Source organism: Acomys minous (genome assembly GCF_964271855.1).
Source record: "Acomys minous genome assembly, chromosome: 5".
Lineage (NCBI taxonomy): Eukaryota > Metazoa > Chordata > Mammalia > Rodentia > Muridae > Acomys > Acomys minous.
Window position 1 is genome coordinate 102,060,579 of NC_140494.1, and position 288,358 is coordinate 102,348,936.

Below are 288,358 nucleotides of genomic sequence, written 5' to 3' on the forward strand. Positions count from 1 at the left end.
TTCGGCTATTCCAGTCTTCTAGAAAGCCCCCTGGGATCCTTCTGTCTCTGTACCGCCCAACCCCCAACCCCCCACCTTTTACATAGGTTCTGGGGTATAAACTTACATTCTCACGTTTGCCTGGCAAGCACTTTGCCAGATGCCTCACCTTCTCAGTGGTGCTGGCTAGTTTTATGTCAACTTGACACAAGCTGGAGTCATCTCAGAGGAGGCAGCCTCAATTGAGAAACTGCCTCCATAAGATCAGGCTGTAGACAGGCCTGTAGAGACATTTTTCTTAATTAGCAATTGATGTGGGAGAGCCCCGCCAATGTAGGTAGTACCACTCCCGAGCTGATGGTCCTGGCTTCTAGAAGAAAGCAGGCTGAGCATGCCAATGTGCCTCAGACCCTGCCTCCAGGTTCCTGCCCTGTTTGACTTCTTGCCCTGACTGCCTTCAATGATGATCAGTGATAGGGATGAACAGGCAAAACAAACTCTGTCCCCCAAGTATCACTGCAATCATAACTCTAAGACATCAGGCCCTCATAGATAACTATTTGACTGTTTGAAAACCCTCTCTCCACTGAAGCAGCAGGCACATGGCCTACATGGGTCTGCACCCAGGTCCACTGCATGCATATTAGAGCTTTCAGTTTGGTATTTTTGGGGGAGACTCCTGAGTGTATGAACGAATGAGTCTCTGACTCTTGTGCTTTCTCTCAGGGCTCTTTTCCTATGTTGCTTTGGCTTGTCCAACTCCCATGTGATGGTCTTAGAAGCCTGTTCTTTTCTGATGAGAGACAGAAAGGGAGGGAATCCATATGGGGGAGCAAGTGGGGAGGAACTGGGAGGAGTAGAGGGAGGGGAAACTGTCATCAGGATATATTGGTGAGAAAAGAATCTGTTTGTAATAAAAGGGAAACAGAAAGTAAAATAAAAATTGAAGAAAAGAAAACCCTCCCTCCCAGTGATTGGAGACCTGCAGCTATAATATGCAATCGTAGGGAAGCTCTGGTCTGAAATCAGGCAGACAAAGGTGAATAGCAATTCTTCCCTTCCCCGGGTGGGGGGCTCCCTATCAACTCTCACCTTCTCCCTTCATTCCCCATGTACGTGTAAGTTCTTACCAGGAGGTCTGAGATGTGTCCTTCCTGACATGGGAGAGCTGTGGACAGGAACCAAGTGTTCATCTTTCCCTCTGGTCCACAGCGAGGGAGTGAGGAGCCTCACCTGCAGCTGAGACAGTTTCCTGCAGAACTGAGTTCACTGGTAGCAGGATGAGGATGGTGACCTCTTGTGAGCTCTCCCTGCCTTGTTACTTAAGAGAGTCACAACTCCACCGGGGAGAGAAGGTTCTCTGGCTCTCAGAAGACTTCAACATAAGGGGATAAGCCAGTCAGGGAGGTCCTTGGGCTGGAAGGCTGTGCAGGGGGCCCTGTGAACCTGGTGGTAAGCTTAGGCTCAATCAGAATTGGGTTGCACACTACTTTCTGCTGCTGTTTGGGTGTGCTTTGGGGTTGATGCCTAAGGGCCCCCATGTTGCTAGAGTCTTGGGTGTCAACATGGCATTGTGAGGGGTGGTAGAACCTTTAAGAAGTAGAGAGCCTCAGGGTAGATGCTTGGGTCCCTGAGAGAACGGCCTTGAGAAGGGAGCAATGTAGCTCCCACAGAACTCCTGAGTTCTCACAAGAAAAGGGCATTTTAAGAATGAACCTGATCCCCTATTTATCCTCTGGCTTCTTGTCTGGTGACATTATCTCTTTTGCCATGATGCTGTCTGGCATTAGACTCTTACCAGAAGCCGCCCCTGAGGGTTGCTAATCTTGTACCAACCACCTCAACATCCTGTAAGCTAAGTAAACCTCTCTCCTGTGTAAAGTTCACCCGTGTCCGATATTTTGTTATAGTATCAAATTAGTAATACAATTTATTTTGTTATTGTATCAAATCAGCAATACAAATTAATACATTTTTATATGGCAACGGTGTAGAATGTGGACATGCAGTAAAGAGAAGGATGGAGATACGGGGCCAGTCAAGAAATGAGTGCGGTAAATTATACAAGAACTGCGAGGCTGAACTCGTGCAAGGAAAAACGCTTAGACAGTAGAGCTTGATCCAGAGATGTGGCTAGGGCAGTACGGAAATGAGACTCCATGGCCAGCTCTGATGGGCTTAACTAGAAATAATAATCTCTCATGAGTGCTGGAGAGATGGGCCAGTGGGTAAAGTACATGCTGCTTACACATTAAGACTTGAGTTTGGATCCCTAGCACCCCACGCCCATAAAAGCTGGGTGTGGTCGTGGGCAGTTAGAGGCTCCTGCTGTGAAAGTACGATGAACTGAGTTCAGATTCCCAAACTCTCGTGTGAAAGCCAGGCGCAGCAGTGTACATACAACCTCAGCGCTGGGAGGCCGAGGAGTCCTGGGAGATTCCCAGCCAGCAAGCCTAGATAAAACAGGAAACTTGCGGTTCCCTGTCAACAAGACATTCTGTATCAGACAATAAGGTGGCAGGAGGGCCTTAGAGGAAGACTCCAACTGACGTAATACTCTGGTTTGCACACATAAGTACAGCTACCTATATACACATGTGCACACCACACACACACACACACACACACACACACACACACACAACAACAACAACAACAACAACAACAACAGTCCAGGGTGAATACTAGTGCTCTGACAGGCAGTAACTGAACCCATTAAGAGAACGAACGAAGGGAAGGTATCCAAAAATCAGGGCACACGAAACAATTATACTGTGAGTTTCAGCCATGCGGACTTCCATCTGCAGCTCCCAGGGGAGGTGCTGAGCATACTACAGGTGAGCAGAAGCCTGGAGTTTCCAGAAATGCCAGTCTCCGAGGAGGTGAGCACTGCTACTGTGTCAGATGCCATAGGAAGCTGGAGTCCGCTGGTGGCCAGCCAGAGGTAAACCCTAGGTGGAATGTGAACTTTTGCTTAAGAAGATGGCAAAGGAGGGAAGGGACACAAAGCAGTGGCCAGAGAGTCGAGAGAGATGCCAAGGACTGAAATGAGAAACACAGCGACTGTCAAGCTCAGCTGAGCGGGGGTGGGGGTGGGGGGCACTCACTGCCTCACTGGCTCTCACTCTTGGAGGCGCTGCTTTTGAAAGCAGCTTGAGTTGAGCTGTGGGGTCAGAGGGCAGGTAGGAGTCTCCAAGTAGGTTTACGAGTGAGAGGGTCATGATCCCATGTATGGGTGCTCTAGTCAAGATTCTTGGCTGAGAGGTAAAGGAGAGGTCAAGAGAGATTTGCACTGGTACAGCTGAGTCTTGATGTATTTATAGACTCGAGGTGGGGAGCCAATTGGAAGCTGGGGAGCAATCTATTGAAGAGGAGGGGATCAAGGATGGAGCAAGATTCCAAAGATGAAAGTATATGATAATGATTGAGAAAATGAGCGGGGGGGGGGGGGGGGGGGGAGGCTGTGTGTGTGCCACAGGAGGGTGAGAAGGCGCATTAAACAGGGGAGATCTCAAAGAAGAGAGGGCATTAATAAATGAGACAGAAGTTTCTGGATTATCGTTGTGGATTATAATGGTGGTTGGAGGAAGCAGAAGTTCACACCAGTGGCCTCAATTTTTTGACAAAATAGGAGGCCAGGACACATGCTTAGAGAAAGTTAAAGCTAACAATGGCAGGTTGTAACCATCAGGCAGAACTGAGGATGCCAGTCAAGAAGTGGGAGTCTGGAGCTGGGGAGATAGATGCCTTAGCAGTTAAGAGCACTTGTTCTTCCTGAAGATACAGGTTCAGTTCCCAGCACCCACTTGATGGCTTACAACCCTCTTCTGACTACCGTGGACACTAGCCATGCACGTGGTATGCATAAGGCGGGGGCGAAACACTCAGATAAAAGAAAATAAAGAAATCTGTTTTTAAAGCTTTCAAAAAGAAGAGTCAGTCTGCACTTGACTTTAAGAGAAAGAAGCCAGGAGGGTGCTACAGCCTGTGCAGAAAAGTGGTCAGAGTGGGGAACAGGTGCGCTATGAAGTCCTTCCAGTGGCAAGCAGGGACGGAGATGGCTACCAGTCAAATTCTCAAACGTCTTTTGGTTTGACACTTTAAACAGCGAGCCATCCTTGGACATCTTAGGGGATGTTTTCTCGGATATATTTCATTTTGTTTTTAAAGCAATGTTGTGAGCCTGTGCTTTTCTTTCTCTCCTCTGTGGATAGACATAGCGTGACTTCAGGTCAGACAAGCAGCAGAGGCAGGATGGATCACAGGCTACTGGGTCTCTGGGCATCACACAGAGAGCACTTGATACTTAAAGACAGCTAGGATGGGAGTTGGAAATTAAGTATGCTCTGGGGGTTAGTTTTTCTAGGGCCATGGCATGAACCACCACCCCCTCAACCTCCCCCCCCCCCATTTCTACCAGCACCCATAAGCACAGTGCAGCCTCTGAGACGAACTCATTCATAGTCATGCCTTGGCTTTCCTCGTCCAATCCACCCACGCAGGCCCCGCAGGCCCACACAGGCCCCAAGCTCCGTCACACCTCAATGCTTCTGCACCTGCTGTCCTTCTGCCGGGAAAAGCCTCTCCTTGACTGTCCCCTGGCCAGCTCCCACATTTTCCAATCTCGCTAGCCGCCTTCCTGCAGGCTGAGCTGAATGTCCCACTTTACCCCGCCCTGGGGCCCGCCATCAATTCTATCACAGTGGGACTGATGGCCTCTCTCACCAGACCAATTGCTGCTGTGGACAGGCAGGAGGCCTTGTGTCTTTCGGTGGGTGAGTCACCTGAATGCAGGAGGGGATCCCGCTCCTGTCTCTCAGTGAAAAGCCACCAAAAGCGTCCACCTGCTCCCTTCAAGCCGTGCCTGCGCGCCTCAGCTATCACTGCTCTTTAAGTGAGGTGACAAGATGTGACAGAAGCATTGAGAGACAGATAATTAGCAAAATCTTTCCTCCTTTCCAGAGACTTGCTTTCCTGTTCACCTTGTAACATGTAGTATTTTAATATCTACACAACTTGACTAGTTTCTCTCACTCCAATAGTACTCTAGGCCTGGGTGATTGTGGGAATCTTGGTCCCCTTGTTTTCTTCTCTAAGGATATAGTGTAGTCCCTCACCTGGTTCTACACCGGACTCACTGCTGCTCTCTGCCTCTCTCGCTCTCACTCAGTAGCTCCTTCTTGGTAGACAGCCCTGATTATCCTCTCAAAAATTAGCGCTTCCTACCACAGCCCCTGATGCATTCTACCCTCCTTGGTATCTTGCCTATCTCCTGACTTCTGCTTGCTGCAGAAGGGTGGCGATTCAATCCTTTGGACTTCTTTTTGTGCCCCTGCTACCTAAAACGGTTTATGTGGCACAAAGTAGACATCCAACGGACTTCCGTTGGTGAGCCTGGAGTCCAAGCCGAGCCTCTTATTTCCTGATTACAGCACACACATCTCAATTTCCTTCATATGTATTTGGTTTGTTTAATTAGACCATCTCGTGCATACAGTATATATTCTGACACACACAAAAATGTGGCATGCTTATGTTGGCTAATTCAAAACAATGGTCCTCGTAGCTCAGCAGGAGCTGGACCCTGACTTGGCCCACCTCCCTGACTGATCTGCACCCTTTCCCCTCCCTCTCCTCCCCTTATTACCTTGTCTTAGGACAACATTATCACTCCTGGAGAAATCCTTCCTGCCCACTGCTTCTGCTAATTTAATCCTGGCTTTTTAATCAGCCATGAGGGGCGGGAGTGGAGGAGGGGAGTGCAGTCAGTCCACCATACATCATCTTATGGAAGAAAAGCCTTGACATTTTCATTGGCAAATCAATCCTGAAGCTCTGGGACTGAGAAGACCCCAAAGGTCAGCCCATCCATCTTCACACCTCTAAGCAGTTCTGTACTGAAAACCACCCCCCAACCTGACTGTCTGCCTTTTTCCTGGCTGCTCTCTAAGGGAGCTACCCTCTTAACCTCCCTTGATGGGCCATTTTAGTGTTTTAGTGGGAAATGCGAATTTATTATTAAAGTGGCAACAGTACCGTAGGATGGAGAATTCAAGCATAGATGAACAGCCTGGAGGCCGAGGCAGAAGCCTCAGCTAGGACATGGGGCCAACCTGGGTTTGAATTTGAACTGATCACTAGCTAGCTAACTCAGTGACCTTGTGCAAATACATTAGCCTTTAAAAAAAATCCCCGAGGTAAGAAAAAATGAATACAATGTAAATCTTTTTTTTTTTTTTTTTTTTTTTTAAAGACAGGGTTTCTCTGTGTAGCCTTGGCTGTCCTGGACTTGCCCGGCACAAAGTAAATCTTAAATGCTTAATTTAAAAATGTATTCCACTTAAAATTTTAGGTGCATGTGTGTGTGTGTGTGTGTGTGTGTGTGTGTGTGTGTGTGTGTGTATGTGTGTGTGCGCTCGCGCGCGCGCGCACACTCACGTGCATGCGTGCATGCGTGCGTGTGTGTTTTAGTATAACCTGTAGGAGTTAGTTCTCATCTTCCACGGTGTAGGTACTGGAGAATCAGACTCAGACTGTGTGGCTTAGAGGCATTACCTTTACTTACTGAGCCATCTCTTGGTTCCCTAAGGCCTTTATCAGCACATTGATACACACATATGTACATATATGAAATAAAAGTGCACATACTCAATAAGCATACAAGCACATACTCAACGACTGTTTCCTCTTATGCTCCTTTTTATTGCTCCCTCTCTCCAACTCTTCTGTGTGGCTGCTGGGAATCAGAAGTATTTCCTGCTCAACAAGACTCTAAATCAGTGGTTTTTTTCAATCTTCCTAATGTTGTGGCCCTTTAATACAGTTCTTCATGTTGTTGTGACCTCCCAACCATAAAATTATTTTTGTTGCTACTTCATAACTGTAATTTTGCCACTATTATGAATCATAATGTAAATATCTGTGTTTTTCAATGGTCTTAGGAGACCCCTGTGAAACGGTCACTGAACCCCCAAAGGGGTCATGACCCACAGGTCGAGAACCATTGCTCTAAACCTCCATGATAGAACTTCCAAGTTCAAGAAAAGTCTGTCAGCTTCATGATATCCCATACTCTGCAGGGGCAGAGATTAAATCTGACATGCATTATGAAGACTGTATTTCAATGAACAGCTACAAATGTATCAGATGTGTGAACGTGAGCCCTTGAGTTTTTAATATCTTGATATGTTCATCTGTGAAATGGGTTGATAATATCTCTTACTCTGTGAGGCATCTTGCATTGATACAATGAGATTCTGTGTGGAAAGGATTTGGCATTTAGCCTGGGAGTACTGGGTGCTTAATGCATGATGCTAACACTAACAGTTGATGTGTATTGCCTGTTCTATCTATGTCAGGCATTACAAAGTGCCTTCTATTAATTCGTTCCCGGTAAATGATTATCACGTTCATTCAAGGTTATTGCTTCCATTATCACTACTGCATCTTAAAGACCCAGAGAGAAAGGTGACAATAAGCTCTTTCCACTCAAGTATCTATTATTTTGTTGTTAAAGTCAGTAAGATGCACACAAGTCAATGCAAATGACTGGTGCCAACTCAAGGAGCAAAAGGGAAGCAGAACTCAGCGAGGAGCAAAGGGAGGGAGGAGTCAGCCTGCTGCCCCCAGGGGTGATGGTTGTTCCTAGCTGCGTGATAGCTGGATGCCTGAGCTCCTTTCTCAAACAAGAGGAAGCAGAGAAAGCTACCATCACCAGGGTATGGGTGATGCCTGGACCAGAGGACAGGATGAGGGCACAATGCTTCAAGGCAGTGCTGCTTGGTGTCTGTGGTTGTTGAATCTACATCTCTCCAGAAGTGTGAGTGAGAGAAAGGGAAAAGTGAGTTTTTATTGTGAAAAAAAAAAAAACCCTAACAACAACAACAACAAAAACTAACTAAACAAAAAACATATCAAATAAAACTAGCCAGTTAAGATGTTTTTTAGCTGGGTGTGGTAGCACACGCCTTTGATCCCAGCACTCCAGAGGCAGAGGTGAGTCACTGTGAGTTTGAGGCCAGCCTGGTCTACAATGTGAGTCCAGGACAGACAATGCTACACAAAAGAACTCTGTCTTGGGGGGGAAAGGATGCTTAATTTAGCAGAACAATGAAGACAGTTGGCAGAGCAATCTGCTCACCTCATGTTGGCCAAGAAGCAAAGATAGAGGAAGAGACTGGACTCCCATGGGGCACTAAAAAAACCTCCAGTGACTTAACATCCTCCTTTCTCCAGCAAGTTCCACTAATTCACAATATAACAGAGGCTGGGACCAAGCTCTTATTAACACATGGCTGGGGTTGATGGACAGGACATATACAACATTTATCCAAACAACAACAGCGATGTTGCAAAGATGCTCCAGAATTATTTTCCACTATGATTTTAAACCAGAAACAAGCTATAATTGTTAACTTCAAGAGAAAGTGGAGCAAGAGAAATTTTTGGAAACTATACACTTCACCATGAAAAAGAAAAGCTGCTACATATTATTGGTATCTCCAGTCACTGAGCATCCAGATGGTTCTTAATGCAAAGTGATCTGAGGTGTGGCATTTTCTGTACTAAAAATGTGACAGACCATTTAGAAAGAACAGTGTGAATCAAATGACCAGTTCAGTGTACCAAACTTGAAATGTCCTTCCTAAATGGATACACTCCCAATTTAATTTGATAACATATTAGTTTGTAATCTGTTAAGTAGGCAGGTTGGAGTTTTCTCTGAGTATATCTGAATGGCTTTCTGAAATATAATGGAAGGCTTGCAGGAGGAACATTGTCATGTTTCTTAGGAAGAGTCTCCTACTTTGCCCAATCCCCCTCTAATTGTTCTCTTTGATTCCTTCCACTCTCTGAGTGGCCCCATGTGAGTGAGTGTGTATGTATGCAAACACTTGTGTAGGACAGCAGTCAACTGGGTATCATTTGGGGTGTGTGTGTGTGTGTGTGTGTGTGTGTGTGTGTGTGTGTGTAAACTTGTGTGCACTTGTGGAGGACAGAAGTCAACTGAGTATCATTTGGTGTGTGTGTGTGTGTGTGTGTGTGTGTGTGTGTGTGTGTGTGTGTATACACTTGTGTGCACTTGTGGAGGACAGCACTCAACTGGGTATCATTATGTGCAGCTGTGGAAGACAGCGGTCAACATTGGGTGCCATCTTGTTTTTTGAGACAGGCTCTCTCATCTTTGCTTGGCACATTATTGATTCTGATGTGACTGGGCTGGCAGGGCAACAATCCCAGGCATGTCCCTATCTCTTCCTTGGAAGCACTGGGATAACCAACATGTACCACCATGTCCAACTGTTGAGAATGAAACTCAGGTCCTCAAGCTCACACTGTACCCACTGTACCCACTGAGCCACTTTCCCAACCCCAGAGCCTCTGTCTTTGCACAGGGATTTCTTCCCTCTAATTGCCTCTGCTGTTAACTTCTTAGCCTCTGGCTCTGAATTGCCTCTCAAAGGAGGATTTTTCTGAGCACACCGCGTAGTAGGCTCTCCCACAGCTACTCTAGCTGCTCTGAGCTAGTCTAAGCTACTCCTAGGGAAGTCTTGCAGAACTCACACACGCCTCATTTCTCACAACAGTTTCAGTATCTTTCAAAGTATTTGCCTTACTCAGGGTTTCTATTGCTGGGACGAAACACTAAGCAAGTTGGGGAGGAAAAGGTGTTTGTTTGTTTGTTTGATTTTTAGTTGGCTTACACTTTAACATTGTAGTCTATCACTACAAGAAGCCAGGACAGGAACCTGGAGGCAGGAGCTGATGCAGAGGCCATGGAGGGATGCTGCTTACTGGCTAGCTTCCCATGGTTTGCTCAGCCTGCTTTCTTATAGAACCTAAGACCACCAGCCCATAGATGGCACCACCCACAATGGGCTGGACCCTCCCCCCCATCAATCACTAATTAGGAAAATGCCTTACTGTTGGATCTCATGGAGGCATTTTCTCAATTGAGGTTCCTTCCTTTCAAACAATTCTAGGTTGTGTCAAGTTGACATAAGAGCAGCCAGTACAGGCGTCTTCTTATACAGTGAGCTGTAACCTAACTTGAAGTGTTACCAAGATGGTAACCTAGCCTTGTAATGAATAACTGAGCCAATAACAAGCAGCCAGTTGTTCAAAGCACCTTCAAACAAGATAGACAGGAGCTGCAACCAATTGGCCTAGCTCTAGAAACTTTGCTTAACCTCTGCCTATAACTATAATTTGCCCTACTTTTGGTCTACACTATTGTCTGGTTCTAGAGCTACAAATAACACTCAATAAAACTAGACTTTTTTAAATACAATTTTGTCTGTAGTGGCTCAAGGAAAAGAAAGTTATTTTCTATTTTAAGAAATGTAAAATTTCAGTATTTTCTTTAATTTATGACATACTTACGAAATGTACAAATTTGTAGAATGCTATCTTCTCTAGGCCATGTTTAGTTCTAGGTGGGAGATTGTGTGACTGATTTAACTGAATACAGATGACATATGACCTTGGCCTATTCAAGACTCAGAAAAAGACTGTCATAAATATTAACTGACGTAAACATCATTTGATTGAGCTCCTCTCTGGCTGGATAGCTGGAGACAAAGTTCGCCTTGCCATTAAAATAAAAACATGAAACACCTGTCACCTCTGACCATGAGGATCTACAAAGGAAATACACAGAGTGGGGGCAAAACCCACCATAGTGTAGGAATGCAATAGGCAAACAGCAGTCTCAGACTCTTAGTAACAGCTACACTGAGGACTCTGCCATGCATTGAGCCTGTACAATGATGGGCGGCCTGCCCATTACCTGGGTAGGTTATATTCATAGCCAGAGACAGAACCGGAGGTGCAGGAGGTACAAGCCCTGTGTCCCTTGTAAGAAGGTACTCTAAACAGCTGGTGCATTAGCTAAGACTCAGCCACTTGTTCCAAAGGTAGGTTACCATCTTGTTTATACAAGTTAAGTTACAATCCACTGTGGCCTTAGTGGTCTCATCTTACTAATGACGAGAGGAGACCTCTGGGAATGTGACAACTTTCACAAATAAGTGGCAAGAAATGTGAGATCCAAAGCCAGGACTGTCAGGTTCGAAGCTGACATCCTCCTCCTTACAAATGGTCAACCTGTTTGAGGATAGCACTCTCTGAATGTCCCAGGAAGAGGCCCAGAAATCTCTCCTTGGAGGACATCCTCAGACAAATGCAAAGGTAACATCCCCAGCATTCGCCAAGCACAGATGAGCCTGGCATTTCTGAGTTATTAACTAAGTGGACGTGGGGGAGTAAAATAGGAGCAGTAGGTGGGACTTACAAAGGAGCTCTCAGGAAGAACAGTCAGCTGGGTTTTCATAAGAGAATAAGAAAGTAGGAAGGTCACAGGTCATGATGAATGAGGCCATCTTGGCGGTCACTGTTGAGCCCTCCAACAGTATCTGACATCATCTCTCCAGCCTCTGGGTGTTGGCTTGGACTATGGCTGGGGAGGGTGGAGGTTTGGTCAGAGTGCTCAGGCCTTAGGATAGTCAGTGTGTGGTGCGAGGTACTCATGATTGCTGAAAGAACTGGGGAAGGGGACATCTTTGGGTTTACAATGGGTGACACCACTAATTGCTGGAATTGATAGACACATCTGTCTCGATTGTGATAGTACATGCAAAGTCATCCAACTGTACACATTAAATATGTGCAGAGGTCTATACATCGGTGATGGCATAACTAAGCCGCTTAAAATGAGAAACCATAAATAAGTACATAAATGTAATACTGTTTTTAAAAGAAAAGAGAAGAGAAAGAGTCCATAGGAGCATGTTTGTACTTCCAGCTACTGAAGAGGCTGAGGTAGAGCCCCATGGGAGCCCCACAGGCTGGAGGTCATGCTGGGCTACTCAGCAACACAATTACACTCTTGTTTTCCTTCGTCTGTGTGTGTGTGTGTGTGTGTGTGTGTGTGTGTGTGTGTGTGTGTGTGTGTGTGTATGTGTGTGTGTGTCCCTGAGTGCCCATGATGAATATGGAAATCAGAGGTTGACATCACTAGGGGTTCCAGGTATATTTGCCAAAACCAGGTTTTTCATTTTCTTCATTCTTTCTCCTTCCTTCCTTCACTTCCTTTATTTGTGTTTGTTTGTTTGTTTGTTTGTTTGTTTCAACATGGTTGCTGGGGATTCAAATTCAAGTCCTCATGTTTGTGCAGCAAGCACTTATCGATTAAGCCATCCTCTAGCCCCAATACTCCTGTCTTTAAGAGAAAGATGTTTTGTAGCTCGGTGGAGGAGTGTGATCCAAGCTCCCCTCCCTCCCCGCCCCCACACAACAATAAAGCCAAGAGGAAGAGAAGGACAGAAGAGGGGAGGGAGGGAGGGAAGCTGAAGAACAGAGGGGAGGAAGGGGTGGGGAAGCTTCCTCATGCTTAAGCGTTCCTAAGTTTCAAGTTCACCTCAACAGAGGACAATTACTGGGATGGAAATTCTGCAGAGACAATGCTGGCGTAGTGGAGTAGGGAACTGGATGGGGATTTTCTGTAGACTCCAAGCAGCTCAGTCTCCTTTTCTTGTCTATGAACCTGGCTGGGGGGGGGGGGGGGGGAAGCCGAATTATAGTGTGAGCTACTGCAAGCAGAATTCTAGCTCCTGCCTTGGAGGAGGCTTCCTGGTGCTTCGTGGGTTCTTTTCCAGGGGATAAGCGCTCCTCCTCTCCAAAGCAGTGCCACAGAAAAGGATGCTGCCTCCATGGGATTCACTCTGTAGGTTTCACTGGATCCTGCACTGAGCTGGAGACTAGGGAAAGGGCGTGCTTTCCTGTGTCTTCCCTTCCCCCAAAGAGGCTCCACATGAATTCAGCGTGATTTATTTATCCTGCTCAATTTCCCCAAACGTCATTAGCTCTATTTGTGCCTGCCCTTATTGGACCATGCTGTGATATTTAGTATACACTTAAAGTGGATTCCGAGGAAAGCAGTCGCTTATTGCCGGCACTTAATACAAGTATCTAATTAAGTCCAGGTTATTGTGTTAATTATCATCCAGATCTATAAAGTTTATTAGGCCATCTGATTTTCATATCATCCCACTGCAATTAGTGGTTATATATTCATTCAAGTGTTCAGATTTTTAAAAAAAAAATAACTCTGGCTATATCTGGTGAGTTGTTTCAATTCACCTTACCATTAGGTTTGATCATAAAATGTTTATTAGAGTAAGACATGCATTTTAGCTTGAACTTTTATCTTTCACACACCTACCCACCATCAACTGTCAAGGGTAGATCTCCCATAGAGTAGAACGCTGCTATATCCTGCCTCAGCTATGAATTCTGTTTGCCAAGATCGGTTTTAAAGGTATAACATTTTGGGAGAGTGGGTGGGTTGGAGGGGGAAAAAGGCGAGGGGGGGGGGCAAATGATGCAATTATATTTTAATTTCAAAAAATATATAGCATTTTCCAGAATTTTCTAGTCCCCTCACTAGTTCATGTATCTAGTTAAAATACTCACTTCAATAAGGACTTCAAGCTCTCCCTTGACTATGTAGACAAGGGTCCCCCCAGAACCTGCGGTGCTCACAGAGAAAACAAACGTTACCACAGGACTGCTCTCAGGCCCTTGCCTATGAAGACACGGATGCCCACTCTCCTCTCCCAGCCTCCCCTGGCATTGGAAAACCACTTCTTTCCTCCACAGCCAATGCCTTCCTCAGAGACTGTTTTCAGTGTCTGCAGCCACCATGCTGTCTCAGGCTCTGGGTCTCTGAGCCATTCTCCAAGCCCTCTCCTCAAGCTGCCTTCAGTGCCCGAGCATCCTCAGCTTCTCAAGCCATGTCCCATCTGAGCCCGTTGCCACCACCCCTCCGGCCTCTGCAGTTCCCATAAGCACTGGGCACTGCTCACGGCCTCCTCACATCTCTGGCTACTTCTTGGCACCATTCATTATTGGGTCCTCTTCTCCCACTTGGCCCTAAGGGACTGTGGAAGATTCTGGTCCTGGCCCTGTTCTCCCGCCCTGCTCACTATCCAAGCTGTGGCCACGCACTGCTCCTCTCAAATCTGTATCCCAGCCACCTTCTCATGAGTAGGTTTCATCTATTCCTCTAGTCTGATCACCTCCCCAGATGTCCTTTTCAGTCTCTTCCCCTGTTCCTTTCCTACCATAAGACCACCTCTTTCCAGAGCCAGCAAAGTCCTTCAGAATCCATCCTCACCTTCTTCTTCTTCTTGGGCTTCACTCCTTTCCAGCCTTCCAGAACTTTCCATTCAGTCATGCTGAATCACTCTCAGTCTCTTCAGTGGTCTATATTCTCTTTAAACTCTGACCCTACTCCACCCCGCTCCTTCTGCCACGAGCCTTCTTTGCTGATGCCCTCGCTTGCCTAGAGTTACCTGTAAGAGCCTTGAGGGAGAACATTCTACTGGCTGTGTTGGATCTTACTGACTTATGACCTAACAGCATCCTACGAAAATATTCAATATGCTTTTAATATATTCTCTACTGCTTGATCCCACCTCCTAGCTCAGAGCTTGATACATACCAGATAGGCAAAATGGTATGGGGGGGGGGTATCTATCTGATAGTACCTTATCCAGGGTTAAGTGCTTGAGACCTATGTGAGGGTGAGCCATTTGCTAGCTAATCCTTGTTTCCAAACAACCTGCTCCTTCATAGCCGTTAGGTAAGTTTATAAGCTCCTGGAGGAAGAAGCTGACGCTCACAAAGACAGCTGTGCTGCGACACTACAGCAAGACATCAGATGAGCATTTAACAATGACAACAACAAAAACGAAAACCATCTACCATCTGATTTAGACAACTCCTACATATTTGTTTTCCTTCAGATTTTCTTGGGCAGCCACACACACACTCTGACGCCTATATAAAGGCTGATAGATAACCATGAAAACAGTTTCCCTTCAATGTCCAAAACCATGTTTGCTGCATTTCTAACCCTGGCACCATTAATTCTTAGATTTAGCACTTGCCTAACGTGTGGGTGTGGTCCTGGGTTCCATCCCTGGAGCCACAAGGAAACAAACAGAAAGAAAAGCTAATTTGTATTTTTTTAAAAAATCAAAATTAGATATGGAGGCATTTAACCCCCTAGAATTGAAACCAGTTTTTCTGCAAACCTCCTCCCGGGTTGTCCCGTAGTTCTTGGAGGTGTCAGTTTCTAAATCTTGCGCTACTGGTTCTTAATCCTGCTGCTTAGAATGTTGTGCCTGATGCTGTCCCTGTTCCCTGCCTGCACCTCGAGCCCAATGGGAAGACTCCATTTCAGATAAACAGAATATTCCCTGCTAAGCAAGGGCATTCTTTACTCAACCACGGCAATGGAGAAAGCCGCTCTGGTGTCCCACGGCCCCACCGGTGCAGTTTTATCCCCAAGAAAGAAATGTGAGCACACACGCATGTTGGATTTTATTGGGGATTTGTTGTTCTGCGGGTTTGCCTGTTGTCTTTGAGCCAAGCCTGGAACAGGGGAGCTTTAACAGCGGTTGAAGGGAGCACAGCAGAGAGCTGATTTAGGAGTCTGCTTTTCTAAAGACAAGAGAGGGAGCAGATGACCTTTCCGGATCCCTCCAGTCTGAAGGTTTTATGATTCCATTCACGTCCTCTGTCTAGACTTGAAATGTGGACGCACTTGCTTTTATGGCTAATCACCTGAGAAAAGTCTAACTGCGCCACCTACAGTCTGATCCTAGGAACTGCTCTGCTTCAGCCTTGGACAATACTAAACCCAGACAAATATCAAGGGAGAAAAACCCACCGAAAAGAAGACATTTCAGAGACTATGCCCCAAGAATTCAGGTGTGTTTTTAGCCTAACCTTAGAAAGAGGCTGTATAATAACTCCACATACTTGCTTATTCATATACTCAATGTCTCATGAGATATGGAAACAGAAAAGTTGGTTCTTCTTTTGCCAGAGACAAAGATCCAGAGAAACATGTTAGCCATTCACAGTTACACAGGGACCACACTCAGACCTAGCGCTCTGACTATAACACTGGTGTGGTGCTTCTCCCATCGTCAAGCTTTGCTGGCATTATTTCTTCCCTCACATCCAGATCTTGCATGCACTGTTCTATGTCCCAGGCAGCCTGAACCCATCTTGTACCTTCTGACTTTATCTTTGTCTTTATAAATGCCTCCCACATCTGTAACTTTCCAGCTCTGGGAGGGCTCAGGAAAGGCCAGCCCAGCTCCTCCTCCTCCTCCTCCTCCTCCTCCTCTTTCTTCTTCAAGCATGCCAAAGACGTGCCTTGAATACACTCTAATTCTCTGCTCCCCACAAAGCTTATACTCTCTTTTACCCCCGGGAGTCAGGTTCAACATTACATCCTTAGAGAAGGCATCCTTAGCTATGGTAGTGGGAGCAGCAAGCGAGTCTGTCAGGTGAGTGTATTTTACAGACCCTTATTTATCTGGGAAAGGAATGAGTGAGTATATCTACTGTACGAAGTCCAAAGCTCTGGTTAGTGTGTTGGGGCTCTGGTTCCCACACCAGGCTCTCTGTCCTGATCCCACTTGATGACTGAGTGCCAGGGAAAGAAGGCAGGAGGAAGAGGTGGCACACTTCTATACCACTTCTATACCACATGGAGTCTTCATTTTCTTAGCTCTCACCTCAAAGAGAATGAGAGAATTTATTTTGGAACTAAATAAATGACTGTGGTCCAAGAACACAGATTCATATTAGCACAAATACTGTGCCCCAGTGTGATAGCAGTTTTATAAAGTTTCTATGGAAACAGAACAAAGAAAGCTATAACTCAAGAACTTTTAGGATACATTGGTGGGGAACACCAGGCAGGTGAGTCATAGCCAGACAGGGAAAGCTACCATAGGTGACTTGTGCTGTCTTACAGCATTCCTGTCCTGAGCTAGTGGTCTGTTTCCACATTACCCGAATACACAATGGGCGGGCATTAAGGAGGCTAGCCCAGGAATTATTTGGTCTCTGTTATGAAATATAATATGGTAAGGGGTTACCTTTGGTAGGCTCATGCCACAGTGTGCCCCTGAGTAATTACACTGTGCAGCATACCTAAGCAGAAGAGGAGAGGAGTGAAGGCCTGGGAAGGAGACAGAGGTAGGCAGGTAGACATATACACAGACAGATGGGAGCAGAGCCATGAGGGCATGGAGGGGAGAGAGAAGGAAGGGAGCCTGCAGAAAGAGGGGGATCCTGGGAAAAAAAGGAGGATCTTGAGTGGTGGGTGGGTCCTTTTATATGCAACACACACTTGTCACACTTTGTGGCAGCAGCTCATGTCAGAAGCAATTGCTAGGTCCCCGAGGGCAGGCCAGCAGAATTGCCTGTAACATTCTCCCCCTTTTTGTTCAATTAAAATTGAGAAACCAGGAAGGGGTGATGGTGCAGCAGGAGTGAGAGTGTTTTGTTCTTTAGACTACTTCCTGCTGGCCAGGGGTGATGTCAACTTTGGGGAACCTAACAAAATTGAGATGTTGGCCAAGTCCTAAGAAAGCTAACTGTTTCACTGCTGTCTAGGATCCGGGGAACCATCTGTGGCTAGGAGAGTGCAGGTCCATGTGAGGCAGTCTGTGGGTCTAGACCAGAGCATCTATGGGTGGCCACCCTGTAAGGGTGTGTGTGTGTGTGTGTGTGTGTGTGTGTGTGTGTGTGTGTGTGTGTGTGTGTGTTAGTTAAAGTTAAGGAGTTTAAGGAGAAACTTTTTTTCTCAGGTGTACAGTTGAAACCTTTAGGCCCATGGTCTTGGCAGTTGGGGGTGGGTCCTGAGACCAGGAGAGAATACCACCCTCTGGAACAGCAATGATCAGCCTGTTGATTGGCAGTACTTACCTGGAGTCAATTTGGCCCATGAGAGGTGAATTCAAGTTGATTCTCGGAAGTCTGTAAGATTCTTTTAAGTTTGCAAAAGTAGGTAAGTTTCAGACTTGTTAGCATCACCATTGTTTGTAATCTGAAATCCACACAGTAGAGAAGGCAGCAGATTCATATCTTTGTGTTGTAGTAGAGACTTGGGAAACGGTTTAGGGTAAAAGCATGAGCACTGTGTAAGGGGAGCTCAGGGAAGACAGGAACCTTCCATGGAGCTGGAGGGGCAGCAGCTCACTTCAGTTCACTTCAGCTCACATGGTCTTGGTTTCCAGTGTGACTACAGACCGTGAAAGAGGGGCTTCTTCCCTCTCTCCAGAAGGCTGGGTGTATACAGATTTAGCACAGTGAGAAACACTTTTAAGTCTGCACTTAAAAGACAACAGAAGGAGATTTAAAATCTTGAGCTTGAGACTTTGATAGTGGATAGTGTAGTGGAAGGCTTTACCAGAGTTAGACCAATAGCTTATCCCAACTCCATTGATTAACGTTAGAAGTTCTGAACTCTGAAGTCTTAATACAACAGTAGCATAGCAAGGAGAAGAAATCTGAAGCATTTTTTATTCCTTTTATATACCTTAAATAATTTTCTTATTGCCATTTAAGCCTTCATTTCCATTTACCAACCTAAAAACACCTTCTTAAACCCTAAAACACCTTCTTAGAGCCTCACAACTTAAGCTTCTGCATCATCAGACCTTACATAAACTTTACATCTCTTTCTATCCAATTATTCACCATGAGACATAGTGGTTCATTCCTGAGAGCGGTCTTTGTAAAGCAAGTTCCTTTAGACAAAGGAAGAGTAAAAAGTTACATCTGAAACCTGCTAATCTTTTAACATGAAGCCTGTGAGCAAGACAAACATATTTGCCTTTTTAATAAGAGACCTAGGACTTAGTAGTTTTAACTAGCTAATGGATTGACTAATCAACTACCATGGTGATGGATCACCTTGGGGTATGGAGCTAGCTGCCTGTTGCTCTTTAGCTGTCAAGCTACAGTGAGCTTAGCTGGCAATGTGATCTGAGACCTGAGAAGAATAAAGTATAATGTAAGTCCTATGTATCAATTAAAATGACAGAGACTAGTCTATAGTTCATTACCTAGACAGTTGTCCCAGGTTCCATGGCACCACAGGCAGAGGTAGTCTTTGGCCTTCAGGCCCAGAAAATGAGAGGCTTTTTCTATGGAAGGGGAACAGGGGAGAGACTGATCTCATCTTGTCTTAAGAAAAGTGGGGCTATCAAATCTCCAGTGTCCTGCTCGTCCACAGCTCAGACCAGCTCTTAGCAGTGGGGGAGGCGTTGGGGCAGTCTTGTCCAGTGGTTAGCACACCATAATCCGGGTCCTTTGTCACTGTTCCCATTATCTTCTTGAAGACACTGAGGAGGGGTGGTCACTGTTAGGATCTGGGAGTTTTGTCTGTCATAGTAAGTTAAACATCTTAAACACCATATTCAGCAGATATCTGACAGGTTTAAGGGCTAGTACCTACCAAGTAAATCTGAGTAAAACAATCTTTGTTTTTAGTTATCTGCTCTAAACTTTACCTTGCAAACAAAAAACAAGAGGCTAAGTAAACCTTAATTTTGTAATTTCATCAGTACTTGGCATGACTTCAATTATATTTCTGAACACATTGAAGGATTTGATCATTTATAAGGTGACCAACCTGAATTTCTCAATTATCCTTAACAGTTAACGATGATTTAGTAGTTTTCATAAGACTAGGACTTTATGTCCTATCTCTGTTAGGTTTAGATTTAAAATAACAATTTTAAGTTGGAGCCTTCTCAGCAACAAAACAAAACCTTCTAATCCATAAACTTAGTCCATTAAGAGATTGGTAGCTTTTCTTACCTTTATATCATATATCATTATAGGACATAACAGTTTCTCATATGATTTAGTTTATATAAAATCTATAGCTTAATAACATTAGCAAAAACAAGATTAAACATATTTTAAACATTTAAAAAATTTAATGCTGTAAATCCACCCAAATTAAAAGAAATTTAAAATCTCTCAATTGTGTAATTTTGTAATATTAAAATAAAGTACCTTTTTAAGAGTGAAGACACAGAGTATAACCATAATTTTTAGAAGGCAAAACCAAGTTCTAATCGTGTAAACAATTTACTATCTCTAAAATTAATAGCAAGTAGGTTGCTATTATGTTACAAGGTTTGGCTGTCAGCAAGGTACATTCTTGTATATGAATGCATGGAGGTACAGTTTTATTATGTTTTGTTTTGTTTTTGAGACAGGGTTTCTCTGTGTAGCCTTGGCTGTCCTAGACCCACTTTGTAGACCAGGCTGGCCTCGAACTCACCAGCGATCTGCCTGCCTCTGCCTCTGGGATTAAAGGTGTGTACCATCACACCTAGCAGGAGGTACAGTTTTAATACCTCATTAACCAGGCATAGTCTTATACCTATCTTTTATAAACCTGGTTTTTAAGACAGGACAAGAATCATACAAATTTTTTTTCCAATTTAAACGCATCTTTAGAGACTACTTCCTTGGACAGCTCATGTCATGTGATGCTACCTTTAGTCAAGACGGTGGTGAAGCATGGCTTCCGCCTTCTCCCACCCTAGCAAAGATGGCAACCAGCCATGTGTTGTTTATATCCCAAAGCAGAATCATGCCATGAGGTTTAAGATTTTCTAAGCACAGACTTTCAATTACTAACCCCAAGTTATGAGTTTTAAGTTAACCTTCTGTTATAGATATTACAGATTTTTAAATCATATTCAATAATTTGTAAGTCCATAATTCTGTTTTCTTACCCCAGACTTTAAAAACATGTCTGGGTCTGAAAAGGGGCGAGAAATAACCCATTTTTGGAGAAAGCAATAAAGTAGGACAGTATAAAACAATTGTAATATTATCCATATTTAAATAATATTTGTTATACTAAATCCAGTGGCCTGTAAGCCCAGCTGGCAGCAGGAAAAAGAAATAGCATTTATTCATACGCTTGAGACCAGTAGCCACCTACATCTTAAATTAACTTTTGTTAATCTGAATAGACCTTTATAACTCTGAAATTTCATCATCATATATAGACTATTTTAAACCAAGGTTGAATCACACATACAGTATGTTGTAACAAATATAACTTTGAATTTCTATCATCATCGCACAGAAATTCATACCAATCTAGAATATTTGAGACTTGTTGCTTCCTTAGTATAAAAGGGGATACAGTAATAAACTAAGGCCTCAATATGACTGAGAAGTTTTATAATTGTTGCTTTATACCATGTGGTCATCTTAAGATGGTTGCAAGCCATGTAGCTAACATGGTCGCTATTTAAAAACACTTGTGTTTGAGAGAGAGAGAGAGAGAGAGAGAGAGAGAGAGAGAGAGAGAGAGAGAGAGTTACATCCAAGTTACATGCACATATACACATATGGAGTTGCATTTGAGTCACATACACACATTCACACACATATATGCCCTTAATGAGAGCTGATGTATATATTTTTAACTATATGCCTTTTGTTATCTAAGTTTAAAGCCAAATATTGTTGTAGATTATATAGATTTTAAACCATACCCAATGAGCAGCTTATAAATCCTTAGATAAAGAATTTATAGCATAATATTAAGATTTTTTTTTTTTTTTAGAGCACAGTGCAAAGAAATCAAAGATAAAAGATTGAGTGGTGAAGTGAACTTTTAGGGTAGAGCAGAGCAAGTTTAGATGTGAGATGTTTGGGAATCATTTGTCTGTGGCGGTGAGGATTTGCAAATCAGTTGTGCTCATTTGTAATAAAATCTGAGTCCATAAAGGGAGAGGGAGAGGGAAAGGGAAAGAGAGTGAAGCTGAGGGCAGGCTAGCTGCAGAAGGTCATGAGGGGTGAGAGGCATGTGGCCCACATGGGCAGGCTGAGAGCCAAAGCCATGTGGGGGAATCTGACTCTAGAATCTGGGATCAAATTCACAGATAGATGCACGTGTGAGCGCTGTGGACCCCGGTCCTATCTCCTGTTTGGATCCAACTTGTTGTAAACTCAGAGGCAAGATGTTTACTCGGTGTGAGGAGGGAGACCAGACAGAAAAAACAGGGCTTGGAGTGACAAAAAAAGGAATAAAGGAAGAAGAATTTTTCCCCCATGTTTCCCTGATCACTTGGGTGGTATATTAAGGCTAGATTCAATAAGTTTAGTGAGGTCTGAGGTCACCAGGGTGCAGTTCCCGTCAATGAGGAGAGTCTCAGGCCTGGGTCTGAGGCATCCCAGGGACCCAGGAGAGACTCAATTGAGAAGGCACAAGCTGTCCTGGTGAAACATCATTCACTCAAACAGGGGCCAGTATTAAAAACACGGAAAAACAAGGCCTCATCCAGGGAGATGGTCAGACTTGGAGAAGCATTTAAGCCAAGCTAGAGAGAAAAAAACCTCACCAATTTTCGGTGTCGCATGGAGTGGCCCCAAAAGCAAATCTGTTGCGGGTGGGTGCAGTGGCAGATGGGATCCCAGTGTGGCCAGACACCAGTGAGAGCCAATCCAAGTCACAGAGCCAAATGTTCTAATGCTGCAAGGGGGTGCCTTTGGTGGTCCCATGCCAAGGTGTGGCCCTAAGAAATTACACCATGCAACAGACCCGGTGGAAAAGAGTTTTAGTCGGGGAGAGGAAAGGAGGGCTGGGGTAGGGCTAGAGGCAGGCAAGTGGACATATAGACAGAAAGATAGATGGGAACAGAGCCATGAGGGTGGGGTCCTCAGAGAACAGAGAGAGGAGATGCTGGGAACAGAGTGGGGGGGGGCGGTGAGTGGTGGGTGGGTCTTTTTTATTTGCAACACACATCTGTCGCACCTTCTGGCATAAGCCATGTTGTAAGCAATTGCTAGGCCCCTGAGGGCAGGCCAGCAGAATTGCCTGTTACACTAACAGTTTGGTCTGGTAACATCCCAGTCCTCCACCTCACGGAAGTTCTAAGCAGTCAGTGAGCTGTTAGGATTGGCTCTCGAGCATTGCTGTGGTTCCCCCTTCCCCCAGGGAACATCAGTTCACATTCTCCAAGCTCTACACCTGGGTCCAACATAGGCCCTTTCTACCCCTACATGTCTACCCCCGAATTACTATTCAAGTGTTTGGATGTTAGACTTGCTTTGAAGGAAAAAAAAAAAAAAAGGCAACTTCTCAGCCAGCAACTAAACCCAGAAGCCTGGGAGCCTCCTTAGCTTCCCATAGACTAAAATTTGAATCGTGAGAGGATTATCCATGGCCACTCAGTGCGCTTGCTCAGGAGGCATTGCTTCTTCTACAGCCATAGCACTGCATCCAAGATCACAGAGGGAGCTAGCATTTCACTAACATAGTCATTGGATTTGGTGACTTGTCCCATGGCTGTGACCAGGTAGCAACTTAAGGGAAGAAAAGTTTATTCCGGCTTCAGATTCGGGGACTCATTCCATCATGGTAGGGGAGAGATGGCGGTAGTCAGAGAAGATACGGATGCAGGAACAAAAGCTGCCTGACCATACTATATCCACAGTCAGGCAGCAGAGACCCATGGATGCTCTGCTTGGCTCATCTTCTATCAGTTTACTCCAGAGCCTAGCCCGTGGAACAGTGCAGGCAGCTAAGCTGGGTCTTTCTACCTCCATTAACCTAATCTAGGCTCTCCCTCACAGGCATGCTTAGAAGCTTGCCCCCAGGTGATTTTTGAGCCCGACAGGGTGACGATAGTTATTAACCATCATAGTTTTTCTGTGAGGACTTGAGCCTCTTGGTAGTTACCATTCAGGCTTATGAACTCTCCATGTGATACTGAGCCATGGACCTGGCCTCCTCACATTGTTTGCTCCTCGGCAAACAGAAGATCGGGCTTGCAACACCAGTGTCCTATGTGAGTCTGTCATAGTGCGCATCCATAAAAGGTCTTTAAAGGGTTAAGATGTTAGTAAGTCGCCCCCATGACTGAGTCACAGGGATTTTCACAAAAGGAGAGAGGCTCAGAGTTGAACAGAGTTTGAAGACCATCATTCCCTAAGTGGAGTTTAACTTTTAGCAGGCAAGAGTGTGTTGTTTAGCAGATTAAATATGGAAAACAAGGGCAGCCACTAACTGCGGCTGACATCAGATGATATAGGTGATTCCTCTTTTCATTATGTCATTGTGTTCCAATATAAGATCACACAAAAAGGGCTGTTGACAGGAGAGTTACATGCAGTGTAGGAGATGCTCAGTCCCTAACCATGAGCACTGAAACAGTCCCTGGAGTCATCAGCTTTATGCTGTGTCTCCACTGACTAAAGAGTACTACCTCAAAACAGTTCCTCCAGTGCAGTCTTCCCACTGCTGCAAAGGAGAGATCAGTGTCCCAGTTCCTATAAATTTGTTTGACTGCCCGTATCCACTTTAAAACTTTACCCCTTCCTAACTGTATTAGTCAGAGTTTCTGTGGCTCTAATAAAACACTGTGACCAAGGCAACTTATAAAAGGAAGGGTTTCCTGCGGGGCGCACAGTTCCACAGGGATGAGTCAGCCCCTATCATGCTGGGGAGCATGTCCGCAGGCGGGCACGGTGATGGAGCAGCAGCTGGGAGCTCACATCTTGATCTTGACCTTGATCCACAAATAGGAAGCAGACACAGCTAGCTCAAGATGGCTTCAGTATTTCGCAACTTCAAAGAAAGCCCCCAGTGACATGCCTCCTCTAACAGGCCACACCTCCTAAGCCCACCCAAACAGGGGCCATGTATTCGAATTCTTGCAAGTAAACTGGGAGACACTGCATTCGAACTACTGCTCCAACCAATGTCCCACCTCTACTACACAAAGTGCAGTGAGACCGTGAGCCCAATCTGTTCTCAGTACAGACTAACTTTGAGACAGTTTTCTAAAAGTTTGAGCTTATAAACTGTAGGAGGTATGGATTTATATTAGAATAGTAAAAAAGCCGGGCGTGGTGGTGCACGCCTGAAATCCCAGCACTCAAGAGGCAAAGGCAGGTGGATCTCTGTGAGTTCAAGGCCACCCTGGTCTACAAAGTGAGTCCAGAACAGCCAAGGCTACACAGAGAGACTGTCTCAAAACACACACACACACACACACACACACACACACACACACACACACACAACCAAACCCCCCCAAAAAAAAAGAAAGAAAGAAAAAAAGAAAAGTCACTGAAGATTTGGGGTGTTAAAATACTAGGCCTTGAAGCTCAGCACACTTAGGAGCAATCAACCAACTCTACCCCTTTGTTTCCACTAAAGTGTCACATGCAGTATGTACTTGTTTCTCTAAAAGCCTTCCCATAAACATTTTGTAGTCATCTATAGGTGATCTTAGAATAAAACTCAGTATGCACAAGTGTGTGTGTGTGTGTGTGTGTGTTGGTCAGGGGCAAAGCCATGGGCGAGGATTCTCTCCTTCCACCATTTGGATGCTAAGAGGTAAAGAACTTTAGGCATGAGAGCCATCGCCCAGCCCCTCCCTCCATAGGTGATCTGCAAGTAACTGTTTTGCTATTGCCTAAAGGGTAAGTTCAATCATGTCGGAGAACACATACTACAGGGAGGACCAGTTTCAATGGCTGGCCTCTGGAGCCTGTTTCAACAGAACCCTCATCATCAGTATGTACCAGAGCAGTGAGGCTTGGCCCGAGACAAGTGAGACAAGTGGAGAAGCTTTGAACAATCACACATCTTAGGCTGGGATCCAGAGACACAGAGCAGAGATGAGCGTGGGTCGTCAGGAGGGTTGGGAACGTGTGGGGAGCAGATCTCTGGAATTTTTCTGGTGTTTATAGCATGGACCGCACTTTAGGGTGTGAACTAAGCCTTGACTTGTTAGGTTTCTTAACTTGTAGCTCCTTTCCACCAGAGAAATTCTTATGTGGCCTAATACACATCTATAAAAAGGGTATACAAGCCAAGTATCTAATGATAATAAACCATAAAGAAATTCACTTAAAACACTTGTTAGTTTAGGACAATTGGTTTAGATAGAATTTTACCATTTATTGAAGACACAAATGTTTATACTAACGACATGGATGTACATTTTTTATTTTTACATGAATAATTAAATCCTACCTGAGAATTTGATCCTGGTAGGATCCAAAGGTGACTGATAACTTAGTTTTATTTATAGATTTTATTTTATTTTATTTATGTATATGGGTGTGCGAGTGCATGCCACATATGCTCAGGTGCTTGTGGAGGCCAGAAGAGAGTGTCAAAGTCCCTGAAGCTGGAGCCACCCAAGATGGATGGGTAGAGCCAAACTTGGGTCCTCTAGAAGAGCAGTAAGTGTTCAATCACTGAGCCTTCTCTCCAGCCCTTACAGTTTGATTTATAGTCATCAACGCTGAGAGCACTGTTTTGCATAAATACACAGTACAAGTATATTTAGAACTATTTCCAAAATACTTAGCAATTATGTTCCAATTCTAAACCCAAACTCATTTCACAAGTTCTATGACACTCAAGTCAGCATATCAAACAGCACCTTTTGAAATGAAACATTTTGACACACTCCAACCAGAGGAAGATGTACCAGATTGATAGTCACATGCTGAGGATTGACAGAAGAAAAAACACTGGAAGTCTTTGCTTTCCATAGACCATTATGTGCAGTGCTGAAGACTCCGTATGCACTGTAAACACTGTGGTCCTATGACACAGTGGGCTAGAAGCTGAGCCGAGGTCCTCAGGGGTACACGCTGTGCAAAATGCATGTGTGGAGGGTTCAAGGCTGCAGTCAACTTGCACAATGCAACATGGGTAAGCCCTGCCAGAAACACCCATCTCAGACTGAGAGAGAAAAAGAAAAAAAAAAAAAAAAACACAAGAGGCCAGGGGTCATTTGAAAGGTGGAAGAATTTTCTTTTCTGCGGGTTTCATCTAATCTGAAGATGGAGCTCACTGGAAGAAGTGGAGCAGCACGGAAGAGGGAAGGGAAGCGGAATGCCAGAAGTCTAGTCAACCAAGCACACAACCAAGACACCAGCAACAAGAAAAACAAAAACAAAAACAAAAAGAGTCAGTGAAAGATAAAGGTTGTAAACCAAAGGGCAAAGCGCAAGATACTGAGACTGCAGGTCACACTCGTAGGAAGGTACCAATTCCTCCTTTTCCCTAACACCTCCCCCGAGTGAACCTGATTCACCGGACATGTTTTGCGGGCATGTTGCCATGAGGTGAAGCTGAGCAGCAAAGGCCAGAAATTTGAGGCTTATAAATGACTTCTTGCAGGGGCTTCCCCATAGCAAATGCCCGAAATGCAGGATGTTCCTGACTTGTCAAAAGAGGCCAGGATGAAGACATTTGTGAAAAAATGAAGGTGGAGGAGGCGGCAGAGCTGTGTTCTCAGGAGGCAGTTCCCTTTGAAGTGGCCCCTGTACCAGAGGAACAGGTACCTGCCCTGACAGATCCTGCTGTTTTCCAGGAGGAAGTCAGCACCCCTGTTGTGACTATGACTGCCTCTGGGGTGGGGTTGGCGTCTTGGGCCAAAATCGCAGCCAATGCTAAGCGGGTCGAGGCAGTGCAGTTCAGTGCAACACCAGAGACCTATAGGGAAATGTGGTGTGTGGTTCATGGGAGAAGTTTTCCTTCAGACTCATGTGGTTGGGCTCGGCTGCAGTTCCATGCCGGACAAGCCTGGGTACCCGATAAGAAAGGAAAAGTGTTGCACTCTTCCTGCTTCCGGCCTGCACTTTTCCACCCCCACACCTGGAGGACAACATGCTGTGCCCCAAGTGTGTTCAGAGGAACAAGGTCTTAAATAAGAACCTTCAAGGACAAAGTGGGGGGGGGGATCTCTTAGGTTTGGGCTAGCTACTGGCATCACCCCACTCTGGAGTGGTCAACAGAACTGCAGCTGACACTGAGACTGGAAATCCTTTGAAGGTGCCCATCTCACCCAGAAACTGGGATGTTGTTGGCTAAGTACAAGCAGCTTAGAAAAAGAGCCAGTGAGGCCACCAGAATCCAAGAAGACCACCTTTGCTCTTGGGATGACGGAATACTGGGAATGACCTCCTGCTCCTGTGTGAAGATAACAAAGTGTCCCACGTGTTTTGCTGCAAGCAGGTCCTGGGGCAGGATAATGACATCTCCACATTAACAGCTGCTTGTCCTGTCCCCAGCACAGCAGGGTCATAGCCAGTTCCATGGTCAGCTGTAAAGACTTAGACTTAGCTTTGCCTGTAGCCTTCCATGTCCTCTTCCCTGGCTGGTATTATGTTAGTGTTTGGTATGGGGCTTGTTTTATGTTGTAAAATAATACACCAAGTTTGGTTTGAGGGAAAAAAAGAAAAAACATAAATCAGTATTATAATGGTTTAAGCCACTATAACTATGGATCATATAGGTGGTGTTGATATGCTAATAGGGGAATGTTCAAATGAATTCATGGCAAAAAAGGTCATAAATTAAACAAAAGGAACACATTTCTTGAAAAATAGTGCATTACAACTGAAGAAAATAATTGACAAGTTAAAACCTTCCTATCTCTTAGAAGACTGGATTTGCTCTGAGCTTCTCGAGCACTGTGAGGTGAGCAGCTTTACCCTGAACACACTCCCTGGCTCAATCTTCTGGCTGACCACACCCAAACAGAGCCATGTGAGCATAGCCTGAAACTTCTGAGATCATCAGAGCATTAGGAGTCACACCCAAACATGAAGGAGGAATGCACCTCACCTCAGTTATACGCGACAAACCTCATGAACTTTGAACCACCACATGGGAAGGGAAAAAAAAGAGAGGAAAGCTATACTGTGAGATCCTGAAGAAAAAAAAAAGAAAGAAAGAAAGAAAGAAAGAAGAAAGAAAAGAAAAAGACAAAGGAACAACACTCCTTTCCCCCAAACCAACAACAAAACCTTACCACAACTTCTAGGCACACTTTGGGGGAGGTTAAGAGGTCTTAGAAAGACATGGAATGCAGTTGCAAGAAAGACAGAAGTTGTTAAATTGCTATTAACCTAAATTCAACATTTTCCTTATAAGACATTAGTATGGAAATGGAAAGACAAGCTAGATTAGAGTAGATATTTAAATAAGTACATAGAAAAATTCTCAGAAATCAACAAAGCCAAGCTGGGTGTGGGTGGTATGTTGGCTAGTTTTCTGTCAACTTGACAGAAGGTAGAATAATTTTGGAAGAAGGGACATCAGTTGAGGACATGCCCCATCAGATTGGTCTGTGGCACCTTTTCTTGACTGGTGATTATGGTGGCAGTGCACAGCTCACTGTGGGTGGTGCCACCCCTAGGCTGGTAGTCCTGCATACTGTAAGGGAGTTTTTTCCTAAGCCAGTAAGCAGTGTTCCTCTACAACCTCTGCATTAGTTCCTGCCTCTAGGTTCCTGCTCTGACTTCCCTAGGTGATGAAAGTGTAAGATGACAAGTTACTTTAGGTCAGAGTCTCTTATGGCAGGAACAGAAAGCCTAGCTAAAACAGTAGTCCCAGCTCTCAACAGGCATGACTGATGCAAGTTCATGGTCAGCCTGTTCCACACTGAGAATACAGTCCATTTGGGGAGATTTAGCTAGATTCCAGCAAATATTACTACTACTACTACTACTACTACCAACAACAACAACAACAACAACAACCACCATCTCTGGCAAATACTACTACTACTACTACTGATGATGATGATGATGATGATGATGACAATAGTTTGGTTTTTTAAATGGCAAAAAAAAAAAACACCCTTGAGCAGATATAATACAAAAGAAGTCTTTCGTTTTTCTTTTTAAAGATGTTTACCTGCATTATTGAATGGGAAATGGAAATTGATCCACAATCATGCCTTGAGAATAACGACTGTCAATATTGTTAGTGAGGCTGTAGGGAAGGCAGAATTCTCACATTGTTAGTGTCTACAGAGTGAGTTCCAGGACACAGAACCAGAGAAACCTTGTCTCAAAAAACAAAATAAAACAAAATGACCTAAAATTCACAACACAGAACTGACTGGACTGCTCGTTGCCATTGGCGTGGTTACTTTTTGCTAAGCAAACTTCTGCTCCAACTGCCTGTATTGTTCATTCTTTTTTGTTTGTTTATTTGTTTTGTTTTTCGAGACAGGGTCTCTCTGTGTAGCCTTGGCTGTCCTGTACTCGCTTTGTAGACCAGGCTGGCCTCGGACTAACATAGATCAGTCTGCCTCTGTCTCCCAAGTGCTGGGATTAAAGTCGTGCACCACCACACCCAACCCCTAGGGCATCATGACCCCATGACTCCAATATATATTCACCAATAAGAAATGAAAACATGTTGGGCAGTGGTAGCACACACCTTTAATCTCAGCACTCATGAGGCAAAGGAAAGCGGATCTCTGAGTTCAAGGCCAGCCTGGCCTACAGAGTAAGTTCCAGGATAGCCAGAGTTACACAGAGAATCCCATCTTGAAAAACCAAAAAACCAAACCACAACCACCACCAACAACAACAATGAAAATGAAAAACACAGGTCCAGACAATGATTTGTTTACAAATGTCTGATGTACATTTATTCAAAATATTCCCACACTGGAAATAACCCAAATACCCATCAACAGATACACAGATTGGCCAATAGTAGTATATTATTTAGTATAATAAGTACATCATAATAGGAATACCACTTACCAATATAAAGAGACAAAGTTGATAAATACAACAGCACACATGTCAAAACATGTTAAGCTAAAACCAAAACAAAACACTCTCCAAGAACCTAACCTCAACACAAGAGTGTATCTCATCTGATTTGACTTAAATGAAATTCTAGAGCAGACAAAATGAATCCCCAGGGGCAGACTGTATCAGTGGTTACCTGGAATGCACCCAACCGGAGAGGGGAGAGGGGCAGGGGGAGGGGCGGCATTGACTGCAGAGGGAGACAATGCATGCTCTGATGAAGGAAATGTTCTGTCTTGACTGAGAGTGATGGTGGCATTGGTATGCCAAGGCTGAACTGTACAGTTAGGACAGGCACATTTAACTGTCTGAAAGCAAGATACTGCCAGAGCAGGAGACGTGAACCATCAGCCCAGTACCTGTCTTAATAGATTGATGTGTATAAAGTTTCTATTTGTTTCTTTAGCAGCATGTTAGGGGTTCATATTTTCATCTAATGAATGGCTGCGTAAAATTACAATATTCAGATATATATATATCAGATATATATATACAGAGAGAGAGAGAAATGATGGAGGATAACAAAAGCTATGAGATAAGCTAGCTCCATGAGAGGGCACAGATGACTTCAAGTCAAATGACTAACTTCTGATACCACCCCACTGGTAAGTGGTTACTGGTTACCTCGGAATGATAGGATGCTGTCCAGGTACCTGAGCTCAAGTCTGACCTGGGGACTGGATCAAACTTATAAGTCTCTTACCAAATTTAGGAAAATCTCATTATAAAAAAGCAAATGGCTACAAGTTCAGGAGACTTGGATAGGCTCAACTAAGGAGTTAACTGTTAAAGGAGCCAGATTAGAACTTATTTTTAATTTCTATTACACTTAGAATTAATAAAAAACCTTCAACTTGACTTTTAGAGATTTAGGAAGAAAACATTTTTGTCAGGCTCGGACAAAGCAAATATTTACTAAGACAATTTTTTATGAATATTCTTCTTCCTATCCAAACCCTGGCTTGGTGGTAAAGCCTGGGTCATACACTTCCTGTTCTTGCTAAGAAGTTTACTCTATTTGGGGGGAAGACAGGCGTCTAGTTTGTCTCCCGATTTTACTGGTTTATGACATGCTTTTAAAAAGAATGCTACAGCAACAAAAATACTAGTTACTTTACTTCATTAAAGAAAATTCACAGTGAGCAACATCTAGTTTTCGACTTTACTGTAACTCACTCATCTCAGTGTTTTTCACCTGCTAGTGTGAAGGGGAAAGTAGCCTCCTCCACTGCACTGCTACTGAGGGGCTAGCCGAAGACTAAGAACGACCACCACTGGACCCACAAAACAGGAGCCACCATTCTCTGTGCTTGATCTTATTGGGAGAGAGTGGCTCATCCCCTATGAGGTGGGAAAGCAAGGCTGCAAAGGACCGCTGCTGTGACTCCCACTTCCTAACTCCAAGGCTCTTAGCAGCTCCTGAGGTAAAGCTAGAGAGTAACTGCCCAGGAGTCTCTGAAAATGTATTTAGCTATTCTTTATTTCACACACACACACACACAACGCATCTTGATCATATCCACTCTGCCCTTCCCATGTTCTCCCAGACACCCCCATAATGCCTCTCCCAATTTCATACCTCTTTTTTCTTTATGAGCCAGAGTCCAGTTAAAGGTACCCCTAGCCGTTGGGGTGCAGGGCCACCCATCAGCACAAAAGCAACTTAAGAGACTGCACCACTGCAAACTGACTCTCCCTTCCCTTGCAGCTATAAACTGTCAGTAGCTCTCTAGCTAGAAGGACTGTGAGGCCCTATCCACACCCCAGCCATGCTGGAATGCTGACTGGTTGGATTGTGTATAAGTGGCCACAGCTACAGTGCACTCACAAGCACAAAGGCCCCTCATGTCCCCTCATACTGCGGCGTGCTTCCCTGGCCTCTGCTCTCACAATCTTTCTGCCTCCTCCTCCTCCTTTATTTGTCCTGAGCCTTGGGGGCTAGGAGTAATGGAGATGTCCCATTGGGCAGGGTTGCCTTTTCTTGATGTGGTGTCAAACAGTGTGTCTTGAGGACCATTTTGTATCCACGGCACACTTCTAAGCTGGGCTGTCAGATTCATCCAACATTTTAATCAGTCCTTGTCTTAGAGATGCTTATGCATTCAAAATCCAGGGTCCTGAGTGGCTGTATTTCCAAAAAGGAGGAAGCCTAGATCCTAAACACAGAGCCTCTTTACTTCTTGTTTCCACTTCCTCAGAACACTTGATAACATCAACTTAGTAATGAGAAAGGATTCGTCGAGTAAAAGAGATCATTGCAGTGACACTTGTGTCCAGCACAGTCTGACTTTGAGCACCTAGGATGCTCTCAGCTTTTACAACCCACATCACCTCTATGCCTTTAAAGTGACACTAATTTATACAAAGGACGCTCTGCTCTATAACACTTTAGTGGCTAATAGCAGTCATGGTCAGCTTTTATTGGGTTTTGCATAAACAGCCAACAGACTATCTTTATAAAAACATATTTCCTTCTATTGCAAATATAACACTCACCTTTCTTCATGGAAGTGTTTGTGAGGTTTTTGTTTGTTTGTGGGCTTTTTTTATTTCCAGAAGCAATAGGAAGAAAGGGAGGAAATGAAGGATGAGGTTTCAAAGCATATCTCAGGTAGACTTAAGTACTTGGCAATAATTCCCTTAACAACAACAAAAAGTCATCTTGTAACTTAGAAATACATCAAAAGCACAGTGCATCCACTTTATTCAAAAGAGATGTGTCACTTGGGTGCCACAAGCTTATATCTAACATTTTCCAGATTTATGACAGTAGGCTTATTAAACAGTGCTTTTAAATGACACACACCAAGCTGGGAAGTGGTGGTGCACACTTTTAATCCCAGCAGAGGCAGGCAGATCTCTGAGTTCGAGGCCAGCCTGCTCTATAAAAGCGAGTTCCAGGATAGCCAGGGCTACAGAGAAACCCTGTCTTAAAACACTGAAAATAAAAAGATGACACTAATCAAGATCTTCAGTTAAATAATCTCCTATCTGGATTGAATCGTGGAAGAGCTGACATTAAAAAAAAAAATTACCATTTCTTTATTCATTATTAAAATCTGATAATGCCCCAGAGAATAAAGTGCCTATGTATAGGAAGAAAATATAATCTTATTACATCAGCCATTAAGGAAATCATATACATAGTCACTCATTGTATCAGATTGTTCAGGCTGATGTCCCTATTTAATCAAAGCCCTGCAAATTCTCTACCCTTACCGCAGAGCCAGCCACTCCAGGAATGGGCGCCATCTTCACATTAGTATTCCCTGGCTAGTCTCAGTATGGTTAAGCACAATGGATACTTTTTCCTTAACGAGTATGAGTGGATTAAGGCAAAAGGACGCAGAAGAGCTTCTTCAGTAGCTTATTTTCTATCTTACTTAAAGTTGTTGTTGGGCTGTACAGGCTGCAGAGCTGCTGGCTGGAAAGACACAAGTTGTCCCTGGGCCAATTTCTGACATATTAACCATGAAATTACAATCTTGGTGCTCCCAGCATCTTCCCTCAGTTTACCACCAGGACCATTCCTCAGCAAGACACGCAATGCTGACATTCAAATGACACCACTTAATTTGCTATGTATCTTGACTGTGTGTACATTATTTTTTTTACGTAAAATAGTTAATAATTGGGGAATAGTCTACTTATTCTTTGTAAACTCTCCATTGCATACTTTTTTGCTTTTACAGCCATTTTCTGCAAAGCCGTTGGCTGCTTCTTCTGTCATGCTCCTTACAAAACTATGTGGTCCTTTCCCTTCAAAGGAGGAAGGATGTTTAAAAGAGCCTCCAATTCTATCCCACAGTGTGAAATACTGTCCATAGTTATAGTCAAAGAATATGTGGTGGTCTGTGTGGTGAGCTGACCCGTTGATAAATGGCCTTAGGATGTGGGGTACACGGAAATCACCGTCATGGATAGAAATTGTCCAGACATTAACCAGGACATACAACCCCAAGTATACCACCTTGTGTAGTGGGAAGACAAAGGGGTATATATGGTAAGGCAGACTCTGAAGGAAGCCGTCCACAGGGTGAAAAGCGTGGCTTGCAAATGGAGTGGGGATCTTCCACATATGATGAGGTTTATGTATGCGCTGAGGAAGAAAGGAATACAGTTAGAGCCTTGGGCGCCACCTCAGGCGACAGCAAACTGAGTTTCTTCTCTCCTGGTGCAGACATGACCTGATTGGAATTGGCAAAGTCACTCCTTCTCTGTCCCCAAGGTTGAAACTGTAAGACAGTCCCTCCAGACCCACAAAGAAAAATAGAAATAAAATGTACGCAGGGCCTACAATCAGCCCTGGGGTATTTAATACAAGCAAGAGGAACACTCAGAATCTCGAGTACAATATTGTAATACCGAAATGTGTGACATCTCCACCTTCCCTCCTCTTTAAACAACTCTACCTTGTAGGCCAGTCTATGGTGCAGGCCCCTGTGGATCCAGTAGATCAGCATGTCCGTGAAAAAGAGGAAGGACATCACGCTAATGGCGAGATGGATCCAGCCTAAAAGACATCATGCAGAACAGGAGTCTGAGTTTGGCTGCAGAGTTAGTGTTCCCTCCACGTGTCCATACAAATGCAGAAGGGGATGCTAACCTCACACACCATCAGCACACTGTAGGCTCAGCTCCCTTCACTGCCCAGAACGGCCCACTTTCCTGCCCCTTACCTAATAACTTGAAACCTTCTACCTGTCACTAATTTTGTAATTGTTAATTAAAATTTAGCTGCTATGCAAAACCATAAAAATTGCCCATACAGTATATTTCCTTTTTATGATTAAAATTATTGCTTGTCTTGTTTTCCAAGGCAGGGTTTCTCTGTGTAGCCCTGGTTGTCCTAGAACTAACTCTGTAGAGACCAGGGTGGACTCAAACTCAGAGCGCTGCCTGCCTCTGCCTCCCGGGGGCTGAGCTTAAAGGAGTGAGCCACCAAACCTAGCTAGTAACTTGACTATTTTTAATTATGTGTGTGCACGTGAAGGCCAGAGGCTCTGGTGCCTCTGTGGCTGGAATCACTAACAGTTGTAAGGCACTTGATGCGGGTGCTGGGAACTGAACTTGGGTCCTCTTAACTGCTGAGTCATTGTTCTTAATTAAACTACAAAAGGTGCCCACGGGACAGGGCAATCCCACTGTTTTCCTTTATATTAGCACTCCTAAATGGATCCTGTGCATTACCTCCTTGCCTGGGGCTTAATTTCCCACTCAATACCTTCACTCCATAAATGCACCCCATAATCAGCCCCTTTCCAGCCTCATCCTCCTGGGACTGCTCAACCAAGCTGATGTACTCCACCTCCCCCAGGGCCTGCAGCCTCTTACCTCTGACCTGGCTCACACCGCCCCATGTATCTACAGTGCCCTCCCCTGATGTTTCTCATTCTCTCATTCCCATACTGAGGTTCTGTCTCAGGACAAACAAAACAAACAAATGAGAGGTAAAGAGTAGTTCTGAAGATGGAATTTGAGGTAGCCCTCTGGCCTACTGTGTACAAGAACACATATGAACAAACACACACACACACACACACACACACACACACACACACACACACACAAATAAAGTACAAACAACAGAAAGGGGGAGGGACAGGAAGAGAGAAGCCACACTAACATGTATTTAGACCCTCCCAGCATCTACTCACCATTTGGAAAGTCTCCTATGTCATCGTAGAGTTTGCTGTAACCCCTCAACTCCAACAAGAACAGTGAAACAGTGGGGATACTAATCCACGGCAAAGCCTTGACAGTGTACGTGATCTCTCGAGAGACTTGATTCTAAAGATAAAAGTTCCAGTTATTTAAAATTCACAAAATCCGTTCACCTAAACCGTCACAGAGTTGACTGGGATGGATTTTTAGATATTCTGTTTATACTTAGGCTCTGGCTCATGTCAGACAAGAATTCCACCACTAACCTATGTCCTTACCCCTCTTTTCCTTGGATTTTATTTTACATTTTACTTTTAATTATCTGTACGTGTGTGTGTGTGTGTGTGTGTGTGTGTGTGTGTGTGTGTGTAGATATGTGCAAGTGAGTGCAACGTCTGTGGAGGTAGGCCAGCAGACCCTAGGGAGCTGGTGTTTCAGGCAGTTGAGCTGTCAACATGGGTGCTATGTACCAAACTCGGGTCCTCTGCAGAAGCAATATGCACTCTTAACTGCTGATTCCACTGAATTCTCTTTTATACTAAATGGCTTACTTCCAAATTTTTCCTGTGAAGATTTTAACGCACGGGAAAGTGTAAGAAAAACATTCCTTGATGCCAACCAAAGGGAGCAAGTACCGTCCTCTCTGAATTCTCTTCTACACCAAATCTATATGACTTGCCATTTGTGGCATAATATTTAAATGAATTTCCTTCCCTGGCTCCTCTCAGTTCAGGGACTATATGACAAATACCAGTAATGGTCACAGAAAATTATGAACAAGTCTTAACTGCTGAAAAAGGAATCCCCAGCTCAGCCACAGAAAAATGCACACGGTAAAAACACCTTTCCGCTTGCAAAAGCCAGAGAGTAAAATATTCACTTAAGCACAATAATTACCCTACATACATTTATTCATCAATATCAGCAAAGTCATTCTCATCCAAGGACCTGGTGAAGTAAGATTCCAGGCTAACAGAAAGCAATGAGACCTACTTATTATTTAGAATACAAGAAAGAAAGAGGTGGTTAACGCTTATAAAAATATCCAGCCCATTCAGGGAGTTGTTTTCAAACATTATTTACATAAAACCAGCTTAACTGACTGGACTAACTCACAAATATATCATTACTTTTATGGTAACAGGAGCTAGAAAAAAAATCTCTTACCTTTAAAAACTGTGGATGTTTCATTAAGGAATGATCATAGATAAAATAGTAGCTGAGGGTCGCACAGAAGAAGTAGAGGATATAAGCGCCCAGGTTCGTGACAATCAAGAGACTAACAGTTTGTCGGACAATGTTGTCCTCGGGCCATGTGGCTGGATACACGTACGGGGTAAAGACGTAGTAATCGGCCACGCTGAGAACCAGGTCCATCGCAGCACCTGCAGGACAAGTGTGTGACAATTCACACCTCTCGTCTCTACAACTTTTCAAAAAAAAAGCTGTACGTACAGTTCCCAGACTAAAAACAATCTCATGTAGCTATCAGCCTCATCTTTGGCAGCAAAGGGAGTATTGATACACACCATTCCTAATCTGGCCTCTTCATATTATAAACAGTGTTGAAATTAGGCATTAATCACACGGCAGGGTCCGGATGCCAAGTGATGAAGCAACACAGTGCAAGATGCCTTTGAAAGGATTTCTTCTCCCCCGTTCACCATCCTAGGTTTTAGCTTAAGCACTAGTTATCATCACAAACACCTTCTGTGATTTTCACGAGGGGGTTCACAACATAGCCACCCACGCTGTCACACTATCCACACACACACATTCTAATAACCTTCCAGCAGTTTCCCAATCGCGCCACCAGAAGCAACATGATCAGTGTTTAGCATTTCTTCAAGAGTAGCCTCCTAAGTTACTCACGGCTTGACGAGGGTAAGTTTCACTGTCTTTTCAGTGCTAGGAAATCCTTAAGTTGGGCTGGGGAGATAGTTTGGTCAACTGTGTGCTCCCCTTGCAAATGCGAGGACCTGAGTTTGGATTCCCCAGAGGCCAAGTGATGAGCAGGCCATGGCGGCTTGCATCTAAATAAGTCCATCAATGGCAAGACGGGAAGGAGAGACAAGAGGGCCCTGGGGCATCTTGGTCAGCTGGCTCAGCTATGCTGTGAACCCTTGTGCAGAGTTTTAGGCCAATGAAAGGCTCTATGTCATACAAAAAATGGAAAGTGGCCAAGGACAGTAACCGAAGTTGTCCGCCAACCTTCCCATGCACACAGACACATGCACACACACATACACACAAATACACGTAGGAAGAAAAATCTTCCAATTACCTGCTGGCTTACCACCACTGTCTATTCACATAATAAAGCTTTCTTTAAAAAAGATTTTTAAAATTTTATTTTATACGTACGTCAGTAAGTCTGAATACATGACACATGAACGCAGGTGCCTGCGGGGGCTAGATATTGATTCCCCTCAAGCTGGAGTTACAGAGGCTGTTGTAAGTTGCCTGGTACGAACAATGGGAACTGAACTTGAGTCCTCTGCAAGTGTTCTTAACTATTGAGGCATCTCCCCAGCCCTAGCAAACATTTATTAATGCTGACCTGCCAATACCATTTTATGCAATAAGTCATTCTGAGAATAGATCTTTATGGCAGATAGAAACACTTGCTTTTCTTTCTTTCTTTCTTTCTTTCTTTCTTTCTTTCTTTCTTTCTAAACACTTGCTATTCTAAGCATGGCACTCCTTGGTGAGAAGGTTGTCTTATAGTTACAGTGGGGGGAAATGAAAATGCTGTAAACATTCTTTGGAGCATGAAGTTAAGAACATACAAAAGACTTGTCTAGGCGTAGGGAAATTTCCAAGTATCTTCTGCTAGACGTTCAGATATTTTCCACTGTCCCACTGTCTTCCTTCCTAACCCCTTCCCTCTCCATGCTGCTACTAGCGTACTTCTGTCTATTAATAAGCATGAACGCGCATGCATGTATGCCATCTGGTTTCAGGATCAATGCAGCCACTGGTGATACCTGTTTTCTTTTTTATTGTCACGCCCATCTTATCAAACATGGCTAGTATTCTATTTTTCTCTCCTAGGCAATATTTTGGTCCTCACTGCCAGTTAAACTTCAACAATATGTCTTGCTAGTCCATAAGTCATGTACGGTCTTAGACCCTATATCGTCTCTTTCATTAGGATGTGGCAGAAACATGTCACATACCAACACCACCCTCAATACTGTCCTGTGCAGTTCTGACTTCAGTTCCGTCCTTACTGCCACCTGTGGGCTGTCTTCAGCTACTCTGACCTTTTCACATGGAAGTAAGTCAAAAGTTAACAAAAGACCAAAAGAGTGAAACACTTCCAGAAGGCACAGGCAGGAGTACCTGGTATGTGACCCAAGAAACAAAGGGTGTGTCTTCCAGTCACTCGGAGCCAGGCACTGTCATCAGATGAGTCCGAGCACTGAGCCTGTGGGAAAAACAAAACAACAGTTTGGTTCTCAGGCTTCCAGGCTTTGAGACAACTGCTCTTGTGTTAAGTGAACGTTTACAGGCATGACAGTTTCAGGGAGAAACGGCATGGTGACCTGGTGCAGGTTGTTCAACTGCTCTCTATAGGTGCTGAACTGCTTTGTGTGCCTCAGGCGATGGAGGGCAGTGACCGTTTCTCCACAACCCCTGGGGTATCTTCAACTCAACAGGAAAGAAAAGGCATCTTGGTGCATAGTTAATTCACATTTACCTTGAGTGATATTGAACACAACGTCATATATTTGTACTAAATTACCCTTTTCCTGTGAATGGTCTGTATCTTTATCCTTTGCTCACTTATGCCAGGGATTTTTTTGAGTTTCTTCGTTTAAAAAAAAAATCTTTCCTACCTCTCACCGTCTCCCTCCAGACCCATTACTCAAGCCACCCCACCCCACCCCCACCCCACCCCCACCCCGCCCCCACCCCACCCCCACCCCGCCCCCACCCCACCCCCACAGCTTTCCTAGTAGCCTTGCAGCACCAACCCCAGCTTGGAGCTTATTGCTAAGGTGCTTAGCCCTTTGCTTGGGGGATGAATCATAAAGATTTTCTCTTATTTCACCATAAAAAAAATTTACATTAAGTGTTAGGTGTTTATTTCTCCATCTTAAATGCTACTGATAATTCAGTAAACAATTTAACCGGTATCAAGTGCTATGATAAACACCCACATGTTCATATAATTTTGTACCTAATTCTAAGGATTAAACCCCTTAAAGTCAGAGAGGCCCTGTGGATTCCAAGTTATCTAGGCATTATTGTTTGAAACGGAAGTTTACATTAAATCTTATACTGCCATTGCAGGAAAAAAAATTTTTTTAAACCATAGTTATCAATTAAATAGGCCTGGAGTGTGGTTCAGTGATATTCCTCTGGCCTAGCATGTCCAAAGCCTTGGTTCCCTTCTCCAGCATCAAATAGATAAGTAAATAAATACAGTATTATATTTAAATGACTTAAAACTACTATATTTTCTTAACTGAAGAAAAAGCATGGAAACATAAAAAAAGCTAGCATTTATATATTAAAGAAAATCTACATATTACTTTAAGCCCCTCAGTCCACCCCTTTCCTTAGGCTATTGGCTATATGGTTTGGAACTTGAGCTGTTATGTTCCCTGCACATCTCAACTGGCCTTTACACATTTGTAGAAGTAATGGAGTTGGTTCTCTCATCTAATTCTCACAAGTCTATAATAACGTGTGTACTTGTATAACCTTAATATATTGGGCAGTGAAGGCAGGAATAGTTTAAATAACTTTGTTCTGTAAGGAATAGTCAAAGTGATATAAAGCCCAGTGCTTGTTTCTTCTACAGAATTACTTCTCTAGAGACACATACAGATACGGAATTCTGAGTTCTTCACACTAATTATATAGTACAGTAAGAGAGCAAGGGTCAGAAGGCGAGCACATTTTAACAAAACTGATGATAAATACTCAGCTAACACACAAAGTGTTCAAGTAACTTCTCCTTCGAGTTTACTCGGCAATAAAGCAGGGGTGCCAGTATCTGAGACTTTTTAGAAACGATGCTTAAAGTAAGTCGCCGCTTGCAGTCTTCAAAAGGGCAGGGAGCGCCGGCACACCACCCTAGGTCGCAGTAAACTGTCAGGACACTGGTTCTCAACTTGGCGCCTTCTCCAGGAGAAGACCATCGCAAAGCAAAGTATCAGCGTTGTCCATCTCCCCTTGGATGTGGGATCCACAGCAGGTAACCTCCAGCACTGGCGGGGACCCAGCTCTCCCGGGCCGGTGTCCTTCCCTGTCCTGCCAATGCCCTACCTTCATCGCAGGCCCCTGGGCCCGAGGTGTCCACCAGGCCACTACCCCATGCCACCTGAGCTCTTATTGGGACGGTCACACCTCTGCCGAGGATAACATACATCTGAGGGATGTCAGGCACCTGCGGATCCCACGCGATCGCCTGCAGGTCTTACCACTCGCGGCTGCCCAGCTACCGGCGCATACAACCTACCTGGCAAGCGCGGAGTAGCTCCCAGCGAGGCCGCTATTCCGTCTCCGGGAACCCGGAGCTGGATGCACGTCAGGGCCCCGCCCACATGCAGACAGCCCGCCAATCAGCGGCCTGCGCCATAAGCTGATATGTCGGCAGATCGCGCGACTTGGTTAGGCACGACCTCCGCGGTCACGTGGTCACCTGCGTGAGCCCCGCCCCCTGCACACTTTGAGGAGATGCTGCCTAGCTGGAGTGCAAAATGACACTCGGTCTGCAGGAAAAATCAAGCCGTTTCTTTTGACGTTAATGGCAGTCATTCGTCCCATTCATGTGGCTCAAACATTCAACAATCTGCAGGATTGTTTTGTTGTTGTTGTTGTTTGCTTGTTTTGTTTTTCATCTTCCTGGAGGAAGCCCTTTTATGCAGCATTAAAATCCGTAAATTGAAAAATATGTGTATCATAGTAAAAAAAAAAAATGAAAAAAAGCAAATATTGAGAGCGATTTAAAAAAGAAAAGAGAAAAAAAAACGTTATGATCTGGTCAAATCCATTTATGTAGTTGTTTAAATATTGACAAGACTAATATATAGATGAGAAAAAGCAAATGTATTTAAAGTTCAAATTGGCTAATTATGACTCAGGAACCTAGACAGCAGCGCATTCTATAAAATGCAAGAGCTCCCCAAAGGTGAGTGGTAGCGATTTGGCTATATGAGCCAAAAGAAACAAACCTAAGAAGAAAGGGCCCAAAAGATGAGCGCTTCAAAATTGCATTCAGAGAGGACTTAGCTGTCCTGTTTCTGCAACAGGGCCCTCTGAGCGGTTGCTGGCTTTGTGCTATTGTTGCTGTTTATTTGTTTAGTTTTGGGGGTTTTTTTTTTTCCTTTGGTTTGGTTTGTTTTGGTTTTTGTTTGTTTGTTTTTGTTTGTTTGTTTTGGTTTTTCGAGGCTAGGTTTCTCTGTGTAGCCTTGGCTGTTCTAGACTCACGTTGTAGACCAGACTGGCCTTGAACTCACAGTGATCCGCCTGCTTCTGCCTCCCAAGTGCTGGGATTAAAGGCATATACCACCACGCTGGGCTCCTTGTTGTTTTTTTGTTTGTTTGTTTTTTGTTTTTGTTTTTTGGAAGGAGTGGGGGTATTTCAGAAGCCAGTTGGTTAAGTGGTATTGAGTATGAGAGACTCCATTCTGGCTGGGTCTGCTCTCCTAGAGTTCTTAGCCAAGAGCCTATTTCAAAATAATGAACAAGTGTATTTGCCAGGGTTCTCCAGAGGAACAGAACGGATAGATGAATACAAACGTAAGAGTTTATGAAACCATCTTATATTAAAATAATAACAGTTGTCTCCCACCTGAGGGGCTAAGACTTAGTTGTTTCATCCCCAGGCTGGTTACCTTGTCAGCCAAGAGTACTCCTACCCTAGCTCTCATTTCGGGAAACTGAGCAGTCCACTAGGCTGGGTGCCTCAGCAGTCTACCATTACAAAAACAAAAACAAAAACAAAACAAAACAAAACAAAAAAAAAAAAACCTGGAAGGGTCCTGGAGAGTCCCAGGTCCTCAGTCAACAATCAACAATGGAAGCCTGGAAATACTGGTTTTGGTATCAACAAAAGAATCTGCTGCGGCAGCAAGGTCAGAGTCGAGGAGAAGATGGCAGGCAAGCTAAACGTAAACAGTTTTCCTTCTGCCCTGCTCCCCCCACCACCACTTTTGTTTTTGTTTTTTGAGACAGGGTTTCTCTGAGTAGCCCTGGCTGTCCTGGACTCTCTCTGTAGAGCAGGCTGGCCTTGAACTAACTCATAGAGATCCACCTGCCTCTGCCTCCTGAGTGCTGGGATTAAAGGTGTGCACTACCACACCCCGCTCCTGCCCTCCTTCTAAATCGGGGCAGAAATGCTGCCCACATTTAAGGTAGCTTCTTTGATATCGATTAAGACACTCAGGACAATGAGGCTCCCACCTCAGATGATACTAACTGGTGGCAAGTTGTCATCAGAACAAGTCAGCACGTGAAGATAAAGCAAAGCTGTGCAGGATTCGACAGGGGTGTGTGAGTTCCAGAGGTGTGCTTTGGTACGAGAGATTAGGTTTTGCTTTGTTGCACTGGGTCTGGTACATCAACTTTCCCCCGGGGCTTCAACTATAGTGGGTCCTAAACTCTCATCTCCCATTCCCAACATCAACACTATGTGGGCAATTACTAGAAATGTAAATGTGTGCGATTATGCTTCAACTTTAAAGGAAAAGCAACCTGGTGACTTCCATTCTGATCCTCCTATAAATGAGCTGTCACCCCTACACCCAGAGGACCCTTCCCTCTGTTTATAGAATAAAGTGATGTCCGTGCTAGAATGCGAATGAAAAGGCCAATTCAATTTCTAAGCGCATCTTGTCATTTTTCTCATCTGACATTCCTGGGACGGTTAACCTTGGTTGTCAATGTTTGGAATAACAAACACATAAGAGGGGACTGGTTAAGAGCACTGACTGCTCTTCTAGAGGACCCAGGTTCATGTATCAGCATCCACATGCCAGCTCACAAACATACGTAACTCTGGTTTCTGGCCTCTGCAGGCACCAGACAAACCCACAGTGCATAGACGTAAGTATATAAAGGTTACACACACACACAACACACACACACACACACACTACAATTTTTTTAAAATCCTAAGAGATTAGTAAGGCATACAGCATTGTGTAGTTGTGAGGGCATTTCTATCAAATCATTGAGGATCTGACTTAATAATGGCATCATCCATTGATGATTTAAGATTTCAGCCGGGTGTGGTGGCGCACACCTTTAATCCCAGCACTCGGGAGGCAGAGGCAGGCGGATCGCTGTGAGTTCGAGGCCAGCCTGGTCTACAGAGCGAGTCCAGGACAGCCAAGGCTACACAGAGAAACCCTGTCTCAAAAGACTCCCCCCCCCTCCAAAAAAAAAAAAGATTTCAGGACTATTGGGAGATAGTATGGCAGGGGAGTGTAGGGACTGGTTGGAGGAAGGTCACGGGTGATGGAAGCCTTGCCCTGACTTCCTTCCTGCATCCCTTTCTCTGCTTTCTGACCACTTCCTCCTCACCGTGATAGACAGACACCTCTGAAAACTGTGAGCCAAAGTAAAGATTTCACATGCTCAGCTAATTGTGTAAACTATCGTGTCCCAACAACTCAAAATCTGACTAATATAATCACCTTTGGTTGACTGCGTTGCACATTTAAAAAAAAAAAATAAACTTTTCATGAACAACTGGGAAATGTGACCTGGCCCCCTCTGGTTTAGAAGAGGCACAACTCTTCCTAACTTCCCAGCCTTGCTAAGTTGTTGTGCTGTTTCCCTCATAACAGTAGTCATTGGATCATGTACCTTCTGACCTAGCATCTTGGTCATCTTGCTGATTTGATGCTGCAAACTCAAGGCTAGCTGGCCTGTGAGTTTTTTAATCCCCAACATGCACATAAAACGTTAGGCATGTTGGTACACAATTGTAATCCCATCTCCAGGGAAATGGAGACAGGAAGATCTCTGGGGGTTTTCTGTCTAGTCAGCCTAGACTAATTACTGAGTCTCAGGTTAGTGAGAGACCCTGTCTCACAAAGTAAGGTGGGTGATTATAAGAAAAATGACATCTGAACTTGACCATTGGCCCCCTTTTGCACACAAGAAAGAAATCGTACAGGGGTTTAAACACCAGAAAGGAGACTCATTGGACAGTTATTTTAAAAGCTATCTTGCACAATTTGTCTAGAGAGAATAGGAAAATGAAGTTATGGTTTGAATATGGTTTGCACCCCCAAAGGCCCATGTGTTAAGATCTTGGTCCCTAATGTGCTTCTAGGAGGTGTTGTGAACTTGAGGAAGTGGTGGTCCTTAAGTCCTTGGAGACCTATATATATTTGAGGAGGGAATATATATATTTAAAGGGGATTTATTAGAGAGGCTTACAGGCTGTGGTCTGGATCCAATGGCTGTCTCAGCAGTCCCCATCTGGTGCTGGGATCCTAGAGGACTCCTAGAGAGCTGCTGGTCTTCAGTCTACACTGAAGGAATGCCGCACAGCTAAATGAACTTGCTATGGAGAGTAAGGGAAGGCAGGAGGACAGTAAAGCTTCTTCCACGTCCTTGTATGTGGGCTGCCACCAGATGGGGTAGCTGAGACTTAAGAGTATTTCTTCTCTCCCCGAAGACTCCACTTGAGAAGTCTCTCACAGGTGTGACCAGCTATATGGGTTTCAGCTAATTCCAGATGCTGTCAAGTTGCCAACCGCGATGAGCCTACACATCATCCTGGAAGGGAGCTATGAAACCCTGGCCCACTCTCCCCACATCCTCTCTGCCTTCTATACCCTGGTATAAGCTGTTTATGCCACACGTGCTCACCACCATCGTCCACTGGCACCATCACCACAGGACCAGAGCTTCAGGACATCTATTTAGGGCTGGATCTCTGCACTCCCTCAGAACCACGTGCTACACAACTATATTCTCTTTATCACGTATTCACATACACATAAACACACATATACACATACAACATACATACACATACACACAAGCACATACACATATAAACACACATACACACACATGCACACAAACATACTTGCAGAAAGATACACAAACATACACACGATTAAAAAATAAAATAAATATTAACAAATAAAGAACATCACTATTAAGAAGACCTTAACAGTGGGACAGCTGGGACAGCTTCAAAGAGCAGAACGCTGATGGCTTTGTGAATAGTGAAAGCCATGCTGGCAGCATTTCAGGCGGAAACGAGGATTGTTTGTGGAACCAGCGAGAAGGCTCTCCTAGCAACACCGTGACAAAGAGCTTACGCACACCGGGGCTGTTTATGAATGGCTAAGCTTAAAGGTGATGAACTGGTTTACCTGACAGATATAGAGTTTTGTCTCTGTTTTTTTTTTTCATTTTTTCTTAGTTCTTTGATAACTTTGTACAATATATTTTGATCATATTCACTTGTCCCCAACTCTTCCCACATCTGTTTCCCCTTCCCAACCTACTCAACTCTGTCCTCTTCACCTCCACCTCAAACCCACCAAGTTCATTTTGTGCTGCCCATATACTCTTGGAGGTGTGGCTGTGGGTGTGGGGCAGGCGAACCATCCATCTGGTGAACTGGCCTGGAGGAAAAGTGAGTGCTGAGATGTGTCCAAACCCTGAAAATCTCATCTTGAGACCAACAGAAGTAAGGATCCCTCCCTCCCTGTTCTGGGCCTGGGCCTGTAATGACCCAGTGCACCTTGTCTTGTGACCCCCACCACCACCTCCACCCCCCTTGAGGTAGTCAAGTAGCCTGGTGGCAAGGTTTGTTTCCTCATAAGGACATGCCCAGCTAGCACCTGGAATTTCTCTCCAGGCAAATGAAGCATTCCCAGCACCTCTGTGCCAGCCAATGATGTTCAATCACCCAAAAACCTCTACCTTACTTCCCCAAGGTTTATATGGCCCTCCTCACCACCCAATCAAGAGAGCTGTATCACTGGAAGAGCTGCATTTAACTCACCTGCCTGGCTAAGCTCTATTGCTTTGGGTCCAGCATCTGCACGCGTTGGGATCTACACACCCCGAAGGGAAGAAGCAGGACCTGGGATCCAGAGCAACATGTGTGTAAAGGGTGTTCTACCTTCCAGGGGATGCACCCTCAAAAATATCTGATTCTCCTTCTCCCGGCAACTACTAATTGCTCGGAACTCCTTAGATGTGGTGGGACTTCATGCCCACCTCCCCTCCCCAGGCTGGGATTTTGTCTGGCTTGAGCTCATGCAGGCTTTCTGCATGCTGTCTAACTGCTGTGAATTCATATGTGCCACTCCTGTGCTATGTCCAAAAAGCATTACTTTCTAATACCCTAACCCACCACATCTGGTCCTTATCATCTTCTTGCCTTCTCTTCAGCAGTGATCCTTGAGCCTTGGGAGGAGGAGATGTGATTGATATACATGGCTCATTTAGGACTCAACCCTATTCCATCTCTTCTTCCCCGCCTCTTGACCTGTTGTGGGCTTGGATGTTAGTCATTACCTATTGCAAAGGGAAGCTTTTCTAACGAAGGTTGGCAGATTCTAGAACCTAGGTCCATGCCACATATCTTGCAGAGAATTTAGGACACGAAAACAAAGAAATTACTAGCCGCTTGCGGATACATCTACAGTGATGTTAGAAAGATTAGAAAGACCAGTAAATAGTTTAGCAAAAAAAAAAAAAAATGTAAAGATGTGAGCAAGGAGTTGAATTGCTAAATCCTTAGCAATTGTGCTGGCTAGTCTTAGGTTAACTTGACGCATCAAGAGAATAGGAAAGATGCCTCAAGAGCGCCCTACAAATCAACAAAGCAGCAGCAGACACCCCAAAAAGTGCTTAGTATAGTAACACAGACATGTTTCAAAGATTCATTTGGAAAAAGAGCCCCAGGGAACCCCTGTGGGCCCTCAGGCTTCCGTTTCTTATGTTTAGCAATAGCCATGGACCACACATGGGGCCAGGAATGGCTTGTCCCAGCAGCAGACTTCGGTGAGTCTACACAATATTAGCTTTATGTCTGTGGCAGACTTCAAAAGTTTACACAGTCGTGGTCATTTCCAGGAAGATTTCAAAAACTCTACAAGGTCAGGCAATGAGTGGCAGAGCTGAAGTTCCTGCAGATAGTCCCTGGGTGAGTGTTGTACAGTAGATTGGTGGGGGAGCTGAGTGATGGCTGCAGTATCACAGAGACAGGGGGCAGATTTTACCAGGACAGTGCTAGAGATGGGTTGCAGAAAGAGAACTCAGGTGAAGAGGGAATGAGCCAGAAAATGAGAAGAAGCCAGAAGATTAGAGAAGATTACTGAGTTAGTTTGAGGCCGAGCAGAGCAATCCCAGGTCCAAGAGATAAACCAGATTAAATAAATCTGGTTTGAGCCAGTACAGCTGAACCAGCCAGCTCAGAGCTCAGAAAGCACAAGTAAGGATGAGCTTATTAAGGAATAAGTCTCAGAGGCTAAAACATACTAGGCCTGGATTAGATTTACGGAAGCTAGAAGCTTCTAGGACTAGGCCTTGGTTAGCGGGAGGCACTTAGGCTCCCACATAACAATTGAGCCAGGAGAGGAAATTTATTTTTACACCCTCGTGAAAGAGTCATTTGATCCCCAAAAGGGTCACAACCCAGAGGTTGAAAACTGCTGCTTAAGAGAGTTTTTTTAGTTTGTTGTTTGTTTTGGTGACAGCTGAACAACAGTGTATTTTAGAGATTAGCTCCTTATCAGATAGATGATTTGAAGGTGGGAGGGAACAGATGGACAGAATTGGATTGGATTGGAGGGTAGACTGGATCCAAACACATTGTACACATATACAAAGTTACCCTGTCTGTTTGGGTGGTATATCAGTTGGAACCAGGTTAACACTTGCGGTCAGCCATGTTGGTTACCAAACTTGAAATGATGCCTAATGAATTTGTGTGAGTGGCATTATCAGTCTGGAAGATAGCAACCTGGGTGGTTTCCACAAAGCTCTTTCTAGTTTCTGAGAACATATTTTTTTTTTTTGCCTCCTCCGGCACAATTTGGTGAATAGCAAAGTGGACCCTGAGTCACAAATCAGAAAGAATTTCTGGTCATATAAAAGAGTCATATGGAAACATGCTACTATAGAACCTTCCTGAAATATATACACGGTCATATATAAAAAGCATTTGCATGGGATCAACCTGATCTTTATAAAATATGTGTAGTTCTGTGGCAGGTGGTGGTGGCAGGCAGGCTCCCAGCTTGGTCCCTGCAGAGCAGCCCATTTCTTGCCTCCAGACAGGAACTGGGCCCAACTGGGTCTCTGCAGATTGGTCCGGTCGCTTCTTGCCTCCAGGTGGGAACAAATGGACCTCGATATTAAAAGTTCCTTCCCTTTCTTTGGAGGCAGTTAGAGCACTTTCAGGATAGGTGGTTGGCTTAAGCACAAAACCAGGTTCCCAGCCTCTCTTGGGGGGCAGGGTGTAGAAGGGAGGGAGATGGGGAGTGAGTGATATAGCAGGCTTGGTGAGTGCTTCCCTGGAGGGGTCAGAACTGAGCTACTGGCAGTGCTCAGGCCCAGGGACTGCAAAGGCAGTTCTGCCATTGCTGCCTGATCACTGAGCATCCAGTGCCTCCTCAACCCCCACCCCCCACCCCACCCACCCCACCCCCACCAACTTTACTTGTGAATTAGGGATTTATAAAACCCTGGGAAATGAGGGTGAATGTTTCTGATTTGATAGGGCTAAGGGAGCCATAATACCTCACCTACACAGTGATACAGTGTCTCCATAACCCTGGCCCCTTATCACACGAAGGAAGACAGTACTTAACCATCCTTTGTATGAGGGATTGGCACCAGAGGTATAATTAAAGACCATTTGTTAAAGACTAAGATCTCAGCACAGGGTGGGGCATTTCCTGGAATTTCCTGTGCTTCTTATCAGGAAAGGTTGGGCCTGTATTTTCTTTTAGGATTCTGTGAGGCCCCTTACAAAAATCTGAAGTCATCACATCAGGTAGAGGGTGAGGGCCCCCACTGAGAAAGGGCATCCACTCTTCGTAGTCCGAGCACAGAACCAGCTATCCGGAAAAGGCCAGACTTCTCCCTTAACCAGCAGAGTCCTACAGTGTTGTTAGAAATAGCTTTGCCACCAGGGTTTGTAACATACATCTCACCAGAAGAGACGGCAGATGATAAATGCATCCATCTCCCTGTGTTAGCTCCTTTACGTGTCATGGTGACAGCACCCTTGACAGAAACCATTTAAAGGAGGAGAGAGCTGATTTGGCCCACGGTTTAAAGAGATATAGTCCACCAATTGGTGGGGAGAGTAGTAGCGGTCCCATCTACGGCAGTGGGAACTTGCAGCACACAGCCTGTTCTATCTCAGCAGATGAGGAGGCACAGAGTGCTCTGGCTGCTGGAACAATGGGACAGGCTATGACCTTTAAGCCCCGCCCCTCAAGGCTCATTTCCTCCACAGCCTGTCTATTATCATATGACAGACTTTTCCCAGGGAAATGCAGCATGCACGCACTCCAGCACAAACTCCTCACACATTTACCCACACCAGATGGGGAACTATTGACAAATCAAAGTATAGACACCACGCGATCTGACTTGATGAACTACTGAGTGTTAATAGGGTTAATGACAGAAATATGGTTGAGGAATTAGTTAGTTACAGAAGCAGAAATGACTGAGAGGCAGCCGTATCAACAAATCCCAAACAGGCCGCTCACAAAGCTGGGAACCAGGAGCACACTGCACAGCCTGCAGGCAGCTCAGCAGGTTGGAGACATCCTTTCCAAGTGCCTCGGTTGGCTTGAGCTTCCTCCAGATAGCTCAGCCAGTCTTTGTGTCCTCTCTAGGCAGTTTGGCTAGTCCCTACTTCCAGGTGCCTGGGCTTGTTTGAGTTTGACTCTCATCAGTCTTTACTGTTTATACTCTTTAGGATGGAGGGACCTGGTCAGTCTGGTGGGTTGCAGGGACTTCCTGAAGCTATTTTGGCTTGTTTAGGTCCTCTCTTAAGACTCCCTGCAAGACGGAATGCCACCCTCCAAACATCCTGCGGTTTCACCTCACTGTAAGCATCCTGTCCTCACCGTCATATTGTTTCACTTCCCCTTGCAGCCTTCGTCCTAAGACGGTTCCCTCCAAGGTAGAGGGCTTGATTGGAGGAAAACGCTCTGCAACACCCAGATCATCAGGTATCAGCTGGGAACCCTGTGCTAGAACACTGAAGCCTATGGAAGATATCACCTATTCACTCCACCACATCCCGCATGGGTGAAAGCAATCAGAGACTCTTGGCCAACACAGCCATGGGAGGAACTGCAAGAGAAGAGGAGACATCCTTGTGGGTGAACCAGAAGTAACACTACTGGGCAAAGAGCAGAATGAAGCAATCCTTTGCCTGAAAGACCATGGGAACGAACCAAGACCAAGGTCTCAGCATCCCAAGACCAAGGTCTCAGCATCCCAAGACCAAGGTCCCAGCACAAAGGAGATTTATCTGCCACTGAGGGATAAAGGGCAGGGAAGAAACATCAAAGACAAGAGATAGAGGATGAGGGAGAAGGGGGAAAGAAACAAGGGAGAACAGGATGGGATTTTTATGTGTTGGGGGGAGGAAGGGTGGCAAAGGACCGCCTCCAGATAGAGAGGAGACAGGCGTGGTGTTGGGATTCAAAAAAATGAGATGACTAGCAACAGATATAAACGTGGAGAGATTTGTTTGAAGAAAGGAAGGGGAGAGGAGTTAGGATTTGAGTGGGCCATGAGGGTGGGGGTGGGGTGGAGGGGGTGGGGGTGGGGTAGGGTAGGGGTGGGGGGTGGGGTGGCACAGCACCCTTAGAGAAAGTGCAAGAGAGAAGTACAAGAGTAAGAGACCAAGTAAGAGAGTGACACATGGCAGGTTTTTCCTTTTATCCTGGGACTCAATACACACCTAATGGCAGGCAGGTGATGAGGTCAGAGTTTGCTAAGTAACCTAGAGGCAGTTCAGATGGGTTAGCAGATCTGCTTGTGAGCTAATAGGTGGCCATAGGCAAATGACAGCCAGTGTTAGGATGAGGTGTTTAATTTTAATTGGGCATGTTAATTAGGTGACCCAAAGGGGTCTTTTGATTGCTGAGCTTTAGTTCTTTGATAGCTGGACCTTGGTACTCAGCCTCAGGAGTGGGGAGTGGCCAAATGAGACTAGACCCTGGTGGTTAGCTTTAGGAATGCGATCTAATGGTCTTTAGAAAGGCAGAGGGAATAGGGGAGAAAGGCAAGGCCTGTCAGAATCATATTTGTCATGCTTGAGCTGGCTAGAGTCCTTCATTCCCACCTTTTAATTTTATTATTGGGTCGCTCAGCATTGGATAAATAGGCACTGTTCTCTCTGACAGCTTCTTGTTGATATTAGCATGTCGTCGTTAGGTGGCTCAAGGAAGCTGAGCTGCTGGTCATGGGTGGGAAGAGGAGGCTGTGTCAGCTGGATGTCGGGTATGTGAAGGCCAAAAGGTCTTGTGAATGAGCATCCAGGAGTATTGAGGAGAAAGTGTCTCTAAGATACAGGACTGGAAAATGAATGGTGCTGTCAGATGATGAAGAGGATGCTGTAAGGGTTAGAGACTTAAGGGTATAGAGGGACAACAGCAGCATTAATGGAACAAAGCCCCCCCCCCCCACCAGGTGGAAAATTCCATTAGGTTTTCTTACTGTCGGTATGGGAGTGTAGTAAAGGTGAAAAGGTGAGTGGAGAAACCGTTTGGATAAAAGAGGCTGAATTAGAGGCTGGTTAAGAGCAGGGGCTACTGGCGTTGGGAAATGTAGGCAAAGGGTCTTTGCATTGAATCTAAAGGTGGTTGTGATGTACAACAAGGGGAGGTGGTGGCCTGTAGACTCAGTTTTCTTAACCGAAGTATTTTATTAACAATTTAGTGACCGAGCCTACGTCAATTATAACCTGATTAACCAAAACAGTAGGAAATGAGGGTTAATTGACACAACAACAAAACCTTAAGGATATCAGTCCCGTCCCAAGGAATGATTCTCCGATCGGGAGCCACAGGATTTCTTCCATTGGAACCAGGGGTAACCAGACCCCAGAGCCTCAGCAGGAGCCGGAGCTCTGAAGCCTTCCCTCAAGCGGTTTTCTCTAGGAGCGTCTTGAAGGGCAGTGATGAACAGCCAAATCTATCCCAAGTCTCCAATCCGCGCCACCGCCAGTTCTGGGCTCATTTATATAGCTCCTCCCAGAGTCTGTTTACGGGATCTTTTTCATCTGGTAGCAATTAAGCTCCTGCATGAGGTGGTTGCTCTTCTAGTGAATTAACATCACCTGTTCTCTTACTAGATGGTTCGATCCCACACTTGGGATCCTAAAGAACAGGTTTCTCTCCTTCAGTGCCCCATACTGTGGGACTAACTAAAGGAGAGGGCAGAGGATAAGAGGGTCTTGGGAATTTTGGAGAGTGAGAGGGTATGCAAATGGAGGCCAAGGGAAGGAAGAGGAGGGTGGCAGAGAGTGCCCTGGGAGCTGTCGCCATGATAGAGTTTGCCCCTAACAAGGGACTAGGACATGAGGGTGTAAGGAGGAAAGGATGACAAAAAGAAAAGCCTTTGAAGGAACAAGTTAAAAGGTGGGGCGGGGGGGGGGGGGTGTCTGAAGGACTGCCCATGCACTCCAACTATGGATGAGACAGAAGGGCAGGTAGGACCCCAGAGTTCTCTCAGGACTGGGAAAGTGGTCCCAATATCTAGGAGGAATATGATGAGGAGGCCAGACACAGACACTGAGGCCCTGGGTGTCTGGAGTATATATTTAGTCAGATCAATAGCAGCTCCTGGACCCCATCAGTCCTCCACTGCTAGGCCCAGCAGGTGTAAGGGAGGTGTTAGAAGGCTCAATGCCTTGCTCCCAGGCTGTGGCACTGTTGTTCATACTCAGGACAAGGCTGAGTAGGTCTTGAGGGTTTGTACAGATGCAAGCCTAGAGCCTAGAGGCCTAGTAACCTTTCTTGCCACATTTAAAGGAAGGTGGTTCCTTCTGATTTGGTCCTTCCTCGTTGGGGCCGTCCCATCTGATATGTAAAGTTGCAACTCTTGGCGGCTGTGAGTCACCTAGATTGGGTGCTGGGAACTGAAAGAGCAGCGTGCACTTTTGCACTTTTGACTGCTGAGAAGAAATGTCTTCTGCCCAGAAAAAAAAAATTGTAAGTAATAATGTCAAATAAAAAAGCAAGTCTAGCTGGGCACGGTGGCGCATGCCTGTGATCTCAGGACTTGGGGAGACAGAGGTCCACAGATCTCTGTGAGTTCGAGGCAAGTCTGCTCTACAAAGCAAATTCAGGACAGCCAAGGAGAGAAATACAGAGAAACCCTGTCTCAAAAAACTAAAAGAGAGAGAGGGAGGAAGGGAGGAAGGGAGGAAGGGAAGAAGGGAGAGAGAGAGAGAGAGAGAGAGGTGAATTTTAGCCTGTTTATAGAACACAGTGCCTCAGAGCAGTTAAGGTGCACTGTAGACTCTCATACCAACACACATGAACTTCAAAATGTCAGGGGAAAATACATACAAGTTGATTTTAAGGTCCAATCTCTCTCTCTCTCTCTCTCTCTCTCTCTCTCTCTCTCTCTCTCTCACACACACACACACACACACACACACTCTCTCTTAGTAATATATCACACATTGTAAGTGAATTTACAGAGTACCTGTGAATTCATAATTCATTACGGCTGTTGATCCATGTGCAAAGGAGAATGCAGTGAGAGGGAACCCTGTTGGTTTCAGGGATTTGTTTGGTTATGTTTTGTTCCTTAAGCTTAGAGATGGTTGTAGAAGCATTTAGCTGGCCAGGAAGCTCAGTAGTAGAGCATTGGTCTGGCATTTGGGAAGCCTTGGCTTTAACCTTCAGAACAGCAACAAACAAACAAAACACACACACACACACACACACACACACACACACACACACACACCACAAAAACAGCCCACCAAAAACCGCCTTGCCTCAGAGCTGGGCACGCAGCGCAGTTGTAGAAACCTCTCTGAGTTCAGTCTCCAGCACAGGGTAAACAGGGCATGTTGGCTTACACTTGACAGTTTCAACATTCAGAAAGCAAAGGTGGGACGATCAGAAGTTCAAGGTCATCCTTGACTACGTAAAGAGCTTGAGGCCATCCCCGCGTATAGGAAACCCAATCTAAAAAGAAATAACTCCAAACAAACAGGAAACCAAACACCTTGTCTGCGAAGGTGTTTGTTTTCACTGGCACTATTTAAATACATAAGTGCCTTTAATTGATTATTTTATGTAAGTGACTGTTTTGTTTATGTTTTTTAAAACCCATTGTTACGTATTGTTTTTTTAAAAAAAGCTAATCCAAATTCCTGTCAGCCTTCATTAGGAAATTGGCGCATTTTCTTGGAAAACTGCCTATCAAGTGGGTCCCTCTAGTGGTGAGTTAGAGAATCTCCGGTGTGCCTGAACGGAAGGCTTTTTCAACGCTGCAGAGTCAAAACAGAAACAGCAGAATCAACCCTTCTTCACCCATCAAGTGAATAATGGTTTTTACAGAAACGTAGTAAAACTCTTCACTTCGTCCACAACTTGTTGAAAGATCTAAAATCAACTTCCCCCGACTCTGCGAGAGCCCGAAAAGCCTTTGATTTCCACTATCACCACCTCTTTCAGGAAGGATTTTCCCCTCACTTCAGCTGTGACAGCACTTGTGTCCTGGGTGGCATCCTTTCCGGTGGAGTGACAGATAACTTCTCCCTTCGCCTGTACTTAGATGCTGTCCTCACCTCCACTCCCCGTGTTGAGGTGGATCCACTCAGTAACGCAGGTTCCGGTCACTCCGTACAAGGTGCAGAGCCCTGTGGCGTATGTGTTCTTTCCTGTGTGGGCAGAGCAGAGGCCAGCTTTTCATCATTTCTTTGGTGACTTGTTTAAAGAATGAAGGCTCCTGCTCAGTAACAATTAGGAGCACAGGCTTGTAATAGGATATGGAATATAAGGAGTTTAAGGGAGTTTTTGGCTTCCTAGAAAATTTGAGTACAGCTATATCTACCCAAGTATCAAAAAACAACCAATTAACCAGCAAATAAAAATAATCTTTGGTACCAACTCTTGTGCTTAGTCCCGTCTTGACACTTATTAACAGAGGAACCGTGTGTCAATTACCTCTGCTCTTTATCTTTCAGGCTTCTCATCGGTAAAATAAGGGTTATAATTATATTAATCTCATATGGTTGTTGTGACGATGAAGTGACTATTGGACATTACATAAATAGAAAAATGCCAGTAATATAATAAGCAGGCAATAAAGGTTAGTTATTATTGTTGTGTTTGCAAATTTGAAAACATTAAAGGTTTTATATTGTTTTATTCTGGGGGGCTGGGAACCCAGATCCTTAACATGTTGAAAGATTTAAAATCAACTTCCTGCAATTTCATGAGGCCAGGAAGTCCTTCATTTCTACCATTCTCACCATTCTTGGAAATACAGGCAAATATCGTCACATTGGACCCTTTTGTTTTATAATGAAGTGGGGGTACAGGGTGTGGGTGTTGCCTTTATCTTGTTAGTTCATTCAGCCTTCTACAGTATGACTGTCATATATCAGCTAGCATCTCTGCTGTGTGTGCAAGTTATCTGGCTTACGACATGACCTGATATGCGAGCCCACCGCTCACCCTATCCCACCGGGCTTGGCATAGCCTAGGAATGCGTCTCAACCATTTGCTTTTTGCTTCTTCTGTCCCACCCAGCTCTTCGCTCCCTGTTTTCCTGCTGCTCTGAAACAACGCTTTAAATGCGCTAATTCTTCAGCTTTAGCTAGGAAGAGGGCAACGTGGGAAATGTGCCTCTGCGTGTGTGTTTTTAAATAATATATGTAATTTAAAAAACTTATTTCTTGCAAATATTTGATATTTCCCAAACTGAATAGACTACCTCTGGATTTTGTAAAAAACCTGACTGAGCTGAGCCTTCCTTGTTTTAGCCTTGTCCTCTCCTATGGAACTTGACATGCATAAATGGTGCAGTTGCTTTGCAGTTTAGCACCCCAAAATGATTCACCCCCACCCTAAGAAAGAGATTTCTGCCTGAGACAAGAGCTCTGCTTAGTTTGCGACCTCAGGCCACCTTTGCTGACATAAAACAAAACAAACAAACAAACAAACCAGCATTGTTGACAGTCCAGTGTCATCTGGACTCACACACCAACCCTGTGGCTTCCAGCTCCCACTGAATGTGAGATCAGCTGCTGCCACCTGTGAGGTCTTCATCTCCATACCTGATGTGCTGTTTGCCCAAAAGGCAGATACTGTCAGCAGTATGATGGATTGGTCAATCCACAACTATGCAAAATTACATACAAAACTCTACAAGGAGTGTCTTAAGCATATATGCACATCTATGTTCATGTCTGTGATATATTTTGTTACACGTTGTGACCTCAGTTAACTACAGGGACAGTCTAGTCACACAAAAGGAAAATCAGTTCATAGACATTTGAAAACCTAACACTGTCGGTCACAATGACATCAATGCAAAATAAGATTCTATTTCCAAAAAAAGGGAGAACAGATAAACTCTTAAAGTGTTTGTGAATTATTTATTAATTTCTTCTGGATCTCTATTTAATGATCTATACCAGCATATATGGACAAAATTATGTTCTTTGTCCTAGCAAAGTTTATTATGTTGATTTATCTTTAAACAATTTAAAAGATGTAACTGTGCTCATACTAATATTGAATGAAGCATTTATTATTAAAAAAACTTAACAGACTTCACAATGGAGGCTATGGTTAAGGGAAAGTTTGCTTTATTTAATATTTTTTATATTTAGTTAATTTGTGCTTATGAGTGCCTGCACGTTATGTGCACCATTGGCATGCAGTGCCTGAGGAGGTCAGAAGAGGGCAACAAATTCCCTGGAACTGGAGTTAAGGGGGCTCCTGAGCCTTAATGTGGGTGCTAGAAATTAAATCCAGGTCCTCTGCAAAAGCAGCAAGTGCTGCCAGCTTCTGATTCATCTTCCAATCCTGAAAATTTCATTTTAAACTAAGCTATGCATCCTGCACTACTAAAAAAAAAAAAATGAGTGTTGAGTTTGAGATGTGTGTCACCATTTAGTGAGCTCTTTCTATGAAGCAGATCACACGCACGCACACACACACACACACACACACACACACACACACACACACACACACACGAGAGCATCTCAGACTCTTACAATCACTCTGCAAGGTAAGGATTTTCTGTTCTCAATGTCTAGATTTGAGGTCCATGCTCTAATGAAATGGCATTGCTCACAGAGGCTGCACAGATACTAAGGGATGAAGCTGTCTTTGTCGCCTGCCTCACCCACAGCTGACCAAAGGATATGGACCTTGCTCAGTTCCCAACAAAATGACGTTCTTTGCCAGGTTCACTGTGACCTATGATTTCTAAACCTTCTCCCTAACCGAACTTCCTCACGACGCAGTCTGACTCCGGTTCAGGAGCGGCCAATCCAATCTCAGCCCCATGACTCCTGGTATGGGCTGACATGCAAGGCTCTGCCAGAGAGAGCTGCCAGGAACTGCCCATATTCTAACTGGGCTTTAGAACATCCCTAAGGAATGGTTCTTTCAATCCAGAAACTTGCCAGTCTGCTGCCCACTGATTCATCTACACTGTCCGAAGGGTACACATGGTGAACCTGAAATTAGAAATAGACCTACAGTGCACAAACTTTTGTAATATAAGCAACTTAGGAATAACTTCTTTCTTTATGCCTCTTCTACAAGTAAGACGCTTATTTCTGTCGTGATTTTAAAATGTTTGTACTGAAGTTTAACGCAGGCTAATTGCTTAAAGGTTGAAACCATTAAAAGTAAAAGGAATAAAATTAATCCATGTGCAGCCTTAACACTCAAGAACAACTGTCAGTCACTCGGTATTGTCTTTTCTTAGTCTTTTAAAAGTACCAATGCTAATATAACATATAAAGCTTATGTGGTCCCATACCAGTCTTACTTTTTGAATGATACATTGCACTTTCTGAGGTGATGGATATTCTTCACAAGCTCCATTTTAATGACTGCAACTATTAGATGTTATTTTCCACCCATATCAAATTATACTTCTTGGACTGCCATCAAAGAAGACAGTTGCCACAAGCTACCAGATTATGCTTAACCTTTCTCCCACTTCATCTCTTCCACTGTTCCTTCTTCTCATTCCAGGATCCAGAAGTACCTGTGGAGTTCTGTGCATCAAGCTGTCTCTGACATCCTGCGTTCTACCTGTTGGTCTTCTAAGACATCTTACTGTCTATGTTTCTCCATTCCTTCCGTCTCTGTACTTTGGTTCCCACTTTGGCTTTTCCCCTAAGTAATTCTTGCTGATCTCTGATGATCAGAATCAAAGGGGGCAGGAGTGGTACATGGGTAGAAAAAAAGGGGAGGGTGTTTAGAATTCGGTCCTAAATTTTTAGAAGGATGTGCACAAAAGAAGATGAGAAGATGCACCAAAGGAAAGCCCAGGATAATATGACAGCAAGGGAATTTATCAGGAAAAATTGTCAAACTTTATGATCAATGGAAGCAAGGCACAGTGGCAAACTCTTGCAATGTCAGCGCTCATGGGACTAAGGCATGAAGATCCTGAGTTGGAGGCGAGCCTGGTTTCCTTGTTACTTTTCTATTGCTGTGGTAAAATACCATAACCAATGCAACGCATAGAAGAGAGTTCACTTTGGTTCCTGGTTCCAGAAGGATAAATTTCCACTATGGTAGGGAGGCTTGGCAGCAGAACAGGAAGCTGAGAGGTCACATCTCAATCATAAGCACAAGATGAGAGAGAGAGAGAGAGAGAGAGAGAGAGAGAGAGAGAGAGAGAGAACTGCAAGTGGGGCAAGGCTATATATGCTTAAACTCACCCCTAGTGACACACTTCCTCTAGTGAAATCACACCTCTTAAAACTTCCCAAACAGTATCACCAGCTGGGGACCAAATGTTCAAACGCTTAATCCTGTGGAGGACACTTTTCATCCAAACCACCACACCTGGGTGAGCTAGCGTGAACCCGTCTTAATTAGGGTTTCTAGCGCTGTGATGAGACATCATGACACCTATGGGCCTACGGGGACCATTTTGATTCAGACCACCACATTCCACTCCCTGGCCCTTACAGCCAGCCTTGTAGCCGTATCATAATACAAAATGCATTTAGTCCAGCTTCAAAACTCCCCACGGTTTATATCCTTCTCCAACGTGTTTAAAAGTCTGAAGTCCAAAGTCTCTTCTTCCACGACTCATAGCTGTCTCTTAACTAAGCCCCAGTAAAACCAAGATGAAAAGATCAGATCACGCATTTCCAACATACAATGGCGCAGGATGTGCATCACCGTTCCAAAAAGGAGGAAAGGGAACATTAAAACTCCCAACTCTGCATCTCCATGCCTGGTGCCAAAGCGCTTCTCAGCTCTCCAGCTCCTTCCAGCATTATTGTCTGCACCACACTGCTTTGTCTTGGGCTGGTTCCACTCCCCTGTTGGCAGCTTTCCTCAGCAGGGATCCCACGGCTCTGGCATCTCCAACACCTTGGGGTCTCAAACACAGTCCAGGCTTTGCCTTCACAGCTTCAGTCAATGGCCGCTCTAGGCCTCCATACAGGGACACCCCTGACATATGTCTGGCCTCCGTGGCTTTCCGTAGTTGTAAAGGGAGATTCCGTAACCCCTTCTGTCTTTGACTCTAAAGCCAGAACTTCATGGCTGAAGCTGCCAAGTTGCTGATTGCTGAGGCTGGAACACGAGCCCTTTGTTCAAATACATTTTCACCATGTTTCCTTCATTGCCTAAGTTTGCCTGTCCCAGAACTCGATCTGTAGACCAGGCTGGCCTCGAACTTATGAGATCTGCCTGTGTGTCTCAGGAGTGCTAGGATTATAGGTGTACACCGTAGCCCTACCTGACTGGGCTCTAAGCTTTTCTCTGAGCTTTTCTTTAATTCCTTTCAAAAGGTGGAAAATTAGCTGGGTGGGATCTTGCTCTGAAACTCCCACTCCTTTGATCCCCTTTAACCGCAGAATGTATTCATTAATTTATTTTACATCCTGATTGTAGCCCCCTCCCTCCTCTCTTCCCAGTACCACCTGCCCTCTCTCTTCCCCGCTTTCCTCTTCCCTACTCCTCAGAAAAGGGGATCCCCTCCCTCCACACTCCCCAGCACATAAGTTGCATCAGGGCTGAGAGCATCCTCTTGCCCTGTGGCCTGTCGAGGCAGCCCTGCCAGGGAGAAATGATCAAAAAGCAGGCAACAGAGTTCATATCAGAAACAGCCCCTGCTCCTCTTACTAGGAGACCCACATGAAGCCTGAGCAGCCCATTGGCTACATCTGTGTAAGGGGCCTAGACCTAGTCTATGCAGAGTCCTTGGTTGGTGCATCAGCCCTTCCGGGCCCTGGTTAATTGGCTCTCTTGGTCTTCTTGTGGAGCTCCTGTCCCCTCCTGTTCTTTCTATATTCCCCTCCCCCCACTTTTCTGGAAGACTCTTTTTGCTTAGCCCAATGCTTGGCTGTGAGTCTCAGCATCTGTTTCAATCCACTGCTAGGTGGAGCCTCTTAGAGGACAGCTATGCTAGGCTCCTGTCTGCCAGCATAGTAGAGTATCATTAAGAGTGTCAGGGGTTGGCTCTCTCCCAATGAGTGGGTCTGAGGTTGGGCCAGGCATTGGTTGGACATTCCTTCAATCTCTGCTCTGTCTTTATCCCTGCACATCGTGTAGGTAGGATAAATTTTGGATCAAAGTTTTTGTGAGTGGGTTGGTGTTTCCCTCCCTCCACTAGGAGTCCTGTCCAGTTAGAGGGTGTCATCTTCAGCCTCTATGACCCTTACTACTCGGGAGTCTCAGCTAGAGTCACCCCCATATCCTCCCAGAAGCATACCCTGTCTTAGATCTCCGGCTTGCCACAGAGATGCCCCGCCTTCTGCTTCTCTTCTCTCTGCAGGTTCCTTTTCATTATAGATTTTCATAGGCTTGGCCACTAATAACTGAATGACACAGTCCACATTAGGCTGTTTTGAAATCTCAGCAAATGCTTTAATTTAGCTTCAGGCAGATTTTTTTTTTTTTTTTTTTTTTTGGATAAGGTAGAAAACGTCCACATTCTTCACCAAAGTATCACAAGAACAGTCTCTAGGCCACATACTATAATTCTTCTTCTCTGAAACCTCTTGAATCAGGCCCCCAACAGTTCAAATCACCATCAGCACCGCTCTCTTCTCTGTTCCAACTGGCATGGCCCAGGAAGCCCCACCTAAAGCTGCCCACTGCTTTCCTAACCCAAAGCCCTGAAGTCCCCATTTCTCTAAACCAAAACATAGGCCTATCACAATCCCTCAGTCTCTGGTACCAACCTCTGTCTTAATGAGCGGGTTATTCCTGTGAAGAGACACCATGGCAATGAAAACACCTATAAAGGAAAACATTTAATAGAGCTGGCTTACAACGCAGCGGCTTAGTCCATCTTCATCATGGCAGGAAGCATGACAGCACACAGGCAGACAAGGTACTGGAGAGGCAGCTGAGAGTTCTACATCTGGATCGGCAGAGAGAAGGAAGAGAGCGCCACACTGAGCCTAGCTTAAGCATCTGAGACCTCAAAGCCCACCACGCAGCGATACACTTATCCCAGTAACCCCATACCTACTCCAACAAGGCCACACCTACTCCAACAAGGCCACACCTACTCCAACAAGGCCACACCTCCTAATAGTGCCAATCCTTGCCTGCCTATGGCGGCCATTTTTATTCAAACCACTACAGATTCATACCCCTCTTTTTTTTTCCTTTAAAATAGGAATTAACTACCGATATATTTAAACATATAAATTTCAAAAACATACTAAATAACAAAATAAGAAAAGGAAAAATGTGCAGTATACAATTCCAGCAATATGGATGCTAAAAATCTGAGATAGACTTGTAGAAAGCACATCAGTGAGTGTGGAGCTTGGTTGCATGGGGCAGTAGGGTAACTTTTGAAGTGTTGGAAATTGTCTGTATGCTGACTGCAGTTGTGGTTGCTTTAAAGATATACACACGTCAACATCCATCAAATAGAAATTCTGATTCAGCACACTTAAAACTTAGAGACTTATATCCAAAGCTATTAGAAATTTACATAGGTCATGGACAGAGAAGGGAACTTCAGGAATGGCATTGTTAGACGCCATGACGCTTGTGTGTAGGCAGGGGTTTCTTCTGTGAGACAAAATATCTAATTAAAAAATTTTAATGAGGAAAGATGTGGTTTCACTGTGTGGCAGGCTGACTTTGGGCTGTGGTGAGCTAGTACCTCCTGGCAGAAGGGTGTATCTGCTCACCTCACAGCTGCTCAGAGTGACAGGAAGGGGCCTGAGACAAGATATAACCTTCAAAGGCTCCCTCCAATCAGCCCTCCCCTCCTACTATGTCCCTCGGCATGAAGGCATCAGTGGATTAACAGGTTGATGACATCAGTAGCCCTCTCACCCCATCATCTCTCAGTATCAGCACGAGCTGGGAACCAAGTCTTAAATATTTTATTAAGTCTCGAGGATCATTTCATATCCAAATAAAAACTTCACTAAGAATAGTTTTGATGATAGGCCACCTCTGCCAGAAAACCAGGTAGGTTACCTACACATCTTCTCTTCTCCTTCTGGTCCCCAAGATCGACTCTCCCAGCCTCACCCCAGCTTTGCAGCAGAATACCTGTGACAGCCTTTCCTGCACCCATGTTCCCATTTCCTGTGGATCCCACAGACCTCCCCTTCTTAACCTCCTTCCCCCAACCTTGTTGCTTTTTCCCAGCCCCTAACTCCAGCAGACACTCCTGGTTAACCCACAGGCTACCTGGCAGACCCTCTCTTTCCCTAGTTCCCCAGTCTTACCCCCAGCTTTGCAGCAGGACACCTGTGGCAGCCTTCCCTGGCCACCCCGGTTCCCATCTCCTGTGGGTCCCCTAGAGCTTCCCCTTCTAACCTCCTCACTTGTTGCTTTATCCCAGCACCCAACTTCAGCATGCACTCCCTGCTAGGCCACAGACCACTCCCGTAAGGGAAGCAAGGGAGCTGTCTGTAGACCCTCCCTCTCCTTCTGTCCCTCTATATCCAACCCCCAGCCTCATGCCCAGGGCTATAGCAGACCCTCAGTGGTGACCTCTCTTCACTGTCTCCCTCAGTTCTAAGGAGACAAAAGAAGCAGATCCTGATTGAATTCGTTGCTATTCTCCTTCCTGTGAACATCTTTAGACCCCTAGCCTATCTCCATTCCTGAGTTTCAGCTCCCAATACCCAGAAAAACATTTTATCTGGAACCTCAGTGGCTAAAACTATCAGGTCCAAAGGAAATTCCCTACTAGGCAACACACAGCCATTACACTCTGAAAATCTAGGGGAAACAGAAACCAAGGAGCAAAGCACCCACCCAACAAAGACAAATCTAGAAATCTGCACCTAGACCTATAGTCATCCCAACCCCAGATGCCTAGATGCCAGTATTTAGTCTTTTTCGAGTTATCATGATACCCGCATCACATAAAAAACGCAACAAAGGAGAATTACAGACCAATTCTTTTTATGAACAGAGATACAAAAATACTCACTAAAATAACTGAAAATCGAACCCAAGAACACATAAAAAAGATTATCCACCATAATCAAGTAGGTTTCATCCCAGAGATGCAGGCATGGTTCAAAATACAAAATCAATAAATGTAATCCATCATATAAGCAAACCAGAAGAAAACAACATAATCATCTCATTATATGCATAAAAGACCATTGACAAAATCCAACACCCCTTACAATAAAAGTCTTGGAGAGATTAGGGACACAAGGGGCATACCTAAACATAACAAAGGCAGTTTACAGCAAACCCATAGCCAACACCAATTTAAATGGAGACATAAACTCAAAGCAATTCTATTAAGATCAAGAGCAAGACAAGGTTGTCCACTCCTTCCATACCTATTCGACGTACTACTTGAAATCTTAACTAGAACAATAAGACAATCAAAGAAGATCAAGGGGATACAGTTTGGAAAGGAAGAAATCAAAGTATCGGTACGTACAGATGATATGATAGTATACATGAATGGCCCTAAAATTTTTACTGGGGAACTCCTATAGCTGATAAACATTTTTTTTTTTGGCAAAGTAGCTGGATACAAAATTAACTCACAAAACCCAGCAGCCCTCCTATTTACAAATGACAAACAGACTGAGAAAGAAATCCAGGGAACAAAAATTTTTACAATAGTCTCAAATAATGCAAAATATCTTGGGGGTAATTCTAACTAAGCAAGTGAATGATTTATATTATAAAAATAGCAAGTCTTTGGAAAAAAAAAAGAAATTAGAGATGGTATATGCAGATGGAAAGATCTCTCATGTTCATGGATCAATAGAATAAATATAGTAAAAATGGCCATCCTATTCAAAAACAATCTACAGATTCAATGCAACCCACATTGAGATTCCAAAAAATTCTTTACAGACCTTAAAAGGACAATTTTCAACTTCTTATGGAAATATGAAAAGCCCATGATACCTGAAACAATCCCAGACAATAAAAGAGCTGACTGCTGGAGGTCTCATCAGGCCTGATTTCAAGTTGCGCTACAGAGCTATAGAGAGAAACACTACATGGTTATTGGTATAAAAACAGATGCATTGATCAACATAATCCATTTGAAAAGCCAGACATAAATTTACACCTCTTAACTGATTTTTTTTATAAAGAAGCCACTAATACACATTGGGAAAAAGACAGCATCTTCAACAAATAGTGCTGGTCAAACTGGATGCCTGCATATAGAAAAATGCAAATAGATCCGAAGCTATTACCCTGTACAAGTCCAAATGGACCAAAGACCTCAGCAGAAGACCAGATGCACTGAACCTGATAGAAGATAAAGTGGAGAATAGCTTTGAACTCATTGGCACAGAAAAAGACTTTCTAAATGAACAGAATATAGGCACATTAGTGCAGAGGCTAAGCTCAACAATTAATAAATGGAACCCCACAAAACTAAAAAGCTCTGTAAGGCAAAGGACACTGCCATTCAGAAAAAGCGATAGCCTGTAGAAAGGGAAAAGAATTTTTGTTTTTTTACTAACTCTACATCCAATAGAAGACTATTATTCAAAATATATAAAGAACTCAAGAAACTAAATATTTTAAAATGATCCAATTTAAAACAGGGTACAGATCTGAACAGAGAATTCTCAACAGAGGAAACTCAACTGTCCAAAAAAGACTAAGAAATGTTCACCATTCTTAGCCAGGAGGGAAATACAAATCAAAAGTACTTAGAGATTCTATCTTATGTTAGAATGATTAAGATAATAACACAAGAAACAGCTGCTGCTAGCAAGGCTATGGAGCAAGGGGGGACACCCCCCCATTCCTGGGGAGAGTGCAAACTTGTACAGCCACTATGGAAATCAATATGGAAGCTCCTCAGAAAGTTGGCAATCTATCTACTTCATGATCTACTTACACTGCTCTTGAGAATATACCTAAAAAATGCTTCATCCTATCACAAGGACACTTGCTCATCCCTGTTCATTGCTGTCCTATTCATAACAGACAGAACTGGAAAAAAACTTAGATGCCCCTCAACAGAAGAATGGAAAAAGAAAATGTGGTACACTTACGCAATGGTTTGTAAAACTCAGCTCTTAAAAAAGTAGCGTCACCGGGAGGTGGTGGCACACACCTTCACTCCCAGCACTTGGGAGGCAGAGGCAGGCAGATCTCTGAGTCCAAGGCCAGCCTGGTTTACAAAGTGAATTCCAGGGCAGTCAGGACTATATATAGAAATTCTGTCTCAAAAAAAGAAAAGAAAAGAAAGAAAGAAAGAAAAGAAAAAGAGAAAAAGAAGAAGAAAAAGAAAAAGAAAAAGAAAAAAGAAAAAGAAAGAACATCATTAAAGTTGCAGGCAAATAGATGGAACAACAACAACAACAAAAATCATCCTGAATGAGGTAAGCTAGACCCAGAAGATGAACATGACATGTACTCACTTATTTGTAGATATTAGCCATGAAATAGATGAACATCAGGAAGCTAAGCCACTGGCTAGGGTTTGGGCCTTAAGCAGAAATCACCCATTGGAGGCAATAGTGAAGGAAGAAAAGCCAGCGAAGAGCAGTGAGAAAGACACAGGAGAAACACGTTGGTGCTGAGGATCCAAACACAAGAAGGGCATTTTCAAATATTAACCCAGACGTCCTGTTCCCATCTCTACCTCTGTGCTCTCATCTCTCCAGGCGCCAGACACTGCTTTTCCACTGTGCTACTGTCTTTATCTAGATGCCCAATGCCAGGAAACCAGCAGCAATGAGGGCTTTTTTGTTGTATTCCAACATGGTGGCTGTAAGGCGTGGTAAGTCAGACAGCAACTGTGCTAGCTCAATTCTCTCTTCTGAGAAAGCCGCCAGTCTCATCTTGCCTCCCGCCCCATACATCATATGACATTTTAAAATCCCAATTCCTTCCTGAAAAGCCCTACCTCAACACCATCAATGTAGGTGTCACGGAGTGAGCTTTGGAAGGCTTTAGGGGCCGTTCAAACCATGGCCAATGCCTTGGGGGAAGAGACGATAAGGCAGAAGAGAAGAGTCAAATATTTAGATTCCAAGTCTCAAGGTACTTGGTCCCAAAACAAGCAAACGATGCAAATTAAACTGGGCTAAAGGCCAAGGAGACGTCGCACAAGATAGAAGTTCTTGCCACCAAGCTTGGCAGATTGAGTTTAATCCCTGGGACCCACATCACAGAAAGAGAGAACTGACTCCCAACAGTGCTGCTTTGTCGTCCATTTACACACCGTGGCATGGCGTGCCCTGCCCCCTCCCCCCCCACTTAATAAATAAATCTAGTACCTTTAAATGGGTTAAATATCAAAACACATTTCATCAAAGAAAGATGCACAAGTGGTGGTAATCACTCTGAAAGATAGGCAACACTGTGTTATTAGAGAGTTGAAAATTAAAACTATTCTGGGCCATTACTATATGCATATTACAATGGCTAAAATCCAAAACAAAGCTGACAATAGCAAATGTTGGCAAGGAGGCACAGGGACAGGAAGTCTGACTCATTGCTGGTGGGAACACAAAATGGTGCATCGACTTCAGAAGAGAGTTTGGCAGTTTCTTCTCCAGTTAAGTACTGTCTTCCCATTGGGTGGAGTGTGGCTGTTAAATTGGAAACAAACACACTAGTTGGAATGGGTTTGAGGAAACTTGTACCATATGCAGATTTTCCTGAAGTGGCTAAACAAAGTGTAAAAAACGAGTAAAAAGAAAAGGCAGTGCTCCCGGTGCAGGCTCAGCAGCAGAAACATGTCCAAACACCTGAGAGACACACCATTTACAGCCTTATGCACATATGAATGACAGCCCATAGGCCATGTGGTTATAATTTCTCACTGTGACAACACATTGACACTTCCCACAGAAAATTATTCTTGAAAAAGGCATAACAGATGTGCAGCGTCTGACCAACTCTAAGTTTGGATCTGTCCAGAAGGCACCTGCAGTAGACTACGTGACCAATTTTGAAGGCCAATGGCAATATAATATAGACAGAAAACAATAGCAGAATGAAGTCCGATGGATACACATGTATATTCTTTTGGTAGAGGAAAACTTTCATTGGTCAATTACAGATGGAGAGAAAGCAATGCAACATTTTGGCTGTGTCTCAGGTACACGTTCTTAGAAGCGTCTTCTTCATTCTGCCGCCGTCATTTGCACACACTCTTCAGATCCTTTAGGTCAACTGGTGTTGCTGACCCAATAAGAAAACATTCCAATACAGAAACATGCAGAGAAAAGGCTTGTGAGTAACTAAAAGCATAAGCACCCACATCTAATCCAGAGGCAAGCAAGGCGTCCTTCGGGAGGCGAACGTGGACTGACGAGGTGGTACGTCCATGCACTGGAATAGCACTCAGTGAGAAAAGGAGATGACTTTGGAGTCACCACAAGGCATGGGTGTATGAGTCATAATGAACATATGCTAAGTAAGAGAGGCTACAACCTGTGTTGTATATCATCCTTTCCCCTCCTCCAATCTGCCACTTTCTATAGTCAACATCTTAAATGTCTTCCATTCGTTAAAGGTGTAGTGTCCAGCTTGGGATGACTGGGATACAACAACTGAAGTGTCTGTCTTTTTAAAAACTGGTACTTATTTATCACGTGTAATAGGTTCCATTATGACACTCTCATACATACACATAATATATTTTTGTCACGTCTACCCCCATTACCTGCTCTTGGCTCTTCTCCCACTCATTCTGATCCCGTCTCCCTTCCCAGCTAGTGCCTTCTACTGTTATATCATTTGTAAAATGCTCCTCCATGTTTCCTCAGGGTTGTTGACAGGCCCACGGCCATCTTACCCAGCGGCTTCACCTCTGAAGAGAATGTTTATTCCTCCCCCAGCACCACTTCCTGCCTGTAGATCTTCAGAGACAGGTGGCCTCTGCTGAGGTAGGGCCTAGTGGCACGCCTTGTGGTGGTTGAAGATGTGTGTATTGGGGCTCAGGCTTCCTCTGTCTTCCTCCTTTGCTTGCCATCTCTGTCTGAGCAGCTTGGTCCACCATGTGTGACCTACCAGGGTGCGGTGCTTCCCTGCGGTCAAAGGGTAACAGGGCCATCCGACCCCTGACTGCAACCTCATATGCTCTGAGACAAAGTAAAGTTTTCCTTTCTATAAGTTGCACAGCATGGCTTTGCTTTCAGCCACAAAATGTGGCTGGCACATCCACTGTAGCCTCAAAAAGGCAAACAGTATAGAAAGAACACAAAACAAGCAATGGCTTTCAGGAGCTTAGAGAGAGACAGAAGGGAAAATGGAGCACTGGGGATTCTAGGGCAGTGAGATCATTCTGTATGACATAATAACGGTGGATACAGATGTGTCAGACCCTATAGAATTGTACAGCATAGAGTGAGCCTTAATGCATGGGAAGTTTATAAAGATTTTTAGAAAGGTGATTTTCTAGGTGAAACTGAGAACACACTAGAGCAATTTAACTTTACCGTGAACATAGGAAACAGGAGCTGCCAATACCAGCATTATTTTAAGTGTGTCCTACCTAGAGATAAAGCGAGTAAATGGATGGCAAGTACTGTGTGACCCAGGATGTCGCTATCAGAGTGGGAGGCAGCAGATGAAATGATTCACATTAAAGTCTGTCTCATTTTTTAGAGGGACCCCTGTGATTCCACTGAACCCACCCAAATAATTCTGGAAGATCTCCTCACATCCACGTCCTTGACTGAATCATGTGTGCAAAGTCCCATTGTCACAAAAGGTACCATGTGATAAAAGAAATCCTGACCCTAGGAAATGTCAAACTTAGAAGAACATTGGTTAGTCAAAGGCAATTTTCACCACCCAGAGGAAGAAGGTTTCCTACATAGGAGGAAAAAAAAGAGAAGTTACCAGAGCATCAAAACCTTGCATTTCCCAGAGAAAAGAGCCTATGACTGCTCACCATCCTCCAGGGTAAATCCAGAGAAGCTTCAGGATCCAGGCATAGGATCTATACACTTTCTCTGTACTCCTAAGTACACCATGGAGCAAAGTGATGGAAATGACGAGGCACATCAGCCTGAGGCAGCTTCACAGTCTCTACATGTCTCAGAGTACCCCAGGAGCCAACATACTGTTTGCATGTGTGGTCAAGGGTCCAGCATCCCAGCAGATCTGGTGTGTCTTGCACCCATAGCCATCTGTGTTTCCCAATGACTGGAGACCAGGTAGCAGTAGGAATGCCCGCCTTAGCCCTACGATAGATAGACACAGAAGACTCCTGTACCTCGCTAATCTATAAGCCTCCTGCTCTGGATAAGGCCTTAGGAAAGCACAACAGAAGTCTCTACCGTGGTTGATACTGAATTACGTAGGGTTTGGAATCTACCACCTAGAGAATCTAATGTTGAGATGTAGAAAAATAGCTATATTTTGTATACCCTGAAGTGTATAAGCTGGTGATTCATACCCACTGGACAAAGGATGGCCATTTTAAGAAAGGTAACACTGATGGGCTTTCTGGGCTCGTAGAAAATACAGGTTAAAGGATCCTGTATTGGTTACCTGGGACCATCCCAAAGATGCACACTCTGGCTTCCCGGAAGCTTGAAGGGCAGAGCCGGGGTGCCAACTGGATCCTTGGAAGGCTCCAGAGGGCAGTGCTTTCTTTTCTCTAATTCTGTCCTTAGAGTAGGGCTGTATGACCCCAGGCTCAGCCGAGGTTAGCTTTCTCATTGTGTAACCCGTCTCTTTGTTTTCCAGTCTCCCCCGCCCCTCTCCTATATAAATCTCAGAAATCATGTGGAGAGTCCAGCCTAACCCACCACAGTCTCATTGTAACTGAAGATGTAGTTCCAAAGCTCCTCCTTCCAAATCACGTGACATTCCCATTAAAGGAATCATGCAGCTCGTCTCCTTTGGTGACCGGTGGTGTCTGTTATAGCAACTATAGCCATTCTAGTGGGGAAGTGAGGGTTGAGGTGAGGGTCAGATCTTTCAGCGTCCCTTTTGGCCACTATCGTATCTTCTTTGGGAAAACATTACTCCGGTGATTTACTCTAGGCACCTTAAATTGGATGACTCGCAGTGATACTGAGTCGGAGAAGCTGGTTGTATATTCTGTATATGGTCTCTTCCCAGGTGCACAATGTAAAAGAATTTTCTCCTCATTTTTTTTGAGTCGTCCTTTGTTTCCTGCTGCCTCTTACAGCACTACAGTTTTACATTTTAATTAAAAATCCAACTTATGCGTTTTCTTCTGTTTGTGGTTTTTGATATCGTACCTAAGAAAACATTGGCTAATCCACGAGAGTGAGTATATGTCTCAGGGTTTGCCTGAAAACATATGAGCTGTGGACCACACACTTTGACTCGCTCTGAGTTATGTTTATGTCAAACACAAAGGAGCAATACGGCATCATTTTAGGCACGCAACGTTTTAATTGTTCCGGTATCATTTGTTGAAGGATTAAAAACCCCTTATTCTTTCCCACTGATTTCTTGGCTCTTGCATTTTAAAAGAATGTTGTGTACGTTTATTTCTAGGTTTGTCTAGTCTTATCACAGTCTTATCTGATGTAGCCTTGTGTTAAGTTGTGAAATCAGAATGTGAATCTTTTCCAAGGTTGTTCTTTCCCCCTTAATATATCTTCAGACACCTAGGATCCTCGCGTGTGCATATGTGTACTTACCGAGTTGAGTCTGTAGCTCAATTTAGGAACTACTGCTAAAGTACTGGCTGAGTGGTGGCCTCCAAAAGTTACATCGTGTCTTAAATGAGAGAACCTTAAATGAGAGATTGTGGGACTTCGTAGAAGAGGTTTTCCCAGACATGATTAAGTTACAGAGCCCTCAAGTGAGATTACCTTGAGCCGGCAATGGCAGTCTAACCTCAAGAGGCTAAGGCAGGAGCTTACAAGTTCAAGACCTGTCTGAGCTACAGAAGAAGTCCAAGATGCATAATTCAATATCTGATACCATTTTTTTTTTAAAGAAGGAGGTGGAGAATGAAGAGGAAAAGGGGCAGGAGGATGAGATGCTGGTTCTGGCTATAAGATTAAATGACAGGCCATTCATCCAATGAGAGTTGTATTTATAAAAGAAAGATAGAAGGAGGTTTGAAACTCAGACATGCAGTATGTAAACACAGAGAAAGGGACTGGAGTCACACAGCCATGAGTCAAGCATTGCATGCTCTCACCAGCAACTAGAAGACGCAGGAAAAGAGGTCTCTCTAGAGCTTTTGGTAGGGGCCATGCCTGCTGACACGCTCCATTCCAGACTTCTGCCCTCGCCCGGATGGGTTTTGAAGAATTTTAAGCTTATTTGGGGGTCTTGCCTCTGACCTTCCCTAGGGAGTTCTTGTTGATTGCTTTTGTTTCCCCGTGTGTGGGGGGGTGATAGTCCCATTTCGTTGCACATAACATAGTTTTTGTTGCTGAAAACTGGACCCCTCGAATAGAGTGCATAGATTCTGCACGCTCCCTACTCCCGGGGGATTTGCTGTCTTCTGCCTGATGAGTGACTTTCTGAGTTAGTTGCTTAGCGTCTGTCCTCCCTTTCCAGTGTGGCCACTGCAAGTTCAGCTTAGTTAGGTTAGTGGTGATGTAAATGATTGGAACAGAGCTTTCTTTTGAAGCTAAGAACTGTTAATACCCTTAGTCGTCTTGCCTAGGGTTTCTGAAGTTCTCCATTCAAATTCCAGGACAGTCCCCTTCCTCTTAAAAAAATATTCAAGGTATGCTTGGGGACATGCCCTCAACTCGTAGCCAGCTCTCTTTGGCAATTCTGCCTTAGCCTTCATTTTCTACTTGAGAAGGGCCTAGAGTTAAGGCCATAAGACCTTCTCTCTCTTGGGAATGTACATAAGCCTGGGCTCACACACAGCGCTGCTATATATCTGCATGGCTTTCTAGAGCCCCAGTAGCACTCTGTTATAGGTTTGAGGCTCGCTATCCCCAAATATCCATGTATCAAAAACTCCGTTCCCAGGGCAAGAGTGTTGGGGGTTGGGGGTGGAAGCTCCCAGAGATAAGGACTGTGGAAAGCTGCATTAATTAGCAACGCTAGGGGAATGGAATTGATACCATGAACATACACTAAAGGGGTTGTTAGTAGACTGGTGTACACAACAGGACCAGAGTAGTCCAACAATGGCTGCCTCACACCAGCAAGCCCGAGAACCCCGTAGTTCAGTGCACAAGGCTGGGTACCTCAACAGTCCCAATTTGCTGCTGAAGACATGGAGCATTCCTTGAGAGCCATTGGCGTGCAGTCCATACTAGAAGCCGGAAGGATCTGGGGTTCTGCCATCAGTGAAGGAGTGCAGCAGTGGCAGCTAATACAAACACATAAACATGTACGTAGATGAACATGCCAGCGAGGGTGAAAGCAAGCAGGCAAAAGCATGTCTCTTTCTCCCAGCTTCATTCATGTGAGCTGTCACAGAACCATTTCCGGTAGACTGTCCCACTTCAAATATCCTGCCAAGATAATCCCTCATAGGCGTACCCAGCAGCTTACCTTTTAATTGGTTCCAGATGCAACCAAGTTGAAGTCTGAGGTTGAGCTACGAAGGGTTCTTTAAACATCTGGAGGCCATACGTCATCATGATGTGCCAACAGGCCCTAAGCAACCATGCTAGTCTGAGTGCAGACTGGAAAGAACAACTTGGTTCTCTTTGTAAGTTCAATATCTCAAGTATTTCTTTGGGTGGACCAAAAGCAACAGAGCACTTTAAAACCCCTGTAGACATTCCGTATGTCACCTTCCTCTTTCCCCACCTCCAGCCTTTTAGTTATCTGGTCCTTTGCTAGCACTGGCTCATTTGTGCCATCTCTATGGTGTTTATGCTGCTGGTTTTCAAGACTGCCAGTGAGACAGAGGGGAATGGGAACAGAGTGCACTGGAATGTCACGTGACTCCCCAACCTCTCTCCTTCTCTACAAAAGTGTGTTGCTCTGATCTCTCACCGAACTCTTTATTCCCTTGAAGCAGAGTCTCTCACTGAAACGAGAGCGAGGGTCAGCAAGCCCCAGAGACCCTCCTGCCTTAATGACCCAAAGAGTGCTAAGGTTGTAAGCATAGGTGCTCTTGTTTTGGTTTTTATGTGGAGGCTAAGGATTTGAACTTGTGTCCTTGCATTTGCATAGCGAGCACTCTTACCCACTGAACTATCTCCCCAGTCCTCAGAGGTTTCTGTTTTCCCCCCGATACTTGGGATGGAAGACAGACCCTCAAGCATCCAGGATCTGTAGCACTGAGCTAAAGATAGAGGCCTTGCCCTTGATTGCTCTTGCCCTGACCTAGATCAAACTGCTTCACTTGAGAGAGGGAGAAAGTAACAGCTTCCCGATTGCTCCAAACCTCTGGGAAAGTTGCTTCTGCCTGGTTTTGCTGGTGTTCTTGCTGCTGGTCTGGAATAGACAGAGTTTGGAAACCCTCAGGGACCATTCCCTTGGTGTCCCATGATCCTTGGGTTTTGTTGTCAGCTTCTTCCACCCCCCCCCCCGCCGCCCCTTTAAGTTGAACATATATTGTCATATGCATTCTAAATATTGAGGGCAGTTTTGAGTGACTGTTTACGCTGTAGATTAAAGACCATCGATGGCGATCTTGCCAAAGCAGACTACCTTTTTTTTAATTTTTAAACAATTTTTTTATTAATTTATTCATATTACATCTCAGTTGTTAGCCCATCCCTTGTATCCTCCCATTCCTCCCTTCCTCCCACTTCCCCCCCTGCTCCCCTCCCTGTGAACAGACTGCCTTTTGCAAACGGACAAGAGGAACTGGGGGAGGACCGCCCTGATTTACATCTGGATGATGAAAGTTAGCTTCGTGCCTTGGCATTGCATGTAAATGACAGTGTGGAGAGGATTGTTTATACATGTAGCGAAGTAGAAATAAACACCCAGCCTCCACAAATGCCATTGATAAAACATTGGTGGTGGGGGCGGGGAGTGCTATCTTGAGCTAAGCAGGTCTGCATGGCTTTGTTCAAGAAGACTGAGAAATGTTTTCCTCTGAAAACTCAGTTCCTTAGGGGAGCACTGGAAATCCATTCCGTACCTAAAAACATTTGTCTTTCTTTCGGATAAAATGCCACAGGCAACACAATAAGACCTCTCCTACACCATTGCTTCTTTTGAGGTTTTGAAGATGTCCAGCCTTCCAGAATGTCACAACCTGAAGGACTGCATGGGTCACTCTGTCCCTTGGCTGGCGGCTGACTAAAACCAACTCAGCTACAGTAGGTGCCTTCCCACACCCTGGGTAGCCTTCAGCCTTGCTTTGCTTCTAGGACATACTTGATGAGCAAGTCTTGTGGGGAACACATCAAGGGCACCTCTGTACTTTGACAAATGTCCCCCAGGTTTGGAAGCCATGCCCTGGGGCAGTGTGTAAATCACTAGGAGTGTTAACTACCCATTCATGAAGGTGACTTCGATGACTGCAGAAGTGAACTCCTATGAGGAGATTCTGGCTGTAAAGCCCTTTATCATGTCCCAGCGTGGTCACGTAAGGATGAGACACGGAATCACAAATCACACCACCACCTGTATGCATACACACACACACATATGCATGTTCATACATTTTGCTAATATCTCACCGTATCTGTCTCACCTCTGCAATAGTTGGCATGGGTGGCTTGTGGGCTGAGATTATGCATTTCTAACTAGTTTGGGAGGAAAGCTTCGGCCACAGTAGATAGGCCAAATCTGAACATTTATTTAGTCGCAGTCCCTTAATTCAATTGGATGGGTGTTTGGACTCCTACTATGGGCCAAGCAAGCACTTTTGCTAAGTTTAGAGAGTGAAGTGCAAGGACTCATCTACCTGGTAGACAAGCAAACAGGCAATTGCCATAGGATGCAGTGGTACCCTGACCATTCGTCCCGTAGGAACTCAAGGGCCACTTCCTTAAGGAGATGAGTTTGCTCTTTTAAGATAAATACTTCTTATTAGGAAATTTGTATGTGTTCTCTGTGTTCAAAGTAGTATTTGGGAATACGTATACACTTTGGAAGCTGATTAACATATACATTGCTTCATATACATATTCCTTTTGTGATGAGAACACTTAAATATGCCCTTGGATTTGTTTGTTTGTTTTGGGGTGTTGTTGTTGTTGTTGTTGTTTCTTTTAGCACAGTACATTGTGACTGACTACAGTTGCCACGTGACACAACAGGTCTCTCGGGCTTGTTTCTCCCGTCTGAACACAATTTTAACCATTTCACCAGCACCTTCCCACACCCACATTGCACCACAGCTCTCCAGGAAGATCATTGGAGAAGCATTTGGTAGGTTTTTGTGTGGAGTTCATTTTAATATTCCAAAGATGGTATCACTGAGCGTAAAGTTCAGTTCTGTCTTTTCATATTCCCCCGTTCCAAGAACCACGACACGTGTCTTGCAGGTCACTTGTGCACGGCCCTTTGTACCAGCAAGTGTGGCAAGTGTGAAAGGGGGAGTTCTTCTTCGGCATGCTTGGGCACCTGGAGTAATAGGAGATGTCTCAGAAGTGCTTTGCATTGCTGTTCCTTTTAGGCGTAATTAAAATAACTGGTCTAGCGCGTAGGTTACAATATTTGCTGGTAAGCAACTTTTTGATATGGTTCCTTTGAAACACTGGATAGCGGTGATTAAAATGCACGAGGGGGTGTTTTCCGGAATGAACCAGTCAAGCATCGTTTTAGATGGTGAACACTGGATGAGAATAATGAAAGCACACATCCCTTGCATCGCTTTATTTGAGAATCTCTGTCTGGTATTTTTCACAGGAGAGGGCTTTCACATTTCTCATAAACATTTGCCAACCTGCTAATACCCCATTACTTAAGTTATTCTGCACAGCGTCTGTGCTGATAAATGAGATGTCAAAAATCTAAAGGCCATTTCTTTTCTTCTCATTTTGTTTTGTTTTGTTTTGTTTTTCTTCCAAGACAGGGTTTCTCTGCATAGCCTTGGCTGTCTGGCTGTTCTGTAGACACGACTGGCCTCAAGCTCAGAGATCCACCTACCTCTGGCTCCCAAGTGCTGGGATTAAAGGTGTGTGCCACCACTGCATGTGGGAAGGACTGTAAGCTTTGTCACAGGTGAAAGCAATCTTGGAGGGCTTTGCCTTTGGACACACCATGGATACCTTGAGATAGACTGGGTGGAGCCATCCTGGGCCTGGAATTCAGGAAGTGGACCTGGGGACTCCACCTGGACTATTGTTTTTCTAATCAACCGTCAATGGGAGAAGGAGACTGCCCCTTAGCACGTGAGACAGGCAAGCGGAGAGGGGAGAGAGTGCGGCAACAGGTTCAGACCGGGCTTGAGTGCACGTGGCTCAACGAACAGGCCGGAGACACCTAGGGACCCATCCCGTGGAACGGATACCGGAATGTTCACTCTTTTTTCCCTCTTGTGTAAGCTAGTTGGGTTGTATAATTAAGTTTAATTGTTAAGAAACAGAGCCAACAGCTGCAGGGCAAAAATAATTTCTTTTTTGTTTGTTTGTTTGTTTGTTTTTCGAGACAGGGTTTCTCTGTGTAGCCTTGGCCATCCTGGACTCACTTTGTAGACCAGGCTGGCCTTGAACTCACAGTGATCCGCCAGCCTCTGCCTCTAGTACCCTAAGGGCCCTGCTTGTCATCGTGTCCCCGGCTTCTTTATACCCTTGCTTATTTTTGACTGAGATGACAAAGAATAGAAGGCGGAGGAGTTGGGACCTGAAGCAGAAAGGGGAATAGTAACGGCTGCCCTACCTTATCGTCTCATAGACTTTTTGGAAGCCGTGTGAGGAGTGGCTCTCTCTGCCTGCTCGGCCGCAGGCACCTATCACACAGTACCACATCAAAGCACCTTCTGCAGAGATAGTGATGCGCATGCTGTGCAGTGGGCAGGGTCTTGCTGTTTAGCCCAGTCGGACCTCAAACTAAAAATCCCTCTACCTGTGAGTGCTGACTCAGGGGAAGTCCACGTTTCTTGAGAGAAGTCGGCCTCCTTCACAAATTACACCAGCAAGGATGGCGTGAGTCAGAAAGCCATCTGTTCCCACTGGGAGACACTGTCCTCTACCATCCTCATTGACCCGTGGACTCGAAACCTACTAGAGGAGTAGTGAGGAAACATTAACTTTATCTGTGTGACTCTTCAGTTACTATGGAAACAAATTATAGTGAGTAAATTAGTTAATCCTGACGCCCTCACTCAATTTGTGTAGGTAGCATAGGCTACCACCTATGCAGCTAGTCCCCAGTAATCCCAGGAAAGATGGAAATATTACAGTAGCAGGCCTAACTGGGCCATTTTCAGTCATTATCGCTCATCATACTGTGATTTAGGCAAGTCAGTTACATTAATTTAAGTAAAATTTATTGTTTCCAAGAGAACATGGCTAAGGAAGAGTCTGTCAAAGCAATCACAGACAAAGCACAAAAATAACATCATAAGAAATACAATGTAGTGGGAACATTAAAGTAAGCGCCCATTTGTGAAGACCAGGTGATCACTACAATAATACATTGTATATATAGTTTATAGAATTTTGTCAAATTCTACTACAAATGTTAATTGTTTGTAGTAGAAATTAGGAAACTTTTTGAACAAGTCATCATAGAAAATGGCACACAGAAAATTTTTAGGATTGAGCCAAAAAAAATTTTTTTAGAGAGACATTTGTAATGTTAAATACATATGTTAGGGGGGAAAGATTAGTTTAATTAGTTCAGCTTCTATTTTAAGAATCCATAGGAAAAAAAGCAAAAGTAACTCAAAGAAAATAGGTAACAAAAATAGGCATAAATTAATGTAGCAGAAATATGATTAGAAAAGAGTAATGATATTAAAAGTTAGTATTTTGAAAAATAAAGTTGGGGCTGGAGAAATGGTACTGCAGCTGAATGCTTGCTTTTCTTGCTGATGTTTGGTTTCACAACCCATGTAGGGGCTCACAACAGTAATTCTATCTCCAGGTGATGCAATGCCCTCTTCTGGTCTTCATGGGCACTGCACTTACACACACACACACATACACACACACATACACACACACACACACACACACGTGAGTGCACACACACAAGAGTTATTAAAAATAAATCTTGAAAATATAGATAGGTATAATAACTTATGATATAGAATTTAATTTTTAATTAATATTAAGTTTGATTAACTTTTAATTAAAATTAAATGTTTTCAATTAAAAATTACAATTTTAATTAAAATGTAAAACTTTAATTAATTAAAAAAGTTAAAGATCAAAATAAGCTAAAAAATTCTCTAAAAAAATATAGAGAATTAGAACATCTTACAACTGTGGAAGAAATTGAATAGATTAAAATTTATTACCCAAAGAAAATTCTAAGTCTACATAGGTTTTTGAGGGTGAAGCTTCAAAACAAAATAGGAAGAAATTTTAGTCTCCAAAAAACAACTATGGACAAAACCAGGAAATATTCTAGAACTCACAAAAGCAGCATAATTCCATGGAGGAATACATGCGAAGATAAAAAACACAGGGAAATATAAACTAGTATTAGCAACATCACAATGCCAAAGGATTAACAGTTTTATCGCATCCTCTACTGACATAGAAAGTTTGGGTCTGGAAGTCACAACGACATGCTCCCATAAAAGTACATTTTTGTTATGCCAAAAATGCAACTAAGCATATTATAAAAACCAAGCAGGTGACCACATTAATCAATCAAAAGAAATAAACCGGATGGTTAGCTCAATACACCGTGACAAAGGGCATACACCATAGAAAGATGGGCCCTTCGGTGTATGAGATGTGTTATAAAACCATAGCAATCGGGATTGTGGTTGTAAGATATACCAGGCCAACAGATGAAACAAAGAGGGCAAAAACTCCCTGTGTGAGGGGCACTGAAAACCAACGGGGAAAGACAGCCTGTCATGTAAGTGGGCTCAGGGTTCTCATTAGCAAGTGGTAAGGAAAATTGGATTTCATTTCAGTTTCTCAGAAAGCACAATCTTAGTGGATTCATTATGTAAATATGGAATTTTTAGTTAAAAACATATAGGAGAATAGCCTTGTTCTTCTAAATTTAGGGTAAGAAACGTTTTTTAAAAACAAATTCAGTGAAACGTTACTAATTACTGATGGATGAAGTTAGCCATATTAAAATTAATAATTTGCATTCTGTTAAAAATAGAAAGAGAACGAAAATAGATCTCAAGATGGGAAATCGCATTTCATACACATAAGTATAAGTACTGGAGTGCAGACTATAAAATAAAATATGAGACTCAATAAGAAAGTGACAACCAACTAATTAGACAGATGAACAGCAGACACAAGCAGATGACAGTAAAAATGGTACAGGAATTCAGTTACTGATAATTCACCTCGGCAGGGATGGAAATGTTAAGATTCCGTTCTTTAAAATTGTGTCCATATGAGTGCAGGAGGCCAGAAGAGGGCGCCAGATCCCCTGGAGCTGGAATTAGAGCAGGTCTGAGTCACCTGGTGTGCTTGTTGGGCACTGAAACCAGGGCCTCCGTTGAGAAAGCTTTAGGTCTGTGTACCAGAAAACAGGAAGAGAGGGGCACATGGTAGCACTGTGTGTGTGGCAAAGCGCTCGTACGTAGCAAAGCGGTAAGCTGCAGTTTGCTTCTTCAATGAATTCTAAGCCGTGACAAAAATGAATAAACTAGGACTATACACACCATCCCGAGTACGTCTTAGCATGACAAGGATGCGCGAAACGTTCAAGCCTGTATGTACATACATATGGTATGATTCCTCTTTCTTAGGGCGTTAACACGCACAGCTATTCAAGTCACAAAGAAAAGTAAGGGGATGGCCAATGAAGTGAAACTTCAACAAGGAGGCGTTAGTACAGAGTCCCGATTGGGGTGGCCTTTCCAGGCACGTGAGCTGTCTTGTTCCATAGCTACCTAGTTGGCACGAGTAAGTCCTCACTACGACAATACCCAAGAGAGACAATTTGAGAGGGGAAAAGATTTTTTTTTTCCTTCTTTTTTGCTCATGGTTTCACAACTTTCAGGTGGTGGTGAGAAAGGCAGGATAGAGTAAGGCGGTAGTGTTGCTTACGCGAGGGTGAGCAAGAAGCACACCCAGAGAAGGGTAGGGGTGAGGGACAAGGCTTATCCTTCAAGAGCATGGCTCCATTAAACCCCTTCCGCCTCCTGCTCCACCACCTTCTAGTAGTGATGTCATCAACTGGCTTGTCTATTGGTTAAGCCAGAGCCCTCATGACTCAGTCGCCCCTCTGTGATGGAATGTACCAGCCTTCAACCTATCAGCTGGGACTAAGCTCTCAGCACAGGAACCTTCTGAAGAGGTATGCGACAGCCAAACTCTGACAGGACCTATTATGAACATCCTGTCTATTACTTATTCAAATTGTGTGTGTTCTTTTATAAATGTGAAGTATTTCACAGAAATAAATATAAATTAAAAACTTATAATTCTGTAAATATTTGGACATTTTCTTTGATTACTTGAAAATATGTTTCACCAAAAAAAAGCTTAATAAATTAGAAAGCACATTCTTAGGCTAAAATAGCATTAACATTAGAAAACTTTATTGAGTTTTGCTAGTCATCATGGACTGCTTATAGAATTCCTAGGCATTTCAAAGTTTTCAAGAACAGACTGTATAGACCACGTTCCCTTCTATCCTGTTATTATAAAATAATTATTTGAAATTTAATCCTTTAATGCTTTTTGTATGCTTCATAACATATATTTGTAAGCTCGTTCTGACATTTACTTTGGTGGGATAGCATAGATTGAGGCAAATGTCTCTCTCTTTGTGAGCATGGGAGATCTGGCCCTGCCCCTCGCCTGGGCAGCACTCCAGAACTGACCCTGGTGGCGTGGGCGTGTGAGAGCCAGCCTGAAGGCACAAGCCTGAGAGAGCTAGCCATCCCATAGCCTCATGGCATGCTGCAGCACTCTGGAGACTGGCCCTGTACCTCGCTTAGGCAATAGAGTTAGCCGGTTGGCGCAGGAAAGGTGACCCTGAGGGCATGAGAGCAGGAGAACAGGCTGTGGCACTCGGGTGAGCTGGCCCCTGTCCTTGCTGAGGCAGTGCTAGGAGAGCTGGCCCTGGTGGCATGAGCTGAGCTGACTAACTCAGCCACCACACAGGTCCAGATCCAGGGCCGTGCATTGGCCCACCCCAACATCTACCTCATCTATGAACTTCTGCATGAAGGAGCCTGTCCTGCAGGGTCTCCATGACACAAGGAAACAGCAGGATGTCTGACAGGAATCCAGATAAAGATCCGGTATTCATAGTGTAGCAGAAGCCAGAGGCCTTCTGGAACCAGACCAATGACTCATTGCAATGAACATTTGCAAGGAAAGCTGTTTGGGCAAAAAGGTGTACTGTGTGACACACGGTGACTCACCGCAGCTTCCATGGAGAGATCGTTTTAATTATATATATATATATATATATATATATATATATATATATATATATTTGTTTTCTTTTGGGAAGAAAGTTGCAGGCAGAAGGTGGATATAGAAGGGCAGGGAGAAGTGTGAGATTGGGGTACATGACATTAAATTCACAAAGAACCCATAAAAAATTTAAAAATAAAAACCACGCCTCTCTCTTTAGCATCGGCTGGCCTTGAACTCATGGCAATCCTCCTGCCTCAGCCTTCCAGGTACTTTGACAACAAGTAAGTGCCACCAATAGCCAGTAAGATTTTATTTTATTTTATTTTAATAAAAAAGAGGACCTTTTTCTCTTAAGACAGGATTTCACTATATATATATCCCCCTTGAAATCATAATCCTCCTGCCTCAGCCTCCTGAGAGTTGGGATTGTAGGTGACCATCACTCTACTTCACTACTCACAAATGTTCCTACCAGGTGCAGCCCATTAGTCAGGACAGGGTTAAACATCAGCACTCAGACAGAAGGTGCTTAAGACCCACAAGTGGGCACAGTCAGCATGCTGCCCTTCAACCTGGCATCTAGGATTCTGATCAGTTTGCAAAGGACCCTAAAAGGTCCATCTTTTGGATCACACTCCACACAGTTCTGCCACAAGTAACTCACCTGAAACAATTTTGTACTATACTTAGATCCCAATTAAGAGACATCTTCCCAGAGGTATGTCTACGGTCTATACTAAACAGATCTCCTTTTCCTGAAATGAACTTGGACACGCTGCCATTGGCCTATACAGAAGAGATTCCGTGAGAAAGAAATGGCCCTTTGAATTCATGCCAGCAACTGGAATGAAGGTGTAATTGAAGATATAATGCCGGGGGAAGGCAGATCCTGGAGTTTTCAGTTAGTGATGGGGCAGCAGTGGCTTCTTGCTTCCTTCTTCAGAGAGCATTATGAGATAGAGTTTTCTGTTCTCTGTGTAGGGGACAATTATGATTTTTTTTTCGTGATACAGAAACCTGACAGTCCGGCTATGTCCTGGACATCTGATCCTTGGTTTATATGGCTGCCATCACTGACAGAAGGAGCCTCCTCTGGATAACAAGTGACTCATTGGTGCACTTTAACAACTGGTTCCATCTATTTACCACCACCACCACCACCACCACCACCACCACCACCACCACCCCACCCCCCCCCACCCCCCCCCCACCCCCCCCCCCCGCCAACAAGCTAGCCTGAGACTTTGTTTTCAATCCTATAGTCAACTGAGTGACTTTGGCATTGTTTGCTGGAAAGCCTAGTGGTCCCTCCTTAGCACTCGATGGACTACTTCATCCTGTGCCCCTACCACGTCTAAGTTTCTTCTTGTAATATCCATCCCCTTTCCTCATCTACTCGGAAATTTTTAATGTAAATTCTCTGTATTCCTGTTACTGCTTTAAAGAATTGTTGGGCTACTTTGAAAAGAAGGGGAGAGAGTGGGAAAGACTTGAAAAGGCGAGTTGGTCAGGTTGGGCTTTCTGAGTTTAAGCACGGTCTCAAGAGTATGTGCATCAATTCACAGTACACAGTACACGGTACACGGTACACGGTGCACGGTACACGGTACATGGTACACGGTACACGGTACATTCCATTATGAATGCTCTTCTCCATCTTTCATGTCATTTATACAGTGACCTGATATTACTGTAGTAAATTCTAGCAAATTAAAGAGGTCTTTGTGGTTTTGCAGTCGCTTTGGTGTTCGTGTGGTTTTGAGACAAGGTCTTGCTATGTAGCCCAGGTTGGCTTTGCACTCCAGCTCTCTCTATCCCTACTTCCCAGATGCTAGAGTACAGGTGAGTGCCACACACCCAGACTTTTATGGAGAGCTAAGCACAACTGGGTGGCTTTTGCTTATAAAGTAGTCTTTATTGTCCCAACAAATGCTTGAGGTGAATCTTTTTTATTGTTGCTAATTGGAAAATAAAAAACTCTTCATGTTTAATTTGGATTACAACAGAGGGCCACTTTTTCTTCAGTTTTTCTGGGATTCCTTAGGTAAACATGGAAAGTGAATTTTAATCGTCAAGCATTCACGGGTTGATTTTTCTTTAGTGCTTGTGTCTGTCCGTGCATGTATGCACACGTGTGTGCACATGTGGCCAAAGGCCTATCTGAGGAGTCATTGCTCAGTCACTATCCACCTTGTTTTGAGGCAGGGAGCTCCTGGCATGAAGCTCTCTGATGAGACAGTGCTGCCTGGCCGGTGAGCTCCAGGCATCCACCTCCGCAACTCTTTTGCTTGATTTATTTTTTTCATCTGAGTTCTAGAAAACAAACTCAGGTCCTAATGTTTGCCAGACTCTGGCTCAATTGTTATAATCTCCAGATATTGTTTTTGGTCAAAGCAGCTTTGCCTGGATCCGACCCTTTAAAAGAAACCCCGGGTTGGGTTGGGTTGGGTTTGGTTACACTAGTGAGAACATTTTCATCTTACACTTCCACCTGCTCGTACCGTTTAGCAAAGAGATCTAAGTGCATTAATAACGGGTCGGAAATGAGCGTGTTTACATAATTTTTAATAAATGCAATCTGCTCATTTTCTTTTCATTAATGCGTTACTGTTTTAGGAGCTTTTAATTTCTCTTGCCTTTTCGGAACGCCTACACGCTGGATGAGTTTCCTTCTTAAATGGCACTTCAGCATTCAGAAACACCAGTAAGCTCTGGGAGGCTATTCCCACAAGAGACTTCTGAGAAAAAGCTTTTCCAGTAAGTGAATCAGTGTTTTTAAGATGCTAATAACTGTGCTGATTTGGTCCCTCCTTGGGTTGCAGTTAAAATTAATTGAAAACAACAACAAAACACTCCTACATTTCACACAGAAACCAAACAGTGTCAGGAAATGGTGAAGAAGCAAAGCAGATCTCATAGTGATTAATGGCACCCTTTCAGTGACATTGAAAACTAGTGGCCTAGCATAAGAAGATATTTTTCCTCATATTTTAAAACAATTTATAATATCAAGAGGAAAAGAACGGCTAATTTGATTGCCATTTTTAATGATTTATTTTATTTTGAGCTGCATGTTTGCCCGTGCCTGTGTGTTGATAGAAGCATGCCTGCACAGTGCCTGCAGAGGCCAGAAGAGGGCACCAGGTTCCCTGGAACTGTTACAAATGGGTGTGAGCACAGCTGCAGGGAAGTGAAGTAAGCCCTCTGTAAGCCCTGGAAGCACGCTCTCCATGCCATGGGGGTGGGCCCATCTCTCCACTGCCATTGCTATTATAGGAGTAATTGTCTGCTGGCTAACCTTCTGCACAGCTACACTACAGCAATACCTGATGCCGCAGAGATAACACAAGGCCCTTTAAACTACTGTGCCATCAGTGCACACAGAGAGCCATGCTCTATGACTCAGCGCTGTCCTTTTACTTTATACTTTGGGAAGCTTATCTCCTCAAAAGGGTTAAATATCTTGTCTGAGACCCTCTGTGCTCAATGTGATTAACCACTTCACCCTGCTTCAAGTACCCACCAACCTTGGGATTGGTCACATCATCCTGGGCTCTTTTTGGTCATTCTTCAGCCTTCTAAGTTAATTTCTCCCTCTGTTGCTAATCCCTAATTTTTACAAATCTGTCTGTCTGTCTCTCTCTGTCTCTTTGTCTCTGACTCTGTCTCTCTGTGTCTCTGTCTCTGTCTCTGTCTCTCTCTCTCTCTCTCTGTGTGTCTCTGTCTCTGTCTCTGTCTCTGTCTCTCTCTCTCTCTCTCTCTGGGCATGTGTGTGTGTATATACATATGCAAGTGCACCCGTGTACGATGTATATGGACACACATCATGTGTGCATGCACATCAGATTGCACGTCTGGAGGTCAGAAGAAAACCTATGATGTCAGTTCTTCCATTTTTATGTGAGCTCCTGGGAGCCAACTCAGGTCACCAAGATTGTATGCCAAGCCCTTTTGTCCCACATACCCAGGGTCTCTATTCTATGTATCTCTCATTCTGTCTAGTGTTTAAAATACCATCTAAATACACATGGCCACTACATATGGCTGGTCTGACGAGTTCCTGTCATACATCTTGCTGCCTACTTGGCACCTCTTCTTGGATCTTTTACAGACATCTCACACTCAACATGCACACATCCAGCTCTTGATTTTCTTTCTCAAACGTCTTCAGATTTCCCTTGTCCCAGTAGACAATGTCAGCACACATCCATCTGTACGGGTCAGAAACATTTTTGTTATCTCTTTGTCTTTCCTTCAAACCCCAAGTATGACTCAGTCCCACGGCACTAAAGCATAGCTTCTTTTTTGGGGGAGCAGGGAGCGGGAGGACTAGACTGGCATGTGTGATCTTCTAAGTTCCTTTGAAAGAGAAGTTGGCTTCTGCTCTCTGATTCTGCCTAAACAACACACAGCAAGGGGTGAGCTCATGCGATGGGTGTTTCTTTCCTCCCCTTTTCCCTCACTTCTCTTGCTCTGCCTAACAGGGGTTAATTATCAGCGCCATGTGTCCCAAGGTTCTACCTCATGTGCTTTAACTCAAGCCTTGGATCTCATTTCAGGGCCTCTTTTCTGTCCCTCGGGCCACAGGAGTTCTCTGAGAAGCTGAAAGACCAGTGATTGGAGACCAGTTGGATTCCATAGTCAGTTCCTGGCACTGTGAACTTTTGGGAAGGGGGTAGAACTTATCTTACATATTTATATTGTTTGGAAAGGAAAAACTTAAAGCCAAATAAATCCTAAAAATCCTAAGAATGAATGTTTTTCCTTCCAAATCACCTTGAAGCCTCAAACGTCTCTCTCTCTCTCTCTCTCTCTCTCTCTCTCTCTCTCTCTCTCACACACACACACACACACACACAGAGAGAGAGAGAGAGAGAGAGAGAGAGAGACAGAGACAGAGACAGAGACAGAGACAGAGACAGAGAGACACAGAGACACAGAGAGACAGAGAGAGAGAGAAAGAGAGAGGGGGGGGAGGGAGGGAGAGACCTCTAAAGGAAATGTCCTTTAGGCATTTTAGGCAAAGAAAAGAAATAGTTTTACAACATCTTAGGGGAAAAATTATGGCTTGTCCTCAAGGAACAACCAATCCAATTCCTATAGATTGGCTTTAATATTTACTTATTGGCTGTTCAGGGTAATCCATTAATTTTTTTGTTATTAAATCTTGTGTTTATCAAAAGATATAGTATCAAGATACTCCCCCAGCCTCCATCCATCAGTTTAGCATATCCACAAGGAATATTTTATTAAATTCAGTGCTCTTCCTCAGGGAACTCTTGGCTGTGTATATTTCCTTTCTCAGTTCTCAATTGCAGTAGGCTTTTATTCAAGTCTGATAGGTGTTGTTTTCACAATATTCCGACATAATTCAGCATAAAAGTAATTTTATTTATCTTTGTGCTGGATGATATTATGTCAACTTGGCAAACAAACTAGCACCATCTTAAAGGAGGGAACTTCAACTGAGAAAATGTTTCCTTAATACCTGGCTGTAAGGCATCTTCTTAATTAGTGATTGATTGGAGGAGGGCCCAGGCCATTGTGGGTGGTCCCATCCCTAGGCTGATGGTCCTGAGTTCCATAAGAAAGCTGGCTAAGAAAGCCAGGAAGAACAAGCCAGGAAGACGCACCCCTCCATGGCCTCTGCATCAGCTCCTGCCTCCAGGTTCCTGCCTTGTTTGAGTACCTGTCCTGACTTCCTTCGATGATGAACAACAATATGGAAGTAAAGGCCAAGTAGACTCTTTCCTCCCCAACTTGCTTTTTGGTTATGGTGTTTCATTACAGCAATAGTAAACCTAACTAAGACAACCTTTTAGTACAACCTGCTTAGGTGTTTTAGAAGAAATAGCACACCTTCTCTTGCCCTCTCTGGAAAGAGATGATACTTTTGACAGCGTATGGCCAATCAGAGTAGCTAAGGGTCCCATGAGAAGCGGGGAGTGTGGGACTCACCTCAGCTTGGCCTCTTTGCAATGTCTCTGCTATTCCCAGCTGTGTTTTGTTCTGAGGTTGAGCAGATTTTCTCATCCTACCTTCACAGAGTGAAAGGGCTCTGAGGCTCTCCTTTTCCCAGCCCACATGGATTTGCTTTCTTCTGGTGAGAGGAGCAACTCAGAAAAGAGCTGGCATAAATAATGTAGGAACCAGTGGAAAGACTCCCTCTCTTCTTCCCTCCCTCCCTCCCTTCCTTTCGTTTTCTTCCAGGTGTTTCTACAATTAAAATGGTAGAGACAGATTGCCAATGGTCAGGGGCGCAAGTTCATGTTTTAAGAAAGGGTGTATTTTTAACAAGCAACTTAAAGATGAAGAATTTTGTTCTCTCTCTCTCTCTCTCTCTCTCTCTCTCTCTCTCTCTCTCTCTCTCTCTCTGTGTGTGTGTGTGTGTGTGTGTGTGTGTGTGTGTGTGTGTGTGTGTCTCAATCATTCTCTGCCTTATTCCTTTAAAACAAGTTATCCTACTGAACCTGGAGATAGGCTAGTGTTCAGTAAACCTCAGCAATTTTCCTGACCCTCACTTTCACAGCACTGGAGTGACAGCCTCAGGCAGCCATGCCTGGCTTTTTGTCTGTGCGCTGAGGATCTGAACTCAGGTCCCTCATGCTTGACCAGCAAACACTCTCACCCACTGTGTCATCTCTCCAGCAGCCCTTCTTGTCATTTTTGTTGTTTCTGCAAATCCAAGCAAGTCAGAATGGTCCCTTTTGTGTGTGTGTGTGGCCGTGATTAACATACACATTTTATTGTAAAACTTTCAAACCACCACACTTTAAGTCCTATCATTTTATGCTCCCTACAAAATACGAAAACCCCTCTGATGGTTGAACTTGACAGAAAACCTCCATCCCAATTCAACTGTGGAATTATTGGTTCCCTTGGTTTTGATGAGTCTTGGTGCCTTTTTGGGAGTCTAGGGAGAATGCTAAATTTTGTTGAATCTGTGTTTTTACATTGTAATCCTGAAATTACAGTAAAGTTCTTATGGCCACGATGATCTAAAGCAGCCTATTATAATAAAAAATATTTAGGGTTGTATGGTGGAGATACATCCTGCTATGATTTAGGCAGCCATTGCTTTGGGGACAATTTGCCTGCTCAGAGTATATTTAAATTAGTGGTCATCAATGGGTAACTTGTTCGCTGTGGTCCAAGGGGTGCTGAAGGTACAGGTGGTAAGACATTTTGCCCTCTATTAATTTAGTTTTCTAAATAAAAGTTAAAGAATAAAAGTGGTCTTTTACAAAAAAGACCAGGTTAAAACTACAGTCAAAGTGTGATCACCTGTGGGAGGTGGTCCTTAAAATCTACCACCTCGACATGGGCCGAGATTCTGCTTATCCTGAATTAAGACTTGGGGCATTGCCACTCTCCTGTCTTGGAAGTTCAAAGTCAGAGTTTAGAATCTGGAACTTTGTTCTAACTGGCCAACTTGTGCCTGTGTTATTCACAGCTCCTTTTTCTCATTTTGTGCTGTGAATATTCTTCTATGACACCCAGGCGCATTCACATTAGACGCTGAATCATTTTCCCCTTGTTAAATCAGTGTGCCAAATTGCCTTCTGATCATGACTCTTCATGCGGCAGACTCTTTGCTCTGCATGGATGTGAATATTCCTTAACAGTATGTTGCAAGCACCACACACACACACACACACACACACACACACACACACTTGTGAGACAACAGGTCCACATAGTAAGACATAAAACACACTGAGGACCAACATGAATAATGAATTATAAGTGTTTATGGAAGTTACGGTTTGAATGTTAAATGCCCTACCTCCCGTCCCTGGTTCATTGTTTAACCACTTGGTCCCTAGTTGGTGACACTGAAGAGGCTGTGGAACCTTGGAGACTGTGGCCTAGCTAATGGGAGTTGGCTGCTGTTGTTGGGCCTTTGAAGGGGATGTCTGGTTCTGGTTTCAGCCGTAACTCTACTTTCTGGTCATCCACAAGGTAAATGAGCTATAGAACAAGACCTAGAGGTCATAGACTCAGCTACATCGTGCCATCCCCACCATGATGGACTGTAACTCTTAAAACTGTGAGCCAAAGCATGTTCTTCCTTCCTTAAGTTACTGTGTCAAGGATTCTGTCATGACAATAAGAAAAAGGCCCAATATAGTTGATAAGAGAATTACACATGGAGCATGTCTTTTCTGCCTTGGGCTAACACAAAAGCTAGAAGCAAAAATTCCATATGACTAAAGCCTTTTTAAAAACTTTAATAATTAGTATACTTAGTGCAAATATTTGCACGCCCCAAGGCAATTAAGTATACTTTCTTCAATAAAATGTTTTTATCCCAATTAAAATAGGACAACATAGCTAGATTTTTATTTTATTTTATTTTATTTTGTACCCTGAATTATGGCATAAAGAGATTTAAGAGTTAAGACAGGGAAGTTAAGAACTCTGCCTCATGGGTTCCTGGGTGTTAAAGTATTATTCCCATTCAAACATTTCTCATTAGGAATGGATCATTATCGAATAAATATATATGAAAACCCACATGTATATGAGTGGGCCATATTTATCCTCAGTACTTGATGCTATATATGCTTTAACTTTACCCTAAAGCTTCTGCAGTGTCGCCTCCAACCTGCAACGTGATTCAAAGCCAAACGGCATTAAATACAGTGGGAAAGCATTAGTTATGGAGGATGCTACATTTGCATAATGTATTGCAATTTCATCTAATGGGAGAATATCTTAGCTCCCCAAATATTTCACAATGGGTATTTTATGCTAACAAACAAAGCAACAGCTAACCCAGAGGCTATGTGCAAACAGAAACATACAACAAAAATGTACAGTGAATATTATTTCTCCACTTATTTCCTCAGCATTTGGAATTTGATTGCTGAGTTCTTCCTGGGATGATGAGTCTTTTGTGTTTTATTTCTATCTATAGATACTGAGATTGGTCCCTCTGCCACGGCAATGTTTTCTTAGAGGAGAGCCGTATTTCAGTGAGCATAACTAAACCATCACCAACAGAACCTTCCATTAGTCAGAGCAGAAAGTCACCGCTCTTCCTTGGTAGATACATAGCAAAGTAGTTTACATTCTGCTGGGGGGTGGGGCAGGCAGGGAAGGCCGGTAAATATTTCATGATCTCTTTTCCATCGGATTGTTTATTTCACAACATTTTAAAGGGATACTTAATTTTTCTCAGCAGCTATTTTTGTCATCGTGTTAGAGAGATAGATATTAAGGGCAAAATTTGCATGAGATGTGCCCAAAGCTGGTATTTTCTCGGAGCGAGGCTTACTGTGCACATAAAAATAAATCTCATGGTGTTCTTCAGAAGATGCCCTTGGCATTTGATGTGTTTTCTAAAGCTATATTCTGGTAATGTTCTGTAGCTAAGGTGTGGGAAGGCGGGGATTGTAATTTGCTTGCTGTGGTTTGATATAATTTGGATTTCATGATAAATTACAAACAGACACTAGAGGGTGCTGTTTGATCTTTTTTCACTGGGCTGGCTGCTGAGCTCGGTACACCCATGCCCTGAAAAATCTCCCAGTATTCTAAGCAGGACAGAATTGTAATGAGATACACAGTGTAGAGACACCCTAAGGTTTGGAAAGGAGTCGGAGGGGGTTCTAACAGGGGTAGTTTCTTAATTAATTCAGAATTAGTAGGAAGCCATGCTTTGTATCCCAGCCCTGGTGGCTCTTATCTTTTGATAATTACTTAATTCCTTAGGTTGCAAGGAATTTTATTAGATTTCAAGCTCTCGATAAATGTCAAACGGTTCTAAAAATAGTTGGAATATTAGACTCTGTTAAATAATTAGTGCTCTCAGGCTCTGTCATGAGGATTTTGAGTAAAGCACATACCTAGCACTGGCTAAGAAACCAATTATAGACTCCCCAACTGTCACAAACGCCAGCTCCCTGCTCTCCAGTGTTTTTCTTGGCATCAAATACTGTTGATGAACTTCTCATACGGCTTTTCTCTCTTTGCTGCCCTTTGCTGACCGTATTCTTCCCCTCCCCCCAACATCCCTCCTCGAGTACAAAGAAAAGATAAAGTTCTAGACCTTATCTCTTTTGTTTATTTGTTTGAGATAGGGTCTCAGGCAGCCTGAAATGGCCTTGAGCCTTAGTGTAGGGACACAGTTTTGAACTCCTGACCTTCCTGCCTCCACTTCCTGAGGATTAGGATAATAGGGCTGTACCACCATGCCTGGCTCCCGAATTATCTTAACGTAAACTGTCATGCGGCTTGTGTTCATCTGGTACTGTCTTCTGACATGAGACTGTTTGAAGGCCAGCATAGTGGCTCATCTGGTAACGGTACGTGCCACGGAGCCTGGTTACCTGAGTTTGGTTGCTGGGACTCCGAAGGTTCAAGAGGAGAATCGCTCGGCACAAGTTTGTCCTCTAATGCCCACACGTACAGGTGAGCACACATGGACAAATAAATAAATATGAGACCGAAACCTAAAGTGTAAGTTCTCATTTTAAAAGGAAGAAAATAAAGATGACACATTGGGGCCTTAAATGGTTTATGTTTGGGGCAGAGTTGAGAGATCAGGGCTGGCCCCCAGTTTCTCTGCCTTTGGGGAGATGGGCTAAAGGGTCTGTCTATGGGCTGTCATTTCTGTGGGAGTATTTCTCAATGCAGAGAAAAGTGCTTGCCCCCTCCCGGCCCCCGAAGACAGCATGGAAGCCACTGTGGCTGACTTCTAGACAGGGGTCGGGCAATGGGAGGGCCATGGTTCTGCGTGCCTTTTTCCTTTGAAGTCACACATTATACTGGCAGCATCAAAAAACAGTGACACCTCTGTCAGCCTTCATTTCAGGAGGCCAAAGAACAGCAGAGTCCACAGCCATGAACAAGAAGCAAGCATTTGTTGTTTAAGTCTCTGAGACCTCAGGGTCTGGTACTATAATGTAGCTTATGACATACAAGTGAAGAATTTCAGACAAGTGAGAAAGCCAAATGACAGAGTTAAAACTGTGGCCAAAAAATATCATTTTATCTTACTTTATGTGGGTATTATGATACGCATGTATGTGTGTATTCTCACATGTATATGACTACGTGTGTATATATGTGTACACATTCGTATTCATGCATTAGAGGTCCAAAGTTGATATCAGATGTCTTTTCATCATTCTCCAATTTATTCCTGAGCTGACCTCTCCAACTGAATCCAGAGCTCATGGATCAGATAAATTTGCTAGTCATTTTGCCCCAGGGATCCTGTCTCTGCCTCCCAAAGTTAAGATTAAAGTGTCCACCACACCTTTCCAGCTTTTACGTGGGTTCTGAATTCTGGTCCTCAGCCCAAATATCTTCTTTAAAGGCTCAGACAAAAACAAAACAAAGCCCAGTCCAGTTTTAAATTTAGTAACTTCTAATGGCATTGTTATGAGAATCAACAAAGATAAATTACTAAGTTGTATTTAATTTCTTTCTTGATGTTTTTGTTCAAACTGTCTATGAAACTCAATGAGACTTTATTGTGTTTGGCTCATCCGATCTGTCTGATCTGGAAAGCCCTAGCATTTTCTGGGGTGCTTGGAAGTGGTACAACAACAGCTGGTCTGAGTCTTCAGGTCTCGAGGAGCCAGGAGTTGAAGTTTTCCTGTAAACTAAGAGCACACAGCCTCCATCAGTTTCCACCCAAGCAAGGATGGATATTGAAAATTGGCTTGGATCCCTCATCCATGGTCATTATATTCATTATTGGACCCCCAGGTGTCCAATAATAGACACACTTGCTTGTCTCTATCTGTTGCCATCCTTCTTCCAGCTCCTAGGCACACTCGAATGCTCAAACCTGCCAGAACTTTCTGGTTCTCCCAACAGGAGTAGTTCAGGGCAGCCTCTGCCTGCACCTCACTTTCTCAGCTCATTGGCAGAGAGACTCAGGTGTGCCGTTGTCAGGAACAATGACACACGTTGCTCAGGGACCATGTAAAAAGAAGCTATGCATTCTTGCTCAGTTTTTCAGAGTTCCCAGGAAAAAAACTTTTTTAAACCACCACCAATTTGACTCCACGATAACTTCAAAACAAACTTACAGGATGTTTTACTGTGTTTCTAACCTTAGAAAGGAAGAAACCCCAGGGAAAGATTTAGCAGGCCTTATATCTTGTAGTTAATTATAGTATGTGCTTATGTGCCACCTACAAAGGAGGATGTTGCCAGTTTCTCTTCCGCAGAGTATCTTTGTGTTCTAGAGATGCTCTGTGAGCACATACGAGCAAGGACGTCACATATAATGTTCTGGCTGACAATGCCCACCTATCCCAGTGGCTACTACTGTTTCCTTTTCGTTTTTTTTGTTTTTTGTTTTTTTGTTTTTTTTAATCCTGGCATCCTACTAGCCTATGTACAGAACTGAACATCAATACGAGCGCGCCCAGCTACCAAATGATGAGAAATACTTGAACACAAAGTTTATTTAAGGATAAAACACAATAATAAAAATCATTTGGTTGATCTGTAAAAAGTGGAGGACTGGGTTTGAGGGTCCTGATGGGGAGGGCGAGGTTCTCTAGGTCTATAAACGTTAGATCCAGTGGCTGAAGCTGGCATGGCAAGGTGAAGGCCACAGCAGGTGGGGAAGGAGCTAAGCGTGAGCAAGCGAGCGAGGGCAGTGTTTGTGCCCTCTGAGCTCACACCTCTTAACAGCAGAGAGGTTCCTTAGAGGAAGTGGTAGCTTTAACTCAAAGTTACAGCAATAGCCCTATCTCATAACCACGGGGCATCTGGGATCATCAGGGGACAGACTGACTTTTCTGGCCAGATTTCCCAGAAGACTTCCATAGGATTTCCCCTGGCTGGCTTTTAGCCTGAACCAAGGGCTCCGTGGCCAGCTGTTTGGCATTTAGAGTAAATACATGCTCTTTTCCCCCCCCCCTCCCCCATTGGCTTTAAAAAGCTGCTATTGCATACTGTGGAAGAGGAGCCAGGAACTTTGGTATCCCCCAGCTCTGACTGCTAGAGGAAGGTGGCGTGAGTCTGAGAGGTTGTCTTGACTTGGGGGACACACACACTTTTATACCTACAGGGACTGAAGAGAGCACCTTGAGTCCGTTATGAGGTTGGGCCTGACTTATAGACAAAATGCCACAGTGAAAGCTGTGTCATGATGACAAGAAGTGTCCAAACGTGAAGTTCAGCTGAAGAATTAGAGGCTGTGGAGAGAAAGGAACACAGCAAGAACAAGTCAGTTCAGTGTGGTTCAGAGCTGCCTGGCAGCATTCAAGCAAAAGGGAACTTGTTGGGGAAAGGGAAACTCCAAATGGCTTTGATCAGGGAAATCCGATGCCAAGGTTATTGGCTTTCTGTCTGGCTCTGTTTCTATGAGATGGGATCTCACTATACAGCCCAGTCTGGCCTGGAACTCACAAGCCTCCTGCTCGGCCTCCCAGGGCTGGGGTTACAGCTGTGTCCTACCGTGCTCATACAAGGCTACCAATTTCAGCATCAGAGGACTTGGGGGTTGGATTTATGGCCAGCACAGCCCTGAAATGACTGAAACAACTTTGTTTTCACTGAGGCCTATATCTTTTAGATGGAAGACAAGGGATCCAAGAGGGTTTTTGCTTGGTTTGGTTTCATTTTGTTTTTTTTGTTTTGTTTTTTTTAATGGGCTTTTTTTTGTAATGATATTGGGATTTCTCAGTCTTCCTCTGGGATTCTCATAGGTAAGATGCTAAACGGGCTTCAGCAAGTTTCTCCTTGTGGGTAAGGAGCTTCTTAGTTACTTAGCTGCTTGCCCCCTTTCAGAAGAAGCCCACCTCTGCAGCTCCTGCCATCTGCCTGCAGGGATCCGGTCACACAGCTGCACAGAGGCCCGTCCACCCGGCTAGTGCAGATCTGCTCACATCCCCCGTTGTCCTCACACCAGTCCAGTCCTAGAAATGAGCACATGGACGACTTAAGGATAGACCTGTCAACCCTGCAACTCATAATCAAGGCAGGAGGGGCTTCAAAGAGAAGAAAGGAGAAAGAGTTGTTAGAAGCCAATGAAAAGGCTTTCCTGGAGGCAGTCCACTCATACTGCTGTCACTCACGTCACCCCCTCATCTGCCAGACACACATAACAAGGGAGGCACACCTGAGCCCTGAACTCCCATTGTCTTAGTAATCTATAGTGTGCTTTAAGAAACATACATACTTTTCCTCCTAATGGGTCCCACTGAAATGATCTGTTCTTTGGGCTCTTTTGAATAATCTGTGGCGATCCTGGAATTCTGTGGGCAATTCTGAAAGACAGAACACCAGAGGGAGATTTCACACAATTAGGCTGATAACTTATTCTTCGCCATGTTTCCACCTCCGAGAGAGACAGCGGCTTCGGCCTCCAGCACTATCGCTGCTCAGATTAATTAGAACCAATGCATTCTTGATCATCGAGCCCACTGGGACTCTAGGCTTTATGTCAAGCAGAATTAAATATACTCTCCACACTAGAATGAGATTCAAAGAGGCTCTCTGCTCAGGAATGAAAATTGTTGGATCTCGTCTGCTACTAATGTATGCGGCACCATCTGTAAGTAGCTCTGACCATAATTCACATCTCGCTTCTGTAAACATGAGGTAGGCATAAAGATGGAATGTGAAAGACCAGGAATGAGGGTCTAGAGCAATACAATCTTGAGGTCATGGCCGTCTGTGAGAAGGATGCCAGTCTGGCATAGAGGAGATGATAGGTTTCGCTCCTCATCTGCAGCCCCACCCAGGTCCAAACTGTCAGAGCCTAGTGCAGCTCCGATGAGGTGTGAGTACTTGGATATGCAGTATTCTGAGTTTGAAGACCAATGGAGCCAAGCTCAGCCCATATGCGTGCCTCAATACACTCCTTGAGATTACCGCAGTGGCCCTTACCCAAGCCGTACTTGTAGAGACACTCTTGGAGACATTTTCAAGGTGCTACAATAAATATTACTGCTGTTTAGGGGTTCATAACGCCATTAGCATCCTTCATTGTTCAGCTCTCCTATACAATTACTCTACCCAAGACGTCAGTGGCCCTAGGGGTCACGTCCAGTGTGAAGTCAATGGTCTTGTGGTATTTCAGAAGCTGAGAGGGTGGTCCAGGGGTACCATTCCACTACCTTCTCTCCTCCATATTGGCCACCCACTGACCCCAGTGCAGCCATCCGGTGTCTACAGTCACCATGGAGCAGCAAGAGAAAGGCTGGGCACTTGGGTGTCCTGCACTTACAATCTTGCAGGAGTATTTCTCCGAGTCACAGAGGGACACCGCACAGTGAAGATGAACTTCATCATAATCCCCAATGAATTTGAAGACAGTGACGTGAAAACGACAGGTGAGGGACACTCCGTTCTCCTCAATGCCAATGGTGTTATCTTTGATGTTCTGACATCTATTGAGGAAAATAAAATGAATGGAGTCCTAGCTTTTCCCTCCCCCCCCCCCTTTAGAGGTTAGTCCTCATTTTCATTTCAATGTTTCACATTTCATATAAAATGGCCATAAACACTAAACAAATGGCTTCGCATTTGATAACGACCTCCGGATTGCTTCCGTGTGCTGTTTATTATCACTCCCTCTTCTCCACTGTTTGTTTGGAAACATCGACTGCCACCTTGAATTGTTATCCTAACTGCTGCTACCAATGAAATGTCTGCGGGGACCTCTCTCAATTTCCCCACGCTTCAGGATCTCAGTCCGCCCCCTCGCAGTGCCAGTGCCGGCATTCTACAGAGGACAATTTAACAGACACAGTCCTACTCCCTCAGTTTTCTTCAGTTAATTATCGATGTTGGCAGGGGCCCCGATTCAAACCCCTTGGGACTCTTCCCACGCTAAAGCAGGTAGGAGCTAAAGGAGGAGGAGGAGCAGGAAGAATGAATCCCAGGAATTATTTTCGTGGGGGGGGGGTTCTGCCTCTTTCCCACCTCCCTGCCTTCTTGTAGTCTAGTCAATACTCAGTTTCCACCACCAGCACATCCCCCAGGCGCAGTGGCTTTGCTTCTACAAGCACTTAAAGGCTCTTTGATGTAGTCTCTTTTGTTTGTGTCTTCACACCACACTTTCCCCGCTGGAAGACCTTTCTGCTCCTCTTCCTTGGGTCCCAATCTATAGCAACCACTTTCATATAAATATCTCCTGTGCCCATGCCTGAGCCAGGCAGAATAGGGAGCCTTTCCTGGATTTGACAGCAGCACCCTGATGACTGTGAGTTGAGTGTAGGGATCAAGTCGCAGTCACCACTGTGACTCCAACAGACATCATGGCATATTTGAAAATCATTTTTGGATAGATGAATGAGTGAATAAATGAAGGAAGCGAAGAAGGGGGAAGAAAGGAGGAAGGGAGGGAGGAAGGGAAGGGAAGGAAGGAAAGAAGGAAGGAAGGGAGGAAGGAAAGAAGGAAAGAAGGAAGGAAGGAAGGAAGGAACTGTGAGCCCACAGAAGCCAAAAGACTAAGTGATAAAGATTTTAAAAGGTGCCTCTTTTTCTCTTTGTTTCTTCCCCCACAAGCCCACAGGATTAAATAGCTCAGCAATAAGGAAAATTAAAAATTGAAGTTATCCTTCAGCGTTCCCACACCTATTAGTTTTTGTAATTAGACAAAATGCAACTTGCTTTTCAAAGCAATAGTCTCTTAAATGCTTTGAAAGAAAAACTAAGCACGTCAGTTTTCCTCGTCATTATTATTCATTTGGAGGGTCTAAATTGGTTCAAGGATTTTCAGTCTCCCAAACCTCACAGGGACCTTCCTTCTTTAGCCAGCCCCCACCTAGCTCCCCTGCGGATGGCATGAAGTTTAGGTATCAGAAAACCACGCAGCAGAACAAAGGGGGATCAGGGACAGCTGTCTGGACACCTCTCTTAAAGTGAGCAAACAAGCCAAATGTACTGACTGACACTTGTCCTTTTGCCTCTCTAGGCATTTGAACAGAAGGGAGAAGTTGCCTGGGTCCCCAGATGCCTTAGCTTCTGGTAGAAGCTGATTTTGTCTCTGCCCTCCACATAGCTGGGGAGGAAAAATTGGCCCTCCCTGTATGTGGGGGGGGGGCTCTGTTTTGATGCATACTCATTAAGCTGAGCATGTTTTCCCAGAATTCTTGGGTGGCGGGGGGGAGCGGGGACAACAATATGCACGCTCCTCCAAGAAAGGTTAGAAGGACTGATGGAGTACAGTTCTCTCTGGGGGATGAGATAATTTCCCACATAACAACGGTTTAATTTGAAGGCCTTTATTTAGACAGACCCAGGGGTAAGCTGAGATTTATGAACATGCTTGCTGGCTTGCTCTCCCTCTCTGGGTCATGTCCATTAAACACTATTTTTAAAATGCTAAATGCTAAATACCACCTCGTCCTTCAAAGGAGACCTAAACTTTGTCACTTGGGTTTCTACTGTAGAATGGTTCATATGGTAGCTCTTTTATTTTGATAAAAGGACTATTGTAAAGGGAGGGAAAAGGGAAAATGGCACCACTAATGCTATCTTCAAGGACTGAGGGACACTGAGCAGTTTCCAAGCCCCTCCCTCTGTGTCTTGGAGGGAAAATGTCTATTCAGAAGATGAAAGATTTAGTGAGGTTATCGCTGAGAAATCCCATGGCATGCCTGGACAGGTATCACCAGGACATTTAGGTCACTGTGTGTCCTGACACCTAACATGACTCCTCTGCCTCTTTTTGGTTGGTGGCCTTGAGTGATCTCTGCCTATCTTCCCTAAGGTGATGTCATCAACAAAGTAGGGGCTATTTAGGACTTTCCCAGAGTCATAGCCCTCGTCTCTTAGCGCACCTATCTCTTTTCCTAACAGTCAGCTTCCGGAGCAGCAGTGACCCACCTCAGAGGTAGACAGTGACCTAGGCCAGGCAAGTTCACTGGTGCATTCTCCCAACAAGGGTGATCCAAGATGGGTGACTCGCATGTGCTGCCCGGGAGTCTGAACCAGAATTGGATGTGCTCTGCCCTTAATGATGGCAGTAGTGCCAGAAAGTGAGGCCAGGATTGCCAGCATCTAATTAACCAGCTCAAGGACCGAGAGAGATAGATGGGCCAAGGCAAGAGAGAATAGGAGAGCCTTGACATCTTGAGATCAATCGTCCCGGAAATCCACCCACATCTGGGATTGACTCTATAACTATTAAATTCCTTTCTTTTTAAAAAAAATCTTTGTATATGTTAAGTACGTATACAAAAGTATAAGTAATTACTTACACTGGCTTCTACCAGTTATGATAGAAAGAAATATGATTTATGTAGTCACCTAAATTAAGAATTCTTATACTGGGTGACCATTGGAAAGTCACATGATGGGAATGCACAGCCTTCAGCTGGTGTACTAAAACTTCACTGTGTTTTACACTGAAAGAAAGTACATTTCTTTGCATATGTGTGCCGTGGTATTGAAATGAATGACTGGGACATTTATTAGCATATGTGTAAATTGTCTGGCCCACGCAGTGTTTTTCTTCACTCTTGTTTGGTCTAGTCTTCTCACTCATTAATTAAATACATTTTGTTGTATAACCATGTTTCAGGAAATATATGAGGGGGGAGGCATATAATAATGAGTATAAAGAAGATTGATGAGCAAAAGAAACCTCCTATGATGCACAGTTCCACTTTCTACAGTTTTGGTTATTCACATTTCAATTCAATGGAAAAGCTCAGAAATAATTCATTAGGTTTGAAATTGTATGCCGTTCTGGGTACTGTGATGAACTCTCATGAAGCCCTGCTCCAGGCAGCCAGGAGGGAAACATTCCTGTGTCTAATGTGTCCACACCATACATGCCACTTACCACACTGTACCTGCTACCACTAGTCATGCAGTAGCTGCCTCGATATCATGTTGACTGCTGTGAGATCGCAGTGAGTGTGCTAGTAATCTGCATGCTGAGCCGTCATGCACCTTGCTCCTCCCATCACATCAGCACAGTGTCCCTCAGATCCTCACTATAAGATGAAGGGTGAATGCACTACAGAAGGATGCTTTGAGAGAGAGACCATGCTCCCATGACTTTTATTATACTATATTGTTTCAATAGCTCCATTTAATTATTAGTTATGATTGCTAATCTCTTCATGTGCCTAGTTTAAGCTTTAAGCATTATTATGTAAATATTATACATATGCAGGAGAAAACGTAGATAGTTCAGGACTATCTACGGCTGCAGGTGGTCACTGGGGGATCTTGGTATGTGCCCCCCCTCAGATAAGGGGGAACCACACTATGCTAATTTCTTTTCCTACTTTCAATATTATTGCTGTTGTTGTTTGATGGTACTGGGAGCTGATCCCAGAGCCTTGGTGCATGCTGGGAGAGAACTCTACCACTGAGCACTATCCCTAGGCTCTTCTTTCTTATGCCCACATCTGTCACAGTCCATGACCTTCAGCTATTGCCACTGTATCTTTCATTTTCAGAACACCAGATTTCTCTCAAATTGAAGGTTGAAGCAGGCAGGACATAATTCCTTCCTTAAAGCATCACATGGTGAACTCTCTATGACAGGACATCTACCACTAACTTGGGTAACTTTGGGCAAGTTGCTGGATCTTGTACAGTTTACCTCCCAAGGTACAAGAATGAGATGAATCTGCTGATGAAAAATGTTGGTTATGTGGGTGTCAATAAAAGTCAATGCACATTCCCACTCTTAAAAGAAGACGCAGAAAATGTTACACTAAAGGCTCTGAGTCCGTGGTCAGTGGTGAGGCTGCCACGGCCACTCACCCTCCTTCAATGATGAAGTACCGAAGCTTGTCATTGCTGTCTCGGGAGGGGGTGGCATAGCATTTGTTGAGTGTGAGGATCAAGTGTGTGGAGTCAGCTCCAACCACGAAGACGCCCACGTAGAGCACATCCCGAGTCGTCAGCACGACTTCCCCCTGGCGGTAAGGGTGCTTGTAGGAGGCATTTTTGTAAAGCGCCATCTTGGTGGTGAAGCTGCCCTCTTGAGTTGGCACTGTCAGGTTGATGACACTAACAAAGAAAGAATGTGAGGCAGGGAACCCAAAATAAATAAAAGTAAAAGCCCCAACATTATTTATCCAACTAACGGCCATTTTCTAAGCTAAAGTGTGGAGGGAAAGCAGAGCATGCAGTCCTAAAGTCTAAGGCTGCCTTGTATAATTTGGTCCCTACACGGGGCAATTTACATTTAAATGAAATTAAATAGAATAAAAAAATTTCAATTTATCAGTCCCCTGAGCCAAATTTCAAATGCTCTTTGGTTGCAGGTAGTTACTGTATCACATGATTCAGAAACGAAGTGTTTCCCGTCATTAGTCTAGAGCATCTTGTTTCCAGAAACGGGAATTATATTTTCCCTGCTGCTCTAAAGACAAACGCTCACTATTCTGATGCTGCTAACCTTAGCTGTCAAGAAGAGAGAGAAAGCATGGGAGCAGCCCGTGCACCTCTTTACCTTAGCATAGGCTTCACCACAGAGTCCAAGGAGATCTTGATATCCAGCTCATAAGCACATGAAAATTCTACATTGATCGTGCGGTCCCTCGTGATGATGTTGCCCGTGTTGTTGGCACTTTCGATCCAGATTGTGTTTTTATACATGATATGAGTGCCATTGGACTGCAGATCAAGGGGAGGTCAGAAACCATTAAATACGGAAGCACACGGTTAGCATTTAAAAAGCCATTTCTCAGAATTACAGAGAAGTGGCTTCGCTCCAAGCCAGACCCAGAGGCTAGACTGCATCAGTGCAGAACCAGCCTCAGACCAGCTGGGGGGAAAGAAGTGTTACCATAGATATGAACAGTGCCTTTCAGTCCGATAACCTTGAATGCCCGTGGAAGGCAAACTCCACGGACCACCGAATTCCAACTACAATCAGGTATCTGTTGGAACGCAGGCTGGAGAAAGCATGAGATACTAGCAGGGCCAGGTGAGCATAGATTAATTCAGAAATTCTTTTCAGTCCTTTTACTTGAAATCTCTCTTCTAACAAACCTTTTTTTCCAGGTGCACTTACAAGTACCAACTGAACAAGTGAGCTTTGCCTCCTTAGGCATTCTCCCTCTGACGATAACAAACAGAGGAGTAATATCTATTTTACATCACAGGAAGGAACAGGAGGAGGCAGGAGATGCCCAGCTAATACTGGAAACTGGGACACTAAATGCTGGGACCTTTTGGTATTTATACGTCCAACTCCTTTCCTCAGCTAATCCCCTGATGACCTAAAACACCTGGATGGGGCGTTAGAAGCATAAGAGAGGTAACAAAAGTCTTACAGATATAGACCAAATGAAGGCAGTGGGCACTGCAAACCAAGGAGGAAAAAATGCACCACTTAGAAGGATTTTTCAGTTCACTCAACCACGTAGCCCCAAATGAGAATACTGATTCCCAGTTTTTGTTTTGTTTTGTTTTTGTTTTTGTTTTTGTTTTTGTTTTTGCATATTCCCTCTGCTATTTATCAATGAGTGCATTTCTAGGCAGACTTCCCTGACTGTAAGGATGATGTCACTACCTCCACCAAGTGCTCTTCCCTGCCCCATCGTCTCACCTGCACAATGTTTCCGCAGTTCCCTTTGGTGTTGTTGATTTGAAAGGAGATAAAGTCCTCGCCCTCAATGCCAGAGCACTGCCTGTCATTGATTCTCACTCCCTCTCTCTCAAAGCCCAGCTGGAAGAGCTTGCACTTAGATATGGACACTTCCATCTGGGCTGCCTTGCAGGTCACCTCTGCGTCGATGATGTCATGGGAATCTGTGGGAACAGGAAGACAAGCCTGTCAGCCGGAGTCAGTCTTGCTGCAGGGGGTGAGCTGGGGGGCACCCATGGCCATGTTTCTTTAGAAGGAGGAAACAATCTCCACTTAGAGGCTGCAAGCATTTCTAATTAAGCTTTGATCATACCAAATGAGTACATGAATTCATCCAAAGCAATAACTTGGGCGTTGGTGGAGGCTTATTAAAAAGATAAGAATGCTAATAAAGTGCCTTTTGTCTTTTCTGTAGAAACCTAGGCCTTCCTCCCACACATGCTGGTGGCAGGCGCTTTTGTGTAAGTGACACACAGACTCTGTCACAGTGTAGTCTTTCTGGGGAGCAGATACCTCAGGAAGCACAGTGCTGGCCTGACCCTACCACCCAGGCTGGCTGAGTCTAGCCCAACGGAAGCTAGTGAGTCCCGGTGAGTGCCAGCAGAGGCCTTTTCTCCAGGTATATAAGCACTTGGTAATAAGAACTATAGAAATAAAGAAAAATATTTTCATGGGCCTCGGTCCCCCTCTGAGGGGACATTCTAACCAACTGGGCTTTTCTCATGAACAATGCTAATTTAGCATGTGCTTGTGAGTGACTTGGTCTGGAAAGGGTCATAGAGCCAAAGGACAGAGCACTTCCCCTGTAAGCTGACATCCAGATGGACGCAGCTGAGGACAAGGCCATTTCCAACCCTGAGGAGCTAAGGTTAGGAACAAGACAAGGAGTATTAGCTGCCACTGTTCACATCAAACATTGCATCTGTGTCTTTAGTATCAAAACTCTTTGGGCCAGATAAATCTGGCTTGAAGTCAGTCTTAAGGCACCTGGCACTCTCCTCCTATTTCCTTCTTGTTGGCAGCAAACCCACTACTTATCTGGGAGTCTAAAAGACCAACGTGGATCTCTCTGATGTTACTTGGACTCACGTGGAGCTGACGGATTCCATTCACAGACCTGTTCGTGTGTTGTTAGAATCTACTGAAGAAAAGAGTGTCGCAACAAGGAAATGGTCATCAGCCTAAGTTTGAGGCTGCCCAGTTGTTCCCTGGCTCTCGAAGACTTTGCTTTTGGGTTTCAAACAGCATGGGGAGCACACACAGCCCTTTCTCTGGCCCCTTCCTTGATGAGCTTCTGCACTGGGCTTTCTGAGTGGAAGAGACGCACTAGTCACTCACTGTTTCCATAGGGGGGCGGCTCAATGCATCCACATAATTCTCCTCCATTGTCCAGCTCACAGGTCCTGTTGGGACAGTCTGCCCCCACACAGGGGTCTTCAACCACTCCTGCTAAAAAGGAAAACACAGAAACACACAATTTGATTTTCATACCTACACGCAGCGGCAGCGGCTTACGGTCCAGATTTGACCCTGACTAGCTGGGAATGGTCAGATGGGCAAGTAAGTGCCTGCAGGTTGACAGACAGGGTAACTGCTAAAAGGTAATGGCAGGCACTCATGATTGGAAGTTTCCTGTGGCTCTACACCACGCCTTAAGCTTTAGCTGAATTAGCATGACTGGCTCTCACAAATACTCCTCAATCTGGGTTATTAGAACTCCAATTTAATAGCTAAAACTTGCCTAAGGTCATCCAGCAAGGTAAGTTATAGAAATAAAATACTAAAATACTGACGTTTATCTACCAAGTAATTCTATAATTTCCGCACCCGCCACATCATTATCGCAATTACTATATCCATCACACCATGTTATATCTAATATGTTTTGTACATCTTATAATTGCTTGAATTTTCTATATTTATAGCAAAGCCACATTCAAATACTTTGTTTCTCTGTTTCCAGCACCCAGGCATCTCATAGGCAGTGCTCAACAAATACTTGTCAATAACAAACACCTTAGGGCTCCCAAGATCTCAGCGAGGCCCCTTCTATTGAGACATTTTTGATTCATAGTGTACCTTCTCCATAAATATCTACTTCAATTTATAAAAACAGACAAATCAACAACCTATATATAATTCTCCAATAAAATCAAAAGTACCATTTTGCTAAGGGGAAAAAAGAATACAGGTAATGTGAAAGCTTGGAGGGTGTTATTTCTATAACAGGCGACTCTTCCCTTCAACACTCACTGAGAGCATGCCCTTCCAGTGGTTCTCAACCTTCCTCATGCTGCAGCCCTTTAAAATAGTCCCTCATGTTGTAGTGACCCCAACCACAAAATGTCTAATATACAGTATATGAGACCTCCAAAGGGGTCGCGACCCATAGGTTGAGAACCACTGCCTTAAGCGATTTCTCTCTTTCTATGATGTCTCTTCTTCCAACTGAGAGAAGAATCCTGTTCAGCATACCGCGTTTTTTTTTTTATTTTTAATTTTTACTTTTTTTTTTTTTGCTAAGGAAACAGTTGCTCGTCATGAGCTATCATTGCTTTGAGAGTTTTTATGAGGCTTAGAAAGAGGACACAGGTCAGTTACAAGAAGCAAGCTCAGAAGACCAACTGTGTGTGCTTGTAGTAATTAATAACAAGGCTAAGCAAGGAATCTTTTACTAAGCAAGTAGTTTTTTTTTTTAATGATCTCACCATAGATGTATTTAAAAAAAAAAAAAAACAAGGCTAATAACAAAAGCCAGGGGCTGGAGAGGTAGCTCAGCAGTTAAGGGCACATGCTGCTCTTTCAGGGTATCCGGGCTTGGTTCGCAGCACCCATATGATTGTTCACAATCATCGTAACCCCAGTTTGAGGGGATTCAACTCCATCTTTTGCCCTCTTCAGACGCCAGGGACATACATGTATACACACATACATGTATTCATACATACAATAAAAATAATTAAAAAATACAGCCTTCCCTGCACACACCTTGCTCGATGTGGCTGCCCAGCCCATCCAGGGAGTGGATAATTGTACACGGTGAGAGAACACGGATGGCTCAGCCTCGTGCCTCACTTTCCAGAGAGATGAGTGGAGGAAAGCCATCGGCATCATTTAAATGCATTTATTTTGAAAAGGCTTCCTGTTTTTAAGACCGTTTCCCTGCTCACCAGTGCATTCCCTGTGTCGCACGGGAACGGGCACACAGTGGGCAGTCAGCAAACACAGTCAGTGGCTAAGACAATGTGAGAATGACTGAAGAAAACAGCGACCGTGAAGAGCTTATGGCTCACAGGAAGAAAAGCTCGTCCCAAAATATAGAGGTCCACTTCTCATTCGACATTAAACACACTCTGACATAAAAGCTTGTGTGTGTGTGTGTGTGTGTGTGTGTGTGTGTGTGTGTGTGTGTATACAGTTATATCCGGACAAACACTTAACTGTAACATTATTTAAGATGTGTTTCTTATAAACATAATAGAGTAAAATATTAGTTACCAAACACTGGATTTCCAACAGACTAAACAGTTTCTGAAAATAGCAAATATATATTTGAATTAACTACATAATGTATCACTTTTTAGGTTCTGAATTGAGTGTACTTCCACACTTAATCATCTTTATTGTATAAACTAACTAATGTGTGTGTGTGTGTGGTTTGGGAGTGGTCCTGGGTACATACTGGCTTTTAGATGCACTCAGACTTGGTATTGTGTGTCTGGCTATGAACACATGTTCTGTTGGTCACAGTATCATACTGGATGGGTCCACATATACATAGCATTCACTTATATGTGTATGTATTTGTTAAGACCTACTCCATTTATTTAATAACACAGCAAGAAGGTAAATACTATATATAAGTTGAAGTTTATTACTGCAGAAAACAATGCATGAACTAGAAGTTTTTAATTCTCCATCTAGTTTAATATATGGACCCTATAGACACCCATCTGCAGCTTCCTTTGAAGCCAGATGCAGCCAGTTCAGTCTCGCTCCTCTCGCCACTCTCGATTTCTCTTTCTGATATGGAAGTCATGGTGGAGCATTAAGAACTAAGAGCAGCCAGGAGGCCCAGGCTAGTTTTGTGCATCCACTTCTCCAACCCAGAGCCCCACCTTCTTCAGCTTGCTTTTCAGATTCCATCACTGGACAGAGTTACAGGTGGGTTAGGCTCCCCCGGAAATGCCCCTCTTTGAATCTCAGGGGACAGCTCACAGCACTCTCCCCTCTCCTCCCCCGCCTCCCCATCGTGGAGCGGATAGATTATAAGGATGGGGTGGACCTCACCTCAGACAATGCTACCCACATAGCACCCAAGGAAATAAAAGAATTCTCTTACAGCAATTCTCTTTCTCAATCCACTCGGTGCTGAGGATGCCGAAGGAGCGGCAGGCCTCCCCGTAGGCAGCCAGGGAGCCGCACAGCTGGAACTTCTTGTGGTTGTAGCAGCCGTCCAGGTAGCAAGACTCGTAGAAGGGGAGGGGATCGAGGAGCCCGTAGCAGGGCTGAAAGAAGCCCTTCATGTCGGTGAGCTTCAGGCAGTAGCCGTCACCCTGCATGGCCTGGATGTGCACATTGTCACACGTGGCCGCATACTGTGAGAACTGTAGCTCGTTGCAGCTGGGGGCGAGAGGTCTAGTCAGAATAAGTGAAGCAAAAACAGCTATTTGAGTTCTCCCATACAAGGGTAAGGCCCATCTGTTGTACCTGTTGGGCTAGCCCTGACGTTCATATAAGGCGCAGAGAACGGTGTTGACCAGCAATATGACCTTAGGAAAGCCAGGGCCTGCTAGTCTCTATCCACTTAAAAAGGTGAAACAAAGTCAGGTGTGGTGGCTCATGCCTGTGAGCCCAGCACTCAGGAGGCAGAGGCAAGCAGATCTCTGTGAGTTCGAGGCTAGCCTGGTCTACAAAGCAAGTCCAGGATAGCCAAGGCTACACAGAGAAACACTGTCTCGAAAAAACAAAAACAAATAAAAAAGTAAAAGAGTAAGAATTTCTGTTGTTCATCACTGCGGCAGAGTGAATATCAAATACCAGAATGGACTAGAAACCAACGTGCCATGCGGCAACAGGTACTGATGTAACAACCATTCATACTTCGGTGTAATTCACTGACATCACTGACATAATAACCACTACCAGCGTATTTGCAGAATAACAATAACAATAATGCTGCTCGCAGAATTAAAGATCCGTAAGGAAGCTCAAGGGCTTCTAGCCAGTTCTAATTTAGCTGTCCGACATCAAAAGCCAAACAAGAGCGCTGCGTGCAGCTGGAGGGAATTCACAGGAGCAAGCCAAACAAAACAAAACGAAAACAGAAACACAGCCGGCCCAGGGGGACTAGGACCTTGCTTATTGGTGGGAAACCAAGAATGGTCCAACTGTCCCTAAAGCAGCTGCTCTTCTTGTGAGTCACTGAGTGGGACGGAAGGAGAGTCGAGAATCTAGCTAGTCCTGGCTTGGCACTCACAGGACCTCCCGTGCAAATAAGCCAATTAGAATGCTTCTCCGAGTAAAGAAAGATGCTCAACAAGATGCTACGGTCCGTCCCTGCCCTGGGTCCTCCAATACACAGAATAACCTTAACTGAGATCTATTATTCAGTGTTTGCTTGGGGCAAGGCCAGGTGCCTGGAGCACCCTTTCTACAGCTGGGTACACGGATGCTACCTGACGTGTAGGGAATGATGGGATCCGGACCTTGTTAAAGCAAGGAAATGTCAAGAAGCAGAAGCACTTTTACAGAGCCAGAAAGGTAGCCGCATGATCCCGCAGCCGAGGGGGACTCTAAATCACGATCTTTTGCAATAGCTCGTTTAGCTCTGTCTCAGCTAGCCAGAGGGGAAGAGGCTGATAGTTATCTTTATAACCCGTCTTTTCAAAAAAAAAAGCACCCTTGACTCGCAACAACTTCCGCCTGCATCCGCAAAGGCTTCTGGGAAGAGTCCAGGTTACTCAAGCAGCCCCAGCGCTAGGGAGCAAAGGGGCTGCGTTTCTTCTTTCTAGGTAGCTAACTGGTGAGGGCTTCCAGATTCTAACCCTAGGAATACTCTTTCGAGTAGCTGAGAACGGAATCGCACGGTAACTCAGAATTAGATCATCTAAACCCAGCTCCTGCCTTTCGTAAAAAAAATAAATAAATAAATAAATACTGGGGCCTCCAATGCACCTAAGCTCCAAAGGCTAACCTCAGAGTTGTGTGTGTCAGGAAGGGAGATGGATGCCAAAGAAAGTGCACTCGTGTTCGCGCCTTCTGTGGATACGGGGGAGACTGGAGCAGCCAGTCCGGGCTTTGAACTGCTGGGGTACACTCACCTCCTCTGCATGCCGTTGGTTTTCCAGCTCTGGGCCAGCACTACACTGCTCACCACTGGCTTCCCCCGCAAGGTCACATAATCATCAGTCATGTCGCCGTTGAAGTTGCCACAGAGGCCACACACCTTGTTCTGCAGCCTCTCGCTGATGCTGATTTTAATGACATTGAAACCATTGTAGTAGATCTGGATGTCAGGGCTGGTGTCAATCACCAGAAACCCCTCGCTGCTGTAGATTTTCGTTGCCAAGCCAGTTATAAATGGGACATTGACTTGTGTGCCGTTCACCTGTAAGAGCCAGAAACACAGGAAGTTGTTAGTGTGTGGGGGGGGGGGCGGGGCTGGGATTAAAGAGCCAGATTTTGAAAGCCCAGTAATCAGCCTTTGTGCTGGGCCGTCAACCATGATGTATGACAAAGTGAGTGGCTGGGTTCCAATAAAGCTTTATTTACAAAATCATACAGGTGTGAGTGGAGAGGGGGCAGTTCAATCAGCAAAACTGTCCTGCTCAAAAGCATGAGGAAATACTTTTTCTCCCAAGAACCCACACTGAAAAAGTCGGGCATGGTAGCTCATGCCTGATCCAGAGTTGGGCGTGGGGGGGGGGGGGGCCGCTGAAACAGGAGGATCTCTGGGATGTGCAGGGCAGCCAGTCTAGAACTCTTCCAAGCTGGTGAGAGACTTCCATCTCCAAAATAAAAGAAGTCACTAAAGATGGGCAGCGGCTGAGGGATGATATACGAGGTTGTCCTTTGGCCTCCACAAAAGCCAGAGCACACACAGCGTGCTTGCCTACACATTGATACACAGGCACGGCAAGTGTATTGGCCACAGGCCACAGTCTGACAACGCCTGCCCTGGAGTTTAAGGACATACACTTACCTTGCAGTTTCCCTACAGGAAGCAAACTGCAGGAACATAAGAGTTAAGAGAGAAGAAAACATCAGGATCATATTGCCTTCCGGGAGCGGACAAATTTTTTGTGTTAAACTTTCCCCAGCATCCACCAATTACTAAAAATGACACCATAATCTTGTTCTAAGGGGAGTTCAACCTGGTTACAGTGGACCTGGGGAGTGCTGCCATGTTTATTGTTTTCTTGTTTATAATGTGCAAACCTGAGGTCTTCCCAGATGTCTTATAAACACAATATTTTCTGCATTTGTCATTTTCCTTCTTTATATAACATTTCTTAGCCCTTGAGATGGCATATAACATGCTTTTCCTGTACTTACAAAATAAATTGGATTTCCCCCTCTGGTTATTAGTAACATTCCATTAAAAATATGGCTTTAAAAATCTGCTTTGGGGTATTCCTTGGCAGTGCTATCTGTGTGGCTCTCCTGGTGGTCACTTTCACCTCCTCTCGTGCTCTCGGCCAGTGCAGCTGTGTCTGCGCAGGCCAATTTGCAAAAGGAATTAGAGTATCAAAACCAGTAGTAGCTGGGGCTGGAGAGATGGCTCAGAGGTTAAGGGAACTTTCTGCTCTTCCAGAGGTCCTGAGTTCAATTCCCAGCAACCACATGGTGGCTCACAGCCATCTATAATGTGATCTAATGATCTCCTGTGGTGGGTAACATATATGCAGGCAGAGCACTCTATACATAATAATAAATAAATAAATCTTTATAAAAAAAAAAAACAGTAGTAGCTTTCCTGGAACCTAAAAGCCAGCAGTGAAACCCAGATTCTTTCTTTTAAGCTTGCAAAGAGCCATTCTCCTGCCTAGCACTATATACTAAGCTATTTGCCGACTCCTTAAATAAAGGTGCGTGCAATGTTAGATTTAGCTGAACTGGTTGTGGAAGGCAGGTAAGGGGCACTATGGTCCAGCATGTCCAGGTAGCTCTCTCCTCCTCACACCCTCCCTCTCACCTGAGCTCACTGTGATGGAGCCTGGCTCCATCTTTTGGGTCAACCTGATATGTCCAGTCTGATATAACTACAGACCGGGGACTCAATAGTTCAGAGAAGCAATTAGATTTTTCCTAAGTAGAATGGGTAGTGTATTCAAATCAAATCGTGGTTCCAGCGGTGAGCGGCTCCTTCGCAAGTATTAGCATACAGGGCTTAGATCTATAAGGAAAAACAACCAAGGCAGTGGCCTGGAGGAAGAATCAACCTAAGATAAATTCGTCATTTTCTTTCAGTTGGAATGTCATCTTGGGGCCTCTGGTAGAGACAGTTGCTCCGCTGGGCTTTATTTAGGTTGCTGCTTTTGCAGGCAAATGTTTACCTTCTCCTTTTAGAGAAAGCACGACAAAGATGAGGCTTGATCGTAAGAATAAGTAAGCAATGCCAAGAATAATTGCAAAGTCTCTTAAAAGCTAATGAGATGCTTTTTAGAAATTAATCCAGAGGAAAAGCTGACTTATCTACCATTTTATCACCTGGAGCTCGATTGCCACCCTGCCGCCATTATAGCCTGAGATGCTAATTCCTGTCTTTGGAAGCATCAGTGACCAAGGCAGGGGCCCATTCCTACGGCCATGGGAGCTTCGTGCTTTAAATCTCTGGTACAAGGACACTTGGGGGCAGCCCGTTATTGCTCTTCAGTTGTTATTTGGGATAAACTACAGTGAACAGCCGGATACCACACCCAGGTGTCCCTTGGCACATTTCGTAAGAATGGAAGTCAGGCTGTCACCTTTACAGTATTCCGGTCATTGATGAGAATTTGCTCTTCGTTGATGTAGAAATAGACTGGTGAGATGATAGTGAGATTGGGTGAGGACCACTTGTCGAAGTTGATGATGAGCTGGAAGGAGATGTCCGGCAGTTTCTGGCAGATGGTGGAGAGCACGAAGGCGCAGTTGGCAGGGAAGCGCAGGAAGGCTCCATCGAAGGTGCGGAAGACACCGCCCCCTGCTGCCAGGCAGTAGGAGGTCTTGGTGCTGAAGCATCCTCGCACCCCACTGCGCAGGGCGCACTCTTCGTCCGACTTGCACTGGCGTGGGTCACACTGGATCAGGTTGCGCCTGAAACAGCGGCAGCGCCTCGTGCAGTCACCGTTCCAGAATAGCTGCTTGGGCTGGAAGAGAGGTGCCATTTGAATTAAACTGTGAACTCAGACAGCAGTCAAAGATGGAGACCCCCGAAGCCCGCTTAACCACCCTTTAATGCGTTCTGGAGTTAGCACCAGAGAGCAATGGAGTCTGCCTTCATTCAAACGTTTGTCCCGCTTATGCAATTTGGAGGCCAAATAATATGCAATTTAGACTTTATTGGTCTCAATCAAGGACTCTGGGATCTTAATGGCTGGGATTGCCGAACTAATCAGAGCCTACCTGAATGTGCAGCTAGCTGTTGGAACTAGGTGAGGAAGAAAAACACATTGTCGGTTTTCTGAAGCCCGAGAATCATGCTTCTAAGAAACAGAGGCTCCACTTTAAGATGAAATTGAAATTCACTTGGAAATGAGAGACCAGTCAAAAGAAAACGATAATCAACTCTCATGATCAAGCATTTCAAAATTTTCCGGCACCCACCTTTCAGAACACCTCCCCTACTCCAGCCCCTCCTGGTTTATTTCCATCGCAAGCACCTCCATTTTTCTCTAGGTGCTAATGGTGAGATATCTAGCTCACATCATAAAAAAAAAGCTCTGAGACCAGGCCACTCGGAAACTAGTCCCAGCCCTCCCCCTCCCCCAGAGGAACCATACAGAACTGTTAAAGTGTCTCTAACATGGGTCTCCTTAACTTATTTTACATTCTTCCCCAAACGGGCAACAATCTGAGACACATTCTACTCCCAAGAGTTTATATTCTTTTTTTTTAAGATTTATTATTTATTGATATGAGTGCTTTATCTGCAGAGGAGAGCATCAGATCACATTACAGATGTTTATGAGCCACCATGTGGTTGCTGGGAATTGAACTCAGGACCTTTGGAAGAGCAGGTGGTGCTCTTAACCACTGAGCCATCTCTCCAGCCCAGAGTTTATATTCTTAATCTTGTACTCTATCTAGATTGGGAATGCTGAGGAAGGGCCATCTATGGCCATCCACGTGGGAGGACCACAGTAAATAGGCAATAAAAACTAGGGCCACTCCCTGCCTTCAGGCTGAGCATCCCTTGTCTTAAGTGCTAAGCACCAGCAGAGTTTGCATCTGGGAGTTTTTCCGACTTAGGAGTAATTGCACATATGTGATGAGATATCTTGGGAATAGGACCCAGATTCAAACATGAAATTCGTTTTTGTTTCATATGTTCATTCTACACTCATCCTGAAAATTAAATACAATATTTTACACGTCTTGTGTCAAGGTTTCATACTCTGAGGTTGTTTTTAGTTATAGCGTCAGGCCTCTGCTCAAAGGGCTTCATATTTTATAGTATTTTGTATTTCAGATTTTTGGATTAGAGATGTTTAAGTTATATCAATTTATCAGATAGTACTATCCAGAAAAGATGGTTTTTGTTGTTGTTGTTGTTGTTTTTCATAAAAGATGTTTTAAGACACACAAAGGGGCCTATGATTCTATCTGGTCACTGTTTTCTATCTAACTGCAAATTTAACAATACCCTGGTATTGACTGCTTGTGACTCAGATTCAAGGGTGAACAGAGGGCAAGCCTTTCTAACCAGTGCATCATTCATCCTCCAAGTGAAGACATCAGAAGCCTGGTCCTTGCTCCTTCTAGCTCTGTAGCATATTCCGGGTCCCCGCAGCCTCCACAGACTGACTTCATTTCTCTTATCAGATTTTTACAATAATTGAGCGGTTGGTCTGGCCTCTGTTTGATAAGAACATTACATTGGTGGGAAAGGGACAATAACCCGATGTTTGTGGATATGATCAAGGGTGAATCACTCATCCAGAGAAGACCTTGATTGTGAAACCAGCATCAAAGGGAAGTGCCTGGCCCCATGCCGCCTTCTTTACCTTAATTAGACATGACAACGACAGCTGGGTGATTACCCTACATGCTAATGACTAGATGTGTTCCCTTTTTATTTCCAAAGAAATCTGCTGTATAAACAAAGCCTCCAAGCTTGTTTGAATTGAGGCAAATGGATGTGGATTATTTGTTCTGTGACTTTGCCACTTCCCAGATAGAAGCTGTTGTCAAAACCCACTGACTTTCTGATAAAAACCAGATAATAATGCTTATAGTCCTAACCAAGGGTTGTTACGAGTCTTTCTGAAGGATTCAGAGTGATTTTATATATGCACCATTTCATTAACATGCATATATATGTATGTATATATATGTATATATATATATACACTTTTTTTTTAACAAAATGTTTCTCAAAAGAATAAGAACCACCACCATACAAGGGCAGCTACTAGTCACTGAAGGGCTGAGGGCCAGGTATCAGGCTGGGCAGCTAGCATGGGGCATTGCATTTAGATGAGCCCATCAAGGAGCCACTTTCAGCCACATTTCATTCACAGGGAGGCAGAAGGTCAGAGAAATGACCTTTCAAAGTCACTCCTCCAACAGCAAGATAGCTATGGCCAAGCGCAAGCCCTGTTCCCTTCGGCCACACTGACACTTAGGATCCCTGTGGAGGGGGGTACATGACACAGTTGATAGACACATCTGGGTCATCACCAGGTTGGGAACAGAGTGTAGACATGTGCTCTTCGGGTCTGGAGTCTGCTTATAATGGATCCCAGATGAGAACACCCAGATGATTTTCTTCCATACGCTTTGCCTTGTCCCTTCAAATGATCTTCCTAAGAGTTAACCTGGGCCCCAGCTCTTCCGAGAGGCCCCCTTATTAGTTCTACTATTCCATCACATTCACCCTGTCTTTCTAATATAACCTCCAAATGCCTTTTCCAATGAAAATGAAATTGAGCATAATGCCTACATTTCTACTCTTTTATTTATTCCCCCAAATAAAGGCAGCTCAGTCAATCTCAAATGAGTCAATGCATCTCTACAGAAAGGAGGCATTATTTATTTTTGCCTAGTTGAGTTCCAGTTCAGACACTTCAATTAGATTTCTGGCAAGCAGCTCCCACCTTCATTTAAAATTGATCTACTCTGCAGGGTATCATTTTTCACTTGTTGATATGTTATTTTGTAATTGTTTCCCTCTTTAAAGCACAATTTTTGTTTCTCTTCTGAATAGGTTTTTTTTTTTAAAGTCCCTTACGTCAGGGAACACTCTTCCTTGTCCTCCACGAGGCTACTTGCGTAGTGGCTGGCACACATCCAAGGCCTGGTGTTTGTGTGTTAGTGGTCTGCTCACATTTGACTGAAGATTAGGCTTGAGGCAAAACTGTCTGGCTGAAGACCTTCTCCTCAAGGCTTCTCTTAGTTTGGCATTACGGCACGTTAAAGATTACAGGGCTATGGATGTGCCTCCATGGTAGACCATTCACCTAGTGTGTTCTAGGACCCAGGCTCTCTCCCCAGTACTGCCTCTCCCCCAGATCTAAATAGTAAATGATTTAGCAAGCCAATGTGTTTTCTTGGGAGATGTGGAGGAGGGGAGTCTCTTCATTGGCATTCTGTTTATACACCCCGACGCCAGCGGGGAGAACCAAAGGGTAGCGGGTGAAGGCTAGAGGTAAGCAGTCCAGGCCTTCTAGGGATGCTATCAGAGTGACAAATGGCACGTGTGGGAGCAGCTTCAACAGCCGGAGAGGGAAGGCCACTCCTCCCAGTCTCCAGCCTCCAGCCCTATATTTTCTGCTTAAAAACATCCTTAACGGAGACAGCTTCAAATGTCAGATTCACAGCCACTGTATTTCCAAACTAGAGTGCTACCAGAAGCTTTCAGACATGAGATTTATAGGGAGGCGGTCAGAAGGGCCTAGAGAAAGGAGCGAGAGAAAGGAGGAGGCCTTGCCCAAGCCGAGGAGGCAGGAGCGTGGGATTCCAAATCTCACTGGGAGCAAAGGCCGCCCCGGAACACTAGTCAACTCCTGCACTTCGGCTCCCTTACTCCACATCCATCACCACGGAGCAGGAGGCCTGGGCAGTTCTGGCTGTTCTGCTGGCCTTTGTAGAGAAGCCTGCCTGGTGTGGAGGAAGAGGCCTGCGGCCTCCCGTACCCACCTCATAGTATTTGCCATCCGAGTAGCAGCCGCAGTTGTGGGGCAAGATGCAGCTCTTGCCGTTGAGGACGTAGCCCGCGTCACACTGGCAGCCCTCCACGCAGTAATGATTGCAGTCGCTCTTCAGGCGGATAGCGGCACAGCGAGGCTGGCAGACGCTCACACAGCTCTCATAGTGGCTGTTGGGGGGGCAGGTGACCGCTGGAACAGAAGCGACCAGGCAAGTCACAAGGAGCTGTAAATGGCTTTCTCACAGCCTTGCTCGGGGAGGAAGAGGGTTCCTGGTGAGGGAAGAGGTGTGAGGCTTGCCGCTTTCCTTCCTTCATACTCTTTGCTTGTGAAAAGCCTTTGCCTGCTTCCTTGCAGCTTAATTGACAGGCTGGTGTGTGCAGAGGGAAGGGGCTGGCATCTCCTCACAATAATCTTTGTCCTCTCTTCAGTGTTGGCTTTTGCAGCCTTTATTGCCTGCCACTGTGAAAACCCACGGGCCACAATGAATCCTCATGAGGGCTAGACAAGGTTGATACACTAACGGAGCTCCATTCATATTGATCCTCTTATTCACACTCCCACGGGCCAACCGCCCCATCCCTCAAGACCCACTTAGAGAGTCATGAGATAGTGCCCTCCTGCTGTTACCAGTGCCAGCCATCCGAACCTCCAAACCTCCACCGAACCTTTAGTCTAAACCTGTAGTTTATCAGCAAAAGACTCCTGAGCCACACGATCTCTGAAAATGTGTGTGTGCGCGTGTGTGCATGTGTGTGTGTGTGTGTGTGTGTGTGTGTGCGCGCGCGCGCGCATACACAAATTGGCCTGAATCAATTACCTTCTATGTTCTGAGATGCATCTAAAGCTGTCTCTATGGAAGGTAGGCAAGGCGCTGATGACTAATATTGTGTTCTGGCATGAAATGCAGACAGGTTATTTAGGCTCTCTGACCCTCATCGTCTTTGCGCCCATAATGCAGATTACCTACAGCACCTGAATTTGTATGCCTAGAGGAGCTCCGTGTGCATCGGTTCAATGAGTGTTAACCAATCACTAGAACAAGGCTTGCTGGCTTGAGAGCTTTACAGCAGCGGTTATCTCAGTCAATGCATACTAAATGCACAACAACTATTTACATGGGAACTTCTCTATGATGTAGGTAAGGTTTCAAGGCTCATCTTTCATATAGTGGTAAATAAGTACTTATACAGTACACAGTCCTAAGAATTTTAATATATAGATGTGCTTATATAAAACTACCACAGTATGCTATATATACGTGTGTGTGTGTGTGTGTGTGTGTGTTTGTAAATTTCAGTTCACAAGATAATGCTCTCATGTCATGGAAAACATAAATGCCCTAGGTGCGATCACTAATAAATTCCAGTGGATTCTTGCTCAAATTGTCTGTGCACATAGATGCGTGCGCATGCATCTTAGCCACAGCTTTGATTTTTCGCAGAAACATGAGCATAATCTACAAACCTTGCCACACATTGCCTTTTCATGACAATATTTCTTCCATTCAGTTGCAAATTATTGTCTTTACATCGCTTCATGGCGTGCGCCTTTTATATGAATATCATTACATGTGTATTTTTGCCCTCATAAATAAGGCTGTAGAAAAAAAGTTCCTAGAAGTGGAATTTTTAAGCGAAAGGATAGGAACACCACCACCGCCACCATCATCATCTCATCATCGCCACCACCATCATCATCATCATCAGCTTCATCATCATCTTCATCAACATCATTGCTGTTGTCATTGTAGTTGCTGCTGCTGCTGCTGCTGCAGTGCTAGAGATCTAACCCAGGGCCTCACACGTGCCAGGTAAGCACTCTGCCACTTAGCTATGCCTTCAGCCCCTGAAGTCGTTGGCAGATACCACCGCCGCTACCCTACAGGGGGGGGGGGGCGAGGCTGTGCCAAGGAACAAACAAGGAGATTGGTCTCCTGAGGCTTCCATGAGTACAATCAAGTTTTCTGAATTCTGGAAATGTGGAGAGTAAAAGCTCTTTCTGCTACATGTGCATTTCTTTGAGCCTTATTATCTTTTCATTTGTTTATAATCATCTTCCTGTCTCCGGCGAATTGCCTTTTCTCATCCATTACACACTGGGTTGTTGAAGTTTCTTCTTATTAGACTGTAAGTGCTCTTTATAAATTAAAAAACACGCTTTTGTGTGTTGCATGTATTATAAAATATTTATCATTTGTCTCTGACTTGGCTTCTTTTTTAAAAACGTGCATTTTTAAAATCATGTTTTTGCCATGTAGAGATGTAAAACTTTTATGAGGTCAAATTTATCTAGTTTTCCTTAATAGCTTCGAGTGTGTGATTGGGGAGGGGAGACTCAAACGCCAGTGTTTCATTCTAATTCTTTTATATTTCAATTTTAAAATGTTTAATCTTTATACAGTCTGGATTTTGTTTTGTACCAGAAATGAAGGGAAGACTAAACTCATATATTTCCCAGAGAGTTTTTCTACCATCTCTTTCTTATATAAATCTTCCTTTTCCTCAAGTTCTTTGAAACCAATTTGCTATATACTGATTGCTATTGATTAGGATAAGTGGTTCTCAACCTTTCTAATGCTGTAACATAACCCTTTAATACAGTTCGTCATGGTGGTGACTCTCCCAATCATAAAACTCTTTTGTTGCTACTTCATAACTGTAATTTTGCTACTGCTATGAACCACAATATAAATATCTGATCTATAAGCCCCAATGGAGTTGCGACCCGCACGTTGAGAACTTCTGGATTCGGTGGTCAGGTTTTTGCTGACGTGCTCATCTTTCACCCATTCCTCTTCCCATCATTGTATTTTCTTCTGGTTGTTAATTTGTGCTAGTTAACTTGTTCCTGTGAAAGTCTTAATAGCGAGTATTAATTGATTAATATATTTAACATCGATACTATTAATAGAAAAAATTAATAGTAAAATATAGCCATTTTCATATCTGGGAAGACGCTCATTTCTCTTTCTCCATACTTAAGACTTTGGACTCTTCTCTGGCATCCAAACATGGTGGGTGAGCAAAAGACATCTGATCGTCAGAATCAAGGTTTCACATTTTAAATACTAGTTTATTGCTTCCCTCACCCTCTACATGTGATTCTGAAGAATGATGACTGCTCGTGTGGATTGTGGTCAAGAACGAGACTCTTGCCGAGGCCAGCAGACCCATTTAAAGCTGCGCCTTGGGCAGATGACAGGGTGCACAGATCCCCCCGAAAAGCAATGTAATGGGATGGAATGAAACACACTTTGGAATCCGACTCCTCTGGCTTTGAACCCTGCCTCTGCCATGAACTGGCAGGGTCACCTTGCACACAGTTCCCTTATGCTGTCTGAACTCATTTTATCCTCTATAAAATGTGGGCAATACTACAGCTCTCTCCTTAATCGGCTGTTAAGATGAAATAGTTTACAAGCTGCTAGTTCCTTCGCTTTCCATGAGTAACAAGATACTTGGTACTTGGTACTTGCATGGTTTTGGTGGTACCGTTGATAATAAGAATAGTTGTAGCAACTCATTTTTTTTTAAATTAACCAACAGGAATTTGTTGGATTTTTCAGGGGACTAAATAAAGCAAGTCCTTAATCACTAAAATCTAAGAAAAGAGATATGGAAAGTGATGATGCTAACCAATTTTGACTGATCATAACCAAGTACTTAGAGATGGGGGTCAGAGAGGAAGCAGTCCTTGATGGCCAGTGGGGCAAAGCTCTGTGTACACACTTCCCTGCTCCCCCAAGTTGCTTTCTTTATGGACACTGCCTACTTCTCAGTTCCCCTGTAGATCAGGTCCACAAGTCCACATGCTGTGACCTGAACAGGGCAAATGGCAAGGGCTAAGGAGCACGGTCTGCTTAGCTACGATTCGAACCTTTTACTGTGCTCTCAACACCCCCTACTCCAAGTCCCTCGCCGAGCGACTAAATTAGCACACCAGCCTCAGCTGATGGGATTTTAGGTGGGGTTAGTAATTAAGACAATTTATCTCTCATTTTCACTCCAAGGCCATTTGCTCAACGTGGGTAGAGAGGTTTTCAATGCATTTACAAATAAGGTAATTGAGTAATAAATTATCCCATTGATAGGAACAGCCAATATTGTTGAGAAAAATTGGCATTCTACCTTGTTACCAATAAAGCACATGTTGAATGAGCAATTTCATTTACCGCCCCCCCCCCTTTCCCCCTCAAAGTACTATTCTTATACCTAACACGACAATAACGGATTGGATTAAGTGTTAGAGGATTGACGACCCCAACTTCCCAGAGGTCAAAGTCACCTAAGATACAAAGGACCTTTTTTGAATGTCTCAAATTAGAAAGCTAAGCCACTTAGAGGCTTAAAGAGATTGGCTCACCAGCCAAAAAATATGCATGGACCAGACCTAGGCCCGCAACACATATGTAACTGATGGGCAGCTTGGTCTTCATGTGGGTCCTCTAGCAAGTGGAGCAGGGGTTGTCTCTGGCATGGATGGACTCTGTTGCCTGCTTTTGGATCACTTCCTCCCAAGGCTGCCTTGACCGGCCTTAGCGGAAGAGGACGTGCTTAATCCTGATGGGACTTGATGGGCCTGGGTGGGTTTGTGCTCGGGGAGGGGGGGGGAAGGGGGAGCTCCTTTTTTCTGACTAGAAGAGAAGGAGGAAAGGGGGAAGAGAGTAGGAGAACGGGACCAGGTGGAGAGGAGGGATGGGGCGGGCTGGGGTCAAGATGTAAAATAAATAAGTTTAATTTTTTAAAAATGTCAAAAAAGAAAGAAAAAAGAAAGAAAGAGAAAGAAAGGAAAGGGGCGGGGAGAAAGAGAGCCGAGCTGCTTGCAACCATGCCTTGTCCCCAACCCCTTCCACATGTCATCTTCAAACGCATGTCAGCTTTTTCTCTAGTTTTAGCTCTCCTCTTTATCAGTCACAACCCCTGTCCCTCCCACCTACTCTGTCTTTTGGATGTTTACCCCTGGTTTGAAATGCTGAAACAGGAAAAATCTAAGGCACTCTGTGCTGGAACCATTCTCAGTCGCCTGTTGACTGTGATGTGCCAGCCTGGGACAAGCTAGGGACAAGCTGGGGACAGATGGTCTATGGCAGGGGTAGAATCCAAGGTTAATGTTGAGGCGGGCAGACTTGAGTTTCAACACCATGAACAGAAGTCTCCATGACTAGCTTAACCAGTGTACACGGGACACAACCAGTGTTTGGACAGAATTTTGAAGACAGAAGAGGAGTAGGTTACTAGTCTGGAGGACAGGAAGAAATGAGAAATCAGCTTCATATATTTTATCACTAGTCAAGCTCTGCCATAGAGTAACTTTGTCCTTAGATGGAGGGTCATAGGGCTCCCTAACGGGATTCTTTTTCCTTCCCATGAGTGACAAAAGCTGAGGGAGAGTCCTTGTTGATGTTAGCTTGTCTTTGTTCATCACAGCCAGACATGATGGCGTACATTATACTTGTCTGTCCCTCAAGCCCCCTGCCCAACCCATTTCAGCCATCCCAGAGCATCAGAGATAATAAAAGAGGCTCCAAAGAGAGAGCTAGCTCCCTGTGACAGACATCAAGAAGAAGTAGGCTCGGTCCCCCTCCAAGCATGCTTTTTGACCCTGTGATATGCTGAGCTCCCTCTGCCAAGAGCCTGGCTTTCTGATTTAGAGGAAGTCAAGCACGCCAGTCCCATTGCACTGACTCCAGTGAACCCCCAGTAGTCCTCGAGATGACTCAGATGCTTTATAAGCATATTTGTTTGATTGAAGACACTACTGTTTGTCCAGACAGTTATCCACAGACAACATGGCCCTGAACTCAAGTACTGAACTTGGATGATATAGTCTTGGAATTTTTCCCTTCCCTCCTCTATCCACCCCAATTTCCATGAATCGAATGGCAGTGTGTGGAACACAAACTGACTTGATTATTAAACTACAATAGCTCTGCATCCAAATCTCTCCTTTCCAGGATCAAAATGGCAGTTTGTTCTCTGTGAAGCCTGCTGCACCTTTTACTTAGAGCTCTGGGCATTCAGTGCTAATTTGCCGCTGTTTTATACAATCAGACCTTCTATACAAAGAAATGTGCTATAGTGAGTGAGACTGGGATCGGAAAATAGGCCACGGCAGGTTAACTAAAGACTCACAGTGATTTTGCCACCAACTCTCTCCTATGTGTACATGTTGAACACAGGCAAAGACCTCAGCTAACTCTTTTCCCATAGTGCCCTGGTATAGCGCATGGGTGTTGGGGAGAGAGGGTCAAATCCCAGCCTTGCCCTGAGACTGCCTATTGTAAGTCAAGTCACTTAACTCCTTTGAGTTTCAATTTTCTTTGACAAATTGGGTTATTGAAAATAATCAATGATGTAACACTGATAGAGTAGTTTGGCATGGGTTCAACTCACAGCAAGTGATTAATATAATACACCACCTAATGTGTCTTGTGCACTGGGATTCCAAAGACCTGTTTTGATCCTTCAGATGTTTCTGTATATAAATGAAACAGGCAGCAAATGGCTGTTCTTTGGGGAACAAGCTGAGTATCAAGAAGGAGAAGTGAGTTGGTTCAAAGTTACACTGATCCTTAAGGACTAAATCAAGGCTTAAATCCATGAACTCCCTCCCTTTTCTAATGCTTTTAATATTCCGCCACGTTATAGTCATGAAGACTGTCATATGATATGTAGGTATGCTATATTATATTTCTCAAAATGAATGACATATATGAAAGATATGTAAATTATCGATGCAGTGATGGATCCATGAGGTTCTAGATCAGTGTTTCTCAACCTGTGGGCCACAACCCTTTTGTGGGTCACATGACCCTTTTACAGGGAATCACATATGAGATATGTTGCATATCACATATTCACATCACAATTCATAACAGTAATAAGATTACAGTTATGAAGTGGCATGAAAATAATTTTATGGTTTGGGGAGGTCACTACAACATGAAAAATTGTATTAAAGGATCATAGCTTTAGGAAGGTTGAGAACCACTGCCTCTTCCCCTGTTAGTGTCTGGGAAGCATTTTGTGGTGTACTTGGAATTCAAATGCAGCATGTGATGTTTCGTGATTTAAATACATGGTCTCATTCCATCCTCCAGGGTAACCCATCAAATTCATGGTGTTGATCCCTCTCCACAAGGAAAGAAAGAAAGGAAAGAAAGAAAGAAAGAAAAGGAAGGAAGAAAGAAAGAAGGAAAGAAAGAAGGAAAGAAAGAAAAAGAAAGAAGACTGTAGGAGGCTACACCATTTGTTTCAGATAATGGCCTCAGTTTCAAATGAAGTCTCTTCTTCAGTGTGCTCCCACTTCTATGGAGTTGGAAGACCAACCTCCCACACCAATCAGAAATGAGGAAGAGAAAGAGAGTTAGGAGAAGGACTCACAGCAGGATGTGTAGTTCCTCCAGCCAGTCACGGCGATTCCTTGAGTCTGGCAGGTGCTGGCATAGTTTTGTAGCCAGCTGCAGGCAGTCTGCACTGCACCCCCATCAATACACGAGTCAAACAGACAGTTTTTGTAGAAGAAGGTGGGGTTGACTTTGCTGTGACACTTGGCAAAACCTGCATTCTGGTTGGGGATCAGGCTGCACAGCTGCTGTACTTTGGAGAACCCTTCAACCTTGGCACAGGATGGGCAGCGGTCCCCACAGCCTACCTGGCAGAAGGTATCCCTCTTTACCCAGCTCTGCCCAAACTCGTTGATACTCAGTGCAAGCAACCCCATGGGCATCTCCAGGTCATCATCAGGGTTGCCATTATAGCGTCCACAGAGGCCATGGGTGCTGTTCTGCATGCTCCGGGGGACAGTGATGGACAGGAAGGTTTTCCAGTCATACACAACCTTCAGACCAAAGTCAGTTTCCACGACCACGTGAAAGCCAAACGAAAAGATGTTTATCTTCCCTTGTCCTAACTTCAGGGGCAGGTACAACCGTTCATTGTTGACCTGTAAGAGACAAAGAGGATAAGAGAAGACCAGTTGGCTTAAAGATTTCTCAGTCCTCCTAATCATTAGTCTCTTGAGGGACACATCCCACAGAGAGCTTAACCAGGTAAGACATGGGCTTTGTAATGTAGCATTGTTTATGCCAGTCAACTCTTATTATGAGGATTTTGAACACACTTAAATGACTATCCTTTGTACACTAATATACCTATTTATTTCAGTGCCTTCTGTTTATACAGCATTATTTTCCCCTAGGAGTTCAAATTGTTTTCTCTAAGGTAATGGGAGGATAATAAAAATTCAATTAACGTTGAGAATAAAATACCCAAACCTAGAACTCCTGTGTTTCTATTTCTAGCTCTACTGTGGATTTATTTTAGGCAATCTCCAATTTATTAATTCCATTGGGATTTTTTTTAGGATGACTTCACTCTGTTGGCTCCTCTGCCTGGCATCACCCATCAGCATCCCTCCCATCTTCACACTGTGCCCCCATGTTACCTCTCTAATAAAGCAAGATTTTCTAGTCTAAGACCATGGATCACTCCCACGCCTGGGCAAGCACAGAATGTCAGATTTATAATTCTTGTGTATTTTCATCTACTGTGGGTCAAGATCAAACATATGCACATGACCACTGAAATTCGTACATCACAACCTGCCTTGTGTTACAACCAATTATAGCTGCTTCTGTCTTACCTTTAAGATCATAAGCAACTTAAAGACAGGAACCATTATGTCCTCTTTCTCTTTATGACATCCTAAGCCATAGTTTAGTTTCCCAAATGAACCAAGGACACCATCTTAGCCCATCATCTCCTATGATTCAAGGGTGGAAGGCATTTCCACAAGGATCTTCATACCCAGTCACCGTGGCTGTGATACAGTGATAACTCAGATGATTTTGGTCCACGCAAGGGCAACCCCTGGCCAGTGAATGACCTATGTGGGTGACCTGCTTCACGATGCAGATCATGTTCAAAATGCCCAGCACCTGAGTATCTAAAGCCAGTCTTCATCTCTTCCTCTAGGCTTTTCCTTGCTTTCTGAAGAAGCCTCATCTTGGGGCTTGCTTCTAATGAACCTTCCACAAGAAATCAAGTAGATATTTCTCTTTTATATGCCTTTTCTCTAGACAATTTTCACCCCTCAACATTCATTCAGCATTCTCTACTTCTGTGTATATTTGTCTAGGCAGAATCCATTCATCTAACAGCCATTAGGGCAGCAACTGTTGTGCACCAAGCATAGCACTAGACTGGGTTAAGGGATGGATACTCTTCCCCCAAGGCAAAGACTTGAACAGATAGGAGATCATTGATAAAAGCAGTGCTGCAGGTACAGAGATGCACAGGCCTCAGACTCAGCCTGGGGACAGAGTCAGTGGGTCCTACAGATGACAGTACCCACACAGAGTCTTAAAGAATACATAGGCTGGGTGAGGCAAGGAGGAATGAGAGAGAAGAAGGGAACTCCAAGCAAAGAGCATAAGTCAAGCAAACGCCCAAGCAAGACAAAGCACCTTAATAACAATGAGGATGATCACATCCTAGTACTGATGGAACATAAGAGGCAACCTTGGGAGTAGAGGGTGAATCTGAAGACAGAGATGCTGCTGGCAGGACATAGGTCAAGGACGGCCTCGTTTTCAGTGTCAAGTAGGGAAAGAGGCCGTGATGGGAAAGCCTGACCCATGAAGGTCAGGCTTCGGGTGAGGGGAGTTTATCTAAGATGATTGAAGGGGAATTTAGTGGAATAATGAGATCAGAAGTCAGACTGCAAAATACACTGTACATAAAATAATAAGTAGGATGCTGGGCGTGGTGCATGCCTTTATTCCCAGCACTTGGGAGGCAGAGGCAGGCGGACCGGATCGCTGTGAGTTCGAGGCCAGCCTGGTCTACAAAGTGAGTCCAGCACAGCCAAGACTACACAGAGAAACCCTGTCTCAAAAAAAAAAAACAAAAAAACAAACAAAACAAAACAAAAAAAACCCCAAAAAATAAAAAATAAAAAAAATAACAAGTAAGAAATCCAGAAAGAAGACCCATGGAGGAGCTCTGTTAGGAAGGGAGCAGGCATGGAAGAGAGAGTGTGGAGGGCTGGGCTTCAGTCTAGAGTAAGCATGTTTGTGGGTAGGAAGGGAAGACTACAGACAGTGACGGGTGGAAGACACGGGAGGAAGGGAAGATGGCAGACAGGCCACATCCATGGGCTTTGAGACAGTGAGGAGAGATGTCTGCATCTGGGCTGGGGGAGACTGAAAGGTGAGTCATTAAGAGGCAGGATCCCTCAAGAATGGAGGGAGGAGAGAGAGAGGGGATGAGACATAGATTTTTTTTTTTCCAACAGGAAGCTTAAAGGTAGAAGCAGGTAGGCAAACTGATGCCGGCCCAGCAGATCACCAGGGAAGTAGAGGCCACAGAAGGTCAGGCCCACCCTAAAGGCTCAGAGTCTTGGCTTATGAGTGTAGCTTGTTCTTCTTGCTTTCTGGGTTCTTTATTACATGTTGTCACACAGGAGACTCTACCCTAGTGAGGTAAAGTGATGGTTAAATACCTCACACGGCACTACCAAAGAGAACCTTGAAAGAAAGCATGCCCTCCAACCCTTACAAGCTCAGAGCTCCCTGTCCCTGTTGCCTCGGGAGTGCTACTCTGCCACAGTCCACTGCTATGACTCTCTCTCTGGGAATAAGGTGTGGGAGACTAGGGACCCCCAGGGAGAGGAGGGCAGGAAGAAAGCAGAGCTTGATATTGCAGAAGGATTTGACTGATGGAGATAAATGTACATCAAAAGGCGAGGAAAAAACACAAAGATGAGTCTAGGGGAGTGAATAACACACATGTAACACACATAAGTACCGCCATGTCCAAAAGGAACGGAATCGATCATCCCTCAAGATACCAACTCCCAGGATGCTCCAGACCCCTCTGTAAAATACCACCTTTCCATTTCTATAGAACCTGCACATATTGCCTGTCAGCCATGTTCAACCACTCGTGCCCCAGGCTACCTATGAATACAGCCCAACACAACATCACAAATATATAAAACATTATAGTTTATGATTATTGTTGCTTGCTTGTGTATGTGCATGAATATGTATGTGTGTATGTATGTATGTGTGTATATGTATGTGTGAGTTTATGTGTGTGTGATAGTGTATGTGCATATGTATGTGCGTATGTGTGTGTTTGTGTGTATTTGTGTGTGTGTTGCGTATGTGTGTGCATGTGTGTTTGTGTGTGTGTGTATGTGTGTAGCTCAGGTATTAGCTGTGCAGATGATGATGGGCACACCTGCACGAGCACCCTCAAGTTACTTGCAATATTACGGTGCAGATGCCGTGTGAGCAATGCTATACCACACAACTTAGGAAAGAATGCAAACAATCTGCACATATAGAACAAATACAAACACTGTACACACGGCTTAAGCCTATGGATGCGAGACTGGCGGGAGCTCTGACTTGGCAGGAAATGAGGTCATGTTAGCGTTTCGGGGATGGTTTCCCTCCGCAATCTTCAGCCTCACACGCCGCACTCTGCCCTCTCTCCAGGCCGACCCTGATGCTTCCCTGACCCAGGTGCTCCCAGCTCATTCTTTCCTGGTAGATGGGCTCCTTTAGGTTTAGATCTGGGTCACCTCTTCCAAGAAGCCCTCCCTGAAGCCCTAAAGCAGACTGAGGCCACTTCTGCTCTGTCCTATGGCCCTTTGCACGGAATATTTTTGCATGCTTCATAATCACACTGACATTAGCTGCCAACAGGTCCCTCTCTCCAGTTAGACTCTTAATTTCTTTCTTAGGAGAGACACCATGTTTATTTTCACTGCTTTCATTTTCAATGTCATTGTGTAAAACATGCTTTGGCAGAGGAGATACTTCCTACATAGCCATGAAGACCTGGATTCAAAAGCCGAGAACTCACAGAAGGCCAAACACAGTAGGACCTGCCTTTAATCCTGTATTCCTGTGGGAAGATGAGCAGCTTAGGCAGGAGAATCTACAGAGGTGTCCAGGCCAGCTAGCCTGGTGAACGCAACGATGAATGAGAGACACTATCTCAAACAAGGTGGAATTCCAGGGCCAACATCTGATACTGTCCTATGACCTCTACTTGCATGCTGTGGAATATATGTGTGCATACTCAAACACATGAATGTGTGTGTGCGCGCGCGCACACACACACACACACACACACACACACACACACAGATACTTTTTTTAATTTTTTCATTTCTTAGTACAGAGCAGCTTTTTTGAACCAAATTGTACCAGAGTGAAGCTCGAGAAAGCCTAGTAAGAGTCCGAGAGGATCCAGAAGTTTCCCTAGACATGAAGGATGTGGCTGTGCTGGCACCTGGGCTCGTGGCGTGGGAGGCACCAGTGACGTCTAGCTCTGGCTGTGCCTGGTAGAGCCCCAGCTACTGCAGTGTCCCCTGCAGTGGCTCACCTTCTGCAGCTCACCCTCAGTAGCCCAGGCTGGTCTGTAGAGAGCTTGTTTATTTCTAGCTCCAATCGGCTGTGTTGATTTTCTCACTTCCCCCAGCACAGCTCAGTACACAAGAAGGTCAGAATCATAGACGAATCTCATGTCCCAGGGAGTGACTTCTATGTTCCCCTCCATTTCTAAGAGCTCTGGTGGCCTGGGCTGTACGGTTGTTGGTCCTGCACTTTATTTCACACTGTCATGATGACAGCCATTATTCTTCAGCTACGGTGACTAATAATAACATCATGGGAGAAACAAATGCAAATCACTGAATAAGCAGGTCCTGTAATGCATATTAATAATCCAGAGTAACCGCTAAATCTATCCCATGGGCTCCCAAAGTAAGGAGCCTCCACTGCATCCTGAATTTGGCTTTCGTGTCTGGAGTTTGAAGACTATCTACCCTGCTCCCAGCATGGCACTTAGAAAGAAGAGTCCTGGTCCAGAGATGACTGTCCATAAAAGGAAAGGGAGAGGCGATACTGAGAAACAGGGGGCACCGAGCTCTTATGGCTCTTATCTATGAGCGCATCTTATGAGACTGGGACAGAGCACACGTCTGGAAGGTGGGGTGACCGTGGTGCTTAACCCAATAGCGGAAAAGAAAAAAAGGGTAATATCCAAAAGGGATGGGGAACCAGGTCATCTGAAGGAGAGAGGCGTAGAGACGATGTCTGTGAGCTGTATGGATGCATTGCTTGTCAGTTAAAAAGCCCATGGCCAATAAGAAAAGGGTAGACTAGAAGGCGGGACGTCCAGCAGGCAGAAAGGATTCTGGGATAGGGCTAGGTATGGGGGAGGGGAGATAAGAGTGTGTGATTTGCCCAGGGAAGATGTGAGGATGACAGATGCACGGTACCTGAGCAGAGGTAACGAGTCACATGGCAAAAATGTAGATTAGTATAATGGGTTATTTTAAGTTATGAACTAGTCAAAGAAGAGCCTTGCTATATAGCCTAGATATTTGTGAATTATATGCATATGGATATGGATATGTACATGTACATGTATATGTGTATGTATATATTGAGTTTCGTGAGTCATTATTCCAGGAGCTTAGGGCTAGGAGGAAAAGCTTCCTGCAACAGAGAGGAATATGGAGTGTTCATGAATATGCTGGTTAGTGGGGTTTTGTTTGTTCATTTGTTTTGGGTTTGTTCATTTCTTTGTTTTCAATTTGACACAAGCTAGGGCCATCTGGGAAGAAGGAACCTCAATTGGAAAAAAATGCCTCCATCAGATTGTCTATAGGCAAGTCTGCAGGACATTTTCTTCATTAATGATTGATGTGGGAGGGCCCCACGCCCCACCCACTGGAGGCGGTGCCACCCCTGAGCTTGTGATGCCGGGGTTATGTTTTTAAAAAGCAGGCTGAGCAAGCCAGTAAGCAGTGCTCCTCCAAGGCTTCTTCATCGGCTCCTGCTTTCAGCTCTTCCCATGGGTTCCTCTGGTGATGGACTCCCCCAGGTTGTTTTTGGTAACAGTGTTTATTACAGCAATAGAAAGAAAATGAAGGCAAGGAGAATCCAATGGTCTGTACAAATAACTAGGAAGAGTTTTTTTTTAAAAAAGACAGAAAAACCTGTGCAGCTTCATATATCTACACCTTCCCTGCTGAGAGCACGCAAGGCAAGGCAGAGGCGGGACATGCTGTGAAGTAGGTGGGCAAGGCGTATCAGCAGATAAAGATATTTTAAAGGAGAAAAATCCAACAACCTTGAAAGGCCAAAAAAAAAAAAAAAAAAAAAGTGGAAGGGTACTGAATATCAAGGAGATAATTAACTGCACGAAAATGTATAAATTAAGGGTAGAAACGTATCAGCTAAGGTGAGGGGAAGAGAGGACAAGAGTGAGGTAATGAAGGAACAAAGTGAGCGCTACCTTTGTTTTCACCTCTGACGAAGACAGCATGGGTGGGGGCGGGAATGTTGCAGGGAGTAGCTCCAGCTGCAGAAACATCTACTAGAATTTTAACCTCCGGGCTGAGGAGGTGACTTAGTTGGTAAAGTATTTCTGCACAGACTCCCAGAGGCTACATCCAAAGCCAGGCTTGGTGGCACATGCCTGTAACCCCAGCCCTGGGAGGAAGAGGCAGGAAATCCCAGAGCCACGTTAGCAAGCTCATCTAGCCAATTAGTGAACTACAGGCTCAGTGAGAGATCCTGCCTCGAAAAATAGTCATCGGGGCTGAAGAGATGGCTCAGTGATTAAGAACACTAGCTGCTCCTCCAAAGGACCCAGGTTCAATTCCCAGCACCCACAAGGGGGTTCACAACTATCTAGAACTTCTGTTTCACAGGGTCTGAACACTGCTCCCTCTTGGCTACTTTTGGCACCAGGCACACATGTGGTGGACAGACATACATACATGCAGGCTAAACACCTATCCACTCAAGATAAAACAAAAACGGAAAAAAAAAAAGATGTGCTGATCAATAAAGGAAGATACTTAATGTTGACCTTTGGCTTACACATACACACACACACACACACACACACACACACACACACATACACACATACGGACACACACACGGACACACACACACATACATGGGGGAGGTATGGACTCCTATATATAAACATGCACATGAAAAAAATTTATGGCAACCTATCGGCTAAAAGCCAACCCCCTGGTATATTTCTCACTAGCCTCTTTGGTCAATCCAGTGTCTCAGATTGCTAAAGAAATGACTAGCAGAAGAAAAAACTCACAGGAACCATAAAAGAAAGAGGCCATGATGTCACCTCATGCATTCACTTGACACGTGTCACTGTGTACCAGGCACTGTTCCAGTCCAGCCTGGGCCCCATAGTGAGACTCTTTATCAGAAACAAAACAAAACAAAAAAAACATACCAACTAACAACAAAGTAAAGTGAATGCCTTAGCCGCTAAGTAAGACTGTCCCATAACTGTAGCAGGAAGGCAGCTCTGGAGACTGTACTGCCTCTGTGTCAAAGGGAGACCAGGAGGGCCTCTCAGCTAATCCTCGTCAGTAAGCTTAGTTCACTTTATTCCAGCATGTAAAAAAGAAAGACTACAAGATGAAAAAAAAAAAAAGTCCCCCTGGAGATGATGAGTTATACCACAAACCTGTGAGGCCCACATCAGGAAGGCTCATCCCCTAAATCAGTGCCTGTGAATCAGCCCCGCAGAGCCTACAGGCCAGCTGGCTGGTGTTCAGCATCAGGCTCAGATAAGACAGTGGAGCAGGAGGGCTGCTCTGCCATGGGGGCTTCTGTGTGCGGGCTGCTCAAGGAGCTCACGGGACTTCTTGGCCCCAACTGCTCTTATCATCCCGGTTAAAGAAGACTTCACAGATGAAAGGGTAGGAGGAGGACCCTGAGGCCCTGGTGAGTAAAGACAGGGCAGTTAGCCCCCAAGTGCTCCAAATGTGAGCAAAAGTCTGAAACCCAGATGCCATGGCAGCCAGCAGGGGGAACAGAAGCGGCCAGGGAGTCCACAGCAGGCAGATGCCACATTGAGCTCAGAAGAGAGGATGGCAACTAAGGACACTAGCGCCACTGAGAGAATCATCACCTGTTCTATGCATGCAGCTTCTTACTAGCACTAGCAGACCACTGGACTACCCAAGGTTGGACAGCAGCTGCCAACAATGGATTTGAATCTAGATCTCAATGGTCCTGTTATGATCTAAGGTGTATCGCTCACATCACCTCTGCCTTCACTTTGGTCCTGTGACTTGGGCAGTCCTTTGCTCTCTGAGCCTCGGTTTTTTGACCTGTAAGAAAGAGCAACAGAAATCCCCCAAGGCACACTATGATTGCCTGTGGATCCTGCACCACCATGACTAGGCAGCACCCAGCAGGCCTAGGATGCCACCTCCATAGGTGCAGAGTCCATCCTGGAGGCTGGCCTCCAATTACTCACCAGCACGGTGTGCTTGTAAGCCCGGTGAACCACAATGCTGTAGCCATACACGGTCACGTCCACCTGCTTTACCCACAGGGCCAGAGACGGGTCCCGGTCCTCGTTCCTGGCCGTTACAATGAACTTGGGGAAAGAGTCTGAGGTTGATCGGCTTCCTGTGGTGCAGAGGATAAGAGGGCAACTGGTCTGGAAGTCAAAGGGGTAGCCATCAAAGGTGAGGTAGTGGCCATAGCCGGAGACGATACAGGAGGCATCGGTGCGGGGCTCGCAGTAGTATAAGCCGCTCTCTTCCATGCAGTACTCATCATCCCTACAGGGGATGTTCTCACAGTGGACACTGTTGTCCGTGCCATTGCAGTAGCAGAAGATCTGGCAGTCCTGGTCTACCCAGAAGGTCTCATTGGTGGCAAGTTGATGTCCCTCAAAGTTGCAGCCGCACTCGCTCCGAGTCACACACTGGCTGCCCAGCAGGGCGTAGCCTTCATCGCATTGGCATCCCTCAGAGCAGCTGTCCACACAGATGGGCCCCAGGGCCAGGGTCTCACAGGTCTCTGTACATGTCATACACTCCTCAAAATGGCTGTTCTCCGGGCACTCTAGAGCTGAGGGTTGTCAAAGAGGAGACAAGTTTGAGAAATGAACTGAGGGCAGAGACAGACGTGTGTGTGTGTGTGTGTGTGTGTGTGTGTGTGTGTGTGTGTGTGTGTGTGTGTGCATCACATGTGGTTCATATTTATGCAAGACAGTGAGCCCAAGGGAGCCATATGATTGACCTCCATCATCTTCAGTGGCATGACTGAGGGTCAGAGAACACACACACGCTTTGTTTGTGTATTTGATGTTCTAGGGAGACGCTCTGTCACCTACGAACCAGTACTGAGCACCCCTACATGTGGCCCCTCTCCTAGGCCCTTTTGTGTGAGTCATCCCAACCATCTGGATGTAGACAAGTCTTTTTGTGATTATTCTAAAGGCGACTCTATGGGGGAGACCAGTGAGGCAATTCATCTACCTAATCACCAGGCAGGGGTCAAACAGATGTCTCGGCTTAGGTTCTAGAGACAGTGTGTGATCTGCTGTAAAATACACTTGCTTTGTGGTCATAGGAACCTGAGAATGCCACTCTCTCAGTTCTGCCTTGTGAATATCTCTGAACTCTAGATTCTCTGTTGTTGTTGTTGTTGTTGTTGTTGTTGTTGTTGTTGACAATAGCCATATTTACCTAGTAGGATTGTTCCAAGGATCAATAATTTAACATGCTGAGTGCATAGTAGAGTATTAATAAACAATTAATTAATAAACCTCCAGCTCTTTGGACCATCTTTCTCTTAAACAGATTGCATTAGTCTAATGTCTTTCTCTTTGTCTTTTATTTCTCTGCATCTGGCATCCAGTGGCCTCCTTCACGTCCTCACCACGCTCTGTATGTAGTGACCCCGCCTCCCCCGACTCTGCTCATACTTTCTTCTGCCTAGATACCCCTCTACCAAGTCTTGCGATTCTTTCACCCTTCTTTTCAAATCACACTTTGTCCCAGAAGCCTTCCTTGTTGGATCAAGTCTCTGTCATAGAAGAGTACGCACAGCTCTCTGAGGTTCTGGGTCAGCAACCCACTTCACTCCATGCCCCGGCTGGTGACAGTTTGACAGGGACAGGGACAGAATCCAAGAGGACAGAAGAAATCTGCCTGCAAGTCTGTGGGTTCTAAAGATCTATAAAGGTCCCTGCCCCCTAAGAAAACAAGATCTTGATCAGAACTTTCTTTGGCTCTCAAACTTACCATCCTTCCTTGGCTGTGTCTTACAATCCAAGGACATGAAGGACACTACAGAGAAATAAATTGCATGGACATAATAGCTCTGCCCATGAGGACCAACTCGATCGTTCTGCGCTGTGGACTGAAAGGCAATCTTTTTTTTCCTCTAGGCTAAAGGACTCTCTCCATTTCCGTTGACTACAATACCATACGGCTTTGGAGTTGAAGGCTAGTTCAAAACTGATTATATATGTCTGGATAGAGAGATTTTCACACTTGTCTCTAAATTATGAATGCTATAGCTCTGACTGCAGGTTTATGGGGAAAGCAAATAACATGACTTATTTAAATGGCTGTTGCTTATGACTTATTGTGTTGTCTGGATTTGTCTGCAAGTCTGGAGCATAAAGACGTGGAGCAATAAAACCTTCCCCTGCCCCTGAAATCACTATGGGAAATGACTTAATTGAGGAGGCAGCTCCTGCCAACAAGAGGGCCGGTTAAAAATGTTTAAACACAGACAGCATGGTTGTCCCTTTCCGAGTTCAAAGAAGATGCTATTCCTCAGTTGTAGCTGTCACTTCATACCTTTCTTAGGACCCAGACATAATATGCCCTCGCTATGCAGACAGCTAACTGATTAGCTGTGCACACTTTGGTCATTCTCAACAGAACTAAAGGAGCCAACCTAGACTTACACCTGGCCTCTTTCCAACAAAGACATGTTCCATGTGGGCACCTCTGCCCAAACCCTCCTCTAAATCGCATTTAAATGGAACTGCCATTACTCCATTGGCCTGAATGAGACTTGGTGATATGTCTTTCTCAGGAGTCCTCCCAGCCGGGAAGACGGGGAACTGTTCTCATGACACCAGGCCAGGCTAAAATGAATGCCACCAAAATGTACCCTGCACAGTACAAAACCACTCACAAGCATTCCCCGGCAGGCAGGATAACCTGGCAGTAGCATGGATCTGGGACGAGGGAATCTGGCAATTCCACACTGTGTGTGAAATTTGGCCAGAAAGCTCGGTGCGACAGCGGGGTCAGAGTCCGTGTTAGAGAGGCTGGAGGAAGGCAGTATGGGGAGCAGATCACAGGGAAGGCCTGGAGAAGTGTTTCAAGATCCCTCTAATAGGGCAGTCCATAGAAACAGAGTAGCTCTCCTGCTGAAGGTGACTTTGTGAAGAGTTCAGCCTCGGGACTCTTGGCATCTGCGGCGAGTCCCTTCTGAAGGGAGATAAGGGTCATCAGAAACATAATAACTACCCTTTCCCAAGCTGACTGCCACCAGGTCGACCACATACTCATCAGATTTCTGAAGTTCATAAATCAGAGGAGGGTGTGTGTGTGTGTGTGTGTGTGTGTGTGTGTGTGTGTGTGTGTGTGTGTTTAACTATGTTGAAAGAGTCTTTAGCAAAACAAAGATATCCCCAAGGACACTGGGTAACTGGTCCCTAAATGCTGGTCTCTGTAACACTCCTCACCAGAAGGAAGTAGAGCTCCTTGATGTAAAAGCCTGAATGCCAGCCAGGGAGGAGAGAACTCGGAGATAAATGCAGAACTTCTTGTTTGATCAGAAAGTAAGAAAGTGGGGGGGAAAAAAAGCACAACAGAGGTATGGCAAAGGACGTGAGTCAGTTTGAAGATTCCCATGGGCTCAACATGGAACAATTTTAAGACCAAAAATGCTTTTTAAATATAACATGAAAAAAAAAAAAGACCTTTAAAAAGTTAGAATCCATGTCCATACTGATGAGGTGAGACAGGGGTAAGAGTGGATGGGTGGATCAGCTGATGGACAGGTGGGAGAGTTTGGGGTGGGGGGAGAGGGAGGAAGGAGGGGAGGAGGAGGAAGAGGGTTAGGGGAGGGGGAAGGGAGGGGAGGAGGAGTGGAGTGGAGGGGGAAGGGAGTGGAGGGGAAGGGGAGGGGGTAAGGGGGAGGGGCAGGGAGGAAGAGAGGAGGGGGAGGGGAGAGGAAGGGGAGGAGGGGCTCTTGGCTACAATGGGGTGGTAATCTGGACAGGCAAAGCAGGGAAGGCAACACCAGACCTGAACTCTGTGAGTTGGTAATCACAGTGCAGAAGCTTGCACACAAACAGCAGCTGCTTTACTGGGACAGAGGGTCTGATGGGCGGTGGCACGGGTGCATGCCAAACACCTCCCCACGCTTTGCGATTCCAGTTGTAAGAGAAAAACACACAGGAAATCCACCTATACCTTGGCCTGGAGCTCAGCATGCACCTCGTCCGCCCACAAGGGGGCGGGCTGGATGTAGCCTCGGTCTGCACAACTGAGGCTCTCTCTGAGTGACACTGAGTCTAAGTAAGGAGCTATTCTATTTTAAAGGGCAAATAACGCTAAGGGATTGTTCCAATCAGATTATAGGGCACTAAAGAAACACGCATTAACATATGAACCTAGACTAGGTCTGTAAAGAGGGAAAAAAACCATAAAAGGTACTAGTGAATCAGAGGGCAAAACTGGATTGTGGAGCTTAAATTGTTCTATCTCCATTAAAGTTCCTAAAGCATATAACTGCACTACGCTACATCAGCAAATGCCCCGAGTCTCAGCAGGGCCGGGTAATTGACTGGCATTTCGAATGTCCCCCAAAGGTTTAGTCTCCAGCACATGTCTTTGAGGAATCATGGGTCTGCCTTGAGATGACCAGTGAGAACCTATTCCTTCATCCCCCTCTTGTTCATGCAATGAACAGGCTTGCTTCCCCACATGCACCCACCAGGCTGTACCCTCACCCACAGGCCCGATAGGCCTAACCAACCCTGGAGCCGAAACCTGATCCAAAAATAATGCCACCCCCCTTTGTAAGCTGGTAGGTACTTTGTCACAGTCACAGAGGGTGATGAAAGGGCCATGCAAATTACTCTCAGATTGGGGCCCGGGTGGGGGGTGGGGCATGGGGGGCAGGTGTGTGTGTGTGTGTGTGTGTGTGTGTGTGTGTGTGTGTGTGTGTGTGAGGGGGGGAAGGAGAGAGTATGTGTATGCAGGGAGAGGAACTGAAAGGGATAGACTGTGTACAACAGCTTTAATCTGGGTAATAACTACAGAGGAATGCTCACAATTTTTTGTACAACTTTGAAACCATTTAAAACATATTTTTAAAACATCAAACTTAAGAATGGGTTGTGGCAGAGAGATGCAGAAGTTGGCATCTTCGTGGCTGAGGCTTTAGTCTAGGGCAAAGCTTTTAGTGGGATAGAGTGAGGCATAGAAGTCCTGGCCAGGCCACTCTTACTCTCGTACGCGGCTCCGCCCCCTCAGCCCCTCCTTCTCCTTCTGCTGTTTCTGATAAGCCGGGTGTCTGGTATCTTGTCTGCTCAGGAGTCAGTCTAATGCCTACTAGTATCGCCACTGCCCTGTTGGGAGGGATCACGTACTCTGGGGACAAAATGAAGAGCCAGGTACACGGACAGTCTTAATAGCCATTGTCAGGCTTGCCCTGGGGAGAACAGAGCTAATGTCCTACACCCTGAAAAGCTCCCCAGCTGATTGTGCCCTTCCCAAATGAATGGCGCACTTCTTGGCCCACGGGGAAGGTACCCACAAAGCCAACACAAAGGTTTCTGGTCCTTTAACCTGGTGTTTGTACTTTCTGCAGATAAAACCACCAGTCGATGGGATGGCTAACTGCTCTACCGTGAAAAGATACTGTGTGGTATCTTTGGGACGTGGCTCAGTTGGTGAGGTACCTGCCACACAAACAGGCCTCAGTTCAGATGCTCCTCACCTGAGTGTCCATAACCCCGGCACTGGGAGACAGGTGGGTCCCTAGAGCTCTCTGGTCAGTGAGTCTAGCCAGTGAGAGAGCTTTAGAGTCAGTTAGAGACACTATCTCAAAAGATAAGGGTGGATGGGCTCACCAACTAAGAGCAGGGACTGCTCTTGTAGAGGACCTGAATTTGATTCCTAGGACCGATACTGGGAAGTTCACAAAGGCTTGTAACACTAGCCCCAGGTTCTCTATCCTCCAATGGTACCTTCATGCGTGCACACGCGCACACACACACACACATGAGGAGAGAGAGAGAGAGAGAGAGAGAGAGAGAGAGAGAGAGAGAGAGAGAGAGAGAGAGAGAGAGAGAGAGATGAAAATCAAGAATCAAGGTGAGACACAGTCTAGTGTGGAGTAATGGGACCAACGACAAGTCAACAGACTCCGGTTGAGCTCAGTCCCACTAAGACGAGAAGTGCTGACAAGGAAACCATGGTAGAGCATGCCTAGCCAGCCCTAGCCTCCCCCTGGTGCAGCCCTGACTTACGGCAGAAGTCGTAGGTCCTCCAGGGGCCCACCTCCACGTCTGCATTCTTGCAAGCACTGGCATAACGGGCCACGGAATCACACAGCTCTGACTCGTTGCCTCCGCTCTGGCACAGGCGGAAGAGGCAGGTGCGGTAGTAGGCGGTGACGTTGACCACGCCGTGGCACTCCAGGAAGGAGCTGTTGGAGGGGTCATTGATGATCCCGCACCGGCTACGGCCCCGGTAGAACTTGAGCAGCTCAGAGTCGTTGTTGCAGGCCTTCAGCAGGTCCCCACACTCGCCGTTGCAGATTTCCTCAAACGTCGTCCAGCTCTCCAAGAACACCGCCAGGTTGTCTGTGCATTTGCCGTTGGGAAGGCAGAACTCGTCACTGGCGTTGGCGTTGAAGAAGCCACACAGGCCCCCGGTGCAGTTGAAGTACACGGTGGACAGGCGGATGTACAGCAGGCCCACGTCGGAGTACTGGACTGTCACCACGCCCTTGGACTCCACGGTCGTGCTGTTTTTGTTTCGATGAATCTCCAGCCTCCCCGAAGGATGGAAAAAGGGTAATTCCACATCTTGACCGTTTAGCTGGAAAATTGAAAGCACCGCCATCAGTGGCAGAGACCCACGGAGGACTCACTGCTTCTGAGGCTGGGAAAAGGCCGGTTCTGAGCCAGGGCCAGCTCCCTGAGAAGACCAAGGAGCTGATGGTGTGTACAAACTGCACACAGACACCAACTGTGTATTTACAAGCTTATTTCTTTCCTTTGAAAGCCCCTCTGCCCCCCCCCGCCCCGTTTTCTCATTATTTTAGCATGTCCTAGACCTTAAGCCAGTCCCACACAAACACGCTGAGTGAACTGTCTTGAGGGGCTGTGCTCCTCCTGCTGCCAAACTCCCTTCAGGCACCGTTTCCCAGACAGTGCCCTTCCTCCACACCTTCCTTCTTCCGCCATCACATTTTCATTTTCCTGAGGCGCGTGCCTCAGACCCTGGGGCGCATAGAGGCGAGCTAAAGCCTAGGTGGCCACCCCCCCTCTATCCTTGCTACTTCTTTACTAGATAAATCTCTGGCAATTTACTACTGGGGCCGAGAACACAGCCTTTTCCTTCTGTGGACACGTGCCTTGGAATGACGGTGACGCTTGTTTTCCAAATGCCACCCGATCCACATTAGACAGAGAGGAGGGAGAACCCCTCCCTGGCACCACCTCACCTCTGCCAAGTCAGCTGCGGGACCCCCCCCCTGCCCCCCCACTTAGCCTCTTGGCACCTTCTACAGAATTAAACATTGCTCTAAGTGATTCCCAAGACTCCTTCCAGAATTAATGAGCCTGGATGCCTGCTCATGGGTACATTAGCCCATGTCAGAAGACTAGGAGGCAGCATGGCAGGCACCCCTACATTGTGCCAATGAACCTCCATCTACATGCAGAAAGGAGAGCACAGCGCGGCACATAAAAGACAGCAGCCAGCCTACTCGTACTTAAATCCCCCTTTGAAGCTGTGTGTCCCTGGAGGAAGTGTCCTCACCTTTCTGTACCTTGGCTTTGACTGCCATACTATAAAGATGATGCTGATGCTTTATCATAGAATAAAGCTTGGCATTTAGGATAGTGCTTGGCACGTAGCCTTTTGTTAGGATTTGCTCTGTGGAGAGCGAACATCACTCCATCTAATTCAGAAAGTTCCAACCTGGCTCCGTTTCTCCACCTCCTAGAGTCTCATTTTGGGTCAACCATTAAAAACAAAACAAAAAAACAAAAACAAAAACAAAAACAAAAACAAAAACGCCACCGTATGGGATCCATGTCCTTTTTAAGAATCAACTCACAGCCAGAGGAAGAAAGCCACGCCAGATGAAAAGGGCAAGTTCTGTCACGCCATCCGCAGACCCTCGAAGGAAGCAAGGACTCTTACCTTGACTTCCAAAGCCCCGACTCCTCCTATCTTGACCTCTTGGTCAGCCACGAGGATCCGAAGACCCCGGAGCCAAGCAGGCCCTGCGTCAGGCTTCTTCTTGTTGATGTCAATTTCCAAGTACTCAGGACGCTCGGGGCAGGTCTTGAGGAGCGTGTATGAGAACTCAGATGGGAATGCGTAGGCGGCGCCGTCAAATGTGTGTAGCACCTGGTTCTGGCTGAGCAGGCACACGGTCTCCCGCTTGGGGAAGCAGCCCTGGTAGCCATCCTCCACAGCACACACCTCCCCACTCCGGCAGGTCTTGTTGAAGCAGTAGACATCCCCTCCCTCTTCACATAAGCACTGCACCGTGCAGTTGGCCGTGGCCCAGAAGAACTCTCCCATGGTGTAGTAGTGGCCATCGAAGTCACAGCCGCACTTGTGCAACGGGACGCACTGGCTGGTGCTGAGGACAAAGCCCTCGTTGCACTCACAGCCTTCCGTGCACGGCGTGGCACAGTTCTGAGAGGCCGTCAGGTCCGAGCAGGTGTCAGGGCAACTACTGGTGCAGACAGAGTAATGGCTGAAGCTTGGACACCGCACGGTTGACACTGGTGCGGAGAAAGGGAAGACAGCTCAGTCACAGGTGCGCAGATTTGGATCCAACCAGCACAGGGGCTGGGAGAAAACAAAATGCTCCTCCCTTATCATTCAGGCCCCCTGGAGAGAAGGTCACGTGGCTGCTTAGTGGGGAAGAGACTGCAGGGGGCGCCTCTAAGTACTGGCGCTAAGTATGGCTTTCTCTGACTGTCGGGGCTGAGAGAGTTTGCCTGAGCTGAAATTCGCCTTGAGGTTGTCTGTCTTTACTACATTTGGGCCTACTCCTCAATAGAGAGTTATTATTTAGCCATCCACAGTCACGAAGGACATGTTTTCAAATCCTCTGTCAGGGACATAGGAAATGCCTTGATTTTAAAGAGGATGGCCCATTCTTAGAAGGAAATAAAACTTTCAGGAGAAATGAAAATTGTACCCGTTAGAGGAGCAATTTGAAGACATGAAATTTCCAACAAGAAGGCACTTAAAACATCTGAGTGTGACCGAAGCAGACTGTGAAAATGAATTCCTGGGACATTAAAAATGAGAAAGAAGCCGAGTGATCTGCAGAGACGATGTGCCTGTCCCTCTGGGAGGCTGGCTGCGAGCTAGCTGCCTTCCGACAGTCTTCCGTACCTCAGAAGCTTGCTTCTCTTTATTTAAGAGTGTTCAAGTGTGCATAAATGTTTGAGTCTAGTTGATTCCAGGAGGCATAAGCCTAGTAAACCAGCTCTGAATTAAATATAATTCATGAGAGAGAGAGAGAGAGAGAGAGAGAGAGAGAGAGAGAGAGAGAGAGAGAGAAGGCGAGAACCACTAGGAAAAATATACAACCGTTATTCATAAAAATTTAGTTGGGCAATTTGTATGCTCTTGGATCATATAAGGCTCAAAGTGAAGCCATATTCAACTTGAATGTAAATTATGAGATGGCTGCTCTGGGTATAATAGAAGCTGGTCAGTCAGTCAGTCACACTGCAAGAAAGATACACTGTCTCCTTGCGTGTGACCAAAGTGCTGAGATTGAATCTGACACATGATGATTTATGTGAGTCCAACCCACTCTGGCGGAGGGGAGCTCCATCTGGCCTTGGAACTCAGAGAAACTTTTAAATCTCACCTCCACAGCCTCTCAAAGGCATGGGCAGCAACTGTCTATTTACTCATGTGGAGCAGTAAGGCAACAAGCTGTTATTGTGCTTCTACATAAGAAGGAAAGGGAAGATGTCAATAGGACAGTGGGCTGGAAGGAAACAGACAGCTAAGCAGCATGGAAAACCTTCATCCAGAAGCCTGTTGTCAAAGAACCTAGATACTCCCACAAGTTGGGGTGTTTCCTAACCACTCCTAGCTAGGCAAGAAAAGGGCTTCCTCATTGACAGTCTATACTCCCTGTGCGCAGCCCTTTCTCTGAACAGATCAGATGCGATGCATCAGGACAAATGGTACAAACGCTAAAGGTCCCTGAGGTGGGGACCAAAGCTAAGGAACTAAAGGAGCCTCCACCTAGGAGGGAAGCCGTTCCCTGGTGCAGACCCTGTCCCCTAGGCTAGCATCCGTATGTCCTCAACAACCATGGAAGTACTCTACCTCTGGGCTGCCATCCCTAGTTAGGGGTTTCCTCTAGTCATGTGTTTACTGTCACTCATATCCTGTCTCTAGACGCCTTATGTTCATCGATGGCATTCTTGCCTCCTGGTTATGACAGGGCAAGGTAAAGATCTCTTCATAGTTCGTTCTGTATAATTTGTGATATTTCAATACTACTCTTACTCTTGGACCATGATTCTTAACTGGGTCTGGAGTAAGCCTGAAATCCTATCCCTGCCCCTGGCACAAGAGACACCTTTCATAGGATGGCATGCCAGCTTACCACACCCAGTCTGGATTCTCCAGTCTCCGATTGGGATGCCCAGGGCTTGGCACACCAAGGCGTAGGCCTGAATGGCTTGGCAGAGGAGTGTGCCGTTGTCCCTCACACTGCATAGGTCATACACACAGCTGTGCACGAAAGCCGTGGCATCCACGACAGTGCCACACTCCCACAGGGGGCCGTCGGTCTTGTTGAGGAAGCCGCAGTAGTCAGAACCAAAGTAGAGGGCCTCGGTGGCAGCATCACACTGGGTACAATTGTCCACACAGCCAGAGCCACACTTCCAGTCAGCATGGTAGACACGCCAGCTCTCTCCCAGGTCCAGCACTGACATGGCGGGCCTGCCATCTGGGCGGAGGAAGTCATCCAGTGGGTTTTTATTGTAGTTCCCACAGAGCCCACAGGTGGAGTTTATGTAAGAGCCTGGGATGGAAATGGAGGCGTAGTGCTGGCCGTCAAACGTCACTAAGAGCCCAAAATCTGTTTCCACGGCAGTAGACATGCCACTCTGGTAGATTTTCACCGCCCCCAACTCTAAGGTGACGGGCAAAGAAGTCACTAGGTCATTAACCTGGCAACAGTAACAGTAAAAGGCAGGTGAGCAAGTGGCCATGCATGTGCTCCAGCACAGGTTGGCAAGGGACAGCAGAGCAACCATTTAGGAGAGAATGGTCACCCCAGGTCTCCAGGCTTCCATAAGTTTACCTTTTACTATGGCTAATGTCTAGGTAACAGTGGGTTGTGGGCCAGAGGGCACTAGGCATTTGAGTCCAATAGTTCTGACAGTTCTAGTGCCAAGGTGCATGCCTCTGGGGACTGGCTGGCTGGCACTCGTTCTCGCCTGGCTCTAGGCTTACTTCAGGCTTTTTGTTTCTATGAAGAACCATTAAGTCTGAGCTATCACACATTTTCCTTGACCCCTTCTCCGCCCTTGGTAACCACTGACCCTCCGGCCAGTTGAAACACACCTGTACCAACTTTGGTATGCTGTTGATCTTGGAGGCCACCCTAGGCCTCCTTACTCTAAGCCTGCTGGACTGTGACTACCTTATTCCTGGACTACATTATCCAATCACTCAAGACCAATAAATCTGAATACTTGCTAAGTCCCAAGCACTATGCCAGGATTTGAGAAGTAGAGGGTTAAAGAAGCCATATTCATCCTTGTTCCTCAAGGAGCTCTCAGCCTACTGAAGAAGAGGAACACAAACAGATATTTATAGTAGTCAATTTTAAATATGAATCAACGGATACAATGGGAGAACCAAGTGAACACTTAGCCCAGCCTCAGGGACTCATCTAAGGTTTTTAGAGGCAGTTAAATCTGACTCGAGTGTTTAAAGATAAATTCAAGTTGCCAGAGAAAGGCGCCAGGGTGAGCAGAGAATTCCAGGACAAGAGAGTAAAGGCAGGGGATTAGAGGTAACTGTGTGGGACCAGGGCAGTCATGTGATATTCAGGATTTCCAAGGGAACCAGAGATGAAGCTGAAGACACAAGCCAACTCCTGGGGCTTCTCTGGTGTCAAGCAATGTTCCACAAGTTGAGGGTTACCAACAGGTGTACTGGTCAAAATCCCCTTTCTTATGGACCCTGGGGTTGACCCAGTGAGACTGAGCACTAGCCAAACAAAGGCACTCAACATCTGTTAGTGTGTGAGTAAAGATTATGGACCCCAATGCTCAGAAAGACTGCTCCTTGGGAGCAGCTCATGAGAAGGTGACATTTGAGAGAGGAAGAAGCCTTGGGCTGAAGGATTACAGGGAGGGATCTGCAGGCCATAAGGTGGGGACGCTTCTGGGGTGCTGCAGACATCAAGGTCTCCATGTGGCTGAGCTGAACCAGCAAGAGAGCGTAGTGGTAGCTGCTAGCAGGTAGCATAGCAACCAGAACAGGACAGAACTTTGGCTTTAGCTCTGAGCAAAGTGTTGAGCCAAGAGGGCATTTAAAGCAAAGGAGCCACAGGAGCTGACTTCCGCTTTGAAAGAACCGCTCTGGCTCCCATGTTGAGAACAGACCCTGAAGGGCCTTTAAGGCACGTTAAAAACAAGACAGCACAAAAAGAGCTGAATTTCTACTCAATAAGGAGACAGCCCCCTCACCCCAAGGGTTGTAGACAAAGAAATAACACAGGCAGATTTGCATTTCAGGAAACTCATCCCCCAACGCCCCCATCCTACCCACCCACCCACCACCACCACCACCACCACCACCACCACCACCACCCACCCACCCACCCCTCCTCCCACTGGAAGGAAGTACTTGCTGAACTAAGTCAAGATGAGACACAAGGAACCCAGACAGGCAGCTGCTACCAGGGCTCAAGAGAAGCTAGGGGTAAAAGCTAAAGCCAGACACAAAGTGGGAGGGCCGAGCTGTGCAGCCCACTCAGCTGTCCCTCACAGTCTCTCCTGTGGTTGAATAAGAACCCAGGAAGAGTCAAGAGCAAATCTCAAGACGTCCCGAGAACGTGAACAGGTGGCGTGAAATGCTTCTAGCGGAATCGAGCTTTATCTCCCCACCCCACTGTGCTTAGCTTCTGAAGATGCTCACGGGCAAAAGCTGCAGTGAGATGATAAGTCCGGTCAGAGTCCTCGGGGGGGGGGGGGGGGAGGGGAGGGGGGGGAGGGGCTTGGCTTTAAATGCACATCAACTCTCAGGGCTCACCTAGACCCTTACTTGTCTCTGGCACGTAGAAGGACAGGAATCACACCTTCCCTGTAGTCATTACATTCTGAGTTGGAAATGATAGGCTCTCGAGGTTTCCTGACATGGATTCTCTGAGACTGGAAGCAGATCCTCTGCAGAATGAACCCTTAATGGTCTACTCACACTATTAAGGCTTTGACTAATCTGTGCCTAGTTAAGACTCTAACGCCTTCTGCTTATTGCTCAGCTTCAAAGCCACTACTGCCTTCTTTAGATGTTTGTCATAGCAGCGCCCCCACTCCTGGTAGCTTGTTTGAGCTGCAATAAATATTTACAAAGCACAGAATATTCAAGAAGCCGGGAAATCCAAGATAGGAATGGCCACAGAACAGTGATTGTAAGTGCTGGCCTTCTGGTTCATTCACGTGATAGAAAGGGCAAATTGGCTTTCTCTGGCCTTTGATAGGGCACTGGTCCTATTCATGAGGGTTCTTCTCTCATCACCCAATTATTTCCCCCACATTCCATCTTCTAGCAGCATCCAGAATGGATTAATAGAACAGCAACACGTTCTATTGTTGGGCAGGGTGTAACCCTTCAGACTGTATAGCAATGGTGGAAGCCTGAACAGGCCCGAGAAAGGAACTGTCCCATGCTTAGAAATGGAGAAACCAAAGAGTTGGGTCCTTTGCCTCTAACTCTCAGGTAGGGTTGAGGCAACAGGGGTGCAGAAAGCCATTCCGTAAGGAAGGTCATCCCGCCAGAGTACTGGGCAATCACCCCCCTGTCCGCGTTGAGGTGTGGAAAAGCAAATCTTCTCCAAGATTGGTATAAATGTCAGATTCTAAGCCCATCGCTTGCTGGAGGCTTCTTTCCCTCTCACCTAAGTTCCTGCTCCTGGCAAGGAGACAGAGTCATCTGTGCCTCAGAAGAAGCCACGAGACTCCGGATTGTGCTGCAGTCCTTGCACCCCGTTCTCGTTCTCTGCTCTCATTCCACTCTGGCCGACACCACTACAGGTGCCCGTAAGTTAATTTGGAGAGCTTTTCTCCCAGCAGAAGCGTACACGGCACTTTCTTTATTCTTGCCACGGGAGTATGCTCCCCTAAGGCTCAAAGTAGGCACCTCCTGCAGCACAGTAACCTTGACCCGAGATTTATTGCTTCGCTCCCACCTTTGATTCCCTAGCAACAGGCAAGCCGCTCGGCTTTTCCTTCCCCTTGTGTTCTAGGTGTTGTCCTTGTCATCGGGCCTCTCCCCCAGGATGTGTACAGGTGCAGGGTGGTGGGAGAGAAGAGGTCCTGGAAGTGACACTATGCAGCCAGCGTGTGCTGTCTGCTTGCGGCGTGCCAGGCCCTGTGCTGAGTTGAGGCCCCTCTGTCTGTTCCGTTTAATGTTCATGAGACCTTAGGCTCTTTTCCATGTTCTCCTTGCTTTTCCTGAGGATGGAGCTGGTGACAGAAGCCTGCTGAGGGCCAAAGTCACCTTCTCCTCCCCCCTCCCCCCCCCACTGAGTCCAGCTGCCTGTACCAGCTAAGAGTGAAGGCAACCAAGTCCAGGCTGTAGCCTGGGTGCCTAATCTAGGGGGTACAACTGTTTCCACTATCCAGACAAAGGAAATAAAGCTAAAGCTAGAATCCACTCTGATGACAGTGGCAGGCACAGGTACTCGGTAGATCCCATCCCAGAGTCAGAGATCTCCATCCTCTGTGGACTGGAGAGCCTGCACATCTCCCTGAGGTACCCTAAACCATTCAGGTTTCTGTAGGAGAGGAATCAGAAAACCTGTACTCACTAGGAGATATTTGCTAGGCAAGGATGCTTAGTTATGCTGGCTTTCTTTGAGCCTCATTAGCATACGAACTCAGATTGTTTATTTCATCATTTGAGAATGAGGTCCGTGGAGAAAACCCTCACTGAAAGAATGCTGCCGCTAACCTAACACCTGGAGGCAGGGCTCCAGAAAGGGAACCTGTGGTTTGCAAAGACACAACTTGGGCCATTTCAGGCTTGGCACAATATGGCTAGGAAGTTAGCTGCTTCCCAGGAGTCGTGGGCTCCTTCCTGTTTGCTGGGCCTCTCCTTGGCTGTCCCCACGTCACCCTGGGTGCTAGGGCTCTGCGTCCGGCTAGCCTTGTGTAGCAGGGGTATTCAGAGGCACTGGAAACCATTTGGCAAAAGGAAAAGGACGCTGTTGTTAGCTTGCAGTTGGAGTCATATAACCTTTTCTTTTTGAAGCATTTATATTCACATCCACATCTCCCTGTCGCTACAGAAAATTGAGGAATCCATGCCCTATGCCTGTCTAGTGGAACAGAGCCATGCAAAATTAGCAGAGCTGCTGGGCCTGAAAGAGACGACAGTGTCCTTTCTTTCATTAAAAAAGAAAAAAGTCTGAGCATGAGAAAAGAAAAAGAATTTTAATCAAAATGGAAAGTAGGGATGAAGCATGATGCTTTCTTTTCAACTACTGGTATCAGAAACACTTTTTTGTTTTTTTTCCCACAACACAGGCGAGTTGGGAAAGCTGGTGAAACAAATTAACTGGAAATGTATCTATCCACAAGAATAAAGATGACGCTTGATGGCACTATATAAATTTACAGTGGAAAAACTCCAAACTTCTGTACAAGAATCCTTTGCTGATATATGAACCCGTCCCTAGAGAGGCTAACCAAATAACAGGCAAATTGGCATTTAACCATGGTCATAGCTCACTTTTCTAATTAGAAAGCTGATGAACTGCACATACTTGGGAAGGGCAGCACCAGAAGAAGTGGAATTAGTTCCCTGGTTTTGCCTTTTGTTGGACATGCGACAGCAATTAAAACTACAACACATTTTTATATTAGTTCCAGTTGGTACTCTATTTAATGACCATGCACCAAGATTAAGAACTGCATAGGATACAGCAATCACCCCTTGTGGTCTCCAAGTTAGGGTTCCTTGATTAAATCTATGGTTACAGCAAGGTCTTCATTAACATTAGGAAGATTGAGGCCTCCACCAATTGAGTAATTGCTAGTAGCTTCTGGGTTTCCCTCTTTAGTCACTGCCCCCTGTAATGGAATCATTTACATATGCTAAACAGGCCCGCTGAGACTTGTGTTCTTCTCTGTCAGTGTGGGCAGGAGTTGGGGGTTTCTGCAGAGGGGCATTTGGGTAAAGCTTTCGTGGGATCTTTCCATACAGGACTCACTAAGGACATCAGGAAAGTCGCTCCAGAGTGATGCCTATAGTGACATCAGTCAAGATGGAAGTTTCTCTGTGAATGAAACAAGAGCTATTGGGCTAGCAGGACAGAGGCTGAGATGGGTTGAGGATGGGCCCAAAGCTATACTGTACTAGGGTTAGGTCCTCTGGGGCTTGCACTGTAGCCGGGGCATGACCATATGACCTTAATTATTGCAAACCAAGTCTATGAGAAACTAAGCTTGTTGTCCTGTTATTGTGACGTCAGAGAGACACATACATGTATGTATGAGCACATGTGTACAAAGTTAAGCACGTGTCCACCAGTGAAGGAACTAGGAATATGAATATGCCTTTTCAAAAAAAAAATTACAGTTTTACTATGAGGCTTTTGCACAAATAAACTTTGGCTTATTTTAAAGTGTCTTCCAAGCAGGAAGCGCATCTAACTGTTTGGCACTATAGAAAGACAAACAACAAAACAGTAGCTGATAAAGGGAGGTTTTTTTTTCCTCCCAGGCTGAAGCCCCTCCGGCCCCTCCGTGTCTCCGTGATGTTTGGAAGGAGTCTTACCTTGACTTTTCCATAGCTTCCTTTAGGAATAAGAATCTTGTAGCCGTTGACCTCGACAGAGAGCTCCTTCACCCATGAGACGGCAGAACCCCCTCGGTGCTCATTCTTGGCCTCCACACTGAAGAAGGGGAGGCTGGAGGTTTGTAGACACTGTCGGGCCAACAGGTAAGCACAAGAGCCTTGGAAGTGGAAGAGGAAGCCGTCGAAGGTGTGGTAGTGTGGTTCCCCAAACACTACACAGGTGCTGGTCTCCACCGGGCTGCAGTAGAAGAAGCGGCCCTTGGCCTCGCACACCTCGTAGGGGCTACAGGAGGCCTCCTGACAGTAGATCTCATTGTTGAAATCCAGACAGCGGCACTTGATGGTACAGTTCAGGTCATCCCAGAACACCTCCCCTCGTCGAAGGAACTGTCCTGGGAATAAGGACATCAGAGCCAACACTTACTGAGTACTTCCCCCTCCGTGTCAGGTACTAGGATAAACGCTTTGCTTTGATCATGCCTTCTCATCCCACTTGTGAACCCACTTAGGTAGGGATTACCCACTGCCGACCTCATTTGACAACTGGGGAAACTGAGGCCTAATAGTAGTTGAATAATTCATTCAACGTCGCTCAGCCAACTTCGCCAAGATTCCAGGCTGAGTGGGTCTGACTCCCGTGTGAGCTGCTGGCATTGTCAGCTCCCCAGCTGGTGAGCAAGCCCACATTCAAGCAGACACATTGCCTTTATCTGTGGGAAAAAGTCTCTGACAGGCAGGAGCCTCTTCCTTTTCAAGAATATGAGCAAGGGCATTCCAAAAGCAGACCCGGCTGGTAGCCACAGACTGCAGCAATCAGTTGTTTATTTGCTGATTTGTTCATTTAATCAACAGTCTGTGCAGCACGTAGCCAGGAAGGTCAACCCCACAAATCAGGAGGCACACATGAATCCTGGCTCCCTGGAACTATTCTAGAAAGACTGGCCTCTTCTGTGCTACTTTCAAAAGTTCATAAATCCTACAGCTGCTGCCTAGGCTGAACGCAAACCTTTGCAAGTTGCCTTCCTTCCAGGCCCTGCCCAAGTCTGGTACTCCTCTCTTTATTTTCTGCAGAGAACTTTCTAGTCTGGTCTAGGTTAGCAGGAACACCAGGTCATCGAGGAGAATGGTTTTAAGACATGTTAATTTTTTTAATACATATTCACTTTCATTTATTTGACAGACATTTAATCTTTAAAATCAATTCCCTAAATAAATTATCTAACACACACACACACACACACACACACACACACACACACACACACACACACACACTCCTGAATATCTTGCAAGTTGTACAAGCCTAGCAGAAGACAAGGGTACCTTAGGAACAGCTCTTTCTATATTTGTGCACCGAGAATGTGTATAAATAAGCAATTATGCCTCCTACCTGTTGAGATCTGTACCTAAAAGGAGATAACAGACATATCCGTATTCCCAGTAGGCTGTATGCATGAGCCCTTAAAACGAGCCCTAAGTCCTCCAACACTTCGGCGCTAGCTCAAGGTTGCATATATTCGAAGAGCATCTTACTTAGTATCATTTCCAGTCTCTGTATTTCCAGGCTTCCAATAAATGAGAGCAAAATGTCTCTGAATAGAGGAGGTTTGGACCAAAAGGTAGATGCCCTGTGACAATTTTGTTTGCGAAATGATGATTTAATAGGGCCAGCTCTATGGAACCGGAGCCCTTGCTTTAATCCAGGCCAAACCCCGATCTCGTTAGATTGACAGACATCCAGAGGCTCACAAAAATGCACAAATACTATGTGGATATTGAATTTGTTCTGCATATGAAATCCAAACACATAACTCCAAGGGGAAGAGAAGGCAGCGAGGTGAGAGCATTGCACACCGCTGGCATCGGGCCACCCCCATAGCTCTGCCAGCCAGTGTTGTCCATCAACAGTGTTCATTCCCAGGGCTCAGGTGAGAGGTTGCCACTGAGAACTCAGGCTCAGGCAAGTCTCTGCACTCAGCAGCCCTTGAATGAAAAATAAGAAGGGTTGGGGAGAGAGTCTGGGACATCTTAGGCCCTCGTAAAGCGTAAGAGATGAGGAGACAAGGAGACAGACTCCCACGCAGATGACAAGTAGTGTTGTGTTGACCCTCCCCCAAGGGAAAAGGGACCATCTCAGAAGTCACGGGGGCGGGCTTCAGGACTAGATCCCTTTGCATGCAGTTGAATAGCACTGCCTTGCTATTTCAGCATGCAGGACTTCACAGAGTCCACAAGGCAAAGATGCCCAGGCAGGTCATCTTCAAATATGACCTTGCCTTAGGGCAAAGTCAAAGGTTAGGCAATCAGTGGGAAAGAACAGAGGATATGGGGACTTCAGACCAGATGAAACTGGCTTTTCTCTATATTGAACATTGAAGCTGAGTCAAGAGATATGTCTGGCAGCATAATATACAGACCATGCTTCCTACCCAAGGAGGAGAGATCTCCTTATTACAATGCAAAAGGTTCTTACAGATCGCCAATCACGCTGTCCAACACTTCCCCCTGTACCGTGTGCATTAAATGCGCTGTGTTATGTCACCATGACCCTCTGCCTATTTCTTCTACCATAGCCCTATCATGAGCAATTATAATACCTACCAAAAGCTCTGCTATCTGAGGAGAAACAGGGGCTCAACGGGTCTCTTACGTTGTCCTTTCGAAAGATAAGCTGGGTGGACAGGCGGCTTGGTGAATTAGTGGGTAGACAGATGGAGGCGTGTGAATAGATGGCTTGGTAGGAAGAATAACACATGATTGGGGCATGGGTGGATAGGGAAACTAGTGACTAGAAGGGTAGCTGGAGATGGGGCAGCTGGAGCCCGGGCAGTTCGATGGGTGAGTCACTAGGCAAGTGGCTGGAGAGGCGGATGGATGAGAGGGTAGCGGAGATGGCTGGGTGGCTGGGTGAACCTAAACAGACAAATGTTTTTTTGCTTCTTGTTGCTGTAGCCTCTATTTATACATGCAGAGATATTAACAGAGATCCTGTTTTCTGGATACCTTTGAATGCATAGGAGTCAGGAATCAATACACCGGGGATGCTCCTGTGAGAACTCCAGGGCTCACACACATCTGAAGAGATTTGGTACTTGAGAAAAGACACCCCATACGGAGGCCAATGTAAAAGGAACTCACTGAGAAGCCTTCAGATGGACCTAGGGTGGCTTTGATTCCCCCAAATTCCTTCATGTCTTTCTACCTCTGAGAATATTTTAGAAACACCCCCCGGAAACTCTGCTGCGTTTTCTTTCTCCCGGTACTAGAAGCAGCTGATTTACCATTACAGGGACTTGGCGACACTCCAGTTCACCCACTCTTGTGGATGTACAAAGTGCAGATGGCAGAGCAAGAGTAAAGATGAGGAGAGAATCTTAAAGGGGGGTGGGGGAGGGGGAACGATGGACGACAACAACAACAACAACAAAAATAGCGTGAGACAGGAGGGCTCCCTTCTGTCCATCTGGCTGAGAAATCACTCAAGGCCCCGCTTTGCTTTTGGAGGTATTCCAAACTGGTAGCTGCCTGCACACCACAGGCAAGGGCTCGGAAGTGTACCACATGTAGCGTTGCTCCCAGGGTGATGAATGTGTGTGCTAAAATTACCTTGATCTCCATCACGCAGCTGAGAGATGTCAAAAGAGTAAGGCATCAGAAATGAGTCTGCCCTATGGCTGGAAAGCTCGCCTGTCAATCTAAGGGACCCCTCCACCCCCTACCCACACATGCCCATCAGAGAAAAGAGGAGAAAGCTTTTTTTTTTTTTACCTCTAGAGGTGCAGCCATTGGCTGGGTCAATTTCTTTCCCGTCAACTTTAAATGCCCAGCGTCCTGGAACGTTGACATTTGTGGTCTCTTGAATATTTACAATCTCAGGGGTTCTTGAACCCGGAAGGCTGAAGAAATTTGTGAGGTTTCCACCATTAAATCCCGCCTAGAGCACAAAAATGGAAGCGGAGGGGGGACTTTTGAGCAGTCATCTCTAATTAGTTAGCCGACCCAACTACTTTACTTTAAGGCTCCATCACACCTGGAAAGAAAAGATTACTTTTTTCCTGGACCCCATAAAGCCACATTCAAGGTGTGAGAGGCCTGCCTAGTTCACCCCATACCCAGAGTAAGATATCATTGTTGGACAAGGCTAGCCCCCTCAGTGCACTTACAAGATCAGACTGGTGTTTCTAGGGCAGGGCTATAAATAGAGCTCTGTCCACAATGCTGAGCGAAGCAGGCAAGGGATGCAGCAACTTAAATCTACAAGAGGAAGATACAGAGAACCTCTTACCTGTGCCATCACACCTCCAAGGCCTGTCAGAGGGTCTCCACCACTCGCTGTCCCAGTGGTCCAGTTGATTTCATAGTAATTAAAGAGTGTGAAAGTGTAGGAACCATCAGACACTAGCACGGCCTGGAAAGTGTTCACCTGCAAAATGTGCAGAGAGAGCTCATGACTCGTGTTCGTAGGAGCTCATCACCCCAGTGGTGGCTTCCCTCACCTGTCCCCCACCCCCACCCCCACCCCCGCAACAACTGCTATGTACCCCCCAACCACCAAACAGCTCCGAACTGCACGGCAGCCTAGCCCTCACGCTGTGCCTCCTCTCAAAATTTGTTCTCTCCTCCAGTGCAAAAAAGCAAGATGTGTAGGGCTGTGCATCCAAATGAGAAATTGCCTGAGATAAAGCTGGAGTCTGACTCAGGGCCCCTACCTCCTCCATCTCTCCTGGACCAAAACATAAGATTCCCGGGCTCCATCTGAGCATGCGATGACCCGAGAGCACCTATAGATGGCAGCATGAGAATAAACTATAGGAAAGAGTCAGGCCAGGGACCTGAGCACAGCAGAGTAGGCAGGGCAGGGCAGGGCAGGGAAGGGGCGGGGTGGATGCGGGGGAGGGGGGAGGGCGGAGGGGGCACAGTGAACAGGAAGCTCCATTAAAGCTGTCCTCTGGAGCTGGCCCTCTCTGTTCCTGGAAAACGTCACTATAGTCTGCACGAGATGTCTCCCCCCTTCCCCTCCCCCCTTTAAGATGAAAGTTAGGGAAGTGGTTTTTAAGAAGCACTTTCTGGAAAGAACTTGTTCCTCTAATTGAGCATTTATGCATTACTTTGTGTCTGTAAAGTCCTCGGTGCTGAGCTGTAACTCAGACCGAAACTAAGATGGGCAATGGTTTGGGTTCATTCCATTTAGAGCTAAGCAACTAAGGACTAAGTGAAATGAGCTGCTGGCAATCCAGCCGCGCGACAGGGTTGTGGACTGCTGGGACTGCAGCCAGACAGAGCACGCAGGCCACCTCTCAGGGCTCGGTCACTCCGTGCTGGCTTCATCTTAACCTTTTTAAGAGGACAGAGCTGTTATAGAAACCCTTGTAGATGGCTCTCAGATACAAACTGCAGCCAGCCTCAGCTGTTACTAGTTCCCTTTCCCAATCCCCACCCTTGGACCTGTGTTTTCAGGACATGAACATAGGATTAAAAGCAGCGGCTATGCCCCTTCTCTGCCCCAGACTCTTCCCCAGCTGTCTGAGAGCATCCCAGTTAACGTTCTGTAGAAGAGAGGAGGAAGACCCACATTCCTATCCTGTGTAATCAGACTGGGGTGGAGGATCTTGGAAACCCATTCTAGACAGTCCCAGGGAGCAGCACCTTGCTAGTAAAGAAAAGCCCTTTTTTTGTGTGTGTGAAACAGAGCCTTTTCCTCCGGCCCTGTGCCTGCCACAGCTGATGGCGTTTATGATAGAGTTGGCTAGGTATATGGCTTCGCTCTCTGGGCCCGTTCAACAAAAGGGGAAAGTGGGACACAGAGATGAATGATCAATAAACTCAAGGTTTCTACACGATCACTAGTGGGGCCAGATTCAAAGGATAGGTGCAAAGTCAAGGTCACACAAGGCTTGAAGCTGGGCCCTTTTCATATGAGGGTTCCCCTTCAGAACCGAATTTCTACCAACCTTATGTTGGAAATACCTCTGGCTCAAGCAAATCTTGAGAGCAACTTTCAAAATCACTTCATCACTTCTTACCAACCAGTCACGCCCAAGCGAACTGTATCTCACACACACACACACACACACACTCAGCCCTCACCTGCTCCTGCTTACACACTCATCCCTATGTACATATAGTTTCCTAATACTCCTTTTAAGACCTTTTTAGATCTGTTTTTCCACAACCGTACTTTTTTTTTTTTTTTAAGGAATTCAGAGAGCTTCTTATGACACTGCCTGGAGGAAGCAGCTGAAGACAGTTTAGGAGCCAGCCTATAGAGTTCAGTGGAGCCTTTGCCCTGACTTTTAGGGGGCTTGAACCCATATTGTTGTTACCTTGGAACACAGCACTTGGGGACATTTTGTGGGGATTAGGAAATAATAGCTGGCTCCAAGGCACATAGTTAAAAGTTCGGTAAACACTGGTTCTCCTTAAACACATCCACTTCCTCTCTACTTGGGCTTCCATGACACTTTCTTTTCTTAAGATCCCTCTAGAGGCATGCTTAGTGGACCTGGTGATTGGTGGTCTGGGGTAGAATAGGTGGGCCCGCTTCAAAGGCAGGGATAGATGAACACTTTGCTGTTCTACAGAACCCATCATCTTTCCCCCTCCAGGAGCTCAAAGCCCTTCAAGGTTTCATCACTCATCCTCACAGAGAGAGATCTCACCTGCTTTAGAAACTCACTACAAACTACAAAGCAGAAAGTACCTAAATTATCTTGAAATTTTTACAGCCCGTAGAGGTTTTTGTGTGTGGGGGTGGGGGATGGTGGTCAGCATTTGATGGTCATTTCTTCTCTCCCCTACCCCTTCACTGGCACTAAAATTTATTGATTGCTGCCACCCGGCATCCTCACGCTGTAAGATATGAGGCTTAAAGGACATAAAACATCACCCGAGGAGGCTTTAGTGATCCATAACGTGACAGAGTGAAACGTATGTTTCTTTGAGGTTATTTCTAGCCAATGCATCTGCTGCTTAAACATGTGTCTTTCTTTTCTGCAGGACCTCTTAGCAATAAAGTGCTTTGAGCTGCTCTAGACAGACAATGCTGAAACACACAGTCATGGCATCCCAGCTATGGCGTGCAAGACCAGCACTTTTTAACCTCTCTCTGCTACACAGGAGTTTCGTTTCCACCCGTAAACAGTCAGCTCATTGCCAGGAAAACAGATGGGATTAGAAATAACCCTAAGCAAGGAGAGAGTGGATCCTTTAAGTGTCTTTGCTTACTAGGAAACTTCAGTTGAAGATGCATGTGATTGCAATTTCAAAAATCTCCACTACAGTAGTCATCCAAACAAGCTGAATGCATTCATGGAAACTGGGGTTTTGTCCCTTTAGGCAAAAAGTTGATTACCTCTATGATATTACCAGAGATAATCTTTTTTTATTTGACTTTTATTTGACGGCTCATTTGGGATTTCAGAGCAGATGTTGAAACTTTACTCAGGAATTACTTTAACTGCCCACTCTAATTAACATCAAATATGAATCATTTCAGCCCTAGTCACAATAAAAAAAAAAAAAGAAGTAATAACATAATAAAATGAACCAGGCAGTTTGTTCCTCAATCCAGCACCCTGCTTTTCTCTCGCTACCAGATTTTATGGAGGGGAGAGGGGAAGAAATTATGGATGGTGAGAAACATTTGTGCCCTGGCAAGAGAAAAAGACCTTTGGGCCTCCCACAAGATCCCTAATCACACGGCCTGGAACAAGTCTCTATGCGTTGATCCCTCTGTCACAGAAGGGAATGCCACCTACTCCGAGAATACTGTCGAGAGACTTCTTTCAGACATTGGTAATGAATTGTGACCAGAGTGACACATCTGAAATATTTCAGCTGACTGGCCTGGTTCATGCTGATATTTCCCTCTGTTTCCTGCAAAGTGGGTGGCAAGACCCATTAGTTTAACTCAAGCGAACTGACATTCCTCCACTCTACCAATTAGATTCCTGCTCAGTAGTGAGAGTGGATGGACAAGATGCCAGAGACAGACACGGCAGAAAGCGGGAAAGCTGGGTGATTACAGGTGTGGTGCTGCTGCCTCCGTAAAACGTGACTTCCTCCCAGGTCACAATGAAAACCCAAGTGGCAGAGAAGGTTGTCATGTCTTTGAAGTACTTCCTGATGTCCTTGGTGGCTCTCCTCAAGATGGCAGGGTCCATGGTCTCTCTGTAATAGATCTCACCCCGGATTCCATTGTGCACATCTGCCCAAAATGGAGCAATGAAGGCCCTCCCATCCGTCAGGGGAAAGGACTCCGGCGTAAACTGGCTCACTAGCACGTTGAAGGAAACAACACCATTGTTATTGACCTACAAAATAAGAGAAGTTTTGCATAGTGGACCTGAAAACAGAGAAACTTCAGAGTCACAATCCAGGACAGACACACAGCCAATCACGTGAAGGAAAAGGGCATTTAAATTGCTGACTTTGTAGCCCTAAACACCAGCTCCCATTCCTTATAGGAGGAGGTTTGTTTATTCGCAGATACAGTCATTGGTTTTCTTTCACTTTCAATTTGTAATCACTGTCATTCCTTATTAATAATCAGCCTATTTTCATGTTCTCTGTCCTATTTCTATTTGCATTTATGAAATGCTCCTGGGTTGTAGAGTCTGTGTCTGTGTGTGTGTGTGTGTGTGTGTGTGTGTGAGACAGAGAGAGAGAGAGAGAGAGAGAGAGAGAGAGAGAGAGAGAGAGATTGAGATTATTAGGCCAACCTGGAGATAATGGAAGAAAAAGAAGACAAATTTGTTGAGAGTCACAGATGCAAAATAGACAGAGGAAAACAAACAAACATGAAAGAACAGTTCGACTTAATAATTGAAGAGCTCCATGCTATTGTTTGAGTCTTACTGTAGAGTGAAAAAGGAGGCGGAGAAAGATGAACCAAACACTCCTTTGCTGAACTCAGATCTCAGGGTGCTCTGGGTAAGACAGTTAAAAAAATAAAAAGCTTCTCTTGATATCATTACTACTTTCTCACTCAGAAAAAGAGCAAGGTTAAGACCCAAAGATGTCCAGTTTCTGTCTAGCTCTTGTCACTTGAGAGCGCCTTTGTACCATCTCTGCTTAAAAATTGAGATGTGAGTATATCACGTTGTGTACGTAATTGACTACTCCATGGTGACTTCTTCATGACCTGTAAATGGCTCAGCAAATGAAGGAAAGGACAAAAACCTTACTGCAGTATGTTCCCTCAGTTTACTAGGGACCCGAAATCAATCCTGTGTCTGAGAGAAAGTGGCTTAATCGGGTGGCTCGTGTGACTTCGGGGCCAGAAACACCTGGGCAGAGAAAAAAAAATCTGTATCAAACTGTTTGCTAGATTCCTACCAACTAGAAACAGGGTGGACAGTTCCTACAGGGAGGGCTTTGCGGCTGACCTGACAGTACCTCAGCTTGTGTTAGAAGGAAGCCTGTGAGGTTCGGGATGTGAGATGGCCCGAGCAGAAGCATGTTGGGAACCTGTTGACTTCAAGGAACAAAGAGCCACCCAGAGGCTTGCAAATAATGGAGGAGGGACTGCACTATTCAAAACTCTGGGAGTTTGGGGGTACAGTTTACACTCAAATGACTCTGCCCTGAACTATGGTCTGTCCTGCAAGACCATGAATTTTGAAGCCTCGGTGTCACACTGTGCAATTGGAAGATAGAAACTGAATGAAACAGATGCTCTAGAGGCCAGAGAGGCCACGAACCCAGCCTCCCCTCCGCCCCTCCCCCCCCCCATCTCCAAAAGCAGAACAACACATTTCAGAAGTCACCATCAGCTCCCTCCCACACAGCCCGGGAGGGCCCCTGTTGTGAGGAGAGCATAAGAAACATGCAAGGATGCCAGAGCCATGTCTTTGCTAGGGAGAAACGGGGATAATTAACACACACAGGCTCACCTGTGGAGGAAGCTGTGTTTTGATTACATGGTTGAGCTCAGTGGCTCTCAGACTTTTGTGGGCCCCAGGATTACCTGGAGAGCTCATTATGGTAGCTTAGTAGGCTCCTCTCGCACCCCCTACCTCTCGTTCCTGAGTCAGCTGGGGTGGAAGGTGGCATGGAAGACAAGGCTGCCAGTGTTCCAAGAGCCCTTAGGGAGAGTGGTGGGAAAGGGAGTGGTTTTCTAGCTCTACACCAGAAACCGCCAAAGCAGCAGTCTCCGTGGCAGGGATGGAAATGGTCCAAATTTCATTTGTTTGTTCCTCGAGGGGCAGAGCACAGACCTAGGGTGAGAGGTGGCAGAATCTGCCTGTGTCTCCCTCAGTCGGTGAGGGCAGAGATAGCAGCTTCAGCTGCTCCAAAGGCAATTTCCCCAGCAGCAGCCTCAAACAGCGGAATTGCAGTGCAGGTGGCTGGGAGAGCTCCGCCCACTCATCTCTGGCCAATGGAACTCCTTAAAGACGGACCCTCTGGCCTAGCTACAGACCTCAGAAGGCTGGCCAATTCTGCCAACAACTTTTATACAGTCTTTGATTATCCATCTCTCATGCTCCAGCTCGGCTTCAAATTGGTCGGAAGCCCGAGCAGAGCAGATGTCTAAACTTTTCACACCCCCCAGAAGGGAGCAAAAAATGATATTGCTCCTATAGTGGTTCACTGTATCTTTTTTTTTTTTTAATCTTGTTGAGTAGCAGAAATAATGTGCACGGTATTGGGTCTCTGCTTCACTTCTGTGTTTAATCACCCACAAAGGCAATTTATTGCCCTGTATACTCCTCCACTATGAACATTAGCCATTAAATATACCTTTGACTTTCTTAATCATAAAACCCATCAGCTCATGAAATCTCAGAACTTGTCGCTTTGGCCGCCAATAAATCCCCAATCCTCAGGGCCCTGGGAGAGGGTTTTTAAAGTGCTTTCCTTAATGACAAACAAAAGGGAGAGAAGCCCCAGGGCTGCCGCTGCACTTACATAGACGGTGCGGTAAGGAACACCAAAGAAGAAAACGGGGATGGCCAACTTAATCTCAGATGAGCTTCCATCGTCTACTTTAGGGGTTTTGGTGTCATTCTGCCAAAATGGATACATGAGCTCCCTGGGCTGAGCTGTCAAGAGAGATGGTGGTTAGGCAGATTAGATGGCAGCCTGTGTGCCTCCTCCGTTTGGCAAGCTACTTCCTTCCCACCCACTACAGCCAGCTTGTCTGAGCATGGTTTACAAGCCAAAGGCAAGGTAGACGGCCTTTCCACTCTGAGTTTATGCTATAAGCATGGGATGATCTTCTAGCCTCTGGGAAAGGAGAGGACAAAAGGGACACAGTCTCCAATTAAGACAGAGGCCTATGTGCTTTCTTCCTGTGTGTCCATGCATCGGAGAGACCAGTGGTGACGGTGTGGGAAGGGAGGTCCTACCACCATGGGCACCATGGGTACGGAGCTGGCCTTTACATCTGGTGTGCCTGAGGAGGGCTCTCCTCATGAGAAGATGACCAGATGCAGAGAAACGTGGGTGTAGCCATAGACCCTCCTGATCTAAGAATTCTACTACTTACTAGGGCCATAGTGGCAGCCTTTGCTAAGATGCCTTTCCTTCCTGCCACACAGCAGAAGACATCAGAGCCCAAGAGAAATAATAATTGGAAGCAGCACAAAGGGAGGAGGAAAGGGTTGGTAGTAACTGCCTGTTAGTGACCTTGACTGAGACTGGCCCAAGGAGCCCTGGCCAGCTCTATTCACAAAAAGCAGACATGGGATCATCCAGCAGAGGAAAGTGTGTGTGTGTGTGTGTGTGTGTGTGTGTGTGTGTGTGTGCGCGCGCGCGCGTGCGCGTGCGCTGAGAGGAGGGCACTCGCGTGCGCTGAGAGGAGGGCTGGGGTGTGTAGAGTGCTGGAATTTCCCATATAAACTCTTCTAAGGAGTGGTCAGACTGGTGAGAAAAATAAGATAATGTCCCCAGGGCCTGTGCTACTAAGGACCCAGGACAACTGCATCTCTGAAATAATCTACATGTCACGTCTGGTGTCACTTTCCTCTGCCTCTGCTCTTTCTTCTTTCAAATGAAAGTTAGACAACAGAACTGTTTTCTTCCTTTGAACGTTTATCTTTAGTTTTTTGGGAGTGGACGTGGGGCAGCGATCTATTTTGGGCCAAGGCCACGGCCCTTCAGAGGCCTATGCCCAGTCTCAAGTCAGTCCTCTCTCTCTCTCTCTCTCTCTCTTTGGGAAAGTCCTTGCTTTGCACTGATGCAGCTGAAAAGATGGAGAGGAACTGGTCCAGGCCAACTCTACCCCTTGGGGAGCCTTTTAGTGAGCAGACAACAGCCCCTAAAAAGAGCTTGCAGAGCAGACAGAGAGCAGCTGGAAGGCCAGGCAAAGCTGCAGCTCCCTAGTTCTGGAGTGGGGAGTTGGTGCAGGTCCGCCTAGACAAAGGTTCGATCTCTGTCTGGGGACAGCATCCCCAAGAGCAGGGGAACTGGTCCATGCATTAGCATTCGCACATTGTTCCCACATCTCAGAAGTTTCTGGGAAGCTGATTTCATCTTCAAGCCATTATAGTAACAAAGTACACATTTCTAGAAGACTGAAAACTCCAAAACATTATTTGCCATTCTTACTACGGCATTAAAACTAGGTAGGTACTTATTAAATTTGAAGGTGATAGACCATCTTGAATTACTAGCGCATATATAGTCCAACTGCAGGTTTGTCCTTCGTGGGGAGCTTTTTTTTGGGAGTCATGCCCAGTATGGAAAAGGGTTCCAGTTCACATGGCATAGTAATCATTTCCATGCAAAATTTAATTGGTATTTTGTACAGTATTGGGCAATCTCTCTGGAGAAGGGACAGCCAAAACCCCCTTTTTAAGGACACAGAAAACACTGACAACGCAGACCCAACTTCTCTCTCTGTTCCAAGATCCTTCCCTTAGTCTGTGATTTCTGACCAGAAATAACAGTTAAAAGTTTTCCTCCTTAAGAATATTACAGATAAGTACATCTAATACTGTACAACCTCAATGAAGATTTGTTGAATAAAATAGGGCACTTAACAAAAAGGAGCAGGCGTAAACAACAGTGATTTTCATCTCAGAGCCTATTACTATTGAAAACAGAACTATTGGCAGCAAGGCCAATAGATAGTGTCAGAGTTAGCACAGAAACACTATCCTTACCCATGCTGTCTCTAGACTGGGAATAACACAATAAATACAGTTATATTTCCAGGATTTTTTTTTCTCTTTCACCAAAGAAAATTACACTTCCTTGGAGAAGAGGTAGGAGATGGAGCCACTGGGATTACTGTAGGGAAATCATCCTCCTGTTACTATGGGTTACATCCTACAACTATTGATTCACCCAATTCTAGGGCAATGGGCCTGATGTTAAAAAAAAAAAAAAAGTTTCCTCTAAGACCTGGGACCATGCAGCAGTTGAACTTAACAAAGAAAATAAAGGCACTTTGGAAAATTAGTCCAAAGAGATCAAGACTTGCATTCATTGCCTGTGTTTCTAATCTAAAAACCCATGAACAGTGATAGGAAGATGTACACATGGTCCTTCACCAACTTAAGAGAGATATAAAGAGAAGAGAAGGGATCATGAGGGATGAGGGAGTTAATTCACTTATTTTATTTGCACCTTTAAATTGCTGCTTGATGCCATAGGTCCGTGAGACACGAGACATCAACACCAAGTCTACTGCGGCAACTTCCTACCTTTGAGTTAAAATAAGATCACTCCTTAAAGTCTCCAACATTTGTTAAATGGCTAAACGGGGATTGATGATGACGGAGGGGGCGGGCACCCTCATCTCCTGCAAGTACTTGCCCTAGAATTAGTCTATGTTATTTTAAAGGCCTTCATTGATATATACAAATTGTATTCAAAGTTAAATAAGAAAAAGTGAGCATCATTGAAAGTTAATGCAGTTTTACCCTTGACAACAGAATTTAATTTACTTTTTTTTTTCTTGTTGTATCTGCAGACACATGTACACCTGCCCTTGCAATTATGGTGCCAACAAAAGTGCCTCTTTATAAATTCAAGAGCATGCTGATCAAGAGCTTCATGAGATTCTGTCGTACTCACCTTGGTGCTGTACAAGTGCGAAGATGAAAGAGACCCAAATTCTAAGTAATGATGAATAATTCATCCTGGAATTTTAAAAAGAAAAAGGAAAAAAAAATCCCCTGCTTGCCAGAGTAAATAGAACACCAGGTGTGTTTGGTGGCAAATCCCGAGACACACCACAACCATCACAGAACAAATTCACATCCCAACACCCATGGGTTAGAGTTGTTGTTAATTCCCAGAAGGCTCACAGGTCCTCTGAGTTCAACGCCTGGGGAACAAAGTAGATCCCCCCCACACGAAGGCTGCCTAGAAGTATAGATCGTTGGTGAGTTAGACTGGAGTAATGCAATGAGCAAGGGAACGGTGTCTACTCCTCAACAGATAACGGAAAACAGCACCCAGCTCCAGAAATGCAGGTCTCAGTCTGGGTCTCTGGGAGTCTAACTTCTGTAAGACCCAACTCTCCTAATTTTCACAGGGCCTTTCCAATCAGAATCCTGGAAATGCTGGTTAAAATACCACGTGTTTCTCCAGGTAGGAGAACGCGGAGTATGTCATCCCCTTCTCAGCGACGACAAGGAGCCAATCCCTCATTTTACTGCCCAGACTCACGGGTGGCCCAAGACTGTCCACTGACGTTCCACAGTGAAATGGATGATCTATGCTACTTTGGTGATTAAAAAGCAGCACACCAGAGTGACTCCTTAGAAATACAACGGGAATAGAACCCCCACACGCGAGCAACTCTCGTTCGTTCCAGGAAGTTAATTAAAAGAAGAAACAGCACAAAACCGAACTCGTTTGCATGTTAATTTACAATCAGTTGAGCGCGGGCGGCTTTACCCTCTGTTAGGAGCGTGGATGGTCTGCGCTGCTCCAAAAAGCTGATATGAAAGCACACATGCAAGCTCCAAGTTCAACATGCACCTGCTTGAGAACCAAAGTGCAGACCAGGAAACCTGCTCCCAGCAGCATTCTTAAAGATAAACACCTCCTCTTTATCATTCGAACTTATCAGAATCTTTCCGCCAAGCTTTTAGGGGGAAAAAAAAAAAAGCAGTGGCTCTATACTGTGAGAGTCTCACGGCAAAGCCTCAGTTGTCAAGCGTGCACATTGAAGTCTCAAGCACATAGTAGAAATGCTGGGCAGCTTTCCTGCAGACGGCAGAGGGCTTCAGAAGCAGGTATCACACACAGCTTTAGCAGAGGCAGGTGCCGTGCAAGCTTCGGGGGGTAAGGCCTTTGGGGGACCAGGGTGGAGAGCAGGAGTGAAGAGGGATCATTTAGATATTTATATTTATGAAAAGAGCCACTGACCTGTTCTGTCGAGACTGGAGGGATTGGGTGGAGTATTAAGTCAAATCTTGGTTGAGTCTGGAAAATTTAGGTACGAGACTTCACGTCGGTTCTCCTCGTCTTGCTGCCAATTATTTCTGATTCCTGAAATGACGTCCGAATCCCATACTCTTAAAACCAAAAATTCAGTTGCTCCTGCACTAGAGTCGGGGGGGTGGGGTGGGGTGGGGTGGGGTTGGGGGGGAGAGTTGAGTTGCAATCGAGTTGCTTTCTATTGATTAAGGAAAAGTAAATCTGAAGATCGGTTTCAGGATTGCGTAGAGAGGCTCTTTTCCTGAAAAACTAGACCTCCCCCCTCCTTTAAAGAGAGAGAGAGGGGGGGAAAAAAAAAGAAAAGTGGATTCAGATGGAAATGTCAGGTACTGGGAGCTCTCTGATCAGAATCACTGCACTGAAAAACACAAAGGAAACCCTCCCTTTCCCTCTTTGTACCCAAAAGAAGGTAACTGTCTAGCCTTACAGAATTAGCATGGGAGTGAACCCAACAAAAGGCCCCCCCCCACAGTTAAGTGAAGTCGGCTTTCTACTAAAGTTTTCTTTCTCTCTTTCTCTTTTTCTCTCTTCTTTCCTTCCTTCCTTCTCCCTCTTCCTTCTTTCTCTGTTTCTTTCTTCTCTCTTCTTTCTGTCTTTCTTTTCTTCCTTTCTCATCTCTTCACATACAGGCTCTACTCTGCTTTTTTTTTCCCCCCTTCTTACAGGTATGTATAAAATATTTAAAGAAACTTTTCCAAATGTGTCTAGGGTTCATTCCTACTGTCTCTGATTCATACACAGAGTCTCGGTAGCATTTCCCAGGGAAGGGGAACCATGCCTGCGACACTTCCACTGATGCCCCTGAGGGTCTGTCTGTACAGGGAGAGAGTACAGGCTTCTCCTGATGACAACATCCAGGGAGGACGTTCAAACAAAAGGAAACTGTGTTCAGCTGGATGCTTGCAGGATTCTGGTAAGCTAAATCCAAGCCCAAGTGATTAGCTCTGGACGAATGGACTCAGTAGGTTGCGCGCGCGCGCGCGCGCGCGCACACACACACACACACACACACACACACACACAGTGCGCATGTGCAGGTAAGGCACCCACGAACACCCAAGCACACACCTATGTAAGAATAATAATTAAAGAAGAGATTGTGAATTTGGGAGGGGGAGTCTGAGGGGAGGGGGGAAGAGGTAAGAGCGATATAGACCCAATCCTCATGTACAAACATCTCAAAGAAAAATTTAAACACGTAGAAGACTGCAAAATTGCTGTTGTTACCACCAAATTAAGATCCTCAAAGTGGAATTCATTAAACAAAAAGGAGAAGTAATTTGGATGCAGCAGGAAAGGTTCTCTTGTAAATCAAATCAATGGGAATTTTAAATATGTCCAAGTCTTTCTCTGGCCAGACACTGAAATGTTGCCTGGATCAGAAGCAAGATGAAACAAAATAACCCAGCTTTGCATATGCTGTGCTAAAAGGACAAGAGTGTTAGGAGAACCAGGTTTTTACCATAAGTTTTCCCATCCTTAGCCAGAAACCTGTGATAATTGTGTAGGCATTGCACAATGCATTTATTCTTTCACTGGTAATGTGAATTCTCCCCATAGACCCACTTACAGACACTGAATGGATCCTTTCTTCCAAAAGGCACATGTTTATGTAACAAAGACATAGGTTTTTGGTGCCTGTGATAATAGAATTAAATTCAAGCCCAAGACTCACCTACAGCAGCATAGGCCTTGCCTGGTCCTGATTAAACTTTTTAGTCCAGTCTCATCAGACCTAAGTGTCCACAGGCAAAACAGGGTCTTTAAAACTCTGCTGGTGACATATACTAATTGCTTCAGTTTCCTTTTTTTCATGCACCCAAGGGTGTTTCTATCTCAGCCCTTTTGACCCACATTAAATTCTTTATTCTTCTTGAGGTGGGACTGCTGCTGGGACAAAGGTCATGAAAGCAGACCCAGATTCATAAGATGGTAGCACGAATGAACAAGAGCAGCTTCAGCGGCCAGTGAGCACCAGGAGCTTGGGAAGCGGCTGGTCTGGCTCTTTGCTTGCTGGGCTGGAAGCTGGTCTGTGGGGGCAGCGTGCTCTGGTTGCACACTCGGTGGTCACAGATGGGTGAATAACAAAAGTGTCTATTCCTGGCAAGACTCATTTGGTTGAAAGTGTGAGGTACATAAAGATCCCTGCCAGGAGTTAGACTGGGGATGGATGAAATTGGGGTGGGCTGGTGCCAGTTACCTAAGACGCCCATGCTTTACAGACATGACACAGATTGATGCTGCTTCTTCACGGACAGGAAAGACACTAGGGAAAGAAACCAGCAATAACAAATTTCCCTAAAAGCAAGTAGAACAGTTGTTATGCACAGAGTGTTTGTTTTGTGCTCAGGTTTCCAATGTCCTTTTTGTGAAAGAAATGGTCAATGGGTGCAGCTGGGAGATGACGCAAGATGTCCTGTTAGGAAGGTTTTGCTCCAGACACTCCTGTTGCCTGACAAGATTCTATTAGGTGCTTGCATCAAGTAGCTCTACTACATAACATCAGGGCCTACATAGGCAAGGGCATAATATATATATATAATTTACATATGTATATACATATGCATAGTATATGATTCATTATGATACATATTTATGTATATCCTATGTATATACATAAAATTATATATAAATATCTTTATATACACAGTCGTGTGCCACATGACAATATTTATGCTCACAACAAACCACATGTACAACAGTGGTTGCAAAAGATTACACCACTGAGTTATGTTGTAGTCATCTTAGTTTGTGTAAGAACTCTGTGACATCTGCATAAGAACAAAATTGCCAGCAATATATTTCTCAGAAAGCATCATCATTGCCGAGTCGGGAGATACGTAATGGGGAGATGTCCCCAAAGATGTTCACTCCATTTGACTTCTCAAAACTTCTGGGCCCTCAGATACATTCCACTGTACTGCACTAGCAGCTAAATTTCTCCCTGTGCACAAACATAATAGAAAGGAATTTCTCCCACAAGACAGCAAATTACCCGGCTTAAAAGAAGCTCCCACCTCATCTCCTGATGGCAAGACTCAGGCTTGAGGTGTAGTCTGACTTAGCCAGAGTTGTGAAGATCTGAGAGGAAGGGACCATAATCTCAGAGGAGCTAGCACACTGGCTTGGGGTGAGTGGGGAGAACCTAAGGGACTGAATTCTGAGGATGCTCAGCCAAGGAGGCTGCGTCTTGGCACAGAATCAGGGGGCTTCATTGGCTCTAGAGATGATGGCATTAACACTGGGTCAAGGACTCCAGGGAAGGCACAGGCATTCACTTGGGGTCTGGAGAAAGTAATGTACCAGATCCATTAAGACTGAAGAGCCAAAATGACTGTGGCAAGTGGCAAGAAAAGGCACTGAAAGGCTCCGTGAGGAAAGCACACTAGGCCAGACGCCTCTGACCACCAGTGAGACCTACTGCCTGTGTAGGAAGCCAGGAGGCACCAGGAAGCTGAGTGTGACTGCAGGCACTGATCATAGACTCTAGCTCTTTGGTAGCCATGGAAACGATGAGTCTCCGAGGCAACGAGACCAGGGGATGGCACTCTCCTGCCTGAAGCTTGGAGGGAAGCAGAGGCTAGAATTCTCATGACAGAGAGGAGATCAGAGTAAGAGTCAGATCTGAGCTACAGAGTACTCCGGGGATGGTTAACAGATCACGATGGCCAAAGAGAGGCCAGAAAGCCACCAAGGGGTGTGTGTGCTGTGTTCATTCTGAAAAGCAGGAGAATGATTAAAGAAAGGCCAAGAGCAGTGTCCCTCATCAGTTGTGACATCTACTGAGCCTGGTGGCACAGGCCTGGAATCTCAGTTACTTTGGAGACTGCAATAGGAGAATCTCAAATTCAAGGCCTTTCTGAGCTTTAAAGTGAGCTCAAGGCCATCCTGGGCCACCTAATGGGACACCTTCTCAAAATACAAAGGGAAAGCAGGCCTGGGGAAGCAGCACAGTGGTACAGTGCTTGTCTAGCATGCTTGAGACTCAAGGTTCAAGCTCCGGTCTCACTGAAAAGAACCAGCCACACTCTCATCCACTTCTAGACCCAAATCTAGAATTTGACGGCTGAAAAAAATAAGTGGTCCCCAAAAGGAAGGACCCTGCAATGACATGGCAAATATATCCTTGCATGATTCCCCCAGCCCCTCCGAATAAGGAGAGTACAGACTTGGGAAAGGGGCTTTCTGGACATGTTAAGCACCCGTGGATGAGGGGGGGGGGTGGTTCAAGTCAACATCGACAGCCAAAGAGCCTGAAAGAGTGTTGTCTGTAGAACGCAAGGAAGAAAAAAAAACCAAAATCCTAGCAAAGCTCAGCTAATGGAGGTCTACAGACTCATCTAGGCAACATTTTCCCAGTTCTGAAGGCAACTGAATGCCTGTGAAACAGTCCCCTCCGTTGTAGCCAAGGCAGTGAATACAGAAGAGGATTGCATTCTGGGCTTGGGGGGAATCAGTTCATCACAATGACTATCACTCTAACAGCTGAGGGGTGGTGGGTCCTGTCCTATCTCCACTCAGGATGGAGGCTAGAGACTGGCTGTGAGCTATGGCGGGCTCATCAGAAGAGCAGCTGCTTTGCCAATAGGCTCTACTTTTCAGAACCAACTAAGGCACAGCTTCAGGTACACTAGGAAGCACTGGGTGTGAAGAACAGCAACAGCTCTCACCAGGTGGAACAAACAGCCACACACATTCACAGTTTTATCTCAGGGCTATGGGAAGTCTCCCATCACTAGTTTGAGTATTGATTTGGCAGCACCGAAGTCCATGTTGAAGCTTTGTTTCTCGACGCCGCAGTGGTGAGAGTTGGGCCTCAGGAGAAGTGTTTGGGTGGTACTGTCCTATGAGAGCAAGTTATAAGCCTGCTAGGACAAGACCCTGTGAGAGCAAGTTGTCAAAGCCTCCGCCTTCTCTGTCCTTTCTCTCTCCATGCTGTTCATGATGCCTGGAACAGCATAAGGCTGCGAGAAGCTGAGCACGGTCAGCATTATGCTCTTGGGCTTGCAGAAAAGAAGCCAGGAAACCTCTTCTTTATAATTTATCTGGTCTCTGGCGTTCTGTTACAACAACAGCCAATGGACCAAGACACTCACCTTCTTTCATAATAAATGCAAAGTGTTCTGTACCATCTGGGTCTCCCAGAATTACCACACTGATTCACTACATAGTAACCAACTTCAGCATCCTGGGCACTAAGGAGTCAGGGATGGTAGCAGGTTAGATGTCTTGGTACCATATGCTCTAGAAGGTTAAAGATAAATCCCTGAGTTGCACGGGTACTGTTTTAATAATAAAACTTTCAAAAAAACCTGGTGGCCAGGAACATCTCCTCCAAAGTGAAAGGCAAAGCACTTACTTGTAGTGCAAAAGAATTTCCTTCTTATTTGTGGACAAATGGATTGAACTAGAAATGATTATAATGAGTGAGTTAACCCAGAAGCAGAAACAGTCAAATGGTATATACCCACTTATATCTGCATACTAGCCCAAGGGGCGTGTCCCAGGAAAGTCTTCACTTACCAGAAAACTGGGACAGAGGGGAGGACATCTTTTTGGGACTCTAGATGAGAGAAGCATGGGAGAATGGCAAAGTAGAAGGATCCAGAGGGTCCTAGAAACCTACAAGAAGAACATTATGATAGGCACATTTGGGTCCAGGGGTCCCGCTCAAACTATGAAACCAGCCAAGGACAATAGAGGCAGTAAACTTCAAATCCTTACCCAGATCTAGCCAATGGACAAGACATTCTCCACAGTTGAGTGGAGATTGGGGTCATATTTGACCATGTCCCCTGGATGGGGAGACCTGGTGGCACTCAGAGGAAGGATAGCAGGCTACCAAGAAGAGACTTGATATCCTATGAGCATATACAGGGGGAGGAAGTCCCCCTCAGTCACAGTCATAGGGGAGGGGAGTAGGGGGAATATGGGAGGGAGGGAGGAATGGGAAGACACAAGGGATGGGATAACAATTGAGATGTAATATGAATCAATAAAATAAAAAAAAAAGAATTTCCTACTTTGTTTATGTCTTTGGGTTCTGAAGGCCACGTGTTCCAGACAGGAAAATCGCTCCAGCCCTCCCAGGCTGAGAGTGGGAATAAATTCTGTAGCAGCCCCAGGCTACAGCGCACATAGCTTTGCCACTTGGGCCACAGGTCCAGCTGACCCTTTGATGTTGGAGATGTTAGTGGTGGAAAGAGATGAAATGGGTAGTTCATAGCAAAGCCCGGTGGTTAAACTGCAGTGCAGGCCCCTGGTGTTTTGGCAGCAAGGTCATGCCTCTGGCAGCAAAGAGAGCTGCCTCTTCAAAACTCAGTTCCTGGCATGTGACTTGAGGCCCTCTGATGAGGTGTTTGCCCAGCAGACAAATAGCCACGTGTTAACTTTCTCTCATGATCTGAGCCCCATTAGACCCAAGGTCCACACACAGGTAGACCCCAGCCATCTATCATTGGGAGGAAATGATACACTGAAAACAGTCTCGAACAAGCTGCCTAACAAGGTAGCTCAGGCTCTGTCGCCAGCCACAGGGGCACCAATACCCTCGCCCCAGATCCCAGATCTCACATCTGGCCATGTAAATGAAGGTATATATGACAGTCTGAGGTAAAGTTGGTATAGGCAATGTGTGTGTGTGTGTGTGTGTGTGTGTGTGTGTGTGTGCAGATAGATGCTAGCTGTGTGACAGTCTCACATGTATGTCTTGTGTGATACTTTTGAGGATTCTCATGAGAACGCTGGTGACTTTAAGAGTGAGAAGGAGACATCTTCCCAGTGTGTGGAGCTTTGGGCAACACATTGTGTCGTGTACTTTGTACTGAAGGAGAAGTGTTTTGAGGAGCCAGTATGTACAAACACAGAGGCAGTGCTGAACCACATTTGCCAGCTGGACAATGGTTTGAGGAGTTGGAAAAAGCCGGGACGAGGAGGCTCGCAATGGAGACTTGTGAATAGACAGAGGGAATGAACACAAAGTGTGAAGAGCTTTGTGCCATCTATAAACACCCACGAGAGCATCTGCTACGGAAAAGGGCCTCAGGAGACAGAGCTATTCAGCCTGCCAATGTGACGCGGGGCTTGTCAGTGTTGGAACGACGGGTGCATTTACAAGGTGGCCACGGCCATGAGGGTGGGGGTGGAAGGGGCCAAGAGTATGAACGTCCATTTAACAAGGCTTCCCTAGCGCCTCTGATCTTCAAATGGCCAATCTGTGGATGACAAAGCGCAGCTGAGCCCCCTGATACGCCACTGCTTTTTCAGGGACAGTGACTGACCTCTTGGTGGCAAAGTGATTGAACTGAACCACTTTTGTCGTGGAAGAGTGAGCAGAGATAAAGCCCTAGCTTAAATATTTATAGCTTCGATATGAAGTGTCCTTCAGAAAAGGCTCGTGTATTCAAGGCTTGGTCCTGATGCTAGCGCTGTTCAGAGGTAATTCTTTGGAGAGGCAGCTAGATCCTGAGGGCTCTGACACTGACTAATGCTCCATGGGTTTAACATGTTTTAAAGACTATTGGGAAGCGACAAGAGCTGTGGAGGTTAGAGGAAGTACATCACTGGGCAGCATGGCACTAAAGGGCACATCTGGTCCTTTCTTTCTTCCTTTCAAGAGACAAACAGCCTCTGCAGCATGCTCCTGCCACTATGATGGTCTACCTTACCCTACGGCCCAACTCCATGGTCCAGGCAATCTGTGGATTGAAATGTGAAACTGTTTCCTTCTCTTGGGTGCTTGCCACAGTGATAAAAAAAAAAAGTCTGCCTAATGCATACGGGCATGCTTTTTTTTTGCCCAGAGGCTCATGCCATGGAATGAAGGCTTGCAGGATGCAAGATCCTGAGCGCCCTTCCTAGCAAAAGGCATTGAGAGTGTGAGTCCCCCCTTGTAGTGGATTGGGTTAGACCATAAACAGCATGGCTGAGCTGATGCCAGCCCAGGTGAGCAGTGAGGTGAATTGCTTAAGAAGCAGGTGCGGCAGGTGTATAGATGGTACTCCCATAGCAGAGACCATGGTAAGAACCCATGGGACCACAGTCTATGGCACACGGGCTCCTTGTGGCAGGCCTAGCAGACAAGATGAACAGGAACACGCAGGGCTGTGGTTACAAAGCAGGTTTGAGGAGGAATAATCAAGTAGAGCTTCGGCGCCTTGTTCTGGTGCCTCTCGGTAGGATTTTACTTCATTGCAACCAAGGAACATGTGTGACAAAGCCCAGACTGAGCAGCATCTGGTTACCAGCATCTCAGCATAGTCACAAATTAAAGTTCGGAGACCAGTATACGACGAGAGCTGCAGAAGAAGGGAGTCTACAGATACCTTATGACCCTGCAATCAACTGAACTGCCAGGCCAGGGTCCATCACTACCCCTACCTCGGCTCCAGACTCAGAGCCTAGAGCGGACTGTCCCAGCTATGCTTGGGGAATTAGAGCTGGTCTTGCTTCAGGTAGATAGAGGTGAACAAATGAAGATGCTTCTGTCAGGTCTTTCAGTGATTTCCAGGAGACCAGAGTACAGCGAGTGGACAGCCCCAATAGCCAGCCCTTCAGTGTCCACACCACGCTCGAAATGGGGTTATGTTCTTGTTCTTCTGCCCCGATGACCAAGAAGATCACTGGTAGAGGGCCAGAGCCATTTCTGCTGCAGGTAAGGCTCAGCTAGCAAGACTTCCTTGTTCTAGAACACTCCTTTGAATGGGGCCACCTTTGATGGATCTGTAGTTCAGTTCTGCCCTATCCTGATGCTTCTGGGGTTTTTTCAAGGTGTCATCCCCCCACAACCTGCCCCTCCACCATTATATCTCAATTTTTGCTTCCCAAGACATTGATTGAAACTGGGATGTTGCTGCCTTGAATTCCATCCAAACTTTGTATTTTCAGAATGCACTTATCTCTACCACTTATCTAGTGACTAGTGAGGTCCATCCCCAACCCCCTTATATCTAGCTGAGACAACTATTATCTCAGACTACATGTACATTTTCCCTAGAAAGGAGTAATAACACTTCCTCAATGGAAAATACAATTGGGTTCCTGGGATTCCTACAGAACAGACTATAGCACCAAAACGCCCAAACGGAAACCTCCAAGAGTCTCACATCTACGAGTACACCTGTCTTACTGCCTTCAGATCTTCACTCCTGGTCCTCTCGGTGGACCATGTAATCCTGGCTAGCTTGGCGTGTGCTGTGTAGAGAGGAGCGTCTCAAACTCACAGAGATCCATCTGCTTCTGCCTCCTAGGTACTAGGATTAAAGGCAAGCAACACCACAGCCAGTTAATTTAATTTTCTTTATTGGTGTGTGTGTGTGTGTGTGTGTGTGTGTGTGTGTGTGTGAGAGAGAGAGAGAGAGAGAGAGAGAGAGAGAGAGAGAGAGAGAGAGAAAGAGAGAGAGAGGGAGACTGTGTACATGGAGGCTACAGGACAATTTTTCAGGAGTCAGTTCTCTCCTTCAACCTTCATCTACATAGGTTCCGGGAGCAGGCTGCCACGCTGCCACAGCCCGTGCCTTTCCCTGCTGAGCCAACCTGCAGGCTCAGTTTTTCATGGTTAAAAACAGACTTTTTAAACCCAATGTAATACTTGCAAAATTTTTCATATATTTCAGAAGATCATGGTGACAATATTTAATTGCACTGCAGCTATTGAGTTTATATGATAAAGCAAATATTTTAGGATTCTACTTTTTAAAAATTATTGTGTCCCTCTAGGTTCTATTTCTTTCTGTTCTGGCCACACTTATGTTCTATATTCTGGGTCTAGGCCCATATTCATATGAAAAATGTGATGTTGGACTTTTGAAAATCACAGTGATTTGCTTATTAATATTTATTTATGAATCAGAATATACCCCTAAAGGCTCACTAACAGAAGGTGTTCATATCTGAAATTTTAGTCATTTTCTAAAACCAACTTAAGCATCTCTACTGGAAAAATTCATTATTATTCTGTGGTGTCAGGATGCAGGCAGGCGGGTCCTTTACCACGGTGCTACCTTCCTAGCAGTGGCCAAGCGGTTGAAATGATCAGTTCTAGGTAGACTCACGTAACTGAACCCCAGAATCGGTGTCATTAAGATACCCTTGCTTGTGAGCACACAGAGCTTGGCTGGGCACAGGCTCACCATGCTCTCCATCTTGTCAATGGACAAGAGTCAGCTCTGACAAAAGCTTATTATAGACAATAAGCACAGGATCTGCTTTCCAGGGTTGCTTGGATGAAATGAAGTGCTTACACGCCGTTAAGCCTAAGTAACGCTTGCCCCTTCTGTGGCAGAGATGAAATCTCCAAGGCCAGGTTCCAGATGGTTCTCAGGGTGCGTGACGTGTGCAGTTCATGGCAATGATGGATGTATCAACGTGATGTGGTGGAGAAACATCAACTTAGTAAAGCACAACCTTTGGTGCGCCTGGGGGCACAACAGCTCAATCTGAAGTATTCTGATGTAATCATCTAACCTACTGACAGACTCAGAATCTGAAAGACAATTCAGAGTCTGTGGAAACTGTGGTCAGTGGGGCCTGGTTGAAGAAGTGTGACTTCGGTGGCCTGCCTCCCCTGGCTCTACCTTGACCCGGCCTTTTCCTGCTGCTCCTCCGTCACTTTTACCCAGCGCTGTGTTCTGTCTCCCCAGGAGCCCAGAACCAACAGAGCCCATTGGACTGAAATCTCTGAAAAGTTTAAACTAAAATAAAATTCTTCCTCACTTATGCCAGGTTTCTTGTCACGGTAGCACAAAGGCTGACTGACACCAGTCATGACGTCTGCGACGTGTTGAATCCAAGGACCCAGGTCTGCAAAGCCTGGCTGGGAAGGTGATCTTATTTGCCAGGAGCCTGCAGTATCAAGCCCAGCCACAGCAAAGTCTCAGACACCACAGGAATCTGCCAAAAACTAACCTGCTGCAGCTTTAGGTTATTTTGTTTTTGCTTTATTGAGACAGGGTCTCGCTGTGTAGTCCTGGTTGGCCTAGAACTCTCTCGATATAGACCAGGCTGGTCTCTAATTCATAGAAATCCACCTGCCTCTGCTTCCCAAGTTCTGTGATTAAAGGTTTGAGCCACCTTGCCTGGCCCTTCATATGTTAATTTTGTACTGGAGAATAATTTGATACCATCTATCAAAATGACAAACTCTCTGACCTCTGATCTAGCAGCCTTACATGTGCAAATACAGATTATAGACCATTTCAAACATAACAAAAGAACGTGTGCTGAAACCAGCAGAGAGAGGAGTGGGGGGGCGGGGGGGGAGGGAAACTTAACCAGCAAGGAACAAGGTACCCATCAGATACATCAGTGCACGCGATGAATACTTACATGGTACAAAGAGGCTAGGATGAATCTAACTACAGAGACATCTCTAAGATAGAGCTTGCGAAGGTGTATAATCTTTACCCTTTGCTGTGTAAGACAAAAGCAATTAGAATGTGCATTTGGATTAGCCATTATTTGTGTAAACTCTGGGAGGAGGAGACAAGGAATGAACAAGACACAGAAGCAGTAGGGCTGTGACAACAGGGCCTTTCAATGTCTACTTTCCTTACGTGGCTTGATTTTTTTTGAACCTTGTGGACGTTTCCTGTTTGGAAATCAAGTTTGAACACCATTTAAGTCATGTCGTCTCTTTGTAATGTAAAATAGGAGACTTGGAGCAAACTGAGTTTCGGCGGAACACAGTTCACATCACCCCTGCTGTGTTTCCTGAGTAGAGCAGACACCCTCACACGTGCCCGCGCCATTTTCCTCTTTAGCTCGTGTTCCTGTCTGACTGTGCCGTGCCTATTCTCACTCAGCACTGTAATTGTGTTACCTGGACTGAAAAGCACCCACGGATGAGGAGGCTGCGAAGAACTCCGGATTCAAGCTGCACTGAGTTTGGCTGTTCTAAATCCTACAGGCTAGAACAGATAACCTGTCTCCTCTATTTTGCAGGCAATATAAATATTCTCCTTTTTGAAAGCCTGGGAGGAACAGCAGTGGTAGCCTAATCCGTTGATAGGGGCCCCACTGGGCTGTAGACATATTCTTCTTCCCCTTCCTTGATAATCACCATTTGTAGTTCACTCGGAACACTGGGGTGTCCTTGACATTCATCTCAGTGGGGACTGAGTGGCCTCGCCCACCTTTGGCTCCCCTGAAACCAAGGATGGCCTGAGGTCAAAACGAAATAACCAGTCTCATTACATCACATTACCAGTTCGTTTAGTTTCTATCAACAGCATCAATGACAAGTATCCAATATGGTATTGCCAAGAAGCATGGATCTCAGAAGATGGGTACCAAACCACAACTGTGGAGTTGACAGGGGGTCTACGAGCCTGGACTGAGCAGCAGTGAGTCTGCTCCAGAGGGAATCCGCACTGAACAGGGTCTCACTGGAGTGCTCTGCAGCACCCGAGGACGGCAACGGACGTGTGGGTTGGAGGACAAGGTTTCAGCACCAGGTCTACACACAGCTGTCAACTGGCTGGAGCCAAGCGTCACTTACCAACTGTGACGCTTTGGACATAAATAACCTATCTGTGCATACGTTTCTTTCATTAGGGAGAAAACAGGCACAATAGTGTCACCTCAAAGGCCTGCAGGAAGAGCAATGGGAGTTCCTTTTCCAGAGGGGCTGGAAAGGGACAAATGACCTCAGGGGTCACTCTGTGACACTAGTAACTGGAGCAGGTGCAGCAGATTCAGATGGAGGGCTGGAGGCCGAGATGTGTATCTACCTTTTCAGTGCACGGAGCAGTGAGAGATAAATAGTAATTAAATATAATTCAACCCAAAAGTTGAGCATAGGCGTTCTTCAAAATCTGAACTGGAAGCGGCAGTCACCTTCAACAGAGGACATCTGCACGATTCTGAAGCTGAGCGAACTTCAGGGACACAGTGATCTTCTCAGTGCAGAAGCACACTCCTTGGCCCTTAATTCTCAAAAGAAATTTAATTCTAGCTTACCAAGAAATTATTGATAATTAGATAAGGATAAAATGCCCCCAACTCCAAACTTGTAGAAATTACCTTTTGAAGAAAAATTGATCCTTGAATAAAAACTGGCAAATCTGTATTTTACCAAGATGAAACTTTCAATCTTATCCAATGAAGAGAGTGTTAAATGGAAAGCTCTGTCTCCAAGGATAGGAAAGCCGTGTACAAAGTATGTTAGAAATCCAAACTTCTGCTAACAGAAAAGTAAAAACTTTTTTTAAACAAAAATTTTAATTGAGATTTTTTTTTCAACCTCAGCAAAATTCCCATTACATTTGGCAAGATGGCCAGACTCTCCCTAGCTTAGGCCAATCCCCCCTGTTTACCTTTAGCTGTGTAAAAACAACCACATATCTTTACCCAGAAGAAACACCGAGAACACAAGAAGTAAATGGACTTGAATTTTTAATTTTTTAAAGATTATCTCTCTATATATATTAATAAAAAGTGCAAAGAATAGACCTTCATGTTTAAATTATATTCTAAAATAAAATATATATATATTTATATTTCCATTAACTGCAGGAGACAACTGTAAAGGGCCCGGGAGTCCAGTCCCTTTCTGTTACTACAATAAACATACATTAAGGAAGCACCTATGAAAACAGTAGATTTCACAACAACATTTGGGGACACAGAGCTTCTGGGTGTTCTTTGAAAGCAGTTTGTTTGCATTTCTGCCTTACATGAAATGAAGGGAAAAGTCAAATTCATCAACAGAAAGGACAGTATAGAGAACTACAGAGCATCCAGGAGTCATGGTCTACCTGCCTGGGCGCCTAAGCTGCAGTGTGGAGAGCCACACTCACAGAAGTGACTGGTGGCAAGGCTCCCGTGGTGACCAACACTGCATAACCAGGTGTCCCCTGCTCCCAGCATGGCTGGTGGGGTGACATGGCTGAAAATCCCAGTTGGAGTTGCATTAGCTCAAGCAGCTCTTTCTTTTTCTGGGTGTAGCATTACAGCCCCCTCAGCTGTAAAGGTCTCTAAGAACAAGGGGGCACTCGGCTCTGCTGCTTTCTTCTGCATTTATGGCAACGGGCTGCAGAAACAAGGCAACTGTGGACGTTCCCTTCTTTTAAAGCAATCTACTATGATTATCTCAACAATTCAAAACTAACAAATCCATCTGGACCACAGCGTTAGCAGCTCCACCCACGGGGAGACCCCTTGGTTTGGATTTAGCTTTCTTGTGTTGCTCTTTTCCTTTTCCACAACTCAGAAGGCTTTCTACTCTAGAAAGGCATGTTCTACCTGCTGTACCTGAAGGCACAGCTCTTTAATGCCACCAAGGGCAGCACGGCCTCCTAACTGTCAACAAGATGCTCCCATTCAATCTGATGAAGTCCGTATTGAAATACAGACGAGCATGATGCGTGATGTGCAGACTCAAAGGTCCATGGTCCCTTCCCTCCTCCTTCTGGGTCTGTTATAAAAATAATTTTGGTTATAAATGTCTACACAGCACCGATTTTATTTCAAAAGCAGCTTCTTACCCAGCAACCCAAATGGATCTGTAAATACACATGCTCAAACAGCTTTTCTCATTTCTTCCTGTAATTCTAAAAGGCCAAGGATTGTATCTGAGATTTTCTTTAATTGGAAATGATTCGGCAATTATTCAAACCAAATTACAATGCCCTAAAAATACCTACACCAGTTGGATTGGATGAGAAATTCCCTTTACATGCAACTGTAATAAAGGATTAGGCCTGCAGGAGATAAACACTGTTGTGTAATAACAGGAGATACGAGTCTCAAAGAGTAAAAAAGCCTCTCTTAAAACTCTGTCATATATAAAATATCCCATTGTGACCAAAGTCTAAGTGCTCACTCTGCCTTCTGCCGTGGGACGATAGTGGCTCCAAAGTTCAAAAATAAGAGTGCATCTGTTTTCCCAGGCTGACAAAAGCAACGTCTCCATTACAGTTTCTCTCACAAACTCCTCCACACTCACACGCACATACACAAAGCAAACACAGTCTTCATTTTCGTGACACTGTTGCCACACTTTCTTCCCCCAATTCCCAAAAGTCTGTCAAGAAAACGCGATTGCAAAGTAACTGTCCTTGTCGAAACTGGCCTGATCCCCACTGCTCATCTGTAGGATTCTGAGACAAAGTCTGCAGACAAAGATGGCTTCGCTCATCTTTCTAACCCTTTGGTTTTCGCCCTTACTGCTGCGGTGAGTGCAGGCCTGCCTCAGGAGGCCTGAGTCAGCAGCTTCAGAGATGCTGCACCTGAACTACATCAAGAGAACACACACCTGCCACATGGTGGAGGGAACTGAAGAAACCAACTCACATGAGTCACCCGAAAGAATCATATAACAAAGGTTAAAGGTCAAAACAAAACAAAAAACCCTCCAAAAAACCAACCAGGTAAACAGTTGCATTTGAAAAAAAAAATTCTCCGCTGCCTCCCATGAGTAACCAAATCAAACAAAAACAACAAAAAACAAACAATAAAAACAAACAAAAACCCAAATCTCTATACAAAAGAAAGAATTTACATCTAATAAACAATGGATGGAAGGCAAAAAAAAAAAAAAAAGATTTCAGAGTAGGAGAGTAGGTGAGGGGCTGGTGCTAAAGGACACGTGTTTTATATACACTTCTGCAAAAACACCTGGCAAGTTTTGACACTGAAACGTCACTCAGAGATTAGGCAAAACTCTTTCCACAGGGGACCAAAGTGAAATACAAAACAGCTGTTCAATCATGACATCACGACGTCCCAAGAAAAAGGCGGAAACCACAGTCCCCTGTGATTAAAACCTCTCACTTTAGAGACAGTACAAGGACAAGCGCTTCCCTCAGATGGACGGCACGGGAAGGAAAGCCACCGAGCTCACTCTCTACCAGTCGCCCTCTTCCTTCACATGCCTGGCCACTGTACCAGTGGATTCCCTGCTGTGGAGTGCGTACCCAGAACTCTTGGGCTCTTCCGGTTATTCCCAATAGCTGTTGTGATAGAGCTGTCAGGAAATTCATATGCTAAGCATTAAGAAAAGACCACGACTCCTGTTAGAAAATGAGAGGGACTGATCTAGTGCATCCGGGGCTTCCAGGGTGGGGCAGCGGCACAGAGAGGTGACAGGGTTCAGCCCTGCCTTCCAGAACAGCCTCCTCGGGTTTAACACTCCATCTACTTCTCTGTAAAGCCTAACAGAGTTCCTGAGATCAGAATCAGGTGGAAGATGCTTCAAATAGTCAAAACCATTTAAACATGGGAATGAGAGGAGGGGAAAACAAAACACAACAACAACAAAACCAAGTTAATTACGAACAGAATAAAACTACCAGGTAAGAGTGTGCAAGTCAGAATGAAAGCCAGAACCCCAGAAGGGAAAGGAGGAGGAAGGTGGAAAAGGGAGAAGCAGATGGACGTGCTGGCCTTCTGGGGTAGAGCCCGGCTCTGCATCTGAACGCTGTGCACCACCTCTCTGAGGGACCACGCTGTCTTTGTGCCTAGCAGGAAAGAAGGAAAGAACCCAGTGGCTGACAAATCTCAGCAACACAGTAAGAAGTCGGTGATTTCTCTGTCATCTTTCATGAGAGAGAGAAAGAAAGAGAGAGAGAGAGAGAGAGAGAGAGAGAGAGAGAGAGAGAGATCGATCATAAAGACTGGAGATGCAGCCAGGTCTGCTGAACTGAGCTGAAGAAATCTGTGGTAGAAAATACCAAAAACTGTCCCCTACCCATTCTAGGGGAAGAAAATATACAAAACCCCCTCCAAAAGCTAAACCAAAACCAAAACAAAACGGAAATGTCCTTCCTCCTAAAGAAAAACACGCTGGAAACAAACACCCTGCAGGAAGTCCTTATGTGAGTTTTTACAAGGCTGGTAGAGGTTATTTTGTTTTTGATTCCACAAAAATTTTATCTCCATCCCTAATGCCAAAAGAGTGCAGCGCTCGGGAGCTGTACTTCATCTCCTCGGGGCCAAAGGGGGCCTCGTGGTCAAAGTAGTAGAGCAGCATGCTGCTTGTAGGCAGCTGCACCAGGGTTTTCAGCTGTCTCTTCAGCTCTGCTACTGTCTGGTCCAGGCGGATGCTCATCTCTTCCACTTGGTCATTGAAGTGGACTTCCACTTTTGCGCTGCTCTGGGGCCTTAGGTCCACTTCTGCCAAGGGCTCCAACTTCCCGTATTTCGTAATGAGTTCGTGATACCTAGGAGTAGAAGAAGAACAATGTCGCCTTAACTACTCACAACACACAGGTAACCTGCCCTGCTGCTACCTCAGAATCTTCTCTCATCTTGTTTATGGCTGTCCCTCCCTTCCTACATCTAGATCCAGCTCTTAGGGACTGTTGTGGGCTCCATGTCCTGACATAGCTGCTCTGCTGAGGGCACAGTAAAGCCATGTCCGCATGGATAGAGGCGCTGCTCCTGAAAACGTCTCTGCTCCTAACAAACCAGCTTAAAAGGACTGAGGATCTCTCAGTTAAGAGCGATTATCAAACACACATGAAGACCTGGGCTACATAAAACAATGTACCGTGAATTCATGTAACCCAGCACTGCAGAGGTGTACCAAGGAGGATCAGAAGTTCAAGGTCATCCTCAGCTATACAGCAAAGACAAGGTCAGCCTTGGCTATATGGGACCCTGTCTCAAGCAATTGGGGAGGGATGAATATTTTGAGAAAGAAAATAATATAAAGAATTGGGTGCTACAAAGGCAACAGAGAAGAGTCCAATACCCCAACAGACTGTGTTTTTTCTTTGTTTTGTTTTTCTTTTGGAGGCAGGGTCTCTCTGTGTAACTAACTCTGGTTGTCTTGGATGGCTGAGTGGTGTGTGTGTGTGTGTGTGTGTGTTACCACTGAGAAAGGAAAATGCCTAACTAAGTACCTGTTTCTTGGTTAATACAGGGGAAAGTAGGGAAGCAGTTTCTGGAAGCTCCAAGAAGGTATAATTTATAGAACAATATGTATTTCAGGTATTATCCAGATCTTTCAAATGAAGCCTTATTTGAATGTCCCAGCTTGGCCTCAACTAAATATAAGACAGTTGTGAAAGGATCAAGGAGTTACTCTTGGAAAAAGACAATCATATATAAAGATATTCTGCCATCAGGGCGGGGATGAAAGGCAAAGCACAGTAAGAGGACAGTGGATTGCAGAAGTGACGAAGCATCCCATCACTAATTCCTACATGGACACTCTGTCTGCACTGCCAGCCTGGGAGGAATTAAGTCTCATTCGATGGAGAGTGTTGGGCAGTCTCCTGAATACCAGACAAGGGGAAGGATTCACCATCATTTTTGCCATAACTAAGATACGCCAAAGTTAATTAAGGATCAGAACTCCACAGTCACGTAGCGTTATGCCCCAGCTCTCCCACACTACTTCTGCCTTCTACTCAGTACAACTGGTGTCATAATAAGGTTAGTGGAACACTAATGACACGGTAAGACTTTGTGCTGAGAGATGGAGGGGAGAAGTGGGGTGTAGTAAAAATAACACAGGCCCTGACTTCCAAGTCTGTGTTGTGAGTACGAGGATGATTTTGCAGCTCAAACCGTCCTCAGGATCTGTTTCCTTGTTAGCAAATGGAGGATGCTAAGTCCTGCCCTTTGCACCTGAAAGGCAGCCATAAATAGAGCAAGCGGTGAGTAACCCTCCTGTACATTCTGTTCATGTACAGACCAAATATCCCCATTAGACCCCTGCTGCCCTGGGGCTTGCAGCGAATCATACACATGCCTTAGAAAACCCAAGACTGAAGCCTCCTCGGGAGGGACTCAGAGAAGGGGCTGGTATGACACAGCGGCCTGCAGAACTGTCTCCCAGTGCTTAAGCCAAGATTAAAACAAGCAAGAAACAAAAACCAAACTGCGGTGGCAGCAGCAGCAACAGCAGCAGCAGCAACAACAGCAGCAACAGCAGCAGCAACACAAGAATGGGGGTACAACCTCATGGCCGAAGCCCTTTCAAACGGAGCTCAGACCTCTGTAGGGTGTGGGTCAGCAGATCAAAAGAAGGTAAAGAGAGAGAGAGCCTTCCTCACTAAACACAGAGCCAGGGATGAGGGAGCCGGCCAGGTTAAGGAAGAGCCAGGATGGAGAGATGCTCCAGAGATCAGAAGTCTGTCTGTCTGTCCACATCAGGATGCCAGAGCTTCAGTGAAGGCAAAGCAATCAAGCACAAGAGGACACAGAAAGCCAAGTGAACAAAACCACCAGAACTTGAGGTTACAGATGTCTCCACGCCGCAATCTTTCCCACACCCCCGTCATGTGCCCTCACACTCGGAGACGACCATGATCCTGCAACTGAAACTCAAAAAATGACAGCGGGACTCATGGGGTTAAACAGCTGACCTCCCCCCTCCAACTTAAAGAGATGTTTCTCCTCCAGACTACAGAGAAGTAGAAACAAGAGCAACACCGGCCCCGAAACTCCTCCTAGAAGGGAGAAAAGCAGCACAAACCAAGGAGAGCTCACAGCAGCCTGAGACAGGGCCGCTTCCAAACATAAACAACACAGACCGCAGACACGGAAGCACACATGCGGGCAAGGACCGCAGGGAAGGAACAAGAAAGAAGTCAAAGCAGAGGCAGAACGCAGTCTAAAAGCAAACACACCGCAAGAAGACAAGACGCCAGAAGCACAGTGGTCTAGGCAGCAGTAAATGGAAAGACAAAATCCTAACAAGTCAAGGGCATTGTGAACTGCTGCAGGGGCCGGAGGAGGGCGGGGTGAGTGTCACCATCACCAACCAAGCTACTGGCTGAGGAAGAACAGCCAAGGGCCGCTGTCCCTCGCCCAATCCCGCTCAGCAATAATTTTAGCTAGAAAACATTCTAAAACAAGAAAGGACAGAGGAAATAGAGTCCCTATGAGTCCTTCCAGGGAAAAAAAATTCAACAATAGGATTAGAGACATAATAATAAAGCCTGAGGCTGCTTAAATATCAAGCTAAAACTTAACAATGATGACGTTTGTATTACTAGACTCACTTGACACTGCAGACAAATGAATCAGTTTCAAGCATAACCATTATCTGTATGCTAGGCCATACCCAGTGTGCACAGCCTCACTGCTGCAAACGAGCAGGTGTATTTATAAACTAAATGAGCTCCAGCTGGGACACCGTAATGTCCTATACATTCCCTAATTTCAACATGTACAGAAATGGCCCATGGCCACCCCCAGCTATCTTTTCTTCCCCATCTTTCATGTCTTAGGAAGCAGTACAGAAAACTATCCTTTTTCTAGCCAAAAACTCAACAGTCGGTATGGTTCCTCCCTGTCATCTTTCTTCCACTGCCTTTGTCCAATCAATTAACACAGTTTGATTCCTCTTTCTCGTAAATGTCTTATTAATCTATTTATAGCTCTCTTGCCTCAAGTGCCTTATAAATTCAAGTAACTCTTATTAACGGTCTTAGCCAGCATAATTTCTTTCAACACATAAACTAGATGATTTTTGTCTGTATATGTTGAATCTCTTCCTGGTAGGCCTTCCTATACTACCATGTTGAAAAAGCTGAAAACTACATTTCCCACATTCCCTTGCAGATGAGATTTAGCTTCTGCCAGGATCAGTCGGGCCTAAATGGATGTAGTAGATACAGGAGGGCACAGCCTGGAAAGAAGCTTCAGAACCACCAGACTTAAGTTTAAGCAATGTTCCTGGAGTCAAGAGCTTGGCAGCATCATGGTCTGGAGGTCAAACATTACGCACATTGCTTGAGGTAGGCACCCGACTCCACCCCGGCTTACTAAGGAGGGCACATCTGTGGTCTGACTCTAGAGGCAAACCTGGGGCGGAGGCCGATTTCTTCTCTTCCAGCTCTTCAGAAGGATTTGTATGGCTGTTGCTCACACCTGGAACCTCTTCTTAAGTGGCTTATGACTTCCTATGAATTTAGGGCGGCTCCAACACAGACTGCCTTCATGTTATAAAAGCCTGGTACATTTTAGAAACAAATTTCTTCCTAGCTTTTTAATCTGGGTATTTTTTCTGTTACCCAGAAGTCCACCCAAAGCGAACACTGTCTCCATTGGGGCGCCTGAGCCTCAGACAGCATCTGCTCAATATCTATCTGCCCAGAGCTGTGGTCTTGGACGACTGGCATGGTGTCTGATTCCTCAAAATCAACTTCTCAAATTATAAATTACGGACCAGGATCTTCATTTGGCTATTAACAAGCATTTGATATGTATAAGTTTTGCTTCTTAAGTGAGTGAAATTCCATGGACTGTGCATTTGTGTTCAGAAGTTCCTGGTAAAGATCTCTCCTTAAAAAGTAGGTGCATTCCTTTAATCCCAGCACTCGGGAGGCAGAGGCAGGCAGATCTCTATGAGTTTGAGGCCAGCCTGGTCTACTGAGTGAGTCCACGACAGCCGGGGCCCATGTTACCCAGAGAAACCCTGTCTTGGGGGGGGGGGAGTAACATGTGGGGCTGGAGAGGTGGCTCAGAGGTTAAGAGCACTGGCTGCTCTTTCAACAGACTTGGGTTCAATTCTGTGCACCCACATGGCAGCTCATGACTGTCTTTATTACTCCAGTTCCAAGATATCTCTCTCTCTCTCTCTCTCTCTCTCTCTCTCTCTCTCTCTCTCTCTCTCTCTCTCACACACACACACACACACACACACACACACACATTTTATTACTCCAGTTCCAAGAGATCTCACACACACACACACACACACACACACACACACACACACACACACGCATGCACGCACGCACGCACACACGCAAAACACCAATGCACATGAAATGAAAATAGATAATATTTTTTAAATGTAACAAGTAAAACATGAAAAATTCCCAGTGGCCCACTGGCTGAAGTAATGAGAAGGCATTTGTTAAGTTTCCTTTGCTCCTAGGCTACCCCTCTCTAATCTCCACTACAGCATACCTTACTTTAAAAAAGATTTATTTATTTATTTTACAGATAAGAGTGCTCTATCTGCATGTACACCTGCATATCAGAAGCGGGCATCAGATTCCAGGATAGATGGCTGTGGTTGCTGGGAATTGAACTCAGAAACTCTGGAAGAGCAGACAGTGCTCTTAACTGCTGAGCCATTTCTCTAGTCCCTTATACTGTCTTTATATATATCTTCTGTATATACAACATACCTTCTTTCACTCTGACACCGTACCATAGTCACATACCACATACATAGTCACATACACACATACATAGTCACATACCACAGCACAGACGGTCCCTTAATGACCTACAATGGATCCACACTTTACTGACAGCTTTATTAAGGTCACAGATACTCTTCCTTCCTCAGGCACATAAGCATCACGTGTGGGAGGCAGAAGAAACCTTACAGATCATCTGCCGCACACTATAGAGATGTAATTAGAGCCTGTCCATTGGCCTGACACTTCGGAGCTCAGGTGGACTGAGAACCCAACCTTTACTGCAGGCCATCGGCTCTCTTAGCTGGACCACCTCAGTGGCTCCCTGTAGTAACGAGTGCCATTCAAATGTCCCCTTCCGATTTGTCTTCAAGGGCTCCTTTACTCTTCTCCCCATGTTTTGAAGTGTCTCACCATGTAGTCCATGTGGCCTTGAGCTTCAAGATCCTGTGGTCTCAGCCTCCATGCTCTGTGGTTGTGGGGTGAGTGTGCCTCATTTCACATCTGCCACACACACCTGCGTTGTCCTGTCACTTGATCTCTCTCTGTTCAACTGCCTCCATGGCAGGGCTTCCTTTCTTGATTAGCGTAAGCTCTAGACCTTTCCACCTGATTTCCTCAAGGGTCTCAGTTTAACAGACTCCCATTAACTACTTCCTGTCACCTTCACAGACAGCACATCATCTAACTTTTCTCTATCTCGTTTGTATCACTGAAGGAACAAGGTACTCAAGATGGCCTTGAACTCATAACCTTCCCACCTCTAACTCCCTAGTGCTGGGATTACAGGCATGTGCCACCACACCAGTCCAAATCACAATTTCTTTAGCTCAGGGTTGCCCAGATTACCAGTTAAAGGCTGAAATGTGATTGATGTGATGATGGAATTCACACAACTACCACACAGCAGTTAAAATTCTTTTAATCTACACATATCTGCCAACACAGTCAGAGCTGTAACCAAAATGGCTTCTTAAGTTCACCTTGTAGTGATCACCTCTCCAAACTCCATGAGTTAAATGGACAAAGTTACCAAGGGGATACAACCCAGGCTAGTGTGTGTGTGTGTGTGTGTGTGTGTGTGTGTGTGCACGCGCATGTGCATGTGCATGCGTTTGCACGCACCATATGACAAATGAAACAGCATCTGATAGAACAAAAGTAAAAATAAAAGGCATTTTACCGTTCACTGGTAAGTAACGAACTTGAATTTAAGCACTAGTGAAGCTGAGGGTGCTGGGATCCACGCCTGCAGGAGACACTAACACCCTTGTTGGTAATGACAAAACAAGCATAGATAAAGCCACTAATAGTTTCAAATAGTACTAATGGCTTAACCTAACTGGCATTACAAATATCACCAACAGCTCAGAACATACAATTCCTTCTAGTGTATATGAAACAAGATTAACCCATATGCCAAACCAAGGCTATGTCAAGCATTACTTCAACCATTTTCTTCCGTGTGTGTGTGTGTGTGTGTGTGTGTGTGTGTAATCATAGAGTCAAGTGGACAAACTTGAGTCTCATTGACATGGAGCTCACCAATTAGGTGATACTGGCTGGACAGCAAACCACTACAATCCTCTAGTCTCAGCCCAGCCTCCCCAGGCTGACGTTGCCAGTGCTCACCACCACAGCCAGCAGTTTTGCATAGGATCCCTGCCTGTAAAACACAAACACACACACACACACACACACACTCCCCACATACAATCTGGAGCAAATCCAGAAGCAAACTGTACTTAAATGAATGGATGTATATAGTAAAATGCATAGAACTAACAGAGACACACAGACACACAGACACAGACACACACAAACACCCACGCATGCACACACGCACGCAGAAGCTAGAAAATCCAAACAAAATCAGTGGCCTGGTGAAAGTTATGATCTTGGCTGTGATGCTGAACTACAGTTTAGCAGGACACTGTAACTACAGGGCACTGGGTGATATTATTTCTCACATATTGTTTTTGCCGCTACATGTGAACCTAATAAATATTCCGATATCCAAGGGGCTACAGACTATATAGAATCCACTGGTGTCATATTCTACAGAAGTCACAACAAGCACGGAAAACAAGCAGGAGCTGACAGAGGGTCGGACTCGGGGGAAAGTTGATGAGGAGACACTGTTCAGATGACGAGAATTTTAGATTCTGGTTGTGTTAGAGGGAGGTTACATAATGAGACTGTCAAAATGCAGAAATATAAACTAAAAAAGGGTAAAAAAGGTACTCTATGTCAGTTATAGCACAACAAACCTGATTTTTAAGAAATAATGTGGGGCTAGAAAAATGCCTCAGTGGCTAAAAGTGCTTGCAAGGCAAACATAACAGCCTGAAGTCACATAGTGGTATCCATGTGAAAAGCTGGTCTAACCTCAGCACTGCTGAGGGTGGCGGCTAGGACCTGTGGGGGCTAGCTCACTACCAGCTCCAGGCAAAGTGGGAGTCTATTCCAAAGGGAGCAGGGCACAAAGTGGTAGTGTAGGGCACCCAGTGTCCTCTGCCTGAGCATGTGCACAACACACACACACACACACACATACACACACTCATACACACACCTCAATTTTCTTAAATTTAAAATGGATCCTGATATGTATGAAATAACCATTTAATAAGATCCATTAAGATAAAGAGGAAAGGTAGAAGTGAAATTACTCGAAATGTAAAAGGTGACAAACACTGACAGTGTGCTTTTCACATGGCCAGGGTCTCTCTAGGCGGTGATGCGGAGAAGACAGCACCAAGCCAGCTGTTTTGTGACCACCTCCATAAGGAATTATCACAGAGCTACAGTGGAATTTTGTCAGGAAAGCCCTACCAGTGGTGGCCTGGGAAACCAACTCCTTCATGGTGGATAAGCATATGAGAAGAAAGATGTTCTTTTTGATTCAAGTTTAAAATTTTCAACCAGATTTCATGTGGAAGAATTGTCCAAGATGAAAATAAAGCAGTGTAGAAACCAAGACATAAACCCCACAGATTGTAAGAGGTACTGTGACGTACATAAGCTCTTAAAGCTAAATAAAACATTTATAGAAAAATACAATACCAACCCAGCCCACTGTACAAAGCTCGTACAACATTTACAGACTCAGAAGAGCAGAAACTTATTATAGGTCAATTTCATATGTGAAAATAAATGGAAACAACTCAAATAACATGCAATTAAATCCTACCTGCTTATGAAGGATATTTCTTATTCTGTAACTAGTTGAACACTGTTACAGAACATGGTTCATGAACAATGCAAACATGGTTCGGAGCAAACAAATTGTTAAACTCCAGACTGAAAGAAGAAAATGTTAAACAGAATGCATTCTATAGAACCTGGGGGCTGTTCAGTGACCAGAGAAGCACCCTAGAAAAGCAAGAAGAGAAGCTCTCTCAACCCAGTAACAGGCAGGTTCATAGTAAAGTGTTTCGCAGCGACATGATCACCATAAAACGGCTCCTTTTGCTGCTTGTCCATCTGGGTGGTTCTAAGGGTTGAACTCAGCCTCCATCACACGTGCTACACAGTGTTCTACCATTTGAGCTATACCCCCAGCCTGTCTGTCATTTTAAGCATCCTACTTAGAGCATCCTTTAGCGCTCCTACTCCAGGGAGAGGACTGAGAGGCACAAAATTATTTGAGGAAATCAGTGTGTACAGAGAAATCCCCAAGAAAGTCAGTGTGAACTAGTCCATATGCCTCTGAGGATGACAGGTAATGAGCATACAGAACTGTCAGTGGCCTTCCTGTTCACCAACAATAACCAACTACAAAGGGAAAAAGGGATCTCATTTGAAAGGGCAACAAAAATACAGTACCTAGACAGGAACTTAGCAACACTGTGTGAGACATCTGTGAGAGAAAGAAAAGGCACTTGTGAGGGACACGGGGCGTCTGCGCTCCACAGCTGCTCTGCTAACACAGGGCGGGCTGCAAGGCAGGATGCTGAGTCTCCCCACTGAGGTCAACCAACCCACGGTACTCACAACCTAGTTACAGCAGGGTGTGTGAAACTTAACACTTCTGAGGCCCACGCGGGACACAAACAGTTCTCTAAGAACTAAATCAATTTGAAAAACAATGGTGGTGAAGTGGTTTGCCCTTGCTCGGAACTAAGACAGTGTAACCTTGGGTGACGTTGGAATGGGACGAGAATGGATAAATATACCTCAATACACCAATAGACGAGATCAGGGATCTGAAATAGAGCCATAAATAAAAAGCAAGACACAGGACAGAGACAGTATCCCAGACCACCCAGTTCATGCCAGCATGGCAGGGAAGGGGAGCCCTCATGTCCGCTGTGAAGTGACACAAACATCAGTTCCACATAGGTGAAAGCCACAGAGCACACACAAACTTTAGGAGTGTCGTAAGTGATCTTCAGATAGGAAAAAGACTCCCTTTTAGTGTGATATTAATAAGCAGCAGGCACAGACACATGCGCAAGACCAGCACAGGCTCAAGCCAGTCAACCACATTGAGGGTGGGAGGGAGACTCACAAAATGACACCCTAGCTGACTGCAAAGGGGAACATCGGTTTTCTTAAAGGATCCAGCCCTCCATGCCTCTGGTAGGTTTCCATGCTCCAGTGGACTGTGTTATGTCCAGGGACACACTACCAATGCCACCTGGAGTTAATGGTTAACACACACACACACACACACACACACACACACACACACACACACACAGAGGAATACTTGAGGTTGGGAAGGAGATATGGTGGGGGAAGAGTTGAAGAGGAGTGACACGGAGGAGGGGTGTTGATAGAAACACAGTGTATACATTTTCAGAGTATACAAAAAAATTCTTTTTGAGACAGGGCTTCTCTGTGTAGCCCTGGCTGTCCTGGAACTCACTCAGTTCAAGGCTGGCCTTGAACTCACAGAGATCCACCTTCCTTTGCCTACAGAATGCTGAAATTAAAGGCGTATTTGACCACATGCCTTTAGAATAAAAAAACTGATAACGTTGGCATTAAAGTTTAATACTGTTTCCAACAAAATACAAACTGGCAAGACTAGGTGGAAATGTGAGAGACCATGGAAGATACTTCATTGACACAGAAGTATAAATTCTACTTTATATTTTGTTGATGGTTTTAAAGAAATGTGTACCAAAGATACACATCAACACACAACACATGACATGAGGAGCTGGAAAAATGGCTCAACAGTTACAAGCACTTACTAATTTTGCAAGTTTTGCAGAGGACTCAAGCTCAAAATTGCTCCTGGGGGATCTGAGGAACATTTCTAGCCTCTGTGGGCACCTGTACGTACGCGCGTGCGCGCGCACACACACACACACACACACACACACACACACACACACACTTATAAAATAAAATAAATCTTTAAAAAGATTCTTGCTCTGGCTACTTCCAGAAGAAATAGGATGAGAAGAGAGGCAAAAAGTACCCCACTTTTTCTAAAATATTATTTCCTTTTAATTAAAAGTACAGTAAAAAAGAATGTGAAAAAATAATTCTCATCAGTTCTGCAGAATGGGGAATGAGTGTTTTATTATTCTTAGTATTTTTAAATATTATTTTTCATTCTAAAAAGGGAAAGGAAAAAACCCACCACCAACAATGAAGAGATACAGCTGGCTACTTGCTCTGGCCAAAGCTAAAGTTCAGAGAACAATGCCCCAGCACCAGGAGACTTGGGAGGCCTCGCTCCCCCTCTCCTTTGCAGGTATACAGAAATACTCATCTATAACTGCCATCAAGATTAGGAAGGCAGCTACCTCCTGCTGGGCTGAGAAAGAGGCAAGAAGTCAAAACCAAGGCCTGGTTGACTAGAATGACAAAGCCTGCAAGCCTCAGGGAAAGCTAACGTTTCAGAGGGTCTCCCGAGGAGCTGGGAGGAGAAAGCCCCTTTTGTCTCTCATCAGACTCCTAGCTGAATGTGAGCGGTGCTGTGTCACCACCCTGACGGAGGATGATGGAGCTTGGCAATGTGGAGAACCCCAGGAGACCCGTGTCCAGGGCAGGAATGCTCTTCACAACAGCAGGTCCTCTGTGTGGAAGGAATATGAGGTAACAGACACAGTGCGCTAGGATTCCTCCAGCACTGGAGACAAAACGGTCCTTCATCGGGGTGGTGTCCAAATACAGCATGCTGCCCTCTCTCACAATCACAGGGAGATACAATCAACCCGGCTAGGAAAAGCCATTAGCCGCTAGCAGGAAAAAGCACTCTCTGGACTTCACAAAGCATACCACTGGTGACAACTAAGCGAGCACTCGAGGAACTGGCCGCAGAACCCTGGACATTATGGAGAAGCCTTCCCTGGACAGATTGAGGATCTCTCAGGATGCAAAGTGAGGGACTAGTTTTTGAGGGGAGTGAAAGCAAAGAAAAGCTTAAGGAAGCTGCTCCTGGCTTCACCCCTGGTCCCCGACAGTGACATTCCTCTGTCCACCAGCCCACTGTCGTCTGGAGTCTTGGCTCTGAAAACTCTTTTGATAAAATATGAAATTTTAAGGTCTAAAAAAGACACCCCAGATCAGTTCACTAACTTCCCCCTACTGTGTTCAAAAAACAAGATGCCACTGCACCATATGTCAAAGATATATGACAAGTTGACACCCAAAAGGAAGTTGACTCCTTTTGTCCTTTTCTTCTCTCTTTAAAACTAAACAGAGGGCTACATATTAGCTGAGTGCTAAAGAAACAAGTTAAATCCAATCCCTCAGAGGAGCTGGCGAGAGGAAGCAAACACAAGATAAAGGGAGACCGGTGAGCAGAAGTGGTGTGACAGGCACCTCCAAAGGGCAAAGCAGAAACCACGTACGTGCCAGGGCGGTGAATGTGGAGGCTCCCACTGCCCAATGATGTTTACATTCCCCTAGAGGAATCTTGACTTTAAATTCCCCAAAACAAGCAGAAATGTGCAATGTGTTTTCCGAGGATTAAATTCCACAATTTAGCGTAACATGGATCTCCTCTAAAAAGAACGGCAGCGTCCAATGCACAGCCTCCTTTCCTACAGTCTCCAGTAGGAACCCACTCTCCAGGTCTCAGCCCCTCCTTGTAACTAGAACCTTTGAACCGACTCCCACACACATCAAACTTGTTTCCTCCTGCGATAAGAAAAAGGACCGCCAAGTGCTGAGCAGCCCAGCCTGGCCCCTCTTACCCCATGACTTCCACTGCTTTCCACAGTCTACTCTTCACTAGTTTGTGGAAACACCATGCAGAATCTCCCGCCCCCCCCCCCACACACTTTCAGCAGCTTAACACAAACCGTTTTCTAGGAAAGAGTGGTCTTTTCCTTCACCCAACCGTCTTCTCATGCTCTGTGAGACAGTCACTTACTGAGCTACACTGCCAGGTGACGTTCTAGGCCCTGAGAGAGGAAGGCACCAAGCAGGAAATGTCTCTTCTTCTGCCCAGTTAACAGCAGTGTGGGAAGGATGGAGGGACAGACAGACACATGGACAGACAACATCATGCAAGTCAAGTGTTGCTAACAGACAAGCAAAACCAAAAGTAGCTGAGGGAATTACAGGAAGCTGATTTGTGCCACTTTAGCTAGGGCGTGCTGAGAAGACTCTCAAAGGAGGTTGACAGCAAGAGAAAAAGTCACCCAGGTAACCTGCGGGGTGCAGTCCAAACTGGGTGGGTGCGAGAGCCTGAGGGGACAGTGAAGTAGATGTGCTGCTCACCAGCAGGAGGCTCCTGCTTCTGTTGTTTGAAATATATAAACCTGAGTTTATGTCACCAGGGTGTGTCCACAGCCAGGTTGCTAGGCTGCTGTAATGGGACATAGAGGTAAGACAGTGTGCAGGTTTGGACTTGAGAACACAGCAGCGGACAGAAATTAGAAGCCATCTATGGAGAGCTGGTGAAAATCTAACTTTAAAAGGGAAAGAACCCAGAGGGTCTAGGTAAAGGCTAAGGACAACAAAATTGTGGTGACTCCATAGCTCTCCCAAGAGCTCGGGGCAGGAGCGGGGAGTAAGGAGCAGGCAGAGGGGCAGATGTGTGGAGGAAGAGCAAGTGTGGGAGGGAACACATCCAAAGTTTGATTTCAGACACACTAAGCTCCAACATCTAGGCGAGATGTCAAGCAGACGAACTGGAAACACTCGCCTGTAATTGAGGGGCAGGCCAGGGTGGTGAATGTGGCAGTTGCCACAGCACAGGTGGCGTTTAGAGCCACAAGAGTGGATGAAGGTATGAAATAGATCAGAGCAGAAAAGGAGCATACAAGGAGGAAAGATCTGGGAAAACACAGCCAGCTCGGCCCTAAAGGAAGCCTCTCAGGCACTGCTGTTTGTCCTTGCGCCCCAGTTCTGGTTCAGTGCGCTTGGTTCATAGCAAATGTTCAGTAAATAAACTAAGACGTCCCCTGAACCCTGGCTAGGATCTAGAGTCAATTCCTAGAAGTTCTCCTGGTGAGGCAGAAGAATCCAGGTCCTGAAATATGGCCGGCCAGGAGAAGACATGTTCCCAGCCACCTGCAGCACACACTCGACTTACGGTGAAACAGCACACCACTGCTCCATGAGCCACGAGGAGACAAGGCACAGAGGAGAGCTCTGAAGAATAGGCCTATTGACCAGCAGAGCAAATACTGGGATGCTCAAAGGCCGAGAATTAGAGAACAGAGAATTTTCTTCCTTGGTTGTTTCACAAAGTAAATAACCATGCAGCCTACGTCGGGCGGCTCAGTTCCATACTAGCCAGTTATTTACCATAAGTGGCCATAGCAAGGAGGCTCCACCCAGCAGGACACATCAAGGAAGAGGGTGTCTGAGCAATCAGTCAAGGCTGTAGGCAATTACTGAACTCTTACACTTATTAGAAATACTCAGGACACTAAAGTATGGATGGCTCTTTCTGTACCCTTAGACGTTTTATTCTGGGGTAGGAAAACAGACTGTAAATTTCTGGACTGTCCTCGGGGAGTTCTGCTAGTTAAATGACCAGCCACAACCAAACAGATGTGGAGAAAACAACTGGCTCACCAGGTAACCCTGCTGCCCTAGGGGACCCTCCTCCCGCCATCACGGCCCTTCATGCATCAACCAGAGATGAGTTGCTTTCCTCGCTGTCTAAGCCAAGGAGAGCAACTTCATGTCTAAGCAACACAAGGCGGGAAACCAGAGAGGAGGGGCTCAGGGAACCAAACTAGGGGTGACCGTGTTGGAAGTCAGGGTACAGGAAATCGAGTTGGGCAGCTGATTCAAGAGTAACACCGCCACCAGCAGCAGGTCCAGTCAAAGGAAGAGAAATGCCTTCTCCAAAACAAACTGGTGGACTTTTTCAGGCAACTAAAGCCCTACTGATTCAGTACAGACCCTGGATTTCCTAAGGCGCCGCACTTCACTGCGCGCTAACTACACTAGGCTATGTGTTTGGTCAGTGTTTTAGGAAAAGGTGATGTATGTTATTGGGAGAGGAAAGGGTGAGGACAGTGCCAATGCTCTGCTCACGTATCACTATGGCTAGTTCAGTGACTGCGCACTGTACACACTATGCACTTTAGTGTACATTTACTACACACGCCCTCTTTTCATCCACCATTCCCTCTTGCTGTCAAGCATAAGTGCCACTGAAGTTACTTTAAAATTATATTATACTCACTTATGTTGTGGGTGTGGGTGCCGTGGCACACGTGAAGGCACAAAGGGAGCTTTCGGGAGTCGGTTTTCTCTTCTCACCATGTAGGCACGTGTCTTCAGGCTTGGTGGCATGCACCTGTGTCTGCTGTGCCATGCCACCAGCCCCCACAGCTCCTTTTTTTAAGTGCCTAATAGTTCTGGCATTATCACAAGGGCTCAAAGATATTTGATGACTAAATCCACCAAGGGATTTATATAAAAACTACTGGGGAACAGGCATTGTAGTGGATGGCCCAAGTCAGCTTGGCCTATCTATATCTGAATATGCTTCTGATTAGGGCCTTGAGGGGAGAAGGGATGACCCAAAACACATGAGAAGCAAGCAGCTGAAAGAAGCTCAAACAGTGAAGAGAACATAGTCTTTCTGTGTTCCTTGAAAAGTAGAACAGAGAAAATAGCACGAACCTGTCATTTTATGTCTTAAGTACTAGACTAAGATACAGATGCAGGCATGGCAGCTTGTGTGTGCTTATTCTCATCCTCTCGTCCTCTCTCTCTCTCTCTCTCTCTCTCTCTCTCTCTCTCCCTCGCTCCCTCTCTCCCTCCCTCCCTCCCCCCCTCTCTCTCCCTCCCTCCCTCCTTCTTTTTCTCTCTGTCTGTCTCAGTGTATCTATTTCACATCTGCAGGAGCCCATAGAGGTTACAAGAGGGCATCAGCTCCCTGGAACTGCAGTTATAGTTTGGAGCTACAATATGGGTGCTGGGAATCAAACTTGGGGCATCTGTAAGAGCAGGAAGCACTCTTAACTGCTGAGCCCCCTCTCTGGCTCCTTCAGAGGGGACAGGCAGCAAATATAGGCCTCAGAATTCACGGACATGACTACAAAGTCGGACGGCAATGATGGCATGCCTCCTGCTGAGGTCTGCCCAGCGTTCACTGTCAGAGGCACGTTGCTCATGCACAGATCCAGAAATTCTCGCTGGGCCTTACATTCCACTGATCCTGCCCGAGAGTAATTCTCTAATCTTCTTGTCTGTTCCGTGAGCCACACAGCATTCATTATTCTCTTACTAAATTCCTACCCGACTTAACTTGTCCAGAGTTGACTCTGTTGTTTGCACGAAGAAATTAGTAGCAGGGAGTGGATGAATTACAAGCAATAGACTCTCAGGTAATGAAGGGCAATCTGTGCTTGGTCTCTGCCCAGGAGAGGCCAGTGGGTATCATATTAGTGCTCATAGAAGACAGTCTTTAAATCCTCAGTGTGGAGAAGTGGAAGAACTAATTATCACCCCTGGTCACGTGGGTGGCTCGGGGTGACTGAGACAGTGCTGCCAAAGATGAAAAGCTCATGGCCACGAGGCACAGCACCTGCTAGCTTATGGGCTTAAGTGAAAGAGTATTACAGTGAAACCCCCATAAACTATGCCCAGGGAGGGTACTGAAATATAGGCACCATTCAAATACGATCTAGCCAGGCATGGCGATGCATGTCTATTGTTCTCGCATTACCAGGGCTCAGGAAGGGATGTCACAGCTAGGGGCACAGGGATGACAGTGGCTCAGGGGATAAGAGTGATCTCTGTTTCCCCAGAGAACCAGAGTTTGGTTCCCAGCACCCCTGTTGGGCAACTCACAAACCACTTGTTAACTCCAGCTCCAGAAGAGACTGAGGGTTCAAGAGACCAAGGAAGGAAGGAAGGAAGGGAGGGAGGGAGGGAGGGAGGAAGGAAGGGTGTGTTTAGCTTTTCCTGCCTCTGTTGGCATAGGCACTTGTCAAGATGTCTGACCTCCACCCATCAGCAGCTGAGAGCAGTTACAATTGCGTGTCTGGTTCGCTGACCAGAAAGTGGATTTATTCATGGTATATGGTAAACGATGCTGAGATGGCAAATATTTATTTTTGATAATGTGCAAGAATTCAAAACATTGAGGACACAAAAATACAAGTGATCATGTCACCCATATGGCTCCTCTACTCATCTTCTATTTATACAACCTTAGAAGGACCTAGAGGTCACTTCCCACTCTGAGGCGTTGACAGAATAAGAGGAGTACCACATCTGAAAAGACTTCACAGGCAGGGATGCAGGCTGAGGGCTGAGACTGCTCTGCCTGCCTCCACTTGGAGGCCAGAAGCAGCCGAGTAGCAGCATTTAAGTGCTGGTGGATGGGAAAGTCAGCATAATTAGATAAAGAGACAAACGGGAAGAAATGGTCCTTAACTAGTCTGCATCGGGCCGGAGAGAGAGCCCCGTCAGTACAGTGCTTACAACATAAGTGTGAGGACCTGAGTTCAGATCCACAATACCACTGCAAAAGCCAGGGATGCCACACAAGGGCACCCTCTGAGACAAGAGGGCTCCTGGAACTTTCTGGCAAGCTGTTCTAACTCAGTCATTGAGCCTCAGATTCAATGAGAGACCCTGTCTCAAAAAATAATGTGAAGAGCAACTGAGGAAGGCAGCAAATGTCAATTTCTGGTGTCTATATTACTAGGCGCGTGCGCGCGCCCACACACACACACACACTGAATGCATTAAATAGTCCACGTGAATCCTTTGTGGCAGTGAACGCATTGTGGAGTCTCTAGGATCATTTTAAGGAGCCCATGAATCCTGTCCAACTGCAGCATTAAACTGAAAGCCACAGCGCTTCCCCAAAGAGGACCATAGACAGTGCCATCACGGAAGACCTGGTGATGCGGTCTCCACTGACCTTTTCACTTGGGTCAAAAATAATGCCAGTTCTTCCTGAGTCAGAGTAGGTCTGCAGTCCCAAAGGCTGACAAGTGGAATGCATGGCAGTGTAAGATTCCATCCCATAAACAGCCTCCAAAACGGCCTTTAGACATAAGCTTTACAAGGTTTCAAAGCTTAGCCCACAGAACGCCACCCGCCTGCAAACTGCACCTCGCAGCTCCCCGTGCCATTTCTACACATCGCCAGGCCAAATGTATCGCCCAAAAAACTTTGTTGAAATGTCAGCCAAGGTAGGTGGTTAGGTGCCAAGGGAAACCAAGGAGTCATGTTTAGGTGTGGATGGCATCCAGAGGTTCTCTTTAGCACTTCCCTGTACCACCAGGTCTAGAGGGAGAAATTCCAAGAAGGAAAGCACAGATATGTAAAACCAGTAAGGGTGAAGACTCCAACACAAACAGCTGGCTCCGACTGTACTGCCTGAAGTCAAAAACAGCTGTAAGCAAGGAGAAAGGGGGTGGCGGGGACAATGGAAGAGAACAGTGAATACCAGGAATCACCAAGGAATACCTAGGATCGGTGTATAAAATAACATTATTAACCCACATTCACCTTTTGCTCACTGTTACGTCTGTGTACATGTCTGCAAAATTTCTTTTCTGTTACTTCCTTATCGTCCATCCTTCTGTAAAAGGTATACTCGCGTGGTCAGCTTCAGCACCAAGGCAGCAGGCATCATGAGATAAAACTGAGTAACATGGCTGCCACCCAGAGGCCCGAGACTTACAACTGAACGCAGCAGCTCATAAGCCCCAGACTACCCAGACACTCGTTCCCATTTGTACAAAGATAACATTAGGACGCGCGACAAGAGCTGCCTTCCTTACAACCAGGAAAAGGAACACCCAGATGCTGGGACGTGTAAGACGTAAGCTCTGCTACTTGTCCTGTGTGGTTTCTATCTGGGGAAAGCATGAAGCTCAGGATGCTGGGGATGCAGCTGTGGGGTACTGGGGGGGGGATGGAGCGTTCACCTAGCAAACCCGGGTTCCACCCCCAGCACTGTCTGCCATGAAAGCAAACCAACAAAAGCTGATGTTTCAGTAGTTCTCAAAAGCAGTTCAAGAAAGTGCCTAGAAAGATCCATGGTGGCTAAAACAAGAACGGTGGTCACATCTGCAGTCCCCATACTTAGGAGGCCGAGACAAGGGGGCTTAAGTTCAAGGCCAGCCTGGGGTCAGAGTGTGAGCCAATGAAAGCTGATTGGAATGGGAACCTACACAGTAGGAGCTTAGCAGAGCTTTTTAAATGAGAGAAATCAACAGGCAACGACACAGCTGCAGGGGTCAGGAGGCACTCCTGGCACCATGTGTCCACAGACAGCAGGCCAGCGGTGACACGTCACACAGGAGCTGAAGACATGGCTGTCCACGCCTTTCTCTAACAAGTCCTCCCAATACCTTATAATAAATTTCTCTGCTAATTAAAGCCAAGCAAGATTTATTTCTATGGTTTTCATTCTACAACACTATTGCAGGGGAATAAATGCATTGCAAGATAATTATACTACTGGGGGCTGAAAACAATATTATCTATCTTTTTATCTATCTGTACCTACATGGCTATATCTACAGGTATTAGCAAGTTAGCCAAATGAAAATAGATACCCGGGCCATGGCCATTTAATTTTAAGATCTATTTATTTTGTGGGGATTAGCATGAGTATGTGTGTTTCTGTGTGTGTATGCATGTGTGTATGCATATGTGTTTGGGTATGCTAGTGTGAGTGTGTGTGTGTGTGTGTGTGTGTGTGTGTGTGTACATGTTCAGCCAGCACACCTGGGTGCACAAACCAGTGCTCAGGCCCACAATGGGTGTGTGTAGGTCACAAAACAACCTGCAGGACTGGGCTGTGTCCTTCCACCTTGTGGGACAGACATCCATCAGGTTGGAGGCGAGCGCCATTACCCTTTACCTGATAAGCCCTCTTGTCAGCAATGGACCTAGGTTTTGTTTTATTTTTTCATTTACTTTAAACCTCATATATATATTGTGTGCATTAAAAGGCATGATAAATCCCCCCACACCTTAATTTTTCTAATATTTTTAAATATTTGCGAGTTTTAAAATATTTCTAATATGAATAAAGTATCTTTATGCAAACTTACAGCTTTACAGAATGTCCATGATTTTAAGTCACAAATATTAGTCTATAAATAGTAATTCCTTAGAGGAGGAAACACATCCGTGCAGCAAGAATGAACCAGAAGCCTGAGCCCTTGCAGACTTCAGACTCAGCAAGCTGCCTCACGCCCTCCCTAATGGCTGCCGGCTTGACTGAACCCTGATTCCAGGAAGGGCTCCTGATATTCCTGAAGAGTTCTTGTTGCTGTTTTTGCCATCTGGGAGTTTTTGTTTGCTTGCTTTAAGACATTTAGCCCTTGCTAACCTCAACGTACTATGTAGCTAAGGGTAGCCTTGAACTCCCAACTCTCCAGCTGGACTCTTTAATGCTAGGATTACAGATGTAAGACACCAAACTGAGTCTCTTCCCTACACAGACACACTGCCACTGAACTCCAGGTGCCACTACCTCCCCCACTGCCTGGGGTCTGGAATTACAGGTAGTGGTGCCTTCCCAGCTATTTCTTTTTTCTTTTCTTTGTAATATTTTAAGGACAATTTCTATCTTCTTTCCTTTCTTGCACGTGTGGGTGCATATGTGTATGTATGTATGTGGGTTCACATGAACCTCAGGGGGTCAGTTGTCAGGAGAGAGTCTCACTGGAGTTTTTCCGCTGTGTGTATCAAGCTCACTAGTCCAAAAGCTTCTGATTACCTGCCTTTCCTCACACTCCCCACAGAGGCTGAGATGTCAGCACTGTGTATCCAGCTTTCACACATGCCCGTGTGTGCTTTTTTTTTTCCAGCAGGTACTTTACCATCTTCTTTCTTTCAGATTTATTTGATATGTATAAATGTTTTGCTTGCATGTATGTCTGTGTGCCACATGTCTTCTTGGTGCTCTAGGAAGCCAGAATAGGGGGTTGGATTCCTGGACCTGGAATTATGTGTCATATGGTCATGTGGGTGCTGGAAAACAAACCTGGGTCCTCTGCGAGAACAAGTGGTGCTCTTAACCATCAAGCCATCTCTCCAGCCCCCCGCACCCCCCCTCCCCCAGCCTTTTCTTAAATAAAAGAGGCATGTAACTTTTGGGGCAAGCAATTCTATTTGTCTATACAAGGAAACCTGTTTTTAGGCATGCCTTTAATTGAGTACGTGGACATATGCACCCACCACCTTCCTTCTCCCTGAGGAGTAAAGGCAGTTCTTCATGGTAGCCAGCCCTTCCTCCTGCAATCCCGACAGCCCTCACTCAGCCCAGCACCGCTCTTGCCATGCAGCCCCCTGACTCTACTTTCCAGTCCCTCCCTCTCTTGCCAAGCCTACTGCTCCAAAACCAAACACAACAGAGAAGAAGGAACTAGTCTGAGGGCAGAGGAAAACGTGCTTTGAGAAGAGGAAGTGGCAATGCAAAGCAAAGTGTGGGGAAAACAGGTGTTAGCCAGGGACCAGTCCACTGTCCACAGAAGAGCACAGGAAATGTACACAGCGGTGGTTCTCAACCCTTAGGATGCTTTAATACAGGCCCTCATGTTGTGGTGACCCCAACCATAAAATTATTTTCATTGCTACTTCATAACTATAATCTTGCTACTGTTATGAATTATAGTGTAATTATCTGATATGCAGGAGATCTGACATGCGACCCCTGTGAAAGGGTCATTTGACCCCAAGCAGGTCACGATCCACAGGTTGAGAACCATGATGCTCTGGAAAAGAAGACAAAATGTCTGTTTTTGTGGTTTCCTCTTCTCTTTAAACCTACTCCCAAAGTCCTCTAGGATGTAAGGATCGGACCTTGTCCTGAGGCGATAGCTCATCAACGGCCGGTGCTCTACCATACTGCTGCACTCACGGTAGCATTTTACCTGAATGGCACATCTTCCTGTGGAACATCCACGTAGTACCGGATGAAAAACCTCTCAGAATCTTCTCGCTCACCATCGGTAACAACACTGCCATTGAGTTTGGAAACAGAGGGCAACCTATAAGGCAGAACCAAAATAAAGACATTTTAAGGGCTGGAAATCAAATAACTGGCCGACATTTTTGAAAGGACACAGTTGGCGGGGCTTTGCTCCTGTGTGAAGTCTGATGTGCAGTGAAGTCATCAAAAGAGGAGACGAAGAGTGTTGCATTTTCAGATGTGACACTGACCTTCATTTTAAACCTACCTCTGACACCGGCCTTCTGTCTTAAGCCTAACCTTTCAGGCACAATGCTAGGCCACATGGTCCAACATAGGTAGATGGAATGCAAGCCGAGTTATAGGTCTAAAGTACCTAAAGACCCACTTTAAAATTTGCTTTTTTAAAAATGTCTATGTCTCCATATGCACTCACATATGCTGGTGCTTGCAAAGGACCAAGGAGGGTAGCAGATTCCCTAACGCTGGCATCACAGGTGGTTAGACACCACATCACAAGGGTTCTGGGAACCAAACTCTGGTCCTTGGAAGAGCAGCAGGTGCTCTTAACTACTGAATTGTCTCTCCAGCCCCATTTAAAAAATCAAACGAAGGTAAAATTTTAACAATATGTTTTAGAAAATTCAATATAACCAGAATATAAGCATTTCCTCCACATGTGATCGATATTGTAAAAAGTCAGTCAGGAGCTCTTTCACAGTCTCTTGCTCATATAAATCTGCAGAAACCTGGTGTCATCATATTTCAAGTTAGCCGAGACTTCAGGGGTGCACAGCCACCCAGGCGGGGACTTCCACGAAAGCCGCACAAGCTGCAAGTGTAGCTCTTATAATATGAATAGACAGCTCACCTGTCATCTTATACTTCATAAGAATCGTGTGAGGAACAGAAAGGCCAGAGCCTACCTATCCTGAGACTCGGGCTTCCCCTAAGGGACCATTGCGCCCTCTGACTGTGGTAAGAAATACCCGCATGGCAGTGTGGCGCTGGGCATTAGCTGGGCAGAACTCAATGCTGTGCTTAACAAGGCTCTCTTCTGCAGAAACGTCACAGCCTACTGCCCGTCCCTCAAGAGCTCAGGGTGATGACAAGAGCAAAGCAAAGCCCTGGGGCCATTTTCATTTTAGCCAACATCTTTTCTTCTGCTAAAGGTTCATGCTAGCAAACACACTGGTGGGAAACTGCAGTGTTCACAGGCAGCATCAGAGACAGGGAAGGCAGGAAGACATTAAGAGCCGGCATTCTTAAGTCAATGGATAGTTATGAAGAAAACAGATGCTGCTGAGATGACTCCATTTCCAGGTACGTCTGCACTTTACATGACCACTACACTAGAGGACACAAGGATGTCTGCATCAGACAATTCTCCATCAATAGGCTTTCATCTCATCACCCAAAATGAGCTTTTAAATGTTCTAAGTGTTAAAGAAACAAATAAGCAAATGCATTTATAGGAGAATCCCCCCCAGTGGTCTTGGCAGGACAGCAACCCTTCTTATCCAGGCCTGAGCTCTACCAGCACAAGTACAGCCTGCTCAGGAGATGGGACACTCCATGGCACCCCCAAAGAACACACTGTCCCTTCCATGCCCCTTCAGAGGGACATGGAAGAGGGCGGGGCAACACACCTGGCTACCACCAATTTCCTGCGCTCCTCAGTGGTGTATGGCTGCAGAAGAGGAATTCCTAGCAATCTTACTTCTTCAAGCTTGGGGAAAGAGTTTAGTTTGTCAATGTCTTCCCAGGACTGCAAACCTAATTGGAAAAAAAAAAAGATATTATTAAATAAACTCATCAAAGTACAAAAGTTAGAAGATAAACATGGCCAAGCAGTTACCAGCAATTCCTGAAATGCTGAGGTGGAGACAGCCAGCCAAACGCTGGTCCCTTTCCAGGGACAGAGGGTTAAAGTCCAAAGTAACTGCCCTGGAAAACAGGCCCAGTGCCACATGCCCAGGTTCACATCTGCTCAGACGCTAAAGCGGGAGGGTCTGGAGTTCAAGGCCAGCTCGGGCAGGACAGGGAGACTCTCTCTCAACAATAAACAAGACCAACCAACAAACCCACTTCCCAAGACCTCTCCCACCGTGTGAGCTCAGTGATGAAGGCCGGAGAGGGAGAGCCTGGTTCCCCGACACCCTCCCATCTCCCACTCATCAACGGCTTCTACTTGGGTTATCGCGGCTTCAGCAAACAGGGTACATGCTGCGACTTTTCTCAAATGTGACCTGACAATTTCTTTTTAAGGGCAGCCTCGTGGACTATGAACCTTAGAGGTGATAGGGGGAGGATACCCAACTTTCCCCTAACATGTTCTAAAAATGGGACAAGAGCAGAAACTATTAGTTTATTAGTTTTATGCTACCCTCAGGCTGGTGGCAAGGAAATGGGTCCAACACAGCCTGACCCACGAGCACAATAACCCTAAACCCTCGAGCAAGGAAAGCACTAGTCAGGCTATGGCATTTAGTTCCAAAATGCATCTCTCCCTGCCTGTGGGCAATTGTATCATCCAAGCTGATGCACGCCATCCAAGTCAGATGGGCTTTCACAAGGCAACATCCTATGAAACTGAGTGGCCCAGTTCTATGACATGGGAAATCCATTTCAGAGAACATAACTGTTTCGAATTTTCAGTGACCTTCAGCAAGGGCAAAGTTGGAACCTATGAGGACCCTAGCACACAGCTATCCCAACTCGCAACTGTCCTCTCCCTTACTAGTTGGGAGATTTCTTTTTAGATACAAGAGAAGGATGTCAAGGGGTATCAAGTTGTAAAATAAAAACCTTCTGTATGTAAAATATCTGCTTTTAAAGTGCATTTCCAGGGGCCAGTTAGATGGTTAAGCAAACGGAGGTACTTGACACCAAGGTTGACAGCCTGAGTTCAATTCCCAAGACCTACAAGGTGAAAGGAGAAAGCTGACTTCTGCAAGTTGTCCTCTACAAAACAAATAAGTAGATGTAATTTCCAAAAAAAACCCCACCTCATTTCCCACCCACAATCATAGCATCTATGGTGAATTAAACTGCGGTTCTCTTTCTGTTCTCAGTCAGAGTTATTGTTAAGTATGTAGTTGTTCTAGAAACAGGAAGAATACTAGGTCAAAAGAATGAGAGTAAAAGTCAGATTGGGAGATACATACATACATACATACATACATACATACATACATACATACATACATACACATACATACATACATATATATATATATATTTTTTTTTTTTTTTGCAAAAGACACATTTAATAAAGGCCCACTGATGGCACAGACAAGAACTGTTAAAGCAATAAGCTGAATCTGGCGTAACAGGGTTGTTACCCCAACTACTCAAGGGGGTGAAGCAGGAGGGTCCTGGGTTCAAGTCTAGCTTGGGTAGCTTAGTGAGACCTTGTCTCAAAATAAAAAGAAAAAAGACAGCTAACGATATAGTTCACTGATAGATTAGCACAAACAAAGGCCCAGGCTCAGTCTGCAGCACTGAAAACAGTTTAACTACAGCCCATCTACAACCCAACAACCCAACTAACAGCCTGACCATCAACTCAGATCTCAACAGCAACTTAACTAACAACCCAACTACAACCAAACTACTAGCAAAAACCCAACTTATAAACAACTAATGATTCAACCTGTTGTGTAGCTATTTCCTCTAGACTAAAATCTTGCATCTTAGAGGAAAATGCTTAAGACAGGATGTTCACAGGGAGATAAAACATTCTAAAGGAAAGTGAATTATAAGGAAGCTCCTTAAGACAGGCAGTAAATAACTCAAGATAGCCTTAGGCAGTTCCTGAAATCCACCAGATTCACTATGGTCTCTATCTCCCCAAGACTGCTGAGAGTCAATCTCAGACAAGCCTAAATGCCTGAAAAAAGGGCAGAGACCAGCTGAGCTGCACGGAAGAGGCTCAGACCCACTGAGGCACCTGGCCAAGGACACTCTCTAAATTGCTAAGCTGCCTGTAGGTGGTGGGTGTGCTCCAGGTTTTCAGTTTTTGTGAACTGTCACTTATATTGGGTGGACTTTGGTGAAGCAACTGTCATTGAGTCATTTCAGTCCTGGAAGTAATCCCTTACCCATATTTCAGTAAGTAACCCCAATAAACCCACTGGTTCATCAAGATGGACTCTGGTGGTATCTGTACTTTAGTCTTTTGTCAGTCCCTTTTCTTGGGTGTTCGCTCTCATCTTCCCAAAGATAGCATCTCACAACACAACACAACACAACACAACACATGACCCAACTATATACTACCCAACTAACAACCTCACTGTAACTAAAAGTGCAAAACTCTCCCAGCAGACACCTCTCCACAGACAACAGCAGATGGCAAGAAAGCACACAAACTCTTTCCCATTTGGCAGTCAGGGAACGTCAAACAACAAGCTCACCCTAAGACACTTATTAGAAGTCAAAGCACACATCACTGGCAGGCCCTGAAGCTGACAAGCATGTGGAGAAACACATCTCTCACTCACAGCTCGTGGAAAGGGAAAACAGTGTGATGACTTGAAGAGTTTGGGGTTTCTTCAAAAAACTAAGTACAATCTTATGGTATAGTTCAACCATCTTACCCTTATTATTTACCTAAAAAAAATGGAAGCCTGTTTCTGCTTGGACAGCCGCACTGATAGCTATAACTTTATTCACAGATGTTCAAACTTGAAAGGAAGCAAAAACCCTTTAGATGGATAAACTACTGTACACCTAGAGAATGGAATGTTATTCTGGCAGGGCTGAAAAGAAGGGAACTATGAAGCCACGACAAGGCATGAGGGACTTAAATGTGGATTACTAAGTGAAAGAAACTGACTCAAAGAAGCTCCACTTGGTGTGATTACAAATAAACGACCCTGTGGCAAAGGCAGAAGTGCAGAGCCGATGGACAGCTCAGAGGCTGCCAGTGCGAGAGGGATAAGCAGGTAGACCCGGGCACTGGGCGAGCGCTGAGCTCATGTGGGCACACCACATGGAGGAGCTGTTCTGTTCCTTTCTTAAGGCCCATGGGTACACCCTAAGGGAAACTATAGCTCTCAGATACATGAAATGTCAGAACCAGTTAGCTGACGGACATGTTAAAAACATACCAGTTGGGAGTGGGAGGTAGATAGTGGAGGCAGATCGTACATACGTGGGAACCATCTGTACTTTCTACTTAACTTTGCAGTGAATCTAAAGCTGGTTTTAAATAAAAAGTGCTAACACATATTCATTTTTGTAATGCACAGGATCCAACAGCAATAAGGTGGTAATCAAAAATGTATAGATGACCACATAAAAAGGCTGCCAGACTAGGATTCCTAACTTTGCTTCTAAGTTAAAATGATTGGGTTTATATGCTTTTTCCCTCTGTCTTTTAATAACTACCTCATCAATTTCATTCTACTCCTTTTATAATATGACCCTTTATAACATATAAAATAGAAATTATGACTATAATTCTATGCTCCTTAGTACTTACTAGTCTGTGTACTTATGAAGAACGTGATGTCTTAAGTGCACTGGAGCACCAGTCCCTGCTGGAAACCTAACCATTTTTTTTTTTTACCCTATCTCATGCAAGAGCTTGGCAAGTGTGACACAGAACGAGGGCAAGCCTGTGCCTCACCTGACTTGTGGAGGCTGATAGATCGCAGGTTAGGGAACAACCTAGCCAGGGAGTCGGCAGGCTCCTCGATGGCGTTCAAGTGATTGTTGGCCAGGACCAGGGTATCCAGTGAAGGAAACATTACACCCAGCTTTCGGATTTCAGTCCAGTCTTGGAGGTTATTGTCTGTTATGTGTAGGAGCTTAAGGGAATGACAGCAAACAGAAGGACAAGACACTGTTTCATAGTCATTAAGGCACAGGAAGAGCTCCTCCAAACTGCAGAGAGAAAAGGAGACGGCAGTTGAGTTTTATCTTTGCACACACTACCACGCCAGTCACTAGCTAAACGATGCAAGTGCCAGTAACCAGGGAGCCTGGGGCAGGAACATCAACTTGAGGCTAGCCTGGGCTACACAGTGAGTTAAAAACTAAAAATAAATAACTACCCATGATATGTGAGACTCTGGCATGTATTACAGACAAAATATAAAAGAACTCTCCTGAAGCTGAAAACAGCGTAGCACTGGGCAGGTAAATCCAGTGTGACGGAACGGAGACTGGTTAAAGCTGCTGCTTGATTAAACATGTGCCAATAGGCAAAGGTTTATGTCTGCAGAAATAATAACTGCCAAATCCCTAATCCATGTCAGGCCTTGTGCCAGGAACACTGTTAGCAAGTGACGTCTGAGTTTAAAAGTCAGTTCCTAGTGATACATAGGCAGTCTAGTACCCAAGAGATGGGGCAAGGAGAATGACGAGTTCAAGGCCAGCCTCAGCTACAGAGTGAACTTGAGACCGGTCTGAGCTTCATGAGATCCTGTCTCAAACAAACAAACAATTTGATGCCAAGATGAAGGCTGTACACAGTGAAGAAAGTTCATTAGATTAACAGTGAGGCACTCAGGTACGGGAAGTGGTGTGAGGGGAGATTTGCGGGGGGGGGGGGGGGGGGGGGGGCGGAGTCTTGTATCATTTCTATATTTGGACAAGCAAAGAAACTACAGCTTCATTTCTTACTGTCAGAAGTTTCCTCTGCATGATATATGCATAGACAGACACAAACCGAACAGAACAAAACATTTCTACACTGACAACCCAAAGTATAATTTCTTTCTTAAATTATTGAAAAGAATGCCAGTTCCACTTTGCATCAGCCCATAGAGGCACTTAAGTATCTCAATGTCACCATGTTTTAGAGATACTAGCTTTTTTTTTTTAGAGGAAACAGCTAAAGCACAATTCTTACGTAGGGTAATCAGAAGGCTAAAATGGAGAAAGGTGGAGATGCTCTGGATGGCAAGCGCTTCTGGGGTATTTTCTAAGCAAGGAAGCCATTTCACGTCTCCGAACTGTGCCCCTGGAAAGGTGAGTGGGTCACCCCACACCCTCGCTCCAGCGACTTCATTTTTCTGACCTTTCTCTATTCAACCTACAGTGCTAGAGTTTCTGAGATATCAGCAGAAATTACATGTAGAGGCACAGATGGCGACATGCCCCCCACCCGGCCACCCCCACCCGGCCCGCTGGGCTTACTCTGGTAACTCCTGCAGTAGCGTGTGCACTGTTTCCCATGATGCTTTGCTGTTGTTGAGGACAAGTTTCCGAACCCCAGAGAAGGACCCAGCGCATGTTCTCTCTAAAACCGACAGGCTCAGAGGATTAGAACTCAGGTTTAGAAACTCCAGCTGAGGAACATTTGAAACAATCTTACTGACCTGCAGAGAAAAGAGAGTGGCGTGAATCAAGTAGCAATTGACGCTCTGAAAGGGCAATCACGTTCACAAGGGCCTGAGTGAGTGGGTCCAGGTGAAGGGCCTTTTACCTCAGGGACTCCCACTTAGCATAGGCCCACAGAGAGCAACAGAAGCGACTTTGACAAATTGAGGCAAATTAAAGTCTGTTTCCAAGAAAGAGTAGCATAGCTGCGTTAGTGGTAGAGAGCAAGGCGCCCCATGTGACCATTAGCAAGGCCCCCAGTCTGCCGGGTATGATGCGCTCTTGCAGAAGTAAGATAAAAGGGTAATTTAGATGGCATTCTGGGCTATACATTTTTAAAGAGCTAAGATTAGGTCCTGCAATTCTCTTTGACTGTTCTCCCTCTCATTCTCAGCACTACGGTAGTCTGAATAAACACTTCTTCAGCCCCGACCCCCAGGCCTCCCGTAATGATTTGTGTGTTCAAAACTGACTGGAGATGCTTCAGGCTGCTTCCAAGACAACCAAACTTTGAACTGTATTTATTTAAAAGCGCAAAGCATCCAATATAGATCAATAGGTGGATAGAAAGACGGGTGATGGGGGTGGGAGGGAGAGAAAGAGAGAGACGAGATGGTTAGTAAGTTAACTTATGGCTTACTTAGTAACTTACACAATCAAGTAGGGCAGGAGACCTGACTGGGTTGAACTATGTACTCTGTGAAGTTCCACCTGTCCTGACAGTTTACCTCATTAACTCTTAATCTGCCAATGTGACTTTTATTGTGACAAGTGAGGCCCTGAAGCACAGAGATGTTAAGTAATTTGTCTACGGTTCCACAGCACATCACGAGTATAACCTGAGGAAAGCGAGCAGCAACTGAAGAGCAGTTGGCATGGTCAGTGAGGGCCAAGTGAAGGACGCAGGGAGTGGATGGTCGGTGCCTCCGTTTGTATTAGGATGTTGTGCCAGTCAGAAATGAGCAGTCAGACTTGACTTCAGAGTGTCGAAAGGCTTGGTTCAAGGCAGTTCCCAACACTTGCTGACTGACTGGCGGCTTCAGACACATCACTTAACCTTTCCTCAGCAGTGGAATGGGGAGAGAACCCGGATGCTCCAGGACCGTGTGAAGATACAGACAGGAGCATCGGTTTATTTTCAGAGAGCTGGGGCAGCAGAGCAGGAGAGCTGGAGCAGCAGGGCAGGAGCGCTGGGGCAGCAGAGCAGGAGAGCTGGGGCAGCAGCAGGCCACAGTGCCTGCTCCTCGCCTCACTGAGAAGACTAGCTCCAGGATAGCTCACAGGAGTCTGTCAGAGGGAAAGGCCCTCACACTCACTGTTCATCCATCCTGCTCACTAAATGTTTCATAAATGAAGAAATGAGCTACCAAATAGGGACGGGGTGCACTGAGGTGCTGCCTAATGTGTGAGGGCTCCTGACAGTCTGAACCCTAATGCAGTTTGTGGCTAGAATCTGAAATCTAGGCTGTGACTACAACACAGCCTAATAGCTCGTGCAGGGACCAACAGTGTACCGCATCCTGTGACCTAAATACCAAGGAGAAGGACATTCACACAGAAGTCCATGACCAGCTCCCCATCACTCTTTTGAGGAGGGTGGGGAGGTGTAAGAAATCCTGTTTAATATTTTCAAACAACACCAATTAAATAGAAACAAAATATAAATCTCCCTCCTTATAAATTTCTATAATAAACCATGAGTAACTTAGAGGTTGTGAAACAAAGTTTGGGTTCTCCCAAGGCTAAGGGCTGTGTGGTGGTCAGCCACACATCAGCCAACGGCCAAGTGTCCAGTGGGGACACTGTGTATGTCCCCAAATACTAAACTGGGCACAAGCTAGGCAATCAGGCAGGAAAGGTTATGTGTCAGAAACAAGTTTTCTTTTAAAGTATTAAGATCAAAAAGGTTTTCTGTGCAACCTGGCACTGACAGTAAGAGTCGAGAAAACACAGTATGGATTACACTAATAAAACTGTATTACTTATGATGGAAAAACTTCTTAACAGCAAAGGCAACACACTCCACTGAGTTTCTAAGGTAGCTATTCACTTGGAGTCTTTAAATTAAAGAGAGAGAGAGAGAGAGAGAGAGAGAGAGAGAGAGAGAGAGAGAGAGAGAGAGAGAGAGAGGAAATGCAAGCAAGCCAGCCTCCCCTGGCTGGAATGAGTTGAGTTTGGCCACATACGAAAGTGAGAAGATGAACTCACATTACCTCTGAGGCCTCTACAACTGCAACTGCACAGTTTCACAGGGTCCCCTCCCCTGGCAGCTATAAAGGAAGAAACTAAAGGTATAAGGAAAACAGGGAGGGGGATGATGCTAACAATCTGTGATTTATGCCCAAGCTTTTCTCTACCTCACTTGACGACCTACCTCCTCCCTCCTCTCAAACACTTGATTCAATTTCTTTTATACAATGGTTTCGAGAACTAAAAGGAGAAAGAGATACATTGGGAAAGGTCGGACAAAATTCTACCCCGGCAAAAAATTCAAGTCGGTAGTTAGAAACTGCAATTGCTTTATATTCAGGTGCCTAATTAAGGAAGGGAGACACATTCTCCCTCCCTCCAAGGTATTATATTTCTCGCCCATATGTGTTTGAGCCTTGAGATTATATAGCAGCTAAGAGGCTAAAACAAAAGAAACGGCTCATAATGTGTAATGTTAGCAACCATTCAGAAAACTCAAAGAACATACTACATTACTTCGTTCCACGCTGCTACATTTATACAGGCTGAATTCAAATGGGTTGATGTCTAGATGCAAACGATCTTTTTCATAATCAGACACATACAGTGACCTATGGACCATTTGTAGCCTGGCAAAGACTTTAATCAAAGCAAAAACAAGCAACAACAACAACACAAAACAAAAGAAGCAATACTCCTTTGCCGTTGCTATTTCTCCAGTCTCCTTCTGTTCTGATACATACTCTATAAGAGGGACCAACTACAGTTAGGAATAAGGATTACAAGAAACGGTGAGACCAGAGTAAACTGGAAGAGAAACTTGAAAGCAACAGGGTATCAAGTACATAGGAGGATGCCCAAACAAAGTGCAGAGACATTTCAAATAAATGTGCAGCCCCTGCTGTATGCAGTGTGGTCTGGGAAGTAACACAGACCTTTGGTAATGCAGAGAAAAAGCCCGGTTCCTAGCGCAGGCTCCGTGTGCTGGTCTATCCTACAGACATCTCCTTTCTCGAGTGAAATGACATCACTATTAAAGTGCTCACCAGTGAGCAAAAGCTCGGGCACACAGTCAAAGCAGAGGTCAAATGCAGCTTGTGTGAGATTTTGTATCAACCAAACAACAAATGTAGAGAATCCAGCAGAGGATGAAGGCAGAGGAGGATGTGGTCTGCACACCTCCCTATCCCCACCCCCAGGGCAGAGGACCACAGATCTGGGGAGTCAGCAGGACTGAGGGTCATGGGTCAGAGGGTTAGCACCTGGGCAGTGTGGGCACAGCATGCTTGGTGACGATGTCTCAGTGGACCAAGAAAGTACGGACTATGATGTGTGAACAGTGAGGCTTGTAGTTTACACAGGCACATAGGTAAGTGTACAGATAGAAACTACTCCTCCAGCAGCCCAAGGAATCTATACTCCCTTTATAAATCAGGCGCTAGAGGACCAAATGAATGCTGGGAGATCACAGAAGAATTGAGCAAGTGGGTGTCACCAATCCATACATGCAGTCAGCCATTCCTTAACACAGCCAACAGACACCTGATTCTAGTGTGCTGGGTGGTGGTGACTTTAAAAAGACAGAAAGCGCCCCTGAAACCAGGCTCACAGTCTCTAGAGAAACTGTGGAGGCAGCAAGTGAGCACACCAGGCCGGGACAAATCTTTCCGCAGCAGTGGGCGCAGGTGTTCTGGGTAATGTGGCGGACACAGGGATGGCAACCTAGGCAGAGGCCAGCAGATGACGGGAAGAGAGAGCAGTGGGTTTGGCATGAATAAAGCGAGGAAGCTCCCATGCTATGTGCTTATGATGTGCTGCAAATGGCAGCGCAGGGCTAAAGATAGACCTAAAGTTCTAGAAACAGCAGAGAGCTGTGTGATGAGGGCCATTCCTCAGGATGCAGACCTTGGTTGCTAGGCAAGGAAAAGCAAGGGAAGGATGCCATTCAGCGGAGTCCAGCATGCCTCCCTGGCTACAGCAGTCTGGGGTGTGCTGGGTGGAGGAAGCAGGATGCTGCAGGCCTAGGATGCCCACTAGGCAAACATCTCCAGATAGTCAAAGCCAAAATATATGAGCGTAATTTTTGTTTGTTTGTTCGTTTGTTTGTTTTTGTTTTTGTGAGACAGGGTTTCTCTGTGTAGCTTTGGCTGTCCTGGTCTAGGTTTGTGGACTAGGCTGGCCTCGAACTCACAGTGATCTGCCTGCCTCTGCCTCTCGAGTGCTGGGATTACCGGTGCGCATCACCATGCCCGGCCTCACATGAGTGTAATTTAAGGCAAGAGAATGAACCAAATAGGCAGAACTGGTTTCCCCTTATGCCTTGTGGTAATTTCTATCAGGGAACGTTTTAAGCAGGGAGGGAGGTAACGCTATCTGTACTAGCAAGAAGGAATGTTATGGCGCTGTTACTGTGTAGTTAAGAGTCACCCTGAGGTCAAAAGGCATCAGCTTTATCAAGCTACCTGACTCTTGATTAATATAAGGAAAGTTCTGAAAGGATTTGTCACAGATTTCAGTCACAAGAAGGTGGCGGTAATCTTGGCTTCAGTGTTAGCAATTCTAAGTCAGTCTGTAGAGATAAACAGAGACGTAGAAGAAGGCATGAGCAGGAGGCAGGGGGCTGAGAAACATAGAAAACACTGTTAGCAGGGGAAGGCTCGGGAGGCCCGTGGAATAAAACATGTCCACGCTACTCATAACAATAAAAACAGCCTCGAAGCAATAAGCGCTAACCGAAATACACCATAGGTAGTTGGTGACTTGCTGTTTGCCTTGATACATACAGACGGCAAGAGAGAGTCACGGGTGAGAACCAGAGCCAGCGGGGTGTAAAGTAACATAAGCTGAAACACAATGGTTACCAATGCCTTTCCCCAAATGCAGGGGTGCACCAACTTTACCTCATGCCAGTCTTCCAGCTTGTTGTCGGAAAGATCGAGTTCTGACACGTGAGCGCAGAAGGCAGCAATTTCTCTTTCGTCTCCCGCACAGGTAATCCCGCAGCTGTTCAACACGAGCACACTCGGGAGGTTGAGGCGATCTGAGTCATTGGAAACACACAACACGTGCTCCACTCAGCCCTAATTCTTGCCTCTGCACCTTAATCCCCCAGGAGTCACCAGGAAACAAAACTAACTATATCTCCTGCATTCTGAGAGGGCCTAGAAAATACAATGGGGTCACGGGGCCTTGAATGCTAAAGGGACAGGGTTAAATCTAGGCCAGGAGGAGCTCAGAAGTGCTGAGATCGCACCTCAGAGTCACCTCAGAGTCGCCTCAGAGTTGCCTCGGCTCTGCTCCTGACCAGCAACCCTCACACTGTCATCTTGCCTGCACATCGGACCCCGATGACTGTGGTTAGACCACCGCTGACTGACCTCAATTCCGGAGTTCTAAAGTGTTCTGCACTGCTCTTTCCTCCTACTGCTCCTTTTAACAATTATCTCAAACTACTAATGAATGATCTGCTAAGCCACCTCTGTTCAAAACGTCTTCCTCAGTTACAGGAAGATAATTAAAATGCTGTTTCTTTCATCCCTGCCTATCAGTTATTCCCATTTTATATTCATGTAGTAACAGATTTTTTTCCTATGAAAATATAAATCTTCTTTTAAATTAATTCCTAATTGGAGAAAAGGCTTCAAGAGAAAGGACTGCGGGAAATATGCAAAACTAGTGGCACACTGATAACAAGTGTGACCACTGTCTGTTCTAACACGCATGTGCCAATAAATCTCACTATCTTACTGAAAGGGATAAACGTGTCAACTCAACTACATTTTTCTCCCACTTGGCAAAAAACAAGGCCTTCTGAAGTCATGATTTCTAAACGTGAGGCCTCTAATTATATGGCTTTTCTACTAAGTGCTATTTAGTATCAAATTTCTCAGATGTAGCACATAGCCTGGGCGACAAACTGCCAGCTAAGAAGTCCACGTCTATAGATGGGCGGCAGCTATATTGGGAAATGACTGCCGTGGACTCTGAGTGCTGGAATAAAGCAGCGATTCCCTGTGAAACCCTTTAATCACAAGGAACTGCTTCTGCAATCTCTTAGGGCCAGCTAAGATACAAAGGCCAGCAACAACCCACCTTGCACACTTCCCTCTCCTAGAATGTCTTTGTCTCCTCTCTAACCGTATCCTACACTCTCCAGGGGTTAGTTAGCCTCTGAACCCTTTCCTGATAGCATTATCTTCTAAATTTCATTCCTAACCACTGTGGCTTTCATTTGGCTCAACATAAGCTACATTGTGTTATAGCCTCATAAATGTGAATGTCCCGCAATCTAATCCAAGAACCCATCCACGGAGGTACTCAAGGCACAGCCAGCCTTGTACTGTTCTGTACCCTCCCAGTTCCTTGAAAAGATATGCACTTGAAGCAGCATTCCCCCCAAGTATTAGTCTTGCCCTGTAAGGACAACCAAAATGCCTCTGGCTAATCTGGAAGAGACCAGTTCTGTGAGGCTCTTTTAGAAAACACTAGAATCATGCCACGCAGTGACGACCATTTGACTCATAATTCAAAACAAAGGCACCCACCCACCAACAAGGCGCTGTTCCCCTTCCTTACCTTTCATTGGAGAGCCCTGAGGAGTGGCTGGGACATGGACTCCCATCCCGGGGCCGCGGCGGTAAGGGAAGTTCTCAGGACTGTACTTCTCACACAACACTTGCATGAAACTTCTTCCACTAGGTTGTTCCATCTTCTTTTCTGAGAAGTCTACAGGAAAACCGAGAAATCATCATAATTATCTACTTACTCCTGTAAAAACTACTTCTTGTTTCTGAGGCCGGAGGCTAGCTACAACCTCAGGCACACTTCGACCGTGGCGAGGCTACAAAAATGTGAAAAGGACAGAGATGATCACACAGCAGGGTGTGTGCAACACCACTAAAAGTTAGTCCAGCATTTAGAGTGGGGCGGTTCTTCCAACCATGGGTAACAAGGACACCTTTAGTTTATAAGGTACATGTAGTAATTAGGAAAGTGGTGCAGACTAAACAGCAGACTGACAGGAATAGTTCATATGAATCCTTTAATATTGTTCCTCGAAATTTATTTTTGCCCCACTGTAACAGGACCTTTGTAGACTTTAGAAATGCATGGCTAAGCTGTGGCTGACAAGATGGAAGCATCTGTAGTAATCTCCAGAAGTCTTTAAGATAGCCATTGCCACCTCCTGGCATCCTTCATCCTTCTGATGCAAAACCGATGCCTCACTGGATCAGGGATTCAGGAAGTAAACATGACGACAGTGGAACATAAGCAAAAGGGACCCAGGTCTCCCAGAACTCCGTAGACCTAAGCTCTCTGACTGGCAGGTACCTTTGGAACTCTGGAGACAGATAATAACCTACTTTAACGTAAGCTACGGTCCTCCGTTTCCTGGCTGCCTACAACTGGACCTATTAGTTATAATAGAATGTGCTGTTTCTCCTGGTGTTGAATTTAGGTGAAGTTTTCTGTATTTAACCTCATCTCAAGGCTCACGCATTCAGTAACTCTAGCATTTTCTCTGCACCTATGCACATAGTAAAGGAGAGAGTACGAAACTCGCTGACTTCTGACAGCCTGCTACCCAGGGGCTTCCTATGCTCTACGCCGCGTATCAGCTGGAATACAGGAATTCATCTCCAACTATCAGCCACTACACTACTTTTTAAAATGAAAGTAATCAATAAAATGGAGAAAGATGGTGAGTGAAAAGAAGAAAAGGCTTAGAACTGGCACAGTGAGGAGAGAGGCAGTGGCCTACGAATAATTGCCAAAGCAGGAGCTGTTGAGCAGAGTAGGAAAGAACTGGCCTTTGAGGAGGGCAACACAACTTATTTGGGTTTTTTTCAACTCATCTTGATCCTTGAGTATTTGACAGATCTGATGGACCCGGGCCCAAAAGAAAAGAAGTTAGAAGGACGATGCAAAGACACGGGCGCGATGAGGACCTGAGCTAACACACCAGGAAACAACCGCTGAGCACGGGAGACTGGGACAGCTTTAGCAGGCAAGGTTTGGGGGAATTACAGGGGCTAGCAAAAGGAGAGGTGGGATGTAAGACGAACCCTCGGGCTTCTGGTGCTAACCTTTAACTAGTCCCTTTAACTAGTCAAGGGACGATGAACCGCACTTCCTCTGTGGACAGTGTGGTGACATACCGGGAAACATTGTAAAGTTAGGTGGCAGATGTAGGCTGAAGATGGAGACTCGGATGTCACCTGACTATAGAACATGCTATGGGGAATAGAAAGACGAAAGAAGGACGGGGGCTGGGGACAGAAGAGGGAGTGAGTCATGAAAAAAAAAAAGCAGGAGCAGCCAAAGAGCCTAGGACTGTGATGAGGAGTGAAGGAGGATGGGATGGCAAGGCCCTCGGTGACAAGGGTAGCAGCAAGCCATGGGCAGCTGTCAAGCTGCCCTCCCTGAAATTAACAGACTGGTCGGAGAGACGGAGAGACGGACAGATGGCTCAGTGGCGCTTCATGCTCCCCCCAGGACCCTGGTTTGGTTCTGAACACCAGCATAGCAGCTCAAGACTACCTGTCTCCAACCCCAGTTCCAGGGGATCCAACACCCTCTTCTGGCCTCCGTGGGCAGCAGGCACGCTTGGGGTGTGCATGCATATATGTAAGCAAACGCTCATGTGCATAAAAAGAAATGGATCGTTGAAAACTATTAGAGATTTGAACGGAGTTATACATTAGCTGGGCAGGCGAAGGACTGGAGGACACCAGCAGGAGCAAGCATTAAAGAGTTTCTCAGAGTGCTGCTGGATACCAACCAGATAATGCTTCAAGTCGCTCGCTGTGAGCGTGACATTTATTTCACCGTAGCAACACTGCTTTACTTGTGCTTATATAGTTAAATAAGGCAAATGCTGGCTCTTTCTCGCAGGCTATTATAATAACTCTACCATTGCATTATACAGAGTGAGCAACTGTGGTGTTCTCCATCTTCCAGTACCAACTCAGAGCACCTAGTGCCGCATGCTGTATACGTCAAGGGCTTGACAAATGCTGCTGAGCACTGGACTCACTCATCTCTGGGGTGCTGAGGAGGAGAAAAGGCAGAGACTTTGGGAAGTGAGTAGATTAAGCCCCACTCAGTTTTCACCGCATAATAGCATTGTGACCATCAGCAAGAGGCTCTACCTCCTGCAGCCAGCAAATATGTTGGCCAGCATTTAACTCTTTCTGTAAAAGCACATCCATTTAATTAGTATGCAAATTTGATTTTTTTTTGGTCCTTAATAAATGGTAAAAATTATGTGTATAGCTAATGATTGTTTTTAAATAAATGTTTATGATTATAATGTTTGATTTATATATTTTATCTATCTACACACATGAAGTCATGTCAAATGTTTTGGATGTAAGGAGCCCAAGTGGAAAAAGTTTTAAAAGCCCTGATCTATAGACTACTTGGGTCACAGGGTCACTGCATAGACTGCCAATGTGTAGTATAGCTCCAAACTACACACTGCTGTTCAATCCGCCTGGGCGTCAGGGTGAGCTGGAAGACCCATGCACGCAGGAAGTTTATGCTTCTCACAGACTAGGTACCCATGAACTAGTTTCTAACCTCTCTCCTCCTCACCCACGGATGACCTAGCCCCACCCTCAGGTTCACAGCAAGAATTTAAAGGAGAAAAAAAAAAGCATGAACATAGAAGTAGCCACTGCACTGCGTGTCTTCAACTGCAACCAAGCATGCTTACTGGACTTCGTAGGATCAGTTGAGATGTTTACAACATGCATGTTCACTGATTACATGACTATCCATGGGCCATTGTGGAGTGTGTAACATGTCACCTTAGAAACACTTAAACACTGGCCTGCCCTCTGTTTTACCCCTGTATTTGTGGCTAATGGTCGGCACCTCCATTAGTGCTATTAGTACATGACAGTTTATTCCACTGATGTACAAGTGATGTGTCTGAGCAGGGCTACTGTGGCTTCAGGAGCTGTCTGACTGACAGGCTCTTCGTGCATGTAAACTCCCCACCATCAGTAGCAGACAACACGGCCCAGCTACTCTGCCACCACTGAAAGGCTCCACGGCTCTCTCATCAAATTCTGTCTCAAGCAGAACACCAGTGGAACTTTTAGAAATGGTTAACAAAACATCAGAGAAATGACACTGTCATCTTCCACACATTTGGCAGTTCAGATGAGTAAAGTGTGTGGGGAAGGTAAACTGTCACTGTGGCGATACAGTGTTCCAGCAGCATCTTTGATCTGGAGGCTTCTGAGGCACTTATACCCTATATAACTCAAGGACAGTGAACTGGGACGCAACTGAAAATGCAGACCACACAGGCAATGCAAAAGTAAACACGGATTCAAGGGAAGATAAGTGCTCGGAGATAGATAAACAAGTGTGGGAACTTGAAAGATTTCCCTTGAGTCTTCACGCTCGAGAAGAACTCTTTCAAAGCCAGGCCTAGCGGTGCCGGCCCACAATCCACACTACTTGAGAGGCGGAGGCAGGTGAATTTAAGGTCCAAGGCAGCATGGGCTACAAGTAATTTCTAGACTACCTTGAACCATTTAGTGAGGCTCTGTCTCAAAACAAAAATTATTTTTTAAAAAATGCTAGGAGTACAGTTCAGGGATAGTGCCCCTTCTTAGCGTATCATATACAAGAGCTCAGGTTCAATCCCCAGTGCCCCAAAACAAAATAAAAACTTCCTCCAAATAGTCAGGATATGAAAACGTGTAGTGTTCCTTCGGAGACTACAGAGTGACTTCAGGTCCCTTTGCTGGCCACTTACTGCAGAGCCGTCCAGCAATGCAGGTGCTGCACACATGGGCGCATGGCCGTCCAGTTAGAACCCTAAGGGGGGAAGGCAAATGGATTGGCAACGCAAAATCTGCTCACATCTGCCGTGTTTCAGAAGGAACGGGAGGTGGGAAAGGAAGGCTGAAAAGCAAGAAGGCTGAAAAATGAGGAAATGTAGAATGGAAAAGATCTTTAACTCAAGTCTTTTAAAAGGTTTGGGGGTAATCTATGACTTTCTGGAAATAGCGGGAGTCAAGTTACACCCGTCTACCCCCGCAGTTGGCAGAGTTCAAATACATTTGTAAAACTGTTCTGGGGGCTTGAAACCGGGGAGCCGGCAAGCCAGGAATCTTGGGTGCTGCTGCTGCTGGGTTCTGTTACAGGCGGAGGAGTATGTGAAAATCTCAGGGCCTTTGTGCCTCAAGATCCCACTTCAGTATTCTATAGCGCGCCTGGAGAAAGTCACAACAAAGCCCGGGCTGGGGGACAAGGTGTGCACAGTGCGGCTGCCAGGTGGGTCACTATCAGAGCAGAGCAGCCAGTCCCACAAGCACACCAGCACACGGCCCGCACTCTGCCTTCCCACCCAAAGAGGGTGAGTTAAACTAAGTATGAAACGCAACACAACTCGGTTAAATCTGGCCTTGGGTGCTGAAGTTACTCAAGATATAACCTCTGCTGGTAAGCATTGTCACTATTGCCCTCAGAAACAACGTGGAACAGTGTGCTTCATAAAGCACAAGTACTCCCAGCCCCACCCACAACTTCCCAGAGACAGAAAATACAACCTCCGAGTGCCAAATGTAAAATCGAAATCATATAAAAACAGAAGTATTGGCTTCCATAAGCACTACCTACCTCTGGAAGGAAAAAAGGGAACCAAGTTAGAAGCAGCAGCAGCAGCAACTGATGCTGAGAGGAGGGAGGGAGGGAGGAGAGAGGGAGGAGGGAGAGAGGGCAGAGAGGAGCCCTGCAGCTGCACCTGAACTCAGCAGACCCAGGGGCCACCTTTCAGAGTGGACATTTGCATGGAACATATACAGGAATGACCTAAGGACTTGTCAAAGTTTTTTAAAATTATATTTTTATTTAATCTCAGAATTTATAGTTTCTATTAAAAAAAAGAAATTCAAGTTAGTTTTCTTTGGCATGAGGAATATATAGTATTCTAGTAACTTTAAAGGAATGAAGAAGGAAGAAAAGAGAAATGGATGATCAGACAGAAGTTGGTAGTCTTGTAAAATGCAGTGAGAAAAGTGGAAGTGCACATACCTGAGCCTAGGAAGTAAATTGCAGTAATGCGACTAGGAGAGGAGTGTACGCGGACAGGCAGGTGACAGTGGCCACCAGGCCCTACAGCTCCTCACTGCTAGCTCCACTCTGGACTATGGACCATACAGCTGAGCTACAGGGACATCCCGGCATGCCACAGCCAGCCAAGAGCAATTACACAACCGTACCAGGAAGCAGGGAGGAACTCAGGAGCCTTGGGAACTTTAGGCTATCAGGTCACCAGTGACTGGAGACCAGCAAAGAAAATCTCCCACAATGGGGCACTCTGGCTAGCTTCACAGTACTGCAATAGTCAGTGGCTGGGGACCTGAGTTACACATTAGGAAAAGAAACAAAAACAGCACCTGTCCTAAGCTACGGCGGGACTAAATCTTCCAGAAGAGTTTTCATAAGTGGAAAATATCACTTGATTTGGGCCCACTGGTATACAATAAATCAGTCTTATATACTTTTCAGAAGTAGGGGACCATGGTGGCACATCTGACTATATCTGAGGATGGCAGAAACTGTTCTCTGAAAGCACCTGCCAATACTGGCATGAGAAGAGAGAAGGTGAACATTTGCCTGCATGTGGGCCGTTCACCTTTAAGGTTCTCTTGGTCAGATGATGCTTGGTCAGCATACCAGTGGCGTTTTCTTTCCGTTAAGGTATCTGCTTCCTTCAGAAGACAGTGGGACTCTCACAGACTGTTGGGGGTGGGGGTAAACAAATACCGTTCGTTTTCTCTGTGATTTCTTATTGAGCTTTACAACAGCCGATCTGCTGTTCATTTATGTATTAAAAAGACACTTCTACGGAGTGTATTTCACTTAGTGGGAATCAATGCACACACAGGTACCAGAGGCTGAATCTGTGCTGAGCACTAAAGAAAGGGAGAAGGAACAAAATCCAAAGCCTGACTTCAGGGCATTTACCATGAGATAATACGTGTGTAAACAAGTCACATAGAAAGAGTAAAGTGGGGGTGGGGTGGGGTGGAGAGAGTAGTTAAGAGCGCTTCCTGCTCTTGTAGAGGACCTGGGTTCAGTTCCCAGCACCCATGCAGCGCCTCACAACTGTCTTTAACTCCACTTCCAGGGAAGCCAGTGTCTCTTCTGACCTCCAAGGGCTCTTGCACACACACACACACACACACACACACACACACACACACACACACACAAATGTATGCACATGAAATTAAATAAATATTTTTAAAGCACAGGAAGAGGTTAACTTTTGGAAGCATGATGAAGTGGTGAATGCCAGGCCATCTGGCAGAAGAGCGAGATGGAGAAGAACATTCCAAGTGCAAGAGACAAACAAACAGGAGCAACAGGGAGACCTGAAACATTACCAATACTGTTAGCATACAAGTGGAGGTGGAGGATGCACTTCCCTGCTCGGGAAGATGTTCAGGGCATGCTGATCCCGCTCACACCAGAGCTCACCCTGTGGAGATGAAGGAAAGACAAACTTCACAGAGTGCTGTGGGCCCAGTGGAAAAACGGTGTTCCTGACCCTACACATAAGTCAAAATGGTGGGGATCATCAGATCCTTCCAGGGCGGAGCAATTCTGAGTTTGTTTACAGCAGGGAAAGCGTCAATAGTTTCAGGCATAGACAGGGAGCGAGTCGAAGCCATACCATGAGGAAATAAAAGAGTAAACAAACAAACAAAAAATACGATCTTTGAGAGGCTTGTGTGAAAGTGGAAGAGATGAACAGTTGATGAAGAACACCCAGAGGTTAAGAGCTGTTTATTTTTAAGATCAAAAGAAAAATGTATTGGCTGAGTGTGTGTGTGTGAGGGGGGTCTGGGAAGGTCAGCAGGGCAGCAGGAAGTGGCACGACAAAGCCTGGAGAAGACGCTTTTCTGGGTCACTTCCCACACTGCTTTCTTAATGTTTCTAGTTCCTTTTCTTAGTCTATTGACTTTCACTAAGCGTGCATGCCTCCTTTAACCTCATCACAAAAATGCTTTCTGGTTTTGACCCCAAACCTTGCTAGGTCCTTCAACACTGTATTCCACGAAGCTGCAGGTCTTTACTTGCTTCATTTTTGAACAACTGTTTCCAGTCCACAGCACAAGCACATTGCCACAGAAACACAACCTCTCTAGGACAGTGTATGCATATGTTATATATATATTTTCTCCAGAAAAGATATTCAGACTCCAAAGATTAGAGTCTGCTAATCACCTTACTGACTTTAAAAAACTACATTATCTGATCTAAATTTAAAAACAAACAAACAAACAAAAAAACCCTTTTATTTGAAAGTAAGCAAACAATGTGGCCGGCACCACACAACCTGTAAGTCCTGCCGTGGTGCATTCCCTTCTGAGAGCTGAGCCAGACTTGGCAGTAAGTGCAGCCAAAAGCCTTTCCTATCGGAAGCCTACTCAAGCACAGCCACACCAGAAGACGTCAGTGACAGATTTAGCAATTGGACTAAGCCTGAGAACGCACCGTATGGTATCCTTCCAGACCACATTTTCCAGGCTTTGGAGGTGTGTAAATTTCCTACTCAAAGATTAAGTGGCTTTTGGACACATAATTTTAGAATCTGCCTTGAAGTTCATGAAAAGCTTTCTGTGTCTATACATACATACATACATACATACATACATACATACATACATGGTAGCCATGTCTTCCAAACGAACACCTCAAGAACACAGTCCAAGGCAGTAAACAGGTTGGGTCTCCTTCTCTATGGCACTCCCAGTTTAATCTGTCCTGAAGTTATGCAAGACAAGACTGATAAATCATCACCAGCCCAGTCCACGGCACCATGGTCTCCCACCTGCCCAACAGTAAATCTCCCTATTTCTTAAGCCTCTTTGTCACCACCATCCCAAACATCATCTTAGTGCACCGAGTGCCGCATCATACTTTCTTGACTATGTATGCGTCCTATTAATGCACTAGCAGATGAGGTGTGAAAGACATGAATTCCTCGACTTCTTCATTTCTAGACTTATGCCGCACCTCAGGGCTCCTTATAAGGGACACGAGCTGTAGTCTACTTGGCTCAAATTTCTTTAATTAGTGACATCAGCGATGTTAAAACTGTGTGTTGCCAGGGGAGCTTTCTGTGTTTTCTACTGTGGGTCATACTGCACACAAGACACACAGAGTGCTGGCAAGGTGTTCTCGGCTACAGGTACACATCAGCAAACACAGCTGAGGTGTATGCATGTTGTCCAGCGTATTCAAGCACAGTCCTGAAATGCCTGACCCATGTGGACTGCCCCAGGAGGGAAAACGTAACAAAGGGCCTCTTCATGCAGAACTATGTCCAAAGTGTTAATTTCTAAATACTTCCTAATGTTCGTAGTTTCTCAGTGACCAAAAATGCTGCAACACAACTGCCTATGTCCCATTAGGCACTCTGAAACAGAAAACAAAACACTGCCCAGACACTGGGCAGCCACAGCACTACCACAAAGAGCAGCGTTTCCTTCCTTTTACCTTAGCATCTCCAGAAAGATTCCACCCTGAAGCCCCCCCCCGCACCAACTCCTTCTGCAAACAAGTTAACAGCCACCCTGAGCTTTCTATTTGACCCAGATCCCACCTGGGAAAATCCCAAGGCTTTGTCACTGCACTTACTCAAAGCAGGGTTAGACACATTTCCTCTTGAAGCGATGTCCCCAAACCAAATGTCTCCACACCGAGATTATCAATCACTTTAAAGCCTAGCACTTTTCCACAGCCACACTCCAAAAGAGGCACTAACACTTATCTGTATTTGCAGCCTGGGAAACTGGGGGGATTTGCTCGGGTTTCTAGGGCCAGACCAGCACGCTAAGTCATCCTTCCTGTATCTAATCTGCTGAGCCATGCTGACTTCACTGAAAAAGGAATACTTCATGTCAACAGTATACAGCATCCCATGCAAACCCTAGAAACAGACCTTGCTAAGATGTATGAAACTGACTGCACCCAAAATGCTTATTGCAACTACATCAAAGTCACTAACCTGAACACAAACCGGGAGCACTGCCTGGCCAGTCACCAAAGTGGGAACACTATACACCCAACTGCTCTGCCCTCCCAACAGCAACGCAGACGTCCCCCTCTTGAATGGATGGCTTGTACACACTTTCTTGCAGCTGGGACCACACAAGCTCGAGGGCATTACCTAACTGTCTACAGACTCCTCCATTATCTCTGCACTCCAGAAGCAGCAAGGGAAGCTGCCGTGTGGAGGCCAAGTCTCATGAGGAGCAACAGCCTTCTGGAGATAACGAAGCACTCTGGTAACCAGGGGTTGTCAGATGTTCGCACAGCCTCGTACAGAGGATGCCAAAGTTTACACATGAAAATGTCACCAGCTCCTTCCTGCCCGGTGCTACAGCACGGCCACCTATGGTGCTGTGTGCTGATTCCGGAGCTAGGCTGCTTATAACCTTACAACTAATGGTGACAGAGTCCAATATCCCCCCGACCCCCCGAACCCTCGCCTTCCCCCCCCCCATCCCTCCAAGCCTTCATTTGCCTATGTGTGGGAAGGAGTGATAGTGTGCCCTAGCACAGGCGGCACCTAAGGGACGCTGGGGTCTGTCGTCTCTACTACTCCACCACTACTATCACCTCCGAGCGACCGTGGAAGTGAGTCTGTCAGGCTGGACAGCTTACTTATAGTTACTGTTAATAAATTTGATCTGGCTTCTCAGGGCCCATGACTATGCCAATTATTACCAATTAATGAGCTAGCAAAGTAAAATGTCTGACATTTGTGACATACCTTGTTAACTGCACTCTCTGTCACCCTTCCACCTACCTGAAGGATAAAGTAGGTTAAGTCGTAATAGATACATCTAGAAGAGATCTGACTTAGGAAGGATAGAGTCATCGTCTACATATATCTTGTAATTATTTATCAAGTTTATCATTTACCAATGAGGATGCACATTGCTAAGAGAAGGAACGATAGACTTTCATAAGGGCACTCGCTTTATAAAACTTAGGCCTTAATTATTTAATTATTAATAACGTCCATGAAAGCCATGATCTCGATGAGTCACTACAAGAAGGATTTAATAATTTAGTCTTAGTTTCAGCATAGTAGAAATTCGAAATCTGTCCTAATTTGCTTCAAACCTATGGGCTCAGAAACAACGCATGATTATAAATATAATAAAAGTGAAGTCTTGTTATTGCAATAATGGCATATGTCAATCAGGAAAGAGTGTTTGAAAGCCATTGCGCTGTTATTCTATTCTGATAGACCATAACTGAGATATGTGTATGACGAGGGCAGCGCTAAAGCTAATCTCCCTTTAAAAAAAAATCATTTCCAGTATTTCACAGCTCCATCCTGCATGGCTTCCATGTCTCAAGTCCATCTGTTTGCCAAAATGTATCTGCAAACCAACACTCAGAATGTCTGTAGTTCCTTGTGGCTACACACAGAGGGTGGAGACGTGACTCAGCCGGTGAGTACCTGGCGCTGAGGCAGAACAGGGCAGGGCTCTGCCTTCTGGATCTAGCTCTCATACCGTAAACAAGCTTCTATTCGGGGATCTATGCTATGGTGGATTTTTCATGAGTTTTGTGCTTCTACTGATGTCAAGATTTAAGAAATGTCCCAAGACTAGCGCTGAAACGGTATTTGCTCTGCTGTGCCCCGTGGAGAAAACACTCTCCTTAGACAGTTTCATTCAGACAGAAACCACAGTGCAGCGAATTCATTGGGAACCAAGTGAATAAATAAGTATCTTAAAACAAATAAATATAGAAGGTTTATATAAATAAAGAAAACTTCTGGTACGGCTATCTAGAGCTGCACTGTGCTGTAAGGTGTCTGCACCAGCTGTACCACGCTGGCCACATGAGTGCTTTCTACAGTGTAGGAGTGCTTGCCCCACTACTTCCGCTCTAGGGTTTTAAACTTTTGCTTATATGTGTGTAAGATCACTGGGATTTTCATTTTTGTCTGGGTTATCAAGGGTGAGCATCTTTTACATAATTGTATTAGCCAGTTGAGAGTAAATAAAGAAGGTTTTGTATTGTCATTGTTCATTTGACAAAGCATGTCTTCAGGGTCACAGGCTTACAGGGAGCTAACCTGTATTTCCTGTTCGAGATCCACTAGCTCAGGGTGACTCTGCAGGAAAGCACTGTGAACAACAAAACCAACTCTGCTTTGAGAAGTAAAGAAGAAGAGACCAAGAAAAGAGCAAACAGGCCCATGTAAATAATGCAAGAAGAGGCAGAGAACCCGCAGGAAAAACTCAAACCAGTCAATAATTAATCCTGGAACAGTGACGATCCAACTGGAAAAAGAGTAAAAAGAGGGCAGACAAGAAACTGCCAACTCCAAAGCACAGGAAAAAGCTCAACTCCACACAAAATGCAAAAGCAGGCTCCCCCCCCCCCAACCCTCTCTCCAAAGCAGACAGGCCCTCTTCCTAAGGCCCCCCAACCTCTCCCCAAAGCAGACAGGCCCTCTTCCTAAGGCCCCCAACCTCCACCCCAAAGCAGACAGGCCCTCCTCCTAAGGCCCCCCACCCCCACCCCAAAGCAGACAGGCCCTCCTCCTAAGGCCCCCTACCCTCTCCCCAAAGCAGATAGGCCCTCTTCCTAAGGCCCCCCATCACCACCCCAAAGCAGACAGGCCCTCCCCCTAAGGCCCCCCATCCCCACCCCAAAGCAGACAGGCCCTCCTCCTAAGGCCCCCCACCCCCACCCCAAAGCAGACAGGCCCTCCTCCTAAGGCCCCCCACCTCCACCCCAAAGCAGACAGGCCCTCCTCCTAAGGACTGCTCCAGGTCCCTGACTTAAGACTTCACAGCAAAACATCTACAACACAGAAAGAGGGCAAATGGTGAAATTAAAAGCTTTCCATCATCAAAACATAAAAGACACACCTGAAACTGAAAAAGAAGATTATGTGTTATATGGTTTTTAAAAAGAAAAACTAAAATCCAGTGGAAAATGAGTAAAAGAACACAAACAAGTATTTAACAGGAGGTAACTCTCAAATGGCTAATACAATTAATGTAAAAGATGCTCACCCTCAACATCCAAGACAAAACCGAAAATCCTAGTGATCTTACACACACATAAGCAAAAGTCCAAAATGCCGAGAGCTGAAGTAGCGGGGAAAGCACTCCTACACTGTAGAGAACTCTGACTGACGGTCAGACAGGGCTAGCGTGAGTACAGCTGGTGCAAACACCTTATAGCACAGTGTCTCTCTAGATAGCAAAACTGAATAGAACGTCATTTTTCATTTTGAGAAAAACTCTCCCTATGTTTGCTTAGGCTAGCCTGAAATTTGTGGTCCTCCTACCTCTGCCTCCAGAGTGCTGGGATCACGGGCATGCACCCCCAGGTCCTGTCTGCACCTAGCACTGGACCCGTCAATTCCAGCTCTCAAAGAAAGTTTTAGAGGACCTGGTGCACATGCACCGAGAGACAAGGATAAGGATGCTCATAAACATCACTTTGAAACTGCAAACATACTGGAGCAATTGAATCTACTACAACATACACATAAAATGAAATGCTACACAGCAATGGAAATTAACAACAGCTCACTTAACTTCCTCATCAACAGGAATATATTTTTAAAACAATGTCGAGGGCTTGGGGGTTTCGTTCTGGTTCAGTTCTTAGAACTTACAGAAAGAGAGAGAGAGAGAGAGAGAGAGAGAGAGAGAGAGAGAGAGAGAGAGAGAGAGAGAGAGAGAGAGAGATCTAATTTATACAAAAATTAATAATCATTTTAGGTCATATACCTAAGTGGTTAAAAAATATCCAACTCAGGTTGGGAAGATGGCTCGGCCAACAAAGTATTTGCTATATAAACATGAGGACCCAAGTTCCATCTTCAAAAAACATGTGCACACGCATGGCGCATACACACACACACACACACACACACACACTCAGGCAAGTAAAAATCTCAGCACTGAGAAGGCAGAGACAGGAGGCTCTCAGGAACCTGTGAGCCAGCTGATTTGGCTGAGGCAAGCTCTGCGCTTGCTTTGGCAGAACGTATACTAAAATTGGTTGAGGCAAGCTCTAGGCTCACTAGGAGACTCTGTCTCAAAAATCAAAAGATAAGATGAAGAGCAATCAAGGAACATACCTGACCTCTGGCCTCCGTAAACATGTATGTATATACATATGTGCATGCACACGTGTGGATGTACACACACACAGACTGAGAGCGGAAGGGGTGGGGACCAAGACCATACGATCACTAAACAGAAGAGTAAGGCTGTGCACAGCCATGCCCTGGGACCTGCCCTTGGAGGATGGAGGCCTCTGATTACAAAGGGCTCAGGGCAAACCCATTCCTGTCTACTTTAAAAAAAAAATATTTATTAACTGTATATGAGTGCTTTATCTGCAGAAGAGGACATCAGATCACATTATAGATGGTTGTGAGCCACTATGTGGTTGCTGGGAATTGAACTCAGGACCTCTGGAAGAGCAGGCAGCGCTCTTAACCACTGAGCCATTTCTCCAGCTCGCTCCTCAGTCTACTTGACTGCTCTTCCTCTCCTATCAGCAGTACAGGCATCAACATCAGCTCACATCTACCTCAGCCACCCTGTCTTCCATACTTGACTCAGTTTAAGCAGTCCTCAACCTGGCTAGGACCTCTGCAACAGGTTCCTCACTGACAGGAAGTTCTCCTGACTTCCTGTGATATACTCAAAATGGAAGTCAAATGGTAGTCTTCAAAATGCTGATGGCTTCCTTTCTCATTTAGAATAAACCCGATCTCGACTCTGTAGCCTTCAAGGCTTCGCTTGCTGGGATCCCTGAGCTCTGCTCTCTGCTGACCCTCTGACCCCACGTCCTTCCACGCTTTTCCTTTTACGTCTCAAGCTGACCAAGCTGCTTTCCCCTTAGCTGGTTCTTTGTCGAGCACTTCATCTCTGCACGTGAGTGTCTCACATTTAAACACAGATGGCACCTTCTCAAGGAGACTGCCTCTGACCACACTAGAAATGCAAACACAGCAACGCGGTCCTCACTGGCGGTCTCGTATCCTCCTCCACTCAACAGGGCGCTTGTTAGATCTGTTAGTCTCTTCTCCGGAATGAGGCAGTGTCAGCCCCATTTGATGTTACCCAAGGTGGAGCCTGACACACAGCTGGGTGGATGAATTGGAAAATTGAATGTTATTTTAAAAAGACATGATACAGTATGCCTACTGACAGTGAAATAAAAATCAAGTAGATCGGGGGGGGGGGGGGAATACAGTAAAAAAAAATCACTAAGAAAGCATTATCCTAAGAACACTCTTAACACTGTCTGCAATAGTACTACAGGTCACGTTCTCAAGGATGGTTGGTGAACTGCTAATCAGAGTTTCACAAGATCCTGAGTTTTGAAAATGTAACTACTTAAATCTTTTGTGGTGTCTCTGTCTCTGTTTGTTTCGGTCTCTCTCTTTCTTTGTGTATCTGTCTTTCTATATCTCTCACTCTGTCTGTCTGACTCGTGTGTGTGTGTGTGTGTGTGTGTGTGTGTGTGTGTCTGTGTGTGTGTGTGTGTGTGTGTGTGTGTGTGTGGTGTTTAATCTTCTACCTAAGAGGGTGCTTCCAAGAGCTGGAGAGATGGCTCAGTGGTTAAGAGCGTGTACTCCTACACATGACCTGTGCCAGGAGGCTCAGAACCATCTGTGATTCGTTCCAGGGGATCCAACGTCCTCTTCTGGATTTCCCAGGGACCTGCACTCACGTGCACATACCTACACACAGGCACACATGTATATACATAATTAGAAATAAAAAGAACTCATTAAAAAACATCCTTCATTTAGTTCAGAGTTCCTTCTAATCCTTAAGTCATTTACACAAGTTACCTCTCTACGCCTGCACCCTCAACAGTAAAGTGAAGCTCTCTGCTGAAGCTGCAGAGTTGCTGTGAAAAGGATGAAATACAATCATTTTAATGAAAGCCGCTAGGGAAGTGATCAGCATACAGTAAGGCATTAACAGTTAGTGTTGGGAACACCGGGAGAAGGAGAGTCATGGCAAAGTGGAGCCTAGGATCAGCCAAAGCGCCACATCCCTTCCCTCTTAAACGGCAATTTACACACAACAGCTGGAAACGCAGCCAAGGCAAACCCTATGCCCACCAAGATGCCCGGTGAACACATGGTTTTACAAAAGGGTGGGCAAAGCGAGCTGAGAACACAGAAGGGGTGACCAACTTCACTGAGGAGGTGGCTGTGGTGCCGTGCTGTGGGAGGAGCCTGGAAGGTGGGATACAACTATGGTCCCACCACAAGGGGCTGTATTTGTGGGGTTTACATTCTAGTCGCTGGGCAGTAGGGAAATGAGAGGGGGATCATGGATAAACATGCTATTTTGATAAAAATACTTTTAAAGGCAAAAAAGGAAAAGTTACTGTCTTTAATTACTACACAGATCCTGGATCCGTTAACTGAAAATCGAAATATGATAAATCCAGGTTTCTGAAACTATACAAGCAGCCTCTATGCTAACGATGACTGGGCTGGAAGCTGGTCTCCGGATCAACCTGTTTCATGACCAGGATGATGTTGTTAAGCCATTTGTTTTCACAACAGCAGATAATACCCGGGCTTACTGTGTACATACGCTGTGCTGCGTACCGTTACTATTTCATTTAACTCTTGCGACACTCATAAAAGGCACTATTAACCCCATTCGAGAGATCAGAAAACCCAGGCAAAACAAGGCTTGGGTCATTTGACTGGTGACTGACAGAGCCAGGATCCCAAAAGAGGCTGACTTCAAAGCCCTTAAATTAAACCAGCCTGTTGAAACAGGGCATTACTCAGTTCGTTAAGCATCATGTGCTGAAAAATCACCTGTGTGTACCTGCTACAGTTTTAAAGCACAATGCTAGGCAGCCGACTCTTACAATTTACTGGGCAGAAAAATCATGGGACAGTGTCCTAAGACTTAGACGCCTCGGGTCCGCCCAAAGATGCTGGCTCAGGAAGCCCAGGATGGGACCAGAAATCTGCTTTCTAATTGTAAGTTACGACTCCCTCACTCTGTGAACTACGCTGGCCGGCTTCAAGACACGAAGGTGTTAAGAGCCTCCTGACCTCTGGCTATTTCTGAGATGATAATGCAAGCACAGAGACTTCACATGAGAGGGGTCATGTGACACGAAAGGAGAATGACCAGGACTTGACAATGGAAGGGACACCAACCCTCTTAGAGGCACAGCGAACAGCAGCCTGGGTGGGAAGAGTGTCTATTTTGGGAAAACGGTCACAAAGACTGAGGAAAACCAGAGAAGGCCCTGAACACCAACCGTTACACTACTTAGGGCCTGCACTGGAAAGCTGCTAGCTTTGGGGGAGAACAGGAGTAACGGTAGCCACATTTTCTGTGAGACTTCGCTCACAAAATGCAATCAGAGTACCACGCATCAAGACAACTGGCCTACCACAGAGCTAAGCAATGGGAGAAAAATCAAGATGTGTAGCCTCACAAGGCAGCAATGGCAACGCCATGACCAGCCACATGTAGGGCAGAGCTCAGACTTTTCACCTACTAACCCCGAACCGGAGCACTATCAGCTCCAGGCTACTTTTCAGAACTCTTTCTGGAGCTGGGGATACAGTTCAGTGGTAGAGCATTCACCTAGCAAGGGTGAGGAATTGGGTTCATTCCCTGGTACTGCTGGTAGTTGGGGCTGGGTGTATATAGGTGGTATCCTATATCACTGGCCAGACCCAGAATCTATGAAGCACTCACTTTCACAAAGCACAGTTCAGGAATAAGAGGTGAGTAGGCAAGCCTCTGAGTAGCCTACATACATGTTATAACATCTGACTATAACACACACGCACACACACAATTTTATTCAGAGCAACACAATTTCATTTCACACACTTTTCTAACAAGCATCACATGTCCAATGTCCAAACCCTCAGCAGTTTGGAAGCAAAAATCCACAAGAGAAGGAAGGAACACTTAAAAAAAAAAAAAAAGACACGGGATCCAACTCAGTGAGTTCTCGGGAATTATTTATTCGTGGGTACAAATGATTCCAAGAAAGAAGAAATGAGTGAGGGTCTTCCTCAGCCATCCCAACACCTACTACAAAACATTCTTTACAACAGCAATGTTTAAGCTGGTCAGTCGGAAGAGATGATGTTAAGAAGATGGTTCACACGTGCTGACCCAGTCCCTCTCAGCAGCAGCCACACCACAGCAAACAGTGATGGCAGGAGGCCTATTTTACAAGCTCCAGTCTGTTGGTGGCCCACATGTGCTTCCATACGACATCTACGGAAGATGGCCTCCACTGACAAGGTTTGACTTGGGCAACTTTTTCCTGGTGACTGCGCCTCTCAATCCCACCATCATCTACAACAAAAAGACTGGTAAAGCAGCCTTAGTATACATCCTGGCATCAGTTACTGAAATAAGGCAACATCCAGTGACATGCCTCATCCCGCAGCAACGTACGTATGAAGGGCCCTCGCTTTGCTCACCAACACCTATCAATGGTTATTAAGAATTAATACTGTTTCTCTAAGGATTGCCTCTGTTTTGTGTGGCTGTGCATGTGTGCGTGCAGATGTGCACACATGTGTATGTATGAAGGCCAGTGATGGATGTCAGCCATCTTCCTTATGTTTTGAGACAGTCTCTAACCAAACCTGGAACTCACTGACTCAGCCCCTGGAGTCTTGCTGTCTTGACTCCCCAGTGCTGGGATAGCAAGCGTGCCACTGTAGCCAGCTTCTCTCAGAGGCTGTGAGGGACACAGGCCTTCATGCTTACATGGCAAGCCGTTCACTTTCTGAGCTACCACCCCAGCCCTTCATCTATTTTGTAAACATTAAAAAAGTATCTTCCCAGGAGAAATTTAGGTATTCTCTAGATAAAGGTCATACTCACAACACTTAGGATTAAGTTTAAAATGTATAACAACACTTCAACTTTATAGCCTTATGCAGACACCAAGGAAGTCTGCCATCTAGAAACTACTAAAGTGCTTGAGATGGAATCAAACAGCAGAAAGGCAAACTAGGGTTTCCTTAAAAAAAAAAAAAAAAGATTGACTTTATTCTCGTGTATTTATGTGAGTGTCTCTGTGTGAGTATATGCCACGTGTATACAGGTGTCCACAGAGGCCTGAAGAAGGCTATGGATCCCCTCGGAGCGGGAGTTACAAGCAGTTGTGAGGCCCTGGCATGAGTGCTGGGAACCAAACTCTGGCCTTCTAGAAGAGCAGGTGCTCCTAACTGCTGAGCCATCTCTCCAGCCCACAGGTTGGTGTATCTTTTAATACTGGAACACTTAAGTCAAATGTCTGTTACGTATAACACGAAGATAAAGGATGCATTTCCAAGACACAGCAAGGGACAGAGAAAATCAAGACACTACTTGTACCCACGTTCATCAGAAGTTAGCATCACGGTGCTTGAGGAAGTGGGCCAAACACATTTGTAAGATCTAGCCAACTGAAGCACTCGGCTGTCCCATGAAATGTGCCCATCCACTTGGAAGGACACTTGCGCGCCAGAAGCTTACAATATAGGGACACTGACTAACCAAAGAAATATGCCTAAAGCCGGCGTTTTTCTAACCACAAATTGTGACCTGTGAATTGATTTGGTGGAATTCTGTCAGCACTTTTCTTTCTGATGAAAGAAACTGGAGTATAACAGAAATAAGCAGAAGGCACCTATCAAGGGTAAAAGCTACTTTGTGAAGCCAGACGCGGTGCCTCATATCTTTATGCTCAGCCCTGGGAAGGCTGAGAGCAGAGGAATGTGAGCAGCAGGCCAGCCTGGGCTACACTGTGAGTTCAAGGCCAACTACAGCAAGAGTATCTGTATCAAAAACAGAGAACAAAACCCCACTACTTTCACGAAACCTTTTCATTCTCATGAGACAGGGAGACAGAGAGGCAAAGACACACAGAGACAGAGAGACAGAGAGGGGGCAGAAGGGAGATAGAGAAGGTAAGCCCAGTCTAGCCAGCGTTTGGCTCCTGGGCCTTGCTACCATCCCCCCAAACAACCTGCTCAAGCTCCCTTTCCTCAAGATGGACGCACTGAAACCTACTCAAGAGCTCCTTGACACACATACAAAAGCCACACAAAAACACAGAGCCTCGGGACAAGTCCCAGCTAAGCCCTTAGCTGGCCTTGAGGTCCTGCCAGTTTCCCTAACAGCCCTAAGGCCTGCCTACAAACTAGTGTAGCTAAGCAACCTTGGAGTTAGGCTCCGCCTTCCTCCACTGACTGTCAACAATTCAACTCCTCCAATCAACTTTTCCTCAACTACAACTTCTGCAATCTCGGCCTGTGTCCCTAAGGAAGAGGCGCAAACCCTTCCTCAACTCCCAGACCATCTTCCTAGTTGCAGTCGCAGAAGCCTGTACTCTCTCATCTCAACACACAGCTTACCACAGATCCTTTCACTCCATTCACAAGAAGCCAGGATGGAGTCTCTTGACAGCCCTCCAATCTTAATACGACTTGCTCCTCAAATACCTATCAGACTACATGCTTTGAACAGTCCTGGAAGGGACAGGCCTAGTGACCCAGGAGTATAGGAACGGTTGCTCTTTCACACTAAGACATCAAACCTTACAGATGGGGGACATGGCCAGGTGTTTTCATCATTTTCCTGATTGAGTGATTCAAAGCTAAGTTTCCGACCCAGGGAGCATCTTCCATGCCCCAGGCCTCGGGAAGGCTAGGAGCATCTGGCTTGCTCTGGCTGCCCAGCTTCCCCTCCCTCTATTTGTGCTCCTTCCTCCCAGTGTCCCAGGCCTGGGCTCCTACCCCCATGGCCCCTCTGGAGAGAGCACGCCTCGGGCCTCCGGCCCCGGCGGAACGGCGGCCCGGCTACACTCACCCCTCGGCCCGGGAGGCGGCGGCTCCTCGGGCTGCACCTCCGCCCGGCCAGCCACCGCCGCCGTCGCCGCCGCCGCCGCCGCTCGGCTTCCGGGCACCTCCCGGCCCGACCCGGACCGGCTCTGCTTCACCTGGACCCCCTCTCCGGCCTCTGGAGCCTAGTGTCCTGCATTGACCCGGAAGCAGCTTTCGGGGGGACCCCCAACAACAACACGTGACCTCTCCGCACGTGTCACGTCCGCTGCGTGATTGGGAGGGGCCGTAGGAGCTGAGCTGCCTAGACCAAGCTGCGGTTGCCATAGTAACCGGGATGATGGTATCCATCTAGAGTAGGTCAGAAATGCATCCAGTCTGCTGGCTTTTCTTACCAGTGCACCAGGGAAGCATCCCCAGGTCCAAAGACGATCACTTGCAAGTGAAACGTCCTTGAGAAAAGAGCCCTGGTCTGAACATGATCAGACACACCTGCAATCTTAGTCTGACTCAGTGTGACCCTATTTGTGACCCTACCTGTCCCTGACTTCACTAGCCTCATCTATAAAATGTCCTGTAAGATCTCTATACTTCATATGCATCTAGGTGTGGGGGGACAGTCTGACCTTTGTTCTGCATCCCCTCCAATCCTGTGGCCCCTGAATCTTCTAACACTAACAGTTTACAGCTGTCATCTACTGAGAGCTTTATAGCCACAGCCACTAAACACATGAGCTCTTTTAAAAGTTCCACAAACCTCCTAAAGGACATATTTTGCAGAACTGAAGTCAGAAAGTCACGTGATCTGCTTACGACCACCTGCTTAGTCAAAAGTGGCCAGGCTGAGATTTAAAACCAGGTCAAGCTAGCTCCAAAGTAAACATGCTTTACACCAGGCCATGCACGGCCCCAGCTCTGAAGCCTCACACCTGGCCATTTCCTTCTGTGCTTCTTGAATTCGTTTCTTCGAAGGACGATGCCCGTGGAATAGGGATGGTGCAGGCTGAGTCTGAAGAGGACTCAGCCTTGCACAGATGTGTGAGTGGAAGTAGTAGGAGTTGAGGAGATCTCTATGCACAATGTTCATGTGCTTTTGTGTAGTACACGTCCAGGAGGATGCAGGGAGGAGGGGAGGGGGAATGCTGTGAACACGCATGTGTGTGTATATATTGGTTCTTGGAGAGAGGAAAAGAGTCTGAGCATCCTCAGTCCCTGGGGACTTAAATCGGTTGTTTCCTTTTGCTTTGTTTTTTCTCCTAGGTGGGTCTTAGCCTGGAGGGAGACCTGAGAAGGACCTACTTAAGAGACACTTCCTGAGGACAATGAGTCAGGCAGTGGCCTTAGAGTACTCAGACAGGCCTCCGCCTCCTGCCCAGGAGAACGCTTGGCTGACACCTTAGGAAGGAAGGCCTTTGAGGGAGGAGAGTCATTGGCAGGACCACAGCTAAAAGCAGCCCCAGTGGGGAGGACCATGGGAAGAGCCGACTGAACTGGAGGACCACGTGAAGAACAGAGTGAATGGTAAACAGAGGAGGAAGGACAGGGGTGGGGCTCTTCCCTCGGGATAGTCTGCTCGCATGCTTCTGCTTAAATACTCTGCTGATGCTCAGAAACATTTAGGAAGATAGGTACCTCATGAGCAACTCAGGCAAAGTAAGAGCAGTAATGCATTACTATTAACAAATACTGTTGCTGTGGATAGAACACACACAGACATTGGATGTAAGAATCCCTTTACAGAACAAACTTAGCAATGTTTCTACCTATCCCTTGTCTATCTCCCCATGGCAGCTAGAATCCTCTTTCTTTCTTTCTTTCTTTTTTTTTCTTTTTTCCTAATATCTCCAAGTAGAATCCTCTGTCTAAAACTTGAATCAGATTGTACCACTCCTGGGAGAGTAAAACCCTCCCGACACGCCCAGTCTTCAGACTTCTGCATCTCAAGATGAAGCCTGCAGCCAACAACGTGCTTCCTGGAGTTCCTTACCGTGTGCTGACTTCCCCATCCTTGTCTCTTGCCTGTCTCTTGTTACTCTACAGCTGCTCCATTCAGTCTCCTAGCCACTAGCTACATGTTGCTATTTAATTTTATTTTAATTAAAATAAAGGAGTTGGAGGTATATCGCTGTCAGTAGGATGCTCGGCCAGCATGCAGCAAACACTGGGTTCAACGACCACACCTGGCTTGTGTGGGGCTGCACATCTGAATCATCAGCAATTGGACGAGTGTATCAGGAGTACCTGGCATTCAAGGCTGCCCATAGTGAGTCTGAGGCCAGCCTGGGTGACAGAGGAGGAGGAGGAGGAGGAGGAGGAGGAGGAGGAGGAGGAAGAGGGCTAAGAATATGGATCCTTTATATATCCCTTGCCATGCTTTCCAAGTCTCTGGTAGAATCCTAGAAACACACACACACACACACACACACACACACACACACACACACACACACGACAGAGGGGGCGGGTCACACACAGAGAGACATACACACACATCACACCTTAAGTCAAATTAAGGTTTCCTAGGTCACATGACACTAATATCACTTTGAGTGTTCTCATCACTTATGGCTCCTGGCTGTCATATCTAATAGGTCACATATGGAATATTCTATCATCATAGAAACTTGCAGTGGGCAGTGACTCACTAGGGAATCTCCACACGTCTTGCTTCATAGGAATTCCTCTGCTAAACCATTTGGTTGAAACATTATTATTACTTTTTTTTGAGATAGGAAACTGCACATGATTGCTTGTTTTTTTTTTTTTTTATAAGAATTTAAGCATCTGTGGAGACATGAGCTAGGTCAATGCTGTATGGGCCTCAGTGGGGGATGAAGTTAGCTTTGTGGTATTTATCATCACTTTCCCGTCACTCCTAAAGGGCCATCGTCTAGAAAAGAGTAGGTAGGCACTGGGCCAAGATGAAAGGAAAAACTTTACAAGAGGACAAGTATCTACTCATTTTATTAGAAATTGTGGATGTGTTGATCATTTTGATCCACAAAATGGCAGTTTCATAAGGATCAAACTAATAATAAGAAAAAGTTTAGGCTGAGTATGTGGTACATGCCTGTAATCTTAACGCTCAGAAGTCCAAAACAGGAGGATTATCATGAATATGAGGCTAGCCTGGGCTATAGAGTGATGATGCGCTAAGAAAAGGAGGGAAGGAGGGAAAGAGGGAAGGAGGAAGGGAGGGAGGGTGGGAGGAAGGAAGGAAGGAAGAAAGGAAGGAAGGAGAGGGGAAAGGAAAGAAAAGGAATTTTGTTTTGGAAGAATTAGAGCTGTTTTCATCAGTTTTCATGAATTCCTTGTGGCTAAAATGAGTTAAACAAAAGCAGAATCTGTTTTACAGTGTACAGCAATTCCGGGAGCAGCTGCTCGGGTTGGTCAGTCCTTCCTGTGACTCGTCATCAAAGTGGTTCTCTCATTCAGGATTTGCCATGCCCTAAGAATAGTCTTAACGGCTTTCTGAGTTCTCTCTGTGCTGGAGGCTTCTGGAGGCATTTCACATCGATTATTCCTTTTAATCCTCACAGGGATCTCACGCAGTACACCTGGTACTATCAGATCTATTAAGAGTCAGTCGGCTTAGGCAGTGCACCCGGCAACATACAGATAGTAGATGGAGAGGCCGAATTCATACTGAGGTCGGTCTGACACGGGAGTCTCAGTTCATAATAGCTCTGTGATGAGGGGGTGACAGTGGAGTGCGAAGTCTCAGCCAGATGTTCGCATGTCCTTTCAATTCAGCAAATGTCTATTTGATAGTCATTGTGCGTATCTGTATGTCTTGGACTTAGTGAGGTGGGCAAACAAATATGGATCTGACAGGGGTGCTACAGTGTGGTAAGAAAGATAATATGCATGCACAAAAGTTGATGCAGCTCAGTAAAGGAATGGAGGTACTTTTATTTGCTTGGTTTTATTGCTGTTTGCTTTGTATTTTATTTTACTGAGGTATAGTCTCGTTCTGTGAGCCAGGCTGCCTTTAACCTCACAAATCCTGTGTCAGTCAGCTTCCAACATATTGGGATTGCAGGTATGGTACACCACACCTAGCAAGGATGCTAAAACTAAAGGGAGTAAGGGTGTGACACTTTCAGCTAAAGGCTTCCTCCATGCATACAGTGAGATAATGTAGGGTAACCCAATATATCGGTGTGGCAGTGGGAACATGGAGGGAACAAAGCAGCTACTTAAGTAGAAAAAAATAATAAGTGGCTGGAAAAAATAGTTTTTAATATCTGCCCTGGTTTTTTCATTAGCTAAGCTTGAACCATAAGCTACTTGAATAACTCAAGTTGTATAAACTACCAGAATAGAGCACCCAATATGATGTGTTATAAATTGTATAAATTACATTGTATACATTTTATATGTGTTTTCAAAATTCACAAATTCTATCAAATTCACATAAATTCTGAATCTCGGATTCTGTGTTTTATCTTTAAGAACATGACTGGTGCCAGGGCAGGTGCTACCTGAGACACTGAAGCAAGAGGGTCACAAGTTCAAGGTCACCCTGAGCAACTAAGTAAGACTATGTCTAAAAAGTAGGGAGGCAGAGGACTGAGGATATAGCATTGTTGGGCCTCTGGGTTCACACGAAGAAAACAAAACTGACTGATAGTTTTCAGAATGTGGCCTATCGTGCCAAGGTTCATGAGAAAACAGAGATTGAAAAATTCTTAAACTTCAGAGTCAGACCGAGAACTGATTGGGAAATATCAGCATTTCCTTACTGGGCAGAGGATGCTCTTAAAAACTGCTTTCCTGCAGTTTCCATAGATAGATCAGACAGAAAAAAAAAAGTCATTTCCAGGAAGGCCTCCACTTACTAGAGCCATTTGCAATAAATTGCTGGAAGCTTCAGGAACCCCTCTTAATTTTTATTGGAAAGAATGGCATCCAGAAAAGTGAATACACTTTACACAAATGTGTCTCAGTGAAGAAATGTCTCTGTCCATGTCACCACCACCACCCCCCCACGTTCCAGGACACTGTGAAGTCTCCAAGCCTATGCCTAGTTCCTGCACGCTCCATCCTCCCCCAGTTTAACTATTATTCTGATTTCTAATGTTGTAGTTCCTTCCCCCTGTTTGGGGGAAAACGGGGTCAGATGAGATGGATTCTTTGGCGACCGGAACCATAGGGGCGTTCGTGTTGTTGCCCGGAGCTGTCCCTTATTCGCTTGTGTTGTTAAACAGTAGCTCATGTTAAACACCACAGCTGATTTTTCTGTTTCCCATTGACGGACACTTGAAATGTGTCCAGCCTGAGGCTTTTAGATGCAGTAATCTTGTGTTTGCCTCTCCATGCACACATCTGTAGTTACTGCTTTAGGAAACGAGCTCAAAAACGAACCCAGTAGATCCTAGCTCAAGATCAGCATTATTGACTATAAATATAGGTCAGGCCACACACGTAATTTAATTTTTTTCTAGTGACCATATTGGAGAAGCTATAAAAGGTGAAGTTGATGCTAAACATTCATTTTATTAGTTCTATATATCCAAAATATTTCATTTAAACATACTATTAATATGGAAATGACTCATTTAAAGTCTTTTCATGGTGAGGCTTCAAAGTACATTTTATGCTTTGGGCAGTTCAGGCAAGCTACATTTCAAGGGCTCAGGAAAAAGATGACTCAGTGGGTACAGCGCTCGCTGCCCAAGCGTGAGAACCTGAGTTCAGGTCTCTAGCACCCACGGAGAAGCCAGGTGCAGTGGTGTGTTCTTGCTGCCCTAGGGCTGTGATGGGTAATGGAAGGCATAGGGAGCCAGGTGAATCCCATGGACTCCCTGACCAGCCAGTCTAGCTTAAGGTTCAGTGAGAGACCCTGTTTCCAAAGTAAGGCAGAAAACAAGAAAGAAAGCCATCCAACACCAACTTCTGACCCACACATGTATACGTACTTTCCTATATATACATACCCCAACTGACCTTCACAAGTGTACGCACACTGTACCAACTCACAAGTGGTTTCTAACCACCATGGTGGGTAGTCCGTGTTCTAGCTACGCTTTTAATTCCAAGGCAAAGCACTATGACCAAGCATTTGATTTGGGGCTTACAGTACCAAAGGGTAGCCAAGTGCATGTTCATCACATTAGGGAACACGGCAGCAGGGACAGTGTTGGAGCAGTAGCTGAGAGCTTACATGTTAAGGCAGTAACTGTGAGGCAGACAGAGAGGCTAACTAGGGATGATATGGGCTTTTGAAACCTCAAGCCCACCCCTCGTGACACGCTTCCTCCAAGGAGGCCACACTTCCTAATCCTCCTCCAACAGTTCCACCGTCTGTGGATCTAGTATTCAAATGTATGAGCCCATGAGGGCGGTTCTCACTCAAATCACCACAATACGACTATAAGCAAACCTACTCGTTCCTACAATGGATAAGCCAATGCCCATCACTAAGAACAATCTTCTCCCATCATTTCTGCACTTGGAACTGTCGGGTTTTAATTTTAGCCCTCTGACTATGCTTTTTCTTTTCTTTCTTAACTTGCAATTTATTAGTGAAAGAGCGAGTGATTCCCTTTTCTTGGTTCTGCTCTTGTATTTTTCTTTTCTTTTCTGTAGGCCATTCTCTTTTCCTTTTCTCTCCAAATAAAACAAAACAACAACAAAACATCTGGGTAATATTTATCCATTTGTTCTTTAAATGTTTGACGGCTCTCTTTCATAAAACTATCCTGATAGAGTTTTCCCATCAGTACAGGTTTTAAATTATGCACACAATCATTTTATAATTGTAGGCAGGACTTTAGTTTTTCTACTCCTTGAGTCGATTTCTTTCTGGGAATTTTTTTGTAAACAAATTTCCAAATTTATTAACCTAAAGTTCTCTTTGATGATCCATTGGTCATAGCTGCAGGCTCTGCAATGATTCTTCGTTTTTATTCTTGACAGTGGTTTCTTGTGCCATGCCCTTTATTCTGTTAGTCTACCCCTCTTATAGTTTTGTTACTATTACCCATCTTATGTTTGCTTGTTCGGTTGTTGGTTTTGAAACAGGATTTCTTGCACCCAGCCTGGCTTGAACTCACTATGTAACAGAGGTTGACCTTGAACTCTTGATTAGCCTTCCCCACCCTCTGAGTGCTGAGATTACAGGCATACGCCGCCACAGCTGGTTTGGCTTTTTATGTCGTTATTTGGCAAAATTTGCTGTTCTTTTTCTGTCTTCCTCCCTGAAAACTGCCTTTAAAAGAAGACACCTCTCTAAGGACAGTGCTGGCAGTGTGCCTGCATTTTGATATGTTAGCACTTCCATTATCATTCGGTTTCTGGTAGTTTCTGATGTTCTTAGTTTGTTGCTCTGATAGATTAGCATTGATTGGTTTTTCATTTTTTAATCAACCTTTCATATCTGTCATGCAGTTTATTACTCGATTGGATTTGCCAATATCCTATTTGAGACATCTGCATCTTAGTTCATTGACCATATTAATGTATTGTTTTTCTGTATCTTGACTAATTTTTGTATTAAGGCAATGAGGACTTCATAGAGTTAGTTATGTTTTCCTTCTTTTTGTAGCATCTGAAAAGACTGTGAATTGGTATAATTTCTTCTTAAAAGCTTGGTAGAACTTGATAATTTACCATCTGGGCCAGTTACTTTCACTTTTTGGAAGGTGATTTGATATTGGCTCAACTTTTTAAATAGACATATACATATTCATATTGTCAATTTAATAAGTTTTATAAGTTTTAATAGCTTGTGCTTTTCAAAGAACTGGTTCAATTCATCGAAGTTATCAAATGTGTGGTCATTGAATTAATTTTCCAGTACTGTTCATCTGTGGGACCAATAGTCACATTCCTCCTTTATTTATGATAATATATTTATATCTCTTTCACTTTCAGTCTAGCTAGACGCTTATCAATATTACTGATTTCTTTCAAAGAGCCATTGTTTTCTTTCATTGTTTTTTTTTCTCTATTGAATTTATGTTCTAGATTTCCCTGGTTTGTGCTCTAATATTTGTTTCTTTTGCTTAATTTGGAGTTAACTAATGTAGTGTCGTTACTGTTTTTAGTTATTGGAGGTAGATTCCCTCCATGTCTTTGAAAGTACCTCAAACTCTCAATGCTCGTGTCTCAAGTGTTTATACATAGAGCTCTGCTCTCTTTCTAGATTCCTACAATGAAGTTTAGTTGACTGACTTTCCATCTTCTTTTTTATTATTAATTTATTTATTCACTTTACATCCTAGTCGCAGCCCCTTGCCTCCTTTCCTTCTGGTCCCACCCTCCTCCCTCCTTCATCCTCCTCCCCCCTCCCCTAGTCTTCAGAAAAGGGGAGCCACACCTACCCACCCACCCCAGCTCATCAAGTCACATCAAAATTGAGCACTTTCTCTTCCTCTGTGGCCTGGCAAGGCAGTCCCAACCAGGGGGAAGTGATCAAAGAGTTGGCATCAGAGTTCAGAGCAGAGACAGTCCCTGCTCCCCTTACTAGGGGACCTACATGAAGCCTGAGATGCTCTTTGGCCAGATTTGTGTAGGGGGCCTAGGTCCAGTCGGTGCTTCAGGCTTCATAATCCCCTCTGGGCCCTTGTCACTTGGCTCTATTGATCTTCTTGTGGAGCTCCTGTCACCTCTATGTCCTTTTATCCTTACCCCGACCTTTCCATAAGATTTCCTATGCGTTGCCCAATGTTTGGCTGTGAGTCTCAGCATCTGTTTTGAATCGCTCCTGCATGGAGACTCTCAGAGGACAGCTTTGCTAAGCTCCAGCCTGCAAGCACAGCAGAGTGTTGTTAACAGTGTCAGGAGCTGGCTCTCTTCCATGGGGGTGAGGCTTGGGTGGGGCCAGACATTGGCTGGACATTGCCTCAATTTCTGCTCTATCTGTTCTTTCTTTATCCCTGCATGTCTTGTAGGCAGGGTAAATTTTGGGTTGAAGTTTTGTGGGTGTGTTGGTGTTCTTTCTAGTTAGAGGGTGTCCTCTTCAGTCTCCATGGCCCCTCCATCCTTTTTTACGCATTCAGTGTTATAAATTGTCCTATTAGCCTGACTTTTGCTGTATCCCACCTATTTTGATTTTTTTTTTTTGGTTGGGTTTTTAGCTCAACATATCTTGTAACTTTGATTGTGATTTATTCTTTGACCCTGAGGTTATTTAGAAGGGTGGTGAGATCTGATAATTTTATGTTATCTTTAAATTTGTTCAAAATACAAGGTTAACTTTCCAATGCCACAAACAAAGCCTAGTCATCTTTTCTGTACTATCTCGTCTTCAGCTCCTGGATCCTCAGCATGGCTGGTCCAGTTATTTGTCTTATACAGCCACCTCCTGCTCCGTGAAAATATAACCTACCTGAAGTGCTGCTCCCCAAAGCAAGCAGACAGGCAATGGTGACATCTGTTTCAATCTTGTTGGCTCCCCCCAAGAAAAACTGTCTGGAGTGCTTGCTGTACACTCAACAATTAAAAATCCACATAGGAAATCTACTTGGGTAATATCCTGGACCCCAAGAAATGCTTGGACTCTCTCATAAGTCTCTCCTTCCTGCTACACGTTAGTTCTGTGCTCACATCTTAAGCATCTACGTTCTGTTGACACTGCAAGGCAAGGTGACCCCTTCTTTCAGAGATCTCTAAGTAACACGCGTTCCACGTGTTTTAATATGTTGCCTCTTCTGTGTCTCTCCTGACCTGTACTTCTGAACCTCACCTCTCCTGCTCAGAGTCCCCTAGAGCCTGTCTATATTTGTAGAAAGAAGCTAGAGAAAAGTCAGGCAAAAAGCACGAGGGCATTTATTAATATAAATATGTTTGCCATGCGATGAGCACCTGGTCACGTGTTAGCCAAGGCCTCAAGTAATGTAATTCTTTATGACGAAGAAGTCTCCTAGGGGCCAGGGAGATGGCTCAGCAGATAAAAATGCTGTGGCACAGGCCTGACAATCCGAGTTCGATGTTCAGAAAGCACATCTGAAAAGCCAGATGTGCTGGTCCACATCTGCAATTCCAGTACTCACAGCAAGATGAAAGATAGAAACCAGAGAATCAGCTGCTTGTGTACACAGTGTGGCAGGAGAAATAAAGAAGCTGCCTAAATATAAGGTAGGAGAGGCTCCCCAAAGTTGTTCTTTGACCTTCTCACCTATAGCTTGGCACACATGTGCCCCACCCCCATAAACTCACAATATTTTAAAAGTATCTTATTAAACCCCTTCTGTAAATACCCATGACCAAATCCCCTGGAGCCCTTTCAGCTAAAATCTATAGCCACTGTCCAGATAAAGACCTCAGTACCAAATGAGAGAAAGACTGAAAAGTATATATATTTCTAAAAATTTAAATATAAGAAATTCTTTTTAAAAAGATTTTAAATTTTTATATATGAGCATATCCCTAAATGTGTATGTGTGTGTGTGTGTGTGTGTGTGTGTGTGTGTGTGAGAGAGAGAGAGAGAGAGAGAGAGAGAGAGAGAGAGAGAGAGAGAGAGAGAAGAGGGTGGCAGATCCTGAAACTGGGTCTATGGATATTTGTGAACCACAGAGTGGGTACTGGGAACTGAGCCCTGGTCCTCTGCAAGGGCAGCAAGGTCTTACACACTGAGACATCTCTCCAGCCCCTCAAATATGACAATCTTAAAGGGATTTTTATAAATTAAGTTGTAGCTCCTGTTTTTCTTTTTTTTCAGTCTGTGGGAATCACGTCCAGGGCCTCAAGCACACACGATAAAAACTCTACCACTGAGCTACATATTCTATCCCATAATTTTTATGTTACTTAAAATGGGAACAAAGAATATATCCCAAAGGATATTGGTCCTTTCGACATAGTGAAATTTCTGTGGTGAACATGGAATTAATTCTTTGTGAGTGGCGAACCAAGGATTTGTTCTCCATAATTGTTGAATTTGTTGTTTTATATGAGGTCTTAGATCAAGCTCTTTAAATGTGTAGTCCAATTGCTACTACATTCTTGGTGATTTTGACTACAAATTGGTTTCACAGAATGTGGTACAAACAGGTTAACTAAATGTGTTATTTGCTCCCAAGAACAGTAGATTGGAAATCCTCCCCCTGACTATGGAAAAATCTGTTTTTCCTTATAATTCTGACCAATTTTGATTCACAGCTTTGAAGCTATAATTTCCATAGTAGAAAGTGTATTTTTAAAAATCTAAATTCTCTTTCTAGTAGATTAAACTTCTCATTGAGAAGCATCCCACTTTATCTCCAGTTAATGCTTCCTGAATAGTGTTAAGGACTATCATGCCAGATATTAATTACTTCTCTTTCTAAAGCTTCTAGCCCTATGTCCTAGCTGTATATCTAATTTAAAAAGTATAGACGACACACATCTTTTAACTGATGAATTTTAACCTCATACATTTAATGTAAATGTGATATGTTTGGGTTTAAGGCCACCATTTTACCACTCTACCTATGTTTGTTCATTTTTCCTTCCTTCTCAATAACTGAGTAAGGGTTTTACTCCACCTACCTTCTGCTAGTATCTTAAAGATTATATACACTTCTACTCTTAGTGTTTAACAGAGATCATAATATGTGTCCTAGATATAATGAACTCTAATATTGCTTAATAGTATTGCCTTTTCCTCAGACAATGCAAATATTTTAATACCACTTTTCTCCACCTGAATTGCATGCTATTACTGTCATGTGTTGTAACATAAATATTCAAAAGCCATAAGAAAGTGTTAATATTCCTTTAATGGCAATATTCATTTAAATAGACCTATATATTTATCAACTTAACTGTTTTTCTTCTTTATTGTGGTAAAGCACATAAAACATAAAATTTACCATCGAACCATTTAAAGTGTGCAATTACATGTGATTATGCACACTTACTGTATTGTGTGACCACCTTCACTCTCCATTTCCAGGACTTTTCATTATTCCAAATGGAAGCTTGATACCTATTAAGCCACAGCTACCGCCACCTTGCCTCCACTCTGTGACCCCTATTATACTTCTGGCCCTATGAATTTGCCTAGGTTGCTGTATTATATTAGTAGAATCATGTTATCTTCATCATTTTTGTGCCTTGTCCATATCACTTACAATAATATTTTCAAGACTAAAAGAATCTCTTGAAGTTCCATTCACTTTTTAAGCAGAATAGTATTCCAGCTGAGATATTTGGGGTCTCCTTGACATCTGTAGGGACTGGTTCCAGAATCCTCTTCAGATATGCAAGTGGCTTGTATAAAATGAGATCACTTACATATAACATATATGTATGTGTATATATATATTATACATGTATTTCTCACATGTTTTAGGTCATCTACAGATTACTTACAATACCTAACACAATGTAAATATGATATAATTCGCTCTTGTATGTACCATTTAGTGAATAAAATGAAAAAACTCTGTACCTGCTCAGTACAGATGGGTTAGTTTTCCACATATCTTTTATCCTTGCTTGGTTGAATCCTAGCAGAACCTGGGTTTAAGGGAGTGGTCAACAGCCTGTTTCATAAACCTAGTTCAACTCGTGCTGGCAATGGGACTCATTGTAGAGTTCTTGTCTATTCCATTTGGTTTATTTCTGCTTTTAAACTATTGTGGATGACACTGTCGATAATGGCCAACAGGTGCCTGAGTTCCTGGTTTTAATTTTGACATAGATTGAATGCTTGTATCTCTCCAGAACTCATACAGTGAGATAACCACGAATGTGAGTGTAGTAAGAGATGGGGGAAGCCATTCAGTTAACTAAAGCCAAGAGGTGGGGCCCTGATTGATTAAATCAGTGACCTCATTAAAAATATACCAGAAGGTGGGGCGCTCTCTTTTAAGCTCTCCCCAACCTCCCTCCTTCACTCAGCAGAAAGAGTTTAGGAAGAAAGAGACCTTCTGCAAGGCAGGAAGCATGCCTCAGACTTTCAGCCTTCAAACTCGTGAGAAAATAAACTTCCATTTGTTTGAGAGAGGATCACGTTAGGCATCCCTCCTGGTACTCACTGAGTAACCCAAAACAAAAGTAGTCCTTAAACTTACAGTAATCCTCCTGTCTCAGTTCCTGCAGTGACGGAGTACAGGTATGTACCACAGGACTCCTGGGTTGGTTTTGTTTTTGTTTTTGTTTTAAAGCCCTACAGTCCTGGGCATTTCTTTATGGCTGTCTGTCATAACTGACACCTACTTAGAGGAGGGATTTCAGGGTCAAATGGACCAAACCACACTGTTTCCCAGAGAAGCTCCAGCCTTGCTTTTTCACTGTGTTGTGCTTTGATTCTTCTGATAGTGTACTTAGATGCAGCAAGGTTTCCTCTTCTGCCGTTGCTATTTGAGTTTCTAGTGTTGGTTCCAAAAAGGTTATTTCCAAAATGAACACCCTGAAGTTCCTTCCAGTGTTATTCTTCTAATGAATTTTCTTCTGGTCAGTTTTCCCTTACATTCAGATCAGACTCATTTTGTGTTTGGTGTAGAGAATTGTTCGACTTCACTCTTTCCCATGTATCTCGCCAGTTCTTCTGGCACCGCTGGTTGGAAACACAACCCTCTTCTTCCCGTTGCTGCCAGTCAGCAGGAGCTCTGCAGCCCATCCTCTGGAGCCCAGCACTGTACTGTTTTTATTACTGTAGCTTTGTACTAAAATTTCAAATCAGAGAGTATGGTAGCACCAACTTTATTTTCTTTCTAGATTGCTTTGGTTCCAGGGGCTCCCTTGAGGTTCAATGTAAGTTTTAGGATGGATTTATCCTGGTCTACAGAATTATCTTTGGGATGTTAATGGATTTTTATATCACTTTGTGGCATCTCAATGATGTTAAGTTTCACAATTCAGTAACATAGGATAGCTTTCTATTTGTGTCTTCTTTCAGTACTGTGTTCTAATTTTCAGCATATAAATTCCCTCCCTCCTAGGTAAGTTTTTGTCTAATTATTTTATCCTTCTCAATACAATTGTGATGGGGATTACTTCTTCACTTCATTTTCTGCTATTCCTTTTTACAATATAGAAATACATTGAGCTGGAGAGATGGCTCAGAGGTTAAGAGCACTGTCTGCTCTTCTAGAGGTCTTGAGTTCAGTTCTCAGCAACCACAAGGTGGCTCACCACCATCTATAATGTGATCTGATGTCTTCTTCTGGCATGCTGGTATACATGCAGATAGACCATTCATATACATAAAACAAATCTCTTTAAAAAGAAGAAACTCAAACAACTTTTCTCCTGTAATTTTACTAAGTCCATTTATTGGTTCTGATAACTAGCTAGGAATATATAAATGTAGGATCTTTTTATCCAGAAACAAACATCTTCCTTGTAACGCAGAGCCCTCTCCTTCCTCCCTTCTACCTAGTTGTAGAGAAACAGCTTTCAGCCCTCCCCCATTGGGTATGAAGCTTCCTATGAGGTAGCTTCCTTCATACCCTGGTTTGTTGAAGGTTGAATGTTGAATCATAGAAGAATATTTAATTTTGACGTATTCTTCATATATATATATATATATATATATATATATATATATATATATAGAGAGAGAGAGAGAGAGAGAGAGAGAGAGATACATATATATAATCTCAATTGATAATTGTGTGCCTTTTCCACTTCGTTCTGTTAATGTAGTATAATTATGTTGAATGATCTTCCTCCTGAGGAAAAACTCCATTCCATCATGATGTGTAAGACAGTAATATTTTGGTGAATTAGGTTACCGGTATTTTTCCGAGAAGTCTTGCATCTGTATTCATAGGGGTAATTGTTTAGAGAGCTGTGGGGTCGGTAGACCCTTTGGCTCTGCCACCAGTACAATGCTGATCTCATAGAATGAGGGGGAAATGTGCCCTTATCGTCAACTTTTTGGAAGAGTTTCAAAAGGATTGATAGCAAGCCATGCATTACTTAAGGATGAGGAAATGTTTAGAAAATGTACTTTGGGGTGATTTTGTCCTTGTGCAAACATGACAAACTGTGCATATGCAGACATTGATGGTATTGGCTAATCATTGGACATGGTCTCTTTATGCAATAAAGAGATGTTATAAACATGAGATGCAGGAGGCTGCTGCCGGTGCCACAGAAGTCTGTTCTACAGCAAGCATTTTTTTTTTTAATCCACGGAGGAAATACATTCTAAATAATGATTAAGAAGTAGACTAAATGAATAGACAGTCACTTATTTGTGGCCATCGTCAGGATTATGGACTATACATATTTGTTTGTGTGTGGGCACATATGTGCCCACGCCCATGTGTGCATGCATGTGGAGGCCAGAAAAAGGCAATCTTGGGTATCATTCTTCAGGGCTTCGGCTTTTTTGAGACAAAGTTTCGCATTGGCCTGAACTTGCTAAGTAAGCTGCATTGGCTGGCACTGAGCCCCAGGAATCCACTTGTCTCAACCTCCCTTTCCAGCACCGGAACCACAAGGACATCACACCACACTCATCTTTTCTATGTGGTCAGGGGACATAGGTCCCGATGCTTGCAAAGCAAGCACTTTACCAACTAAACTCCATCGCCAGCTCCTGTTTATATTATTTTATAGACCTGACTGCACAGTAGGTGTGTTAGCGCCATCGTGACTCTAAACCAGGCTACAGTGTCATTAAATGATAGAAATCTCAGTTTCCTTGTGTTGTATGACCACTGTATAAGCAATCTGCCGTTAAACAAAGTGATGTTACAAGGTACGTAAGCGTATGTCTGTCATCCTTATATTTACCAGACCAGTGCCTGCTTGGCTCCAAGACCAGGTACATGTAGGGTGGTATATAACACAGATACGCACACATACATACACACACACACACACACACACACACACACACACACACACACACACACCCTACACTATGAGACCTTAAATATGTTTTTTTTCCGCATCTTTGTCTTCCAAGCCCTATAATGCTATCAAAAGGACACTCAGCCTCTCAGCACCCCAGTCTTCTCTCCCAAGTCAGTTGGCCACCAAGGGAAAACACCAGCAGTGCTTGTCTGGGTTTTGGTCTCCCCATGGGTCTTGGTTCTTTTCACTGCCTTGTTAATTATCTGTTCCTTACAAGTAGATTGTTTTTTGAGTGAGAAGCACTGTGGATCATTTTTGAAGAGGGCGTGTCCATCAGGGTGGGGAAGGGATGGTTGGAGTTCAAGGCGATGGGAACAAATGCCCCTGAGGCCCATCATCTCTCAAACTCTGCCGAACAAAATTAGCCCATTGCTTTGGAATTTCACCTCACTCGAGTTTTCAGGCACTGGGCAGAGTGCACAGAAGTCCATTATTAGAGTGTAGTGAGCAAGGCCTCTTTTCTGGTTCTTAAAATAATCTCTGTCTTTGGAGTCCCGTCAGCTCAGTCTTTCCCGTCACAGCCCCATCAACGTCCTTGATTTTTGAATTCCCACCAGAATGACCAACGAAGAACTTACTCACAGTACGCTGGGAATTCTCTAGCCTGCAGCTCCAGACTCTACCATATCTCCCGGCACAAACCAGTTTCCCAGGCCTACAAACCATGTGGTCAGGTCTATGGCAGCAGCAATGCTATTTCTCAGGGTCAGTTTCCCGTATCGGTTATTTTTCTTGCCATTGTGGCCAGATATCTGCCAGAAAGCAATTTAAAGGAGGAGGGATTTGTTTTGGTGCAGTCTGACTGTGGCTAGTTCATTCGTGGAGGCGCAGACATGACTGAGTTTTTTATAGTGGGAACATGCAGTTAGGACTCTAACAGCTCAATAGATCAGAAAGCCTTACAGATTAAAAAGAAAATCTACTTCCTAGTTGCCTTTGACCTGTTAGAAATGACAATTTCCAATCTATTTGATGTTTGGCCTCTCTTTTTAGCTAACCTCTAACTGTACTAGGAAATATAATGAGAACAGATATGGGTTACTCAAAAGAATTTCAGTGAGTGCAGGGTAGCTAGGTGTATATTGTTTTAGGTTTTCATGTACTCATGTCGTTTTTAAAGATATTTTATCATAAGATACTTTAGGAACGCAAATGTGTCATCACACACAAGGCCCTGTCAATTCCCAGCACTGCCAAAACAAAGCAAAAAAAAAAATGCTTGTAGACCTGTAGATCGATGATAATGTTCCACAAGTCTATGTATAGCTCATGGCTAGGCCACGGTATTTGGTTTAAAACAATGAACCATAAATGAATGGAAGGATAAAATTGAGCTATAATCAAACTAATGATTGCATATTGAGGTTACACTTTGAGAACTGTTTAGCAGGCCTCCTTGAGAGTGCACAGAAACACCTATTCGGGTGTAAACTGATGGTGTTCAGCCAGCCCCCCACCCTGCATTCACTGCAAACATTTAGCTTAGTAAAGTTGTGTCATTGCTTCCAAGCCAGGAATGCGTCATAGGTCAGCCTGCCACGCCATTAAGATTAACTGTTGCGCACAGCAAACCATCTGTCTTGGAAGGTTAGCTGTTCATCTACCTCAGGAGGGTGCATTGAACTCTGGATATGTCACTTTAAAAGATGGCACCAATTAAAAAAAAATAACACTGAGAACAATTAAAGATATTATGTGTGGTGTTTGCTTGAAGGCTCCAGACAGCCACTGAGGGCTAAGACGACAATCCTCTCTGAAATAGCACTCTGCGGTTATATATTATTTCATTACTTACTTGTCGGAATTTTATAGGTACTTTTCATTTTCAATGTACTCCCATCTGGCTCCCTTAAACTTGGCTCTCTTCATGGTTATAAATAAGGTAAATAAGGCAAATTATTGAGGAGAAAAAAATGAGACAGAGAAAGGCCAAAGGGGGGGGGGGCTCTGTGGGAGAAGAGAGTACAAGTCTCCATATTCCCATGCAGGGTGTTCAGTAAGAGAGGATATCACCACCTCCATAGTAGCAGACCAACTTTCCAGATGTTAAAGACCTTCCCTGAGTTAAAGATCCCATTTACTCCCCTCCTTGATTTGGTGGCACTCACTCACTGACCCAGTAGTGGTTTTTAGACTATGCTCATGAATCGCTTGGTATTTTTTCCCAATCACTGGTGAAGTCTATGTTCTCTCTGCTTGAACTTGGCTAGCCTGTGACTGCCTCAGTCCGTGCAGTAAAATGTCCCGCTTCATAGACCTCTGTGCAAAAGACCCCTTGTGCTGTTCCAACTTTCAGAACCAAGTCATCCAGTCTTTTGCGTGTTCCCGCTGAAGAACAGATTGTCTGGAGCAGAGACAAGCCATCCCAGAATTTCTGTCTGAATTCCTGACCCACCCAGCCAATGAGCATAATTAAATGGCTGTTTCAGGCAAACAAAGTTTGAAGCGGTTTGTTGCCCAGCAACGGATAACTGAGCCCACTCACAGTTGAAGGCTCGAATTGGTGCAGTCTGTTACCTGGCTCATCCTGTACTGTTCTTCCTATGCCTGTCCTGGATTTACTCATCTGTTCTCTGTGCCCTGCCCTACCCACTACAGTTTGCTCTTCTTACATGTTTAGCTCCGTATCCTCACATTCCCAGAGTCTCTACTGATGCTATTTCTTCTTCCTGGACATCAGCATCATAAGAGTTGGGTTTGGGTACCATATGGGCCACCTAGTAATCAACCTCTTCAGTTTCTGGAGTGATGGGATTAAAGGTGTGCATCACCACCACTCATCACAGAGAGCAGTTGTTATGAGACTCTGAGTTTGTTTTCAGCACTATAAGAAAAAAATGTAGGATCTATTCATAAGTTAAATGACTAAAGTACTTAAAGCATAGTACTTAAAGCAATAGTAACTATGCCATATATATTAGCTATTATTACAATTCCTTTCTATTCTTTTGTCTATTGAGCACTAAGACATAAGTAAAACCTTTTACTTGAATTTCTATGTAAATATCTTTGCAAGGCATCTCCACCTACCAGACAAAACCAAACTTTGTTATGTACCTGTGCCAGTCAGTTTTTGTTAGCTAGACACACCTAGAGATAATTGGGAAGAGGGAACTTTAGCAGAGCCACTGCCTCCGTCAGCTTGTCTGAAGGCCGGGAGCCATGTAGACTAATGATTAATGGGGGAACTCTCAGCCTCCTGTGGGCAGAGGACCCTGGGCAGGTGGTCCTAGGTTGAATAAAAAAGTGGGCTAAGTGTGAACAGAGGAAGTGAGCAGCTTTTCTCCACGGTTCCTGCCTCTGCTCCTGTTTCGGTTCCTGCCCTCACTCACTTCAGTGATGGACTGTAATCAGAATGTGTTGCCAAGCAGGTGTTACCATAGCAACAGAAAGCAAATTAGAATGGTACCAAAATATTCCTGTATTTGTAGCTTTGTTGTTTCCTTCCCTGTCATCCAATCTTTTCCTCCTTCTTGTCCTCCTCCTCTGGGGCCAGTGCTGCTGCCTTCTCCTTCTACTTTTTTTTTCTCATTGCGTATCCTAGCTATCCTGAAACTCACTATATAGGCCAGTTTGGCCTTAAACTCACAGAGATCCTCCTGGACTCCACCTCCAAGTGCTAGGATTAGAAGGGCATCTCAACCCAAGATGGGTACTACTATAAATGTTTGCTGAGTCATTTATTGTATATGTGACACACACTAGAAACCACATTCCGTAAGGAAAAAATTTAAGACATCCTCACAGAACAACAACAACAACAATGCCCTTGTCTCTGTGTGTGTGCATGTATATGTGTGTGCATGTGTGTGCACATGTTTTGATTTATATGTATAGTAAATATCACTATGCAGGAAATGATGCGAAAATTGGCTATATGGTTATGATCAGGCAAGACCCAAAAGTTTTCAGAATTCTTTGTCCAAACATTCATTTCCCTGATTAAGATTTCTCCTCACCTACATAGTTAATGCTCTATAATGACCCGTGGAAACCATGTAAGGGGCAAATACAGCATTCACTAATTCTTTATTAACACCTTTGTGCCAGCCATCTCCCTAAGTGCTCTGTACCCCGTTCATTTGAAAATCTCCTCAGGCCCAGTGCCCTTCCCTTGTTGTAGATCTTGCAGGGCAAACCTCAGGATGGAGCAGACTGGGCTAGCAGCACTGGAGCTGACCTCAGCAGGGAGTCGCAGAAAAGCTGCCTGTGCTGCCCTTAATTCCATCTCCAAATACAGTGGTGTCTCTGCATCCTTCATTTTCCTGCCTGCTGAGCTGATCCCAGACGGCTTTGGAGAAAGCAAATGCTAGCAGTGTGGATTGACTCATCTTTTTACCCCTAAAGTCTTTTATTTGGCGGTCACGGTCATTTGTCCTGGTACCATGGAGGCTACAGCCCTTTCCTCATGCAAGGCAGCTCCACCATCTGTACTCTGGACTTCTCTTGTATGCTCCAATCTCCCTTCAAGTTTCCTGTCTTTTCATGCATCACCAATGTCTACCTTTCCACCAGGTCACTCTGGTCAGACAGTAAGCTTGCTCTGCTGCTCCCCTCGTGACTTCACATTTTGGTCCTTTGTCACACTGCTCTAAGTTTCCTCTCCTTTCTTAACAAGCTTCCCTTACGGTGACCACCGCACAGGTCACCTCTGTGCCTTTCCTGGCATCATCTCTTCCCTTGCTGCACCCTCAGTTTTCTTCCAACCACTCCCTCTCTTGTGACCATCACCAAAGGAGACTTCTCCTTTCCCACTCTCACTTATCTTTCACTGAACTCTTGTTTTGCCTGCATCTTACCCGCCACCATGTGTGAAGTCTGCAGACTTGAGGTAGTGGGAGGAAGAAGGGCTTTAAGAAGTGGGACCCAGGGCGAGGCCTTTGGGTCATTGTGGCCCATTCAAGGGGCCAGTGAGACTTTGTGCTCCTCTTTCTTTTTTCCCTCTTTCTATAAGGTCATTTTACTCTACTGTGTGTTCCCACTAAGATGTGCTGCCTCCTCACAAGCCTAGGAGCATCAAGGCTCAAAGACCACAAGCCAAAACCAACCTTTAGTCTTTTAAAGTCCTTTATCTCGGGTAGTTGTCATAGTGGTAGAAATCTAGCTAGCCTAGCTTTGCATCCTTTCTGGCTTCTGGTTGTTACTTGTCTTTGCTTTCCTTTCATGCCAACTGCTCTTTCTTGCCTAGCGTGACCACGTTCACCCTAGCTTATCCTCTACCTCCTCCAAGTATTATAACTTCTTAGTATTCTGGGTTTTTTAATAATTTTATTTATTTTATGTGCACTGGTGTTTTGCTTGCATGTATGTAAGGGTGTCAGATCTTGTAGTTACAGACAGTTGTGAACTGTCATGTGGGTGCTGAGAATTGAACCTGTGTCCTCTGGAAGAGCAGTCAGTGCTCTTAACCTCTGAGCCATCTCTTCAGCCCCCATATTCTGTATATTTAAGGTCCATTTTATCTTTATTGATGTGTGTCCACATACATGCATGTAGGTACCTAAAGAGCCCAGAAGAGGGTCATGAGTCTCCTGGAGCTAGAGTTACAGGGAATTGTGAGCTTCCAGACATGGGTGCTGGGAACCAAACTCTGATCCTCTGCATGAGCAGCAAGTACTGTTAACTGCTGATCCATTTCTCCAGCCCCAGTATTCAATACTTAATTGCTTTTTTTTCTCATTTATTTCTCTAATCCCCTCCTAGTTAATGTCATCTATTGCTGTGGATTGATGTCATCTTCACGCCCGTGAATGCTCAATTGTCCGGGTCCCTAGATGTGCATACACAACTGACTCTTTAATACTCCCGTTCAGACAGCCCAGAGACATCTCAGATTTAGCGTGCTCCAAATTTCACTTTCAGTCTCTCCTTCAGACCCCTCCCAATCTGTCCTCTTTATCTTAGTAAATGCCATCACTTCCCACCCTGATTTCTAAAGGTAGTAACACAGAATTCATTCTTGACTGCACCAAATGTTGTATACCTCCAGAAGACGCCTAATTTCCGTCTCTGCAGATACTCAGCTCAGATTTGCCCTCTTTAAACAAATGTTTAACAAACAAACAGGGAACACATTACTATGTTTGCCTACTTGAGAAACTCTGGGACAGGTTGCTGGGAGTCTTAGGATCTGAGAAGTTAGTGCCTTTGCCAGTAGGATTATAAAACACTAGAACTAAAGGAAGCTAAAAATGTGTGAGGAGAAACTTGTTCTAGCCCTTGGGATATATAAAGAATTCACCCAGGGGACAGATAAGAACCAAGGGTCATGGGGTGCAATGGCATACACCTGTGATCCCAGCACTCTGGGAGGCAGAGGCAGGCAGGTCTTTGTGAGTTCAAGGCCGGGCTGGTTTACAAAGCAAGTACAGGACAGCCAAGTACACAGAGAAACCCTATCTCCAGGGGAGTAGTGGGAGGGCCGGGGCAGAGGAAGAGCCAAGGGGCCTAAATCCTGTTAGGTCTCTCTGTATTTAGTTGAGTGGAAACAAATGGTTTCATAGGACAGGGGGTAGCTCCTCTAGGCTTTCTCTTCTGGACCTGAAAATAGTTACTTTTCTCATTACTGTTGTAAAATATCTGGAGAAGCAGCTTAAAGGATTATCATGTGTTAGAGTTTAGCCCGTGTGCCGTGGCCCCCTGTGCTGAGGCAGAGGATCATGGCAGCAGAGCCTGTAGTGGGAGAGGGTCTGATCATGAACAGCAAGGAGGAAGGGGAAGGAAGCGTGATTAGTCACTGTGATAAGACTTATTTAGGGTGGTGACCACTCTGGGAGCCTATTAAGGGAAGCATAGCATGCAGAGAAGAGAGACAGCTGTGGGGCATCTAAGACAGCGTGTGGTGGGGAACTGCAGACTTGAATCTGTGGAGCCTTCAGAAGCCATTAGCATGGCTGAAAAGGAGGGTCAGAGCAAGGATGTTTCCAAGCCTCCCATTTATCTTCAGATCCAGAACTTTCCCCTAATGGATCATGTGTTGAGGGCAAAACTCTCATGACGCTCCTGGAAAGTGATGGAGACTTTCATGAGTAGCGCTTAATGGAAGGTTCTAGGTGACTGGAAGTGTGCTCTTGGTAGGGGTTGTGGAACCCTCATCCTTTCCTTTCTTTCTTTCTTTCTTTCTTTTTTTCTTTCTTTCTTTCTTTCTTTCTTTCTTTTTTTTTTCACACTGAGCTAAGGAGTAAACTGGCTTCCTTCACCAAACACTTCACGGTATACTGCACCACTGCAGCTAGAAAGTAATGAGGTGGAATGTCTATGGGCTAAAACCTCCTCAGCTGGGCCAAAATAAACCTTCTCTCTTTATAAACTGATTGTCTCATGTGTTTTGTTTCAGTAACAGAAGATGACTAACATAAGGCCATGCCACTAAACCACTATTCCACAAAACAGAGGATTTCAGCACGTCTCCTTAGACAGACTCAGACTCTGACCCTGGAGAGTTACTCACCTGCGATCTGCATGTCCCCAAGGGTGGCACACCCCAACACACAAACACACTCAAAAATACATGTGCTACATTTTCTGGTTGCTTCTTTTGAGGCAGCTGGCTTAGAGCTACGTGTCTCAGCCATCCTTGTTTGCCTCCTGCTTTGGGTTCCCTACAGCTGTGGTCACATGTGTGCAGAACCATACTGGGCCACTGGTGAAAATTAAAAAATCCTATCCACATTGCTAATTTTAGAAGCGCTAACCCTCATGTATTTGCACGTGAATGTATGGGTCTATGTGCTTCTGTGTGAATGGGGGCCAGAAGAGGCTCGAACACTCTCCTCTACGACTTTCCACCCGTTCCCTTGAGGCAGCCTCTCCCTAAGCCTGAGGCTAGTACCTACTAGAACCCAGCAAAGCTCTGGTAAGCACTCTGGCTCCACCCACCTGAGGGCTTTATGGAAGTGTGTGGGGCTGCCAGCCTTAAGATATGCCACGATCTAGACTCCAGTGCTCCTGACTTCAGAGCAAGCACCCTTACTCCACTAAGCGCCCATTTCTTATTTCTAAAAGCGTAGAGGGATTCTATTACATGGGGCTGTGAAAAATAACTCCCCATTAGAAAACATTTCTGACAAAAATAAAAGTTTGCAGATCAACCACCCTTAAGATGATTTTAACCTAGTAGATCGTGATGGCTGTAGTATTTTGGAGTTTAATGTGCTCAGTAAATGGACTAAGTGCTTTCGAGAGATTGTCTCCTTCCATCCTTGCAGTTGCTTTCTGAAGTGGGTGCTCTTATGATCGTGATACTCTGTAGTTGACAAAGATGGGGCATGGTGACATAAGTACAGTAATTTGTCCAAAAGCGCACAACAAAAAGAGGTAGCAGGCTGGTGAGGTGGCTCGGAGGTTAAAGGTGTTTGCTGCCAAGTTTGATTCCAGGCATCTACAGGATGGAAGTAGAGAACTGTCTCCCACAAGTTATCCTCTGACCCGTACTTGTATACCAGGGCATCCGCAAGTGTGTACATGAATGCGTGCGCACATAAAAATAAAGCAATAAAGAGGTGAAAGATGAAGATCGGATTGGGAGTTGGGTCTGGGTGGCTGGCTCCATGGCCGTTGCCTTAGTGATGAGGCACCTGAACATCACCAGGGCAAAGCCCACTGAGAAGACGCAAACCGCATGTCTATTGCTTTCCAGAAAACCAAAGACTTCTGCACCCTGACCTAGAGGAAGCAGCTTGTCCCCACTTGTTCCTGGAAACTTCTGTCACTCTCCCCTTTACAAGCCCCAAATCTCTTCTACTTTTCTTCACAGTGGTTTGAGTGAACAGTAATGGACGACCCAGCAATTTTAGCAGAGTGGAGGTAAAAAAAAATAATAAACCTTGCCTGGCCTTGCCTCTCTCTTAGGCTCAACAAGAACCATCATTTCTGACAAAATTATACCCACCCCCACAGGCTTTCACTGGGTTCTGACAGAATTGCCAAAACAGTAAGGAAGCCAAACAGCCAAGAAGAAGGAGATGTCTCGGTTCCTTTTCCCTAATCGGCTACTTGTATCTGTCTTTTGGTTCCATGTTAACCATTGGTTGGAAGAGAAAGTCCATTTTTAAACAGCTATGACTGGGGCAAGTGAGATGGCTCAGTAGGTTAAAGTGCTTGTTCTGCAACGCTGGCAACCTGAGTTCGATCCCTGAACCCCACACACGTGCCTCAGCTCTCCCACTTCTCCGCCCCCGCCCTCCACACACACTAATAATGTGTCTATACTTGAGCACGAGTGGAGTTCTTTCTTGCGATTCTTCTATACACTATAACAACAATTTACAGAGACTTACACTGTGGCCTGTGTTATAAGCAGTCCGGAGGCATTTAAAGTGCTCTGGGGCGCATGGTAGGTTGTTTGTAAATATGACGTCATTTCATACATTTCATTTAGGAGACTTGAACAGAAGTATCCTTGGAGGTCTCGACTTGATCATCCATGGACACAGAGGGACCACTTCATACCTGGTTCTAAGCTGAGGCTGTTACCTCCATTTTGGAACCTCCAGTCAGGAACCAAGTATGTAGCTTGAGGATGCTAAGGTGTACTTTTCAGCCCACAGTATAGCTCAATATATGTTATTTCCTCCTTCAAAAAGGAAAAATAGCAAACGTACCAGAGAGCAAAAGTGAAGGCCCCATAACTCCCCCCTACCAAAGTCTAAGTGTGACCCCTCATGCATAAAGATGACAATGATTGAAAAGTGTTGGTTTTTTACTTTCTGCTTCATAAATTATCTGCCAAGTGCTACTGGGAGCTTCTCAGACTGGCATTGCTTTTGTCTTCCAGCATGCTGAAGAGATTTTTGCTTACACACAAACAGTGCTACCTCATCCCAGAGTCTCCCACCAGGAAAATGGGGCAGAAAATTGTTTCCCTGAGCTCTTCTTCTTTTGGCAAGTTATTTCCAGGTTCTACCAGCATGCCTCAAGCAGCACTTTCAGACCTCAGCTTCTGAGGCTCGGCACTGCAATAAATGGTGTGTGTGTGTGTGTGTGTGTGTGTGTGTGTGTGTGTGTGTGTGTGTGTGTGTGTGTGGTGTGTAGAGGGGTACGTATCTGGACCTCGATGGGAGCTGACAACCTGACTGCCTTTTAAAGGTCTGCACTTAAAAGTGAAGTTCCCGTGAAAGAAATAAACTTAACACCATCCACTCTTTATTGAGTTAGTCCCAGACTACCTAAAGTGGCAGCCCTTTAAACCTTAATTTTTACGGATTAGCATAGAGTGCCGTGTTATAGATGTAGGTGTAAGCATCTATAGATGTGTGGTTTCGTATCATAAAGTTGGGTGGAAGGAGAAGGAGGAAAGCAAGAGCTGGATTCCTGACTGAAACCTGGCCCCGGGGATGTTGCCCATATTTTACACATGGATCTCCAACTCAGTTTTCTGGATATCAGAAAAGACAGTTTACAGAATCTGCAGGATAAAAATCAATCATTCGAGGGACATTAAGCTATTTTGGTCATCAAGATCAGATCAGACTTCCCCCTGGAGGTCTGATGCTGGCTGTGGTATCTTGCGCTGTGCCGTGAGCTGCTTTCTTTACAGGAGAGCCAGTGCGTTTCACTGGTGCCTGTCTCAGCTAGCAGCATCTCCACATTCTAGAGGAATGGCTGCAGGGGTCTGGTATAGCACAGCTCCTTGTTTATCAATCAGGTGTAAACAATCAAATCAGCTGAAGCCAGAATGTATTATATCAGTAAAATCGGCTAGAAGGTTATGATCTGAGCAGATAGTTATGTTTTGCCACTGGGTGCATCCCAGGTGGGCTTTGGTCAGCCGGGCAAAGTTGTCACTTCCTCTTCAACTGTCACCATAGCTTTTAGAGAGAAGATAGAACTGAAAGTGACGTGAGAAAGAAGAAAACCCCGGGGACATGAGCCGGGGTAGGGGTGGTGGGCTAGGAGGCAGGGATGGGGTAGGGGATAGAGGAGCAGTGGTTGGGGTTGAGGTGTGGGGATGAGAAAGCCTCTCACTATGGAACCTGATTGAAGCCTTTGCCAACATCGGAGTGAGAATTCCAGCCCTGCGGACTACTGGAGTCCATTCCCCCTCCCCACAAACTTGCAACTTTCTAAGAACCTAATCAGAAACCAGGTTTATAGGGAAAGACATACACTACTCCCCTTGCGACCCTAGTGGCCTTGGTTTTGCCTATTGGAATAAAACCTGACCTAGACACTCTGGTGCCGCCTCATGGAGCCTGCTTATTAAAAGAGACAGAAGGAATAAACTGTTTCTTAGCAACCTTTGAAGATGAAACTTGAGATCCGGCCAAAGGATCTATATGGCCAACACTGAGCAACAAACTGCTTACTCTCTCTCGGAGAAGCCCCATCCACGCTTGGCTGTGTCTGACCTTCCTCCTCTGTTCTTCCTTGGAAGCTCGTGCCCAAGCTTGTGCCCTGATTCAGGCACTACCTTGCTTTCCAGGCACATCCCTTTCTCTTACCCTCATGTATAACTTATAGTAAGATATATTTAATAAAACTTCTAACCTTGCCTTACCATATCAGCTAAGTCTGAAATTCCTTTCAGCATGGAAGCCAGGAATCTTGTTTGGGCTGAGTTAAGGTCCCTAAAAGTCTAAGGGAAGTCCCCTGGCTGGTGAGGGTGGTGGTGTGAGCTGTGTTTTTGTGCCCCCTCCCCCCTCCCCATCCATGGCCAACAGTAGCTGTGAGGGAAGGCACTAGAAATAAAGATAGGAACACCCTATAAATGGCTCACACTATTCAATGCTCAGAAAGTGGTACGCCCGAATTCCATTCACTCCGGACCTTCTTTTTACAATGCATCTTGGTGTTCGTACAATTTAATTACGATGGGTTTTCCCCTGGCTTCTCATAGTCACTTTCCATTTTGTATTACTTCCTTCCAAATGCCGCGCAGGACTAAAAATCATTTGGAAAAACAAATCAGTCTGTTGGTCCTTTGAGTAGATTTAATACTCAAGCTGAGAAGAAAAGCCAAACACGTCTCGATCCTTTCATGCTGTTGGTAGCAACAGTGTAACCTGAGTTCCCGAAGAGCTGGGCCCAGATTTCTGTTGTCTAACACATTCTCATTAAAAACCACTTATCTGCATCCCTTTAAACAGGATCCAGCTCCCTTTATGCTTTGGGGTCTTGTTTTCCTGTTTGCACCTCCTGGCAGTCACCAGTAACTCCAACTCCACACCAGCCTCGGCACAAGCATGCCATAGCTCAGCTATCATACATGAACCTGGGCTGTGAGAAGCTCCCTCAGGTAGGGCCTTTTTGCTGGCATTAAGAGCAATAGCTGGGTCTCTGCAAATAGCTGGCCGAGGCTTACCCAAATAACTAAGAACACCTGAGTGACAACATAGCTCACAGCACAGAGTGGCTGTGGGTTTTTACTCAGTCTTAGCCACATGAAACTATGAAAAGCCACTCCACACTTTTGACTGTGAATGGCTGCATAGCACTGTTTAACCCATAGCTTTAGAGATGGATTCCTATAGGGCACAGTGGCCTGTGACTGTAACCCCAGCACTCGGGAGATGGAGACAGGAGGATCCGAAGTTCAAGGTTAACGTCGCCCTCTGCTACATATCTTTAGAGCTATGAATATAGCTTAGCAGTAGGAAAGCATTTGCCTATCCTGGGGGTCGTGGAGGTAAAGGGGTAGGTTCAATCACCAGAGTTAAACAATATAAAAACAAATGCTCCATGTTGTTGGTATGTCTGTAATTAATTTCCCAGGACTGCTTCCTTTGCTCTGACAAAAGTCTGCAATGAACATTCTTGTTCATACGCACTTATAAGCATTTACAAGTTGTCCAGAGGACATCATAAGGCAGGGCGTTGAGAATTCATGGAGTATTATTCGCCACGGCCTATGGTACAGATGATCAAATTACTCGCCAGTTTACACTCTTCACAGTGTGATGCACTAGAGTGCCCTGTAGCCCACATTCTTGTCAGCACTTGGTTCTATACAGTTATTTATTTACTCTCCCTGCTGTGTGTGAAGTATTTCTTCATTGTTGTTTCAAATGCCTTCTGATGTTTAAAAAGCCAGTTGGCAACTTGCTGAAAACACAGCTTCTGTTGTAAACGACGTGAACAATGGAGAAAGCGTGTGCTCAGTGAAGCCCGTTGACCACAGTACAGAAAACTGGTTATTATGACCAGGGCTTTTACCGCTGTGCTTGAAAAAAAAAAGACTGGTTGGTATTAGTATTTGATGGCTCTAGTAAAAGCAGATTCTGCCCCTCATTCTGCATGCCTCAACCCCCTTTATTCGGGTTTATGAATTTGGGACCACGCCTGAGCAAATGTCAAGACAAACCCCCATCTGAACGGGAAAGGCAACTGCTTTAGAAAATGAACACCCTCGAAGATGTTTCTAGTCACTGGGGTGGGGTAGTGTGATGCTCACGATTTGGTCGCTGTGTCTAGATGAACCTGGGAGAGAGGCAGGGAGAGCGGAGAAAGGGGCCCTGTGAGGATGAACCCTGCCTGTGAGAGCAACTGGATCTCCTCAGAGAGCCCAACCGATTAGGTACATTTTAATCTGTTGATTTTTCCCTTTGTTACCTCTGAGCCTTGTCAGCTAAGCCTTTAACTACTTGTTTCACCTCTGCTATATGAAATGGAGAAACTTCTTTTAAGTTCACTTGAGGCCACGTTACAAAGGACCAGAAGTGACCCCAGAAACAAAGATGGCAGCAACTATGATTTGTACCAAGATTCCAAGAAGATGCATCTCACCTCAAAAACAAAAACGGCAGGGCTGCGATTTGTGTCAAGATTACAAGAAGATGAATCTCAAATGGGCCAAAATCTGGATGTCAAACCCAGCCTGGCACTCTCATGTAGACCCTGACATCCTGCACCAGCCGGCTTCCAACGACTGCAACAAACATCTGAGATGGATCAATTTAAGAAGAATTGGGAGATGGCCCGGCTTGCAAAGTGCTTGCTGTGTAAGAACGAAGAACTGAGTTCAGATCCTCAGCACCCATGTAAATAGCTGGGCGCAGTAGAACAATTCCAGCCCTGGGAAGAAGAAGACCAGGGGATCTATGGTATTTCCTGATTTAGTTAGTTCTGTGTCGAGTGAGAGACTTTGTCTCAAAAAATACATTGAAGAATATGTCAGCTAGTTTTCTCACTGTGACAAAATATCCCACAAAAAGCAACTTAAAGGAAGATGGGTTTAGTTTGGCTCACAGTTTGAAGAGACAGGGTCCATAGTGGCAGAGAAGTCATGGTGGCAGGAGTAGAAGGCAGCTGGTCACATTGTATCAGCCTTCAGAAGGAGAAGGCAGTGGATTGCTGGGTTCAGGTCTCTTTCTCCTTTTAATTAAGTCTAGGATCTTGGCCTAATAGAGGGTACTGCCAAGTTTTAGGGTGAACCATCCCACCACAATTGTGTACTCTAGACACGCTTAGAGATTCGTTTTCCTGTGTGGTTCTAGATCCTTTTAAGTCGAAGATATTGACCACCACAGAGCAATAGAGGGAGATACCTAATGTCCACCTCAGGTCTCTACACACACACACACACACACACACACACACACACACACACACATACACGCACACACACGCACACACCACATACACAGGCATACACACATACACAGGCACACAGGCACATACAAGGGCATATACACATACACCCCCACAGATGAATAGGTGTGCACGTATCCAACACATACGCCAAAGGAAAAGGAAGAAGAATGTTTTACTTGGGCTTACAATTCTGGAGTCTGAGCAGGAGTGGCCCTGCTGCTCTTAGGTCCCTGGTGAGGCAGCACACCCCAGTGAGTGGTTTGTTTTAGAGTAAAGCCAGTCATTGTTAGAGAAGAGAGCTCCTGCTGACCCAAAGTAAAAACAGAGATGGGAAGAGACGCATTCATTTTCCTTCTAGGTTTCACCAGCTGTGGTAGTGCTAAGCAGAGGAGGAAACCTTTGGGGGAACATTCTAGAATGCTAACTGGCATTTTAATTTTGCAGACTTTTATTAAGGGACTTTATTGGGGCTTATTACAAAGACTTCCTTACATAGGCTGATGTAGTATAGAGTATGCTCTGGTTCACATGGCTGCAAATAATCCTTTTATTCTATTATTTCCAGGGCAGTGGCATGATGACACACAAGGAGAAGGACCTTTAAAGTTTGACAAAGTTGAATTCAAGTCTGGAGAAGTGTGTGACCTTGGACAAATTCCTTAGCCCTCCCTTTCTTCAACTACATACTAAGGGTAATGAGGCTGCCTTACAGTTAATTGAATTATGTTGGAAAATTTTCACAAAAGCACTTAGCAATATGCCTGGAACACAGAGACATGAAAGAAACAGAAGCTCCTTCCCTTCCCATCCCCTGGGCTCTGCAGCAAGCTTTCCCACAGCCCCCAGTACCTCTAGGACTCCCAGCTGGGCCCAGGAGACCCTTGGGTAGGTCTCTGGGCAACAGACTCTGTGTGAATCTCCATCAAAGTTGACCTCTTCCTTGTCAAGTTTCCGACCTTATCTCTACTATTGGGTAACCACTGATTTGTAATGATTAACTCAGCATTTTATTCCTTTACCCAAGGAAGCAACTGCTACTGGTGAATTTTAAGTGCCACTGCATGTTCACTGGGGAAATACACACTATCTGGGGACAATGGCAAATTTGGGTGCTCAATTTAATTGACATCCTCAACTACCCTTGGGGTAACTACCTCTCTTTATAACTGGATGAATCTTAGGACCTAGCAATGGAATTATGAATATTCTTGACTCTCAGTGACTCCCGTAGCTGGTCTCTATCACAACTCTCTGTTACCATTTCAAATCTGCCCCAAGGGCAATTTCTCTTCCAGGAAGAAATAAAGCCCCTAAAAAGGAGTGGGGTCTCAGCCCCTTCCCTGACACATGGACACTCTGCAAGCTGGAAGCTTTCTTCCCTCAGGCAGGATCAGCTCATGGGGAAAGTGGAGATGAAACAGGTTTAATCTCTCGCCTCGGCCTTCTGTCTTCAGGGCAGCAGGATCTGAGATAATTCCTGTTTGCTCTTTTCGCCCTGTTCTTTTGCCATAGGTGGCTGCTGGCCGCTTAGGGCTATCAATCTGACATATTTCTCTAGTTCCGCATGAAGACTAAAATGCCATTTAAATCTTTTCCCAACATTCCTCAAACCATATGAGTATTACCAAGCATGAAATTATCAACTCAAAACTCAATTTTGAGGAGCTGGTTCTTTGGGAAAAATAAGAAAGAACATCTCTCCTGTTAGTGCTGAGATTTGCTTTAAAATTTTTTTCTTCAATAATTTAGTTATTGTGTGCTTCTTAATCTTTGGAGATTAAGCTGAATTTTTCCACCTAGACTCCAATTTGCTCATAAATCTCTTCATTTGGCTTAATTTAAATGTTTTGGCCAACTTCATGGTTTAATAATGAGAAGTAAAATTGGAGCCTTAATGACTCCTACGAAAGGAATTTTCATTTCGTCTGGAATTAAAAGAGCCATTCAAGGGGGCAGGCATCCTGTCAGACAAGCAGTCACTACCTCTTCCCATGGGTGCCAAATGCAGCTTGATATTATATGCTGCTTTACACCCAGGGTAACTCTCCAATCTGGTTACTCGAAAATCCTTTCAAATCCATCCGTGATTCCAGCCCCCTGATAACTGGGCCCTATTGATCAGCTATGAACTCAGAACTGAATGCAGGCCACCTGAGGAGCACCCAGCTCATCCCTTTCCCCCCTCACGTGCTGTTCCAACAGAGCCAAGGCAAGTGACCCAGCTTCAACACAAGCCGTATAATGAGGGGCCCCCCGAGACCTCAATTATCAGATAACTGGGCAGTCGAGAGTACTATTTCAACACTTCAACCAGAGCAGCCTTCCTTTAAGAGAACTCTGAAAAGTTTTTAAAGCCCCCTTTTAGTAAGTTTACCACTGGAGAGAGATATCCACACCATGGCTACCGTAGCTTCAGATTCCTTCTTATCCCAGAGCGGAGAGGAAACACTAGCTGGGCAGTCCCCCTCCGTGAAGAACGAGGTGCCCTGGATTCTTTGCCCTGTATAGAATATAGCGGGTCCTCTGAGACGGTTCACGGGAGACCGCCCGGCACCAGGCAGAAGAATGGAAGCTGAGTTTGCATAGATGAATCCATTCTGTTGTGGACCCACTGGGTGGGTAGAGAAAAAGAATCTCAGCCTTCACGTACGCCCTTGAGTTGTGTTCCAAGCACCCTTCCTCACCACGTGCCCTTCTAGGATTACGCATGTGTTGTCCTGGGCTTCTCCTTCCTCACTGACTGTAAATGGCCAGGAGCAAGAAGCTTGCTTTACAGCATAATTTGCTTGCATGCGTTCGTGCGTGGGTGCGTTCGTGCGTGGTGTGTGTGTGTGTGTGTGTGTGCGTGTGTGTGTGTGTGTGTGTGTGCGTGTGTGTGTGTGTGTGTGTGTGTGTGTGTGTGTACACATGCATGTGTGTGTGGTGTGAAAGTCACTCCTTATTCTAGCACTTCTACACTCAGGAGAGTCTTATTTCTCAGACTTCCTTTCATTGGCAATCACATTGGTTAGGTCTTATGTATATGTATCTACTCTAACTAAGAACCTGCCAACTCAAAAACAAGACAAAGTCAGAATACTGATCATCTTTGGATACTGATATGTGGGAGTTTCTTCTTTTTCTTTTTTTCAATCTACTTTTTGATTTTTCCCTTTTATCTCTGTTGAATATGTATATTATTTAATTGATTGTTTGTTTCTTAAAGAACTTAGTGGCTTGACTGGTACACTAGCAGAAGTGTCACAAAGCCAAATAATGATTCAGAGTCCAATGAGTGGCCATGGTAAATGTTTCTCGTTTTCTGTACTCGTCATATCTAAGGCAGAAGCATGTTCACAGAGAGCATCTGAGGCCCACGCTTGACCACAGAACACGGTCTCATTGACTGTCGGGTTTGCCAGTAGACAGCACGCCTCGTGCTATCATGCCTTTGGCAGCCCCGTCTTTTGTTACTTCTTCCATGACTCCGGAACTGCCCGTTTCATATTTACTCAGTAAGAGAATGTCTTGTGTTGTGTCATTTCTCCCTTGCATCATAGTTTGTACATGGATGGCCCCGTATCTGATAATAGGGCTGAAAGGACTCTTACAAATAATAGTAATGACTTCATTTTTGTTTGCCTTGATTTTGTAATACCAGTTTTTCTATGTAGCCCAGACTTAGAACCCTCTGACCTTCTGCACATTCCTTTTGGATGCTGTGTATAAACCAGAGGACAACCCCTGTGTCATTGTTTAGGTGCTGTTTACCTCACTTTGCTCTTTGTTTCTGTTTTGAGACAGGGTCTCTCACTGGCCTGGAAGCCAGCAAGTAGGCTATTGTACCTGGCCAGTGAGTTCTGGAGACATAGCTGCTTCTCCCTCCCCTCCCCTGAGATTACACACAGGCACTAACTACCACACCTAGGATTTTTTTTCCAGGCTTCTGGTTAAACTCAGGTCCTTGTATTTGTGACTCCGCACTTTGCTGACAGAGGTAGCGCCCCAGTCCCACAGCTCCTATAACGATCCTAATTCTCTCTCTATAATAATCATCACCACCATGCTATCAACTAGCTTCCAATAAAACTGACTTCCAACTAAATATAAGAATTACCTATGAATGGCCTATGTCTTGTTAAGTCGTTGGCTTAACGACTTAACAAAGTCCCACCCCTAACCAAGAAGCTATTTGCAATTGTTACGTGCTGGGAGAAGGGGAAATCATTTTTTCAATGGGGTGTCACTGGGTATATAGCGATACTCTAGGGCAGGCCTCATGCTCAGGAGTAGTTGGCCAACCCAAAATGGACTCCATGTTCTTTGTGTGCTTTTTGTTTTGTTTTGATTTTTTTTCTTATTGGGTGTTATATTTTAGTTTATTTATCTGTTTTTATTTTCATTAAACTTTTTTTCTTTTTTAAAGATTTATTTATTTATTACATATATAGTGTTCTGCCTGCATGTATATCTTCACACAAGAAAAGGGCACCAGATCTCATTATAGATGGTTGGAAGCCACCATGTGATTGCTGGAAATTGAACTCAGGACCTTTGGAAGAGCTGACAGTGCTCTTAACCTCTGAGTCATGTCTCCAGCCCCCAATTTTTCTTTTTTTTTTTTTTAAGAGAGAGAGAGAGAGAGAGAGAGAGAGAGAGAGAGAGAGAGAGAATGTGAGATTGGGTGGGTAGAGGTGGGAGGATCTGGCAGGAGTTGAGGGAAGAAAAAATATGATAAAAATATATTGCATAAAAAGTATTTAAAATAAAAATTGTAAAATAAAAAATAATTACCTATCAAAGTTAGACTGTGTCTGGTTACATTAACCCACATATTCTAGTGACAGGTCAACATATTGCTTTGTTCCCATGATCTTCTTTCTCTCGTCATCTCTGAGCAAAACGGGCTGTCAGCTCTAGCAACTATACCAGGTAAAGTCACCCACCTTCCCCGACTTACTCCAACAGTCATTTTCATGCCCCTCGGCTGTACCCACAAATGTCCCTCCTTCCTCCATAGAACTCAGTAAAGGGTTATTATTTCAAATATATAGAGCTGCAGTTTTAGTCACAACGGCTAGAGTGTGGTCCTAAGGAGGCAACCAACTGCTGGAGAACCCTCCAGATACTTAAATCAGACACAAATTTAGCTCTATAAAGACCGTACACAGTTGTTCTTGGAGTTTGCGTTTTTTTGTTTTTGTTTTTGTTTTTATCACTGACCCTGACTTTCTTACATTGCAGGGAGGGAGGGAATATCAGAGCCACTGGATGCTCACTTCTAGTAAATAACTGTCTTGGCTGAGTTGACACAGGTACACTCCAACCACAAGCCTCCATTGGTATTAATAATAAAAATGGCTCTTCTAATGCAGTTCCATCTCTTAAGTTTAGTTCATACACACACACACACACACACACACACACACACACACACACACACACACATACACATAATATATACATATATATATATATATATGAAAATTGCATAAAAAATGCAAAAATATAAGGGGCAAGCAGGATTACAGAGTCAGAGAGATTTACTATCAGCAAAAAGCAGAAGTCCTTGCTGGTGAAAATTTGAGTTAATGTGGCCTCTTGCCAGATCTCTATCCTTTCTGGAGCAATCCTCCCAGGTCAGCTCAGATGACCTGGCACTGGGGGACTGAATCCAGTTCTGTGAAGGCCAAGGACTTTGTCCTTGACCCTAGAGTTGGAGCTTGGCCTTTCCCCAGCTGCAGAACCCTGGGTGTGGCATTTCACCCTCAGAGGCTTGTCTTTCTCAGCCCCCATTTAACTTGGGGGTGGGGGTGGGGGTGGGGAGGAAGATGCTACTTGGAGAATTACGTGAACAAATGTGTTTGTCTCATAGACCATGTGAGTAAAGCGCCAGTTCTTGCTTGGCCGCTCTCATTTTTCCTATCTAAACACCAACACTTAAGAAAAGGGCAGCATTTTTCTGAACTTGTCAAAATGGGCCAGACCTCCCCTTACAAACACTTGAAATGCTAGGACTATAATTTCCTGTCCTTTAAACCACGGTGCTGCTTTCACATTTTAAAGCAAGCCGCCAGGGGGAAGTAGGCATTTTCCTTGCGAATACACGGGACCCAGGGTTGATTGCAACTGTTTTGGTAAATAAGGCGGTCTCTGACCAAGGACCACCCTGACGGACTTCCATTGAAATGGGGACATTCCACACCCCAAGTTTTGATAACTTCGTCTGGGGCTCTGTTTGTTTGTTTGTTTGTTTTAGGATAATGAGGATGGACAGGAGAAAGCTGGTTGACTTTCTCAGAACACGCTTAAGAGACTGGATTCTTGTAGCCTGTATGGAAGACAAGCAGACAGCGGGAAGCAAGCATCCCCTCCCACCCTCCAAGTAGTCCCCTAGCCACCTAAAAGTATTATTATCTTGCTCTCCTCACAGGCCTCATGCCCAGGAAAATGAACAAAGTTGTCACTTTTTTTTTTTTTTTGCTTGCTATAAATTATTAAGCTGTTCTTGGCTGGGCCGCTCTGACTCAAGGGTGCGTTAGCATATCCCTGACACTCACCTTCACACTTGTTGCATTGTTGTGTGTATTCATTCCCTCTCTGTCGGATTTGCCTCATTCATTCGCTCAATCATTCATAGGAAGCAAGTATGTGCTGGGAATCCTGGGCCCCTACAAAGGAATAAATGGCATATTTTTTTCTGCACTCTTAGAGGTCTTGCTAGGAAAGGTGGGAGGTAGTGGGACAGCACAAAGTGGGAAGTCAGAGGGGTCATAAAGGGAGGCCCAGAGTGGCCGGGGGGAAAAGAGAGAGAGAGAGAGAGAGAGAGAGAGAGAGAGAGAGAGAGAGAGAGAGAGAGATGGATCTCTCTACCTCGGATGCTCTCACTGGGGAAATAGGATTGAAGCCAGGGCTGACGCGTGATCAAAGTTTGGCAATGTGGAGATGGCCCCACCAGCCGGTAAGAACCACCAAAACAAAGGCGGTAGGAACAGCTTGACATCGGAAGATAAATACAGGGGGATCTTGGGTAGAGTGGAAGGGAAGTGAGAGACTGTCAGAAGGCTGAACTCAAGGAGAGCCCTGGATTCTTCTCAAGCAGCAGCCGCTTAGCAGTTCTGCTGGGCCATCACACTAAACAAAAGACAGACTATCTGAATTAAAATGCTTATGAGTTCTGTATCTTGTTACCCAATCGGAGCACCCAGTCTCTAAGAAACCCACTGCTGGGTTGGCCTGATGATGGCCTTCTGTCTGGAATGGGTAAAGCTCTGAATGAGTCTGGGGTGGAGGCTGGTGCCCTGGTCCCTCCTCTCACTGGCGGCTCAGTCACACCACCTCAGAAGATTCTGCAGGGTCGCCCACTCAAGCTGGAGGAACGGTGAGCTTCAGTTGGTGAGAGTGGAGAGCAGTAGGTTTTTAAGAAGTCAGCTCAGGTACAGTATCGCTCAACTGAGAGTAGGGAAAAAAAAAATGCCTCCTGCCGCATGCATCTGCGTGTACATTGAAATAAATTACACTGAAGGCTATTAAGTGAGAACTAAGCTGTCGAAAGCCAAAAAGCCTAGCCCAACTGTTTCCCAGAAGCATGGGGTAAAGGCCCAAGTGCTAAGAGGTTGTCTTTTGGCGTTTAAGAGCTAGCACATCTGCACTACTCACATGCTCTCACGCTCACGTACAGACACCACCCTCCAACCTTCTCCCACACACCTTGATACCACACTGACACACTGGCAAGAACCTGTATTAGCTGTGCTAACCTGCCGTACACACTGCACTCTCACATACCACATACACACGACATGCTCTCACACCATCCGTCCATACACTAAACACACTCACATCACATCCCTCATACACCGCACATAATACATGGATGTCACACACACACTCACATATACCCTTTAAACCCACGGGCAAGAAACTACTTACCTATGCTAAATTTCTATCCACATACACCACACCCACACCTTACCTCCTGTATACACACTGACAGGAACCTGTGCATTTGCTAATATATGCATATATATGTATATATATGTAGAGTATGTGAACATATCACATTCACAACACTTTTACAGACTTCATATTCACACATACCTTACAGACAATGAGAAAAACCTTCATGTTTTGACAAACTGTTCTACATGCCACATGCAGTGTACACACACACACACGCTGCCGCCACCACCACAAGTTTTAGTTTATAGAAAATGGGGGCTGGGAAAATATGTAAAAAAAAAAAAACAAAAAACATAGCGTGGCCTCATGCAGAACTATTTTTATCTGATACCTTTAAAACTAGTTTGAAAGTCCTGCCACAGGAGAACTGGTGGGCACACACATTCTCTTGGTGGCGCTGGCCTGAGCTGTTCGCCAGCCTGTGACTTTTCTGCTTTGACATTCACATTTGAGCAAGTTTCCGTGATTTAAAATGCTTCTAAGGCCACTCGGTATTCTAGGATTGCAGATGATGCGGGAATGGAAGTTACTCTTACTTTTAATGGAAAAGCCACTAAGAATCTAATCAGAACAATCCAAGTAGAATAACTTTGCAGGCCGACTCTGTGTGCTACGGATAACAGCACGGCTTAGTGAGCTGCAGGGCAGCTTCGTCCAATGCCCCTGTATGTGAGCAATGTGAGGATTTTGTTCCACATTAGTTTCATATTGGCTCCACAGCTTCGGTTCTGTATTCTTACCCCTGTCCTCCAATTTTAAATGGGTTCTTTTCCTAAGCATCTCGGAGTCCACTCCAGAGGGCTGCCAAGCGTAGCAGGAAGCCTTTCAGTATTCACAGGGTGAGGCTGATGCTTCTGCAGCGAGTCCCACTAATACAACTTAAGGAAGCCTGGGAGAGAGATAGGGGTGAGAACTTCCAAGAATCGGCGGTGGAAAACCTTAATGAGCATCACAGGAGAGCCAGGTTTCCTCCAAAAGGAATGCTGTGGGTGGGAAGAAAGACAAGGGAACCACGGCAACCACAAGCTAGCTTTTTATTCGCCAGTCTGAATTAGCCATGCTCCCCTCCAAAGGGACATGAAGCAAAGTCTTGATGTTCCAGCACTGGTGTGAGTGTGGAGGCTAGAGACCAACCTCGTGTGCTGTTCCTCATGTGCATTCACTTAAAAAAAAAAAACAAACTCTTTTTAGACAGCTGCCCTCCAGCTTACCAAGTAGGCTAGGCTGGCTCCATCTTCCAAGTGCTCCTACAGGTATCCAAGACCTTTTATGTGTATGGTTGTTTTGCCTGCCTGCGTGTCTGTGCACCACATGTGTGCAGGTGCCTGCGGAAGCCAGAGGAGGAGGATGGATCCCCGAGGACTGGAGTTACAGATCGTGATGTGGGGGCTGAGGACCAAGCCCAAATCCTCTGCGAGAGCAGAAAGTGCTTTTAACTCCTGAGACATCTCTCCAGTGCCCCCAACTTGTTTCTCTGGGTGTCAGTATTGGGGTGCTGATGTCTGGACTTTTTTTTTTCTCTTTGGTATTTCCCCCCCACCCCCAGAATCTAAAATAGCGTTGTGAAATAAGAACAGTTTAACCACTTGCCAATCTGAGGAAAAGTTTTATCTCATTCCAAGACCCTCCCATCTCTGTTACCCTCCGACTTCTCTAACACAGCAAGCGACAAAGCAGGATGGGGCATGAGGAACGTCAAAGGATGGACAGCAGGAAAAACATCGCTCTCTATAGAGCATGGACTGTGCATAGTCCAACCCGCAAATTAGATCCTACTCCCTGTTATGCCACTACCTCAGCCACTGTCCCTGACTCCCTTGCATCACGCCATGAACATCTCACCTAGGAGGGTGTTTTGCACACAGTTAATCTATAGCCATATTAGATGCAGGTTCTAACAATAATGCCAGGACATCTCCACCCTTGTTCTTAAATGATGGTGAAGTTGTTGACCACCCAGTTCTAAGCCTGGAAAGGTCACCTCCACTCCTCTGAATGTCCCTCTATGGGGCAGGTCTTATGAAAGCATGCCATCACCAGAGGCACACCAGGTTGTCCGCCCCTGAGGATGTTCTCAGTTTGGTCCTGCTAGGGCCTGGTGAGTCCACATTCGTGTGTGTATGTATGTGTGTGTAGGGAGTCACCTTTATCAAAAAGCAGGAGAATTATCCAAAGTTGAAAGCCACTTAAGATTTCATTTTTCTCATGAGCAGGCCTTACAGGAAGCCCCAGCCTTCAGAGACATCTTCCTGAAAGGATGCCTTCTGTGCATTCTCCAGACAGGCCTCATTGTTATAACCTGAGAGCTGACAGCAAGCCAGGGAATCAGACCTTTCTTTCTTATCACTCCCAGACTACTTCGCCTTGCTGTGAACACTAGGTAGTTGGGAGGGCCACGGACTGCTCTCTCAAGCTGCACTCTAGCTCCATCCTGGCCCTGTATACCAAAGGGAAGTCCTCTTTGGATTCCAAAAGAAAATTAAACTCCTTGGAATCCCAAACTAATGAACTTTCACAGAGTGGTCCCAGATGGATTGGCTAGCGTGATATTTCGGTCTCACCTAACCAATAAGAGGGCCGCCTGGCAAGTTCCCAGCATGAATATTCTCATACAAGCACTGGAATAGAGGAAACCAAAAGAGTTTTCCAACCCCTACATGCTCAACTTACACCCCACCTGGGTTCTGAAGTAGAGATCTTGTGACGGTTGGGGCCCTGCAGAGCAATTAAAAGAAATAAAGCAAAGTATTATATTTTAATTGATGTAATCTTCAGGCTCCCAGTGGAATCTGGGGTGATATCTGGCTAGAGTTACCCCAGGTATCAGTAGATGACTACTCTGTGAGAGTGCATTTAGGAAGACAAAAAAACCCCACAAACCTGAACTCCATTAACATGCATATCCGTTTTGAGGGGTGTATCGTGGAGGGGGCACTTGGCTCAAGCTCCCAGAACTGAAAATTGAAAGAAGCCACCTAGACTTTGCTGAGCTCTGAACAAAGGAGTGGAAGGGGTGGGAAGCAAAGAGGGAGGAAGAGAGATGGAGGGAGGAGGAGAAGAGGAGGGCTAAGAGAGAGGCAGAGGCAGGTAGAGGGTGAGATACAAAGTGGGCCCCCGAGTTTTATTTTCTTTTAGAGTCCTATACCTGGGGAGTGGGCACAGGGATCACACTTCCAAACCCAAACAGCTCTCACCCTTCACTAACATTTCAGGGTTTGTTTTATTGTAAATATTCCAGTCGAAGAAAGATAAACAGACAAGAAAAAAAAAAACCCCCGCTTTATACAGTACACAGAATCAGATAGAAAACACGGGATGGGAAAGAGAGCCAAGGACGAATGGTTCAAACGTGGAGACAAACCAAGGACCAGGAACAGCTGGTGGTCGATTCACGCAGCAGCTGGAGGAAGGTGCAGCTATGGTCCTAGGGGTTAAGGAAAGCTGCCTCGTGCTGTCAGCCTCACCGTGACGCCACACAGGGAAAGGAAGAGACATTACAGACGATGCATGGGAACATTTACTTCACTAGTCCATTAAGAAAAAGTTTCTATTAATCAAGTTATCCTGCTCATAAAAACAAGTTTAAAAAACAAGCCTCTCTGTCTCAGATGTGACCTGACAGGAGGGATCCCGGAGTCAGAAGCATGGGAAATGCCCGGGGAGGGGGGGGCGGGGGGGGGTTGGAGTGGCTGTGACACCACTGGGGCTGCTGGCTGTCAGCCTTCAGGTGTCCTTCCCATCAGATCTCTGTTTCTCCACAATGAATGGCAAAAAGCAAAACCTTAAGTGTCCCACTGGACAGTTAATGAGAAAAATGAAAAAGGCTTCAGAGTCACCAGCAAGGGGTCAGTTTAGGACCAACAGGGCATCTCTTATATGAACTGAGAAGAAATCAGGATTACAACTCGGCCCCAGGGTGGCCGCTCTAAGAACCTGTCCCAGCACAGAGAGGAGGCCAACCTATGTAAAAGGCAGAACCAGGGAATTCAGATCACCAGCTTCAAAAGGTGTCGTCTTTATTTTAGTACGTTCAGAACAGGAGCCATGTGAGATCAGTCCAAGTCGAGGCGGCGGTGGTGGAGGAGGTGGACTTGGTGGCTGCTCGTCTCTCGGAATTTTCTAAGTTACAATCAGAAATTGCATAGAATTTGTTTCCCATCACCTCTTCTCGGAATTCTGGGTGACACCAAAGGAAGGTCAAGCTGCTCCTTAGAAGCCTGGGCCCTCCCATTAAGAGGGCACTCCCATCAGACCTTGCAAACCTCTCACCAGCCTGGACACCTGGGAAAGCTGACTCCCAGTCTGCGGCAGAGAAGTGGACACTTCACCCCCAAGTCACACAAGGAATGTGACGAGGACGTTCCTAGTTCCTCAGCAAGTGACAGGCTGAAAGACTCCATTCTCTCCTAGGAGTGGCTACTTAAAGTCTTTCTGTTTCATAAACACATGTAGGTATGTATGCTTGGGTACACACATGTACGGAAGCATGGATACACACACAGACACACACACAGACACACACACACACAGGTGCGCGCACAAAGTTGCACCCAGGTTTCTTGTCTAGTACCAAAAAATAAAAAATAAAAAATAAATAAAAATAAAAACCATTCAATCTGTAAGAGCCTTCGGGGTAGCACTTCTGCTGCGGAGTTCAACTAAAAAGAGAAGCAGTTGAAAAGGATTCGTCATACCAGTGGTGTGGCCCTCCCTGCCCTCGTCGCTCCTCTCTGAGTAGGACCTGGCGATGGAAGCCAGGACCACAGTGTGGGAAAATCTCACACACACACACACACACACACACACACACACACACACACCCTCATTACTCCTTATACAGTGCCCAGCATGCTTTACTCATTCTGTCTTCCTTCTGTTCTCAGAGATGAAAATGGGGAAAGAGAAAGGAAAAACACCAGATTAACCCTTGAAGCCCCGGGCATTTCAAGGTATCTCTAGGTAGACTACAGGCTAATTGCCTTTTGGGGAGGGGGCACTTAAAAGGTTGGTTTGATGGACTTTCTTCACCCATGGCCCTCTCCACTCAGGAAGACCACCGAACACCACACAAGGGGGGCAGGGTCAGCACCTGAAACCCTGTGCAACTCCAAAGCCTAAAATAATAATAATAATAATAATAATAATAATAATAATAATAATAATAATAATAATAATAATAATAATAAAAATAAAAGAAAAAAGAAACAGGGACCAGAGTTCCATTCCCCCAACCCATACTCCTCTTCCCAAAGCATAAGACAAGTGAACCTTAGAACAGAAACCAGAAGAGACAGAAGAAAAACGGGGAAGAAAAGGACATTAACAAAAATATACAAATTCAGAAAAGAAAAACTTCCCTGTTGAGTTTAATTTTTTTTTCCTGTAAGAACTAGACCCAGGGTACAATGGCCCCTTCCAGGGGGTACTCCAACTTATGATGCCATCATTTTCTTGGACTTCTCCAGGCAGGACCCCATTACCCAGACTCCATGTTATTTGGGTGTGAGGGAAAGGCCTTCTGGGAGGAGATGGATCCTCCTGTCCACAAGCAACAGCATCTCTGTCACGTGGGTGCAATGTCTTGGATAGACCTGTTCTCCCACAGGGGGAGCAGGGGTCTGCCTGCTGCTGGAGCATCAGGCTCTGGTCACTCTGATCGTTTTGTAAAGTGATTGAATCTTGAACCGGGAGAGAACGATGCTGTCTGTGGTCAGCCCTCCCTCCTCCCTGCCTGGCTCCGCGGTCCTTAGCCGCCTCTACTCTGGCTCGCTGCTGTTGGTGGTCTTGTCCCACTCCAGGCTCTCCTCACTGCGTGCGGGCGAAGGTCGCGCCCGCAGGCCCTGGAATCGGCGGCACTCGGGGCACACACGGATGTGCGTGCAGCCCCGGGCCACCAGGGCGGCCTCCTGCGCCAGTCTCTGCGCCAGCTGGTCGGGCTCCCCGGCGCCACACAGCTTGCCATTGCTGAGTGTCGCTGTGCCCCGGGGCCGGCGTTCCTCCAGGACCTGGGGCTGGGGTGGCAGGCCTCCAGACCGCCGTCGCCGGGGATGGATATTGTCCTGGCACAGGATGATGCTGCGCAGTTCTGTCACCATCTCCTGACACACGGAGACCTGGAGGAGACACTGGAGGTCACAGATAGCCACTCAGAACCAGTTTCACGAATCTGCTGCTGTCTGTAGGCATGGGGTGGACTGGGCCAGACTCCAGTTTTGAGCACATTGCTAGCTCGACAGCAAAATGTTGGCGTGTCCACAATGAATGCAACGAAGATGGTACACACTAATCAGGCTTGGTGGAGGAATACATTTGTGTCAAATTTACAAAGGGACCGTTCTAGCTTTTGGGGTCTGATGACCAGTGGATAAAAAAAAATTATAAATTTGTGTTACTGTTGTTACTATCCCTAATATTATAATATCCACTTTGAAGATGTGTAGGTAGGAACTCAGGAAATGTTGTCTAATTTTGTAAAGAACTGACTAATGAGCATCCTCTTGCAGATTAGAACATCAACCTGCCTAACTCAAAACCCAAGCATACTTGGCTGTGTTTTCATCTCCAGGGTCACAGCGGCGATCCTGGGGTGTGATGGCAGAAGAAGCCTCCTTCTCAAGTTCTATCTACAGGACAGTTATCGGACCATAGCCACACAGCCAGTGCAGCCTCATCTTCTGTTTAGCTATCTATCCGAGTGGCCCGAGAGCCATTGAATTTCAATGTAAATCCACATCCTGCCTGAGCTGTTGGGAGAAACAGCCCGCGTGAAGCAGCTGCAGATATTGCCTCATAAAAAAAAATGGCCTAACAGGCTCTCAGACCCGATTCTAAACCCATCATTGTCACTAACTAGAGAGACTCTCGGCAAATCACTAAAGCCCTGTGCTTCTAATAATTACTATGGCAACAACCCCTCCTGCCACCTGCTTAATCCATTACATGCGACAAGAATATAACAACACGCATTTACCATCTACTGTGGGTCAAGCACTGTGATTTGCCATGGAACTACGGGGATAACAAGCAGTCCTTAAGCCAAAGTGGCTCTGTGTCTATAGCCGTGGCATTGGCATGTGAGCACTCTGTGTCAGGGTTACAGTGATGCTGGTGGCTGACGGATTGCTGACTCTGCTGGTCCAGAGTGAAAGGCGGGAGAAGAAATGGGGGAGGGCTCAAGGGGCAGGACTCACTCAATCAGGCTCACATGCAATACGTAAATGTCAGCAGCATTTAAGGAAGGAGCAAAGGGAGAAGGGACTGGAAGTGGAAGCCGACGTAGCCGGGGGCTCAAGATCTGCTGTTGAACAAGGAAAAGGACAAGAGAGTCTAGGACTCATGTGTGCCCTTCGGTTTGCCCTTTACTGAAGGGGGTCAGACGACGACGGCACAAGGCCTTTCACAGCAGAGATGGAGTGAAGGAATGGGGTCCAGGGCCGAGAGGGAGATAAGGAAAGGGAAAGTAATACTGTTCTCAAATGCCCTTAGCTTAGGAGAAGGCTGGTATAAGGCAAGCGGATAGTGACACTACTACTCTTTAAAAGGAACAACTAGGGCCCAGTTGTGGGGTTTGGAGAGAGGGTAAACAAACAAACAAACAAACAAATAACACGGAAGAGAGTACAGTGTTGGAGGTTGTTCTGGTCTGCCCATTAAGAGCAGGTCATGTACCCAAATTGTTTGTAGCTTGCCTAAGAGCTTATTCATTTCTGTTTGGCCAATAAAAAGCCATCCCACCTGGGCAGGCGTGGCTAAGGTTGGTGGGCTTTTGGAAAAGAGAAACGGAAGAGGAGGAGAGAGAGGAGAAGAGCTGGAGCCTAAAGGTGGTGGCACATGTCTTTAATCTCAGCACTTGAGAGGCAGAGGCAGGTGGATCTCTGTGAGTTCAAGGCCAGCCTGGTCTGCAAAAGGAGTCCAGGACAGCCAAGGCTACTCAAGGGAATCCTGTCTTGGGGGGGGGGGGCAGGGCAGGCGGCGGGAAGAGCCATTAGAAGGGAGGTGGGCACCATGGTTTAAGTGGAGGAAGAAGCACATGGCCGGCGTGGAGGGAGGGTTCGCCCGGATGAAGTACATTAGCAAGTATTTGAATTATGGATGGGAAGCAGCTTGATAGAAATTAGTAGAAGCAGATGGGATGGGATTGGGGAAGGGTATGGGATACCTGCCCCCAATATGGGAGGTAGTTTAGGGGATTAATATCTGCTCTGGCCCAGGTTAACTAAGGCCGTTTAAAAATATAACAGGTGTCTGTGTTTCATTGATTACTAGCAGGTTAGAAAATACTGCCATGCTAAGAATTATAGGACTAATAACAAACATTAGGCCCAACGGCTAAATTAACCGCAACAGTACAGGGGGGACTGAAGGGTAGTGCCCCCTGCTGCAGTGGCATCAGCAGCTGGCGCAGTGAGTCCATTTTTACATGGGGGTTTATGTGGAGCTGGCTCCTCTTCATTTCTTGTGGGGGGAAGTGGGAAGTAAAATCAAGCTCTCTTTGTGCAGGAGCAGAGGGCAGAAGAAGGGGTGACAGTGTGGGAAAAAGTTGAGCACTGACAACCAAGCGACTGGCAGGCAGTGATGTGTGTTGAGGTCCCCTATGAGGTGGCACTCCCCCCCCCCCCCCCGTAGGCTTCCAGGGTGTTGTGTGTACAGTCAGGAGCTATTTCCCCAGCAACAATTAAAGGTGGGGGAGGGGTGCTTAAGGATGATCTGGAGCAGAACTGAAAATCTGACGTAATGGGGGGAGGGGAGTCTCACAATGCAATTAACATGTAAGGATTTGTGCATCTTCCCTGGGGAGGGATGGAGGACCAATGGGATAAAGCCTCCCTTCTCACACTTTTCACAGATGCGAAGTAGATACTAACCAAGCCCCTAAGCCACAGCTAGAGAATTGCATGCATTAAAATCCCTAAGAGAGAAGATGAACCTCTTGGTTCCTCTAAGTTGGCATGTCTCTGAGGGTTTTCACCTGTACAGTAAAAACACAGTCAAAATGGAAGGTCTGAGGCCGTATTTCACACGAGTAGCCTGGTACCGTCACACATACTAAGTAAACTGGTATACTAAGGTCTGTTTATAAAAACGTCTTTTGGCTGTGTCAAAGGGGACTCTGAATCCCTTTTTGTGGTTGCACAATCAGTACATGACTGTGTCGACTCAGATCTTTTACTCTGGAGGCTACAGTTTTTCCCCCACTGTCCTGTCCTGTGCACCCTCTGGGAGCATTCCGCAGGTCCTGTCTGAAACGCATGCAGAAGCCTTGGAATTTCACACTGTTGTGGGGCGCTATGCCATTGGAAGGCTTCGGAAGCCTTTGGAAAGCTTTACCTCTGATGCTTCTGAGTGTCTGAGAGTCCATAAAAACTCCAGCATAGCCATAAAAATGGCCACTATTAAGCCGCAAATAAGAACCACAAAGATTCCACCAATATTCTCCATTCCCAGGCCTGGAAGAGAGAGAGAGAAGAGAAGTAACACTCACTCTGAGAGAGTGAGAGGACACACGTCCTCACAATTCAAAGTCACTTAAACAGTGAGAATGCAGGCTTGGGGGTGGTCTCCCCGGCTCATTCCTGGAAGAGATTTAATTCCTCGTGTGAAAGAGAAGCAGAGTGGTTGCAGTCAATAGGGTAGGGAGATCTAGCTGCAAATGAAAGGTCTTGGAGAAACCATTAAACAGTAGTGGGCTGGGGCTGGGTTGCCTTCAGAGAGGGCTGTAGGTCCAATCTGATTTGCCTCATAGTGTCACAACACCACAAGACCCTAAACTCTAATATGTCTAGCTGACCTCTTAAGTATGTGTTTGGGGATGTAAGGGTATAGAAAGAATACTGCTCCCCAGAATCACTGCATAAAGGGTTGGCTGCCCCTAACCCGAAATGCTAAAATCCAGAGCTTTTGAACGCATGTACGATGCTTAAATAATTTTAGATTTCAGAGAACTTTAAATGTTAGATTTTCAAGTCAGGGGATGCTCAGCCAATCACTATTCCAAGATCCCAAATCCCCAAGTCCTAAAATAATCCTGGATGTGAATATTTGGGAGAAGAGACTACAAATGTTATTAAACTTTTTTTGGAAAGTAAGACTTCTTGCCCCTACTGGACTAGTGCAGCCCAAACTTGGCTGCTCTTAGAAACTTCTAGAAAACTTAAAATAGAGATCTCTAGCCCTTCCCCAAGACCTACTGAGTCAGTATTTCTGAAGATGGGCTCTGTATTTTTATTATTATTATTATTTCTCACATCTATTTTTGTGTGTGTCAGCATGTGCACTCACACATCCACACATATGTGCCACAGAGCACATACGGAAGTCCGAAGACAAGCTTCAGGAGTAGGTCCTCTCCCCTTTACCATGTAGGCTCTGGGAATCAAACTCAGGTCATCAGGTTTGGCAGCAGGCATCCTCACCTGCTGTGCCATCTCACGGGCTCCTGAACTCTGTATTTGAAACAAACTTCCATGGTGATTTTCTCCTCCCAGCTAGCCAGGCCTCCACTTAGTTTGAAATTGTTATTTTTGGAAACATCTATGCATTTTTTTTTTTTAGTTCTTTAAAGTTAGGTAATACCCTCATTGCCTATCAAGATATCTGGAGATAGATTATGGTCATTTCATTTGGAGCATTGATGAATTTAGCTGCATAAGTGGATGAGTTCTTTGCCTGTGGAGAAACCAAACTTAGAGATGTG

At 45.2% G+C, this 288,358-nt stretch overlaps 4 protein-coding genes and 1 pseudogene across 12 annotated transcripts in view; 1 reads left to right on the forward strand and 4 right to left on the reverse strand.

Moving 5' to 3' along the window:
• The first annotated feature begins 26,684 nt into the window (after positions 1–26,684).
• On the forward strand, positions 26,685–29,887 carry LOC311597733 (developmental pluripotency-associated protein 4-like; annotated as a pseudogene). The gene has a single exon. The product of its transcript is annotated as a developmental pluripotency-associated protein 4-like (transcript).
• Positions 29,888–30,272: 385 nt separating this feature from the next.
• SC5D (sterol-C5-desaturase) lies at positions 30,273–41,680 on the reverse strand. The gene is made up of 6 exons (XM_084782515.1): positions 41,606–41,680; positions 39,478–39,562; positions 37,300–37,517; positions 36,126–36,258; positions 34,881–34,981; positions 30,273–34,567 (listed from the first exon to the last, which is right to left on the reverse strand). The coding sequence occupies exons 3-6, from the start codon at positions 37,507–37,509 to the stop codon at positions 34,112–34,114; spliced, it is 900 nt and encodes a 299-aa protein (XP_084638641.1). The 5' UTR covers positions 37,510–37,517; positions 39,478–39,562; positions 41,606–41,680; the 3' UTR covers positions 30,273–34,111.
• Positions 41,681–95,520: 53,840 nt separating this feature from the next.
• On the reverse strand, positions 95,521–169,654 carry TECTA (tectorin alpha). The gene is made up of 25 exons (XM_084783806.1): positions 169,579–169,654; positions 166,490–166,612; positions 165,188–165,252; positions 162,074–162,207; positions 159,190–159,477; positions 155,451–155,588; positions 154,934–155,099; positions 151,145–151,557; positions 144,732–145,302; positions 142,280–142,872; positions 140,374–140,947; positions 134,335–134,936; positions 125,383–125,944; positions 117,990–118,189; positions 113,615–113,998; positions 110,969–111,255; positions 108,988–109,268; positions 105,984–106,094; positions 104,607–104,809; positions 103,506–103,669; positions 102,812–103,060; positions 98,310–98,472; positions 97,260–97,347; positions 96,880–96,996; positions 95,521–96,273 (listed from the first exon to the last, which is right to left on the reverse strand). Exons 3-25 carry the CDS (start codon positions 165,249–165,251, stop codon positions 96,173–96,175), a joined length of 6,453 nt encoding a protein of 2,150 aa, XP_084639932.1. The 5' UTR covers position 165,252; positions 166,490–166,612; positions 169,579–169,654; the 3' UTR covers positions 95,521–96,172.
• A 10,282-nt stretch (positions 169,655–179,936) lies between these two features.
• TBCEL (tubulin folding cofactor E like) lies at positions 179,937–239,634 on the reverse strand. Of its 2 annotated transcripts, none has more exons than XM_084783807.1 (8): positions 239,422–239,634; positions 219,089–219,238; positions 217,414–217,553; positions 212,141–212,322; positions 210,627–210,883; positions 206,641–206,767; positions 204,954–205,070; positions 179,937–183,720 (listed from the first exon to the last, which is right to left on the reverse strand). In XM_084783807.1, the coding sequence occupies exons 2-8, from the start codon at positions 219,219–219,221 to the stop codon at positions 183,402–183,404; spliced, it is 1,275 nt and encodes a 424-aa protein (XP_084639933.1). In that variant the 5' UTR covers positions 219,222–219,238; positions 239,422–239,634; the 3' UTR covers positions 179,937–183,401. The 2 variants fall into 2 exon arrangements, with proteins under 2 accessions (XP_084639933.1, XP_084639934.1); XM_084783808.1 differs by lacking the exon at positions 239,422–239,634 and adding an exon at positions 224,567–224,672.
• Positions 239,635–283,002: 43,368 nt separating this feature from the next.
• Positions 283,003–288,358, reverse strand: part of GRIK4 (glutamate ionotropic receptor kainate type subunit 4) — a 427,994-nt gene continuing 422,638 nt past the window's right edge. For all 7 annotated transcript variants that reach the window (XM_084782224.1, XM_084782226.1, XM_084782227.1 and 4 more), the window contains 2 exons: positions 286,993–287,111; positions 283,003–283,778 (listed from right to left, as the gene is read on the reverse strand). In XM_084782224.1, the coding sequence (XP_084638350.1) occupies positions 283,422–283,778; positions 286,993–287,111 (476 nt within the window). In that variant the 3' untranslated portion in view covers positions 283,003–283,421. The remainder of the gene's footprint in view (positions 283,779–286,992; positions 287,112–288,358) is intronic.

Coding starts and splice junctions, on each gene's coding strand:
- TBCEL (XM_084783807.1), bottom strand. CDS start 219,221: ATGGAACAACCTAGTGGAAGAAGTTTCATGCAAGTGTTGTGTGAGAAG. Junction 217,554..219,088: donor TCAGGGCTCTCCAATGAAAG/GTAAGGAAGGGG, acceptor CCAATGACTCAG/ATCGCCTCAACCTCCCGAGT. Junction 183,721..204,953: donor CAGGAAGATGTGCCATTCAG/GTAAAATGCTAC, acceptor TTCTACTCCTAG/GTATCACGAACTCATTACGA.
- TECTA (XM_084783806.1), bottom strand. CDS start 165,251: ATGAATTATTCATCATTACTTAGAATTTGGGTCTCTTTCATCTTCGCA. Junction 140,948..142,279: donor TCGGGGCTTTGGAAGTCAAG/GTAAGAGTCCTT, acceptor TCAATTTTCCAG/CTAAACGGTCAAGATGTGGA. Junction 96,997..97,259: donor GGGACCCATTAGGAGGAAAA/GTATGTATGTTT, acceptor GCTCATTTCTAG/GACTGGACTGGTGTGAGGAC.
- SC5D (XM_084782515.1), bottom strand. CDS start 37,509: ATGGACCTGGTTCTCAGCGTGGCCGATTACTACGTCTTTACCCCGTAC. Junction 34,982..36,125: donor CATAGGAGACTTTCCAAATG/GTGAGTAGATGC, acceptor GATGTCTTTTAG/GCTGGATCCATCTCGCCATT. Junction 34,568..34,880: donor ACCATAGACTGGCCTACAAG/GTAGAGTTGTTT, acceptor TTTCTTCCTCAG/CGCATACATAAACCTCATCA.